Raw genomic sequence first — 283,000 nt, 5'->3', positions numbered from 1 at the left:
TTATTATCTACGTAGAAAAGTCAATGACTCAACTGAAGCCTTATAGATCTTATCAGCAAGTTCAGTAAAATGACCGGTTAAAAGAAAAATGTAGAAAAATCAATAGCTTTCATTTTTACCAACAAAAACCAATTTTCAAATGTTAGAAAAAATGATTTTATTCATAACAACAATTAAAGCTGTGAAATACAGAGGAATAAATTTTATCGACAACATACAAGAAGACCCGAATAAGTGGAGAGACGGAAGCCGCTTTCTCACAATGAAGACTTTAGCGAAGCTGTCAATTCTCTCCAAAGCACTCTATAAATCCAGTGCAACTTCAGTTTAAAATTCTAGTGGAATCCTTCGACTAAAACTAGAAAAGATAACTCTAAAATTCATCTGGAAGAGTACAGGAGTACCAAGAGTAAAAAAAACCGTTTAAAAAATATGAGGATAATGGGTTGGGTGCAAACTGCTCGCATCACCACTAATCCAAATGTACCATAAACAGTTGATATTACAGTCTGAATAGGATTTGACTTCACACAAAGTAGGTACTTGACAAATATCTGTAGAGTGATCAAGTAAATAAATAGGCAAACAGATCAACAGAATAGACCAGAAGCAGTCTGTGTACAGTGAATATTGTAATATAAAGGTTTATCATGTATTTCCATTAAATATATCCTGATGTCCATGTCCATGAGCACCTCAAAGTAACATGCCCCAAACTGGCCTAAGCACCTTACTCCCTGCTCCAATTTCCCCTTCCCTATTCATACTCCTCTTCTGACTTCACAGTTCCAGGCAATTACCCAGACAGGAAAAGTGGTCACCCTGGGTACCTTTCTCCCCCTCACTCTCTCATTCAGTTTTACTTTCTGAGATATGTCTCAGTCTCCACCTCCCACTGCATGGGAATTTAGCACATGATAAAAACAGCATTTCAAAGGAAAGGAGACCATGCTGGAACAAGTGGCTATCTATCTATGGGAAAGAAATACTTCAGTGAAATCCATATATAAACATGAATTCCAGATGGATTAAATATCTAAGTATAAAGAGTTAAACTATAAAAGAAAGAATATAGAAGGATGTTTTTTATAATTTGGGGATGGAAAGGACTTCTATGAGACATGAAATTCATAAACCATAAAGAAAAATAGCAACAGATTTGATTACAGTGTGAGGCACCACAAAGTTAAAAATTGAATGCTAATTTGGGAATATTTGCAACATTTACGACATAGATAAGGTTAATTACTACCCTTAATATACAAGAAGCTCCTATAAATCAGTAAGAAAGTTACAAAATCCAATCAAAAAAGGGCAAAGTAATGAGATAATTTATAGAATAAATGCAAAAGGCTAATAAACATATGAAAAGTTGCTCACACTCACTAGGGTCAGGGAAATGCAAATTAAAACAATAATGAGATGTCATTTTTGTCCACTAAATTGGCAAAAAAAAATACAATTGATAATGTTCAGTGTTCATAAGTAAAGATAAAAAACACTTATACAATGTTGGTAAGACAAACTGGTACAACAGTTTTGGATGCAATTTATTAGTAATCAACAAAATGTTAAATAAACTCTTTGAGAAAACGACTCCACTTTTAATGGAAATCTGTTGTTTCAGCTTACCCGCATCCATTACCCTTTCTTCTAGCCACAGCCCTCCCCACATCTCATACTTTCTGGAGAACCACTCCTCTCCTACTCTCTGGCACGTGATTTGGTGGGGCTGGCCCCACCTCCCAGTTCCAGGGTGATGCACATGACTTTGGCTTGACCGATCAGTGTAGTAACCCTCCCTCAGGCAAGCTGATTGGTTTAAGGCAGAATATGTGATCTGAATGAAGGTCAAATTGGAGATCACCCTGTGATTTTTTTTCCCAGTCTCACAGAAAGAAGAGGTGGTGGAGTGTGTCTGGAATATCTATGGCCATCTTGACTTCACATGGAAGAGCTGACCTGAGAAGCCAAACAGAGGAAATCAAAGCCATGTACTGGTGAAAGATTCACGAAGACAAAGTTTAGGCACCTGGACCCAATTGTGCCTGAAGTCAGCTGTCCCTAGGAATTTAGTTATGTGAGTCAGTAAGCCCTCCCACCCATCTTTTTTCACTGAAGCCAATTTGAATTACATTTCTGTCTCTTGCAAACCAAAACAATTCTAATATTGAATCTACTCTTAAAAATATTTACTCAACTGTTATTTTTTTTTTCCTGCCTCAGGTTTATTTGTACAAACAGCACACGTAGACATGAGCCCCATGCAGACAGCAGCCCAGGGGTCACACTAGTCCTTATATCCTCACATCAATAGATGAAAGCCTCTTCTCTGGAGCCTTTGTAGGGGCCTGGGCGCCTTTGGGAGCCTGAGCCTGAGCGTGAGCCTGAGCTGGAGCTGCAGCTGCAGCTGAAGCTGCGGCCTTGGTCTGAGCCTTGTCCTTGGCCTTTGGCCGACAGAGCCTGAGACCCTTGGCAATGCAGGCACGAGCACGTTTCCCGAGCTTGGGGTGAGCAATATAGGCAAGTTGACTGAGACTTGCGGCTGCTGCCCTTTGGAATCTTGGGCTTGACCTCCTTGGGCTTTACGAGAGCCTTGATAGCCTCAGCACGTGCACTCATGGCCTTGGCGTTGTTGGCCTGCATCTCCTTCAGGCCCTTTTTGTTGTGCTTCTTGGCAAAGCGCATGTTCCTCAGGAACTTGGGGTCCACCCCCTTAAGAGATTCATACTGTTGTGATCAGTTTTTTGACGGCGTTTCTGTGCCATTTTCGGGACTGGTTGTGTGTGGTGTGGTTCTTCAACTTGGCCATACCTGCACCTGGAGGACAAGACCATAGATCAGGGCTGGGGGCTCGCCGTGCTGGGCCTACCGCTGCCACCCTGGTGGAGCTGGGAGATCCTGAATCACCTGGGACCGGAAGAGAAAGATACTCAACTGTTATTGAAGAAGGAAAAGTTTCAGAAAACTATGCATAAATGTTACAATATTTTTAATTTTAAAATATGTTTGTGCATATAAAAAAGTCTGGAAGGACACACACACACATGCACATGATTTGTAATTCCCAAGAAAGTGGCAATGAGAGCAGAGGGAATCCATTTTTAACCCTTAAGCACGTATTCTGACCAATCATTGTTCTAGGCTGGGGGCATAGCATTAAACAAAACAAACGAAGTCCCTGCTTTAATGCTTTAATGATGGAGGCATCATTTTTTTTTTTAAAGAAAGTCTATTAAATGAATGAATCCAATTCTCTGCTTTCACTATGCCTGTATGCGAGCAGATGAGTATCACTAGAGAAAAACACACAGCTGAAAAGACAAGGGCCAAAGAAAATGGTGGCTCTCGATGTTATATGGAGCCTGAACACAGCTTAAAATCTTCCTACTTTTTGGTGGTTAACTGCCTCTCCTGATCTCTAAAAAAAGTTCAAAATCTCCCATTCCTCTTCCTTAAACTCTTAAAAGAGTGATTGCAGTTGTGATTAGGACAGTTCATCAGTATTCTGTGTCTCTTCCTTCCTGGCACATGGTAAGATTCTACTTTCCTGCCCTTTGATGTTAGACATGGCCATGTGACTTGCTTTGGCCAATGAAAGGTGGATGGAAGTCATGTGTGTTACTTCTAGGTGAATGCTTTTAAGAATTGGTGGACAATTTGCCATGTTCCAGCCCCCCTGCCAGAGCAACCATCAATAAGCTAGCTGGTGTAGGCTCCATCCAACCTGGGTTGATGTGAGGATGATGTGAAACAGAGCCTCATGTCAACCCATCATGGCCATGTAGCCCAAGCTAGACACAAGCCACAATACTGTGGTAGTTCGGTTTCTCTAAAAAGCAGTTCTAGATAGGGTTAGATGTGCAAGAGATTTATTGGAGCAAATGCCTGCGAAGGATAAAGGGGCCAGAGTAGGCATGGAGGGCCATCAGAGCACAATGCAGTCTGACACCTTGAGAAGAGAGAAGGAATGACAAAGACTGGGCAGGGAAATTCACAGACTGTAGAGCAGTTCTAAGAAGCTTTCAGAAGTGCTGATGGAACTAGTCCCGAGCTAAATTTACCCATTTGAAGAGTCCCAAGTCCCACAGCAATGGGCCAGCACTAGCACCCCAATGGCTGAGTAGCAGAGGGGAAACATGTCCTTAAAACAAATGCAGTGAAGGATTCGTAAGGGCAGCAGCTGGGGCTGTCTGTCAACTATGCTCCACGTGGCAGTTTTCCTTGAAGGAAATCTGAGCAGCACATTTCAATGACCCCCAGAGCTCTTTAACCCAGGGGTCAGCAACTACAGCCCAAAGACTGGTTCCAACTTGCTACCTATTTTTATAAATATAGGTTTGTTGGAACATAGCCACACCTTTTTTTTTTTTTTACATGTTATCTATGGCTACTTTTGTACGACAATGGCTGAGTTGAGTAGTTGTGACAGAAACTGTAGTCTTTGCAGCCTGTAATAGTAGATTCAGCTTGCAAATCCTAAAGTATTTATTAGCTGACCCTTTGCAGGAAAAATTTACCAATTCCTGCTTTAACCCACTTCAGTCTGAGGATGGTTTATTGCCATAGCAAAACCTAGCCTCATCTGACTGTATATTGATCTAAAGGTATATTCTATCCTCACCTCCCACTTTACAACCTACTCTGAACTAGTTCTACAATTCCCATCCCCCTCAACTCTAATCAAATTGCTCTTTTAAGAGTGGTGGCTTACCTGTTTTAGTTCTTATCTGATTTGACCTCTCAGCAGCATACAGCACTTACCCATTTCCCGCTTCTTAAAACATACTCTCCTCCCAGCCTCTGGAACACTGTACCTTCTCAATTTTCCTCTTATCTCTTTGACCACGTTTTTCAGTCTCCTTGGCTCAACCAAACTATTTTTTTTTAACCATTTAAAAATACTGACATATAGTTAATTTACAATGTTGTGTTAGTTTCAGGTGTACTTTTCCAGATTCTTTTCCTTTATAGGTTATTACAAGATATTGAATATAGGTCCCTGTGCTATATAGTAGGGTCTTGTTGTTTATCTATTTTATATACAGTAGTATGTATGCATTAATCCTAAACTCCTAATTTATCCCTCCCTGCCCTCAACCCAACTATTAAATGTTCCTCAGGTTTTCGTTCTAGGCCTGCTTCTATCCTCACTCTCCAACATTCCTATGGCTTTAATTACCACTCATATTCTAGCAATTCCCAATTTAATATCTCCAGCTCAGATATAAGCTCCTGTCCTATATATTCAGTGGCACATGCAGGCCTCTCTCCACTAGGCTGTCAACTGTTCCAAAACTGATCTCATTGTCTTTTCCCTTAATCCTGTTTCTCCTCCTGAATTTTTAAAGTAAATGGTAGTTTCATCCACCAAGTTGTTTATACCAGAAATCTGAATCTTCTTTGATTCTTTATTCTCTTTCACCCCACACTCTAGATCCAATCATGAAGTGCGGTTTTCCTACCACCAAAAAATAATTTGTCCATGTTTCTTTACCCTCATTACCATGAACTTAATCCAAGCTGCCTTTTTTATTCACCTAGACAACTGCTACAATTTCTTAACTGATGTCGCTATTTTTGTTCAAGTGTTCCTCCAATCAAATCCTCACACTGTAATCAGAGACTTTTGCCAGTGGGAATATAGGAACAAATAAGAAATAAATAGAATATGGTAGACTTAAACCCAATTACATTACTATTTATGTAAAATGTTAAGTGGGCCAAATGCTCCAATTAAAAGAGATAGATGTCAAACTATAATAAATAATCCAATTATATGCTATTTACAAGAGACATATCTTAAATATAAGGAAACAGAAAGGTTAAAATTAAAGGAGGAAAAAAGATACAATGCAAGCACTAGCCAAAACAAAGTTGGTGTAGCTAAATTACTATCAGACAAAGTAAACTTTATGGAAAGAAGTACTATGTAAAACAAAGAAGAGCACTTCATGAAGATAAAATGGTCAATCCAACAGTAAGACATAATAGTCCTAAATTTATATGCACCTAACAATGTAACGTTAAAATATATAAAGCAAAAACTGACAGAATTAAAGGAGAAATAGACAAACCTTCAATCATAATTTACATTTTTAACATATCTCTCTCAGTAACTGACAGAATAAGTGGACTTTGAATATCAGTAGAGAAATGGATGATTTGAACAACATAATTAACAAATTTCCCTAAATGACATTTACAGAATACTATAAAAAACCAGGGGGAAACTAACAACTACAGAAGGCACATTATTCTCAAATATCAATTTTCACACTTAACAAAAGTGACCATATGCTGGGCCATAAAGCAAGTCTTAACAAATTTCGTTATTAAAATCATGCATAGTGTATTATTTGGACTCAGTGAAATTGAAATCAGTAACTAAAAGATAGCTAGAAATCCCCCTCCTCCAAAGTTCAGAAACTAATAAGCCTCTAAATAACCAGTGGAGCCAAAGAAGAAACCACAGTGGAAATTACAAAATATTTTGAACTGAATGATAATGAGATACAAATAAAACCATACTTAAAGAGAAATATACAGGGGGGAGGGTATAGCTCAAGTGGTAGAACACATGCTTAGCATACAAAAGGTCCTAGGTTCAATCCCCAGTACCTTTTCCAAAAATTAATAAACCTAATTACCTCCCCCACCAAAAAATAAAATTAAATAAAAAATAAAACAACTTTTAAAAAGAAATGTACAAATTTATATATTAGAAAAAAAAGACAAAAATCAGTTACTTAAGTACCCATTTAAAGAATCTTTAAAAAGAACAACATTAACCCTACCAAAAAAAGTAGAAGGAAAAAACATTAAAGACAAGAATAGAAATCAACAACGTAGAAAAAAATGCAATAAATAAAGTCAACAAAGTCAAAAATTCGTTATTTGGAAAGACCAATAAAATTGATAAAAACATAGCAAGAAAAATAATGGGGGGCACAAATAACTAATATTAGGAGTAGAAATGAAAACATTACTACAGACCCTACAGGTGTTAAAAAAAAATAAGAATACTACAAACAACTTCCTGTCAGCATTTGAAAATTTTGGTAACATGGGAAAATTCCTCTAAAAAACCACAACTTACCAAAAATATCACAGGAATCTCCAAAAATAGCACAAGATATTCTGAATTTTGAGGTCACAATAGGCTTATATTTGTTAAAGAAACTGAATTCTTAATTTAAAATCTTCCCACAGAGAAAACTTCAGGCCCAGATGGCTTCCCTGGAGAATTCTTCCAAACATTTAAGGAAGAAATAATACCATGTTACACAAACTCAGAAAATAGAGAAAAAAGGAACATTTTCCATCTTATTTTATGACATTTAAATAACTTTGACACCAAAACCTGACAAGGATATTATAAGACAAGCAACTTATGGTCAATATCTCTCATAAACAGAGACAGAAAAATCCTACACAAAAAAAACCCCAAATCAAATTCATATATATTTTTAAGGTAATTTACAATAATGACCAAATGCAATTTTGTCCAGCAATGAAGTTTGGTTTAATATTCCAAAATCAACCTATACAACTAATCATATAACAAAATAAAGTAGAAAAACTACCTGACCATTTTAATAGATGCAGAAAAAGCATTTGACAAAATTTAATACCCATTCACAATTTTTAAGACTCTCATATAACTAAAACAAAAGGGAATTTCCATACACCAGAAATTGACACAACATAACAGATTATACTTCAATTTTTTAAAAAAGGGGAAATTTCCTCAATTTGATAACTGCTGTTTCAGAAAAAAACTCTACAGTTGGCATCATATTTAATGGTGCAGTTTTGAATACTTTTTTCTACTGTTGGGAACAAATAAGGTTATCTACTCTCATTTCTTCTATTTCAACATTATCCTAGCTACCTCAATAAAGAAAGAAAACAGCTTGAAGGAATAATGATTAGAAAGGAAGAAGAAAATCTGGACTTGTATACAACCTGGTTGTGTACGTATAAAATCATAAGGAATCTACAAAAACTATTAGAGCTGATGAATGAACTTAACAACACTGTCAACATACAAAGATCAACTGTCTTTCTACATGATTGACCACAAACAAATGGAAAATTAAAATTTAAAAATACTATTGACAATATCAAAAAACATAAAATATCAATGAATAAATTTCATGGAAACTGTGGGAGAACTCTACATCAAAAATACAAAACATTGCTTAAAGAAATAAAAAACAACTTAAATAGAAAGACACCTCATGTTCATAGGTTGGAAAATGCAACATTGTTAAGATGTCATGATTCTTACATTGATCTACAGATTCAATGCCATCTCAATCAAAATCCTGGCAGGTTTTTAAAAAGTAGAAATTGACAAGATAATTCTATCATTTATATGGAAATGCAAAGGGCCTAAAATAGTCAAAACTTGAAAATAATATGTCATAGACCTACATGTAAAAAGCTAAAACAATAAAGCTTCCAGAAGAAAACATGGGAGAACATCTCTGCAGCCTTCGGGTAGGCAAAATTTTCTGAAGACAAAAAGGTTCTAACCATAAAAGAAAAAAAATGATAAAATGGACTTCATTAAAATTTTAAAATTCTGCTCATCAAATTATATCCTTATAAAATGAAAAAGTAAGCCACTGAGTAAGAGAAAATAATCATTTTATATATATATATATATATATATATGATATAGGATTTATATATAGAATAAGTAAATAAGTTCCATAACTCAGTAATAGAAACCCAAGCAATCCAAAGCTTTAAATAATCAAAAGACTTGAAGAGACACTTCACAAAAGACATTGGAATGGCTAATAAGTTGAAAAGATGTTCAACATCCTTAGTCACCAGTGAAATTCAAACTAAAAGCACAATAGGATGTACATCAAAGTAGCTAAAATTAAAGTCTCAAAATACTACATATTGAGAAGATACAATCATGTAAAATAGTACAACCATTTTGGAAAACGGTTTGGCAAATAAACATACATCTGCTCTATATTCCAGCACTCCTAGGTCTTATCTAAGAGGAAAGAAAACATGTCCATACAAAGACTTACACAAGAATGTCCATAGCGCCTGTATTCATAGCCCCAAACTGGAAACAACCCAAAGGTTCACTGACAGATAAGTGAATAAAGAAATTGTGATCAAATAGATGGAAATACGGAATATGATGGAAAACTATTCACCAATGAAAAGGAACTAATTATTGATGCATGCAAGAGTATGATAAATCTCAAAATATTATGATTAGTATAATAGCCAGACACAAGAGTACATACTGAATGATTCCATTTATATGAAGTTCTAGAACAAATTTTAATCTACGGGGAGAGAAATAAGAACAGTGGTTGCCTCTGGAGATTAACTGGAAAGGGGCATGAGGGCACTTACTGGGGTGATGGAAGTGTTCTATATTTTAATTGGGGATAGTGGTTATATGGGAACATACTTTTGTCAAAACTGAATACCTGAAAATCTGTACATTTTATTGTAAATTGGACCTCAATAAAAACTTTAATCAGATATGAGTAGCCTATCAATTATGTATAAACTGGATGTTTCAAGGAATTTAAAATAATTGTTTGGTTAAAAAATTACAGTTAGCATTATACTTAATGATAAAATATTGAATGTTCGTCTCTTAGTTTGAGAATAAGACAAGAAAGTCTGGTTTTAGCCAGTGTAATTAGGCAGAAAAAGACTATGAAGATTGGAACGCAAGACTATAATTATTTGAAGATGACAATTTTGTATGCAGAAAATCTAATAGAATCGGCAGATAAACTATTAGAGTTAATAAGTAAAATTAGCAAGGTTCCTAGATACAAGATATTCCAAATCAATTATTTTTCTATATACTAGCAATAAACAATTAGAAACTAAAGTTTAACAGAAAGCACAATATACAAGAACATTAAAAAAATCAAATACCTAGGAATAAATATAACAAAAGATGTACAAAACTGTTATACTGAAAACTAGAAACCAGTCTGAGAGAAATGAAAGATCTAAACAGAGAGCAATACCACGTTAACGACTTGGGAGACTAAATATTGCTAGGATAACAATTAGTTTATTAATTTTTAATAATTGAATGAAATATCAGTCAAAATCCTGCAAGGGTTTTTTTTTTTTTGTAGAAATTGACAAGCTGATTCTAAAATTTATCTAGAAATGCAAAGGAACTAGATTAGCCAAGGCAATCTTTTTTTTTGGTGGGGGGGAGGTAATTAGGCTTATTTATTTTATTTTATTTATTTTTTATGAAGGTACTGGGGATTGAAACCAGGACCTCCTGTATGCTAAGCACACACTCTACCACTGAGCTATACCCTTCCCTTGCCAAGGCAATCTTGAAGTGCAAAGTTGAAAGCCTTACCAGATAGCAAGACTTATTATTAAAGATATAGATGGATAAATAGATAGATAGGCAAATAGACCATTGGTACAGACTATAGTCCAGGAACAGACCTGCACATATATCATCACCTAATATACAACAAAGTTGCAACTGCAATTCAGTGGGGAAATGATGGTGCTTTTTCAATAAATGAGGCTACAGTAATAGAATATCCAGGTAGAAAAAAAATTGAAAGTTGGCTTCTATCTCAAACATACCCCAAAACTCATTTGAGATGGATCATAGGTAAAAGTGTGGAAGATAAAAAACAATAAAGCTCCTGAAAAAAATCATAGAAGGATATTTTTACGGCTTTGGGGAAGGAAAATATTTCTTAATCAAGACATAATAATCATTAAAGATAAAGTAAAAGATTGATATGTTTGACTTTATTAAAATTAAAAACCTCTGTTCATCAAAAGACATCATAAAGTTTAAAAAGCAACCACAGAGTCTATAAACAACTCCTACTAGTTAATAAAAAAAACAGCAATTCAATTTTCTAAAAATAGGCAAACCACTTGAATACACTTCACAAAAAAGGATGTCCAAATATCCAACAAATACATATGAAGAAGTGCTCAAAGCACTAGGCATCAGGAAAATGCAAATTACAACCTCCATGAAATACCAATGCACATCTACAAGTATGACTAAACTTTTTTAAACTGAAAATCTGTGATGGGAATGTAAATTGATATAATCACTCTGGAAAACTGCTTGACAGCTTCTATGAAAGATAAACATAGCCTGTCCTATGATCTAGCAACTCCACTCCTAGATACACAAGAAATATGAATGCATATTTCCAGTAAAAAAAAAATGTACAGCCAAAAACTGGGGAAAAAAATGTCCATCAACAGTAGAACGGATAAATTGTGTGACAGTCATACAAGAATTTTCATAATGAAAATGAAACTGCTGCATACAATATTATTGATGAGTCTCTCAGACGGCATGTTGAGTAAAAGAAATTAGGTTCAAAAGAATATGGATCACGTAATTCTATTAACATAAAGTCCAATAATAGGGGAAAAAAGAACAGACAAAACAAGTCCATGACGATAGAAGTCAGAAACATGGTTACCTGTGGGGAGGGATAGAGGTGTCTGGGGTGGGGGGAGCTTCTGGGGACTGGAAATTGTTCTATATCTTGATCTGGAAGAGATATATATATATAGGTATATACCATATACCTACAGAAAAATCCATCAAGCTGTAAGATGTGTGCACTTTACTGTATGCATGTTATACCTCTGTTAAAAAGTTTTTAAAAGATAATGATGTTGTTAATATTAATCACCTACTATTAGCATGATTGCTATATGCTAATAAATTTGAAAATTTAGAAGTGGGAAAATTCTTTAAAAGGCATAACTTAACTAGTGGGGAGTTCATGCTTAGCATGCACACGAGGTCCTGGGTTCAATCTCCATTGAAAAAAACAAAGCGCAGTTTACCTAAACCGATACAAGAATAAATTTTAAAATCTCACTAGTTGCATATCCATTAAGGAAACTGAATCAGTAATTGAAAGCCTAGTCACAAAGAAAACTCAGGACCCAGATGGCTTCACCAGTAAATTCTTCCAAATATTTAAGGGGGAGATAAAACTTATACAACAAACTCTTCCAAAATAAGAAAGAAAAGAAGCACTTCCCAATTTATTGTATGGGGCCATTATAACCTTGAAATTGAAACATGTTAAGGATATTATGAAGAAAAAAATTATAAGTAAATTTCTCTCTTGAACAGAAATGGAAAAAAAATCTAAACCAAATATTAGCATGTCCAATAAAATAATACATAAAAAGAATAATACATAACTTCAAACTGGGTTTATTCCAGGAATGCAAGATTTATTTAATCTTAGAAAATCAAACTTACTTATCTCTTTACCAGAATAAAGTACAAAACCCATATGATTATCTCAAAAGGTGCAGAAGAATTTGAAAAAGTTTGACACCCATTCATGATTTAAAAAAAAAAAAAAACTCTTAGCAAAGTAGGAAGAGAAGAAAATTTCCGTAATCTGATAAATGACAAACTACTGAAAGCCTTCTTCTGAGATAGAAAACAAGACAAGGATGTCCCTATCACCATTACTTAACATTGTACTAGAAATTCTAGTCACTGTAATAAAGCAAGAAAATTATACAAAGGTACACAGATTAAAAAGGAAGAATAACCATCATTATTCATAGATAATATAATAGTGTACATAGAAAATATATAGTGTAAATATGTATTATGTATATACATAATTAGTTAATATTGGTCAAACCTGCTATAATCTTACTGATTTTCTGTTTACTTATTTTATCACTTATTGAAAGATGAACATTGGAATCTCTGTATTAGTGAATATGTCTATTTCTCTTTGCAGTTCTATCAGGATTTGTTTTATGTATTTAGAAGCTTTGTTATTAGGGAAAAAAACCTTTAGAATCAATCATGTCCTTTTGTTGAAATGGCGCTATTATTATTATGAAATGGCCCTCTTTATCCGTGTAATAATCTTTGCTCTGAAATCTATTTTGTCTGATATTAATATAGCCCTTTAGTGTTAGTATAACATATCCTATAGCAGTATAGCCACACCAGCATTCTTTTGATTAGTGTTAGCAAGGTATATCTTTTTACTTTTTACTACTTATGTCTTTATTTTGTTGGTGGTGGGGGGAGATAGTTAGGTTTATTCATTAATTTATTTATTTTATTGGAGGTACTGGGGATTGAACCCAGAACCTCATGCATGCTAAGCATGTGCTCTACCACTGAGCCATACCACGCCCCGACTTGTGGGCTTCCTGTAGACAGCATATAGTTGGGTCTTTCTTTTTTTAATCTGCCTTTTAATTAAGTTGTCTAGACCATTTATTGATTGCGATTATTGATATGGTTGAGTTTAAATCTACCATCTTGGTTGCACAACTGTGTACATTTACTAAAAGTCAGGCAGACCACCAGGCTCTGCCCGAGTTACCCCTCCCTGTGCTGTGTTCTGGACACTCACTCCAAGCAGTAGGCTGGGACAGCTGTAGAGCTTAAAGCTTTGTTTCTCTTTTCTTAGGGATCCTTGTCCTGTGCTGCCTGATTTCTAATGTCTGAACCCCATTGCTTCATATATTTTGTCTGGCTTTTAGTTGTTTCAGATGAGAAAGTAAACCCATTCCCTATTACTCCATCCTGGACTAAAGCAGAGGTTCAGATCATTCATTTTAAACATTCGTGTCCCTCAATTCTGTGAAATTTTCTTGTATTAACTTTTTGTCAATGTCCTGCCCTCTTCATTTCCATCTTCTTTTTCTGAAACTCCTATTAGTCAAATATTGTACCTACTGGACTAAGTATTCTATCCTTACCACTCCCATCACTGCATTTTTCTCTTCCTGGGAGCCTCTCAACAGCAAGGGCTTTGTGAATTTTGTCTGCAGTTTACCATCAGAGGCTGGAACAACACCTAGCATATAACGAGTGATCAACAAATTTTATATCTTTACCATTTTGTGCTGCTACCCTCCAAGTGATTTTAGGGGGATGTTTTACTCTTGCAACCATTCTATTGTATATTTAATAAAGAACTCTTTCTTACTCTTTAGAGCTCATTTTTCACTGCATTCTATTCTTCTTAAAATAACTATGAGGGAAGGGTGTGTTTATGTTTTTTCTTCTTCTTCTTCTTCCTTTTTAATTTTGTCTTTCTGTTTCATGCTAGGATTATAGCAGCCATGGTAATGCACCACCCAGATCTCACTTCAAGAGAGCATTTGCCATGAGGAGTGTTGTCAGCTGACAAACTTCAGCTTCCACACTTTCCGAATCAATTGCAGCGTTTGAACTGAGGACACACTTTACCCAGGCAACTCCAGCCAATTACTGAGCACAGTCGGGGGTCTTACCACCTGGACATTTCAGCCCAGCAGGGTCTCCTTTCTAGTGGGCAATCTTGGCTCTGAAGACTCTGAGACTCTGAGCCGCACCACAGTCTGAAACTCCTCCTCCCCAGTCCTCCTTCCTTCCCCCTCTTCTTTCTCACACGTCAGTCCTGCATCATGCGCAGCCCCGCAGTCTGAAGACTTTCCCCGCCTCCTCCTGTTCCCTTTCCCCTTTACTCTCCACAAGCATTACCCACAATCAAGCTCTTGCGCTTCTAACTCCATTTGATGTCTGTTTCCCAGGACCTGAACTGACAAGGGAGTTTTCTTTATTTGCCAGGTGATCCTTGCACAGCCATTTGTATTTAAAGAAAGGCATTAAAAAGCAGACTGGAAGCAGGGAGGGTATAGCTCAGTGGCAGGGTGCAGGCTCAGCATGCATGAATTCCTGAGTTCAATCTCCAGTACCTCTATGTAAAAAAAAGTTTTAAAAAATAATAATAATTTTTTTTTTAAAAAGCAGACTGTAAGTTCCATAGGCACAAGTGAGGCTTTTTTACTGGTGTATTTTTGTTTTTAGTGATTGGGCAAAGAGCCAGCTATTTCACTGTAAACCCTCCAATTATTAGTATATGGAATTTTTCTTCAGAGAGTTTCAGTTTCTTCAATAAGAAGCTTGTGATTTTCTGCCTTTCTGTGCAGGGCAGTGGTGGAAAAGGTCAACTGTTCATCCACCCCATGACTCACCCCCGAACCTCTGCCCAGTCTGATGCTTTCAAATCCCTTTCCCCCTTACTATCATCTGTCTTCCTCTGCCCTGGTCACTAAGTCTGTGAGTCTTCCTCAATCCACATCAAGTCATCCAAAATATTGCTCAAATCCTTTATCTGCTGAGATATCATTTTCTCTGTCCTTGTAGATTTATGCCTTCCTTCTTTCTTTAGTAACATTTTAGTGGGATCTTAAAAGGGAAAGGAGATGTAGTTCATCATCATTAACTAAAAGCCTCCACATATGATTGATATTGTCTCACGACCATCTTGGCTGCTTTGTGGAGAATGGATTGCAAAGGGACGCGCATAGAAGCAAGAAAGTCGATAAGGAGGCCACTGCCATAGCAGAGGTGCACGATGAGGGTGACTGGGACTGGGATGTTGGCAATAGGGCTGAAGGGAAAGAGATAAATCAAGATATATTAAGGTAGTGGTTTTAAAAACATGCCCGCTAATTCTTTGCTATGCCTCCCATCAAGAGATGGAACTTAATTCTCCCCTTGAACGCAGACTGGACTTAGTGACTCATTTCTAATGAATAGAACATGGCAGAAGTAACAGTGTGGGACTTTCAAGACAAGATCAGAAAAGGCATTGCAGCTTGCTCTCTGCTCTCTCTTAGGTCATTCATTCTAGGTAAGCCAGCTACCATGTTATGAGGACACTCAAGCAGCTCTGTGATGTCCACATGGCAAGGAATATATGCTTCCTGCCAACCATCAGCACTACCTTAACAAGTATGTGAATGTACCCCGTTGGAAGCAGATCCTCCAGCCCCAACCAGCCTTTGAAATGACTGAACCATCATTGACATTTGACTGCAACCTCCTAAGAGACCCTGAGCCCAGCTAAATCATTTCTGAATTCCTGACCCAAAGAAGCTTGTGTTATATGACATGGTAAATACTTATTATTTTAAGCCACTAAATTTTGGGTGTAAGATATTACATAACAAGTGATAACTAATATACCGAAATTAACACAACATTGTAAATCGACTATACTTCAGTGAAAAAAAAAAAGAGAAAAAAAGAGGTAACTACTACAGAAAGTGAGGGAGAGAGGAATCAAAGACTTTTTTTTTGTAGTATAGTTAGTTTACAATGTTCTGTCAATTTCTGGTGTGCAACATAATGTCTCAGTCATCAGATCAGAATCAAAGACTTTTATTCTAGGTTTTGAGTCTTAAACAACTGGGTAGATGACAGTACCAATTATCAAAGTAGGAAGCTTGGAATAGGAAAAGGACTAGAAATCACAACATTGATCTTTTTTAATGGAGGTACTGGGGATTGAACCCAGGGCCTTGTGCATGCTAAGCACATGCTCTACCACTGAGCTATACCCACACCCCCTTCAAGTGGATTTTGAAATGCCTTTTAGACATCAAGTGGAGATATCAGGTAGGTGTTGATTATATGTTTCCAGGCTGGAGAAATAATTGAGAGTCCCTGGCATGGGGCTAGCAGTTAAAGCCATGGACACTCAGGGAGAAAAGGTGAAGGGTCCTGGGACCAAGCCCTGGGTCCCTCCCAACTTTAGAAGTAGGACAGAAGAGAAGGAATCAGACAAAGAAGGAGTGGCCAGCAAGACAGGAGGAAATTCAGGAGACAGTAGCAACTCTAAGCCAAGAGCAGAGAGAGTTTCCAGAAGGAAAGAGAGATCAGCTAAGGGACTAGCAGCAGAGCGAGAAGTTCAGAGAAGCAGCTCCTCCCCAGTGACAGTTGTTTTAAATTAACCAGGCTTAATAGTAAGCACAACAGTTACCATTTCCTGAGTGCCTACCAAATGCCTGGCACTTTAATACATTTTCTTGTTGAATTATCACAGTAACTCCAACATTACCCCCATTTCACAGATGAGGGAACTGAGAGGCAGAGAGATTAACTCACTCAAGATCACACAGTTTGTGAAGTGGCAAAAGCCCAGTTGAAATTCAAGCATGGGGGACACCAAAGGCCAGGATCTTGACCACAAGGGATGGGCAGGATGCCAGGGGTCTACTTTTATTTTCTTTTTGCATCTCACCATGAGTGGGTTTTCTCAGTTTTTTGTACCAGGCCCTGGGGAACCTAAGCAAATTTAGGCCTCACAGGGGGGTGTTCCCCAAAGAGTGAGCAAAGAAAGAGGTGGGAAAGAGGACCAAGCCAGGGGGGCGGCTGGGGGAGGGGGTGGAATCTGTGCCTTTTGCCTTTAAAGGAGCAGCATGCAAATTATATTCAAAGCAATATGTAAATGATATGTAAATTGCATTGCAAATGAGCATCTGTTCTTTTTGAGTCAACAGCTCAGGCACTTTTGGGTGAGCCCTCCCCAGCTTTCTCCCCAGGTTGCCCAGGGTCAGTATCTTTTGCAGGGTCTATTAAGTAAACTGGAGAAGTAGCAGGTGCCTCCTCCAAGGCAAACTGGGCTCTGGACAGGAAGAAGAGGGCTGCCTACTATGTCCAGGTAAGTCATTTATCCACACTCTCATCTGACAAATATTTGTTAAGTACCTACTGGTTGTAGGTCCAGAGGCAGATGAAGTAGACAAGTAGGAGACTCATTATTTCCAACTTCTGGGAACATATTTTAGTGGGGAAAATAAATAGATGCAGAAAAGACTCCAGTATCATCTAGAGTCTGCACCAAGTTTTCTCAGCCTCAGCTCTGTTGACATTTTGTGCCAGGCAGTTCTTTGTTGAGGGGGACTATTCTATGCATTTTAGGATATTTGTCTCTCTTTATCCATTAGATGCCAGTAGCACTCTCTCCCCATTTGTGACAACCAAAAATGTCTCCAGACATTGCCAAATGTCCTCTGGGGTGGGGGTAGGGGACCAAAATCACCCCAGCTGAGAACCACTGCCATGAGCTCTTTGGGTGAGTCAACATAGTCAGTGAGCTAGGGGTTCACCTTCAAGGACCCACGTTGTCCCATATTTTTGTATTTTAACCATTGTGGAAGGCAGACAGTCTTTCTCAAATGTCTCATCTAACTTCTTTCCATGACCTTCCCTTGACATCTCAGGTCCTCACCCTGAGCATGTGCTATTACTCAGTCCAGCCCCCAGAGATTCTTAAGATGCGATCAAGGTCACTCCTAAACTAAACGGCCCCAGCCTTGAGCCCTTCAGGCTTTCATGTCTGCTTTTTAGCATTATTCTATCTCTTCTTCCCTTGTCATCAAGTTGTCACCTGCGGGACTGTCACTTACACTCCCATCTCTACTGGCCTCCGTTCCCTTTGATTGGCAGCTTCTAGGAGTTAAAAAACTAGATTTTGCAGATCAGTGTTTTTCTAACTGTGCTCTGCCAAGCACTGGGAGTCCTGCGGGGCCTTGCAGAAACCCCTGGTGGATGGCGGGAGGGGTTGGAAAGGTTTCCAAGAGGTAGGAGGAGTAGAAAGGCAGGTTTCCCTACCCTCCAGCTTCCATCATAGCAGCTGGACTTTTCTCGGTTTTGTTTCTCCCTGCTTCTGCATGATATCCTTTGGACAAAATGTCCCAAGGATAAAAGGCGTTGTGAGACCTAGATGGGGGAGGTTGTAAGAGTAGAGGACTCCCTAACATGTAAAATCTCTGTGCTTTGGTGTGCAGTTGGTGGTGTCCATCATGGTTGTTTGGAGGTCCTTTAAGCTTCCTTCTCAGCTCCGTATTAGTGGGTGGCTGGTGGGGATGCTGACAGGAAAGCATCACTTTACATAGAGGCCAAACCCTCTGTGTATGTGAGCAGGAGACTGGACCGGAGGCAGACCAGGCCTCCAGGCTTCCACATCAGATCATGATACCTCTCCCTGGGTAGAGGAAACCCCAGGAAACGAGGGCCCTAATCCCCCCAGATAGCAAAACAGAGAGTAATTGCACTGAAGTGGCAGGAGAAAGAACTGAGGCAAGACACCTGAGGGAGGAGCAGTTGGGAGCAGCTGTGGAGCAGCCAGCTCTGGGGCAGAAGAGGGTCCAAGCTGCAGGCTGAGGGATAAGCACACCCACTTATACACACACCCCTTCCTGGCCCCTGCCCCAACCAGGGCTGAGTCCAGCACAGATAAAGCTCCAGGCCCGGCAACTTGGCAAGGGGTGGGGGAGCAGGGTCTGGGGCCACACCACATCCTCCCTTCTCTAAGAAGCCCTTTCAGCCGGACTCTTGCCAGACTGTGGCAGAATGTGTGGGGATCTTGTTCCCAAGGGGCTCGGGGGATACAGCAGCCTCTCCCTCCCCGCCCCCCAACCCCCGCCACCCGCCGACCTCCAAGCCCGACCGAACCCTCTGGACACAGGCACAATCAGGCATTTCATGCCTCACAAGGGTCAGAATGAAAGGCCTATGTCTGTCTGCTCTCCCCTCCCCCTCTTCCATCTTCAGATTTTTCCATCTGCCCTGGGGCCAAAGCCTCATCTCTCTCCCTCCTTTCCCCCTCCTGCTCGCTAAATTCTTTACAAATATCTGGGAACAGAAGGGATTGCTGTCAATATTCTGCACTGCTTGCCACTAACTCAGATCTGTCACATGCCGGGGAGGGAGTGGAGATGCAATGAGCCTCCTCTATCACTCATGAGAACCAGCCAGCTCAATGACAGCCCAAGGTCACACAGCACCAGCCAGACCTGCCGTACTCCTGCCCATTGCCTCCTTCCCACTCTGCCCTTCTCCATGGTTTGCCCTGTGGATGGGGGAAACCAGATTAGAGGATGAATCCCTCGCCACTTCCCCATGGAGCCAAAAGGCTTCTCCCTTCTGGAAAATCCCCAGACACTGAAATGACCGAGACCTGGAGGAGTTGCTGAACCTAAAAACCAAGTTCACATCAGAGGTCAATGGCTGTGTGCCCCGAGGAAGGTGGGGCTCTCCGTGCTGGCTGCTGATCTCTGATGTATTCTCCCCCACCCCACCCGGAGACCGAAGCCAGACCAGCAGCCAGGAACTGGCGTCACCACTCTCCAAGTCCCACCGCCACCACCCGTGAGCAACCATTCCGGGGCTTGACATTCTGTCAGCTTCACACCAGCTCCCAGGGCCCCAGCCAGGAGCGCTTCCTGGATAAAATATTAAACATGCAAATCTGAGACAGTGCCTTAACGAGCGACAGACTGCACGACCACAGCCTGGCAAAGGAGACGCATGCCGTCCGGGGGTGGGGGGTGAGAAGTATATATAGATATAGACTTTGGATCTATCTGTGCAACGTGTGTATGAGGCAGAGAACAGCAGGGATGGAAAACTACCGCAGCAGCCTCCAGCTCGGGTGGCCTGAGGTCGGCAGGAGGCTGGGGGTGGGAGGTCAGGAGGCTCCTTAAAGCCCAGTTCAGAGTCGGGGATGACAAAAGCCTTTTGTGCTTGGATTCTGTGTGGAGAAGGCCAGAGACTCAGGGCAGGGGAACGGGCATTTGGTTTTGGAGAAGGAAGTTGTTTAGAGGTAAGATCTCAGGGAGGAAGTAAAGAAAGGTGGGAGACAGAGGAGGCAGAGGCCTGGGGAGTCACAGGGAGAACACCTCAACCCCAATGGGGCGCTGGAGGCTCTTTAATGTGATGCCCACCTTGGCCCAGAGGAGTCAGGAGGTTCACGTAGCACTGGGTCAATGTGGTCCTACCTTGTTTGAAATTGACATGAACCTGACAACGATGCTGCTCAAACTTGAATGGCCATGTGCTTCATGAAGATCTCGTTAATAATGCAGGTTCTGATTTAGAAGGTCTGGGTGGGGCCTGAGATTCTGCATTTCCCTCAAGTCTGGGGAGATGCCAGTGCTGCTGGTCCACTGATCCCAACTGAGCAGCTGTGATCTACAAGGAATTAGAACATGGAGCTTACTTTGGCTCAGATGGTCAAAGAACCCACAGGAGTTCTGAGGGACCCAGGGTGCTGATGAAGATGGTGTCTATCCATAGTGTTCAGTGGATCAAGGAATTGGAAACATATGGTACCTGCCTGGGCCCAAGCTGACATGGAACTCTCAGCCCAGAATGTCAGGAGCCCACAGCAGCCCACAGTAAGGCACCAACAGGGCCTAGAGTAATGTTGAGCCCAGGAGGTTCTTGAACCAATACCCACATTGCTTCAGAGTGTCATGGAGCCAGGAGGAATTGGATCTAAGTGGCACCTGCTTTGGCCCAGAGTGAGACAGCCGATGGGGTCTGCACCGACTCAGAACCACAGAGGACTAAGGTGGTGCTATGTTGGCCCAGAATGACATGGAGCTCACAAGGGCTTGGGCTGATATGGCCCTGGAAACAAAAAGGGCTGCAGCCAGGGCCCCAGACAGAGCAGGGGGCTCTCCACAGCCTCTCCAGGATGCAGAAGACAGGAGGGGAGGGCCCGGAGGAGCTGCAGAGGGGAGAGGCAGGAGCCAAGGAGTGTGCCAGCTCTGGGGCTGCTGTGAGCCTGCTTTCTGTGGGCTGGGTGGGACTTGGCTGGGCCCTGGGTTGGAAGGTGTTGAGAGAGAAGGTGCTGCTGCTGCTGCTGCGACAGCTCAGATGGAGGAGGAAGTGGGAAGCTGGAGGCAGGGCAGGCACGGGGCCCTGACACGGGGAGAGCATGTCTCCCCCCACCAAAGGCCTGGTATTGGGAAGGGCCCACTGCCCTCTCCAGGGCCCTGGCATTCAGACTCCCTGCTCCTATAAATACATGGGGGGTTATGGGGTTAAGGCTTAGGGACCCCAGGTCGAGGGGTGTCTAACGCTGGGGAAACTGGGGGCACTCAGGGCCTAGAGGAGTAAGGGTTCTCACTCCCTGGAGTAGGAGGCCCTTCCTATGCAGCAAGGTCCCCAGGCAAGGTGCGCTGACCCTACCGTGTCCATCCCCAGGAGGAAAAAGAAAACACTGCAGGCTTATCACCACCCACCAGGTCCCTGGCAGAGAACTCCGCTATCAGTATCGGAGACTGAGGCCCTTCATCTTTCTCTTAACTAAATCTAACCCTCACTCTCCCATCCAATCAGACATCCCTCAGTCCTCTTTCCCACCCAAGTGAGAGGCTGCCCGGGGTCCACCTGCAGCTTCTCTTTCCGGCCAGATGAAGGCAGAGGAGGAGGGGGTGGGAGAGGGGTGTTGCTACAGCAGGTCTGGTGGCATCCGGAGAGACATCAGCCTTTTTAACATGGGAAAAAGACATTTTTCTTAACCAAAGCCTCAGACAGCTGGCTATTCCATGCAATATCTGGCTCCCCACCCCACCAGCCCCAGGCCAAGAGACCCCCAATATCTCCACCCCTCTGCCTGCCTCCCCACCCCCATTCCTGGTCCCTGTGTGATAAGGTTCTCCACATCTCCTACTCCCATCTTCGGCCCTCTCCCCCAAGGGCAGGTGTTCAGAAGAGGCTGAGGGCTTCCAGGTCCAAGGATAGCTTTCCCTGCCCCTGCTTCCACTCCTGGCCCTTTTCCCCTTTCTGCCTGTTACTGCTGGAGAATCGATCCCTAGCTCCATTCCCGCCTGCACATTGACCTAGTTTCTGCCTGGATGCAGAGGGGACACGTCCTTACATGCTCCTAGACGCAGGGCCGTGCATAGCTGAGAGACCCACGCAGGAAAGCCTGACACGGGAACTTACCACATGCATCCCAAATATGCTCACACTCACGCACACATGCGTGCACGTCTAGAGACACCTCCCTAACTCAGGAACATGCCAGGACCCACTCATAGACACACACACAGGGCCGACAGACACGTGGACAGACATACAGGCCTTCATAAGCCATAGACTATTCCCCACAGGGGCACCCCACTGTCTTCATCTCCTGCTGCCAGGTCCCTAACCTCAGGCCAAAAGGAGTCACATGACTCCCCACGCCGACACTGCCACCATGCTGCCATTGCCACGGGATCTGGGTTCCCCCAACCCAGTAATGCAGACTCCCCTCCTCCCTCCAGGTGCCCACCTTACAGAACTGTAGGTGCCTTATTTCCCCAGGACAGGACTCTACCTCCATGGTGGGGGACACCTCCCTTCTGTTTTCATGGCAACAGACTTAAGGTCATGTGACCTCGGTCTGTGGAGATCACAAGAAGTGGGTAAGGCAACCCCACTGTGGGGCCTTTAGAATCTTAATCCCTCTCAGCTGTTCCTCTGTTAAAACAAATGCGGGATTGCACAGGTAGGGAATATGAAAGCCTTTGTAAATGGTCAAACTCCAAGATATCAGTATAAGAGATCATTGTCTATTCTGCCTGTCAACGTCCGTGTGGTGGGCAGAGGGAAGGCTCAGGGCACCATCCATCTGCTTTTTCTGGGAGATCGTCCTGCCCACACCCCTCATATTTCAAACTCTGGCTCTTGACTCCCAGAATGCCTCTCCAACCTGAGTCCTGCTGTCATCTGGGTGGGCAGCCTTGGGGTCCCTGCAAAACCCAAAAGGTAGGCAGCCTCCAAGGGCCAGCCTCCCCTCCTTCCAGGCCTCAGCTTCCCTGCTTCCACCGCAGATGCTCTGTGCTCTCCTGACACCTTCATCCTCTCACACATCTCAGTTTTCAACTGAAATCTTGCCCCACCCTGCTTTCAACTCCGTTCCCCATCCAACTCCTGGATCCATCACTTCACAGCCTCATTCTGGTGGTCCTTGACTCCCTATTCCTCCCACCCTGAGCCCACCCACCTGCCTGCTGCACTCCTAGACCCCAGCCCCAGAGGCTCAGCTCAGCTGGAAAAAGTCCCCACACCCAGGAAGTTTGGGGCCTCCACCAATTCCCAGTCTCCAATTGTCTCCGTATTGTCAGCAGATCCCTTCTCTCAAATTTGCTTTCTCTGATCTCCTCAAGCCTCTACCCAGCTCTTCCCCTCCCCCATGGCACTCCTCAACTGAGTCTCCCACTTCTCAGAGAAAATGGAAGCTTCTAGAAAGTACTCCAACATCCCTCCCCCACAGCTGCCAACATGCCTTGAGTGTGTGTGCGCGCACGCGCGCATGTGTTTGGGAACACACATTTTCCACCCTGTCCACTGAGCTCTGGGTCCCAGCCTCTTCCGCTCCACAGAGGCCTCACTCCCTCACTCATCCTTTTTTTCCCATTGTCTTCAACCCCTGCCTCTCCCTCAACTCCACTGTAATCTTGATTGATCCTGCGTCCCCTTCTAGATCCTTTCCCATCTCTTTTCTTTCCTTTACATCCAACTTACTCAAAAGAGACGGCTGCACTCACTGAATCTGCTTCTTTACTGCTCATCCACCCACCAGCCCCTGCCCCTGCCCTGGAAGGCACCAGAGTCACCAGTCATCTCCTAGTTCCCAAGGTCCGTGGACCTTCATCATCCCTTATTTAATCTGATCCTTGTGCGACAGTCACCACGGTTCCCCACTTTCTCTTTCTTGCTACATCTCCTCCCTTGGTTTTCATATTAGTTAGGATAAGGTATATTGTATTTGTTAAGCTAATTTTTTATTTTATTGTATTTTAATTTTACATTGTACTAGTTAGGCTAGTAACTTTCATTAGGCTAATTAGTTACACTAGTTGGGTTAGGCTGAATTGTCTTAAACTTAGATAGGTCAAGTTGTATTAGTTAGGCTAAACTCCGATAACCAAGAAATCCAAAAAAGACAGCCTCTCCAAGAGTACAGTTTCTGTCTTTCTCCAGTTCTGAGCGAACATTCCAGGTCAGTGAGAAACTTCGCTTGCACAGCCCTTCGGAGACCCACGTTCCCTTTTCAGTGTTGCTGCAACGCCCCCTAAGGGCTTATTGGTGACTCAGGACCAAAGCTGGGTGACCACCGGGAGCTCCAGCCTCGGGGAAGGGAAAGGGAGCGAAGACAGGATATACGTGGGGTTCTTAAAGCCCAGGCAGAGAAGGGCTCACATCACTTTCCCTTGGCATCCCACTGGTAGGGTCGAAATCACACAGCCACCCCTGACTGCGGGAAGCTGGGAAGCGAGTCTACCTGGGCAGCCACAGGAGCACAGACTTTGCTGGATGACAAGCAGGGGTCGCCAGAGCTTCGAAAGCATCCCTCGTATCTCCTGGCCATCCTCTCTCCTTAGTTTCTGTCCCTCAGGGTTCTATTCTTGGATCTCTTCTCACTGGACACACATGCCTGGTCATTCTTGTCCAGTCACATGCTGATGACTTCAAACATTTGCATCCCCGGCCCAGATCTCCCACTTGAACAGCAGACCCACCTGGGCACCAGGGCCAAAAGCTGGGACTCCAGCTCTACTCCACTCCCTCATCCCGCATCCAATCCCTCACTAAGCCTGGCAATGCTACTTCCTGTTTTCTCACAGCCTCCAAACTCACCTCCCTGCCTCCGCCCACCCCACAATACTTCACACCGTCTTCCAGTGACACATGGGGCTTTAAGGCCCAGTCCTCGGCCCTCTTCTCTTCTCACTTTGTAGTCTTTCCCAGAGCCCCACGTCCAGCCTCCCAACCTCCATTCCCAAGGACCCCCAGGTGACTCACATGAGTGTATCTCTGCCCCGTCCCCTTCTCCGAGCATCAGCTCCAAATATCCACTTGGATGCCTCAAAAGCACTTTACACTCTGCATGCCCAAATCTGAGCTCTAGATATCCCCCCTGCTCCCACCCAGCACAGTGTTTCCTGTCTCATTGCCAACCCAGTGTCTAAAGTCAAGGTCCCAAGACTTGCTGTTGTTACCTCCCTCTCCCTTATCTCCTGGATCTAACCCTCACTATGTCTGCTCAATGGCCACTTCACTCCACATCCCAACCCCTGTGCCCATCCCTGGGGCCAGGCCACCATCATCTCTGGCCTGGACTATGACAGTAGCCTCCTCACCCATGTCTCCATATCTGCTTTGTCCCCCTTGTCCACACTGATGCCACAGTGATCTCTCCAAAGGCCACAAATCTGATTGTCACAGCCTACCTTAAAACTCAAATCTGGCTTCCCAGGGCTGTCAGAATGGGCCAAAATCCTTACCTTGGCCTACAAGACCCAACGTGACCTAGCCCCGCCCCTGCCTGTGCCAGGCACACTCAGTTCATGCACTCTCCCTCCAGACCCAGCACCGTTATCCACGCCGTCTCCCCTGCCTAGAACACTCTTTCTCCCTTCTCCTGGTTGTTAACTCCTAGTCATCATTCCAAGCTCATCTCAAGCATCATTTCCCAGAGAAGCCTCTTCTGCTCTCCCTCACTAGGGCAAACCCTCCTGGCCCAGCCCCCGGCCCCCAGAACTCCTCTCCTTCACAACACTTGTCTCAGCGGTGTGATTATTGATTAAGATTGATGCCCCCCATTGCCAGCTCAAGAAGGCCAGGACCTAGCCAGTTATGCTCACCACTGTCCTCATCTCTTGTCACATGTGCCCTGTCCTCCAGGCCATATGATCTGTTAAAGAGTCCCACTCACTCAAGCACAGTGCCTTTGGTCTGCCCATTTTGTGCTCCATCCTCAGCATCTCCTGGGTTGCCTTCACTTCACGAACTCCCACCCCCCCTGCAAGCCTCCCCTCACATATCTCCTCCTCCAGGAAGTCCTCCCTGACTCCCCTGTGTTCCTCCCTCATGCTCTACTGTTCCCTCAGGTGCTCTGATCTCCATCTCCACGCTTGTCATGCTGTTTGCTCACTTGTCTCCCTTCCTTACTCAGCTGCGAGCTTTGGGGAGAGAAATATGGGGTTTTAGTCATTTCTTATCTCCAGCCTTTAACCCATTGTCCAGGGCCGTGAATGCCTTAGTAAATGTTAGCTCTCTTCACCTCTCTTCACTGCCCCTCCCTACCCCTTTAAAACCATGCCACACAGCTTGATACATAAAGCTAACAACTGGAAATGACCCAACCATCCATCAGCAAAATATACCAGTTGTAGAATATTCACACAATGAAACACTGCAACAGGGCAATGAAAGAATAAACTACCATGACACATGACAGCAGGACAAAGCCCACAAGCATCAGGCCGAACAAAAGAAGCTGGACTCAAAAAGTATCTTCCACATTTGTGAAGGTCAGAAACAGGCAAAATAAATCTGTGGGGACAGAGGTAGCATGGCAGTCATCTCCGGGTCGGCGGGTGGGATGGGGTGGAGTTGACTAGGTGAGATCCTGGTGGAGCTTCTGGGCTGGAAATGTTGCTCACCTAGACCTGAGTGGTGATCACACATGTATGTCCATGTGTAAATGTTAATTAAGCTGGACTTCTTGTGCAATTTAAAGTAGAAAACTTTAACTCTGGGTTTTTTAAGTGCTCTAATTTGCAACAAATCATCATGAAGAACAAACCTCTTGTGTCTAAGAGTCATTTCCTGCTAGAGTTCCCTGATTTTAGGTTTTGATAACTGAAGCCCAGAGAGGGTAAACCACTCAGGTGGAGTCGCCCAGCACATCTGTGGAGACCCCACATCCTAAGGAGGAGGCTCTATGTCCTGCTTTCCCCATGCAACTAAAGGCCCCTCAGGGGCAGTCTCTGTGTCTTTGTGTCTCTGGCACAGAGCTCTGTAACCTCCAGATATTGGTGAGGGACTACCCCTGGTCTATAACTGGTTGCTGCTGGAGAGGTGAAACATGGCATCAGTGTGGTCCTTAACAGCACAGACTCTAAGGGCATAAGTCTGTAGCTGTGTGGGCTTAACGTCTCTGTACCTCAGTTTCCTCATCTGCAAAATGGGGATTATAATAGTACCCATCTTATAGCATTGTTCTGAGGACTAGATGAGTGACTAAGCATAAAGCACTTAGAACAATGCCTGGCTCCAAGCCATGCAAGTGTTTGCTATGATAACTTCTATTAGGGGCAAACCCAGGCCGACAGTCCAGAGTTAAACTCTGCTCCTCCACTGGCTGTGCTACCTCAGGCAAGTTGATTAACCTCTCTGAGCCTCTCTTTCCTCATCTATTAAACAGAGATAATAATACTTATCTATTGTTATAAAAGCAAAATAATGCACGCAAAACACCTGGCTAAGTGCCTGGTGTCCAAGGACTATGTCTTACACATCCCTTTTCCCAAGCCCAGCTCTGGAAGGGGCTCAATTGCTTGGAAGAATTAATCCCTTCTCCACCCACCCTTTTCCAGCAAGGCGTCTTCCTTCTGGTGCTAGCGGACAGCAACATCTAGTGAACAACTCTGGAACTGCATGCTGGCCAAGGGCCATCCACCAAGCAGGGCGCAGTCTTTTAAATCAGTCTTTTAAAATACGCACTCTGCATTGGACAAGTATTCATTAGGTGCCTGCTGTGTACAGGACTTGGATCTAGGACCTAAATAAAATGAAGCAAGAGATATAAGATGAGTGTAGAGGGGTATAAGGAAAAAATCACAAACAATTATAACCTTAGCATCAGTACCCTAATTTTTTAGTCTTAAAACATAAACACTATGTCGGGGGACTTGGCACACTGAACAGTGATTTCTCGGGAAGTTTCTACAATTGCAGGAGTGATTTCCAAGTGGCCATTTTGTGTCAATGACTCCCAGCTAAGGCCAAAGCAATGAAATGAAAGCTTGAGTCAGAGAAGTGATTCCCTTCGCGTAGCCTGACTATCTTCCCAGGTTCTCCATGGAAAGGAGGAGCAGGAGTGTTTGGCTCCAAAGTTTGTATTCGTCCATCACACCTTACAACCCCTTCCCTAGACAGAAACAAGTGAAGCAGGTCTAGAGGTAGCACAGATCACACCCAACTGGGGGAATCAAAGAAGACTTCGTGGAGGAAATGGCATATCAAACGGGCTTTGGGGAATGAAAGTAGAGCAAGGGTAAGTGGCTGGGGAAGGAAGGGCATTCCTGCGTGATGGACCACATGGCTTGTAAAGTGAAGTAACAGGGATAGGCTAGACAGGAGAGTTAGGGCCAAATCACAAGGGACCCCAGATGACAGGCCAAGGAGACTGCATTTAATAAAAGCAGAGGACACACTGAGGAGGGAGAAAACCAGAGATCCAGAAACTAGTTAGGTGGCTACTATAACAGTCCAGACTAGACTCATGAGATAAGCATAAAGCACTTAGAACACTTGCACCACAATTACCTCCCCCACTGCCCCCCCCAATAAATTTAAAATAGCAATTAAAGATACTTTTTAAAAAACACTTCACTACGATGGAGAGAATAAAAGAGACATGGGCAAGGCTAGAAACAGGGGGAGGTTGGGAAATAGATAAGCTGGAGTCAAAGGGGAGGACCCAGGTGAGAACTGAGTCTTGGGGAGATGATAAGGAGAAAGGCAGAGCTGGAACCAGAACGTGGACTTGATCGGGGGTAACTGATGTGAGTAGAGGGTGGAGGCAATGAGCTGGATCTTCAGAAGGGTGAGTCTGAGTTGCCAGCATCTATGTGGAGATAAGGCACCAAAATTTAGGGGAGTACTTTGGGAGTCACTTACCTGTGCCTGTGCAAGCAGGAGACTTGGGAGAAGACCAAAGGGGTCCTGTGGGGAGGGTAGATGCCACCTGGACATCATCAGTCTCCCTCTTTTTAAAGTTTCCTGGAGATGAGGAAGATGAGGAGGCACAGAAGACAGGGGGAACTTTGGAGGGAGAAAACCAGGGACCCTGGTGAGCATCCAGTAGCGTCATAGGTCACGGAGCAATTCAGGGGTCAGGGCAGCCGGGAGGCAACCATTGGATTTGTGGTTGGGGGTTGTCATGGGTGACCCTGGAAAGAGCAGTTTCGGGGGCAAAAGTCAAGCCACAAAGATTTAAGAGGCAAGAGGCAGAGGGTGTGGACGGCGGAGACTCCCAGGGGGAGGGAGGTGATGGTGAGCAGAGCTGCATTGGGGCAGGCAGGCAAGATGCCTTGGGAACAAAATTTAAGGAGGCGCTCACTCTCGGAGTGAGCAGGTGGTCTTGATGAGGAGGGGCAGACACCTGGTCCCGGAGCTGTTGAGAGGTAGAGACCCTCTGAAACTAAAGGAACCGAAATAAACCAGTAAAAGACCTTAGAGACCCAGACAGAAGCTAAGACCCTTCGACCTCCACCTCCAGCCAAACACATGGTGGCCAGTGATGGCAGAGCCTTGGAGAACACGAAGGCTGGGGGAGGGGAGGGATGGAAGGAGGATGCAGCAACAATCTGGAAGCACAGCTGGAGAGAGACCCCAAGAGAGTGGAGGAAACCAGGGAGGGAGGGAGAGCGTCCTGGGACCCTCCTGGGGAGATTCCCCGCACCCTGCCTGGGTGAGTGTTGGGGGAGGGAGAGTCCCAGTATCCTTGAGTCAGCCTGGGGAAAGCAAGGGGTCCAACTCTACTCTTCCCTCAGGCCGTTTCAACTCAGAGACTTGTGTCCCCAGCACAAGAAGGGCGGGACAACCCCCCACCCCAGTACATGCTTCCATCCCCCCTTCCTAGGATTTAGTTTCTATAGTGGGCTGAATGGTCGTGCCTAAAAAGCTCCCGCCCTAACTCCCCTGCCCCCGGAACCTGTGACTGTGACCTTATTTCGAAAAAGGGTCTTTGCAGATGTAATTAAATTAAGTTTGTCAAGATGAGATCATTCTGGATGTTCTAGGTGGGCCCTAAATTCCATGACAAGTGTCCTTCTAAGAGACGGAAGAGGGGAAGGCCACGTGAAGATTAAGAGAGCTGCAACCCAAGAATGCCTGGAGCCACCAGAAGCTGGAGGAGGCAAGGGATGCTCCCCTGAGTCTTCCAAGAGAGCACAGCCCTGTGGACACCTTGATCTCCCTCGGACTTTTAGCCTCCAGAACTGTGAGAGAATAAATTTCTGTTGTTTCAAGCCACCAAGTTTTTGGCAATTTGTTATGGCAGCCCTAGGAAGCTAATACAGTTCCCTAGTCCGTAAAATGACTAGCAAGTTTCTAGGGAGGCTGCCAGCCCTGAGATTCTCCAAATTAAACCATTCAGCAAGGAGAAGCGGTCCAGCTCTGGCCAAAAGGTGTGTTTTTTTTTTTAAACTCACTGCCCAGCCCCCTTCCAGGTTGAGGTTTAATACTTTGACTTGGAGGAGGGAAGCCAAAGGAACGGCATCCCCTTCCACTCCTCAGAGAGTCCCCGAAAGAGTAGTCCATGACCCACCACTCCTCTCCTTCGCCCAGAGCCCTCGCCATCCTGCCCAGGCTGGTCGAAAGGGCCAAAGCTGACCCAGCTGAAAGAAGGAGCTCTTTAAAAACAGGAGGCTGCCTTTCTGACTTCCTCCTTGCAAACACCGCCCCCTCTTCACAGCAACTCTCTCCCTACCCCTCACTTTTGCCTTCTACCTCTGTCTTCCCCATTCCTGGGGGGCAAAATAAGAGGGATACCCTGATGCAAGGGGTGGAAGGCACCCCCCACCTCCCTCCTCCCCACAACACAGCTGGAGGGGGAGGGGAGGTCAGCAGGGTTCATAAAGGCCAGATGTTGAGGAGAAAGAGAGTGGTGCCCGACCCACACCCACCCACCCCAACCCCACCCCCACCCCCAGCAAAAGAAAAATGAAAAGAGACAGCTTTTAAAACAAACAAAACTTTTGTGGTCCAAAACATTTTTTTTTCTTAAGAATCTGCTCTACGCAAACATTAACAACTTTTTACAAAACATTTTCACAGAAAAGGAGACAAGTCCTTCCCCAGTATCATATATGGGAATTGTTCCTCCCTCACCCCATCTTGGGGGGAAAGGGGGTGATATTCACTAGAGCGGACAGAAGGGTCACTGGGTCCCTCAGCTGTTGGGCAGATCGGCAACCCCCAGGTTCCCCTCACACCTCAACTTGGAATCTCCCTAAGAGCTAAACTCCCCTGACCTCACCTGGGTGGAGGAGAGAGCAATTCCACTCCCCTCCGACTCCAGGGGATCAGAGGGCGTGGTCGGGCCTATCTCTCCCCTCCCCCCAGAAAACAGAACTTCTGACCTCAAAACTAATCCCCTGGCCCTGCCCCTTTCGGATCCATCAGGTCCCTGACAACTCCTGAAATGCTTGAAGTTGGGTGGGGGGAGGATGCTAAAGGTTCCTCAGCCCAGTTCCCATCCAAACCCAAACTGTGCCCCTTCAAACGCCACTGGACCTTGTGATTAGGCCAAGAGCCCTTTCATTTACCCCCTCCACCAAGCAGCTTGTCTTGTTTGTAGCCTTTAAGGGGGCTGAGTTTGGGGGTCCAAAGAATGGACCCAGGCCTGCCCTCTACTTCCACCGCTCTGTCCTTAAATCGGTGGAGAGGATGTTGAAAGGCAACTTGTTTGGTCTGATTTTATTGATTTCTTCTACCTTCTATTACTTTCCCTGGGATAGTCTCTGCCGCCTTCCCCAGGCAAAGTCTGCACTTTTGAAGGGGAGGAGGTCTCTCAGTCCTGCCTCTCCTAATATGAGTAAACTGGGGGAGGGGGCTGATTTATGGGGGGGGAGTCCTCTTTCACCCATCAAACCTTATAACCTGAAAGCAAACAGGGAAAACTGAAGAGGGAAACCCCAAAACTGGACAAAGGGGAAAAGTTGGTGGCTGAGAATGAAGATTTTGGCAATTAGGGGTCACCTGACTTGGGGGGCCCTAGGAAAAGAACAGGAAGGTGGTGATCTTCCCCTTGCCTAAGCTGCTCCCTCCCCCGTGAAGGCTGCGGTGGTGCTTGGGAGGCTACAGAAGGCCTGAGGAGAGTAAAGGGTTAAAGGCCTGGATGGTGGTGGGGGGGTGCATGCCCCCAGGGAGCTGCCAATCACCTCCCCGCCCCCACCACAGCCCCCCCACCCATCCCCAGGCTCTCCCACAGAAACAACCGGTTTGTCCATCACCAAGGTCTCTCTCCCACTTTTTTCCCCCTCATCTTTGAGCAGTAGCCTCCTTGGCTCCCCCTGGGGTGAAGGCCCTGCCCCCGGAGATCCGAGATGGAAGAGGGGAGGGATTGGAATCTATGTCATTAAGCCTTTTTCGGTTAAGCCTTCTCCTAACTCCAGACGTTGGTTCTTCTCCAAAGGATGAGGGGAAGGGGGTGTCACCCCAACCAGTTAGGTGCTTTAAGATCACTGTTATCTGAGGTCCCTCTGACCACAGCCCATAAAACATAAAGGGGGCAGGCAAAGGTGAGAAATGAGGCTCTATCCTGGAGCCCACTGTTTGGCTGTGGCTCCAGCTTTTTCCCCTTGGCAGAAAAGGTCTCACGTTCAGAGTTGCTCCAAGTTGATCCCCCAGAATTTGAGGCCGGGGGGCTCAGGGACAGCGGGACCCCCTATCTGCCACCTCCACAGCGGGTGGGCAGGCGGGGGCTTAGAGTCTCCCTGGAGGCGAAGCGAGGATGCCGGCCCCAAATCTCCGTCCTCCCCCACCACCAGGGCCGGAGGGCAGGGGAAGCAGTCGAGGAGGCTGAAGGTGCTCGTGGTGGGGAGCGTCGGTGCGGGGCGGCGGGGCTGCGCGCTGCGATGCGGGGGCGCCGGCCGCCGGCGTTTCTTGCCGGCTCCTCGGGCCGGCCCTTTGGCTGGCGGCCGTTCGGGCCCCCTGCGCAAACTCGGAGTGTCGAGGGCGAAGCCCTTCGCATAACACCAAAGTTTCGACCGGCGGATCAGACGATTGAAATGTTCCTGGCGGAGATCGCCGGGCGCGGCCGGAGCTCCGCTGGCCGTCGAGGGGCTGGCGGCCGGTGCCTCGGGGGCGGCCTTCGGGGGGTTTCCATCGACTGCGGCCGTCTGGCCCGGCAGGGGCGGCTCCGGCACAGCCTCTGGCCCCGCGGGCTCAGAGGAGAGGCCCGCAGGTTGCGGCGGAGGCGGGGAATCGGGCTCCTGATGCGGGCTGGCGGCGGGTCCGGGCTGGGAGTCGAGACCTGGAGCTGGTCTAGGCGGAGTCGAGGCGAAGCTGGTCGGAGATTCCCGAGGGCGCCGGGGCGCCGGGCAGTGGCCGGGAGGTAAGCCGGAGCGAGAGCCGAAGTGCGGGAAACTGCCTCCGCCCTCTTCCTCCTCGCCGCGGCCCCGGCACACTGCGGCGTCGGCATCCTGGCGGGCCGAGTAGCTGGGATCGTTGGTCCGCCCGGCCTGTCCCGCGAGGTGCTTCAGGCCATCCGGGGCCCAGCCGCCGGTGCACAGGGGGTCACGAGGGCCCAGCAGCACCGGGGCCCGAGGCGCCAGCTCCCCAGGCCCCAGGCCCAGAGAGGACGCCCGAGGTTTGGCAAGGGCGCAGAAGGCAAGGGCACGCAGGCACAGTGGAGAGAACTCTTGGGTCCCCCGACGCGGCTTCCGGGGTGTGGGGGAGCAGGGCGACCCTCGTGGGGACGCCGGCACTGCGAGGCGGGGAGCGGGGCACAGAGTCTCCATGGAACCGCCGGGGGGGGTGCCCGCTGCGGGGGCCCTGGTCCCAGCGGCGGGATGCCCTGGCTGCCCGAAGAGCCCACGGGCGAGGGGAACATCGCCCCCCCTCGACGGGGAGGTCTCTGCTCACGGGCGCCCCCGGCCCGCAACCCTGGGCCGCTGAGCTTTGGCTCCCTCTTCGATCTCGTCACGCGGCCTCCCGGCGGCCGGACTCCTGGGTCCCTGCGAGTCCTGGCGCGGTCGGCCGCCCTTCCTGCCGCCGCGATTTCTGCGTAGCCCGGGCGGGAGCCCCTCTCGAGCTGCCCGGAGCGCAGAGGCTGGGGAAACAAAGCGGCCGGCGGCCGCGGGAGGCGGGAAGGACCCCGGGCCCGGCACCCGGTGCCCGGGCCCAGGCGGCGGGGAGGGCGCCTTCCGCCCGCTCGGCTTCTTTCTTCCCCGCTGGCTCCCGGAGACCGCGTTATAGAGAACTGCCCCCTCGCTGCCCCAATACCAGCGCCGGGGCCGCGAGCCCGCAGCTGATTGGGCGGCACTGCCTGTGACGTTGGCCGGGACCCCACCCCTCTAGCGGCACCGCCCCCGTCCCCATTCCGCACACAGACACACACACGTGGACCCGGCGCGGCGGAGGCTGGGAGGGAGGGAAGAAGGGTGCGTGCGCGGGTGGGATCGCGAGGGGCGAAATGCGCCGCTGCATGTGGCTCGGCGGCGTGCTGGTATTTAGTCGGTGCAAAGCACTTCATTTTTTCCTTAGCAGTCATGGTTTTCGCATCCGTAAAATGGGAATGTTCGTAACTACCCTTTTGGCGCTACGCGAATCCACATAGGTGAATCTCAAAGACAAAGCTGAAGGGAAAGAGGAAAAGAGGTTGTTTAGGAGCTTTGCACAGCAGGCACTCCTGCGGGCAGAGAATGTACACCACCCCCCCCCGTTTCAGTCGCCTAGAACAGTGCCTGGCACATAGTGTGGGCTCAATAACTGTTGAACGACTAGTTAGGAATTATGTAAGTCTGTGCGAGATGAAAAAAGGAAGAAATAAATTCCGAGACGGGGAGTATTATATCCACAGAAGACGATAAATAGACTTTCTCAGCACCTGTTTCCATTTCTGACTTAGTTTCTAAATGGCCCCTTGACCAAATTCTCAGGGTATGGCTCTGCAGCCCCTCTCAAATTCCAAGACTCTGCTCTCTGAGGCCTGAACTGCCAAAATGGGTTGAGGAGACCAGAGGAGGGGACACACAGACTCTCACTCTTATCTCCCCTAGGGAGAGTAAGCAAAGAAATAGTGAATTCCAATTAAAATTCTGATAATGGAGGACCAGCCCCGGCAGCACGTTCTATCCTCTTACCTTTCTTTAGTTTCTGTAGAGCTTACCGTTACATGAAGGTTTGTGAGTGTATTTATTCTTTATTGTCTGTTTCTCTCCCATTAGTCTGGAAATGAGATAATGAAAACTTTGTCTTAGTCACTACTGCATCCCCTCTGCCTACAACAGTGCCCACATATAATAGGTGTTCAATATATATTTGTTAGTGAATGAATGAATTCCCAGGATATTTCTCTCTTGATAAAAATCAGTCTATTGGAATACGGCTGCCTTTCATTCCCAGAAATACAGAGAGATTGGTATGATGACATGGAGACAGGGTGTATCTGTGTGTGGACAGGGGATGGTCACAGAGAGCAATATCTCATTCTGGGGCAGCTGTAAGAGAGGGTTTCTGTCAGGGTACAAATAATGCAGTTTGCTTCCTGGTCCCCCTGATGGTGACAACAGAAGCATTGTTTCCCTACATGTCATCATATAACATTTGGGAGAAAAGAGATCAAGAAGGTCTGCCTCCCCTGCATCCCTTTTGCAGAGGCCAAAGGTAAAGACCCTGAGGTGGGATTGGGGTCTGAGGAACAAAGGGATGTGGTGTTCTATTGCTCAGAATACTACCCCGCTAGCATCTTCTGCAGAAGAAGTCTTCAGAGAAGTTGTCATAAGGTGGCATCCTAGGGTCTTGCTAGGTCTAAGTTCCAGCATACCTGAGTGCCAAGAGCCCTGACCTCCCCATACACACATGAGGAAAGTTCTGGAAGGATGATGATCTTCACAGCTGTCTCTTCAGGTGCACAGTGCTGAAAACTTTCACCCAGAGACAGGAGTGCCAGATTTCTTTTACTTTGAGGGCAGGGGGCATGTGCTTCAATCTGACCCTACTCCAGCCTCTTTGCAGCTGAGATGCCTGAGCAGTGGGCTTAAGCCCCACCTGAACCAGACTGGGAAGCTCCTTGTATTCCCTAGAGTCTCACTCATATTTGCATCCTTGTGCCCAGCACAGTGTTGACACAAGGTGAAAACATTAAAAAAAAGTTGGGGGTATGAACAAATGAATCTTATGTAATAATGTAGATGAACAGGCTTCTCTCTCTCCCACTCCGAAAGCCACCAGTCCCACAAATCTGAGTTTAAGGGCTTTACTGGGAGTCATTACCATAGAGAGTACTTCCCTGGAGGAGGAATTCCCTCCACATCCACTTTCCCTTCTTCTTCCTTGAATCGGGCACCCCAGAATATAGCCCAGATGTGAAAGCTTTTTGTGGGCACAAAGCACTATACAAACAGTAGAGGTTAGTAGGAGTAACTCTCCAGCTGAAAGGACCTGGAGTCATTGAGCCTCTGTTGTCAGAGGACTTAGACCGGGGATGCCAGCTGTGCCACCCTGGGCAGATCACCTGGACACTCTGAGTCTCAAAGTCGCTATCAGTGAAAAAGCACAACAGTAGTTTGCTCACCTCGTTGTCAGGAGGGTGGAAAAACGGTGTGAGCTGGCTGACCCAGCTGTTGCAATTCCCGTTGCCTACAGTAGAGGGCACTGGATCCCGTCTTCAGCCTGCGGGAGGAGGAGGCAGCAGAAACTTCTCATAGGAAAAAAAGATGGACGAGGCGGGATGCCGGGTCCCATCTGACACCTCCGGAATAAGGGACAAGAAAGGCCCCTGGAGACCTAGAAGCCTCGCTTCCCTCTCCATGGCCCATCTCAGTCTCACCCAAAGGCCTATGTTGAAGGATTTGGGAGCAAGGGGCCTGCCCACTTTCCCCAGTTTCCCCTGGGGGTAGGGAGCTGGCCCCAGATGTCCAACCCAATAATAATTTCCACAGCACTGATGACATTCCAGTCTCTGTTCCCCATAATAATTCTATGAGGTAGATACTTTTAATTTAAAAAATTTATATACTATATAGAACCCATTTTAAGTGTCCAATTCAGTGATTTTTTTTAGGGAGGAGGGTAGAGCTCAAGTGGTAGAGCGCATGCTTGGCATACACGAGGTCCTGGGTTCAATCCCAGTACCTCTTCCAAATACAAATAAATAAATAAACCTAATTACCTCTCCCTCATAAAACAAACAAACCAACAGAAAAAGCAATCCAGTGGCTTTTTAGTAAATGTATAGAGTCATATAACCATTATAACAATTCAATTTTATTGCTGGGTAGTATCCCATGGTAGGGATATACCTCATTTTGTTTATCCAATCACATTTGGCTTGTTTCTACTGTTTGATTATTCTGAGTAATACTGTGATGAACGTTGGCATACAAATCTCTTTGTGGACATGTTTTCATTTCTCTTGAGTAGATAGTTAAAAATAAAATTGCCAGGTCAAAGGATAAATATACATTGAACTTTTAAAGAAACTGCCAAGCTGTTTTCCAAACTGGCTATATCATTTTACATTCCTACTAACACCCATGTTGTAAATAAGGAAAGTGAGGGACGGAGATGCTAAGTGATTTGCCCAAGTTCACACTGCCAGCAAATGTCAGAGTCCGCTGGGTCCCAGGTCCATGTTCATTATCATGAGTCTGCCCCTAAGGTGATGAAGCTATGAGGGAAGCCATTTCTCACCTCACCACACCATGGCCACCACCATCTTTGTTCATCTTGCTTTCAAAATTCCCTAAGTCGGACTGTGCCAACCAAGAGAGCTGTATCCCCCTCTAGCCAACACCCACACTTTGCTCTGGAAATCTGCAGAGGTTAATAACTTAACTTCTGAACTCAGTTGGGTCTCTTCATATTCCAGACTCATCCTTTTACCAGCTATGGGATCTGGGGGCAAGTTACTTAACCTCTGCTTTAGTTTCCTCATCTGTAAAACAGAAAGAGCATCTTCCTTCATGCAATTTAAAAAAGTGGTTTATTGGGGGGGGGTAAGTATATATAGTTCAAGTGGTAGAGCACATGCTTAGCATGCACAAGGCTCTGGGTTCAATCCCCAGTACCTCCTCTAAAAATAAATAAAGGAATAAGCCTAGTTCCCCCCTCCAAAATAAATAAATAAGAAATAGATTTTTAAAAAATAAAATAAAAAATAATTTATTACGGAAAATTTCAAACTATACAAAAGTAAACAGAGAAGTATAAAGAACTTCCATGTACCCAACACTCAACACTGACCAACACATGGCCAATCTTGTTTCATCTTTATCCTCATCCATTTTCTTCCCTACTCCCATTTTTTAAAAACCAACTTTACTGAGATACGATTGACATACAATAAAATGCACTAAGTGTACAGTTTGAATATTTTTCACAAGTGAATATACCTGTGTAATCATCACAATTAAGGTATAGAACATGTCCTATGTTATCCTGAAGAAAATCCCATACATCATGTCATTTCACTTCCAAATATTTGAATACATATTGTTACAAGATAAGGAACCCTGAAAATAAACATAACCCCAACCCTATTATTAAACTGAAAAAGAATTAACAGCCATCCTTTAACTTCATCAAACAGCCAGTCAGTGTTCAGATTTCTAATTATCTTAAAATATTTTTTCTCTGCAATTTATTTAGTTTGTTTGAATTAGGGACCAAGGGAGGATTTCAAGTGGTTGCTATGTCTCTTAACTTTCTTTTAATCTATAAGTTCCTCCTTCTTGTCTTTTTATTTTCTTCTTGCAACTTACTTATTCCATGAAGACATCAGATTGTCATCTAGATTTCCTGCAGTCTGGAATTTACTGATTGCATCCCCATGAGTTGCATTTAATTAAGCAACATTTATTCAATAATATTTATTAAGCATCTACTATGTATAGGATTGCCAAATAGCACAAAAAATACAGAATATATACTAAAAAAATTATTTATCGGTAATTCAGATTCCTCTGGCAACCTTATCTATATTTCGATGTAACGCTAGAGACACAGTGGTGCATAAGACAGGCAAATCCCACCCCACCTTGAGGAGTTTGTGTTCTGGTAAACTAGACGGAGCTAGGTAATACACCAGCAGACAATGTTCCTTCTGGGAATATTGTGAGGATTAAAAGAGAAACCCACATGTTTAGTGCATGGTCCAGGGAGGCCCTTGATAAATGCAGGTTCTCTTGGCAATAGCTTAGACTTATCCCCTTCTGTTTCTTCCCTTTCCATCCCTGCTCCACATCCCCCCAAGAGCTACTCCAGGCTTGCCCACCTCCTGCCATACTTCCTCCGCCTGTCTATAGTAAGATCATTTATCTTTTCACCCCACAGTCCTGAGCACCTCCCTTGTTGCAAGCCTCAGACCAAGCCCCGGGGAATCAGAGGCAATGGGAACACAAGCTGGTGGGAGAGATGGACATTATAAGCTAATCTGAGAAGCAGCAATAAAAGGATGACCACGGTCCTTGAAATGGTTGAGGTGGGGGTGATGGTAGAAGAGGAAAGTCTTTTCATAGAAGGTCATCATTCACTTGGGCTCTAAAGGATGAACAGGAGTACACAGAGGAGGCATGGGAGAATTCCAGCTGAGGAAAGAGAATGGGCAAGGAACAGAAGCAAGCAAGTCCCTGTCCTGTGTGCCGCCAACGACCAGGCGTCCAGATCTGTCCCTCCTGCTAAGTAGGTGGCTTAGCCAACTACCCCCACCCCCTGCATTGGTCCTGTGCCATCGGCCCTCTGAGAGTCATCCCTTATTTCTCTTGCAGGGCCAACCCCATCAGCACATCTCTCCCATTAAAGAGCCAAATCTTTCCTTGACCGCACAGGCTCCAGCCCCTATCCCTCTCTTCTCCCCTTCACAGCCTAACTTCCCCCAAGAGCTGTCGACACCCTGCCTCCCTTTTCTCACTTCCCTCTTCCTCCTCAGCCCCCTTCCAGTGGCCTCCATCTCCTCAAAACCAACAGGCTCTCATCAGCCCTCCCATGTTGACCTCTCAACAGTCTCCCACATGATTGGCCACTTACTCTTTCTAGGAGCTTTCTAGTCCCTTGCCTTCTGGGCACCTCGCTGTCCTGGTGGCCTCCTGCCCCACTAGCTGCTCCTTCTCCGTCTTCTGCCCAGGCTTATTCTTCCCTCCTCGGCTCAACATCAGGGCTCCCTAAGTCTCTCCCAGAACCTCCCTCTTCTCTCTCTGGATGCCCTTCTGTGTTGGCCACACAGTTACCATCTGGCCTCCCAGCCCTCTTGGCCTCTACACCAGGTGTTTCAAAAGCCCTCTAAACCCAACCTGTCTCAAACCATCAGAGACCTGCCTCCTCTGCCACATGTTCTGCTACCAGGGAACCCTATTCCGATGGATGGCTCCTCCATCCCCCATTTCCACAGCCAGAAACCTGGGCATCATCCTGGCACCTCCGAGCCAGTGCCTCAGCAAGTCCCATCCCACGTCTGCTTCCCCCACCTCTATTCTGCCCCGCCTTGCCCCAGGGGCACCCCCACACCCCACCATGCCCTTGATATAGCCACCAGTGATCTTCCTAAACCATAGATTGGATTGTGTTACCCTTTGCTCAAAACCTTTTGATGGCTCCCCATTGCTCCCAGGTTGAAGAGTGAAACCATTAACTTGGTTTACAGGTAGGTTACAACCATAGCCTGACAGCCCGACCCACAGGTCCTTCCTGGAACTGGTTCCTTCACCTTCCACCTCCCCTGTGCTGTCCTCTGTCCCTTCAGCCACTCAGGCCCCCTTTCCTTGCCTAAGCAACCAGATCCTTCCTCTCCCTCCCTTAGCACATACTGTTCCTTCTAACTGTACTCTTTCCCCCCACCTCCTTTCTCCTGTGCCTGGCCCACATCTGCTTCTATTCAGAGCTCCACTGATTCATTCCTTCCTGGGAGAAAAACCACTCCCCATCCTTCCAGACTGTGACCAGGTCAGCTTCCATCATCATCCCTGCTCAAGACTTTGGGTACCTTTCCCTCAAAGCATTTTCATCCGCTTGTCACCTTCTACTTGTTAGAATGATTAATTGATTATTCACCTCTCTGCTACCACACTCTGCATTTCAAGGGCCACATTAATTTTTTGCCTTAGCTCAGTGACTAGCAGGTAATCGGCACTCAAATACATATAAAATATCTTTTTTATTACACATATTTCAACCTAAAGAGAAGTAGAGGATAGTAAAATGAACCTCCATATGCCCATTGTCTAGATGAGTAATTATGTTAGTAACTATTAACATTTTAGTATATTTATCATTTTTGCTGAAATATTTTAAAGTGATTTCAAGTTTGCATGACAGTTCAACCTTAAGTACTTCAGGAAGTTTTCTTGCTACAATATTATGATCACCCCTTGCAAAATTAACAATCACCCCATAGATTTTCTAATACCCAGCCCATATTGAGAATTCCCTAATTGTCCCCCTAAAATGCTTTTTTTAAAAATTATTTTTATTGAAGTATCATTGATGCACCATATCATGTAAGTTACAGGGGTACAATATAACAATTCACAACTTTTAAAGGTGAGACTCCATTTATAGTTATAAAGTATTGGCTATATTCCCTGTGTTGGATGGGAAGAATCCACTTTTAAGCTCACAGGGTTGTTGGCAAAATGTTTTTTGGTTTGTTCCAACCAGGATCTAAATAAGGTCTATACCTTGCATTTGATTATGTCTTCAGTCTCATTTAAATCTAGAATAATCTTTCTTCCCCTTCCATGCTATTGAGTTGTTGAATTGCTAAAGTATTTAAAGTAATCATTTTCCACCTTATAGATTTCTCTGATTGCTTCCTCATGGTGGTATTTACCCTGTATTTCCTGTAAACTGCAAATGAGTTCTACAGGCTGGATTAGATTCAGATTTTGACAACACTCTAGCAAAAACACCTCCTGGGTGCTGATGCTTCTTCCTCATGCTCTAAATCGGGGTGTCCTCAGTGTCTGAGCTCCAGTCTTGGTGATGGAACATTGCTGATAGGTACATCTCACTGGGGACAGCCGATCCCTTTAAAAAAAGTTGCATTGTCTTCCTTTAGAGCCAGCAAGTAATCTGGGGGACGATATTTTGGCATCATTATGTTTTTTAAAATATTTTATTTATTTATTATTGTATTATTTAATTACTTTATTTTGGTATAGGGGGAAGTAATTGGGTTTGTTTATTTTTGGAGGAGGTACTGGGGATTGAACCCAGGACCTTGTGCATGCTAAGCATGTGCTCTACCACTTGAGCTATACCCTCCCCCCAGCATGATTATGTTTTTAATAAATCAAGCAGGTCAGTGTGGCTGAACAGGTGTGAGGACAGGAACCAGAATTCAAAGGTCCAAAGGCCTTGATAAGAAATGTGGACTGTATCCTGCAGGATGGGAAATTATGGACCACTTTTAAGCAAAGGAAATCACATGATTAGACTTGGTTAGAGGGAGGGGTGGGAAATCGTGAAAGGAATAGGGAACTAGCATTTTCTGAATGCTCAGCTTCAACTGACCCTATTTGAAGTGCTTGGCCTGCTAGATCTAAGTGAAATCTTCACTGGGTTTAAAAGGAAAAGCCTATTTTATAGATAAGGAAGATGGAGGCTCTCACTCGTTCGGTCACTCACCCAAGGTCATGGCAAGAGCTGGTGAAGTCCTAAAGGAGGCCAGTGACCATGAGCTTGGACAAGTATTTGGGAGGGAATCAGCAGCACTGGCCATCAACACGCTGTGAGAGGAGGGGAACTGAGAGCCCTGGCCAGAGCGAGACCTCCTGCAGGCTGTGGGTGGGGCGCAGGAGGGGTCGGGTTAGCGGAGAAGATGACGAGCCCAGGCTCCCAGCTGCCCAGATGTCTCCAAGCCACTCTCTTAAGAAATGGTGTTTATAACATGACCATGTCTGTAATTTGGCTTCCGGCGTGACTCGATAATTAGCTTAAGTTATCCCTCATTGGTGTTTCATTCAAAGCAAGGACACTATTCCATTCATTCTGACAAGGCCTGTTTTCCGAGAGTGTTACAGGGTGGGTGTGAACACGGCACAGTGCCTGCGTGTCTCTCTCTTGGCCCAAATGGGCCAGAGACTGATGTCAGGGAGTGTAGGGGCTGTCTGCTCTCTCAGGTAAAAACTGTGTCTCCAGAGCTTGGGGGTGTGGGCTCCCTCTCAGATAGGGGGCTTCCTAAGGGTGGGGTCCTGGAACCTGCATAGTTAATGCCCAGAGATTGGGTCCAGGAACCACGTAGAGGGTGCCATGACGAGGAAGATGCTTATGAAGGTCAGCTGGGAGGCAGCTGCCAAGGTTGGCTACAAGGATGCTCAGGGCTGAAAAAGGGCTGTGTTCAGGGGAAACAGGGAAACTTTAATTTCAGAGGTGTTGACAAGGTAGACTTTATGGGACTTGGTAGTTGACTCAGAAGGTGGAAGAGAAACAGAGTTGAGGAGGACACTTGGGTTTTTGTCTCAGAAGAGGTGGAGGCCATTCACTAATGTAAGATCTGCAAGAGGAGGGGAAGGTCCAGGGATGGGCAGATGCTGAATTCAGTTTTGGTCTCAGTTCTTAGGAACCAAATCAAAGTGACTGTGGTCTGATTAGACCTGGGAAAGTTGGGCTGGGACTGGAGAGCCGTCAGGACCAAGTCATAGGCACACGGATCAAGACAGAAACTACAAGACATGGATAAGCATTTCCAGAGAAAGTCACATGCATCCAGAGGAGGACCCCTCCTGCCACAGGAAGGGCAGGGGAAAGGACCCCAGCAAAAGCGCAAAGGCAGCTGAGAAATATGAGACACGCAGGGCATGGTCATGGGGGAAGATGCCATGGAGAGGTTGGACGATGAAGGAGGAGCTACTGGCCTTTGTGATTCTGAGATAAACCAGTCAGGGGTCTGGGAAACTGACTTCAGCTTCTTAGCAAAAACAGAGAAGTGGGAGGGATCGCCTGGAGGTGGAGCCCCGGAAGCCAAAAGCACAGCTGTTTCAGCAGGAATAGGCACAGGACCCAACACCCACTGGGCACCATGAGCAAAGCCATCAAGAGGGTCCCCCAGCAGCCTCTGCCCTGGTCCCTTGCTCCTCAGAGCAGAGCGTGAAGGCCCCGGAGTGGTGAGGCTGCGTCCAGTGCCCACACCCCAGTGCCCAGGGCACTGAGACAGAGGCTGCGAATTCCTCTCTTCAGCTCTTCCAGTAAATAGTTACTGAGCGCCTGGTATGTGCTAGGCACAGCTCTAGGCCCCTGGATATGGCAATAACAACAACAAAATACAGGAACAAACCCCACGAAGATGCTTGCCTTCATGACACTGACAGGAGAGGGGAAAGACTGACCATAAACACAGACATAAATACGTGGATAATGTAGAAGGTTAAGGACAAAGAAAACATAGAGGGAAGATTGGGAGTGGTGGGGGAGGGTACAGACTGCCCTTTAAATGAGGTGGTCTAGGAGGGCCTGATGGAGAAGGCAGGATGTGCCGGGGTGCACAGGAAGCGATGCAGCCACAGAACACTAAAGCAAGGGGAAGAGTGGAGATGAGGCCGGGGAGGGGGGGGGGGGGGACAGCAGACTGACCGCCCTGAGGAACTTGTCAGCTGCTGTAAGGACTTCACTTCCCTCTGAGCACAGTGGGAACTCCTGAAGGACCTGGAGCCCAGGAGTGACCCGATATGTTACAGTTTAAGGGGACCACTCTGGCCACTGTATGGGGAACAGATGACGAGGGTGAGGATGGAGGCAGGCAGACAAGATTAGGAAGCTACCACGATAATCCAGGCGAGAGAATAATGGTGGACGTGGTGGGGAGTCATCAGATTCCACGTGTATTGTGACAGAAGAGGCATCAGGATCTGCTGACAGTGGATGTGGGAGGAACCAGAACTGATTCTAGGCTTTGGGCCTGAACAACTAGAAAACTCTAGCTGCCATCAGTTGAGATGGAGAAGGCTGCCGGTGAAGCAGTTGGCATGGGTGGGGTAGATGGAGAGTTCTAGAGTGGCTCCCCTGATGGGGCGTTGCCCTGATACAGAAAGGGGGACACTGGACAGGCACAGCCTCCAGAACACATCCACAACAGGTGGTTACTGTTGACCTTTGGCAGAGCAATTTCAGCAGGGGCGAGGGGGAGCCAGGGGGTAAATGTAAGTTGTGCATGTGGCCTCCTGATTTACAAAGCAGAGCAGGGATGGGAGACAGAGGGAGGGAGAGACGAGCCCAAGGGGGTGGCCTTTTGGACACAGGTGGGCTGAGCCTATTTGGAGGCTGCAGGGAAAGAGGCAGGTGGGGGAGATTCTGCAGGTCAGGATAAAGTCTCCACAAGAGGGAGAGCAGAGGCTCAGGCTCCAGGGGCTGAGGGCCTGGAACAGGGTCAAAAAGGAGGGAAGGATTCCAGAGATGGTTTGGTTTGACAGAAGAGGCGGGCTGCAGACAGCAGGTGAGGAAAAGGAGGAGTCAGGCGTGACTCCAGGATTTTGACCCAACTCTGGCCATCCTGAAGGCCTTTCGTGTCTATCTCTGAGTCCAGGCGTCCTCATCTTCACCCCTCCAGCCCCCAGGCCTCACCCTGCCCCTGCCATGACCAAGGTCTGCCCCAGCCTGGCATCCTGAGCATGGCCTTATACCTGAACCTGAATCCACACAGCTGACTTCCTGACTTCTGCTGGGGTTACAACTGGGGGACACTGCTCACCCCACCTCACCCTTCTATCCTCCAGCCCCGAGGGGCTCCGTCTCCTGCTCTCCATCTGAGCCCCCCATCAGCCATGGCTTTGCTTCCTGTTTCAGAAAGAAAATACAGTGCTGACTGAGAGAAGCCCATCACAGAAAAGAATGTAGTCTAAGGTTCCACTTTTATGAAGTGGAGGAAAACTAATCCATCAAGATCTGTGGGTGCTACAAATGGGATCAGTGTTGCCTGGGGCTGGGGGAATGACCGCAGTGGGATATGAAGGAACTTTCTGGGGAGATGGAAATGTTCTATATCTCTATTGGGGTGGTGGTTACACGGTTGCATACATTAGTCAAAAGTCATCACTTACACACTTAAAGTGTATGCATTTTACTCTACGTACATTATACCATAAAAAGTTGATTAAAAATTGAAAACTAAAAAAAATTTATTTTATTTTTATTTTATTTATTTTGAAGAGGGGAAGTAATTAGGTTCATTTATTTATTTACTTACTTATTTAACGGAGGTACTGGGGATTAAACCCAGGACCTCATGCATGCAAAGCATGTACTCTACCCCTGAGATATACCCTCCCTCCAAAAAAATTTTTAAGGAGAAAATACATAGTATCAAGCAGAAAAAGACTAGACACACTCATCTGTCCCCATCTCTCACTTCCTCCCTTTTCTGGGGGAAGCAATACACCCGCTCTGGTCCACTCAAGCCCCTGTTCTGGAGACTGTCCAGTAAATGCCAGGCCACGCCTCCCTGACATTGCATCCTCCATGCTGTCCTGTCTCCTAGCTCACAGCCAAGTGCCTAGGAAGGATGTCTACACTCACACACTCTCTCTCTCATTCCTCACCCAATCTGCTAATACCTCATCCATCACACTGGACCAGTCGCCCCTCTCTGAGACACCTGCCCTGTGGGCCACTCCCGCCCTCCAGGGCACCACTTTTTTCCTGGAGTTCCTCCTCTGTCTCTGGACATTCCTTCTCATGTTCCTTGTCTGGATCCCCCCCCACTCTACCCTTTCTTAAATGCCGGTGTTCCCTGAGCCTCTGGCCTTGGCTTTCTTTGCTCTCTGCACCTGCGTGGCTTCCCAGCGTGATCTCACCCACGCCAGGGCTTCAGTTACCATCTATTGCTGACAACACTCAAAGATACCTCTGAATATTTTTTCAGACTATCAAGGATATGACAGAAAAGGTAGACAGACTATTATGTATGCTTCAAAAGCATTTTACAATTTTTAAAATAACATACATATCCAACCCTCTTCTGGGATGATCTGCCAGACCTCAAATTCAGCAAGCCCCAAACTGAACTCATCAATTCTGTCCCAATTCTGCTCCTCCTCCTTTCTTCAGGAGTCCAGTTATTTGAGACAGAAGTCACCCTCCATTCCATGACCACCAATTGTAAATTACCCCTTGCCCTTGATTTCACCCCCTACATATTCCCTTTCTCCACCCTCACCGACACTGTAGTCCAGGACCTCTTCCTTACTCCCAGAGATGTTCAAACACTCATCCGTTGACCCACTCACTCTCAACAAGTATTAACTGAGCACTTACTATGTGCCAAACACTGATCCAGGTGCTTGAGATACATCAGGGAACACAACACATAAAAATCACTGCCCTGTAAAAGACCTAAACAGACATTTCTCCAAAGAAGACATCCAGATGGCCAACAGGCATATGAAAAATGTTCAACATTGCTAACTATTAGAGAAATGCAAATCAAAACCACAATGAGGTATCATCTCACACTGGTCAGAATGGCCATCATCAAAAAGTCTACAAATAATAAATACTGGAGAGGGTGTGGAGAAAAGGAAACCCTCCTATATTATTAGTGGGAATGTAAATTGGTACAGCCACTATGGAAAACGGTACGGAAGTTCCTTAAAAAGCTAAAAATAGAACTACCATACGATCCAGCAATCCCCCTCCTGGGCATATATCCAGAAAAAATGAAAACTCTAATTCAAAAAGACAGATGCACCCCAATGTTCATAGCAGTACTATTTACAATAGCCAAGACATGGAAAGAACCCAAGTGACCAACAACAGATGATGGTTTAAGGAGATTTTATATATACATATATATATATAATGGAATATTACTCAGCCATAAGTAGGAATAAAATATTGCCATTTGTAGAAACATGGATGGACCTAGAGAATATCATACTTAGGGAAGTAAGTCAGACAAATATTATATGATATCACTTATATGTGAAATCTAACAAATAATACAAATGAATCTATATACAAAACAAACAGACTCAGACAGAAAACAAACTTATGGTTACTAAAGGGGAAACGAGGGGAGGGATAAATTAGTAGTATAGGATTAACAGATGCAAACTACTATACATTAAATAAGCAACAAGGATTTACTGTATAACACAGGGAACTAACTATATTCAATTATCTTATAATAATCTATAATGGAAAATAATCTGAAAAAAATACATGTATCACTTTGGTGTATACTTGAAACTAACACAATATTAGAAATCAACTATACTTCAATTTAAAAAAATCACTGCCCTATGGAACTTACATTCTAGTACCTGCAAAAATTTCAGAAGTCGCTCCATTTTCTGCCTTTACCCTTCTGACCACCAACTCTGCTGTGGTCACAGTGAACTTTGCAATATGTGCATCTGATCAGCATCTTCTGTGGGACCTCATGCTCCTGGGGTCAAGCCTGGGCTGCATGGGAGTTGCCCTGATCCCTTCCCTCCTGCCCCTTACTTCCCACTCCTCCTTCACTGAACACTTGTCCCCACTGAACACAGTGTGGCTCTCACATTAGCCTGTACACTCACTTGTCTGCAACGCACTCCCAATAAACTATACAACAAACTCCTGGTCACCTTCAAGTCATAGCTCAGATCTTGCCTCCTCCAAGAAGCCTTGCCTGACTTCCCCAGGCAGACACTGGAACTCCTTCTCCAGGGCTCCCTCTGTATGTGGTCTGCCCCCCATTATAATACACATCACACTGCATGGCGCGGTTTGCCTGCCCACTAGCCAGCCTTTCCTTTCCACTCCGAGCAGACTGCTTTGATCCTTTCTACATCACCAGTGCCTGGCCCATTATCTGGCATGTATTAGGGGGTCAACAAATGGTGGTGGATTAAATAAATGACAGTGAATTAGTAGGAGTGTCACAGATAGGGAGAGGCTTGAGAGGAAGGAGACAGTGAGTTCTGAACTGGCCCCAGATCCACCCTTTTCTTGATAATTTGGACTGACCTCGTGGTTAAAAGCAGGGTTCATATTCTGCTTCTGTACCTCAGGACTGTGTGCTCTTTGTGCTCTGAGCTTGTTTCCTTCCCTGTAAAATGCGAATCTGTCTGTCATTGCGAGGAGCATGTTAGATGCCCTGCATGGTGCCTGGCACATCAGCTCTTGTCAATAGTGAGCTGCTGCTGCTATCACTGCTATTGTTGTCACCGTCGCCACCACCACCATTGGTGTCCATCCTTGCCTCCTGACCTGCCCATCCCCCAGCACCATTCTCCACTATTTTCTCCCTTTTCACCCCTCAAACCATGCTTGACCCACTGTGGTCAGCCTCCACCCTGACTAGTGCCTGGAACTTTCCAGGCGGAAGTCATCAGGGAGGGACCTTCTCCTCGCACAACCCTTTCCTCCCTTGACCTCTCAATGGCATGTGACCCTGGCATCACTTCCTCCTTATTAAATGTTCTTCTCTGACGTCCATGATGAGAACTCCCTGCTTCTCAGGACAGCCTTCTGGCCCTCTCCCTCTCTGGGTCTCCCCAGCACAGACTGCTCACCCAGACCCAAACAATCAACTGCCTACCGAGCTTCACTACCCCATGTGTCACAGACACCCAATGTCAGCATGTCCAAAGCGGTTCCTTGCCAGCTTCACCACCCCACCCCCATGCCTGAGTTCTACTGGGGAGTGGAGAGATGAGCCTGAACTTGTAAGTTCTCAGGCTGCACCTCTGGGAGTCATCCTCTCGGTCTTGCCTTGTCCCGATCTTAACATCCCAGATTCTTTACATCCTTATACACTGCCTTTCTCTCATCTCCTCTGCTTCTGCCAGAGTCAAACCCTCATCTCTCAACTGGACCCTTGCCACTTGCTATTCAAGTGTGCTCTTTGGATCAGGAACAGCATCACCTGGGAGCTTGCTAAAAATGCTGGATCTCATACCCCCACCCCAGACCCACTGAATCATACTCTGCATTTTAACAAGACCCCCAGGGGATTCACACGCACTTTAAAGGTTGAGAAGTGCTGTCCTAACGAATCTCCCAACCTCTAGCCTCCCCCCAACCCTAACCAATCCCAGACTTAACAACCAGTGTGCAGTAAGGCTATGCACCCCTTACTTAAAAGCCCTAGTGGCTCCCCACCACCCTCAGGATTAAATCTAAACTCCTTAGCAAAATATCCAAGGTCCCCTTAATCTGGTTTTTGGCCATCCCCCTAACTCTCCCTCCTGTTCTCCTACTACACATACCATCATGTGGTTCCCACAATGTACAACTTCAATACACTTTGCTGGTTCCTACCTCTGTGCCTTTGAACATGCTGTCCCTCCCTGCCTGGAATGCTCTTCTGCTCCTTATCTGCCTGCAAACACTCCCTCACACACTTGGTTCCAGCTCAGGCTTTCCCTGACCCCATAAACACCGTTACTTCCTTCCTGCCAATGTCAGCACTGTTTTTAGCATTATCACAACCCTTATCATCTTGAATTGAAGTTATTTTTCTACATATCTGTCATTCTGTCATTCCTGCTATCCTAGTTACTATCTGTGTATATCCTAGGGCCTGCCCATGATGATTTAATGAAGTGTTCGCTGAAAGATGGAATAATACAGCTTTCTCAACTTCTATCCTGATGGCAACTATAACAGGAGGAATGAAGATTAGACTTCAGGAGGAACTGGTGGAAAAGAGGAACATAGCACATGCTATTTTTCTGTCATCTCTCAGCCTGGAAACTTCCCCAAGAGCAAAGTCATCAACCACAGACTGTTAACTCCAAGGGGATTTTCAATATCCAGTCACCCAACCAAATGCCAGAGAGGGCAACTGCTTTGCCTAAGGTCACTCAGCTGGTTAGGGGCAGGACTGGGAGTAAATTTCCAATAGCTCTGGGAAACCTCATGCCATGAACCTCTTCCCTTCCTACTCATCTTAACTCCCTAAAGGAAGTCCCTTAAGTCCTAACAAGGTCAAAAAGACTCTGGGGACTCAGTCACAGCTCTTGAAACACCCATTGGGACCTTGGCTGGCTGGAGTTGCCAAAGCCCTGAAGATCGAAGGAGGGGATCCGATTATCCCCATTTTCCAGATTGGCAAAAGGAGGCAGTAAGACTGTATTACACTGCTAGCTAATAGCAGAGGCAGGACTTGACACTAAGTACTGTGCTCTTCCTGTAGAAAGATCTGAAAAGCCAAAAATCCCACCCGAGCAGAGTCACTACTTACAATAATCATGACAACTAGCCGCCTAATGCTTGGGGAATCCCCTCGCTCCCACCAGTTCCTCTTTAAATTGAGCCTCATCCCTCTTGCACAGGATGTCTGACTTAGGAAAGAACCTGTGCACCCACCCTCACACCCCAACCAAGCCTACTGTAGACACCAGGCAGAGTCATAACTTTTGACGGGGAAATCACCCTTCCGTGTGCCAGGCACTTAACAGTGTCACTGCTCACAAAAACCCTGAGGTTGGTACTAAGTCCGCATTCTGAGATGGGGAAACTGAGAGTCCCAGATAAGGCATTACTAATCCATGGTCAAAGCCAAAAATGGCTAGGCTGGGTACCAAACCCAGGCCTTTCTGACTCTAGCGCCCCCTCTTTCTATCTGGCCACGCCAGTCTCTCCCAGCTGGCAGGTAAACCACCTGAAGCCTCTTACTGGCTGGGTTACCTCTGGAAAGTAACTTAACCTCTCTGAATGCCCCCAAGGTCAGAAGCTTTGCTTTCGGGGGAGAAAGTGATATGCAAACGAGACGCAAATGAGACGCGAAGCCGCGGGCGCCGGCGCAGTTCTTTCCCGGAGCCCGGGGCTTTCTAATGGGGACCGCGCGCCCCCAGCCCGCGAGACCGGCAAAACCAAGCGCCCCGCCGGCTAGCAGAAGCGAAACCTCAACACTCTTCAGCCTCCCCCGCTCGGTTCCGGGAACCAGCGAGCCAGGCTTCGTGGAAACGTGCCCCGCGGTAGCCGCTTCGGATACCGGGACCGCCCCGACCACAGCCCGCAGTCCTGGCCCGGGAGGTGCGGGGGCCGGCGCGGTCGGGCCCGAGCAGCAGCGCGATGCGCGCTTCCGCCCCGCTCGGCTCCGGCGGCGGCCGCGGCGGCCCCACAATCCCCTTCTGGCTCCGGGGACGGGCGGGGCGGGGCGGGGCGGGGCGGGCCGAGCGGGCGGAAATAATTTTCTGTTTGGTCCTCTCTGCCCCAGTCCCTTAGCCGCGGGACGCGCGAGGCGGGCGAGCGTGCTGGAGGCGGGAAGCGGGAGCGGGAACGCGCTGCCCTGACACGCTTAGAGGGGCGGAGAGGGGACGAGCAGGGATTGAGCGCCTACTGTGTGCCCTAGCACTTTCCAAAAGGATTTTCGTTAGATTTTCCCTGCAGCCCTTGCCAGAGGGGGTTAATGCCTTATTTAAGAGGGACAAGTTGAGCCTCTGAGAGGTGAAGTCACTCGCCGAAAACTGGACAGCCAGGATCAGCCTGACACCCCAGATCAGTGCTCCGTTACGCCAGGGACAGCAAGATGAACTTGAACCACTTGTTGGCCGAATCCTGCTCTTTCTGGTTTTTCCTGGATTGGCACATAGTAGGTGCTCAGGAAGATGCTGGAAGATGGAGATGGAGCTTGACAGCTCAGCCCAGGAAGTACCCGCCGTGAATCCAGCCTAGCCTGCGGGGCACCCGGTTTCCCCAGACCTCAGAAGGGAACATTTGCGATGGGCGGACATCCTAGTTCGACACAGGCATTCGGCGAACACGTGGTGGTGGAGCCCCAGCCCTAGTAGAGGACAGACTGGGTTCAAATCCCCGCTCTGTAGCTTTCAGACTGTGTGAATTTGGGCAAGTCACTTCATTTGCCCGACCCTCAGTTGCTCCATCTCTAAAATGGGGTTATTAATATTCACCCCCCAAAGGGCTGTGGGTGGTTTAAACGAAACTGTTCCTAATACACTTACTAAACGCGCAAGTGTCTTCGTCAGTTCATCCCACAAACTTCGGGCAGTCTTCCCGCACGGGGTGAGCACCCGAACAGTCTCCTCGGCCCCATTCCATAAGCCGCCCACCCCTGGACGCAGGGACCGACGAGCCTTCGAGTGACCCTCGTCCAGCGAAACCCGAAACTACAGTCGGTCGCCTGGAGAGGTCGGTCCCGAAATCAAATATTCAAATATTCCGAAACTGGCGCATGGATGGGGCTGACATTTTTGCGTTTAATTCCGTTGATGTTTTACTCTTGTCAGTAAAGGTAATTCGTTACAAACTCCTAAATGAGACTTCTGGTCTGTGTCAACTTTTCGTATGAGCGAAGTTTAACAAAGCAGTCCAAGATATCGGCGCCTGGCAGTCCTCGCGGGGATCCCGGCCCTCGGACCAGCCCCCGACAATCCCTTGGTTCTCGGCCCCCTACCCCAGGTGCGGAAGCGACATAATAGGCCTCCCCCCACCACCCCGACCCGCCGTTTAGACCAAGCCTTTTCGCCCTGGCAGTCCTCCGGATTCCAGTATCCCTGCAAGAGTGTGGGGAGGTGGAGGCTGCAGCCCAGAAACCAGCTTCCCCGACCTCCCCAAACTCCAGCCTCGCGGGGATTAAGGGAGTAAATCCCTGACGCCACAGACCAGGTCAAGGACAAGTTCTCCCCCGCCCTACTCCCCACTCCTGGGCGGGGATTCACCCCCCTTCCCGGATGAAAGGTACTAAATAGACGAGAAGGGAGGGGTGGCGGCGGGTCCCGGCCCCTTGATGTTCCGGTTGAACAGGTGCTGGTGAAAAGGAGGCGGTCCCGGCGGAAGAGTCGGCCAGGGGGGCCTGCGGCAAAGAGGGGACAGCCTCCTCCACCCTCAGTCCTCCTGCCGGTTTTCCCCCATCTTCTCCCTCTGCCCCTCCCCCGCAGGAAGCGTTCCCTGCCCGACGTCTTTGAAGTGTCGCTGAAGCCCCCAGGGCTGCCTTCTCCCCTCCGCTACCCCATCTCACGCTGAGGGAGTGTGACCTTTGGTCCCTGCGGGCGTCCACTCCCCCCTTTAGGAAGCAGGGGGGTTGTGTTTCGTCCCCCTTGCCCACGCCCGTCTTGGGGATGACGCCTTCGGGCTGACGTCCCCTCACTTCTTCCTCAGACCCAATTTTCATTCTTTCTGGTGCTGTGTGTGAGTTTATGTTGTGTGTGTGCGTGCATAGTGGTCAAGTGTAAATGTGTTGTTCGTGAGCACTTCCGCAGTAGTGGCTCTCTAACTCGGGTGGGTCTCTAAGGGCGCCTGAGAGGCTGGAACTCGGGTTTGTGCCCCTCTGGGAGGATAGTGTGGCTGGATGAGGCTAAGAGTGAGTTTCTGTGTCTGGGGGTGCCTCGGCGTGCCTCTGAGGGGTCCGAGTCCCTGTAAGTGCGTGTCTATCTGTAAGGTGGACCGGAAGCTCCCCGAGGGCAGGAATATCCGTTTGTTCACTCTATATCAACGACTGCACACAGTAAGCATTCAATAAATACTTGTTGAATGAACAGATGTCTCCTTGTAAGAGTGTCTACCCCCTAGAGAGGCCTCGGAGGAAAGAGCCCACCCGCGGCCATACAAAAATCCTCCCCAGACACGAAGAGGTGAACGGCCCACGACGTTCCTGCTCTTGTTCCTTCTAGCGCCCCTTCCTCTGATCTCCACCTCCAAGTTTCCTTGCGGCTGAAGAACAGTCACTGAGACGAAGACCTGGGCGGAAGGGGCTGGAGAGTTGGAGACCGGGAGTCGAGACCCAAGGGCAAACAGTTGGAGGGCGCAGGAGCGCCAACCCAGAACCGAGAGCCGTAGAAAGAAAAAGAAAGAGGGGAAAGAAGCGCGGAGCGAAAGAGCGAAAAGCTCCCTACCAAGCCAGGCTTTGTTCCCTGAACCTAAGACTTTACCCGGCGGCGGGCGGCGGGCGGGCGGGGAGCGAGCGAGCGGAGGCGCGCGGCCATGGCTGCCGCGGCCGGGCAGGGGGGCCGGGGGGGCGGCGCGTGAGCGGGCTGCGCGGGGCGGGCGCGGGGCGGGCGGGCGCCCGCGATGTGCCACTCGGCGCCTCCCCCGCCGGGCCCGGGCTGCGCGGCGGCCGGGAGCCTCTGGTAGCTCGGCGCGCGGCGCGGAGGGGGCGAGCCCGGCGCGCGGATCTCATTGTTGGCGGGGGGGGGGGGGGGCCCGTCGGGGCATGAGGGCGAGAGCACGGCGGGGGGGGCGGCCAGACAGAGCGAGCGAGGAGGAGGAGGAGGAGGACGCCGAGGAGGAAGGAGGAGGCAAAGAAAAGAAGCGGCGGCGGCGGAGGAGGAGGAGGAGGGAGCGAGGAGGCGCGCGGCCCCCCGCTCCCTCCCTCCCCCCCTGACCCCCGACCCCCGCCGGCCGGCCCCCCGCCCCAGCCCCGGAGGGAGCTCATGGGAGTATGAAGGAGATGGTAGGAGGCTGCTGCGTATGTTCGGACGAGAGGGGCTGGGCCGAGAACCCGCTGGTCTACTGTGATGGGCACGCGTGTAGCGTGGCTGTCCACCAAGGTACGGGGTGGCCCGCGGGGGCGGCGGGACCCTTGGGGCGGCGTGCGCAGGGCGCCCCTGGCCGCGCCCTCCGGAGACCTCCTGGGGCTCGGGTGCCCCTCCCCCACCCCACCTGAAGGGAAGGGAGGCGTCGTGGGGGCTCCCCCCGCCGGGTCCTGGAGGACCGGGTCAGGCATTGTTTTCTTGCCTATTGTTCCAGTCCCGCGCCCCCCACCCCAAGTTGAGGGAGTTTGGGGACAGTCTCGGGGGCAATGAGTGCATTCTCCGCCCCCCTCACTACCAGTGTCGGGGCTGCTAGGAGAATGTTTACCTGCGAGGTGTCCCCTCCCGCCTGGTTATTTTGGTCTTGGCTGTCGGAGGGAGAGGTCAAAGGGGGGTCATCCCCCCTCCCACTTCCGGATACTGGGAGGAGCGGAATTGGGAAGGGAGGAGAAGGGTCCCAGGGGAGAAGGGACTCCTAAAATCCTCTAGGGAAGAGCTGCGGGTAGGAGAGAGGTTGCGCAGGGGGCCGGGAATAGAGAAGAGGGAGGTTTGGAGTTTCCCCCAGCAGCACATGGTTCGGGAGTTAACTCCTTGAGGAATCTTGCCGAGGGCGCAGGCTGGCATCTCCCGCCTGTCTAGCGTAGCCAACTGGCCCCCCCCCCCCTTCCTGGGACAGCCCTTAATCCTGTCCCTGTGGGCTCTTCCCTCCACTCTCCTCTGGGTTACCTGCACGGCAGGCACCTGCTCTTGGCCTTGACTTTTGACCTGTACCTATTATAGTTAGAGGCAGAAGATGAGGTCCCTGGACCCCCAACTTCCCTGCCTCTTCCATTACTGGCCCTTTAAGAAATACCCCCCCCATAACAACAAAACGTGTTTGACTGTAGTAAATGTTATTTCTCTGATTTTCTCTATTCCTGATGATGACGACTGGTCCTGGCAGGAGCTGGTTACAGAAAAGGTGTTGGGGGGAGGATCTGCTAGAAGTTTAAGGTCAAGGACTCACTCAGACTTCCGATCCCTGCTTGGAATGCTCAGTTGTGTGGTTGAAAGCTGGCCGTGTGCTGTTGGGCGTTCCTTGTGGTCCTGCTGTCTAGAGAGCGATCTCTGGGCAGGGGAGCAGCCCCCCTCCTGGAACTGGCTCTAGTCCTTTAGAGTCACTCCCTACCCCTAGTGACTCTAGGAAAAGCCACTGCTGATAGATTTGCTTGTGATTCTTCTCCCTCACCCCCAGCTTGCTATGGCATCGTCCAGGTGCCAACAGGACCCTGGTTCTGCCGGAAATGTGAATCTCAGGAGCGAGCAGCCAGGGTGGTGAGTTTGAGACTCCCTTCCCCCCTCCTGTACACCTGAGCATCCCCTCCCTCCCCGTTGAGCTAAGGGACTCTGAGGTTGAGGCTAGGGTAGGACTGTCACACAGGACTTCCTGTTTCCTGCACACCTATCACCAACCCCATCTCTCCCTCAGCTTATCCCTCACTGCGCCTCACATCAGGCACCGGGCCTTTTTTTTACCTTGCTTGTTTGTTTGAGCTTTTTTACAATGGAAAGTTTCCAATGTGTATAAAAGTAGAGGGAATATTACAATGAACCTCATGTCCTCATCACCGATCTTCAAAAATTTTCACTCATGGTCAATCCTGTTTCCTCTGTACCCCCACCAGTCTTCCATAGACACCTTATCATTTCATCCTGGGGCCCTCCAAATGTGTTCAGGGAGGGCCCAGCTGAGCAGATCCCCCACCCCTTTTAGGAAGGCCTGCCCCCCCCAAATCCCTGTGCCTCCCTTATATTGGCAGAGGTGTGAGCTGTGCCCACACAAAGACGGGGCATTGAAGAGGACTGACAATGGAGGTGAGGGGTCCCTGAGCCCCAGGGCTCATCTGTGGAGGTCAGCAAGGCCCCCTGAGCAGGGTCTGGGAAGGCAGGAGTGGACTGTGGGCAGGGGTGGGGTGCAAAGGCTGCGTTTCCCTGCCCTTCCCTGGCTGGTATTGGAGTCCGATGGGAAGGCTGTGGAGGAGGGGACCATCTGCAGTGTGGGGTTGTGAGGGGTTGGGGTCTCGGGCTTGCAATCACAGCTGAGGCCGGCCCCACACCGCCCCAGGCTGGGCCCACGTGGTGTGTGCCCTCTACATCCCTGAGGTGCAGTTTGCCAACGTGCTCACCATGGAGCCCATCGTGCTGCAGTACGTGCCTCATGATCGCTTCAACAAGGTCAGCAGCCCCTGCTGTGCCCCATACCAGTCCTCTCCCTAGCCAACTATTCTTGGGTCCCTCCAGCCCTCTCTTCGTCCAGTGTATTTGATTCTGTCCAACCGACACTTTTCAGGGAACTCAGGAGGTAGGTAGGCAGCTTCCACTGACAGATACTGCTTTTGCTCTGAAACTCAAGTGAAGCAGTAGGCTCCCTTGCAGTTGTACTGCCTGAAGGTAGACCTCAGCAAGCAGTTCACTCTTTTGTTCACCAGACACATTTCACTGATTGCCTACTATGTGCCCAAACTGGGCCAAGGTACCAGGCACACAGTGTTTAGTACTGATCAAGACAGATGTGCTCCCTGCCCCATGGAACTCACACTCCTGTGTGGGAAGACTATAAATATCAGTAAACAGGCAAATAAAGTAAATGCAATTTGTGGTAAGTGCTGTGAAGAAAATAAACAAGGTACTGAAATAAAGAATACCCTTTGGGGGGCTTACTTTAGATAAAGTAGTCAAGGAAAAAGACATTTTGGTTGAGACCTGGCAAATGAGAAGGAGCCAGTTGGTTGTTGGGGGGGGGTGGTCGGGTGGCAGGGGATTGTTCCAGGTTCCAGGCAGAAGGAACAGCATGTGCAGAGGCTCAGAGGTGGGAATAAACTCACTGCTGAGCCAGGCAGACATAGTCTCTGGCCTTAAGGGATCACCATCCAAGGACTGCACTATCCAATATAGTAGCCACCAGCCACCCATGGCTATGTAAGTTAATTACAGTTAAATACAATTTAAAATTCAGTTCCTCACTCACACTAGCCACATTTCCATAGCCCATGTGGTTCATGGCTGCTACATCGGACAGCACAGTATAGGACATTTCCATCATCACAGAAAGTGCTGTTGGATTGCACTGACCCAGGAACACGAGGAGAAGATGAAACTGGGGGGGTGGGGGGCGGGATCCGTCAGGTATAAGGGAGGAGGGGACGATTGCACTCTGTCCTGCAGACGTGTTATATCTGCGAGGAGCAGGGCCGGGAGAGCAAGGCAGCCTCAGGAGCCTGCATGACCTGTAACCGCCACGGATGTCGACAAGCTTTTCATGTCACCTGGTGAGACATCTGCCTGCCCTGCACCCACCCCGCAGGGTTCCCTGGGATCCCTGGCCAGCTGTACCAACCCCCTCTGAGGTTTGCCATGGATGGCTGCCAAATGCACTCATCCTAGCTGCTGTCTCTTTGGTCATGATAGCAGTGCTTTCCTTGGGTGGCCTTGTCCTTGCCCCAGCAGGGGTCTAGGAGGGGGAAGGCAGGTGGCAGGTCTGGTTTGTGGCCACACCCTTCTCAGGTGGACCTTCTTGGTTAGTGCCCAGATGGCAGGCCTGCTGTGTGAGGAAGAAGTGCTGGAGGTCGACAATGTCAAGTACTGTGGCTACTGCAAATACCACTTCAGCAAGATGGTGAGTTTCATCTGCTAGGGTGTGAGTGGGTCAGTCAGCCATGGTTTAGAGGGTGTGGGCTTCAGGCCAGGCCACTACCTGGTGCTGGGAGGACAGACATAGAAGGAACTATGTCCCTGCCTTTGAGAAGCTCACCATTGGATGAGGAATAAATTGAAGTACAGCCTGAGGGGTGTGAAACAGAGTAGTCCATCACCCCAGAAGACAAAGCTCAGACCCTGCCTGTCCGAGTCTGGGAGGTTTTAAAGAGACAGCACTTAAACTGAGCCACCAATAAGAGCCAACAGTTGTGGGGCTTAATGTGCCCCAGCCACTGTACTAAGTTCTTTACATGTGTCATTTCATGTGATCCTTCCAACAACCCAAAGAACTAGGTGTACTATATATTCTCAGTTTAAAGATGAGTAAACTAAGGCTCTCTGCAGTTTTTTACTTACCTCACAGCAGGTGTATGAGATTCAGGACAGACAATCTGATTTGGAAGCTCTGTGGGAGCCTACCAAGCAAAGACAGAAAGAAAGGAATCCCAGGCAGGGTGACTGGCATGGACAAAGTCCTGAGATGAGAGAGAGCGTTAGTAGGCAGGGTGTTCGGTAGGGAGGAGGCAGGAGATGAGGCACAAAAGCTCAAGTGGGGCCAGAGCTGGACTCGCTTCTTCCCCAGGTTCAGGGGCCCAAGGAGAGGCTGGAAAAGGGGTGCTATCCCATATTTGTGGAGAGACCTGCATGTTCTAGAAGTGGTGGGGTGTCCTGCAGATGTATGCTGTGGCCTGACTGGGGAAGCAGCTTGGACCTCAACCCCAGGCTACAGGCTTATAAGGCTGCTTATAAGCAAGAGGGTAACATGATCAGATTTGTTTTTCAGGAAGATTACCCTGGCAGCCACTGTGAAGCTGGAGCTGAAGGGCCAAGGCTGGCGGCTGAGAGACAGCTGCGGTGGGGCGGGGTTGGGTGGGGGGTGGTGAGGCTGGATTCTACAACCATCTCTAGGTAGACTTGCCTACATGTGGGGGTGCTGAGAAGGAGTTGTTGAGGGTGGCACACAGGATCCAGGCCCTTGATGCTGGGTAGATGGGGCTTAAGCACCTGAGAGTGCTGTGAACTGGGGTGCAACGAGCTTCTGTAGGGCCGGCGTATGTCCTGGTCTGCCCTGGAGAGTCCCAGTTTGTGCTTGTTGCCTTGGTGGAATAGCTGTCTCTTTCATTTTCAGAAGTATCTTGGTTTGGATCATAAGTCATAGGGTCACCTTGGTTCAGGGTTCAATATTGAGTTAAGACAAGGTAGGGAGCTCGGTTTGGTTTATAGGAGGTGCCGAGTGAGGGTGTTCAGATTTAGTGGCTGTGAGACCCCCGGGGCAGGGTGGTTGTGGCAGCCTTAGTTGTGTAAGACTGGGGCTGGAGTCCCTGGTGCCCACTGCTAGGGAGCGATTAGGTCAGTTGAGGCCTGAAATGAGTCCTTGAATTTGACAGTTGGGAGGTAGTGGGTGGCCTTAGAGGGAACAGCTGCAAGTCTAGGACAGGTGAAGCCATTGGATCAGGCAGGGAGAGCCCAGAGCCCTGGCTGGGAGGAATGGCAGCACAAGGGTTGTTTGGGTTTTTCTTGTGGATATTTACTTCCCGCTTCTTAAGGGCAGCAGGCCCTTTGGGATGGAACCACTATGTTTGGTGGAAGGCCAAGAACAAAGGAGAAGGGGTGATGGCTGGAGCAGAGAGTCTGGAGGGGAGGATGAGGTATGGAATGCAGGCGAGCAGGGGCTCCCATGAGGGCCCCCACCCCAGAGGTGGAGGTAGTTCTGTGGCCCAGGGCCTGAAAGGGGCCAATAGGGCACCGTGGAAGGAGGTGGGTGTAGCATAAGAGACCTGGGTCCCAGGCCTACCTCCAGCCGTGCCTTACTGGGGTCAAGATGCCCCTACCTCTTCTAGGTCTCAGTTGCTGAATCTGGGGAAACTTGGATCTCAGGCTAGGGAACGCCCTTCTATTGAGCAGAGTATCACTAAGGACACAAGGTCCTCTTAGTGACAGGCAGGCCGGTTGGGGGTTGGAACTGGCCCCCAGGATCATCTGACCTTCAGGAACTTTCCCTTGAGCTAGGGAGAAGGGGGTTTGGCAATTCCTCTTGGTTCTCTCCCCAGAAGACATCTCGGCACACCAGCGGGGGAGGCAGTGGAGGAACAGGAGGAGGAGGAGGAGGAGGAGGAGGCGGCACAGTGGGAGGTAGCAGTGGCTTCATCACTGGCCGGAGAAGCCGGTCAGCTTCTCCATCCACCCAGCAGGAAAAGCACCCTTCCCACCACGAGAGGGGCCAGAAGAAGGTAAAAGTCTTACGGGTCTGCCTCTATGGCCCACACTCAAAAACACATGCTTCTTTCCAGAAGCCACCACAGGTGTCCCCAAGGCCTTAGCGCCTGCCCTCTTCCTTCCTCTGAGGCCACAGAGGGCTGAGAGGGGGTTGAGGAAGTGACATATGAGGGTCACAGATGGTGAGCTGAAGGCCTGTTTTCCCTGGGGCTCTTTGTATCTGTGGGGTTCCTCCGTATCCCCCCATGACATGACAGTGTCCCCAGACACCCCGACACATGGCTCTGTACATTTACACACATCGCCACAGTCTAGCAACGTGTCAGCCTAGTTTGTCCATGCCTGCATCCCCTCAGGCCACTTGTCACAGAGTTCCTGGCTCCCGTCCCTCTGCACATTTCTGTGTCCTGGGTGGACACCCTTGCAGGTGTGTGCTCGCTTGTGTGGTGCTGTGTCCCTGGCACGATAATGGGACAGGCTGTCTTTAGCAGGCATTGGGGATGAGAGGATAGACTTAGCTCTCAGAGGAACCTGCCTGAGCGGCTCCTGTCCAGCCAGAGTCCCCTAGTCCCTCCACGGGGTGGGAGGGGAGATGTCACCCACAAAGACTCATCTCTGAGAAGGCTCCACCCCTACATGCAAGCACCATGTTCATCCTCACCCGGACTGTTCCGCAACACAAGTGTCAATTCACTTCTTCCTCCCTAGAGTCGAAAGGACAAAGAACGCCTTAAACAGAAGCACAAGAAGCGGCCTGAGTCACCCTCCAGCATCCTAACCCCACCTGTGGTCCCCACTGCTGACAAGGTACTGCTGCCTACACCCAGGAGGGTTGGTGTGGGAGGGGTCAGGGTGAGCACCCCTGGGAGCCCCCACAGCTTCAGGTTAATATGTGTCTGCTCCCTGCCCGACCCCTCTCTACTCCCCATTCTAGCCTAGGAGGGGCAAGCTCCTCTGCCCTACCTATCACTGACCCATCAGGAGGGTCGGGTTGGGTGGGGTACCGCCCTGCCTGCTGGCTGCCAGGTGCTCACATCTGTCTCTGTCCAGACAGAGGGCCTCAGCACTGGGCTCTTGTCTGTGGGTACAGCACAGGTTGGTTCTCTGAGTTTTTGGGGTCCATTTCCCCAGAGACAGGCAGAGAGGACCCTTTCACTCTTCACTCCTCCCCCACATTCCATGCAGGTTGGAGGGACTGAAAGTGCAGCCCATGGTGGCTTGCAGGGCAGGCCCCTGGACAGCACCCTGAAAGCCCCCCTCATCCCTAGTAGGGGCATATGTGTCAAGCCTGACTCCAGAAATGGGCAACATCTGGATGAGCAACCGGCAGGCTCTACCGAGGCCAGGGAGTCACTAATCCAAGCCAGAGCAGCCCTCCCTGCCCCTCCTTCCAGCCCGCCCTCCCCCTGGAAGGAGAACAGGGGCCTGGAGACACTGCCTCCTCCTGTCACCATTAGTGCCCCATTTCCCTCTACCGGCCTCAGGAGGTTGGCAAAGCTCTGGGCATCTTAGCAGGAGGCTCAGGTATCAGGTTTCCAGGGTGATGTTGCTGTGGCAACTGTCCCAGTAACCCTCTCCCCTCCCTGCTGCCCAGGGCTCACCTGGAAAAGCTTGTCATCTGCGCCCTCTGACCTTTCCCTGGGGCCTGCAGGCAGGTGGATCTAGGAATTGCCCCAGTGGCTGGGCATCCCTTTGGATGTGTTAGAGCATTCTGCCCAGCCTCCTCCACCCACCCCAGCATTTCAGCTACCCCTCCCCCTAGCCCCTCTCCTCCCTTGCTCTCAGAACCACATCTGGCTCCCTTCAGAACTCCAGCTGTTGGAAAGAACAAAGAAAAAGACAGAGACCAGGGCTCCACCCAGGAAGGGGCAGCACAGGGTGGCTCTCACTCTCCTGTCCATCCTCCCTCTGGCATTTGTTCCTTTACTGAGTACCTGGTCTCCACCAGGAGGAAGAGCTATGCCTGGCAGTACTACAAAGCCCTAATTTACTCACCACATGCCAGGCTCCCTTCTAGAAAAGGGGGATAGGAGGGATGCATGAGGATTCACTCAATTTAATCCTCAGATAAAGTAGATATTTTATTAACCCCATTCAATAAATGAAGAAACAGGCACAGAGTAGTTAAGTAATTTGCCTAAAAGCACACAGCTAGTGAGTGGTGGAGTCAGGATTTGAACCCAGGCAGTCCGGCTTGAAGGCCTGTTCTCTTAACCAGCACAGGACACTGTCTCTGCAGTATATTACTAGCAGCCACCGCCATCAGAATCATCATTATTGACCCCATACTATGTATCTGGTATTATGTTCCTTGTAACTCTCCAAATAGGCATGATTAGTCCCATAAGGACGCTGGAGCTCCATGAAGGTGAGAGACCACACGACATGACACAGTAGTAGAAGGCAGAGCCCACCAGGCTCAGCCCCCAGAGCCCAAGCCCTTCCAGCCATTGCCCTGCTGCCCTCAGACATGGGGGACAGTATATTTCAGTACACATGGCAGCTGTTGACATGGCTGATGTAGGTGGCTACGTGGTACCCTGGAAATAACAGGACAGAATGACTTGTTCCACCTTGGGTAGCTCTGGGGTGACTCCAAGAAGAGGGGGTTTTCGAGCTGGATTTTGAAGGATGAGACATTTCCCAGGGAGGGAAAGGATAGGCTCTTCGGGCAGAGTGCTGATTGTCTAGGAAGGGCATGGAGTGGCCAAGGAGCCAAGTGTCAGCCAGGTGGCTGCAGCTAGGGGTGAGTAAGGAGGGAGTGATGGTGACTGGAGGGCCCAAGAATGGGGCCAAGGCAGCCTTTTCTCCCTGGGGTCCGTCTTCCATATGTACCCCACTTCCCAACACAAGTCCAACCCTCTTGGGCCTAAGTGTTTCTTAAATGAGTGACTGAGCAGATACGTACATCAGTACAGACTCTTGAGACCATCTTCATCACTCCGCAGCCCGAGGTGAAGGACCGACAGCTTCTTGGTTTCAGAGGTCCCATCTCTTCACACCCAGAAGTTCCACAGCTGCCTCCCCATCTCCCTGGTGGAGGAGCTCCCACCACCATCTCCTTGCCTGGAAATGCTTCCTGAGGCTAACTGTGGGCGCTCCTAGGAGAGCCCTGGGTCCTGGATCCTCCTGCTCCACTCCCAAGTCAGGGTGAGCCCAGGCCCTGGGGCTGACCGCGAGCCTTCCTCTCCTCTCCTTCCCTCAGGTCTCCTCCTCGGCTTCCTCTTCCTCTCACCATGAGGCCAGCACTCAGGAGACTTCTGAAAGCAGCAGGGACTCAAAGGGGAAAAAGTCTTCCAGCCATAGCCTGAGTCACAAGGGGAAGAAACTGAGCAGTGGGAAAGGTGTGAGCAGTTTCACCTCCGCCTCCTCCTCTTCTTCTTCCTCCTCTTCCTCCTCCTCTGGGGGGCCCTTCCAGCCTGCAGGTGAGTGTGGACATCCTGGAGGAGGCTGGGAGCCAGATAGTCTTTGGTCCTGAGCTTTTCTAGCAAGGGCCTTTGCAGATTGGTTTGCATCTCATTTGCTTAAATTGATTCTGGTTAAAGATGAAGGAATCCCCACCAAGTGACTTTTCTCCACCCCACCCCCTTAACCCTCCCCTCTTGAGCTGGAACTCCCCTCCCCTCTCCCTCAGGGCCTGGCTCTCCAACCCCATAGCATTATTCATTATCCCCTGCATGTGTGCTGTCAGGTACCGTTTTTTAAAGCACCAACACTAATGTTATCTCTTGTAATCTCTATGTGGTCGTCCAGTGAGGACAGTAGGGTGGGAGTTATTTTCCTCCCTCTTTATCAAAGGTGGAAAAGGTGGTGGGGGATGGCGGGGAGGGAGGGACTCATCCTAGGACACAGAGATCCTGGCAGAGCTGGGACAGGAAACCTGGCTTCCCTATCCCCCGACCAGAGCGCTCTCTAACTAGTGCACATTGGGAGTGGGAGTGGGGCGGGGATCTGGGCTCCAGCTATAATTCCATTTTCCCTCTGCAGTTTCGTCCCTGCAGAGCTCCCCTGACTTCTCTGCATTCCCCAAGCTGGAGCAGCCTGAGGAAGACAAGTACTCCAAGCCCACAGCCCCCACCCCTTCAGCCCCTCCCTCTCCCTCGGCCCCCGAGCCCCCCAAGGCAGACCTCTTTGAGCAGAAGGTGGTCTTCTCTGGCTTTGGGCCCATCATGCGCTTCTCCACCACCACCTCCAGCTCGGGCCGAGCCCGGGCCCCGTCCCCTGGGGACTATAAGTCTCCCCACGTCTCGGGGTCCGGGGCCTCTGCAGGCACCCACAAGCGGATGCCCACGCTGAGCGCCGCCCCTGTGCCTGCTGAGGAGACCCCTGAGACAGGCCTGAAGGAGAAGAAGCACAAAGCCAGCAAGAGAAGCCGACATGGGCCAGGCCGACCCAAGGGCAGCCGGAACAAGGAAGGCACTGGGGGCCCAGCTCTTCCCTCCCTGCCTGGTGCCCAGCTGGCTGGCTTTACCGCCACTGCTGCCTCACCCTTCTCCGGAGGTTCCCTGGTCAGCTCCGGCCTGGGGGGTCTGGCCTCTCGTACCTTTGGGCCTTCTGGGAGCCTGCCCAGCCTGAGCCTGGAGTCCCCCCTGCTGGGGGCAGGTTAGTGACCCTTGGGGATGGAGGGTATCTCAGGGCCCCAGCCAGTCTAGTGAGAGGACAGAGATATAAACATGCAGTTAGAAGGAAATGTGATAGAAGCTGCTCCAAAGGACAGAGGATGGAGGTGACAGTCACCTGAGACACTCCCCCGTACCCATCTTCTGCATGGTTGTAGTGGGAGAGACTGGGGTAGATGGCCAATAGGACTTACCCAAGTTTTGGTTGATCAGTTAGAAAAGCTGGGAATTCTCCAGCCTGGGCAGGGCAAATAAGCAGGCATGTCAAGCAGATGTCACCCAGACAAGATGTGACATCTTTGCAGTAAGAGGGTAAGACTGGTGTGTGGCCAGATCCAGGGGAGAGGTTGCCCCAGTCACCTGGCTGAGGAGGGGCCTGGGGGAGTGGTGACTGTAAGCTTCCCTCTGTGTCCTCCTTGTGCCTGTAGGCATCTACACCAGTAATAAGGACCCCATCTCCCACGGTGGCGGAATGCTGCGGGCTGTCTGCAGCACCCCCCTCTCCTCCAGCCTTCTGGGGCCCCCAGGGACCTCGGCCCTGCCCCGCCTCAGCCGCTCCCCATTCACCAGCACCCTCCCCTCCTCCTCTGCTTCTATCTCCACCACTCAGGTGAGGCCTTACTCCTGGGCTCCTCCGTCCCTGGGCAGGTGGGGGACAGCCTGCCAAGGACCCCAGCTTTCCATGGGAATTTGAGAGATTGGGCTTGAGCGCTACCAGAACTTTTCCCTCTCTCTGGTCCTCTCTCCTCCCCAGCACACCTGGTCCCCTCCACCCCGGTGCACACAGTTGTGCTCTAGATCCAAGAATAACCACCAGGCGGGACTGTACCTCCTTTCCCTCAGGTGTTTTCTCTGGCTGGCTCTACCTTTAGCCTCCCTTCTACCCACATCTTTGGAACCCCAATGGGTGCCGTTAACCCCCTCCTCACCCAAGCCGAGAGCAGCCACACAGGTATGTGAGTCCCTGACCCCATTCCCCTTTCTTCCTGAAGACCTGAGGGGCACCCATCACTTGCATGTCACCCCAGAAAGGATGGGAGGGCTTTCTGGCTGCTCCCTCCCTCTGGCCATTGCTCACCCAGCCAAAAAATTTTCACACACAACAAACCGGGATACACTTTCACTTGAAGACCCCCTCCCCCCGTAAGGGGAGGGGGCAGGGCAGGACAGGGCAGAGTTACTACTGCTCCATCTTACAAAAGAAAAAGGGAGAGACGTATGACTTGCTCAAGCCAGTTCAAGTAGGGAAAGGCAGAGCAGGAGCTGAAAATCTGGTACCCTGACTCCATGCCTAGTTCTCCTACTGCTGTAGGGTAGCTCCCCTCCCGCCTCTTAGTGAATCTGTGGGATCAGCTTTTGCAGAGGTCCCACCATCTGGGCAACCTGCTCTCTGGGTATTTAGGAGTTAAGAGGACGGATCCCAAGCGCCCCTCCCTCTCCTTGGAGGGTTAACCCAGCCCCAGAGAGCTGATTGGTGCAGAGATACCACCTGGCCTGCTGGGGGTGGGGCTTACCAGATCAGGTAGGCCTTAAAGGCGCCAAATCTGATTACAGAATTAAGGACCTACAGAGTAAGTGACTATATTTTCCAGAACGCAGATTGTAATTCTGTGGCCTAACAGAGTTTTGCTGTCTAATCTGTGAGCTTATTAATATGAAAGTCATACAAAACTGATTATAGTAGTACAATATTTAAAGTCTTGTTGTATGGCAGCTAAACTATTCAGCTTAACGCTTCACATTTATTATCTGATTTTAATCCTAACAATCACTTCAGAGAGGTTAGTTTCAAGCCCACGGTCACACGGCAAGTAAGTATCAGGTCCAAGTTCAACCCAGGATTGTCTAGGCCCCAAATGTCTATAACTTTGAAGTTACAAGTTTTCTTCCAGGAAAGAAATTGGGAGGTGGATCTGAAAGTAGCCAGGCAGCAAGAGCCTTTCTGCCTAGAGAAAGGGGAAGAGACGAGATCCCATGGCTTTGCCTCCCAAGGGGCTCGGTTTCCAAGCCAAGGCTCCCAGAGCCTTAAGAACTATAACTGCCAGTCTAGGGTTGGGAGGTCCTGGGGAAAGGGGTCTGCGGTAAGGTCCCAGATCCCGCACCCACTTCCCAGGCGAGGACTGTGAGGCCGACGGCACCCCTTCCTCGCTGATCCCTGCCCCGCTTCTTCCAAGAGCCAGACCTGGAGGACTGCAGCTTCCGATGTCGGGGGACCTCCCCCCAGGAGAGTCTGTCTTCCATGTGAGGGAGGGGGTGGCGGCTTGGGGGAGGGACTGGGAGCGGGGCGGAGGGACTACCAGGGAGGAGAGGGCGGAGAGACGGCGCGAGGAAAGAGTGGGATCCCCAAGGGGATGACTGAAACCCCTGAGAGGAGAGGAGGGGGACGGGGAGACTGTGGAGTTGGGGAGTGAGGTAATCCTGAGCCCAGTTTTCCCTTCTGACCCCAGGTCCCCCATCAGCAGCCTCCCGGCACTCTTCGACCAGACAGCGTCCGCACCCTGCGGGGGCGGCCAGTTGGACCCAGCGGCTCCGGGAACGACTAACATGGAGCAGCTGCTGGAGAAGCAAGGAGATGGCGAGGCCGGCGTTAACAGTGAGGAGGGGTGACGTCGGGCTGGGAGACCTGTCCTAGGATCCCCAGATTCGGTCACCTCTCTCAAGTCCCCGTCTTTAAGGATCCGGCCCCGCCCTCACCTTAACTCTGGCCAGTCCCGGGCCTTACCTTTCATCCTCGCAAGGTCCAGCTCCTGGCCCCGCCCCCTCTTCACCTGGCCTTTGGCCCTCGCGACCTTTTGGCCCTTACCTTACTAAGCCCCAACTTCCGCCAGCAGCTTCACTCCCAATCACGAGGCCTCCACCCTGGGCCTGAGGCCCCACCCTTTGGTCTTTAGGCCCCACCCTTTGGTTCTTAGACCTCTGGGTCCCCAGGATTCACCTGAGTCCCTCGCTAGCCGGCGTCTTCTCTTTTAGGTCTCAGTCCGAATTCTTCCCCAGGCCCCGCCCCTCCAGGCTCCGCCCCCGGTCCTCTGGCCCCGCCCCCAGCCTTCACCCCGCCTCTCCAGGCCCGCCGCGGGGCTCAGGCGCTCTCGCCTTCTGTCTGCAGTCGTGGAGATGCTGAAGGCGCTACACGCGCTGCAGAAGGAAAACCAGCGGCTTCAGGAGCAGATCCTGAGCCTTACGGCCAAGAAGGAGCGGCTGCAGATTCTCAACGTGCAACTCTCTGTGCCCTTCGCTGCCCTGCCTACCGCCCTGCCTGCCGCCAATGGCCCTATTCCTGGGCCCTATGGCCTGCCTCCCCAAGGTAAGGGGATCCCACAGCCTGTGTGTGAGGGGCCTCTGCTCAGCGGTGGGAACTGGCTCGACTCCAGCCCTGACCTCCTTCCATGATCCCTCTCCTTCAGCCGGCAGCAGCGATTCCTTGAGCACCAGCAAGAGCCCTCCAGGGAAGAACAGCCTGGGCCTGGACAACTCTCTGTCCACGTCTTCCGAGGTGGGCGCCACGGGGAGGGGCACGGGGGGCAGGACGGCAGGAGCGGGGAGGTGCTAGGGCCTCCATGTCCCATCTCCACCTTGCGCTATTGGAAGCCGGGCAGTGACGTGAATGGCTGAGCAATTGGGTGATTGGTCCATTTATTGTTTCGTTAAATAAGTAGTAATTTCGAGGTGCCTACTTAGGCCAGTCACTGGCTAAACAGTCGGTGAGCAAAACAGACACAGTCCTGCTCCTGAAGACAGGCTAAGTCTAAGAAAATCAGTAATTACAAACCGGGAAAAGTGCTAATAATTTGAGGGCTGTGAGAAAGAATGGAGGGTGGGATTCTTCTCTGGATATAAGGTGGTTAGGGAAGGCCTCTTTGGGAAGTATTTGTGAAGAGTTTATTACAGTTTATTAAAGCCTCACACAAAATAATACCTGTGTAATTGGTGGTGGTTGGGGTAGCAGTTGTTATTGTTATGTTGTGGTTATTACTGAAATCAAGCAAACTGGGTTTTTGTTCTATTTGCCACTTACGAACTGTGTGACTTGGGCAATAATAATCATAATAGTAACTAACGTTAATTGTGTACTTGCCCTTTGTCATGTCCTGTGCTTAGACTTTTAAAGCGTGGCGTGTTTAGTCTTCACAATAACTTTGTGGAATGGGTGCTGCTGTTACCCCCATGTTATGAGTGTGTCAACTGAAACAGAGAAGCCACCCAAGCCATTGCATTGCGGACATGGGATCTGAGCCGGAGTCTTTCACTCCAGCTGCCTGCAGAGTGACTTAGCCTGTCTGCTAACCAATGGTTTCACCCATAAAACAGCAGTAATGAGTTAGTACAGGTCAAGCACTGAACCCTGGATCTGGTTCACTAGGTAGTCACTACTGTCATCACTATTCTGTGTTAAACAAGCATCGGGAGAGGCCCCCAGAAAGTGATTTGTAAAGACCATTTGGATTCTTAGCCTTTATCCCTGGGCCTTGCTTATTCCTGCTGGGTGGCTCTGCCGGGGGTTAAGGTGGGGGTGGCTGTGCTCTGTGAGAATGCTGGTGGGTGCTGGGCTGGGGGGGCCAGAAAGGTCATGCTGGCCCCCCGCCCCTCTGACCCCTCCCTTCCCCCTCCCTCCCCAGGACCCACACTCAGGCTGCCCGAGCCGCAGCAGCTCGTCGCTGTCCTTCCACAGCACGCCCCCACCGCTGCCCCTGCTCCAGCAGAGCCCTGCTACTCTGCCCCTGGCCCTGCCTGGGGCCCCTGCCCCGCTCCCACCCCAGCCGCAGAATGGGCTGGGCCGGGCACCGGGGGCAGCGGGGCTGGGGGCTATGCCCATGGCTGAGGGGCTGTTGGGGGGGCTGGCGGGCAGTGGGGCCCTGCCCCTCAATGGGCTCCTGGGGGGGTTGAATGGGGCTGCTGCCCCCAACCCTGCAGGCTTGAGCCAGGCTGGCGGGGCCCCCACGCTGCAGCTGCCAGGTTGTCTTAACAGGTGAGGGAGAGCTCAGCCTGGGGAAGGGAATGGGGAGGCTGGCTCTGGGAGGGACTCCCCCCCCAAACACCCACAATCCCCCCAAATTTTGGAAAGCTGTCTTGCGGTCTTACAGGGTACAGAATCTAGTCACCTCTTGGCCCCAGGTGCTCCCTAGATGTTAGGTGTGAGTGCTGTCTGGGTGATAGCTCTCCAGTGACAGAATTGTCTGTTTATTCCTTATACCCGAATCTAGGTTTTCCTTCTGAGAAAATTCTTCCACCTAACTTGTCTCTCTCCCACTGTCCTCTCTGAGCTCTCATCCTTTAATATCACACATCCCCGCCTCTCTCCACCTGGGTCTGAGGGAGTCTGGAAGCGTGTGGGAGCAGGGGAGGAGTGTTTCCCTGTCCCTTCCCATGGTCTGTGTTTTGCCTCCTGCTTCAGCCTAACCGAGCAGCAGAGACACCTCCTGCAGCAGCAAGAGCAGCAGCTCCAGCAGCTCCAGCAGCTCCTGGCCTCCCCACAGCTGACCCCGGTAATGCCCCTCTCTGCCTGGGCCACCTCCCCGCCCCCTGCTCTGCTGGAAGGGCCCATCTCAGAGTATCTAGGTCGGCCCCAAAGGGAAGGCTTAGAAGGGAGGGAGGAGAGCTGCAGGCTGGACCCTTATGGATCATGTAGGGGCAAAGGGGATTGCTCACAGGGGCCCTGGCCACTGGGACAGAGATGCTATACTGGCCCCAGATCACATCCTAGTGAGAGGGTCTGGAGGGTGGTGAGTCCTGTTACTGAGCATTTCCAGTTCCAGCCCCAAGGATCTTCAGTGGGGACTTCAGGGCCCACGTAGAGAGGTAACTGAGCAGGTGACAGACACCCCGTCAACCAGAGCAGCCCCTTTGAGCTCTTTCTTGTATGTTGAGTTCTACTAAAAATTCCTTTGGAGAAAAGGAGTTCTGCCTTTAAAAAAACAGGGGAATTGGAAAAATAGAAAAATACTCATTTTCATGTAAAGAAACGCTGGGAAGGTAAAAAGAAACCAATTCAGTTGGTTACTTACAGAGGCCAGATGGCAACAGAGGTGAAAGCAACATTTCTTAAGATGTAAGCCTTGATAAATAGTTTTTGAGTTTTGGAACACTGAAAATGCTCTGCCTGTTCAAAGCAAAGATAAATGAATCTTAAGCGGAAAAAAAAAACAAACAAAAAAGAGGAGAGTTGAAAACTATTGACCTTGTTTAGTGTTTCTCAACTTGGGGTCATACCACCCCTGGGGACATTTCTGGTTGTCATAGCAACTGAGGAATTGCTTTGGTGAGGGGGGATGGGGCCAGGGATGCTAAACCTCCTGCACTTGGCCATTAGTGCCCTAGCTGACAGACACTGAGGGTGAGCAACCTCTTTCTTGTCCAGATGGGGAGACTGAGGCCCAGAGTGGGGAGTTAGAGACCAAACCTTGACTATCTCCCAGGCCTCCTGCCTCATGGTCCTAGTGTGATGGGATGGGGCCCAGGCCAAGCAGGGTGAGATAACCATGGGGACTGCTGGCCAGTGAGCAGTCTGGCCCTGTTGCAGGAACACCAGACCGTTGTCTACCAGATGATCCAGCAGATCCAGCAGAAGAGGGAGCTGCAGCGGCTGCAGATGGCCGGGGGCTCCCAGCTGCCCATGGCCAGCCTTCTGGCTGGAAGCTCCACCCCGCTGCTGTCCGCGGGCACCCCTGGCCTGCTGCCCACAGCATCTGCCCCACCTCTGCTGCCTGCCGGGGCCCTGGTGGCTCCCTCACTTGGCAACAACACAAGTCTCATGGCTGCGGCGGCCGCAGCTGCAGCAGTAGCAGCAGCGGGTGGCCCTCCGGTCCTCACTGCCCAGACCAACCCCTTCCTCAGCCTGGCGGGGGCGGATGGCGGTGGCCCCAAAGGAGGGGTGAGTAAAGGGTCGGGGCCCTCCTGGAGCATTAGAAGGGACATCATCAGGTGAATCATCAGAAGGAGGAAGGAAGCGATCCCTGGGTCAGCAGAGTGCCTGCTCTAGGCCCCAGGGCCTCTGCCAACAAATGGGTGCCCTCCTACAGGTCCAATAAAGATCCCTTCTGCATACGGGCTAACAGCAAAAGGCCCAATTAGAAAATGGCATTCCTCTGGGAAGCCCAATTAGAAAAGGCCGTTTCCTCTCTGATCGGACCATTTAGAAAAAGATGATGCTTTGGGTGGGCCATTTGAAGAAAGCCTCTTCCTCCTCCTTCTGAGGGCCTAGAGCCAAAGTCCAAGTGCTGGCCTTGGCGAACACATGCCTACGCAGGGCAATTCCTCCCCTCTACACACACGTACTCGTTAACCCTGGTGTGCACCCGCCAGAGCCCAGGCCCTCACTGCACCCTACGTTAGCTTTCTTGACCCAGGAAGCCATTCTCAAGCAGGTGTTAGGACCAGACACCTCCCAAACCCCCAGCCTCCCTTCCTCTTTTTCCAGACCGCTGACAAAGGAGCCTCAGCCAACCAGGAAAAAGGCTAAATCCACCCACGCCCCTGCTGATCCCCCAAGTGGAGGGGCAGATCCTGGCCTGAGGGGTCCCAGCCTGGAGCGGGCACCTGTGCCCAGACACTGGAGAGCCCTGGCCCAGAGCATGTGCTGAGGGCCGGGGGTTGTGGGGTGCTCCTGGTGCCGAGGACTGAGACCAAGAGGGGAGCCCTTTCCATCTAGCCCCCCTTCCACTTTGCACTGGGCCTTTTGTGAGGGGCTCAGAGGGGGTCAGGCTCCAAGCCTGCCTAGGAGCCCCCATTCTCAGTGAATGTTTTGAGGTTCCCCAGAAAGCATGTTAAGTGGGCCATCGCATAAGTGGGGGGTTGGTTGAATCCACCACATAAAATGGATCAGCACTTGTGTGGGAGAAGTAGGGGGGTTTGGCCCTGGGCCTGCCCCTGTGCAGAAGTCTTCTCTAGAGGGAGGAAGAGCCCTGCTTGACCTGCGGTTTCTTCCCAACATGGGCAGATGGCAGGAGGGCTCCCTGGGGCTGTTTCTTGCTGGGCCCCTTCCCCTGCCCCCAACAAGGGTCACAAGCTGAGCTTGTAAAAGCCCACAGACTAAGAGGCTGAGGAAGGGGCAGGGTGGCATCAAATTCGGCCCAAGCCTCCCTACCTCTGGGGGGTAGGTCCCAGTGATCAGCCGGGGGAGGGCAGGGGGAGGGCGGCCCAGCCCCCTCGGTGCCCTGCCCCTTGTTTGCACTATTGGATTTAGGAGTGCCGAGGGTGGGGAGATGAAGCGGCCTGACTCAGAGAGCTTGTGTGTGTGTGTGTGTGTGTGTGCACGTGCATGCACGTGCGTGCGCATGCACGTGCGTGCGTGTGTCTGTCTGTCTCTCCCTGGACCCCAGGCAGCCAAGGGCAGGGAGGGAAGCAGTGCTCAGATGGGGCAGCATCAGAGGGGCGCCCCTAGCTCTTGTTTGCACCCTCTCACCTCACCAACTTTAGTCCCTTTCTGGGGCCTGAATGGTTAACAAAAACCAGAAGAGTACTCCAATATTGGAGAGTAACTGGGGGCTGGGGGCTTTGAATCAGGGTGATATCCTGCCTTTCCTCCCCCAGACCTCGTGTGGTCTCAGTGCCCCTCCAAGCTCCCTTCCGCCACTGATTGTTGGTCCTGCTTCCCTGGCACAAGGGGAGCCCCAGGGATTAGGGGGTAAAGTGCCACTTCTTTCAGTGAAAACCTTCTTCCCAGAGTTAGCCCACCTGCCTCCCCCTTCCCTTCCCCCACCCCCACCAACCAGGGGAGACTTAAGCTTAAGCTGACCTAACAACTGTCCCTTCACCCACCAGCTATTTCCCTGGGGTGTAGTGGGTAGTTCTCACCTTAAAGAGTCCCCACCTGCCCAGAGCCTTTGGTGGCCAAGGTTGAGGACAGGTGGGATGGCCAGGAGGGGGACGAGGTTGAAGTCTGTGTCTGTTTAGGGTGCACTGGGGTCCGAGCCAGGAGGGGGTGCGTCCAGCTTCCCTGATGCCTGTGTCTAGTCAGTCTCTTTGCATGTGCAGATTTGTGTGTGTGTGTGTGTGTGTGTGTGTGTGTGTGTGTGTTTCTGTTTGGGTTTTTGTTGTTGTTGGTTTTGTTTTGTTTTTTAAATAAAGAAAAGAAGATGTGTATATTTTTGGCAACGACAGAAACGTAGTGCAGATATATTTTTGCCTGTGCTGCTCAACTGGTTTTTTTCTGATACTGAAAATAATATTAATATTCCTGTTGATAAGACTTTGTAAGATGTTAGGGAGCTGATAATGGAGGGGGTGGGTGGGAATCCTTCAGAGGCAATTTCTTAGGCACTTGCAAGGGCTTGGGGGGAGGGGGGAGGCAGTTGTGATGACCTCAGAAATACTTTTTATTAATGCTAAATATCAGTTAGAAAGACATGATAGAATTCAGCATTTTATTCATCTTCATCTATTAAGCTCTCTAACTCCCTGCCCCCAAACCACTGAAAAGAAAAAATAACTTTCAGAGATTCTCAGAAGAGTGGGTTATTCACACCCACACCTTCGCCCAAGGTCAGCCCGCTTAGAGCTGAAGTCAGCTTCTGTTCTGGATGGTGAGGGAAGTCCATCCACCCCAAGGCTGCTGTGGCAGAGGGTGAGAGGTCCCAATGTCTTATTGCACTGGAACCAAGAACTCCTCTTCCCTCCAGCACCTGAGAGCCGGGGGTTCTCATCTCCAAGAGTCTGTTTTCCTACTTTCTCCAGGCTGGGTGCAGTGGCAGGTAGGCAGGTTAGATTTGAAGAAGGTACCCAGGCTGGGTATGGGTTGGTGCAGTCCCAGGATTTGGGGCAGGGGGCATGACAGAGGTGGTGCATTTTCCTCTTTGGAGGGAGCTTTATAATAGGAACGGTCTGGAACACTTCAGGAGGGAGCCGGGTCCCAGTGCCAGGGGTCCAGCTACCTTGACCCCACCCTCCTCTCTCAGCCTCAGTCCCTTTTTCTAGGATGAATTTGGATGGGGAGCAGGAAGGGATGCAGATTTATAGATTGTTCTGTGTAGGTGAGGGGAAGGATGTGGTTTGCAGGGCGGACGTGGAGCTTGAAAGTGCGGAGTGCTTCGTGTGTCATACCCTCAGCACGGAGGTGTGAGTGGGCTGTGCATGCAGAGCTGCTGTCTGGCCTGAGGCCACAAACTAGTGCATAAATGTCAGAGCTGGAAGGGACCTGTCTTTAGGGGTCGTGGGAGCCAGGTCCTGCTTCACAGGTGATGGCTCCAAGCCTCAGAGGGGCAGGGGCTCAGGGGCAGAGCCAGGACCAGCCCTCAGGACCCTGGCCTCCTGGTCCTTGGCTCTCCTGCCCCACTGCGCTGCCTCCACGTGGCTGTCTGTCCCTGTGTGTGTGTGACCTGTGGTGTGAATGCAGGGCTGTGCCCAGGGTGGGGGGCATCTGTGAAGCACTGTCTTAGCTCAGAGCTGATGGATCCTCTCCAGAGACAATGACACTTTAAAAATTGCCTTTTCTTTCTACTTTGATTTTTTTCCTATTTGTGTTGAGTTTTTCCCCTCAGGCTCCTGGGTCTACTGCTGTCTCCCTGTGCCCTTACCTTGAGGCTGATGAGAGCATCCCGCCCACTCCTGTCCTGAGTTCTAGGGAAGTCCTCCTAGGAAGGGCCTGGACAGTGAGGGGGACTGGAGCCGGGGAGAGAAGGACCCAGCTCTGAGAGACGGCGACCTCCTCCACACGTCCCTTTCCCAAACTGGAAATGCAGACAAGTTTTCAAAGGCACAGGCTCCCCCTGCCAGCTTCCAGCATCTTCCTTGGTGTGTGGTGGGCCCAAGTTAGGGGCAGGCAGCTTGTTCCGGATTCTCCTTTTTATCGCAGCTGGTTTACCTGGGGAGAGGTGCCTGGAGGGATTAATGGGGAACTTGCAGGAAAGCAAGGGCGATACCCTGGCTCCTTCCAATCACATCAATCCAGGTTAAAAGTGTGTCTGGCTCCCAACCACTTTGACTTGATCTGCTGAAACGTTGGGAACTGAGGGGTGCCTTCGTTGCCCTTTGTTCACTTCCTCCAGCTTCCTTCTTAGGACTTAGGTGGTGGGGCTGGAGACCCAAACCCTGGCCCCCACCTTGTCCCCCTCTTTCCATCCTAGCCTGTCTCAATGTAGCAGACACTTCCTAGGGGAGCAGGGAGGGGAAGCCACAGTTTGCAAACCCAGGGGCTCCTTTTTCATTCTTTCTAAAGCCTCCTTTATATCCTCAACCCAAAAGGCAATGCCCCTCCCCTTGCCACCTCCAAGCCTGGAATTGTGCATAACCCGGATCTTGTATCTTTGTATAACGGATGTTATTTGTACGAAGGGCAGTTCGTAAACAGCACTTGTTCTTTTAATAAAAGAATGTTTTACAAAAAAAAAAAAATCCAAAGAGACACTGCTTTGTCTGGCTTTATTGAAGGGAAAGGGAGGTGGGGAGGTGGAGTGCCAACTGTGGGAGCCTTGGGAGGAGGTGGGGGTGGTCGGAGGATGGTCTAATACACTTCTTTAAGCACTTAGTTTGCAGATCAAAATGCACAAAATACCCAGATTGCATATGGACTGCCATTTAGATAGATAGATAGATGGATAGATAGTAGAATAGATAGATGGATGATAGATAGGTTGGCAGGTAGGTAGGCAGGTAGGCAGGCAGGCAAGCAAGCAAGCCTTTAAAAAAAAGAACTCTGATACCTGTGCCCCACCCATAAGAATGCAAGTAGGCCTGGCTTAGAAACACAAGCTCCCTAGGCGATAGGTATCGGCACGCACTCCTAGAAACACTGCCTTAAGACTCTGCAAGTGAAAACGGTTCCGGGAAGGGTCCCCGCTCGCACGGGGACCCTGGAGGGAGCAGGAGATGCTCCGCGCGGGTCATCTGCAGACACGCGGGTACCAAAGGGGGCGCCAGAGGGCCCTCCACACAGCAGGGGCCCCGAGGCGGCTGCCGGGCCGGCCCCTCGGCCGGACTTCCGGCGGCTGGAGATGGACCGGCCCGCGCAGGTCTCCGGCCCACACCCGCGCGAACCCCGCAGCGTCTTCCGGGACGAAGCGGGGCCGGGCGGGTGGAAGGCGGGGAAGCGGGAAGGTGACCCGGGCGCGGGGCGGAGCCGGCGCGGAGCGGTGGCAGCGGGACCAGCATGGGCGGCAGGGACGCGCTCCTGCGGCGGGCGGCCTGGGTGGGCACCCGCGGCCCCGCGCGGCGGGCGTCCGGGCCCCTCCCATCCCCTCCTCTCCCTGCCCGCCCCTCGGCTGAGCGCCCTCCGAGTCCCGGCGTGGCCTGGTGCTTTGCAGCCCTCCCTCAGCGCCTGCTGGGTGCCAGCAACTCCTCTTCCTGTCTCGGGACCCCATATTCTTACCCTCGGCCTTCTCCCACGCCAAGTCCTGTCGTCCCTTCCCTCCCAGATGACTTGCCTCTGGAAGTCTTCCACTTTCCACTGACTTTATTTTTCCTGTTTCTGAATTACTGCTCCGTGATGCCAGCTTGCTTTGCAGAAGCTGAACCAGAGACGGGACATCTCCTCCTGGCTGGTAAGTACCCCCACTGCGTTTCCCCTTCTCCCCGCCCAAGTCCCCCAGGCCCAGAGACCCCAGAGGTCGCGACCAGAGGAGGAAACCAGAATGGGTCAGCCCTGCTTCCTAGACTCCAGCTTGAGAATGCCTTGTCTGTAGCCACCTCCTCATGATGCAGGGGAGGTACACTGACCAGAGAGCCCAGGGCAGGGAGTAGGCTACCAAGCTGGGAACAGCGGTGCCTGATAAACAGCCACAGGTGCACTTGGACCAGCTTAGTCTGGCAGGATCCTGGAACTCCCTGCTCCAGCACCCGGGTGAGAGCAGTGGGCTGACCCTGAGCTCCTCATCTTCTCTGCCACAGGCCCGATGGTTCCCCAAAGCCCCTGCCAAGCCTGTGGTGGCCCTGAAAACACCAATCAAGGTGGAGCTGGTGGCTGGGAAAACCTACAGGTGGTGTGTGTGTGGCCGCAGCAAGAAGCAGGTGAGAGGCCCCTACCCACCCCTTCTCATTGACATATGACACCACTAGTTGGGGACACCACGTGTCTCATGGGAACTCCCACCCCAAGACCTTTCTCTTTTACCCACACATACCTGAGGGACAAGGAAGGTTGGAGAGGGAAGAATACTCTCAGGCCAGCACAACCCGCAGCCCTGAGCTCCTTGTTCTCTGCGTCCATTCTTCGAGATGCAGCCAGAGAGATAGAAACTCAGGCAGGTGGAGCCAGGGTCCTGCCTCTTCTGGTGCTCCGTCCTTCTCAAAGGCATGCTCCTGGCTTCAAGCCCAGAGAGGCTTGCCTGTCTCTCCCCCTTCCCTCTCCTCCATCTAGGAACCACCTGGGCCAAAGGTTCCCAGGCTTCGGACCCAAACATACAGAAGACTCTGCTCAGCCTCTCAGCCTTCTGTGTGCTCCTTTCCGGTGTCTCCTCCCCAAATGCCTCCGTTTCTGTTTCCACGACTTTCCTAGTTTCTTGCTGTCTTGTCAGCCTGGCTGCCTGCTCCCAACTCCTTCTCTCTTCTGCCCCAGGAGCCTTTCATCCAGCAGGAACCTGCCCCGTGTTCTTAGCCTTTGGGGCCTTTCCTTCCTGAGTTGAGCTCTGAACTGCATTCCTCCAAGGGCATGGCATCGGCAGCCCAAGGCCCTGAGTCCCACGTGGCCGCTGACTTGCCATGGACTTTGAGCGGGTCCTCATGAGGGCGGTGCAGTGCTGAGGGATTGTCTGCCAGTGAGGCCTAGACAGGCGGGCCCTCTGTGCCTCTTGCCCTCTGGGACAGGTTGCTGATTTTTATTTGCACACTTTTCTCATTTCTCTCTCCTTCTACCCAATCCTGACCCCCAAGATCAAGAGGCCTTGGTTCCAGCTCTGTCACTAACTGGCAAACCAGCTCTCTGGGCTCAGTTTTCACTACCCAGGCTCTGCGTGGACACCTTCAGGGATGGAAGAGGGTATATGCTTGCACCAGGCATCCAGTTCTCTGTGGCTTCCCCTACCTCCCTGTAACATGCCCAATTTCCTGCAGACAAACAAAATTGATACCCCAACTTTTTTTTTAATTTAAGTATAGTTGGCTTACAAGGTGTTAGTTGCTGGTGTACAGCATAGGGATTCAGTTATACATATATATATTCCTTTTCATATTCTTTTTCATTATAGGCTATTACAAGGTATTGAATACAGTTCCCTGTGCTATACAGTAGGACCTTGTTTATTCTTTTAATTTATTTTATTTACTTGTTTTATTTTTTATTGAAGTGATTTACAATGTTAGTTTCAGATGTACAGCAAGGCAATTCAGATATACATACTATATATATATCTATTTTATATATAGTAGTTTGTATCTGCAAATCCCAAATTCCCATTTTATCCCTCCACCTTCCCCTTTCTCCCTTGGTATCCATAAGTTTGTTTTCTATGTCTGTGTCTGTCTGTTTGGTAAATAAGTTCATTTGTGTCCTTTTTTTAAGATTCCATGTATAAGTGATATCATGGTATTTTTCTTTCTGGCTTACTTCACTTAGTATGACTATCTCCAGGTCCATCCATGTTGCTGCAAATGGCATTTCATTCTTTTTTATGGCCTAGTAGTATTCCATTGTGTATATTTACCACAGCTTCTTTATCCAGTCCTCTGTCAATGGACTCTTAGGTCGCTTCCATGTCTTGGCTATTGTAAATAAGAGTGCTGCTATGAACATTGGGGTGCATGAATCTTTTCAAATTACAGTTTCCTCCAGATATATGCCCAGGAGTGATACCCCAGTCTTAAAGCCCAATCAGTTTTTATCCCAAGAACATGCAGAAGGAAATAAATTTCATGAACCAATGGAGACTCAGAGCCGTTAAAAAAAAACCCAAAAACCTATCATTGTAAATATTGCAGATACCTAAAGTCCCATTTCACCTTGAAAATTCTGTTCTTGTGTCCTGGTCCTCTGGGTCCCCCAGAAACTACTCCTGTAAAGACTCAGACTTACTGAACACGTATGTCAGGCAAAGTGCATGATAACCATTTATTTTGCTGGGATAACTCTACTCTTATTACTAATGCATTACAGACGAGAAAGGTTCATCAGTGAACCCAGGCAGCCTCACCCAGGAGCCAGGGCCCTGACCACTGTGCGCTGCCCCTCTCAGACCTGACCTAGGTGGGGTAGGGTCTCTAATGTCTCTTTCCCTCACAGCCCTTCTGTGATGGCTCCCACTTCTTCCAACGCACCGGCCTATCCCCACTCAAGTTCAAAGCCCAGGAGACCCGCATGGTAGTGCTCTGTACCTGTAAGGCCACCCAGAAGCCCCCATTCTGTGATGGCACCCACAAGAGTGAGCGGGTGCAGAAGGCAGAAGTGGGCTCCCCGCTCTGAGGGGGTGGCTGCCACTCAGCCCAAGAAGGGATCACCCAGCGAACCCAGTACCCATAGCTGGCTCGTGAAAGACTTCCATAACCTGAGATCTCCCATCTGGGGCAGCTGGGAACAGGCCCCCGCTACAGTGCCTGTTGGTGAAGATGGCATTAAATAAATATGCCCACCTCCCTCCAGTGGTGTCCTTGTGGTCACTTGCGTGAGGGACACAACCCATCCCCCATCTCTGCAAATTAACCTGGGCTGGGAACACCTGACTGGCCACAGGGAGGGGCAAGTTCCGGTTCATTGCATTTGGGGTACCCCAAGGCAGGCTGAGCCAAGACAAGAGACATGAGGAAGAGGCCAAGGGACCCACCCACCCTCTCCCTGTCCCCTCTGCCCCAAAGAATTACAGACTCTGGAAAGTATGCAGCATTTATTACAAAGCAGAAGATACAGATGTCCCAGGGCAGGAGGGCACAGCCACAGGACAAGATGCAGACACAGACAAACTCAACCCCAAACACCTCGGTTTTGAGAGTCCTGCCTCCTCCCCTCCATACGTGACTCCATATACTGGAGGAAGGACAGGTGGGCAGGGATCGGCCCCCTCAGGGGACGGACCGCTTGAATTCTCTGGATGGAGCTGAGGTCAGATCTTACGGGTTTCTGTTTCTTGTGCTTTCAGGTGCCTCTGTCGCTCTTTCCTGACTTGGCCTCAGCTGGGGCTGGGGAGGGGACTGGAGGACTATTGCCTTTGGCAAAATCTGGGGTCTGTGCTTATCTGAGGTTAACCTCACTCCACCTCTCCACTTCAGGCCCCCAAGTGAGACTTTACCGCCGGCTTTGCTAGTGTGGGCTCCTAGGTGGGGCAGGGAAGAGCCTAGTGGAGCAGTTCACGGTGCTAACACCACAGTGGAATTTCAAGGGCTGAGGCTTCCTGTGCCCTGAATCTTCTTTTCCACAAGATAAATGATGCAAAGGTCACACACACAGGAAAAAAAGAAGAAAAAAGCAGAACTATCTATTCTTTACACAAAGTTTCCACTGCAAGAGGAGGTGAGGGAGATGCCATCTCCACTGCCCACTTGCTCCTCAGAACCAGGGGGATAAACTGCATTTGTAAAAGGCACTGTCTTAGCAATTCTCTGGACATTCAACTATGGTGGGGGGTGGGGGTGGGGTGGGGGTGGGGGTGTGGCGGGGATACTGGTCAGGGTCAGGGCAGGACAGCAGCCAAGATGGGGAGAGAAACAGGGTGGGCCCCATACACAGCCAGTTAAGAGTTGTGCCTAAAGCTCTGGGGGCTGCTGGGGGCCCCCCAACACCCCATATGCCTTGGGAAACAGCAGAGGGATGAGGCAGAGCTTTATCAAGCCTAAAGTGGCCCCTCTAATTCACCTCCAGGCACCCCCCCAAAAGAGAGCAAATTACACAACACCCCCTAAAAATGAATACCTTGCCCCCACACATACACACACACATACATAAAGTTTGTTTCCTGTGGCATTTAAATTAATCTGGTTGGTCCATAGAAAATAAGTATGTATATTTGGTTTTTCCTATGTACATATATATATAGATTTATTTATAAAACCTGTCCCCCACCCCTAAGGTGGGAGGAGCTGGGGAAAGTAGAAGAGGTGGAAAAGGGGGCCCAGAAAAAGTAGAGGGGTGGAGAGGCATGGCTGGAAAAGGAGGGAAAGGGTCCCTTTCCTCAAGTTAAGGGGGGCACAGGAGCTCCGTTGACAGTCATCTTGCGCCCCCTGCTGGTGGAGGATGGTGTCTGCAGGCAGTTCGAGGTGCCCCCGTTGGCAGCTGTGGTGGCCCCACTGGCTGTGGCAGGGGGAGTAGGGGAGGTAGGGTGGGTAGCCGGTGGGCCATGGGAGCTGGGAGAGCCATGGGAGGGGGTGGCTGGGCTGGGCAGAGAGGAGGAGGTGGCCGGCAGGGTGGCAGGGCTGGGAGCCTTGTCGCTGACTGACTCACACTCGGATGCCCCGCTGGTATTGGTGCCCTCAGAGGGGGTGGGCGCTGTGGGCAGGGTGAGCCGCTTGCAGGCTGGCTGGACCCGGTACTTGAGGGGAAGAGGGCCATTCTGCAAGGAGAGGGGAAGGGGAGGGTGTCAGGAGAGAGGCCAGTGGGGCAGCCACCCACCTTCACCCCACAAGTGCTCCAACAGGGAGAAAGGGAAGGTCCAGGCCTAGGAGAGAAGAAAGACCAGGTAGAGAGGAGACACACAGAGCAAGACTGAACAACCAAGGCCAGAGAGATGGGCACACAGAGACCCAGAGAAGAAGAGAGCGCCTATCAGACCAAAGGAGAGAGGGAGGCGCCGAGCAGAAGGCCACTCAGACTGGGGCATGTGATCTGCCCAAGGATCCTTTTTTCCTTCTGAGCATGGGAGGTCATCCATGAGACAGCCCAGTGGCTGACTAGGGCTGGGGCCACCCTGCACACACCCAGCTCATGAGATCAGGGAGGAACTGTGATTAGAGCAGGGTGGCCCGCGCAGTGGCCCAGGACCCTCCTTGGCCCTGCCCGCTGTCTGGTACCACCCACCTCGCCCACTCACCCGCCGCCAGGGGTAGATGTAGGCAATATCCATGAGGGTGTAGTATTCCTTCAGCGGCTCGTCCTCATAGAGAACCTCAACCTGGAGGAGGTAAGGAAGGACAGCTCAAGGCTCCAAAGAGGCTCCAAGCTACTTGGAGTTGGGGGTGGGAGGTGGGGCCGTGGGGAGGGTGGACTTGCAAGTGGACCCTCGTTACTCTGGGGTTTCACGGCAGATTCAACTTCCCTATCAGTTTTCCCAACCTAACTCGGTGGGAAGGGATCCAGGGAGGATTAACAACCTTCACCCCGGCCATCCACACAGCGGTCTGGGTCCACGTCTATCTCCGCCATGTTCTCCAGAGGAGCAAACAGGCAAAGAAAAGGTCCAGGTGAGAAGGATCTCGTGGAGCAATGGCTCTCACCCTGGCTGCACGGTGGAATCATACAGGGAGTCTTAAAAGATACCAATACTTGGTTCTTACTCCCAGAAATTGATTTAACTGGTATGATGTGAGTTGAGCTTTAATCTTGATGGGCAACTCCCCATGGGATTCTGACGTGTGGCAAAGTTTGGGATCCACTGTCCTAGAGCCTCAACAGTCCACAGGCCAGTAGCACCAGAAGCACCTGGGAGCTTGCTAGAAATGCAGAATCCACTCAGTGTATGTTTACAAGAGCTCTAGGGGATCATACAAACGTTCAAGTTTGAGAAGCAATATCCTGAAGTTCCTTGGGAATTTCAGACTGGTGTTCCCACAGCCAGCTGGCCTCAGAGAAGGCCCTGCATTTTTACACACGTACCTGTGCCACAGTTCTGAGCATGCAAGCATGCACAGACAGGCAGACAGACAGACAGACACACATACACCCATCTTGGTCCCATGCACTTCTGTACGCTGGCTTCAGCAGAGGCAGACTGCCACACCCAAGTCTTGGTTTCAATTACCCTTCTACACGGGCTCAGTTACACAACTATGCGGGCCCTTGGTGACACCCAGCCAGCCTGGAACAATGGCTGGGATGCACAGATTGTCAGACACATCCACACACAGGCGGATTTTGGACGGGCCCAGGGACTCACCTTGTATTTGCTGGGCACATCCATCTTGTTGCGGAGAAACTTGGCAAGATGCATGACGGTCATGGCTGCCGGGCATCGCAGGAAGCGCACCCCAGTCTGCTGGGGGAGAGGCACCCGAGGGCTGGGGTCCACCTCAGGCACTCTCTCCCAACCCACACCCCGCTCCTGGGCGGGTCCTCCACACTCACCTTCTCCTTGTCACCATCCCCATTCTCCAAGGGGCCTTTTTTCTCCTCCCGGTCCCTGCAGTAGAAGAAATGAAGTGAGGGAGCCCCTGGAGCAGGCAGGATCCGCTGACAGACAAATCCAGAAGGCCCTCCCAGAGACGCCCTTTCCTCCCAGGGCACTGGGGACAGCATGGGAGGAGGTACCCAGCCTAGGACCCCGAAAGGACCAGACTTGCCTGCCACCTTCGTAGAACTCAATGGAGAGGCTGACAATCTCGTCGTCACTCAGAGTTCCCTTCTCCTGCTCCAGAACCTCACCGCGGTCCTCGTTGGAGCCATTGGGGACTGGAGAAAGACAGCACTCTGAGGGGTTAGCCTAGAATGGGGGACAGGAGCCCCACCAAGGACCCAAGGATCTCAGAGCTCAGCAGGGGAGCCCAGCCACCCCCTGGGCCAGGGAGATGGCATGGTGGTGCCTGAAGGATGGACAGCTCCGGGCATCTGGCCCTTTGCCTGGGGCAGCGCCGCACGCTCCTGCATTTCCAGGCCTGGGAGCACACACGCACACCCATACACACATGCACACACACTGACCTTCTGTCAGAGGGCACGCAGCATAGAAATCCCGCCGTCGCTTCATCTCATCTGGAAGAGAGGGAACAGGCTGAGGGGGAGCAACAGGTGGGACAGTCGGGGACAGAGGCTGTCTGCGGAGGAGAAGGGGATAGATACCTTTAAAAAGCCCAGGGACCAATTTGTAGACGATGTCTTGAAGGGTTTTGTCAGATCTGGAAAAAAGCGCACAAGGGCCTGTCAGCAACCACCTCCCCCCAACTCTCCAGCCAGGGGTCCCTCTTCCCACCTCCCTTCCTGAATTCCAGGCCCAGGCACTGGAGTCCCTGTGGGCCTGGTCTTTACCCTCTAGAATTTCTCAGCTGATGACCAGCTGGATGCAAGCCAGAGGGAGGGAAGGGGACTTGGTCCATGTCTGGTGCTTCTCCCCCACCTGCCTCCTTGGCTTCAGGAAGCAAGGAGGGCTGAGGGCCAGGAGGCAGCTGCTCCCAAGGATGGGTGCGGGCAAGGAAGGCAGTGCTGGGCCCACCTGACGCTCAGCAGCGGCCGGGTTTTGTGGACCTGCACGTCACACATGGGGCAGTACTTGTTGGTCTCCAGGTAGCGCACGATGCAGGTTTTGCAGACTTGGTGGGTGTGGAGAAAGGAGGAAGAGTCAGAACCCCCTTTGTAACCCAGGACCAGCCCCCACATCCCCGGCTTGGGTTCAGGTACCCCCTCTTCTCCACCTCGTCTCCGCAGTTCAGGCCCATTCAAACACCCAACGTGGTCCTGTTTTGCACAATGGCAACTTTCCCTTATCTAACATCGGGGGAGGACAGGTCGCCTATCTGTGTGTACGCACGTGTGTGTGAAGTCAGTGTCACGTCCCATGCAGAAGGTGAGCCCCAAGTGCAAACTCCCCCGATGGAGTACAAAGCCACAGGCAACCCACTAGCCACCTCCCAGGGTCTTGACCCTTGGTCACAAGCTCACCGTGCACACCAGGGGCACCTGCATCTTCAGGGGGTGCAGTTTCAACCCTCCAGTCTCCCCTCCCAGGCAGCCCCTCTGGGACCTGGGACCCTCAACAGACACATGGACATGTGTGTTCTTCAGGGCAGGGGCTTGTGCTCTGCCTTCCTCAGGCAGTGCCCCTCCAACCTGGGCAGAGGCCACCCACCCTGAGAAGCAGCCCCTCGACCCAACTCACAGGAATGCAAGCACTCCACGATGGTAGTGGCATCGATAAAGTACCCCCCACAGAGGGCACACATGAGGTGAGGGTTCAGCTCGGTGATTTTGATCCGTGTCGTACGATGCATGATGCCGGGGTGGGGGGCAGGGGGACTGGGGAGCGTCACCCTGGGAAATAAAAGTGGAATCATAATCATCGAAACCCATATATAAAATAGAAAAACAACAAGTTTGTACTGTATAGCACAGGGAACTATATTCAATACCTTGTAATAACTTATGGTGAAAATATGCAAACGAATTTATGTATGTTCATATATGACTGAAGCATTATGCTGTACACCAGAAATTGACACAACAGTGTAAACTGGCTATACTTCAATAAAAATATATATACTAGGGTAAAAAACAGTTATTAGTTATTATCTCTGGACGTCTAGAACTTGGCTGCTTGGCTATCCAATATGGTGGATACATGTGGCTGCTGAGCACTTAATGTGTGTTTGTCAAAACTGAGATGCCATAAAAGTGTAAAATGTATGAAAAAGGAATGTAAACAATCACAGTTTTTTAAAAAATGCTGATTATATGTTGAGAAGGTATTCAGACATGTTGGGTTAAATGATATTTTTTTACTAAAACTAAAAGAAAAGGAAAGAATTGCAGAAACCCAAGAGCTCCTCCCAAACTCCACTCCACCCACCCCACAAGCAACATCTCTCCTCAAGCCCAAGGCCCTTCTCCTCTCCCTTCAAGGCCAGACTAGGGGCATGCCTGGGGCTGGTTCTTTCCTTCTGAGGTTAGACCACAGGAAGTACTACTCAACTCTCCAGAGGATGTGGGGAGGCAGGACAATGGAGAACAGTTTTTAAAAATCTCCCTGATCCTGATCCACGATCATTGGAGTGAATTCACTAGGAGCTACGAGGAAACTGAGACCCCTGATTTGGTCTTTCTAATCCATCTTCCCCTCCTTCCACCCCATCACTCCTCCAGGAAGCCTTCCCTGGAAACACTGGGCATGGCTTCCCTAAGATAGAAGGGGGCACCCCATCACTTGTCTTCTGGTGCTGCGTCCAGCCCCAGCTCCCAGGAAATCCACCATAGGCTGACTATGCAGGTTCCAGACCTGGTGCTCAGGCAGGAAATATTGAGGATGGTCCTTACATGCCCGAAGTTGGGAACACACAGCTCCAACCCAACCCCCGGGCTCAGCCCTGGACTCTGCAGGTAACTGCAAAGAGTCTGCAAGAAAAAATTGCTACTCCATTGTAAACTGACTATAACTCAATTGAAAAAAAAAAAGGATTGCTACTGCCCCTTCCACAGGAAGGCTGCCACGTGCCCAGACAGTGCCCTGAGCACACGTAGGAATCTCCCCACATGGGCACTGCCACCCACCCACCATCTAGTGACAGACCACAAGCTCTCAGAGATGCCTGCCAAAGCTGGGCAGAAAGTTCTCTCCGCAGCCCTCCTGAACGCCCAGCCAGGCCTTGGCAGGGTCCAGGGAGGTCAGGGAAAGCCCAGGCCTGTATTGGCTGATGTTCTTACTTCTTGGTATAGAAATCAAAGCTGCACCCAGAAGGGGCAGCCCCTCCCTTCTCTCTCCCAGAGTAAAAGCCCAAGGGGCGGGGCTTGGGAAAGTGGCCAAGCCCCAGCAGCTCCTTTACAACATACACCCGTCTCTCCTCTCCAGAAAGAGTTCTAAAACCAACACACTGGGCTTTCTAGGACCAGAAATTCATAGCTGGGATCAGCAGTTCTATAGAGACCCCAGGATGAGTTTGGCCAGAACCCAAATGCCAACAGAGGCTGGCCAGAGGCCGAAAAGAGTTGGAGAGACACAAAGGTCACACGTGGGAGAGACACCAAGTTGCAGGGTAGACAGAGAGGAACAAGCAAGCCCAGAGCTGGCACAGGCAGCAGAGGAGAACTGCAGACTTGGCCTGAGGAAGGAAAGGGGTTCCCGCCCCACATAGGGTGGCCTCAGCTGGCAGTCCCCTCTTTACAATTATGCAGAAGTCTTGCTGGCTACTACACTATTTGGTCGTTTCCATAGTAACCCCACCCTGGCAAGGTGCCCAATATTATTACAAACCATCCAGAGGAGGGAACAAACTCCAAGTGGCTGGATGTGTATGTGCGACCAGGCTGCCAAAGGTACTTCATACGACTACTTCTCCCATGTGTATCTGTGTCGAAGTGAATCTATGTGTGTGTGTGTGCACGGCCAGAAACAGAACATTTTGGGATTTGATAATGCTGAGTCCAGACTGCTATCAGCAAAACTCATGCCCTTTTCTCTCTCTCTCCCTGTCTCTCTCTCTCTCTCTCTCTCTCTCTCTCTCTCTCTCTCTCTCACACACACACACACACACACACACACACACACACACACACACACAAACGGGTGCCTCGCGCTGCCTTAGCCAGCTCATTCACATACTCACTGTGTTTTCAAACCAGACACTTGCTCGTAAGAACTCCCATACAGTCCTGCCAGGCCACCTGTGGCCTCGGCATGCAGGAGCTCCTAGGCAAATGGCCGTAACCCTCACCCTCTCACTTCCGCAAGCATTTGCGAGAATTCCAGATCAAGACTATCCCTCAAGCTCCATTCTGGACACATGGGTGAAGGAAAAAGCTGCAGTGCTTATTTAATGAAATGAGCCCCCTTGCTACACTCCCTGCTCCCCTCACCCTATACCCAGGGGCCTCAGACTGTTACTTCTGGGGCTGGGGGTGGGGAGAAGCACTGATTGGTTCCACACCTGCTTGCCATGGTTACCTGCAGGGCCCTGCCAGTAGGTGTCAAGAACAACTGTAAACAGGAGCTCTGTTCCCCCACTGCACCCACTCACCATCTCCCCCCAACACCCTGGGCCTCAGGGTCCCACACCTCACACCCAGTTCCTCCCTAGATGCAGCTGGCTGGACCTCCAGGTCTTATCACTTTAGGGAAGAGCCTGAGGGAGAAAGGGAGGGAGAGACAAGTTCCAAGAAGCAGAAAAGGGAGACTGAGGGCCATTTGGGAGTGGCCCCATGAGATCTGGGTCAGTCCCAACCACATCCCCACAGCAGACCTGAGCACAGTCTCTCACCCCAAACCGGGAGCCAAGTCCTCCAACATCGTCTGCCCCTACACCACTGTCTGCAAGGGCATGATGGTGGGACTGTCCCTGCTCCTGGTCCCAGGGCCCCGGGTTTCAGGTACAGTGACAGGAAAGGAGCATGGTCAGCACCCAGCACTCCTCCTGGATGTTTGAGCCTGGCACCTGTTTTTCCCAATCCCCAAAGCTCCCTACTTATACAGACCACCCCGCATCTCTCCATTCTAACCAATCTTTTTCTGGAAGCTCCCTTGTAATTTAGGCTTCTCTTGCTGTCAGTTTTTTTCACTTTCCCCTGCAGAAATCACCAGTCTCTGATAACCCAGGGTCCCTTCTGCTCTTTCAGATGCCCAGCTACAGCAGTCTTTGCTCTTCACTCCCAGCTGCCTCACTAGAAAATCTCCAGTCTTGGGAACAGTCACTCAAGGTCACTCCAGACATCTAGAACTGCAGAGGGGGAAGGGAGCTTAGAAAGCATCTTGTCCAATTTTTTCATTTTATAGGTGAAGAAATCCAGAAAGAAATGACTTGTCTAAGGTCACACAGTAACTCTGAAGCCATCCTAGGACTAGACACGGCCCAACTCCCATTCCAGTGCTCTTTACACACAGGCACCCAGGCTGGGCTTCCCACTCATCTAAGGAACCAGCAAGCCTGGCCTGACTCTATCCAGGCAGGTGGAAGGTAGACCAGGTTCCCCAGAAGACCACTCCATGAGCCATCTGGGAGGGGTCAACATCTGGTCAAAATGTAACCATCAGCACACAATCTTGTTTTGAAGGAGGAAGAAGGGGCAGAGGCTAATGGCCTCACCCAACTTCCCTGATATCAGACAGGGAAGCAGGCTCTATGGAAGCTCAGTGAGCCAGAATGTACTGCGTCCCAGAAGTCCATTCCTCTCCTAGATGTGTGAGTTCAGCTGTGCAAGCCTGTGTATTTGTGGCAAGAGGTCTGCCTGGGACACTGCCAAATTCTCGGTGCTCCCTGATCCTTGACCCAAGGTCGAGGATCTGTTCCTTCTGCCTGTAGCATCAAAACAGCCCTCTAGTCTCCTGAAGCTAGGCTTACACTACCCTCCCCACCCCCACCCCACCCCCCAGCTCCCTAAGATCAAACAAAGACAAAAATCCAAAATACACACACATAGGCACACACAAGCAGACACACCCTCTCCATCTCTGTCTCACACTCACAACACACGGGGCCAGACAGACACTTGGCCAGACACACACACAGACACACCCCATCACATATACAGCCAGACCAGAGCCAGACCCATGTCTGCCAGATGCACAGGCCGCCCCCACTCACCCTAGAAGCACAGTCTGACATCCCTTCCTGAAACCAGAGGTGCAAATACACACTAAACTTTTGTGTATCCCTACCCAGGGTAAATTATAACATAAGTCTTCTGGCAACAAAGACAATGCAGCTCCCAACCTCTGCTCTGGGGGCCAGAGGCTGGAGGAGTGGGGTGGGCATCCAACCTGCACAAAGATGCAACCTCTTCCTGCTCAGGTTCTGTCCATTCCCATGGCAACAGCTCCATCAACCACAATTTCTCAGGCAAGGCCAGGAGCAGCAGAGAGGCGCCCTCCCCCCTAAAGACTTCAACTTCAACCCCACCCAGCTACACACAGTCAGAATCCCAAGTCCCAAGTCTCACCTCTGGCACGTTTCCTGCCTCATTCCAAAGACAGCTCTCAGACCTCAACCCCCAACTCCAAAGCAGGAAACCCCTGGGAAAACCTTCCCACCAAGAAGCTACAACAGAGCTGGCTTTATGCTCCTTCTCCAAGCACTAACACCTTGGAACAGAGTGCAGAGGAGGAGTAAGCAGAGAAATAGTTTCAGAAAGATACAAACTGCAAGAGGCCCAGAGAAGGACGCATCAGAACAGAGTGGGAGACAACCAGGAAACCACCTCCTCACTCCACCCCAGCGACTGGGAGTCCTGGAGAAACTGAGGCAGCCTGGCAGGGTGGGGGTTCTCTAAGAGACAAAGACGAGGGAAAAGCGCGGGGTAATGTTTCCACAATATTTACAGGCAAATTCACCACCCCCAGACCTCTTCCTTTCCCACCTCAAGCCATCCGGAGCAATTCTGGGAAAGATGGGGGCAGTGGGGGAGGGGGAGAGGCATGCCCGGGCCCCCTCGTGGAGACAGGAGGGGCAGGGGTATCTGTTCGTCGAGGGTTCCCACCCCCTTAGAACTAGAAGCAGGAGGGCCTAGGTAGGGAGGGGGGCAGCCCGGCTCCCCAGTGGAAGAGGGGCCAGCCCCCTCCTGCGTCTGCGGGGGACGGAAAATATCGCGATAAATCTCCCCCATCTCCATTCTACCCTTCGGCCCCGGTTTCCCCAGGAGCCTGGGTCAGAGGATCCAAGACCCCAGTTACCAGGTGGCCGCTCCTACCTTCCCTAGAGCCAAACTTTCGGCGGGGCCCAAGGAGGGGGTGTTCCGGAGAAAGAGGCTCTCTGTTGAGGTGGTTCGGGGAGGGGGCGGGGCACCCAGCCCCGGGATCAGGGGGAAAGGGACCGGCTGGGGGAGGTGCCGGAGAGGACAGAGCCCGGGAGGGACGAGCGCCCTCCCCCGGCCCCGCACCAACCAAAAAGCGCGTACCCTTCCTCCCGGCCTCAAGTCCTCGCGCGTCCACGACGCCCCCGTGCCCACGGAAGAAGCAGAGAGCGACCCCTCTCCAGACCCAAAGGGGTAGTGGGGGCGAGCCAAGGGCTGCTCTGGCTCGTGGGGAGGGATAGGGGGGCAGAGATCCGCCCCAGCGCGTAGCCCCAAAGCCCTTGTGGCTGCCTCGGACCCTCCCCCTCGCTACCTCAGGAGCACGGTCAGGGGGGCTGCGGCACAAAGAGGTGGTGGTCGAGGGAGACGCCAAATCGTTAAAAGGGGGAATCCACTTCGGCCATCTTGGAAGGGAGGAAAAGGAAAAGGAGAGAGAAAAAAGGGAAAAAGAAAAGCGGACAGGGCGAGCCAGGATGGGGGCTGGCGGGGTGCGGCGGAGACGGGAGACCAGGCCCCGCTCAGAGCTTCCCCCAACAGGGATTTGCAAAGAAGGATCTGCCGGCCCCCGGTCCCAGTCCCCAGATGGTTACAGGGTAGGAGGAGAGGAGAGGGGAGTCCGCGTCCGCTTACCTGGGTTCGGGGTCCGGTGGGTCTCGGGGAGGGGGGGATGGGAGGGAGGGAGGGAGGGAGGGGAGGGGAGGCCGCAGCCGTGTCGCTCGCTCGGCGGCGGGAGGGGAGAAACCTACGGTAAGAAAGGAGTTTGTGAAAGCGGCTTGGGGTGGGAGGGAGAGAGGGGAGGGGACGGAGGGGAGGGACTGGGGCTCGGTGGGGGGAGACAAAATGGCTTTTTTCCTCCAGACAAGAGTAGGTCCCGCCCACTACTCACCCACGTGACCTCATTCCTTCAGGGTGTTTGCGGAGAGGGGAGGAGGGAGGGGTAGAGGCTAACGCGGCTGCCCCCCTCCAGGTAGCCGGGCCCCCCAAAACTAGGACACGACCTCACCTTTCCCAATCTTCCCCTGACCCTGGGGGATGAATCCTCTTCTCAGGTACCCTCCTCAACCAACCTCTGCCCCCCAAATATGTGTGCGCCCCCCACCCCCTGACCCTGCAATCCTCGCGCCTAGCTGAGGCGCCTGGAAAATGGTGAGATGAGGACTGGGCTGAAATGTGGCTCGCTCTGCAGTCCTCCACGCCTCGGCCTCGTCCCAAGGGCGCTGTGCTCGGGCGGGGGACGTGACGCCTCTGGCCAGGCGTCCGGGTTATTTTCATTCACTCTAAGTGACACTCCCTTGAAATTAATAACTACATGAATGAGAGCGAGCGTGTCCTCCACACACCCCCTTACCCCACTCGGCGGCCTGGTCCCTGGCTCTAAAATGCAGCGCCCGGGACTCAGCCCGAGCGCTTCGGGGGAGCAAACCGCCGAGGCGACGGAGGCAGAGGCCTCGGGGGACATCTCGCGGCGGGGGCTCGGTCTGCTATGGTGGAAGCTGGCGCCCCGATGTGCTTGGTCAAAGAAAGGAACGCATCCTGGGCCGAGAGGCAAGTTGAAGACGGCAGCCCAGGCTCCGTCCCGAGATACAATAACCCGCCCGAAAGAGAGAGGCCCGAATGCACAAGAAAACCAGGAGCCGGGTCTCGGAAGTGGGCCCGCGCTTTTTTCCTGCCGAGCGCTGATTCCCGCATTTTTCGCCTGCGCGCCCATTTCGCTCCGCACTCTGCACGGTTGGTGCGCCTAGCTCGCCCGGGTGGCGGGACGAACCCGGCGAGCGCAATTGCAGCTAGCGCCACCAACTCCGACCATCGCTCCGGATTCCTCCTCGCGCTCGGGCTCGCGTCCCCACTGGCTCCCACCGGGAGGAAAGAACGAGAAGGGAGCTTGGAAAAGCTGGTAGCAGCAGCTGAGGCTGGCGCCGGGGAAGCGGATCGATACTACGTTACTGGGAAGACCGTGAGCCCGCCTCATTAGGACGGTCGATTCGCTTATTCGTTATTCACGATTTATTAGGGCTGGTCACTGTATCAGGCGCTCCAAAGAACTCGATTATCCACTTAGAAGGGCCATTAAGCGCACTGGCGGTGGGTGGCTCGAGTTAGGAAATTGGGAAACGAATCTTCAACAAGCATCAGACTGCCTGCCTTCTCCTTCTCTCCTTGCTCGCAGCCCAGGCATACCCGAAGCTGGGGCCCCTGGACTGAATGCTTTCACCCTTTGGCTGGCGACCAGGAGACCTGCGGACACTGGCCGCCAAGTGACCCCAGCTTCAGCCTTTGGTCCACACCCATCGAGTGGGGGCGGGGAGGAAGAGGAAGGGCGGGAGAGATTTCCGCCCAGAGAGGGTGGTATGAGAATCCGCGGGAGCAGGGCCAGGGGAGGATTCAGTCACCTGCTCCCCTGGTTGCGCACAGAGACTGGGAGTTCGTCGCCTTTCACGTAAAGGGGGCTCTTGATGTGGACACGCCCATTGTCCCTAGGGCAAGTGTGTCGCTGGCATCCTGGACTCTGTCCGGGAAGACTCGCGCATTATCTTCTGTCCCCCAATTGCCCTCAGGGGAGGGGAGTGCAGCGGGGACTCCTGATCTGCCACTCCTTTCGGCCTAGAAGATCCCGGGCAAGAGGAACCTGTAGGGGCTTCGTGAAGATCTCGGCCTCACCCACGATCCCCAGGGGGCACCCAGGAGCTGCCCTGGGTAGGGGTGGGCGAACATCAGCTACTGGGAAGAGGGCTGAGGTCCCTCTGGCCACTAGGGGGACCACTGCGGCCCTTTAATCCTGAAGTGTTGCCCGAGAGGGACACCGTGCTCACCAGGGGTCCATTCACTTGTTCCTCAGGCAGTTACTAAGCCCAGGTCATGAGCAGACCACAAGATAGAAGGAGTTTGCTGAAGACCCCACTACCCAATAAAACTTAATTTTAGTCATTTCCATCCTGGGAGACCAAGTCCCACAACCCTGGCCCTTCTGGCTTATCAGAACTTTTTGACCTAACCTTTCTCACCTCTGAAGTTCCCCGGTTTCCCGATAAAGAAGCACCTGTCATGTGCCATTGTCATACTGAACCAGGCACAGGGCAAAAGGCTGATGAGCCCGCCTTTTGCCCGCAGGACGCTCACAGGCTGGTGGGGGCAAGCTGGAAGGTTACATAGCCAGTCCATTTAGCTTCCATGGCACTGTGTATCCCTCCCGTTTGTCCCCCACCACTTCTTTAAGCACGGGATGAGAGTCGGTGAGCACTGGGGAAGGCTTTCAGAAGAGGCCTCCTTTGAGCCCAATCTTGAGGAGGCACCAAATGTGGAAGGGAACTGCTTTGAGAAAGTCCTTTGCTTAGCTTCTCCGTAAAAACTCACTCCCAGCCGAGAGATGCGCCTCTGGCAGACATTAGATGCCCAAGCTTCCCCTCCATTGTGTTAGCTGTAGTACCTCTGGAGGTCATCTAGCTGACAAACTGTTCATCAGAGGAGTCACTGTGTCTGTCAGAGACTAGAAGCTTCCAGAGGGCAGGAACTCGGGAAAGTAAGGTTGTTTCCAACACAAATACCAAGAGATACTGGGAGGATAAGATCTCTGGGAAGAGGATGACAATGGTAGGAGAGGGCAGTCCTCTATCGATTTTATGACTCTCTCTACCTCTATGTCCTTTACTCCTTCTCTCTCCCCTCAGCAATGTCCTTTGTCAGATTCTGCTTCTATTTCTCCACCCTCTTCCCCAAATCTCTGTATTTCTAGGGAAAAAAACTGTTTTGTTGTTGTTCGTTTGCTTTTTTCTCATGCTTCTCTTTTCCCTCTCTTCATTTTCTCCAGGTCTTCCTTCCATTCACCTCACCTATTTCTCTATCATATCCCCTCTTTCTTTCTCTCTGTGTATCACAGCTACGTTCTCCCTTTCTCACCTTTCTCTTCATCCTTCAATATGTCACTGCCTTTGTCTCTCGCGCTTTCTTCCTTTACAAATGTAGTATTTCCAGACTGTAATATTAATTGAGGCAGACAATGGAAAACTGTCCAGCTACCACAGCAAATTCATTTCTTAATCCTACGAAAAATGCAACTTGAAGCGTATTGCACTGTGAGACAAAAACCTGTCTTTGCCTTTCCTGCAGTCCAGCTTGGGGCGGGGTAGGAGCTAAGCGGCGGAGGGAAGTGCTGGAGAAATAATCCCGTCATTAACTGAACAATATCGAATTTTCAATCACAATGGTCCTCTGATTTGCTGTAGAAAAAGTGTTGTTCCTGCTATTTCAATTTAAAAAAAAATTGTCTTTTCAGCAGTTGGGAGAATACTACTTTTGGCTTTTTCCTTTTTAGGGGAAGGAAAAAAGGAGCAGCGTCCCTGGGTGGGCTCGAACCACCAACCTTTCGGTTAACAGCCGAACGCGCTAACCGATTGCGCCACAGAGACTGTGACAACTGCTGATGCTACGGTCAGTCGAGTCAACAGAAGTGAGCCTGCTTCTGCGCAGGAATTAGAACAGAAACCTCACAACTGGGTGAAGGAAGTCAAGCCCAAGGGAGAAAGAGAAAGGTCCCGATCTGGAGAGGGGAACAGGCGGGTCGTGCACGTCTCGCCTCCATTGGCCTGGGGGGTGGATCATCTCCTGCTTCCTCTGTATCTGTTTTAGACATGGGGAAGCCCGGAACGTCCCTCTTTAGGATGATCTAAGACTGGGGATACATAAAGTCGACCTGCTGAAAGTCCCCCAAAGCAGAATCACTTTCGGCTTCCAAACCTCCCCTTTGCAGCTGAACCCCTGCAGGAGCAGAATTCCTGCGACGCCCTCCTTCTCCCTCTCGCAGCATTAAATGTAAGTTTTATGGGAGCTTCTTAAATACCAGGCACCGTTCTAGGCCAGTGCATGCCCAGAGCCTAGCCCGGTGCCTGGCACACAATCGATGTAAGTACTTGGAATGAATAAATGAATCAAGCTTCACAAGTAATATGCCCGACCCACACTGCGTGCGCTTAACCAGCTTGGTGGCCCTTCACTGGGGCGAAAGTCGTCTATCTCAGGTTTCAACAGCCACGTGGGCACAGGTTCCGGCCCCCGTCTCCGATGTCCGGAGTCTGGGTCCACCGCGATCCCAGTTTGCACCGCGACGCCGGGTTCTTCCGCATTCACAGTGACTTTTCACTTTCCGCTTTCCTCGCCTCGGTTTTGGCTTCTCAACCAAACTCCGGTACCGATGCCTGACAAAGGTGCACAGCCAATAGGAAGGCGAAATATCCCGGAAGGATCTGCCTCTCAGCCAATAGAGAGAAAGCAGCGAGGGTGGTTGCGCAGCGACAGCCATAGCCGGTTTGCTGGAATTGTGGCGGTTGGAGGTCTTAGTACACCGCAATCATGGTGAGATGGGAAACGAGGAGAAGGGACACGGGGTAGGGACTGAGGAACGGGGAGGGCGATCATGGGACGTTTGGGAGGCGGAGAGGCCTGGTGGTCGATTGAAGGAAGTGGCTCCAGTTTGAAGGTGGAGCGGACCGCTGTGGAGTTCGGGGCATCCAGGCACCTCCAGAGTGGAGAACAGTGCGTACAGGAGCCTCCGAATCGGGGGCTTGTGGCCGCGTTTGGCCTCTCGCACTGAGCTTCTCCGCTCTGTCTGCCCCAGTCTATTATGTCCTATAACGGAGGGGCCGTCATGGCCATGAAGGGGAAGAACTGTGTGGCCATCGCTGCCGACAGGCGCTTCGGGATCCAGGCCCAGATGGTGACCACGGACTTCCAGAAGATCTTTCCCATGGGCGACCGGCTGTATATCGGCCTGGCCGGGCTCGCCACCGACGTCCAGACAGTGTAAGTGTCGGGGGTCCCCGCCCACACCTACGCCTCTCCTAGGACCAACCTTGCTTAGCGGCTTGAGTGGCCTGGGTGTCAGTCATCTCCCACACACCAGTGAATGTGAGACTGCCAAACACCATAGTTGATAAGAGTGGTATCCTAAACCGAGTTACCAGCATTTACTCTGTGCCAAACACTGGGGAGAGCAACTTACTTGCATGGACTTTAATCTTCTTAACCACATTACCATGTTGCTGTCCCATTTTGCAGGTGAGGAAACTGAGGGTCTCACTAGAGCGTGTGTTGCCTAAGCTGTAAGCTAATGAATGTCACCCAGGATCCCAATCTCTGAGGTCAAAGACTGCTCAGGCTCTAAAGAACTTCAGGTCTAGTTGGGAGACAAGACAGGTGTACAGAAAGATAATTAACCCATAATGAGTCGGTGCATATTAATTGCTAGATTAGTTATCCAGTTGAAAGTGGTTCTGTGAGAGAAGGGAGACTCTGGGAGATGAAATAGGTAGCTCTTGTGATGGCCCATGTGTGAGGATTGTGGTCCTAATGGAGTGGAAGTGGTGGGAGAGGAGAGGAAGGCATTTCTGTGGGTTGTGCTGACCAACCTTAGTGGCAGCTGGGATATTGTGAGGCCAAAGAGTTATCCACTGAGGTCGGTGTCCACATCTTTTTTATCTCTTATGTGTATCTAGACTAGTACTTGGCATGTGAGCAATCCAGAAATGGTTTAAATATGATTTCTGTTTTGAGCATCTTGACTGAAGTATAGGAATTGGGAAAACTAGTCTTAGGGGAAAGGTGATGCCTTTGATTTTGATACCAGTTTTGAAAGGACAAGGCAAGCCAGGTAGAAACATCTTATGAGGAGCTGGTGTCTTGAAGTTATATCTCAGAGCTGGCTAGGCATTGGTGATCTGTTAAATCTAGGGGAACAGATTCTGGAGAGACAAAATATATAGAGGGAAAAAATAAGCTGCCACTTGAGAGCTGAACTGTAATATTTAGCAGTGAGGGAAGAAGAGAGGCCAGAGGAGAACAATCAGGGTAGAAGTTTCAAGAGGGAAGATGTGGTCACAGGTGGCAGATCCATCAGGAAGCTGGTAGCTTACAGAGCAGCAGTTCCTGGACTTAGTTCTTAGAAGACTGGGGGATAGTTCACTCATGTGAGTGGGAGCTTGTCAGAAAATTTTCTCCATCATTTCCCTTAAGTCTCCCTAAGTCTCAAGGACATATTACTCAGAAATTCTTCCTGAGCTCTAAACCCGCCAGCCATTTTTTCCCAGTTCTGATAGAATCAGAGTGATAGCTTAGCGTCCCTGTCGTTGTGAAGGACCCCATCCCCATCAGCCTTCCTGTTCTCCTCACACTGTTCCTCTTCTTCAGGGGGCTCTTCTCACCGAGTTTGCTTGTTTGTGGGCAGTCATGGCTAATTTTGCTAGGCCTCAGTTTCCTCACCTGTTAAATGGAGCTCAGGTCGTGTCTCAGGCTCTTTGTTCCGGTGTCCTGTGACTCATTGCTCTGCTTCCAGAAGGTATGTCATTGGTCTGCTCCCTGCGGGGCCTTTCCCTGGGCTCTGATGTGGCACTGGAGGAGGTGTGGCCTGTTTTCTTGGGCACCTCTCAGTCCGTTAGTGCAGCAGCTGCTGCTCATTAACACACATACTTCGCAGTTTTCCAAGCACCTTGTTGTTCACCTATACATCATCTCACTGCCAAGTGATTTATTTTGTCCCCTTCTTAGGGATGGAAAAATTAAGTGGTAAGATGAAGGCTTAGCCCAAGTCAGCTGTCTCAGTTCACTGCTCTTTCTACCATAAGCTCTCATCACTAGGCAGTATGCAGATTCCTGCCAAGAGTGAATTGTATAAACTATTCCTCAAAAGTATGGGAGGGGAAATCCACTTCTTAACTCCCCTTTTCTCGCCTCAAAAGAAGTATGAAAAAAAAAGGTTAGCAGAGTGGCATGTTTACAGGTAAAAGTGTTGGACAAGTCCTAAAAGTGGACAACGGGAGGCTGGGCCTCTGGTGTGAAGATCACTGGGATGGGGAGAGAGAAGTCTTGGCAGGGGCTGGGATTGTGCATCTCCTTCTGCACCTCCTGGCCTCCACAAGGTGGACACCAGGGGACACTCAGCAATGACTTAATAACTCACTTTTCTCCTCCTACCACAGCGCCCAGCGCCTCAAGTTTCGGCTGAACCTGTATGAGCTGAAGGAAGGTCGGCAGATCAAGCCTTACACCCTCATGAGCATGGTGGCCAACCTCCTGTATGAGAAACGGTAAGCAGAAGTGTAGCCTGGGACTGGGGGAATGCGGAAACCTTTGACTGGCCAAGTAGTATGGAAGGGGTGCCCAGGAAGGAGAGTCCTCCTCATCCACCCATTTCGTATTTGCAGGACAGTATCCTTATTTTATGGGTCTGTTTTCTAAGGGCCTATCTTAACAACCAAATAGGAAAGAAAGGGCTACTTCAGAAGAAGGCAGGGAGTGCAAACAGCAAATGAACTTACTCCTAGGTGACAGAGTTAACCTTACCAAAGTATGCCCTGGAGTCTGCCTGCCGGGAGCCACGCTTCCCTAAAGTCCTGTCATTCGAATCTCTGGAATACGTGGAACCTAAACACTGGGTATGTTCATTTTTGCCAGGTGAGGACTTTATGATGAGAAAGGAAGGGGCCCTTAACTGTAAAATTCAGTGCAGAGGCTAGGATGGAATTGAAGGGAGAACCTGGTAGGTACTTCCCCACCCACCTCTGGGCAAAACTGGGTGGCAGGACGATAGGTTGAGCTCTTTTTTCTTTAAAAAACAATACCAAAACCGTTCTATTTTGAAATAATTTTAGACTTTATACAAAAGTTGCAAAAGTACTCTTTAGCTTTCAAAACTGTTTTTGACATTTCCATACTGGTAGCAATATTGTTGCTTTTTTAGTATTAAAGAAATAAAACAAAGGGTTACCTTTTTTTTAGGTGTATGTTGATATCCTCAGCTATGAGTTGTCTGCCATCTGTGGTTACTAGGTTTATCAAAATCCCAAATTGAGAAAGGTTTAACAAAAGATTTTTTTTAACTGATTTATATGGGGGGAAATTGTTCTTTTTCTTTCTCTTTTAATTGAGATGTAATTGATTGATACTATTATATTACTTTCAGGTGTAGAGTGGAAGTCTTATAAAGTTGTACAAATTAACAAACATTTAGGTATACACTTAATGGCCCATGTTTATTGCAAATAATAAAAATACAGGACATCAAGGCTAACCTGGAAAATTCTAGATTCTTAGCTACTGTAACCAGGACCTTTCTCTACAAGCCTAACTGAAATCATTGATTTTCCAGCAGGATAGGCTAATACAGTGATTTGCAGAATTAAGTAATGTACAGACCCTTTTTAAAATAAAAAACTTCTCATGGACTCCAGAGAATCCATCCAGGCACCTCTGGGAAACACTGCCAGTAAAAATTAAGGTGGTACCTTAGCACTGACATGACTGGAAGTACAAAGGCAGGCCCTGAGCTGTTTTAAGGTTGTTACCCAGATAACACAGGATATTCTTACATTAACTTTATTTTCAGTTTATTGAGACAAAAATACAAAATTTAAAATTTCTTATAGGAATTTGATACCTAGGGATCTGTTTGAGAAATGCCAGATCAAAGCACGCTACTCCAACCTCTTCCTCCACCTTACGATGATTATTTTTGATTTAGAATTATTTTTTTCAGAGCTATAACTTAAGATCATTCCCTGAGAAATCACTGAGAGCCAATATAAAACATGGATGATGCCTCTTTACTTAATGTTTCTATTGAGGATAGTGGCCACTAGTTTTTGAGTATTTTATATATAAAGATTCTGAAGATTGGATCTTCTCAAAGCTTGAGGTCTGGAACAAGTTTCTGATGAGCTGTTATTTTCTGATGGCAGACAATGAAAATGACCCAGCTCACTGAGTATCCTTCTTTGCTTTGCCTGCTGGGAGACTCAGAACAAAACTTTCTGTTCAGTCTGAATGTGTTGTATTTTGTTTTAATGGTTTAGTTTCATTCTTCAGTGTGTTTTTTTACAAAGTGCTTCAAATCTTTTTTTGAAAGGAGTAAAGGTATAGGTGTATAAATAGAAGATTGAATGGTAATAGGACCTGGATGATGATAGGGGAGATGGAGGGACGGGGAACCAGAATTCCTGAAGAAAGGAAGAGGAAGAGAGGGTCGGGGTGATGAGGATATGAAGGTGAGTGTCAGAGAAAAGAAGAGAAAGTCTTAGAGCATTGCTCAGTGCCAGGGGGTTGGGAGTGGGTCCTGCCCCAAGCAGGCCCTCCACCCTCCTCCCTGGGCCTGATCCATGGCTTTGTTTGAATAGGCCTGAGCAGGAAAGTTAATGTTCTTGTGCTCTGGTTTCTCTCTCTGCTCCTGGCCCCAACAGGTTCGGGCCCTACTACACTGAGCCAGTCATTGCCGGCTTGGACCCAAAGACCTTTAAGCCTTTCATCTGCTCTCTAGACCTCATCGGCTGCCCCATGGTGACTGATGACTTTGTGGTCAGTGGCACCTGCACCGAACAAATGTACGGCATGTGTGAGTCCCTCTGGGAGCCCAACATGGTGAGTTGGTGGCACGGGGTGAGACTGGGTTCTGTGGTGCCCACCCCTTGGCCATCGGGGGAAACGTGTCTCCCTGGCAGGTAATGAGAATGGTGTGGGTAGGAGAGAAAGCCACAACTGCCGAACCTTCAAAGGGTGTCCAGAAACTCTGTGTGCCAGGGCTTTGGTGTGGGCTGGCTGGCTGGCTGGCTCCCAGGGAGGGCACCTTCTGTTAGGGGTACTTCAGTCAGGTATTTGCTACAGCAACAGATAATTCCTTACACTGGGTTTAAGGGATTCTCACAACCATTCACTGAACATTTAACAAGGTGTAGGGTTAGAATAGGCCCTGGAGCCAGGTTGTCTGCATGGGAAACCCAGATCCACCTACGATTTAATTAGTTATGTTCTTCTTTGCTTCTCTGTTGCTTCCATTTCCTCAGCTGTAAAATGAGGGTAACAATAGAACCTACCTTATGAGTGGTGGTGTGAGGAAATCACCTGGAAGGACTGGAATAGTGCCTTCCAGGCTCTCGGGAAACCAGACAGTCTGTTTTCAAGGGCTCTCCGCAGCCTGATGAAGCAAGACAGATACCCAAATACTTGTTAAAATGAAGTTTGCCAGGAAAAGGAGGAAAGAAAAGGCATGGCTGGCAGAAGGAACAGCCTATGCAAAGATACAGGAGGGGCCAAGTGTGTCCAGTGACTGGAGAGTGCTTGCTGTGGCTGCTGGAGTGTGGGCAGAATGTGGGGGGAGAGAAAGGCGGATGACACTTTGCAATGCCTTGAATGCCACGCCAAGGAGTTTGAACTCTTTCTTTTGGTATGGTGTCAAAGGCAGTAAGAAACCTGAGGAACTGGAGGCCTGCAGGTAGGCAGGACAGGATACTGTAGTCACCTGTGGGAGGTGCTGAGGTCCTGAGCAAAGAGAGTGGCAGTTTGGGAGTGGGACAGGCAGAGTCTAGAGAACTTGGTCACTTAAAACAGAAGTGAGGGAGGTGGAGATATGAGGACCCTAGAGTTTTCTAGCTAAGTCAACCAAGATAGAGAATGTTGGAAAAGGAACAGGTTTGGGAGGGAATGGGTTCATGGTTGGAACGGTTGAGTTTTGAGGTACCTCTGGGCCACTCAGGAGGAGAGCCCACCAGAGAGCTGATAAAGCACACAGGAGCCACGGGGATTCTTCTACCCATTTTCCAGAAGAGGAATTGAGGCTTAGGGTAGAGACATGTGACTTGTTCAAGATCACACTGCTGGTTAGTGGAGGGAGTTCAGGGCTTGAACTTTTCCTTCCATAACCTTGCTTCCTTCTGAGAAGGAACTGAGGTGGCTTCTCAAATCCAAGGAGCTACCTCTCACTTCAGGCACGGGAGAGGCCAGAGCTGGCCACCTTGAGCCTAGAGAAAAAAGTTAAGGAGCCAGACCAAGTTAGGCTCCGAGGCTCTGGGAATTGAAAGGCTTCTGCTCTGTTGGCAGGATCCAGAACACCTATTTGAAACCATCTCACAAGCCATGCTGAATGCTGTGGACAGGGACGCAGTGTCGGGCATGGGAGTCATTGTCCACATCATGTGAGTATGCGTTGGGAGAAGTCTAGCAGCTTTGCAGACACCTGCCTCTCCTCTTCTGCACAAATACCACATCTTCCCAGCCCCCTAGTCAGGTGTGAAATAAGAAAGGCACTTGCAGCAGGCATGGGATAGCAGAAATCCATGCTTCCTAAGGGTGGCGGCTGGGAACCTACCCAGGTTTTCCTGGTCTCTGTCTGGTGAGGCTCCCTGACCCTAACAGTCTCCTCCCCTTGATCACAGTAGACATTTCTTTCTATCCTGAACAGTGTCCCCAGAGTCTCAGGAACCTGTGTGGGAATGAGCCACAGTAGAGCTACTGCAAATTGATTGAAATAAATGCTGGGTGGCTCCTCTCCTCTCCCAGCTCACACCAGTGTGGAACCCACAACTGTGTGGTCTACTCAGCTCTGGGAACGATTTTCCAACCCCCAGCCAGATTCCTAACTGACACCCCCTTTTCCTTTGTACTTGCTTGGGGTTGTCACCAGGAACCTGACTGGATGAAGTCAAAGGTATCCTCCCAAAAGCTTTCCTTGGGAACATCCCAGCCTAAGCCTTAGGACCCTTTTGTTATGGGATAAGCTGCTTAATTACCGTGAAAAAGAGATTGGGGCTGATAGAGAATTTACCACCCCCAGGATTTTTTATGATCACTGGAGTGAAACACATCACACCTCCTTCCTAGGCCTCTAGACCTGGGAAGCTCCTTCCCTTCTTTGGAGGGCTTCACATTCTGGCCCTGAATCATCTCAACTTTTGATGGCTCCACCTATAGAAATTTCTCCGTTCTCCCCCTTCCTCACCACAGGCCGAGGAAATGAGCTAACATTAACCATTAACAAAACACGGGCAAAACTTAACCCCAGTTAGGACAGCTGTTTGTTCTAGTTTGTTCTGCCGTCTAGATGGGTGTAGATGTTTTGTTACTTTCTCCCTCTGCAGTGAGAAGGACAAAATCACCACCAGGACACTGAAGGCCCGAATGGACTAACTCTGTTCCCAGAGCCCCCACCTTTTTTTTAAATAAAAGTTTTTCTTTCACTCCTGCTTCTCTGTCTTTTGAGTTCTTTACCAGATCTCTGTCCCCAGCTGGGCAGTTACAAATAGCTGCTTGGGTTATAGCTCACCCCTCAGGTTTTCTTCTTGACTTGCAGCATGCTCTGCCGGCCCATGCGCAGGGATAATATCTACAGATCACTTGTTGGCTGCCTGCTATGTGCTAGCGCAGCACAAAGTGCTTTACACATTCTAGAATTTAATCATGTTGACTTAAAGTAATTGACATCCTTGTTTAATGGTAGTTAAATAACTTGCCCATGGCCACTTTAATAGGTGGTAGGGCAAAGATGTAAACCCGTGTTCCATTTGACTCCAAAGCCAATCCTTTTTATTCAATTCTTGTAAAACCCTTAAATCTTCTTTCATTTTTTCAGACAGAAATTTGGCCAAGTATCCACAAGTAATTTCCTTGTACATCAGTGTTTTTTAACCGTGGCTGCACATTAGTCACCTAGGGAGCTTCTAAAACACAGGTATTTAGATCCCATCCCTCAAGATTCTGATTTATCTGGCCTTTTAAAGGGGCCTGGGCACCTATTTTTCCAAAAGCTCCCCAAATGATTCCAGCTTGCAACCTAGATGCCCTGATTAGCAAGTAGTTCCTAAACTTTAGGCTCCATCAGAATCACCTGGAGGGCTTGTTAAAACAGTTTCTGATTCAGGCCTGCAGAGGGACTGGAGAATTTGATTCCCACATGCTGCTGATGCTGCTAGTCCAGAACCACACTTTGAGAACCACCAGATTTTAATCTAAAAGAGTTTAGATGGAGAACCTGAGGCACACAGAGGTGTCTTGTTAAGTCAGCCACATAGCTAGTCAAGGGAGATCTGGGGCAGGTGTGTGGCTTCTGGCAAGTGTTGTTGGTTCTATGCAGCTGGAGAAGGGAGGGCCAGTTTGTCTGCTCCCCAGCGAGCACGGGAGCGACGGCTGACAGGCCCTGGTGCCTGTGCTCTTAACCACTGCTTAGCGACTGCGCCTGAAAGTGGGTGACCAAAGTCACTGACGTCTTTCTCCAAACTCAAGCCATACCCTGACTTAGCCCAGGCAGCCTTTGAAACTGGGACCCAAACCTTTTAATTATGAAAAGGATAAATAAAAGGCTCATTTCCAAAGGACTCACACATAACAGGTATATACACAAAGCTTTTTTGAGTTTTATTTTTTTCCTCGGGTTGGAGATTCATCTTAACATGCATGCATTTTAAAACAGTAACGAGGTCTCGAATTGTTCCGAGCAGACGTTAGACAAGCACAGGGGGTTGAAAATTCCTATTTAAAAAATGGAAATTGCAGTGGGAAACTGAGAAGTCACACACATATGGTGGGGTGGTAGTTTATCCTGCTCCCCCAAAAGCTGAATCTAAACTTTATTCACATTTTTTGATTACAATATCTGACCTGATGCTTGAGTGTGCTGAACAGCACCAGGCCTTCCCCCAAAGGTTGTTGGTTCCCACTTCCTCACAAAATGGCTCTGAGCAAGGGGAAGGGGCTTCTCTGGAAGTTTCCTCCCCAGCCTCCAAAGGATCTCGGCACAACTCGCTGGGGACAGGCAATTCTCTTCCCTTTGGAGACACTCTCCCTAAGTGGCACGTTTCAGAAGGCTAGGGCTATGTCATAGCCCCCTGCAGATGGCTGGTAAAGTTGGGGGCAGTTTGAATGTTTTCCCTTTGATTCCTGTGCTCAGGCTGGATCCCCCTCCCCACATTTCTGCCAGAAAGAAGTGAGGTCCCTGGAACTGGGGGAGCCACAGGTCTAAGGCCAGAGCTCTAAGGGTAGTTTAAACACACTGTCCCTTCTGGCCCCTAACACTTGAGTAGCTCAAATGCTGGGGATTGCTGTATTTTTCTCCCTACCTGAATTGGTAAAAAGACAATTACGGGGGTGGGATTGGCTACTGAGAAAAGTCCTGGGTCTTTGGTCCACCTCCCCGGGGCAGGCCCTGGCAGACTGTGAAGAGGGGAAACTTGGTAGGGCAGGAGTGAGTCCTGAGCACTACCAGGGGACCTGTTTGAGGTCTAAAGCACAGGCAAGAGAAACAAAAGTAGGAAGAGGGAGAAGGGAGGACGAGCTGCCTGTGGTGGGAACCTAGGGTGTGCCACTGAGAAAAGCCAAGGGGCGACTCGTAGCACGTGCCACAGACCCGTAACCCCTGAGCTAGATAAGGAGAGATCAAGCACTGCTTCGGTCTGTGCTCCTGGAGCTGCTGGCTTCCTAACCTGCCCCGTAACCCCCAAACTGCAGGGCACAGGGAAGGAGCTTGCACTGGGGGACCAAGACTCAGTGGTTCATTAATAGGAACAAGGGCCAGAGGCCTGCTAGTGGTCTAAGCGGAATTTTCAGAGAACCCCTCCCTTTGGTGGGGAGACCTGGGAGACTAGAGTTTTCTCAGCCACACTTTCAGAATTAGAGGGGCAGGACAGGAGAAGCTGTGACTGGTTAAATGGTAGAGGGAGAGAACAGAGGGGAATCCTGTCCTTATCCCTAACCAGGCCTCACCTAGTCAGCCACATCCCATTCTTATTATCTTTGTTCTTGGGAGACCCCAAATTATTCTGGGATGCCATAAGACCTTTCAGCTTTTCTTCATGGCTCCAAAGAGTGATGGGGAGGGTAGTCACCTCCCCTTGGATGCCTTCTACTGCCCAGCGAGGGAAGAGTGGGGCTTGGAGAAGAGTAGGGGCAGACAAGTTTGGGGATCACTTCACTTCCTCTACATTCAGACTGCAAACCAAATATAATATCTTCATCGTTACAAAAAAAAAAAGAAAAAACTTGTATAAACCAAGATAAATAGCTTTTAAACATCTGAATGCCAAAGGAATTAGAGGACCAAACCCAAGGTTTTGCCGATAGCACAGAGAATGACCTTTAAAAAAAATTTAAAATCCTCCAAACCACTGCTCAAATGTTTCGACTCGGTCAACAATACTGTCAGAAAAACAAAAAGAGCATTTAAAATAGAATGCTATCTCTCAAAATGTAAACAATGTACAAAAAAAAACACCCCACAAAAACTCAATGTTAAAGAAGTTAGATATCTGGTAGCTCACCTTTAACTGACACGACTGGTTACACTTTTCGTACACGTTATGGCAACACGATCAGCAGACCAAATGCAGGAAGCCGATGGGAGCCCAAGGCTGTGGAGGCCGTTGGGGGACAACCTGCCAAGCTTCGGAGACGCTGGGCCTGACTAGGAGCAGATCCAAATTTTCATTCTTGATCAGGAGATGAGGAAATCAAGTCCAAACATCATTCCTACTAATCCCTTCTTAAGTCAAATGTGTTTTCTTCATGAGTCACTTGGTTCCAAGTTCTTCCCCAAGTCACTTCGCAGTCTTGCTGCTGACGTTCAGAACTTCCTACAGCCCCTTCCTGGGGCCAGGGCAGTTATTTGGCCCCAGTCTGCCTCTTCCAGAAGGGTTCCAACAGCCCCAGTGGAGTCCAAGAATGCGGCCTCCCTGACCTAAATGCTGTCGGCTAGGCACAGAGACGGTGCTCGTTCCTGCTCCAGAAGCTGAGCTTGGCCAGGTTTGGAGGAAGCCAAGGAAACCAATCTACTCATTCAAAATGGTTCCACAAACTTTCTTTCAATCTGTGGAGTTATCTACAAGTTTTACCGTATCTCATCCCAAATCCCCAGTTCCTGGTGAGGTGAGAAGATGCAGGAATGTACCTCCCCCAGCACAGGGTTGTTTTCTCTCCTAGCCAGACCAGACTGCTCTGATGGCATCACAGAGGGGCACAATTCTGAGGCTCAGTTCTGAGGCCTGGGTAGCAGGCTCAGAAGGTGAGTAGAGATCCTGTAGGAAGCTGCAGGATGCCACTCCAGAGGAGGCCTGTGGGTGGCTGAGCTGCTAAAAGTCTAGAGGCGGGCATCAAGGAGAAACAGCGCTGAGGTTGGGGCCAGGTGGAACCCCACATCAAGCCTCCACACTGGAGCTCCTGGGTCATATCCTCAAGTGGCTCAGGCTTGGGTGCCACACTCCAAGGTATGCTGGCCACAACCATCCAGGTGACAAACCACAGGCACAGGGAGTCAGATAACCTACATGGTAGCCCTGGGGCTTGAAGAGGTATCTCTGCAAGGAGCAGCCCAGGCATGTGGAGATCTGCCCCCACCTAAAAGCTCACTGATAAGTGAGAGTGCCTGGGAGAAGGTTAGAAGGAAGTAAATGGATGGAGGGCACAAGACTTCACTTGATACTCATCAGCCATTTAAGCACGAGGGTCGTGTTATATCGAAAGGTGATTTCTAGTTCCTCTTGACTCAGTGAGCAACAGGCTTTATGGTGAAATCTGAACTCCAGGGACCGAGAGCCCAGGGGCTTGGGTGATGGTCATGGGGTTCTCTGAGAACCAGCTGTCTGAGAGCCCACCAGCCCCCACCGAACCCTTACCATCCATGAGGATGAACTCACTCCCGTCTAAGATCTGTGATTCTGATCCAAGATGCCTGATGTTGATCTGGAGTGTTCCTTCAGGAGGGACAGCATTTACATGGAGGAATCATGTAACATTTCACTTGGATCCAAGGCGGAAAGGTGAAGGAAGCTGTGCACGATACTCCATGAAATAAAAAAATTAAATCCAGACTAGATCAAATGCAGCAGGGCTGAGGCGGTCTAACCGCCTCTCCTCTGGTATCAGCGCTTTGCTCTGAGAGGACCCTTGGCTGGGTCTATGAGTGCTTCTTTAATTGAAGGGAACTGACGGCAGGGCAGGGATGGGGAGGGTGGATAAGGTGACAGACATCATTATAAATAGCAAATCTGGAGCAATGAAATTTCAAAAACAAAACCCAAATAAGCCCACAAAGTCATCTCTACCCTCAAGGTATCTTAAAAGGTTACAAGGTAACAAAAAGGAAACTCCTTTTTTAACCTGGGTAAATGAGGGGGGAAGAAATCAAGGGTAAGCAGAAGGTGAGGCTACATCCTGTGAGCACGCACACACAGCACATCCCCTCCTCCCCAGCGAGGGTCTCTTTCAGTGTCACAGGCTGCAGTCTCATTGCTAAAGCCCTTCCCTACCCCCACTCTGCTCCCCACCCTCCCATCTAGCCCAAATACACCCTCTCCCTCTTCCAATCCCCGACCCCACATCCAGCACTCTGGCTCTGGCTGACGGTAGAGGGTAACTACGTCAGGATGTTGGACATGAACTCGTTGAAGCGTTTGGAGTACTGTTCAGGGTTCACAGTCGAGATCTCGGCCCCCGCCTGTAATATACAGAAGCCAACTCAGGTCGAGCTCCTTGGTCTCCATCAGGAGGCTGCACCTGGGAGGGGTCTGGGTATTCAGGAACCTCTGGTTCCGCATAAGAGCTAAATACTACCCACCGCCCCCAACTGGGCAGGCCACTTTGAGAAACGGTTCCCATGTCTCAAAATTGCCCTGGCCCCACTCCTCTGATTCACAACCCTCAGGGCTGTACCCACTGAAGGAGGACAAGGCAGTGGGGGAGGTGGCAGAGAAGCTCCAGATCTCTGTGGGGCCCCTGTTTGGAGAACAGTAGTTTGAAGTCCATGGGGAAACAGGCCCCTGGGGAGCAGTGTGGGCATGTAAACAGAGCTATTACCAGCAGTCAACAAGACGCACAATATGCCCAGCAGCCCTGGGGAAAGGAGCCAGAGAACTAGGCGAAAAACAAGTTGGGCATATCAGCCAGCCGCAGGGAGGGGATATGCTGTAGACGGTGAAGAGGGGACACAAAGCAACCAGGCAGGCTGCCCTTCCTGTTCCCTGTCCTGGAGGGAGGGGGCAGGAGGGTGTTTCCTTAGAGCAAGAGGCCTCCTTGGGGTCTGAGAGCCCACCCCCCAGGCCTCGATGGAGACAGGGAGAACTCACCCCATGTTTCACTGTTTTGGCAGCATGTGCAGCTTTCTTCTTAGCATCATATGGCGTAAGTATATCAATGATGGCCATGAAATAAACTTCCTTCTTGGGGGCACCTGAATGAGGAGAGGAAGCAGGAAAGAAGAGGCAGGCAGAAGACCAGAAAGCAGCTGGGTCCATAACTCCTCAGATATGACATCCAGATTCATCCCTATCATTTGGAATCTGAGAAAAGGGATGGCCAGTGGAGTCCTTCTTAGAAGCTTTCATAGCTCTTACTTAATTTGATCTTCACAGCTACCCTGTGGGATTGACATGAGACTATTTATGAGGTTTTGTCCACCCCATGAACCAGAGCTCAACCACGCCTCAGCTATGCAGGACAAGCGAAGAGTGAAAGAAGGCCTGACAGAGAAGGATCCTAGGGCCCCAGAAGACAGAGTGACCGGTAGTGACCCAGGATGGCAGCCTGGAGCCAGAAAGAGGCCAAAGTCAACAGTTAATAAGGTGGAAGCCCAGACACCTATGGGTCATCTACACAACAGGCCTGAAGGGGGAGGTACAGGTGCAGGCTCCTACTTACTTTCATGGCTTTTCATGGCATAGACATCAACAGAGGGATCAAACTCGCCAGGCCCGAAGAACCGGGGAAAGCTGAGGAGGTTGCCCGGGCTGTCAGGAGGTGTGCCGTAGGAACAGAGCAGGTTGCCGCCCACCCCGTCGTTCTCACACTCCTCATCCTCTGCCCGCTCCTCCACCTCCATCTCCTCCTGCTCTGCCCGGTCCACATCGTGGATGCCCACCAGCAGGCTGTAGTCCATGATCTTCAGCTGGGCCAGGAACTAGGGAGATGGGGGAAGGAGAGGTGGAAGGAAGAGGTTACATGGGACATCTGGAGAGGCAGAGTGGTATCTGGAAAGAGGAGAAAGTGCATTCCTTTCAACTCAATTCTCCCATTCTGAATAAGACAGTAGAGTCTGCCCTCAATGAACTTGATGTCTAATGGAAAAGACAGTCATTCCACAAGGGCAAGAAGCTGTGGGAGTCCAAAGCAGCAGGGGGAAGGCCTCCATGAGGAAAGGAGTTGAAACTGAGCCTCATGGATGAAGAGGAGTCAGGCAGGCAGAGGTTGGGAGTAAAAGTAGAAGGCGCACTGCAGGAAGAGGAAACATGCCATTCCATCTGGGATCAAAAGAGGACATGGCTAGCCAAAACAAACTTGAGAAAGAAGAATGGAGCTGGAAGAATCATGCTCTCTGACTTCAGACTATACTACAAAGCTACAGTAATCAGAACAGTATGGTACTGGCACAGAAACAGACACACAGATCAATGGAACAGTATAAAAGCCCAGAAATAAACCCATGCACTTATGGGTCAATTAATCTACAAAGGAGACAAGAATATATAATGGAGAAAAGATAGTCTTTTCAATAAGCAGTGCTGGGAAAACTGGACAGCTACATGTAAAAGTATGAAATTAGAACATTCTCTACCACCATAAGCAAAAGTAAACTCAGAATGGATTAAAGACCTAAATGTAAGACCAGATACTATAAAACCCCTAGAGGAAAACATAGACAACAGTCTGACATAAATCACAGCAATATTTTTTTGGATCCATGTCCTAAAGTAATGGAAACAAAAGCAAAAATAAACAAGCGGAGACCTAATTAAATTTAAAAGCTTTTGCACAGCAAAGGAGACCATAAATAAAAAGACAACCTACAGAATGGGAGAAAATATTTTCAAATAATGTGACTGATAAGAGATTAATTTCTAAAATATACAAACAGCTTATACAGCTCAATATAAAAAACAAACCACCCTTCTGGATACAAGCCCAGGAGTGGGATTCCTGGGTCATACTGTAAGTCTATAAGTCTATTCCTAGTCTTTTGAGGAATCTCCACACTGTTTTCCATACTGACGGCACCAAACTGCATTCCCACCAGCAGTGTAGGAGGATTCCCCTTTCTCCACAGCCTCTCCAGCATTTGTCATTTGTGGATTTTTGAATGACGGCTATTCTGACTGGTGTGAGGTGATACCTCATTGTAGTTTTGATTTGCATTTCTCTGATAATTAGTGATATTGAGTATTTTTTCATGTGCCTTTTGATCATTTGTATGTCTTCCTTGGAGAACTGCTTGTTTAGGTCTTCTGCCCATTTTTGGATTGGGTTATTTATTTTTTTTCTTATTGATTCGTATGATCTGCTTATATATTCTGGAGATCAAGCCTTTGTCGGTTTCATTTGCAAAAATTTTCTCCCATTCCATAGGTTGTTTTCTTGTTTTACTTATGGTTTCCTTTGCTGTGCAGAAGCTTGTAAGTTTCATTAGGTCCCATTTGTTTATTCTTGCTTTTATTTCTACTAGGAGAAAATTTTTGAAATGTATGTCAGAAAATGTTTTGCCTATGTTTTCCTCTAGGAGGTTTATTGTATCTTGTATCCAGAAGGAACCCTACTTCAGGATGACACCTGCACCCCAGTGTTCATAGCAGCACTATTTACAATATTCAAAACATGGAAACAGCCTAAATGTCCATCAACAGGTGACTGGATAAAGAAGATGTGGTATATTTATACAATGGAATAGTACTCAGCCATAAAAACCGACAACATAACGCCATCTGCAGCAACATGGATGCTCCTGGAGAATGTCATTCTAAGCGAAGTAAGCCAGAAAGAGAAAGAAAAATACCATATGAGATCACTCATATGTGGAATCTAAAAAACAAACAAACAGACAAACAAAAACAAAGCGTAAATACAGGACAGAAATAGACTCATAGACAGAGAATACAGACTTGTGGTTGCCAGGGGGGCGGAGGGTGGGAAGGGATAGACTGGGATTTCAAAATTGTAGAATAGATAAACAAGATTATACTGTATAGCACAGGGAAATATACACAAAATGTTATGGTAGCTCACAGAGAAAAAAATGTGACAATGAGTGTGTATATGTCCATGTATGACTGAAAAATTGTGCTGAACACTGGAATTTGACACAACATTGTAAAATGATTATAAATCAATAAAAAATGTTAAAAAAAAAAAACAATCAAAAAATGGCAGAAGATTTATATAGACATTTCTCCAAAGAAGACATACAGATGGCAAACAGGCACATGAAAAGATGCTCAATGTTGCTAATTATTAGAGAAATGCCAATCAAAAATAAGAGGTATCATCTCATGTTGGTCAGAATGGCCATCATCTAAAAGTCTACAAATAATAAATGCTAGAGAGGATGTGAAGAAAAGGGAACCCTCCTACACTGCTGGAGAGAATGTAAGTTGGTGCAGCCACTATAGAAAACAGTAAGGAGAGTCCTTAAAAAATTAAATATAGAGTTACAACATGATCCAGCAATCCCTGTCCTGGGCATATATCTAGAAAATACGAAAACTAATTAGAAAAGATACATGCACCTCAATGTTCATAACAGCACTATTACAATAGCTAAGACATGGAAACAACTTAAATGTCCACAGATGGATGAATGGATAAAGATGTGGTATATATACACAATGGAATATTACTCAGCCATTAAAAAATGAAATGCCATTTGCAGTAACATGGATGGACCTAGAGATGATCACACTCAGTGAAGTAACTTAGAGAAAGACAAGTATCACTTATATATAGAATCTACAGACTCATAGACATACAAACAAACTTATGGTTACCAAAGGGGTGAGGTAGGAGGGATAAATTAGAATTTGGGGTTAAAAGATACAAACTACTATATAGAAAATAGATAAACAATAAGGACCTTCATAAAGCACAGGGAACTATATTCAATATCTTGTAATAACCTATAATGGAAAAGAATCTGGGGGTGGTGGGTATAACTCAGTGGTAGAGTGTATGCTCAGCATTAAAACTTCCTTAAAAAAAAGAATCTGGAAAAGAATGTATATGTTGTGTGTGTATATATATATAAAACTAAATCACTTTCCTGTACATCTGAAACATTATAAATCAACTATACTTCAATAAAAATGTTTTAAAAATTAAAAAAAAAAGAGGAGACCATGGCAAGTTTGAGGAAAGAAATAATGGAATGCTGCACAGCACAAGAGACTGGAGAGACGGATGTAACATAGCAGTATCTTTCAAACCATGCATCTCAAATGATTGTTGAGTCCTAAATCCAATTTAGTGGGCTGGGACTAGGATTTTTTAAATTATTATTATTAAATACCATAAAATAGAATAGAAAGTATCAGAGTACATAACATGAAGTAAGGAAAGATACTCTGTGTGTGTGTGTGTGTGTGTGTGTGTGTGTGTGTGTGTGTGTGTGTGTGTGTGTATTGGGTTGCCAGGTAAAATATACCTCGAGCTGTGGTCACAAAGTTTGAAAACCTATGCAATTTGGCTTCTTTACCTAATTAGGATAAAAATGTGGAGAAAAAGAAAAGGGAACACAACATAATAATGGCAGTCAGAACCAACCAACATCCTCAACTTCTTTCCTAAAGGTCAAAAGAGGCCGTGTGGTGTACGGGGAGAATGCTGGGGCCACCCTTACACTGTGTGGCTTCCCTCGCCAAGCCTGTTTTCTCATCCATGTAATGAGTGTTGTGAGCAGGATGGTGCCTAAGTCTTCTGATCTTGGACCCCATGACTTGGAGAAGGATAAAGAGCATGAGAATGATACAGGATACAAATGGCCAGCTGGCATTCCAGTTTATCTAAGATGAGGCCAGAGTCATTGGCCCAGATCCTCTGTGAACTAGCCAGCAGGCACCATTAGCCATGTGCCAGCCATTCTGCCATGGTCAGAAATGAGCCTGCAGCACCAGGAAACTGTCTGACTGACCACTGTGACTACAGTTCTGTGACTACAGAACTATGAGGAGAATCATAATATGACCAGAGCGGCTTCATACACTGGCCCAGAAGACAACTAAAAGCACAAGAAGTCTCAATTATAGGAGATCAGCAGAATCTTCTCCACAGGGAAAGGTGAGGGGCACCACTGCAAGCACCTCTGCACAAGGCCCTCTCAAGGCCAAGGCAGAAGGGGCCAGAGTCCCAGAGGGGAGAGAGTCCATGAACCACACCCCCTCCTATCTGCCTGCAAACATTTATAATGCAACATGCAGGTGAAAACACAGGAACTATATAAACTGCCTTAAATTCTTCTTCGAGGTCAGAACAGGGAGAAAAGTAGAAAAGGCAAGAGAAAGACTCTGGACAAACTGAATGTCAGAATAAAGGCAGAAACATAATAGGAGGTGGTTAAGGAAAAGCTTCCTGGCAAAAAGAATTTTATAAAACCCATGTTCACAGCAGCATTACTCACAATAAAGCAATCCAAGTGTGATGGTTAATTTTATGTATCAACTTGACTGGGCTACTGAGTGCCCAGAATTTGGTCAAATATTATTGTCTGTGATACTGTTTATAGATGAGATTAACATGTGAATTGGTAAAGTGAGTAAAGCAGGTTGTCCTCCCTAGTGTGGGTGGGCCTCATCCAATCAGTTGAAGGCTTGAATAGAACAAAAGCACCGATCTTCCTGCAAGTAAGGGAACTCCTCCTGAAGTACTCTTTTGGGAAAGCTCCCTGGTATTCTCCCTACTTGCTGCAAGTAATAAATCCTTAAAATTTTTTTAATTTACAAATACATAAATGCGGGGTGGGAAGGGACTGGGATTTCAAAATGTAGAATAGATAAACAAGATTGTACTGTGTAGCATAGGGAAGTATATACAGGATCTTGTGGATCACAGCGAAAGAGAATGTGACAATGAATGTGTGTATGTTCATGTATAACTGAAAAATTGTGCTCTACACTGGAATTTGACACATTGTAAAATGACTATAATTCAATAAAAAAAGTATATATATATAAAAAAAACCAAATACATAAATAAATAGCTAATTCCTCTTGCCTAACTGCCTCTGAGCTAAGACTTTAGTTTCTTCCTCTCTTCAGATGCAGACTGAAACATCAGTTCTTCCTGGGTCCAAGCCTGCTGGCCTCTGGACTAAAACTACATTAGCTCTTGGGTCTCTAGCTTGCCAACTGTAGATCTTGGGACTTGCCAGCCTCCATAATTGTGAGTCATTTCCTTATAATAAACATCTATCTATCTAACTATCTACACCCTATTCTGTTTCTCTGGAGAATCTTAACTAATGTACCAAGTGTCCATTGATGGAGGAATCAATGGAGGATCAAATGTGGTATACACATACATGCAATGGAATATTATTCAGCCTCAAAAAGGAAGGACATTCTAACACACAGTACAACATGAATGAACCTTGAAGACTTTATGGTAAGTAAAATAAGCCAGACACAAGGACAAATACTGTATGATCCACTTACATGAGGGTCCTAGAGTAGTCAATTTCATGGAGACATGAAGTAAATGGTGGTTGCCAAAGGCAAGGGGAAAGGGGGAATGAGGAATCAGTGTTTCTTGGGTACAGAGTTTTAGTTTGGGAAGATGAAAAAGTTCTGGAGATGGATGGTGGTGATGGCTGCACAACAGCATAAATGCACTTAATGCCACTAAACTTAAAAATGGTTAAGATGGTGAATTTTATGTTATGCATATGTTATCACAATAAAAAAAATAGTAAAACATTTTTTAAAATCTATAGTGTTTGGTTTTAATGAGCAGGCTCCCCAACTTATTAAAAAAGGAGGCACTGAGTTATTAAGTGGTCCAGATATCACATTCATTATTTAGCACCTGTCTCCCCTGGAGGAATTCTCCACAGGGAGTCCCATTTCAACCATAAAGTTGCTAGGTAAGAGGAGAATCAGACCTAGAGAAAGGCACGGTTGGTGGATCTTAATAGCTTCCTGTCATTCTGACAGCTGGATGCCCCCTCCACCATGGGGATACTACAAGAAAGGAAGTTTGAAGAGGTTTGAAAAAGAGGTTGAAACAGATTAGTGAAGAGATTAGGAAAAGCATTCCAAACCAAGTTACAAAGGTTCTACTTGCACAAACTGTGTCCCCTCAAATGGAATGTTCGTTTGCTATAGCTTTGATACAAATAACTACCCACACTGCTCAAATCACTATCTTCTCTTTTGTCTACACTCCTGGAAAGTAATGAATTCAATTTTCGTTAATGTTAAAGAGGCTCCTGCTCTGGGGACAAGAGGGAGCGCTGCTCAAGCAAAGCAAAAACGAGGATTAATACGTACCTCTACATCCCGTTTCAGTTTTTCCAGGAAGTTCTTTTTACTCTCCTCTCCCACGTGAAGTTTCTGTCCTTCGTTGAGGAAGTCATTGTCTTTGAATGTTGGCAAGTCCTTGGCCTGGAAGAGCAATAGCCATGTTAGGTTATTCACCCCAAGAAGTCCTCTGCTGAGGGCAATGGTACAGGAAAGGAAAGGGTCCTTAGCCAACCTGCCAGATCAGGAGCTTAGTCTAGGAGTCTACAGACTCAGGCTTCAGGCAGGCAGGGATGGCAAACATGTGGCACATATCAGACACTGAGGACTGACCAAAGGACTTCCTGCTGAGCCTGGATGACTCACTTATTCAGGCTGGACTGTATGAAAGAAACTGCCAGGCCTCCAGGACTATGAAGAACCCAGCAAGGGCAGAGGTAAAAGGCTGGAGACCAAGGCCTAGGCCAAGGATGAGGAAAGGCAGGTGCTTAGTGACACAGAGCATGTCTGCGAGTCTAGGAATTGGGCTGGGGTGATGGTGGAGACGGGGACAAGCGGGCCGACAGAAGGTTTTTCCGATTCCTTGTGACCCATAACACAACTGATCAGCTCAGGTCCCAGCATACCTTCTCCTTGTCACTCGCTTCTCTGGCGACAGTAGAACCCTGAAAGGATAAGAGCCATCAGAAGTCCAGCTGAGGCAAATTCCGTTGAGTGAAAAAACATGCACCAGTCTTTGGGGCGAGGCAGCAGTTGAATTCAAGGAGGCTGGTTAGACTCCTAGAGGGGCCAGGAGGCAGCTACTTGTTCCCTTCCACTGTCACAGACTGCTTATAAAGATCTGCCTATACCAGACACATGCTCAGGAAACAGGAGAGACTCAGCCCCTGCCCTTAAGGAACTTTCCTTCTATCAGGGAAGCTAGACATTACACAGTAGCTACACGATTAATTAATCCATTAATTACAAAGATGCAAAGTGGTACAGGGGAGAAGACGGGACACTCTGAGAGCATGTAGCACAGAGGCAGGGTCTGGACTGGAAACGGGCAGTAACCAAAGCCTGCTTCTTAGAAGAGGTGATATTTGAGCTGAGCTCGCAAGGCTAAGTAGGAAGGAATTAGGTGGGGGAAGGCGGAGGTGGAGAAACAGGCAGGGAAGGGATTGCAGGCAGCCTGTGTGGGATCCTGGGGAGGCGGAGCGCGCAGGCACTGCACAAATGGAAAGGAAACCAGTGTAGCTGCAACAGAGACAGGGGGAGCGGTGCAAGGTAACAGGGGTCAGGAAACCAGGTTCAAGGAGCAGTGGAGAGCTGTGGTTGCTGTAGTTCACAGGCACCAATGTGTTTTTGTTTTTTTTTTTTAATTGAAGTATCACTGATTTATGATGTTGTGCTAGTTTCAACTAATGTGTTCTCTTCAGTGTCTAGAAATGCGCTTGTGCTGTCAGTCCACGTGGCCTGGAAAGCTGCCAGGGTGTGTGCGTCAGCACAGCCTGTTCCCATACTGCTGCCTTCGGTGCACACATCCCCCTGACAGGAGTTGAAGAACATCAGTTGTTACATCTGGGGTTTAAATAACCTCTTGTCACTGTCACCTGGACTTCAGACAGCCTTTAGCCCACAAGAATTAGGCATATCAACTCTCGAGTCATTTGTCCATGCCAAAACATTTGCTCCACTTACTCCCATTATATGGAAATTAGAGTTGTAGCCTCTCCAAGCCTCAGAGAAAAGGCAGCCACAGAGCTGGGAAACACAGAACCTCTTACCTTGAGGTCATACTTGCGGTGTACAGTGAGCCGATGGCTGAACACATTCCTGGTGACCACCATGTAGGTTTCCACGCCATCCACGGTCAGGCGGTACATGCCCAGGAACTGTGGCAGAAGGGTATTGCCATGACACTCCACTATAAACTAGAAAGGAAGGGAGGAAAGGAACGTATGAAGGTGCCAGGATGGGCAGGGCTCTCCCCAGGCTGAAATCTCCCTGGGATTCTAGCCTCTAGACTATTGGTTTTCAAATTGTATTTTGTGAAGTCATGGGGTTCCTCAGACTCACAATAGACAACAGCCGCCCAGAGTGAGAGGCTGGGCAGGCAGTGCAGAGCCCCTTCACCTTAATATTATTAGGATTTTGAGGGAAAATCGCTGATCTAGGCCTTGCATCTCCTCTGCCGGCCTGAAATGGGAACGCCTAAGGGCAGAAAGGGGATGCAGAGGCAGGACTATGATGCGGCCGTCTGGGAAAACAGAATGACTCCTTCCCCAGAGCTCTCACCCACACCATGCCCCACGTCTTCTGCTCTAACTCCCCAAACACTGCAAGTCCCTTTCACCACTTCTTAGGTGCCCAGAGAGAAGCCAGCTTTCCCTGAAGACCCAGGCAGGCTGAGGACAGGCACTCCCTGTTAGGCTTCAGAGGAGAGGAGGGTGGAACAGGAAAAGCAGCAGCCCTGCTGAGCAGACAGGACCTCTTTTAGAAGAAATGAGGCAGGTGCCAGAGTGCAAAAACGTCCCAACTCTGATGAGAAACAGCTGTTCAGCTGGGACTGTGTCCATGACATGCCTTCATTTCTTTTTTCTTTTTCTCAAGTAGGCATTTCACCTCACAGAAACATGGCCCTGGGGGAGGGCAAGTGCCTGGTTCTCAGGCGGCATCTGTCATTACCAGAGAGGACAGAGCCCTCCCCAAGGACCTCTCTTTTCTCCCTCCTCCAGCCCATCCTCTGCTGTCCAGGCTCAGGACTCACCATACCTGGTGGTATTTCTTTAAGATGTTGTGCATCTCAGCCACATCCTCACTTGACACAGTCTTGATCACGAAGCGCCGGTCATAGGTGGTGAGGAAACGTGTGCCACATCGGCCCTGGCTGTCGCTGTTGATGGGGGCACTGCGCGTCACTGAATTCTGAGGGACCGAGACAAAAGCGGGCTGGCCTTGGGAGGGGAACAAGGACTCTGACTTTTACTGAGTCTTCTCTCATGGGCCAGACTGTTCTAAAGCCAACAACACTAAGAATGATGGGACCTTACCCCACCTCTTTTCTAATGAAAGTTCACATCTCTCCCAAAAATCTTCCTCAAGAGAGACAAGAGTTGTTCCTTACCACCTGCTCCTAATCCTTGACTGGGATGGCTAGAGGACTGACTGTGAACCATTTCCTTTCACTCTGATCCCAGAGAGCTACTCTATAAACTAAAACTCAGCCTCGGATGGTAGGGGCCTGGCTTCTTATCCTGATGCTCACATGTAATATGACCTTGGGTGAGCCACTAAACTTCTCCACTCCTGAGTGTCCTCACCTAGAACACAAGCAGGCAGACAAGAGATGACTTCCCCAGTGTCTTCGAGTAACAAAGAAAAGAAGTCTAGCACAAAGAAGGAATGGACACAGTCCTCTTTATTTCCTGTATGTACCCTGATGCTTCTCAAAGCAGGAAGTTGGTCCTCACTGCTCTGCCCAACACCTCTGCCCTCGCCTTCCCCTCACCTCAGACTCCTGCCTGTCTTTGCAGAGCTCTGAGGCAGATCTGGGGAGCTTTTCTAGTTCTATCTCGGCTCCTCCTCGAGGCCCCACTCCCATTAGGACTAGAAGGCAAGGGGAAGCCTTAAGGGGGAGGGAGTAGGGAAGGTATGAGTCAACCAAAGGGCTGTGTTCACCAGGCAGCTGCCGGGAAAAGACCTTCAGGAGGTCAGAAGGCAGAGACGACTGACAAGTATGGTTCTATCCCTGCCTCATTTCCAGGCAGCGTTTCCTGACTCTCTAAATCACTGGGAGTCTAAGAGCACAGAGCCCCCTCCCCGAACACCATCCTCCTGGCCCCATTGCAGTCTTGAGCACAATCATTTGCCCACAAGGCTATTAGAGAAAACATGCTGACACTGAGAGGATGTGGTTAGATGGCCAAGGGGAAAGGAAAGAGCCACAGTGGAAGGAAGACACTCGAGCAAACTGAGGTTGCAATAATGGCACGAAGTTTTCAGAAAACCTCATGCTCTGATCAGGTCATGATTTAGTTCAGGGTTGGTCCCAACAGGAGGGGCTGGAGGACCTCCCAGCACCTCTTAGATACAGCCATTCCTGACTGTTCAAGTCCCTGGCATCTCTTCCTCCTCTCATGTTCCCTCCCCCTCCTCCTCAGTAGGTCCTCCAGAGTGGAGGACAGAGGGGATGGACTCACCGGGGGCCCATTCTGCTTCTCGTGAACTACTCTGTGAAAGACTTCCTGGGAAGGGGTGGGAGGAATTACAGTATTTTGCAAGATGTGGGCATCCATTTTACATTTCCCTAGGCTGTACACTCCTTTTTTCCCCCACATACAACAGAAAATCAGCTATATTTCTTACTGTTACACAAGGAAAGTGGAAAATTCTCCCGCCTTCACCACTAGGCCAGGGAAAGAAATCCAAGAAAGGTGTGAGGGGGAGAAGTAATAGAAGCCACAGACTATGAGTCAGACTTTAACGTCCCTGATATTGGGATTGATTCCTCCCAACAGGCCAAAGGCCTCTCTCACATGATTGCCCCCGAAGGGAGCAGTTGCCCTGCAGTGCTTAGCCCCCACTCTCAATGTCAGGACAGGGGACAAATTTAGGAGACGGCACTCAGAGCTGGCAAGAGGTTACACGACCCTTGAAGTCTGCCTTTTCTAATTTGTGTTATCTGCTTTAAGAAGCCTCATCTCCCACTGGCAATAATTCTCTCTCTTTTAAGCCAAACTACAGAGGAGAAGGGTTCTTCAGCCCAGACTGGGGATGTCAGACTGAAATGAAGCAGCTTCTGTAGACCCCTCTCCCTCCCACTGCTCTTGCTCCCTGGGAAAGGAGCCGGACCCTGTGAGGCACCATCAGAAGCACTTCTAAGGCCCTCACCCCTCCAAAAGCCCACCAACACTGGGGAAAAGGCTGCCTGGGCTGGAGTGAGACGTGACAGGAAGATGAGCACAAGAATGGTACACATGTTTTTCCTCTACTTGTCCTGTGACTTCCTGACCTCCCCTCCATTCCCTAACCCCTCCGATTTCGCAAAGACAACCCATACCTGGTAATCCTGATCATCGATCGCAAATCTCTCCCGAAGGTTTCTAAACACCATGGGGCAGTACTCCTTAAACTTAAAGCGACTGGGGAGGTTCTCTCTAGGGAAAAGCAGAGACATGTTTTTATAAACCTCTTGCTCATTTAATTCATACAACAGGACTTCTCAAAGTGTGGTCCGCAGGTCGTCTGGATCTGAACAATCTGCAGTACTTAAAATGTAAGTTGCTAAGCCCGCAAAACTCTGAAGGTTACGTCCGGAAATCTATATTTTTTTGTTTGTTTGTTTAATTCAGATTTTTTGAGGTATTATTTACACAAAGTTTACCCTTTTTTTGGTCAAACATTAGCTCCAAATCCACCTGCTTCATGGCGTACAAGAAGAATGTGGAAACTGCCCTGGGTGCTATCCCCTCCCTGTAACTTCCTTTCTAGAGGGGTTTTTGACCCAGGGTGAACATCAGAATTACCTGCTGTATTGTAAATCTCTCCTATTGTTCTGAAATCATGTATTTCATGTTTATTTCCCCTCCAGACTATATGCTCCTCCAGGGCACCAAGGAAGCACCAGCGCCTTATACAGTGCCTGGCACACTGAGTGCTCAATACAGCTTTGTTGAATGGAAAACTGCATTTTTAACAAACACTCCAGGGATTCTAAGCATGATAAGGTTTAAAAACTTCACAATCCTTGTGTACACTGTAAAAATTAATCTAGCTCTATTCTTATGATCTGTGTACTTTTTCTGAGTGTATGCTATCTTTCAACAAGATTTTAAAGGGAAAAAACCTTACCTGCAAAGAAGTGAGACTGAGTGTCGGCCCCACTTCCCAAGTGCTGTAGCAGCCACAGGTGGGTGGCTGCACAGGAGCAGCTGCTGTGAGGCTAATGTCAGTGTGACTGCTGAAGGGAAAGGCCTTTCTCATCAAAGGGTCCCTCTCCTCTGGGGATGTTCCTATCAAAACACCCTGAAGATGGTTACACCCAGGAAGCCCTGCCCTTGGTTTCCACTGGGATGGAAGGGGAGGGTGCTTTAGATTGAAGAGGTCCTCAGTCAACTAACTGGGATCCCATCTTTCCACGAACTCTTGTTCGCTGGCTTCTGGCACCAATCTTCACCCTCCCCACTCTTTAGTCAATCCACAGACTCCAAGGACAGAAGAGAATCACCTTGAAGGGATGCCTCCTCCAAATCCTCCACCTTGACAACAGTCATCCTGCTTGGGAACTCCCTTTCAGAAACATGGCCCTCTGTCCAACAGCATTTGCTCACTTTGTGTCTCTGTGTCACATTTTGGTAACTCTCACAATATTTCAAACCCTCCACCAGCAAAAAGATTATGACTCACTGAAGGGTCAGAAGATGGTTTTAATTTTTTAGCAATAAAGAATTTTTTAAGAAAAAAAGAAAAAAAGAATTATGTCCCTCTGTTGTCATCACAAGGAAAAAACTTTTTCTCTATTTCTTTAATTTTATATCTATGTGACACGATGAATGTTCACTAAACTTACTGTAGTAATCATATCATGATTTATGTAAGTCAAGTCATTATGCTGTATACTTTAAACTTATAAAGTGCTGTATGTCAATTATATCTCAGTAACACTGGGGGAAAAAAGGGATTGTGTCCCTCTGACTATTCTAGGATGGTGGACTTCAAGGAAATAAAAAGCAGTGGCTTCTTAGGAAGGCAGGGGCCTGGTCTGCCTATGTACCCCCGTCTTCTAGTAAATAGCACTGCAGTCTGAGAACTAGGATGCAAACAGTTGTTGAAAGGACAAAAGGAATCAAGAAAGAAGAAAACAAAAAAAATACTGGATGTCCGCTTTAGGCCAAGATGTCAAGACTCTGGTACAATGTCCACTTCCAGAGCTCTGCCCTCTGGCACAAAACAACCCCACTTCCTGCCTCAGAGCCTAGGGCTGCCCCTCCTTCCTTAGGTGGTGTGATATTGGATATAATAACAAATATATATGTAGTCTTGGTTCCTGTTTCTGGTACAGAGCTCCTAAAATCTTTGGAATTTCCTAAGTGATGAGAGCAGTAAAGGTGTCTTTCAATGTTTCAAAGCTCCTTTCAAGTATACCTGAATTTATGTTAATGAGGTGACTTGGAAAACCTCTAAGGTTGAGTGCTCTTTGCCAGGCAAACCAACCAGGACGAGAGGGTCGGAGCTTTCAGTCCCATCCCCCTGACTTCCAGGGAGAGGAGAGGGGCTGGAGGTTGAATCAATCACCAATGGCCACTGACTTAGTCAATCATGCTGTCATAAAATGAAGCCCTCATAAAAATCCAAATGGATAGGGTTCAGGAGGTTCCAGGTTGGTGAACACGTGGAGGTCTGGGGCGGGTGGTGCCTGGAGAGGGTATGGAAGCTACCCGCCCCTTCCCACATACCATGCCCTATTGCCTCTCTCCATCTGGCTGTTTCTGAGTTGCATCTTTTTATAATAAACCGGCAATCTAGTAAGTAAACTGTTTTCCTGAGTTCTGTGAGCCACTTGAACAAATTAGTCGAGCCCAAGAGGGAGGGTCAAGGGAACCTCCAATCTATACTAAGTTGGTCAGAAGCATAGGTGACAATCTGGACTTGAGATCAGTATCTGAAAGTGGAGGGGGGCAGTCTTGTGAGACTCAGCCCTTAACCTGTGATACGTGATGCTAAATTGGTAAACAGAGTCAAAACTGAATTGAATTGTAAGACACTTAGCTGGTGTCCTACAAAACTGCTTGATGTATGGAAAACCCACACATTTGGTGTTAGAAGTGAGTAGTAGTGAGAGAACAGGGAAAAAACACAGGAGAGCTTTTCTTTTCTACAGGTGCCACTTTGCAAGCAGCAGCTCTGAAGACAGGCGGCTTCTAGAATACGATGTTGTTATTACTTACTATGGCAGAGAGAGGCCACTAAAGGATGTTTTCAAATCAAGCTTCTCCTTCAGGCTAACAGTCTGGGAATGGTAGGGTGACAGAGCCCAGCCGGTGAGGTGGTGGGGACTGTGGGACAATGGAGAGTGGAACCAAGATTCAAATGTTGAAAGGAAGAGAGTGTGAGCAGCAAATAGTTACTGGGGTGACCCATCAAAGGATGAAAAAGCTAGGTCCCTAGAGGGCTTAGAGCAGGCCCCGAACTGTGCCAGTCAGACGGGTGCTCCGTCAAAGCCTGTGACAAACTTTAGACACCAATGTTAATCCAAGAAGCCACAGTGAACAAAAATGGGAAGAATGATTTTGGATAGCGCCCTTGGGCACCACGCTCAGTCTGTTGTTCACACACTAGCTGGAAATAAAGGAGCTTGGCTGCATCCCAGGCCCCAGAACATGCCTGGCAGCTTCTTGCCTCAGACTAAGATCAAGATAGGGCAACTGCTGTCAGCCTCACACTGGATACCTCCACTCCCAAGCAGCTCACTTTTACCTAAACTGGCCCTAGATGAATCACCCTGGGCCAAGCCACGTGCTCTGAGGGACACTGGAGGTAGGCTGATAAAGGACTGAGTTGACAGGACAACACAAGGGGGAGAGGCATATAATGAATGCATTTTCCCAGCCGGTTTTTCAGCTGTGATCCAGGTGTCGCTTCACACCCTGCCAGGTGCTGGCTTGGCCCCCACCATGGAGAGGTTTCAGAAGCTCTCTGCTTTAAGGGAGAGAATTGCCCACAATACCTGTGCCCACTCAGTAGGCAACTTACTTATTGAAGAGATGATTGTCCACCTTGATCTTGCTGTATGCTTTGAAGTCATCTGGCATTAGCATGACAGGGACAGGGACATTGCTCAGCTCATTGATCTGCAAAGCAAGGAGAAAGTGAGGTTCTCAGCCAGGAAGCCACCTGCCTCAGAGAGACAATATGCTACAACATGGATGCTACCATCTCACCAAAAACATGTCCACGGAATCCCTCCTCATGTTTACTTTTGTTCTTTTCCTCAAATAAGTTTCCAACCTCATCTCTACCTATTGAAATTCTCCCCACCTGATAAGGTTCAGCTCAAAAGGCACCTCCTCTATGACGCTTTCCATGATTCTCTAAACCACAAACGTTTCCCATCTTGGAATTCCTGAAACATTGTTTGTATCCATCTTTTGCCATCTCATAGCCCCCCTCATATAGTAGTTAATGCTTATAACCTACACGAGCCTGCTCGATTATAAGCTAAGCAAGATCATAGCACTGATCTTTGTAAGCAAAGATCCTCTAACTGATCTCTGGAAGCTCCAGGGTTCTTAGCACCACAATTTGCATATGGCAGGCACTATTTAAGTGTATTCCAAATGCAGTAATAAGTGGATCAATAAATAAATGCCATTCAACCTATGTGAGTGTTAATTGAGGCCTCTAAACATCTTCAAACAGGGTCACTCAAGAAATCAGCCCAGGCATATATCTGGGGAAAACTCTAATTTGAAAAGATACATGCACCCCAATGTTCACAGCAGCACTATTCACAATAGCCAAGGCATGGAAGCAACCTAAATGTCCACTGACAGATGATTAGATAAAGAATATATCTCTATATATATTTATTTATCTATATCTATATATTTATATCTATCTATATATTGTGTATATATATATCTACATAAATATATATAGAAATAAAGCAACATGGATGGACCTAGAGATTATCATATTAAGTGAAATAAGTCAAAGACAACTATCATATGGTATCACTTATATGTGAAATCTAAAAAATGATACAAATGAACTTATTTACAAAATAGAAACAGACTCAGACGTAGAAAACAAACTTATGGTTACCAAAGGGGAAGGGGGGGGCATAAATTAGGAGTTTGCGATTAGCAGATACAAACTACTATATATAAAATAGATAAACAACAAGGTCCTACTGTATGGCACAAGGAGCTATATTCAATAGCCTGTAATAACCTATGATGAAAAAGAATATATATATGTGTGTGAATCACTATGCTATACACCAGAAACTAACACAACTAAACTGTAATTGTAAATCAACTAAATTTCAATATTGTAAATCAACTAAACTTCAATAAAAATAAACAAATTAAATAAACAAATACATTTTAAAAAAGAGAAGTCAGCCCAAGGCAGGGAAAAAGGATGGGTTTATGTGGGTGTGTAACTCTTATCTCCAAAGCAAAGGATTAATCTAAAGTGAGCCAGAAGAGGTAGATATCTGGTCACTGGCTCCCTCTTACTCTCCTGATTAAAGCAGGGCCAGTTCCTAAAGCCACATCCTGCCTTATGCTGAACTGGGGGAGATGGGGTAGAGTGCCTTGCCTCTGCAGCAAACAAACCTTCTCATTGTCTTTCATCCCCCTTCAGGGAGCTGGAGGCTGGACAGGGAACTGGCTTCCCATTGGTGCAGAGCTGAGGGCAGTGCCTGCCCTTCCCCATCCCCAGTTTAGCCAATTAGTGGTCTAATTAGCCACAGATGTCCTCCCCCATCACAGCAGAGTATCTGACATTTGACCCTCACCCAGATGCCACTAATGCATTCAGGATTTACAGAGGAAACCTCAGTCCTGACTTAATGGATAGGGGGCAGGGGGAGCAGCCTTGTGTCTCCCAGATAGTTTCCTTGCAAATCCTATTATCTCAATGAGGCCCCATGTGGCAGTGAGGGAATAATCTTGTCATTAGGGCTCCTCTAGGGGCATAAATGGGGGGGAAATAGCATTTAATTTGCTGCCTCTTTCATGTTCCAAACCTGTTTTATTTAGAAATGTCAGAGGATGGAGGAAGTTCAAGTTAATGCAGTAAATGGGCTTGGGACCCACACCTTCCTAGAGTTGGTGAAAAACCCAATTTACTCATGGGGAAGTTAAGGAAGGCGGAGGAGTGCATGTGTATGGGGAGGGGGCCGTGAGGTAGTAGTGTAGGTTGACAATGTGGCAGAGACTCAATAAACTGCTGGCAGAAAGTGACTGGCATAGACATGAAAGTACATCTTATATATATAATTCCATTTACATGAAATTCTAGAATCTACAGTGAGAGAAATCCAATAAGAGGCCGCCTGGGTTGGGTTGGGGGGGGTGGGGGTTGACTGTAAAGAACATGAGGTGTGATTCTAGGGTGACAGAAATGTTCTATATGTTGTTTAGGGTGATGATGACATGAGTATATACATCTGGCTAATAAACAGCCACACAAAAAAAGCCCTGCCAGTTCCCATTCCAGGGGGTGCTCACAAAAGCACCTGCTTGTTAAGTGTGTGCAGAGGAAACCGTTCCACTTCCTTGTTTTTCTGCCAATAGAAACAATTCATGGTAGCTGTCCCATTGCCTTTTTCCTGGCATATTAAGCTTGACTCTGAGAGTTAAAGAAGTTAAGAATTCATGGCTCTTACGCAATTCTGTTTTATACCAAAATGTTCTAGTATCTGCTACTGATTGGTTCTCGGTTATTCTAAAATCCAAAACCTGTGCTTGTTACCAGGAGAAATAGGAAAGACTAAAACGCTTGCTTATAAGGGGTCAACTGCCTCTTAGCCAAGATGATTATTCTAACAAGAGCTACTCAGCAGGGGAGGGCATAGCTTAGTGGTAGAGTGCGTGCTTGGCATGCGCGAGGTTCTGGGTTCAATTCCTCAGTACGCCCATTTCAATAAATAAATAAAAATCTAATTACCTTCCTCCAAAAAACAAAACAAACAAACAAACAAACAAAAAACCGAGCTATTCAGGAATGCTCCAGTCATTAATTCTCTATGTAACTCTTAGTGCAACATAGTTTGAATACTTGTAAGTTAATCAGTTTTTAGTTCTCAATTCACCTCTATTCTTGACTATAGATCCCAATAGCAGAAAATTTCTAATGGATAATATATCGGTGAACAATCCATACATCTGAACTACAGAGAATCACCCTCATTTCCACTGGGCCACATGTAGATGATTCACTCCAGGGATTAGCTGGACTATTTTTTTTTTCAGTTGTGCTAAATTTTATATCCCCAGAGAGTTCTATTCAATTTCAGTTGAACAAGCACTTACTGAAAGACCTACTACATGCTTCATTTCACGTTCAGGAGAAGGGGGCGTACAGCAAGGAAAATGTGCGTACTGTACACACACAAATGGAGGGCTTACCCTCTTAACAGGGAGATGAGACAAACCAATGATACAGCAACACTTGAAGTCAAGGAGCATTTAAGTAAGTGCGAACAGAGGGACTGAGAACAGAACGGAAGAGGTTCAGAGGAGGGTGAGGTTAACACGGTCAGAGTCAGAGTCCCAGCCCTCACATACCAGGGTAGAAACAGGGCACCTTAATGCCCCTCCTGGTATTGCCAAGAGCACTTAACACTGGAAGAACTTACAACAAGATCATGTTACATCTCTGCTCAAAAATCTTCCATGGCTCCTCACCAACCTCAGGGTCAAGTTTTAACTCCTTAGCCTGGCATTTAAGGTCTTTCCCGATCTGGCTCAGACTCTGCCAAATTTCTATTCAGTTAACTTCTACTCAATGGACTGAGGGTCCATTATGTGCCAGTACTGTGCCAGAAGCTGGGGATACAAAAGTGAAAATATATGGTCTCTGCTTAGCTGGGAAGACAGACAACAAATAACAAATACAATGTGATGAGTGCTATAGCTATGACTAAAGGGAGATGGAAAAGCAGATTAAGAAATGACCGATTCTGCCTGGGAGTGGGAGGGTTGATTGCTAGAGGAAGCTACAGAGAAGTCCATGGGAGAAAGGCCTAGGATGGCAGTTCTCAAAAAAACAAAAATCAAAAACAAACAGACAAAAAAGCCCCAAAAAACCCAAAAGGAAGGGAATCCCAGCTGTGAAACAAGCCTCAGAGTTGTAGAAGTATACTGCCCATTTTAGGTACAGTCGGGGGAGGCCGGGAGTGGCAGGGTAAGAGAGAGGTGCCAGGGAGTGGTGGGAGACAGTACAGGAAAGACTGGTGAACAACCTAGCATATTTTCAGTATCAATAAGCAACAGCTGCTTCTGTTTATTGAATGTCTGTAAGTGGTCAGTGCTTTATATTATTATATATCATATATCTAGCACATAAATATTTTTGTTCTATTTGTGCTATTATTTCTAATATTTAATAGTCACATAAAGTATTATTAATCTGATTTTGCAAAAGAGGTTCAGGGTACCTTGCTCAAGGTCACACAGACAATATGTGCAGAGTCAGGACTTGCTCCCAAGCCTATCTGGTGCCAAAACCTGGACTCTTTATACTGTGCTGTGCAATCCTTCTTATGGACAGCTACCTCACTAAAGTAATGTTTTCCCTTCCTTTCCTCTATCCTAATAACCTGCAAGGGAAATGTTATACTCCTTTTATAGAAAAGAAAAATGAAGCTCAGAGAGAAAAATTACTACTTCAACACTATACTAAGGGACACAGCCTGGATTTGAATTTAGGTTTATCCACTATATGATAAATTTGGACTTGACTATGTAGACAATAGGAAGCCCTCTCAAGTTTAAGTCTGGGAATTCACATGATTAGATGAGTGATATAGAAAGATAATTCTGGGATCAAAATCAAGTAAGGATTGGATAGGGCAAAGATAAGAAGCATCAAGACCATTTATGGGGCCATCATAATAGTTCAGGTGAGGGACTATAGCAGCAAGCTCAGAAGAAGGGATGAATTTAAGAGAATCATCCAAGATCTGGCTAAATGACACTTCTGTGACACCTTCCCTGTCTTCTCCAGGTTAAACCAGTTGCTCATTCCTCTGTGCATCTTTATATCCTAAATATCTATTCACTTCGGTAATTATCTGTTTACATGTTTGATTTCACCACTAGACTGTGAGCCCCTAGAAGGAAGAGACTGTCTTACCCATGTTTATGTCCCTAGCACAATGGCTGGCACATAGTAGTTGGACAATAAATCTTGGATGGAAAGACTGATGGACAGAAAAAGGGGGCTAAAGGATGGCTAACACTAGGATAAAGAGAAAAAAATGACAGGAAAGCTGGTGTGACCATGCCAAAAGTTCACGGTCTGGAGGATGGGAAAGAAGATTAAGGTTAGCTATTGAGGCTATAACCAGTATGTAAAGAGTCTTAAACGCCAGGGAGAGAAGAATAAACTTTATTTGGTAGACAAAAGAGAATAACTAAAAGCTTTGAAGCATGAAAGGTCGTGACTAAAGCAATGTTTCAGGAAGATGTGATTTCCTTTTTCACTATCTAGCACATTTCTGGGGCAACCTCTTTCATCTTCAGCAGAAATGTACTTGTGGAATGCAAACTCATTTGAGTATCATGATAAACAGAACATATTAAGATGGTAAACTGTTTTAATGTCACGTCATGCAAGTGGTTTTTGGATGATCCACACGATTAACTCCGTGAGCCATCAGCATAAATAATGAGGAGGCTAAACAAGCTGAGTGAGAAACAACTTAGGAACAGAGAGTTCACTCTATGCTGATCCCATGGGACATGAAAATTAGTCACTAGTTCTAGTCTGATGAACTTCTGATTCCAGAATCCCTCACTTCCCTGTGTGACCTTCATAGGAATTGCTACCCAGGGGGTGTGGCTGGGCTTGCAGGCTTCCTGACCTGTCCCAGGGTTCTATGGGTGTCTCGGCCACAGGCTGGCACCACTGGCAATCATTTGTTACCATCAGAAAACATGACGTGTTGGGAAACACGTTCCCAAGACCAAGGAGGTTGAAGCAAAATCTGAAACTCCAAAAAGGAAAAGGGCAAGAACAGAGAGCCAGAGATGCCACCAAATCCACCCCTGGGTTTATTCCTCCTTTTTACACCTTGGTTTTTCTTCTCCCATTTGAGTCCCAGTTGTTCTCTGTGAGGTGGGAAGGTGTGCTGAAGGACAAACTCATCCAAAGGCTTCACTAAGGTGGGACTATTTACTAAAGACTTTGAAAGTAGCAGGGCAAGAGGAAAAGGCAGGGAAAGGAGGTTCTGGGTCTGCATTAAGCAAAGAAAATGTGTGGACAGAATGGGAGTGGAATGTGGGAGAGAACTGAGCAGACTTAAGAACAAATCTTTTCCTCATACCATTCATAAGAATTAACTCAAAATTTATTATAAAACTAAATGTAAGAGCTAAAACTCAAATAGTTTTTCTCAGAAGAAAATGTGGGAGTAAACCTTCATCATCTTGGGTTGGGCAAAGCCTTCTTAGATATGACACCAAAAGTACAACCAACCAGAGAAAAACAGATAAATTGGACTTTTGATCAAAATTAAAAACTTGAACTTCAATTAGTGGGAGTACCGGTCAAGATGGCGGAGTGGTAGGACCACGACGAGCTTGCCTCTCCTTGTGACTACAATGAAACCACAGCTGAATACTAAACAACCCTTGAAAAAAGACTGGAACCTAGAAAAAAAGATCTTGGGAAACTGGAAACATAAAGAGGGAACCACAGCAGGACGGTAGGAGAGGTGTGCTCACGATATAACTGGGCCCCATGCCACCTGGGTGGGCGACCCACAAGCTGAAGATTTGTTAAGTCGCAAAGGCCCTCCCACAGAAGTGAGAACTCTAAGCCCCACGTCAGGCTCCCCAGCTTGGGTCCTGGCACTGGGAATAGAAGGAGATCCCAGGACATCGGTTTTGAAGGCCAGAGGGGCTTGGCTCTGGGAGCCTCACGGGTGTGGGGGAAACGGAGACTCCATTTGCTTGAGAAGCATACACGGAAACTCACGTGCACCAGGTCCAAAGGCAGAGGCAGTGATTTCATAGGAACCTGGGCCAGACCTGCCTGCTGGATTTGGAGGGCCTCCTAGGGACATGGGGGACAGCTGTGGCTCACTCAAGGGACATAAAAGCTGGTGGAAGACATTCCGGGAGTGTTAATCCACATGAGCTTTCCTGGAGGTTGACATCTTGATTGGATCATTAGCACCAAGACGCAGCCCCACCTAACAGCCTGCAGGGAAGCCTCAGGCCAAACAACATACAGGGTGGGAACACAGCCACACTCATCAGTAGACTTCCTAAGCCACAAAGGCCTCTAGACACAGCCCCACCCACCAGAGGTCCAGGACCAAGCTTCACCCAGCAGTGGGCAGGCACTGGCTCCTTCTGCCAGGAAACTTGCATAAACCTCTAGTCCAGCCTCATCCACCAGGGGCAGATACTAGAAATAAGAAAACAATAATCCCAAAGCCTGTGGAAGGAATCCACAAACACATAGAAAGATAGATGATATGAGGAAGCAAAGTGATATCTCCCAGGCCAAGGCACAAGATAAAACCCCAGAAGAAATACATGATGAGGAGATAGGTAATTTACCTGAGAAAGAGTTTAAAGTAATGATGGCCAAGATGTTCAGAGAACTCAAGAGGAGTATAGATGCACAGAGTGAAGTTTTTAGCAAAGAGTTGTAAAATATAAAGCACACCCTAACAGAGTTGAAGAATAAAATGATTGAAATGAACAATACACTAGAAGGAACCGAGAATAGACTAAATGAGGCAGAAGAATGGATCAGTGAGCTAGAAGACAGATTAATGGAAATCACTACTTCAGAACAGAAAAAAGAAAAAAGAATAAAAAGGAATGAGAATAGTTTAAGAGAACTCTGGGACAACATGAAGCACTCTAATATTTGCATTACAGGGGTCCCAGAAAGAGAAGAGAGAGAGAAAGAACCTGAGAAAATTTCTGGAGCAATAATAAGGAGAAAATATTAAAATTAGCAAGAGAAAAGCAACAAATAACATAAGGGAACTCCCTTAAGATTATCAGCTGATTTTTCAGCAGAAACTCTACAGGACAGAAGGGAGTGGCAAGATATATTTAAAGTGATGCAAGGGGGAAACTTACAACCAAGAATACTCTAACCAGCAAGGCTTTCAGACTTGATGGAGGAATCAAAAGCTTCACAGATAAACAAAAGCTAAAAGACTTCAGCACCACCAAACCAGCTTTACAACAAATGTTAAAGGACGTTCTCTAGTCATCAAACCATAAGAAAAGAGAACAAAAAGAAGAGAAGAAAAGAGACCTACAAAAGATTGCTTTCGCTGTTCGGGGTCTTTTGTGGTTCCTTGTAAATTTTAGAACTGTTTGTTCTAGCTCTGTGAGGAATGTTGACGTATTTTGATGGAGGTTGCATTGGATCTGTGGACTTCTTTGGGTAGTGTGGCCATTTTGATAGTGTTGATTCTTCCAATCCAAGAGCACAAGAAATCTTTCCATTTCTTTGTGTCATTTCAGTTTTCAAAGTATAGGTAAACTCCTTGGTTAAATTTATGTCTAGGTATTTTGTTGGTTTTGATGTAATGGAAATGTCTCTGGCAGTTATAAAATTCTGGTTTTTGAAATGAAAAAAAAAGTGAATGAGGGGCTGCAAATGGCAAAATAGCCTTCTTTTCTATGGGTGAGTTGTATTCCACTCCATATATACACACATATATATATACATGCACATATACATACACACACACACACACACACATACACACATATATATATATATATATGCTGCATCTCCATTATCTATTCAACTATTGATGTGCACTTAGGATGCTTCCATATCTTGGCAATTAAAAATAATGTTGCTGTTAATAGTAGGGTGTGTGTATCTTTTTGAGTTAATTCTTATTTTGTGGTTGGCTTTATACCTTTGATAACTATGTAAGTTTAAAAAGCTAAAGCTCTAAACATTCTTAGAAACAATAATAGTACATATATTTAAATTTAAATATATACGTACAGAAAAAAAAGATCTATCAAGCCATGAAAGTCATAGAAGAAACTTGAAAAACATATTACTAAATGAAAAGAAGCCAGTCTGAAAAGGCTACAAACTGTAAGATTCCAACCAAATGACATTCTGGAAATGGCAAAGCTACAGAAACAATAAAAAGATCATGGTTTCCAGGGGTTTGGGGAGAGGGAGGAATGAATAGATGGAGCACAAGGGATTTTTAGGGCAATGAAATTATTCTGTATGATACTACATGTCATTATGCATTTGTCAAAATCCATAGAATGTAAAACATCAAAAGTGAACCCTAATGTAAAGTAGGGACTTTGATTGATAATAATGTGTTCACGTTGGTTCCTTGATTGAACCAAATATGCCACACTGATGAGGGATGTTGAGGGGAGGGAGTATATATGTGTAGGTGGGGAGGACTACTTGTGAACTCTGTATTTTCTGCTCAATTCTGTTATGAACCTGAAACTGCTCTAAAAGAATAAAGTCCATTTTAAAAAAAACTTGAACTTCAAAAGATACCATCAAGAATGTAAAATAGACGCTGAGGCTGCCGCTGGAGTTGCCACCGCCCCGCCCTCGCCCACCCGCCAGCCGCCCCACTCGCCCCCTCCACCGCAGCCGCCGTGGACCACAGCCGCCTTGGTCGAGCCCCCGCAGGAGCCTGCCGCCCGTGCCCGCCCTCTCCCGCAGCCCTCACTCTCTCCCGCAGCCCTCGCTCGCCTCGCGCCCGCAGTTTTGGGCCTACACCTCCCCTCCACCCGCCAGCCACCGAAGACTTGACCACGTTAGGAGCCCAACTCCCCCGAACACGGCCCGCCGCTCGCCATGGATGCCGGTGTGACTGAAAGTGTTCTAAATGTGACCCTCACCACTCGGCTGCTTATGCACGGAAAGGAAGTAGGAAGCATCACTGGGAAGAAAGGGGAGTCAGTTAAGATAATCCACGAGGAGTGAAGCACATATCAACATCTCAGAGGGGAATTGTCCAGAGAGAATCATCACTCTGACCGGCCCCACCAATGCCATCTTTAAGATCTTCGTCATCATCAACAAGCTGGAAGAAGATATCAACAGCTCCATGACCAACAGCACTGCAGCCCCTGGTCACCCTGAGGCTGGTGGTGCCGGCCACCCAGTGTGGTTCCCTCATTGGGAAGGGCGGGTGTAAGATCAAAGAAGTACCAGGGCCAGGTCCAGGGGCAGGGCATATGCTGCCCAACTCTACCGAGCGGGCCATCACCATTGTTGGCGTGCCACAGTCTGTCACCGAGTGTAGATCTACCTGGTCATGCTGGAGATGCTCTCCCAGTCTCTGCAAGGGAGAGTCCTGACCATTCCGTACCAGCCCATGCTGGCCAGCTCTCTAGTCATCTGCGTGGCCGGCCAAGATCGGTGCAGTGGACCTTCGGGCTACTCCCATACCACCCATGACCTAGAGGGACAACCTCTAGATGCCTAATAGATCCAAGGACAACACACCATTTCTCTGCTCGATCTGGCCAAGCTGAACCAGGTGACAAGACAACAGTCTCACTTTGCCATGATGCACAGCGGGACCAGATTCATCAGAATTGACTCCAGCTCTCCAGAGGTGAAAGGCTATTGGGCAAGTTTGGATGCATCTACTCAAACCACCCATGAACTCACCATTCCAAATAACTTAATTGACTGAATAATCGGGCACCAAGGTGCCAACATTAATGAGACCTGCCAGATGTTGGGGGCCCATATCAAAACTACCAACCCAGTGGAAGGCTCTTCTGGTAGGCAGGTTACTATCACTGGTTCTGCTGCCAGTATTAGTCAATAACTAATCAATGCCAGGCTTTCTTCTGAGAAGGGCATGGGGTGCAGCTAGAACAGTGTAGGTTCACTCATAACCCCTTGCTGCTGTTTTCCCATGATCCAACTGTGTAATTTCTGCTCAGTGATTCCAGGTTTTAAACAATTTCTAAGTGTTCAGTTTCTACACAACTTTATCATCTGCTAAGAATTTAAAAATCACATTCTCTGTTCAGTTATTAATGCTGGGATCCGTATTAAATTTTATAAGCTTTTCCCTGTTTTTAGTTTTGTTTTGGGTTTTAGGCTCATTAATTTTATTTGTTTGTCGATAAGAAATGTAAGAGTGGAATGTTAATAAATTTCAGTTTAGTTCTGTAATGTCAAGAATTTAAAAATTAAAAAATGGATTGTTTAAAAAAAAAAAAAGTAAAAAAGACAACCCAAGGAATGGGATGAAATATTTGCAAATCATGTATCTGATAAGGAACTTGCATCTACAATATACAAAGAATTCCTACAACTTAATAATAAAAAGACAAATAGCCCAATTGAAAAATGGGCAAAGAAGTAATTGGCAAAGGCTCTTAATAGATATGTCTCCAATGAAAATACACAACTGGCCAGTAAGCACATGAAAATATGCTCACCATCATTAGCTAGCTAGAAAATGCAAATCAAAATTACAATGAAGTAGCGCTTCAAACCCACTAGGGTGGCTATAACAAAAAAGACAATAACAAGTGTTGACAAGGATGTGGAGAAAATGGAACCCATACACACTATCTGTGGAAATGTAAAAATGGTGCAGTCACTTTGAAGAACCAGTCTGGCAGCTTCCCAAATGGTTAATTACCATCAATCCTTCCGATCACCTGGGTGAAGCTTCACACATACCAGGTTCCTAAAACGGCCAACAGGTTATCAAGCAAGGTTGGCCTCCTCTGGTCTCCACACTCCTCTCTGAGGCAATCTCTTCTCTAACTCCAGACCCTCTGAACTGTATTTCATCCACTAAAACACTTGTTTTCTCTCTATGTTCGTTCTCCCCCTGACAGATCTAAAGTTGTCTGATTCTTCTCCCCATTTCCTATGCAGTCTTCCTCCACACAGTCCATGGGCTGCATCTCTTGCCCACAAGAGGAGCTCCTGTTACAACGCTGAGTTCAAACGCCTCTCTTTTTCCACCTAGAAGTAAGTCAACCACCTCATGGGAAAGTATGTAATTGGCCTGTGCTGTAGATAAAGACATATCCATCCTTCACATCTCATACACCATCAGCCACAGACAATCATGGTCTAAATGCTTAAATGGGTGAGAAACTAAAGAATCAAAGAAAAGGTGATATCTGAAACCTTATATTGCAGAAAGTGGCAACAGTGGGCTTCTGAAGGAAGGTAACCTCCAAGAAAGGCTATCAGTCCACCAGAACAACACGGTCCTGACTCCCTAGAGAACTGCAAGATTTTATAGTCTTCTTCTGGGGAGATGCTCCATTTCCCAGATGGCGACTAGACCCTACTGCAAGCTAAGAGGAAGCAATAAAACTTTTGTTTAACTTACCTCTGAAACTCAGCCCATCCAGGGCAGTGGAGCCCAGTGCATTTCCCCTGTGGTGCTCACTCATTGTGTCCAGAGGCATAGGTCTTGCTTAAAAGTCAATGCCTTTCCAGCTAGCCCTCAAACTTTCTTAAAGTTAGTAAAGAAAGAGGCTGACTGCCTAGTCCAAGAAAGTAGGAATCACAGATACCTCTTAATTTGCCATTCAAAGAGTTACTGCCTGCCTATCAGAAAACCAAGCACTACACGCAATCCTGGGAACTGGCAGGCACAGGCACACACACTTTGAGCATATCTTCAGGTTTTCTAACAAGACCATAATCCCCATCTGTCCTGGCACTTGTCTGAGAGGCAGGACAATGAACAGGAGGCAAAGAAAACGAGACCTCTCATTCGAGCACCATCATTAGCCAACGGTGCTGGACAATGAGCTACATCTTTTGTTGTGACCATAGGCAACCTAATCCTCCTATCAGGGCCTCCATTTCTTCATGTATCAAAGAAGGGACCCAAAGGCCCTTCTGACTAGATGTAATATTCCTGAGTCTCAGACCTCAGTTCTCTGTACAGACAGGATGCTTTCTAGTGAGAAGCTGCAGGACAAAAATCAAGGACTGACTTTCAGGCAGGGACACAGGGTTCACATTTTGATGACCCAGTTTCCCTTGCAATGTTGTCAGATGACCCCTGAGGCAGCAGGAAACAGAAGGAACAAACTCTGCTGGACTGTTGAACCAAAGCAGCTCCAGAGGTCTAGGCTTTAAACTAGTGGTTCTCCCTACCCTGGTCAGGACCTTCACCTCAGTGAGGCTACTGAACACAGTAACTTGCCAAAAACCAAGAAATCAACAAAGACCTCACCATAAACATGTTCATTTCCGTATTAGATGTAAAGATCTAAAACCCTGGCTCAGACAACAGCTCATCAATCTCCAGCCAGAGGCTCTTCTAGTAAAGCAAAGCAAAAAGTCTTGCTGGCCTTGGGTCCCTTTGTCATCATTTCATCTTGGGGGCAATTTCAAGTGCTCAGTGAAGTCAGGGAGCCTAAAGAACTGATATCCACAGGAAACTCAAGCCATGCTTCTTTTTCCTGATTCCTACTTTTAGTTGGTGAAGTTGGTATTTCAGGTCCTTTTACTTCCTCTGCTTATTTCTGGCGTAGGAACTCACAATGAAATGGTCAGAATGCAAACAGCAAGTGGTTGGAAGAGAAAGAAGAAAGACCCCAAACAAATAAGACACAAAGTCCTCCAGCTCAAACACTGTGCTAGGCTCCAACTTCCTAACAGGAGCTGTTAGACAATCTCAAAGAACCCCAAGGAGTCAGGGAACCTCTTTCTCATCCTAATCACCATCCATTATCACACCCTTTATGAGCATACAATAGAAAGCTCAATTTAACAGAGAGTAAACATCTTTGACAGGAACACCATAGGAGAATTCAGGAAGCCACATTATTTCTACTATGAATAGTCCTCATAAGCAGGCATCACTTTCTCTCAAATGGATACATTCTCTCTTCTCCCTAATCTAGGAAGACCCTAGTAAAGTGTTTGTGGTCCAAGGAAGCCTGTGCTTCTCCAGTTGATACACCTCATTCAAGAAGAAAAAAATGGAAACCCAGGAAGGATTTCCAGTCAGTGGTAAGGAGGTCTAGAGGATGGGGAAACTTTGAGCAGCCACACCAACCAAATAACTAGAAGAGGAATATCCAGGCAGGCCAATGCCACTTGCCCTATCAACTGGACAGTGAGCTCGGCAGCCGATATAAGGAACGAGGGAGGAAACAAATGCAACAAACGAGGTGAGATGAGAAGAGAGGAAGAGGGGATGAAAGAGATTCCACCCCACCCAGGCCTTCCATCTGCGCTCCAGGGGCTGCATGAAGCCAGACGCAGGAAGCTTGAGGGGCTGGAGGGAAGGGGAGGAGGCGACGGGATACCACCATCGGAGACACCAGGCCTCGCGTGCCACGCGAGGAGGCACACCCAGCCCGGACGACGTGCGAGGGTGGGGTGGGCGTGCTAGTGGCTTGGCCAGGGTTTGGAGGCGTCACTGGCAGGGCCCGCGGGGCGAGGGCCTGGGGTTGCGGGGGGCGTGAACGCGCTCGGGGCCGCGCTCGGAAGGGCGCGCGCGGGGGAGCTGGTTACCGTGTGGTTCACCCCCCACATCAGGACGCTGAGGATCGGCTCGCTGGCCCGGAATAGCTTCACTTTCTGGCACACGAAATGCTTCTTCTTGGTCTTGGTCTTGCTGGCGCTGAGCGGCGCCACCGCCACCGCCGTGGTGCTGGTGCAGTTGGACGACATACCCGGGGCGGCGGCGGCGGCGGCGGCGAAAGGGGGGGCGGCCGAGACGGCACACAAGCCAGCGGCCCCAGGCCTCCCCCGGACCGATCCCCACCCCTGCTCCCTCACCGCGCCATGGTCGCGCCCGTCCCGTTACCTCCCCACCCCGCCCCGGTGGTTCCGTCCGCCCCACGCTCCGCCCTCCCCGCCCCGCCCCGCCCCGCCCCACCCCAGGGAGCCGGCCGGCCCGCTCCGCACCCCGCCCCCGGGCGGTGCCACCGCCCCGCCGTCACCAGGCCTTCTCCTCCCCGCCTGGGTGGTACCGCCCGTCCCCGGGAGGCAGCGGCCGCAGCGCCCGCCCCTCCTCCCTGGGCCTGACAGGAACCGGGAGGGCCTCCGCGAGCCTCGGAGCCCGCGCGCAAGCAGGGAGTTGGGGAGGAGGGCTGGCTGGGTAGGTCTCCCTGTCTACCGCGGGAGGGTCTCCCAATCCGGGCCCCTCAAAGCCAGGGTTTGGCTCTTTCCTCAACCTGACGTGCCAAGATGGCGGCGGCACCACGGCTCAGGACGGGAGGAGGGGCAGGAATGCGAGGAGGGTGGGACGTACCATCCCCACCCCGGGGGAGAGAGGAGAAACACAGCGAGGGGAAAAGAATCCTGCCGGGAAAAACAAGGAATGCCCCCTGGCTCCACCCAAGCGTGGATCTTCCCACTCCCCTGGGCCCGGGGCGCGCTCCACCCGCGGGACACGCCCCCTCCCACCAGGGCCAATGAGAGAAGCCAGCTGGGAGCCCTGGGTTTTATGAATGGGTCCCGCTGCCATCCACCTGCCGGGGGCCCCATCCCTCCAAAGGGTCGAGTTCAGAGACTGGCCAGACTGGCCGATACCTTAAGTCACCTATCCTTCAGCAGAGACTCATAATCGTCTTACTCTCTGGCTCACTTGATGAAATATTTGAGTAAACTGCCCACGCTTTCCTACATAATCCCTCTCTAACCCTCCATACATTGGGTTACAAATTGCAGTTCAGTATTGTTCTGCAAGGGAATTGAGGGATTCAGTACTCATCACAGGTGGCTCCTTACAGTTATAAAAATAAATATAGCCTTTATTACCAAGTAATAAAATAAAAGACATAATTCACCCTATCACAGGGAAGCAGGATGAGGTGATTAAATGAGTAACAAGTGAATGTATTTTCTCTCTGGGGAAGGACTGGGTTTTAAGCATTACAGTGCTCGGTATTATAAGTGACCAAAAAAAAATCCAAATTCGTTTTAAGCAGAATTAGGAATTAGCAGAACAAGGAACTAGCCCAGCTAATGTGTGGGGTCAAGAATGCCTAGGAGTTCATGGGTCAAGTGAGGGCTTCTGGTGAAAGAAGAGAAGGAAAAGGAATAAAGATAGTAGACTGATCCACGAGTTTGGGATTTTTTTTAAATATCTGACTAAAAAATAACAGCAAACAACCCCTGAAAATCTAGAATTGTAGTAAGATTACTACATGATAAAAAGGAAGCCATTAAATAAATAGCTTCCATTTTATTTTCTCTAAGAGCCAACAGGGAGCACACTGGCCATTTGGTCCTGACTCCTAAAATCATTTGACTTCAACACTGCACTGCCCACATGGGAGACTCTAAGCAGTGTAAAATGACAGATACCCTAGATCCTACCAATAAACCCAGGCCCCTCCAAAACTAGCCAGATTCAAAGAGGAAAGAAAAGCTGACCTGCCTTACTGGGTTACTTGATAACAAGATACAATGCGGTTCCATTACATAGTAAAGTCACTTACCAAGCAAGATATTCTCACAAAGCTAACTTCTTTTTTTCAAAAGCATGTAAAAATTATACATTTGTACATATACACACTATACTTTACAGTTTGAAAGATAGTCCAAATGGTTCAACAGTTCATTTAGGGGTTTTTTTTGCATTGTTTTCCTTTCCAGATTCTTTGTCACTCCCTTGGCTCTGCCCTAATCTGCCATCATTCCATCACATTATCTACTAAATCAAGTAAATGTTCTTTTACCCCAGTAAACACAATCTATCTGGGTGACTCTGGAGACAGAGGTTTCTGAAAGGTCCAGTCTATACTGAGGTGCTAGAATAGGTCTGTTCACACAGATGGAGGGAGGAGGCATAAGCTCTCAAGACCACAGGGTGTAGTATTCCAGAGCAGGATGAGTACTCACATCTAGTGCCTACCCATTAAAAAACAGTTTAAAACCCACTCTGCACCCAGCAAAAGTTACTGAGGGTCCTATAGAGCAAGTCACACTGGTTCTCAAAAGAAGTGGGCTGTTTCTGGAATCCATGGAGGAGAGTCACTTTGAACAGTGGTGGTTTGACATCTGTGGAAGAAGCCATTTGAACTCTTATAAAGAGAATTTTTAAGGGGTGGGCAGCCTCCCTGGAAAATTCAGGAAAACCGGCAAGAGGGGATGGCTTTCATCTTTTCATGAAGTTCTTCTCCAGAGCTACTGAGGTTCTCTGTAGAGAGTAAATATTCCGCTTCACCCGATCCTCCAGGGACGAGGTAGATGCGCTCTCTAACTTCATGCGGCTAGAAGAGAAGACAGGTGAAAGTAGGTAACAAACATCTGTCAACTGGTCGACTGGCAGATTTAGAACAAGAAGTTGCCAGTCATAAAACAGCGGTAGAAACACAAGCCCTCTTAAGCCCATGTAGATAAAAGTGATCCATCTGGAACTCAATTGTTTTATAAATTTTTAAGGGAAAATTTATCTGTTTTGGAAAATAAGTCAAAGCTTCATTTGAAAAAGGCTTCCTGAGCCATGAATTCTTATTTACAAGGAAGGCCAAGGAGATTCAGTGAAAATACCAATTCACTTCTACATTCAAATGACAAACATCCCAGTGTGGCCAAAAGCTGGGAGTAATAATAAAAGTATCTGGAGGCTGAGCTTGGTGTTCTCTCTGCAGAGACACAGAAACACCAGGAACACAATGAATGACCCAGATGCCCAACTGCCTCCTTGGGACTATCTCCATGAAAGCCGTTAGGCAGGAAAAAGATGCACTTACTGGATAAACTTCCCATCCCGGGAGTCCAGCTTCTCCAGCCTTTGCTCCCGTTCGTCATCCTTTGCGTGCCTCTTAAGGATGTTCAGCCTCTCCTCCTCCCGCCACTTGGCGTTTTCCATCATCTCTTGCCGTTTTCGCTCTAGTTCCTCTGATGAGAGCTTTCTGTTGAATATAAAAGCCACCCTAAGGTCTACTTCTCTCCCAGCAAAAAAACTAGGGACACCACAGGGAGAAGAGAAACCAGGCAGGACCCTGGGTTCTCCAGCTCACGGCTCTCTTCCTATGGAAATGCCTAGCCCAGTGCCAGGCTCAGCATGAGGTTTCTTCCTTCCTAACATCTTGGTCAGACTTTTAAATGAAGGATTCCATACACTCACTCAATAATCTCTGGGGTAATTATTCTGAAACATTAAATACAAAAAAATATGAGAGCAAATCAGGAACCTAAATCTATAGCAACTATATTGCAATCGTTTGCTCAACAACTTACAGAAGAACTGAGGACTTAATTTACCCATGTGATGGTTGATATCTACCACCTACCCACTTGAGATGCTTAGAAATTCAGGGGTGCAACACATTGAGTATACCACTTTAGGGCTAAGCTAGAGGCAGATGCCTGGAGAATTCTACTTAGCCTCAGACAGTAATGGGTAGTCTTTGTTCCTGGCACTCACTGCAAAAGAAGAGCAAGAAGAGGACGTGACGAAACAGCTTAATCACTATTTAACAATGTCAGAAATCCAAATCCACTGATTCTCAAATTGATGTGATATACAGGTCCCCCTTTAAAAGGAAAAATAATGACTGGACTCCCATAAGGGAGTAGGAGCCCAATTTTGAGAAATAAACTTAAGATGCTAAAATCCAACATTTTAGTGATCTGTAGTGAAATGACAAGGCTTCCCTTCAAAAACACCACTAAATAAAATAGATGAAACCACAAAGACAATGGGAGAGGAGATAAAACTGGATAAGAGATGGGAACAAATTGGCAGAAGATGGAAATAGATGAAGGAGCGGTAACCACTTAACAGATAAGAAGAAACTGAATCCTAAGTGCCTGATCCTGATCTGAAGCAAGTGGATTCAGGCTGCAAAATCAAGGAGAGGTTCAGGGACTGCAGGCACCAAGTACTGCGGAGAATGCAGCACAGGGCTGAAAACAAAGGGACTAATTTAAAGTCTGTATAAGGAGCAATTAAGACACCCCTGGGTCCTCATGCCTGACTCAGGGAAGCCAGTGACTTCTCTCCCAAACGTCTACAGGAGACACTCCAGAGGGTAGACCCTCCGATAGTTTCTGGAGAAACAGAACCACACAAGAGAACCACAATAGACAACTATATATAAAAGAATGAAACAGAACATTTTCTCACACCATATACAAAAATAAACTCAAAATGAATAAAAGGCCTAAATATAAGACCAGAATCCATAAAACTCTTAGAAGAAACACAGGCAGAACACTCTTTGACATAAGTTGTAGCAGTATTTTTTTGGATCTGTCTCCTCAGGCAGACAAACAAAAGCAAAAATAAATAAATGGAACCTAATTAAATGCTTTTGCATAATAAAGGAAACACAAAAAACAAAAAGACAACCTACTGAACGGGAGAAAATATTTGTAAATGATATGACCAACAAGGGGTTAATATCCAAATTACATAAACAGCTCATACAACTCAATATCAAAAACAAATAACTTAATTAAAAAATAGGCAGAAGACCTGAACAGACATTTTTCCAACAGGCACATGAAAAGATGCTCAACACTGCTAATCACCAGGGAACTGCAAATCAAAACTACAATGAAATATCACCTCACACCTGCAGAATGAATATTAAGGAGACCACAAATTAAAAAAAAAAAAAAGACCACAAATAACAAAGGTTGGCTGAGGATATGGAGAAAAGGGAACCCTAGTACCCTGTTGGTAGGAATGTAAATTAGTATAGCCACTATGGAAAATTGTATGGAGGTTCCTCAAAAGAACTAAAAATAGAACTGGCACATGACCCAGCAATTCTGCTTCTCAGTATATATCTAAAGAAAACAAAAACACTAATTTGAAAAGATACATGCACCCCAGTGTTCACAGCAGTATTATTTACAATAGCCAAGATATGGAAGCAACCTAAGTGGTGTCCATCAATAGAAGAATGGATAAAGATGTGATACATATCTATATCTATATCTATATCCACAAACACACACACACACACACACACACACACTGGAATATTACTCAGTCAAAAAAAGAATGAAAATTAAGGGGGGGAGGGAAACAGCCCAGTGGTAGGGCACATGCTTAGTATGCATGAGGTCCTGGGGTCAATCTCTAGTACCTCCATTAAAAAAAAATTTTTTTTTTAGGAAGGAAAATAAAATAGAATGAAAATTTTGCCACTTGCAACAACATAGATGGACCTAGAGGGTATTATGCTTAGTGAAATAAGTTAGACAGAGATCGCCTGTACGTTATTACTTACATGTGGAATCTAAAAAATAAAATGAATGAGTGTAACAAAACAGAAACACACACACAGATACAGAGAACAAACTAGTGATTACCAGTGCGGACAGGGATGGAGAGGGGCAAGATAGGGGTAGGGGATTAAGAGGTACAAACTACTATGTATAAAACAAATAAGCTACAAGGAAGGATAAATTGTACAACACAGGGAATATAACCAATATTTTTTTTCTTTTTTTTAAATTTTATTTATTTATTTAGGTGGGAGAGGTAATTTAGTTTATTTGTTTATTTGTTTATTTTTAGAGGGACTGGGGATTGAACCCAGGATCTTATGCACACTAAGCATGTGCTCTACCACTTGAGCTATATCCTCCCCCCAACCAATATTTTATAATAACTATAAATGGAGTATACTTTTTTAAAATTGTGAATCACTGTGTATACCTGTAACTTATGTAATATTGTACATCAACTACACTTCAGTGAAAAATAAATAAGCTACAAGGATATATTGTACAGCACAGGGAATATAGCCAATATTCTATAATAACTTTAAATGGAGTATAATCTATAAAAATATTGAATCACTATGTTGTACATCTGAGACAATATAATATTGTAACTAACAACACTTTTAAAAAGTGCCTGTATTCTTTGATCAAAACAATTTAAGAAACTGTGCCTCCATAATAATAGTAATGACTGCAAGAATAGTAACTCCACCTTCTATTCCCTCTTCCCACTTTTGTTCTGGGCAATTTACAAGCCCAATAGAAGGAATTTTAGCCACTTCTGGGGTGTGACTTTATAGTAGTGTTTTTTTGTTAGTTTGTTTTAAGCATACACATTTTTAAAAAATTATTTAAGTGCTGAGTTGACTATAAGAAATTTAGGAAGCAGTGAAAGCAATGAAAAATAGAAAAATAATGTGGAATCCCACAGCCTCCCAAAAAAATTTAAGAGAAAAAAATAGTCTTAGTCTATAAAAATCACTTTAAATTGAGAACCTCACTGCAAAAGAGAAGCTTCATCTTTTCAAATGATGAGAAAGTTGTTTTAATCACTAATTAAAAGAAAACATACACACAAAAGAAAACTCAAAAAAAAATTTAAACTCTCAGGCCTTTAAATAGTGCTAAGAAAGGTTTTTTAGGTGTAAATTTTCTCTTTTCATCTTAATTCAGCATTGTCTAGGTTACAACTTCGGTGTTCAACTACCTGAAACACCAACCAAAACAGATTTATTACAAAATCCATGCATTCAAGTTTCTATGTTTCTACTCTTAAAAGACAAGGTCATTTACTCATTTTATGTATTTATTTTTTAACATTTAAAATTTTTTTTGCAGGGGAGGTAATTTGATTATTTCTTTCTTTCATGGAGGTACTGGGGATTGAACCCAGGACCTTGCACATGCTAAGCATGTACTCTACCACTGAGCTATACCCTCCCTGCCAACTTTATTTTTATACAATTTTTAAAGATTGTTTTCCATTTACAGTTACTATACAATATTAGCTATATCCCATGTTGTACAGTATATCCTTGATCCTGTCACCCAATAGTTTGTACCTCACAGTCCCCGACCTTATACTACCCCTCCCCTACCAGTAACCACTAGTTTGTTCTCTATATCTGAGTCTGCTTCTTCTGTTATATTTAGTTTCCTGTATTTTGCAGATTCCACATACAAGTGATATCATATAGTATTTATCTTTCTCTGTCCGATTTATTTCACTTAGCATAGTATCCTCCAAGTCCATTCATGTTACTGCAAATGGCAAAATTACACTCTTTTCTATGGCTGAGTAGTATTCCATTGTATATATATATACACCACATCTTCTTTATCCATTCGTCCGCTGATGGACACTGAGGTTATTTCCATGTCTCAGCAATTGTAAATAATCTGTATCATTCCCACTTTTAGTATACATGCTGTCGAAGCAAGCACTCTTAACTCATTTTAAATCCCAAAATTCAACAAAAATCCTGAGGGCAATAAGAAAGGCTGACAAAGTAACACAAATTCCAGTGATGGCAGATGGCAAAAGAGAAAAACAAAGCAGGATTCTGAAAAGCAGAGTCATGTGCTGACCAAGAACCTTAAAATATAATAAAAAATACACACACTCGTGAGCATCCGTCCCTCAGACCTGCATGAATTACAGCATAGCTGAAGGACTGACCCAGTGTCACCAATAAAAGATTAAATTATGCATAAAAAACCCTCCCTTATCTGGGAAGGCAGGGAAATACGTAACACATTTTAGAAAGTTGCTGGTCAAAATTAAACCTTAAACTTAGGGAATCAGATAATTAAGAATTAAAAGGAAACTTAGGGTCTGCCTCCCTTCTAACAACACAGTGAATAAAAGAGGTTGCTGTGGACTCTCAGTGCTGGCTGTGCATTGGAATCACTGGGGAGCTTTCAAAATACTGATGTCTGGGCCCAGCCCCAGAGATTATGATGTAATAGGGCTCAGGTACAGTTGGATGATGGGATTTTGGCCTTTTTAAAAGTTTTCTAGATGATTCTAACGTGCAGCCAGTTTGGAGTGTGGAGTTAAAGGAAGTATACAGAAGTTGCCAATTTCATCTAAACTTCTAAGAGCAATCAAGACCCCAAGGGACAGCCTTTCATAGGCACAGCCAACTCCCTTCAGGTCTCAAGACTGCACACCCCTGTTCTGTCTGACCCACACCACACCCAACTCAAACAACAGAGTTTATCTTCGGGTGTCTGCCCTCAGGGGAAGCACCGTGCTTCCCTTTCAACTGATGTCTCAAGAAAGAGCACTCTCTTAAGAAAAGCTTTTCTGTAGAAATCTCTGTGAGAACGTGTTTACAGATGTTGAGAGACAGTCACTTAGTCAACTATTCATTAGCTCAATATAGTTCAAATAGTTCAATCTATTTACTTTCAATGGGACTAGTATGGCGGAGGGGGAGTGAGGCGTGGCAGGGCAGATGGTTAAAAGTTGACAAGATGAATTAAAGTGGGTTGGGAAAAAAGGTGATACAGATTAGATTATCCATCTGCCTAGGTTTAAGCCACTCCTGCACTCAGGCCTGCGAGTCTGAGGTGAACCTTCTGGGTTTGACTCACCTGGTGTATCCAGGAGCATGCCGCCTTTGGTAGACCTCTTTTTTTGGTGATGGGCTCTTAGTTCGGCCTCTGTCTCTCCTGTTTACCTTAGAGTTGTGCCTGTAACAGACAGAGGGAAGAGAGGAGAGAAGCTTTTTCAATACAGGGGCTTTTATCATGTCCCTCAAACAATGGAGGAAAAGCTAACAGTTGCAGAATTCTAATTCAAATTGAAGAAAACAGAGGGCAGGAGTGGAAGAAAAACAAAGGCATAAGGATACATAAGACTGGATATTAATCTCACTTCAGAGATTCCATATTTATAAATATGCAGTCCTAGGGGCCTGAGCTTCACATTAAAAATAAATTAAAAAAATAAAGACAATAACAAAGCAAAGACATCTGGAGAAGCTGATGAATAGGTTATCGCCAAAAGCAAATACCAGCTGTAAGCAGGTCCCCACATCCACAGGTTATTTCCCAGTGAATTCCCACACTCACAGCTTGCTTGGCCTTGGGGACCGTGACCTTCTGCCTGGGGATCGAGACCTCCTGTCCCGGCACACTGCATCTCTGGTGCGCTTCTTGCTGGCATGTCTGGGAGGTGAATGAGAGGAGCTTCTGGACCTGGAATAATTCTTCAACCCATGCACTCCCTTCTGCTCGGCCTGCAGTCCCTGGTTATGGTCAGAGTTCCTGAGCTATATCGTCAAGGAAAGGAAGAAAAGCTCAGGAGAAAATGCAGTGAAACAAGAAAATGAATGAGCACTAAGTTGGCTCTGTACGGAGCCACCTGGGTATACCAATCCCATCCCAGAGTTATCACCAAGAGCTGTAGAAATTTAGGAGAGTTATCTTCAGAATGTCCTGAAGTATCACCCAACTACCTAAACTGGACTGGCTCTTCACTGCAGCCTAAGGAAGAGCAGGAGGCAGAAAACGGAGGACAGTATATACACACTGAGGGGAAAAAAGGAATTCAGAGGGATGTATATTTGTCAGTCATCAACCTGTATGCTTAAAATATGCAATTCCATGTAAATTGTCTACAGAGAGATGGGTGGAATGCCTAAATGCCCACTGATGGCTGAGCCTCTCTGCTCAGAGGGCCGTCACCCAGTCAGACTCTCAGGGATAAGGAATGGGCCTGTTCCCCAGCAATCCCAGCCTATGCTGCCCAAACTCCCTTCTTTCTGCATGTTTGACTGGCTGCTAAAAAATGCTCTATGTCTAAAAAGGCTGCCAGGTTGGCACATTCTACAGTCCCACATCCACTCCCTTTGAGAAGCCCACATCCTTACCTGTAAGCCATATCCAGGGACTTTGGATGAAACAGGGGAAGAATTTGCCATCTTCTTTTGAGACCTAAGAAATTAAAACACACAGTCATTGAAAAAGAAAATGCACAGAGGTCCAGTTTAAATCTCTTGTGCTGAAACATGCTTCCTGCTCTCACATGGGAGTGTGTTTCTCCGTCTTTGCTAGAAGATGCATCAGCACAGTCATGTTTTTCTTGTGAAAAGCCGTGGGCCTAGCTTTCCAGCCCCAACGCCCCAAACACATTCTCCTCTCACCTTGTGCTGCTATTCTAGGGACGAATAGTGAGTCAGCAGCAACAGTGCTGACGTGCTCCCACAGAGAAGACACACAGCACGGGCCCAGATGGGCCCGTTAATGCATTTCAAAAAAAGCCTACATAAAATCCACTTCAGTCTTGGAGGGATCACAAGCTGAGACAAAAGTCACATCCAGGACATCTGACCTAAGACTGCCATGGCTACAGTCAGCTCCATCACAGAGTCTTGCCAACATCTCCAGGAACTCTAGTGCTAGATGGCAAGCTCTGTGGGCAGGGCCCGGTGTACGAGCGTTCTCCACTGAAACCCCAGTACCTGGCAGTTGCCGGCGTGGAGCAGACGTTCAGTTAATATCTGTGGAATGAATGAGTGAGTGAATCCACGATGAAGGAGCCGCCTCCACTCACTCACCTCCCCCGGCTGCGCTCGTCCTCGCTGCTGCAACGATCGCTACTTGAGCTTCTGTGCTTGTGTTTCTTGTGCTTCTTTTTCTTCTCCTTCTTTTTCTTCTTCTCTTTTTTTTCCAGACTCATTTGCAACTAGAAAATACCCAGAACATAAGCACGCAAGATTACTGAGATGCCTGCCAGTGCCTCTGAGGGGACTGGGTCATGTGCAAACCACCTGACTCCGTGCCTCTGGGTCTACGGGGATGCAGGGCATTATGAGACTTCCCATGTGGACAAGAGTGAAGGGTCTTAACCCTCGTTGTGCTCAAATGCCCCCGAGACTGCTGATTGGAAACTCTGGGGTGGGGGGGTTGCAATTTGTGTTTTGAAACAGTCCCCAGACCACGGCCTAGGAATTTCCATTCTGTCAAATGAACTCCAACTCCACTGAGAGTAATCAGGGACTGCAAGATCATCTATAAATTTTCTTTACCAACTGATCCAAGAAACAATCACATAATATATTATGTGAGTGATGAATGGGCCCTGAGGCTTGCTACCACCTGATCTCCTGAATGTACTATCTGATCATGATTTTCCACATCATATCCCAATACTCCTTTTTTTTCTGGAAAAATGACATCACATGGTGCTTTTCCAACCAAAAGACATAAAAGAGAAAACCAAGCTTAATTAAGCTTGGTATTAAGATGGCATAAAATCATCAGGAGAAGGTCTCTAAAAGACAAAAATGTTTAAAGCCATCCTGTCTTCCCTCTCCTAAGAGCAAATGGAGAGAAGTTCTCAGGTTAAGCAGCTAAAAGATACTCCTGATGCTTAGATGATGATGCACTACTTACCAATTCTTTGATTTTCTTCATTTTCACAGGATTATTCAATACCTCTCTTTTTTTCTCCTCCTCTTTCTTCCTAAAGAAAGAGAAGAAATTATAAAAATCATGATTATTTCTTTTGGAAAGGGGATTAAATCTTCATACTACTCTCCACAATTCTATGCAGCAATCTTTTTTCCAGATGCATGCAGACAGGCCCTATGCTGAAATCTGTACGACAGTGTGGAAGCCAAAAATCTTCCCCAAATCTGCACAAGGGTTTGAATACTGTGGAGAGAGTCATTCCCTGCTGTGCAAGAAAGTGAATTTGGTCTGTTTTTGTTAGGCTTCATGCTCAGGGCTTCCCAAGTGGTCAAGTACATGTATGTCATCCTGTGTATCAAATGGATGCAACATGTCAATACTACTGCCACTGTTTAGCATGAAACCCACCCCCAAACAGGAAATAAAAAGAATGGATTCCTCTTTTAAGAAGTCTTCTCTCATATATTGTTAACAGGAGGATAAACCAGTCAGCCTTTCTGGAGGACAATTTGGCAACACTTATCACAGCCTGCACATACTCACAAACTCTTTAATCTTATAAATGCTTCCTCAAGAATTTGTTATTTTAAGGATATAATCAAGGAAGGTCACTAAAAAGTTGTTCATATTATAACAATGAAAACTTGGAAACAAGTTAGGGACCCAATAGGAGAGTATTAATAAAATAAATTATGGTATATCTATAATACAGATATAAAATATGATGTTATAGAAGCATAGTCAGCAATACAGAAAGATGTCCTACATACTTGATTAGGTGAAAAAAACGCAGTTTATAAAATAATATGCACAATATCTGTACACCAATGTTCACAGCAACACTTTCCACAACAGCCAAAAGGTGGAAATAACTCAAATGTGCGTAACAGATGAACAGATTAAAAAATGTGGTATAAACATGCAATGGAATATTATGCAGCCTTAAAAAGGAAGGAAATTCTGATACATGCTCTAACACAGATGAACCTTAAAGACATTATGCTAAGTGAAATAAGCCAGTCACAAAAAAACAAATATTGAATGATTTCACTTTTGTAAGGTTCAGAGTAGACCAACTTATAGAAACAAAGTACAATAGTAGTTCCCAGGGGCTGGGGTTGGGTGGTAGAGGGAAATGAAGAGTTTGTTGTTTAACGGGTATAGATTTTCAGTTTTGCAAGATGAAAGACTTCTGGAGGTTGGCTGCATAACAATTTGGATACCCTTACTAGTGAACCGTACACTTAAAATGGTTAAAATGGTAAATCTTCTGCGTATTTTACCACAATTTTTAAATAGAAGGAAATTCCGACACATATTACAACAGGGATGAACCTTGAAGACTTTATGCTAGTGAAGCAGGCTCGTCACAAGAGGACAAACAGCATATGATTCCACTTCTATGGGGTGACTAGAGTGGTTACATTCATAGAGACAGAAAGAATGGTGTTGGTCATGGGGAGAGGAGGGAATAGGGACTTATTGTTTAATGAGTATGAAGTTTCAGCTGCAAAGATGAAAAAGTCCTGGAGGTGTGTGGTGGTGACAGTTACACAATGTGAATGTACTTACTGCCGCTAAACTGTACACTTATAGTTAAGACGGTAAATCTTATGTTATGTATGCCACGACATTAATGTTACCACCATTAATTAATTAATTAAGAAGCTAACAAAATGGGAGAAAATATTTACATATACATATACAATATCTTTATGTATATAAACACACATCTTTAATATATAAATAACTTTCAAGAAATTTTCAAAACAAATGTAAATCACATTTTTCAATGTTCAACCTTACACATCTGAAATAAAATAATGCAAATTAAATTAAAAAAAAGAAAAAACCCACAGAGCATGATTTCATTTAGCACCCAAAATGCAGCTCTACTTTGATCTGTTACATATTACGGTTTCAAGTAAGACTCTACAGTTTCTCTCTAAAGGGTTCTGCTGAAGGAAAAAAAAAAGCAGGGAATACAATAATAAAAATATATGTTGATATTTAACTTACAAATTAAAAAAAAAAAAAAGGAGGGGAGGCCTGTTCACCCACCTAGCCAATCTCCACATATTCCCAAATTTCCAAAAAGCTGCCAGCCTCTCTCATCTTGCTTCCACCTCTTGTTTTTGTTTAAGAGCCAAAGGTAAATGAATAAATCTGGTCTGGTCTGGTCCATTTACCAATCTCTTCCCATATGTCCAAGATCAGGCACCATTAATGGAGCCTCCTTCCCAACGTCAGAAGGCCACATGGAGACAAATCCTTTTACGTGGCAGACAAAAGCCAACAGGAAACCAACTGTGAATAGAGAGGCTAGATAACATCTCTGCTAAGCATCTCTGTAATAAAACCCCCTTCCCAGCCCCTCAGCAGTACCTGATGATGAAGAGTGGATCCTCCCGGATTTTGCTGGCCATGTCTAGAAGGGAATTGGCACCCGACGGGGCAAAGATAGAGCCCGGGAGCAGTCCTGTCTCAGAAGAACAGCCTGCCTCCTTCTCCTCCATCTTCTCAAAGACGTATTTGTCAATGGGGCGCCCCAGCAAGTACTCATCACGGTTCACCATCCCACCGGGACCCTGGTACATCCAGTCCAATTTTTCTTCCTTTTTCCTAGTTTCAGAAAAGAAAAGAAAAAAAAAACAGTCAAAGAAAGTGCTGACTCCTGCTAACCTACACACAAAACCTGAACAAGAGGGATGAAAAACCACATTCTACAGGCACCTTAGCAAAGGCTGACCACCACATTCCCTGCAGCACTTGGGAAGTGGTGCCTGCCATCACGGAACTTACACTTTAATGGAGAGACCGTTTCCACAAACTTAACACAATTTATGAGGGGGAAAAAAGGCCCTTCAATCTAGGGCATGGATCTTTGCTCCCGGCTTCTCAAGTCTCCTTTACAAAGTCTTCACGTCATGCTTTCACTTTTAGGATAATCTGAAACAGCTAATATGCGTATCCTAGATCATGTCATCACCAACAGCAGTCTCAGTGACCACACATGCAGTTGTGTTTACTGCAGGTTTTGGTGCTTTTGTCACACTGGCACCAGCGGTAAGGCTACATTTGAGGGGATAATGAGAAAAGACCAGAGATCACTTAACAAGTTACGCCTTCAAGCCAAAAGAGGGGGGCCAAATTATGTCACAGTATCACGACAAATAGCTCCCTGTGGTTCCGAGAGAAAAAAAGTGGTGAGAAAATTGAGCCTCACGCAACAGAGAGTAACGGTGTGCTGAATTCATCAGAGCACGTGTTGGAGCAGCCAATACCACACTCACATCGCAAGTAGTTTCATCAAAGCAGTGTCATCTATTACACTAGACTCAATGATTTTTTAATATGACTTTATTTTGTACATGTATTTTGTTTCAGATTATGTAACAACCATGAGCAAAAATAGCTTTCTAGTTATGTCTTTGAACATTTTAAATAACAAACCAATAATACAGGGTCATAACCCTTTAGTTTTTTTTTTTTTTTGTATTAAAAGGATTAGTTTGAGAAACACTATAGTCTATAATTAAGAACTGATTGTGGGTCACTGGGGTCAGACTCCACCCAGCTTGCCCAACCTCACTCTGGAACTGAGACGGAGAAGTATGAGCGAGAGTTTTGCCCCGGAGAACTGTGGAAGACTGTGGTGGGGCCTTTATGATGGGTACCATAGATAGTGGTGACTTTCAGGCAATTAAAGGTTTTCGCCATTCTCCAGTGGGAGTAAACCAGAGACTACAAGGGAGTTTGACAGCTATTGAAACCAGGCCTCCACAGTTGGAAGGTGGCTTTACAGTTTAGGGAGGTCTGTCTTCCATGACTGACTGCAGTATGGCTCATGTTAGAGGGAAAGAACATCTCTGGAACTCTGTCACAAGTGCTGCCTTTACAGGAGCCATGCCAGCAGCACTGGTATCCTCATCTGCAAAACGGGGATAAAACAGTACCTACCTCACAGGGTTGTTGGAAATTTAAAAAGTCAACGAATTTTAAGGTGTTCAGAAGAGTACATGGCACTAAGTCAGTACTAAATAAACACTGGCTAGTCTTTCATCATCTGTGTATGTGTTTTGTCTCACCCACGGGCTTTCTCACATGCCTAGATGCTGGGATTACAGTTTACTCACCCGTGAATCCAAATAGCTGCGTAATGTGTTCAACATTTAACATTTCATGGGCAATGGGTCTGGAGCTGGGCAGTACTTTCTGAAGGAAAAGCAGGTCAGTGTTTGGGTATGGGGGATTCTAAAAAGACATGTCAAAGATGACTCATGGGATCATGCCTGACACTAACCCAGATCAGGGAGCTGGGCATAAATATTCACTTATTCACCTGTAAATACTGACTCAGCGTACCTCCTATGTGCCAGGCAGATGAGTAAGGTCAGAAGGATGAAAAAGACTCAGGGAGCTGAGCTGCACACAAGCTATCAGATGAGGCACAGAGGTCAACAAATTACCAAACGGTGCCGATGAGAGCTAAGTATGTGCTGAGGTGACTTTGGGACACTCACTGAAGGCAGAACTGCCTGAATATACAGAGACATAGTTTGGGTGGGATAAACGTGGGCATCATCCCCATGAAGTAGACACTGCTACTAGAGGAATGAAGGTGCTCTTAGAGAATAAAGGGAGAAGAGCAGAAAGTTTTGGGAGCATGAGCAGTTATGAGACAAGAGAAAAGAAAGAAGTTAAGTGAAAAAAAGAGAAGGGATGACATGAAGTGGCAGGAGAGCCAGGAACCTGTAGGCAAAGGAGCAAAACATTTCTGGGGAAAGGTGACTGAGTCAAACATAGAAGAAACGACATGAAAAATGAAGACAGGTACTTCTATAAACTAGTATTTTCATGGCTCCAGCTAGTCTTAAAAGGACTCAACTAACATCAGTACTACTCAGGCCCCTGAGTAAGAGAACATGTTATATAGCTGAGATCCAGCGCCACAGGACTTGGCCTGGTTCCACCACTAAGCAGCTGGGTAACCGTGCAAGTGACTTCTGTGCATGTCCATGTCCTCATGTCAAAAATGGAGCTGGTGGGGGAGGGTGTAGCTCATGTGGTAGAGCGCTTGCTTAGCAAGCATGAGGTCCTGGGTTCAATCCCCAGAATCTCCTCCAAAAAAAGTAAATAAACCTAATTACCTCCCCCTGTCAAATAAATAAATAAATAATAAATAAAAAGTAAAAAGTAAATAAAATGGAGCTGGTAACCATGACCTCTCACTGTTTTTCAGCAAAACCATCTCCCTGAGTTTTTCAATGAGAAAAGATTTGGGGTAAAAGTCATATAAAAACACAATGATCTATAGATTTTTGCTGTTGCCATTATTAAGGATATAGAACATATTCTCAATCAAGGCTGCCTGTGAAGCTCAACCAGGGAGCTCTTAAAATATATAGATGCCCTTGCCCCACACACCCTCTGCTATTCTTAGGGAGTCTGCTTAGGTAGGTGTGAATCACTCCCATCTTTTTTTTTTTGGTGGGGGGGGTAGGTAAGTAGGTTTGTTTGTTTATTTAATGGAGCTACTGGGGCTTGAACCCAGGACCTCATGCATGTTAAGCACACATCCTACCACTGAACTATACCCTCCCCCCTCACTCTGATCTTTATTTATTTAATCTTCCAAGGACACTCTAAAGTGCAAGAGTTGAAAAATGCTGCAATAGACCATTGCTTAGAAAACACAACTTTCTAATATTATCAGTAAATACCAAAGCAATACTCCATTGCAAACAGGGATTTGAAGATCAAGATAATGTGCCTATTAAGGTTTTTCTTTGTTTCAAGAGAGATGCGTTACAAACACAGAAAAGATGATCTGAGCCATAGAAGTGAACTGTTAAATAGTAAAGAGTTTTTATTGGAAAATGAAAAGCACAACACTGTGCAAAGAACTACACAAACCAGTCAGTTGGGCAAGCTGATCGTCCAAGTATACCTGCAAGTAAAGACTGAAAACAGGGACCAACATGCTAACCTTTGTGTTTCATAATGTTGGAGGATATGCGAGGGGGCAAAAAAATCAAAAACATATAAAATCACCCTCCTCCCATTGACAACAAGACAAGAGGGCAGGAAGGTCAGCAACAGGATAAACAATGACTCCCAGCTCTGAAGCTGTTCACGTATACTCTGATCTCATTAATTAGACTCTGCACAGCCCAAATTTCTGACACATCAGGCACATAATATGTAATGTGTGGCTGAATAAAAATTTCAAAATAAATTTTCACTTTTGGTTAGTGGGAAAGTAAACTCTAATGACTAATGGGTATTCAGTCTAAAATTGGCATCTGTTTTAAAAATCAAGGGTTCACAAAATTTTAAACTTCACATATAAAAACATCTTATAACCTAAACAAGCAATTCTCCAATGAAGACATACAAATGGCCAACAGGCACATGAAAAAATGCTGAATATCACTAATTATCAGACAAATGCAAATCAAAACTACAATGAGGTATCAACTCATACCAGTCAGAATGGCCATCATTAAAAAGTTCACAAATAATAAATGCTGGAGAGGGTGTGGAGAAAAGGGAACCCTCCTACATTGCTGGTGGGAATGTAGTTTGCTGCATCCATTAAGGAAAACAGTATGGAGATTCCTCAAAAAACTAAAAATAGATTTACCATATGATCTAGCAATCCCACTCCTGGGCATATATCCAGAGGGAACTCTAATTCAAAAAGTTACATGCACCTCAATGTTTACAGCAGCACTATTTACAACAGCCAAGACATGGAAGCAACCTAAGTGTCCATTGACAGATGACTGGATAAAAGAGTTGCAGTATATTTATATAATGGAATACTATTCTGCCATGTAAAAGAATGAAATAATGCCATTTGCAGCAAGAAGGATGGACCTGGAGAATGTCGTTCTAAGTGAAGTAAGCCAGAAAGAGAAAGAAAAATACCATATGATATCACTTACATGTAGAATCTAAAAAAAGAAAAAAGAAGACACTAATGAACTTATCTACAAAACAGAAACAGACTCACAGACATAGTAAACAAACACAGTTCCTGGGGGGACAGGGTTGGGAAGGGATAAACTGGGAGTTCGAGATTTGCAAATATTAAGTACTATATATAAAATAGATAAATAACAAGTTTCTGCTGTACAGCACAGGGAACTATATTCAATATCTTGTAGTAACCTAATGAAAAAGAATATGAAAACAAATATATGTATGTATATGTATGACTGGAACATTATGCTGTATACCAGAAATTGACACATTGTAAACTGACTATACTTCAATTTAAAAAGTCTTACAAGCTGCCCAAGAATTAATTCAAATGTGTGAAATTTATTTGCTTTAAATTATAAAGAATATAACTTACACAAAGTACATAAAGTAAACTAATGTGTATCTATGGTTAAAAAAACTTACAAAATCCCATTCTCTTTACCTCATTTTGTATATTAATGCCCTAAATATAGTATACTTAAAAATTCTAAAACTCCGTTTATTTTAAAACATTCCAGATTTCATACTTAGGTCAGAAAGACCTTCTTCCCAATCCATTATCCTGAAAGAACATGACTGTTATCCTAAATTCTAAAATGCCTTTTCCATGAATTGAAACTAAGCCTCTCTCTCTCTGACACACACACACACACCCTGAATGTCCCAAATCTCCTGTCATGAAATTAAAAAAAAGCCCTCTATATCCAGTGGGGTAAGCGTGGCACATGCCACCCTAGAGACTTGCCCACAGGATATGAACAAGGGATAGTACAGACTACACATTTTAGTCTATCTAGTTTTATTCAATTCTGATTTAGGAAAGTATTCTATATTTTATGCCTTTCATTTTTCTCAGAAAACATTTACTTCCACCCCCTTTTATGAAATAGGCAGGGTAATTATCAATCGCAACTCCTATTTATACAGGAGGAAACTGAAGTCGGGTAAAAGTGAACGGAACTGTCCACAGTCACAGTTACACAGCTTTTACTGACAGACACACCCTCCACTTCCTTCCATGGGACGTCCCTGCTCCCTAAAATGAGTCTGCAATATATAAATAAACAAAAGCAGGACTGCAGCCTCAACACACATGGAGAGGCAGGGTAGAGGCACTCATCTTCAATCAGAGTCACGTCAATCATCTACCACGAACCTGGCCTACACTACGTCACTTATATGTTACCTCATTTGATCCTCAACAAACCTTAGATGCTGGGTACTCTCCCTCCCCGGGTTCTACTGAGGTAACCAAGGCTCCCAAACTTGCTCCCAGTTACATGGCTAGGCTAGTCCTTGCAAAGCCAGCCTTAGAACCCAGGTCAGCCTGTCTCCAACACCCACGCTCTTAACCAAGCTGTTATGTAACAATTGGACAATACACCTGCAGGCCCATCCTGCAATTCCCCACACACCACGGCACCCCTAGCCCAAACCACCCCACTGCACCCCCAGCTCCCCGCTTACTTGACAGCCCCAACATCCTCCGCATAGCGCTGCATCTCCTCCCGGGCCCTCTCCTCCCGCAGCTCCCGCTGAAGCTCCTCAATCTTCTTGCGCTCAGCCTCATGCTTCTGCTCGGCCTTCCACACTTTCTCCACATTGCGGAGGGTCTGCGGGTGCCAGCTCTTCTTCAGATTCTGCGGTAAATGAAAGGAGGGAGAAAACAATGCACAGAGTGGGTGAGTATAACCAGTCCCGCCTGGCCCACTTCTCTATTCAAGCCCAGGCAGGCATGTAAGGGCGAGATGGCTTTAATAATGGCAGTAATCTCTCACACACCAGAGGGTGGTTTGTTTAAGTACATAAAGCTTCAGGGTAGAACAGGCCCCTCCAAAATTCCCTCCAAACACTTCTAACCTGAAATGTCTATGAGTCTGACCTCCACTGGCCATGCCAGAAGTCAGGGTTGATGATGACAATACAAGAGGAATGGGACAGGGACAAGGGAAGGGATAGACTCTGAAAGTCAACAGAACTCAAGTGCCTTTGGCACTGGACATTCATTCTCATGAACACAATCTTCTTTTCCTTGAGTCCACTTAACCTGCCAGAAACTTGCATGGTTTACAACCCCACCTAGTACCTCTTTCAACCTTCCTTCCCAAGACTCTCCCCCTGGTTCGGATCTTCCCCGTCACCCTCAAGGAATGCTTCTCCTCTCCCTCCTCCCTATGAGCCACTGCTTTTGTTCAGCTTCCCAATCAGGGAAGGTTTCCTGGAGGAAGTGACATTTAAGACCAATTATAAATTAGCCCAGTGATGTAAGAAGAGGGGAGGACAAGGGTAGGTTTCCAAGCAGAGAGAACAGTACACACAACTGCAGGCCCAGTGGTGAGAAAGAATATCATATAAATAATTCAGTGTGGCTGGAGATAGGAGAGCAAGCTGATGGAAAGCAGGCTTAAGATGAAGTCAACTAAGAAAGCAACAGATTAAGGGCCTTCTAAGCCATGTTAAGGGATTGGATTTTAGTGGAAAACACTAAACATTCATATGTAAGTGAGAGGCATGAGCAGCCTAGCATGTTAAGAATGGACTAGAGGGTGGTAGGGTACAGCTCAGAGGTAGAGGGTGTGCTCAGCATGGGTTCAATCCCCAGTACCTCCATTAAAACAAACAAGCAAACAAACAAACAGACCAAATTACCCACCTCTCCACCACATATTGGTTTGGAGAGGACCAAGCTTGAAGACCAGTTAAGAAGTCTAAATGAGAAAAGGGACACAAGGTACCCAGCATGTGGAAGGTGTTCAGTCAATGAGGACTCCCTTTTTTTTCCTTTTCTCTCTCTTCTTGTCCTCCCTTTCCCTTTGTCAGGTTGTTCAGTCCTTCCTTTCTCCTCCACCCTGTACCTTGTCCTAATGGTTCTTCTCTCTCACCTTCAATATGCGTGACTTTGCCTACCAGGGAACATTTGGCAATGTCTGGAGACATTTTTGGTTGTCACAACTTGGGGAAAAGGTGCTACTGGCTCAGGGGCTAGAGGCCAGCGATGCTGCTAAACATCCTACATGCACAAGAGCACACACACAACAAAGAATTATCCAGCCCAAAATGTCAATAGTGTCAAATGAGGGTGAGAAACTCTGGATTAGAGCTTTCCTGTCCCTAATGTGGCTACTTGAAGACACTGAATTGGACGAACCTTGATGGCACCTTGTAACTCATGCTAATTGATAACATCTGACAAATTTCAATATAGCTACTGGACAGGTGACTAAACAAATCTATCTGCTGATTCAGTTAGCTGCAGTTTCAGTACATAAGCATTTTTCTGATCTTGCACTATGCTCTTGTGTGTACATCTGTCCAGTTGGGGGCCTTAGCCCCCTACAAGTGAACTACACAGTTTAAGAGAAATAAACACATAACTTATATTAAGTGCTATGACTTCAGAAGAAAGCTCTGCCTCTACAGACCAGAACGCCGCACTGAAGGAGTGGAAATCAGAAAGGAGAACATAAGAAAGAGCTCTTCAGGCTTAAAATACACTCAGGACATGGCTCACGGACCAGGAGAATGGAACACAAAATCACCCCTACTACAGCCCAGGACATGACGGAACTCGTAGCTGAGGAAAGATGTGTCCCAAGACAAGGTATATAAAACAAAGTCTGAGTGACATGTCCTTCATACCCGCCTCCTTTCCTAGCCAGGATTCCAACCGCCCCCGGGCCTGCTCATAATTTCCAACCAGAAGGCACCCCCCTGTCAACAAACACCACCTGCCACCCTTGGCGACACACCTCACACACCTCCCCAAGTCTCCCCCCGTCCCTCCATGGCCTTAACGATTCGTCCCATGTCCAGGGATATAGCTTCCTCTCTCCGAAAGCACAGCTGCATTGCCATGGTTACCCACTCCCACCCCCGCCAATTTCCGCCCCCAGCCCCAGTCGGTCTCCGGCCTCAGTCCTCCCCAACCCTGGGCTCCCTCACTTACGAGGTCTCCGCCCCCCATGATGGTGGAGACGTTTCCTCGCTAGGTGAACCTGGAAGACTCAGGAAGAATCGAGAAGGAACGCAGAGAAATAATTCAGCTGCGACCTCCCCAGAACTGGTCCCGGGGGCTACAGACTGCCACTTTCACTGCCGATTCTGAGCCCACTTCCGGGAGGGCGTCCTATTCCAGCGACCGCGTCTCGGGACGATGACGTGTAATACTCGCTGTCGCGCTGCGTGGCGGTAACGTCACGTGCAGTTCCACAGGTTGCGGCGGTGATATCGCGGGATCTGTGGTTTCATTTTGGACGCCTCGGGCTGGCACCTCTTCTGGTTTCTCGAAGTGTGTTAAAACGTCGCGACTCTGTCGGGTTACAACTGGTCCTGGGCCTGATCCGGCGGTTCTGTTGCCATGGCAGCGCACCACGACGGCGTCACCTCCGAGCTCTACTGGGGGTCTCCCTCTCGAGGCTCCAGCGTGGACCATCCTAGGCCGCCCGGGGTTTCCGAAAGGCTCTTCAAACCCGCACTATCCTCAGACCTTGAGTCATTGCCAGCCCTCTTACTCTGGGCCCATTTTACCGAGTTAAATAGAAACCATTGAACCAAAGTTCCATCAGCTTCCCTGCACCAAACCTTTAGAATCTGCCAACTGCCCTTCTTTTCTTTCCTTTCCTTTCTTTCACGGTGGAAGAGGCTTCCCTCCTATCTGCCCTGGATCCCACCCCTCACATCTGGTCTTATTCAATTCCTCCTTCTCTCCTCTGTCTCCCTGTATATTGGCTTTTGATCATCGTTTTAGATACGTTCAACTGATCCTTTAAAAAAAGGGGAAAAAAAAAAAAAAAAGGCCTACGTCTTTCCCCCAGCTGCTGCACTCTTCTCCGTCTTAGGCAAACTTGAAACGAGTTGTCTCCACTCAGGAGACAAGATGCCTCCTCTTCATCCTCTGCTTAACCTAAACCCTCCGCTCAACTATTCTTCCCCTGTATTTAAGTCAAGTGACACATTTCATCCTCATTTGGACCACCCCTAGCCTTTGGTATTGAGGACCACTCTCCTAATCAAAACACTTTTCATTTGACTTCCTATCACTCTCCAAATTTTCCTTCTCTAGACCCTTTTCAGGAGACATTTCTTTTATCCTGTCTCTTATGTTATGTCTTAGGTCTTTTCACACTAAGTGCTCTTCCTCGGTGATCTCATCTACTCTCAGGGCTTCAGTTACCACCTATATGCTGATAAATCCCAAATTCTTTATCTCCAGTCATAGGTCTCCCTCTTTCAAGCTGCGGAGTTTACAGCCTGGCTGTTTAGGTGTTTCCAATTGGACATCTGGAAGGCATATAAACTGAGTGCTTTATCTCACTTATCCCTACACCCCAAATCCAGCTCTTTCTCCCCCATTACCGCCACTTCTCCAACTAGACTTCATTCTAGATCTCTCCCTCACCTCCAACATCACAAGATTCTAACTGCTAAACATCTCTCAAATCTAAGCGACCTCACCATAGTCATTCACCACCTGCCTCATTCAGGCCACCATCATCCCTCACTTGGTAGAAGTCCATTTCCCCTCCTTCAGTTTTATCCCTTACAGGTCTATGCAGTCTTATAGCTAAGAGTGATCGCTCTATAATGCAAATATGGTTGCATGGCCCACTGCTTTAAAACCTTTAATAGCTCCCCATTATTTATACTATAAAGCCCACATTTTTAACATGTCAATTCGTTTCATGAACTGACCCTTCTTTCTTATCCAGCCTCATAAGACTTCCTACCCCTCATTCACTATGCTAAAGCTAAACTTTTATTTCCCTGGTCAAACACTCTTAACAAAATACTCAAAAAAACTTTTTTTTGATGGGTAACACATTGTAAATATGTTTTAAAAGATAAAAAAAGTCAATTCAGTAAAAGTCTCCCACCAACCTTATACCCTTCTCAATCATAGTTCATTTATACCATGTCTCCTTTAAGTACCCTTATAATTTTATATTAAATATTTAAGTCTTTGATGCATTTGGAATTAATTTTTTGTCTTTTTAGTTGGCTACACATACACCTCAACACTTCTACAGAATAATCATATTTCCCCCATCGCTACTGTGAAATATGTATGTGTGTGTGTGTGTGTGTGTGTGTGTGTGTGTGTATATATAATTATATTCCCATTTGTATCTGAGGCTGTTTCTGGATTCTCCAGTCCATACCATTAATTCATTAATTCATCTATTCATGTATTATTACCAAATTGTCCTAATAGCTTTTTTTTTTTAATGATGGAGACCTACTTTTCCGTCACTTCCGTTCTCTTTCTGGAGTTTCTTAGCTCTTCTTACAATTTTATTTTTCCAAATGAACTTTCAAGTCAGCTTGTCCAGTTCCAGCAACAATGATTTTTGTGTCATTATTGAGGGACATATTAAATTTGTAGATTAAATTAGGTGGATTATATTATAGTACTTACCCTGTGTTATAACTGCCTGTATACTTGTGTGTATCCCTGTGAGTTCCATAATGCTAAAGACCTTCACCTTTGTGTCCCTTATGCCTGGCACAGTTTCTGGCACATAGTAGTTGCTTAATTAAGTGTTGTTAAATGAATACATGGATGAATAAATGGATGGATGAGCTTAAAGTCACAGTCGACCAAGATGTTCTCCTTAGGGCATGACCTCATAGAAATAATAATAATCATTCACAATAATAATGGGGGTTATGTGTATGAAAGTGCAATGGCTTTGACTTGAGTTTGAATCTCAAGTCTGTCAGGTAGGTTATGTGAAGGTAGGTTATGGACAAGTTACATAACTTCTCTGAGGTTTTCTCCTCATTTGTAAAATAAGAACAATACCACCTACCCTGCAAAGTTGTTATGAGAATTAGATGCAGTAACATTTATAAAGCATTTCCAATACTGTCTGGCAGATAGTAGGTGCTCAATAAATGATCATTCTACCTATGATATCACCATTATCCATAGTAACTTCTCTTCTAGGGCCCCATCCTGATTGACACCCAAAGGTGAGGAGGAAAAAGATGTTTCTAAGAGTCAGTGATGCCATAGTTTTGTGATTTTAAGTATTTGGAAACAGGACAGGGTTATTTTTGAGGTGAGAACTGAAATTGCAGGAACTACATGAATCAATTTCTTTTCACCAGTGTTTCTCAAAGTATGACCTGGGGACTGCCTATAATAGAGTTCCTTGTAGGTCTTCTTAAACATGACAGTTCCGGGGCCCTACCCCTGAACCTGAGAAGACAGACTTCTCAGGGGTGGGATCTTAAGATTCTAGCAAGTTCTTCATGAGATTCATACACACACTAGAGTTTGAAAACTACTGCTTTAGCGGGGTGGGTACAGCTCAGTGGTAGACTGTGTGCTTAGCATGCATGAGGTCCTGGGTTCAATCCCCAGTACCTCCAAGTAAAAATAAGTAAGTGAACCTAATTACCCCCAAAAAAAGATAAGTAAAAAAAAAAAAAAAGGTGGAACATTGACATCATCTGCAGAAAGTTCCCTCACTTGTCTTCCCAGTTAATCTTTGTCTCAACCCCCACCCCACAGGCAACCACTCCTGTGTTTTTTTCCCCCACCATACATTAGTTTTGCCTGTTCTAGAATTACATACAAATGGAATAAGTACTTTACCTACTCATTTGTATAGGCTTTTATTCAGAGTAATATTTGTAAGATTCATCTATCTTGTATCAGTAATTTACTCTTTTTTATTGGTGAGTAGTATTTTACTGTATGTGTAAACCACAGATTTTTCAAATCATTTTCCCATTGGTGAGCCCCAGTCTGTTTTTAGTTTTGCCTATTATGAATAAATCAGCTATGAACATTTCTATATACATAGGTCTGTGAGCATATGGTATTATTTATCTTGAGTAAAATCCTAAGAATGGAATTGCTAGGCCATAGGTCAATATATTTTAGTTTTATACAAACAGCCAGATCTTTTCCCAAAATGGTATACCATTTTATATTCCCACCAATTTGATTGAGAGTTCGTATTTGGTGTTGTCAGTCTTTTCAATTTTAGTCATTCTGATACATGTGATGTGTCACAATGTGATTTTAATTTGCACTTTTCTGATGACTAATGGTATTAACTACTTTTCCATGGATTTATTGGACATTTATTTGTAACTCATCTTTTATGAAGTACTTCCTCAGGGGAGGGTATAGCTCAAATGGTAGAGTGCATGCTTGGTATGCATAAAGTCCTGGGTTCAATCCCCACTACTTCTTCTATAAATAAGTAGGAAAACTTAATTACCCCCCTCAAAAAACATAAATGTCTCTTCAAGTCATTTCTTCATTTCTTAACTGGGTTGTTTACACTCTTTTTACTTTGGGGTTATAAGAGTTCTTTACATATTCCAGACACCAGTTCTTTGTCAGGTATATATTTTGCAAATGATTTATCCTAGTCAGGACTTGCATATTTATTTTTCTTAACAGTGTCTTTTGATAAGCAGACGTTTTAAACTTTGGTGAAGTCTAATTTATCAATATTTTCTTTTATGCCTTTTGTGTCCTCTTGTTAAAGAAAAAATTGTTCATTACACTTGTTAAGGAACAGTGGTAAGGAAGATTTTATTTAAGAGGAGGGCAACCAAGATAGGTATGGAGTCTTGAAATGGGGGAGAGAGATTGCACTCAACTCTGAATACAGCATGGGCAAGTGGGAGTTTATTGCGAAGCAGCAGCACAGGGGTTGGTGGATGGAAAATCACTAACAGAAAATATCAAGGACAAGGGGAGATTCTGGCTAAACCAACCTAAAGGCAGGCCAGGGTGGTCACATGTCACCTGCAGGATGGTAGGGGATAAGGAACCAGATCAGATGCGGAAGGTGATCAGACATGGAGGATGGTGCTAAAATTGGACAATGCAAAGAGGAACATGGAAGTTCAAAACTCAAGACCTAGTTGGAAAAGCTTAGAAGAGCCTTTCTAAAGTTTGGTCATGGAGGGAACCCTAGTCACACACTAAGGAAACTTTCCCTGCCCTAAAATCAGAGAGAGAATCTCCTGTCTTCCTTTAACAGCTTTATGGTATATGATCCTTCCTGAATTAAATTTTTGAGACAATCATTTACTTATTGGACAGGGCAAGGTCATTTAAAGAGAGGAACATCATAAAAATGTGTTTAGCTTGGAGTTACAAGCATCAGTGCTCACAACTCCACTCAATACATCACAGAAACAGGCCACATACAACAAGGAAGGTGTTATCATGCCACTCAAAAATAAGCCACAATGCTTAGGAGACCATTGCGAATGTTAAAAAAACAAACAACAGGCCCCATAATGGAGTCAATTGTGCTAAGCCCCACATAAGCAAACCAGTACTTAACACTTAAACTAATTGTAGTTTCAGCCTCTCCCAGGAATGTGACCCATCAATCTGGAATTATCTGGTCAACACTACACTAGTGAGGTAATCTACTTGATAGATCCCCCAACTTCCCCCAAAAGGAAGGTGACTTTGCCTGAAACAATCTATTCATTACTAAAATAACTTCCTTGCTCCTCCTTCTGTGTATAAAATCTTGCATTTTGTACAGCTCCTCAGAGCTCCTTTTAATTCGCTAGATGGGATGCTACCCTAGTTATGAATTGTTGAATAAAACCAATTAGATCTTCAAATTTACTTAATTGAATTTTGTTTTTTAACAGGAGTTACAGAGCATAATGATAGTCTCCAATTCACTGGTCTGCATTTTCTGTGGTTGGGCCAGTAGCCCATAGCATTTGACTGGTTCTGTGGTTATTAAGAAATGAATCTTGTGGGGAGGGTATAGCTCAGTGGTAGAGCACATGCTTAGGATGCACAGGGCCCTGGGTTCAATTCTCAGTACCTCCATTAGAAAAAAAAAAGTGAGTCTTCCTGTATTATCTCTATTCAAGAATAGAGAGCCTTGAATAGTACACATGTGTGGATGTCACTAAAATCATAGTCAGCTACAGACTTAACTAGCTCACATCACTACATTTTGGGTCTACCCTAGGTTGTGATGAGCCATCTCTGGGATTTATTTTTGTATATAGTATGAGATTCTCATCTTCCATCTGGATATCCAGTAATTCTGGCACCCATTTTTGAAAAGAAATTTTCTCCCCATTGAATTATTTTGGTGCCTTGTTAAACAGCAAATGATCAGATAAGTGTGGGTCTATTTCTGGGCTCTCTATTCTCCACAGCTGATTTATTTGTCAATCCTTATGTCAGTGCCATCTGTCTCAATTACCACAGCTTTATATAAAGTTTGGAAAGTAGGCAGCGTTAAGTCATTCAATTTTGTTCCTTTCTTTGAGGATTACTTTGGATATTCTAGGACTTTTGTATTTCCACATATATTTTAGTTGACAACTTAAAAGTGCTGGGATTTGATGGGGATTTTGCTGAGTCTATGGCTTTGGAGAACTGACATCCCCTATCACTTCAAAATGAGTCTTCAGTATGTGCACATGGTATATTCTTCCATTTATTTGGGAGTTCTTTAATTCCAGCAGTGTTTTGTAATTTTAAAAATAGAGGTCTTGTACATCTTTTGTTAAATTTACTTATTTATCTTTGTCATGCTATTTTTTTGATTGAGATATTTTTATTTTACTTTTATTTTTTAACAAAAAATTATTAAAATAGTAGAAATGACCCAAATGTCCATAAATAGAATGGGTAAATAAACTGTAAGACAATCAGACAATGAGGGGGGAAGGGTATAGCTCAATGATAGAGCTCCTACCTAGTGTGCAGGAGGTCCTGGGTTCAATCCCCATTACCTCCATTGAATAAATAAGTAAACCTAATTATCACCCCCAGCAAAAGTCAATAAATATATAAATAAAAAGAAAAAAATCAATGAAAAATGACAATTAAAAAAAAACCACTGATAGAGACAACATGAATATACCTCACAGACTTAACATTAAATAAAAGAACCAGGAAGTGTGTACTGACCATATGCTGTAGTATTTCCACTTATATAAAGTTCAGAAACAGGCAAAACAAGTCTATAATGTTCTTGTCAGGACACAGGTAACCTTTAGTGGCAGAAGGACCACAAGAGCGCCTGGGGAGGGATGCTGGACGCTGGTTACCCAGGTGTGCACAAGGTGGGATGAACTGCACACTTTTGATAAATGCTCTTTTCTCTACGTATGCTTCAGTAAAAGTAAAAAAGAAAGCAATCAATCATTATGTCACCAAGAAGTGGTGGCAAAGTAGGTTTGGGGCTACAGGTCCAAGCATGCTTCCCAAACCTGGCACAGAACTTGAAAAAGCACATCTCATTGTTACTGTTACTGTCTCTGAACACTAAATGCAAGAATTGAGCTAAGTTAGGGGAAGGAGATAGCTCAATGGTACAGTATATGCTTAGCGTGCCTGAGGTTATAGGTTCAATCCCTGTTAAAGTCCTTTTTAGTCTCCATTTAAAAAAAAAAACTATAAAAAGAATTGAATTAAATTGAATGTAGGACACCCAGCTGATATCCACAGAGAACTGGAGAATAGCTTGGTGTGGGAAAAACCCTCACACATTTGGTAGTCAGAGAATTGAACCTGTAAGTAGGAGAAACTATTTTCTTTTCATATGTAAAAATATAATTTTTTGGTGTATTAACCTTATGCTTTACAAACTTGCTAAATTCACTTATTAGTTCTCGTAGTTGTTTTAAATGTATTCAGGATCTACTTCAATTTATTTGAAAAAGAAACTTCAAAAGAGAATCAGCCCTTTGGAAAACAGTCTAGCAGTTCCTCAAAAGGTTAAATATAAGTTCCCATATGACCCAGCAATTCCACTTCTCAGTTTATACTCAAGTTAAATGAAAACATGTACCCAGACAAAAACTTCTACATGAATATTCATGGTGATGAAATAAAAGTCATTTTTTGGCAAGACGAGAAAAATTTAAACATAAAAATTTTCTTTGCCGGTTTGGGCCTTCTCCCTCCTCTTTAGTGTGTACTGTGCATCTGCATTAACCAAATCTCTTTAGGAGATAAACTTCCTTTTTCTTAATCTGATCAAAGGTCGTAATTCCTTAGGAGATGACCTTCCTTCTTAATCTTGTAAGGTGCCACATGACCTATAACCTCCCCCCTATTGTCTTTTAATTACTAGGGTAAAAAGGTGGAGGTGGCTAGGCATGTTGAAAGCAACTTCCAATATTGTGCTGGCATGTGTCTATCAAAATAGCAATACAGCAAAAAGGGCAGGAAATGGAAGACAGTTTTCATTTAACTGAATGTGTATCATTTTGATAAAGTTACATCTATTGTTTGGCCAACAGCTGCCATCCTGTAAGAAGTATCCAGTGTGTGCCTAGCATAGAATAGGTGTTCTGTATTGTGGCTACTCTGAACAAATGAGTAAATGAATGAATTCAAGAATGCAAACCTAAATGTCCTTCGACCAATGAATGGGTAAGGAAGTTACTATGGATATAGAGAAAATACAATGGAATACTACTCGGCCATAAAAAAGAATGAAATAATGCCATTTGCAGCAACATGGATGAACCTAGGGATTATCATATTAAATGATGTAAGTCAGAAAGAGAAAGACAAATACCATACATCACTCATGTGGAATCTAAAATACGATACAAATGAACTTATTTACAGAACAGAAACAGACTCACAGACATGAAAAACAAACCTATGGTTACCAAAGGGGAAAAGGGGTAGAGGAGGGATAAATTAGGAGTTTGGGATTAATAGATACAAACTTTTATATATAAAATAAACAACAAGGTCCTACTGTAAAGCACAGGGAACTGTATTCAATATCCTGTAATAAACCATAATGGAAACAAATATATGTATAACTGAATCACTTTGCTGTACACTAGAAGTTAACACAACATTGTAAATCAACTATACTTCAATTCTAAAAGATGTGGGGGAAAAAAGAATGCAAGAAAACTCTTTCCTGGCCACTGTAAAGAGAGCAGGCACAAGGAATTCATAAGGAATTCCAACTCAAGAGATAGTCCACATGTGTGTACATTGAAAAATCCATAAAAGAATAACTATCACAGAGAAACAAGGGCTGTGGAACATGTGCATTTAGCTCCACTCCCTCCCCAAACTCCACCAAAATGACAGCAGGTATAACCTGACAAGGACAAAGAGAACTGGAGAGGGAACAGAAGGACTGTGTCAAATGGTTTTTGAAGATGGAAAGCAGTGTGGGTGGGGTGGGATGTGTGATTTAGCAGAGAAGTGGAAGCTGAAACCTGTTGGCTCTGGCAGTGGTTCTCCATCTTGAGCGCACAATTTAAATGCCCTGAGAGATAAAGAAATATATCTGGAGATCTATGTCCCACTAGGCATCAATAGTTCAAAAATATCTCTAGGTATACAGCAGTTCCGCACAAAATTAAACATGGAGTAACCATATGATCCAGTAATTCAACTTCTGAGTATATACCCTAAAGAATTTGATTTGGGAACTAGAACAGATATTTATATACTCTGATCATACTGTTTATAGTAGCATTAATTACAGTAGTCAAAATGTGGAAGTGATGCAAATATCCACTGATGGATGGATAAACAAAGTGTTTATATAGATATAGATATATAGATATAGATATATACAGCCTTAGAAAGGAATGAAATTCTGACACCTGCTACAACATGGAGGTACCTTGAAGACTTATGCTAAGAGAAGTAAGCCAGACACAAAAGGCAAATATTGTATGATTCCACTTATATGAGGTCCTAGAGTAGTCAAATTCATACAGACAGAAAGTAAAATGGTGGTTTCCAAGAACGAGAACTGTGGAGAGGAACCAAGAAGAGAAGTGACTGATGCTTGAAGAACCCTGGGAAATCTAGGAACTTGGCACCACCAAGTAGGCTGCAAATAGAGAATTTTGCTGAAAGTCTGTATAAGGAGCAGTTAAGATCCCCAATTCCATAGGTGAAAGATTTGTTGGAGAGACTGAATCTGTGAGACCCCTCCACTTCCAATTGGATGGCCAAGGGCTTTCAGAATGGCAGTTGGGATTAAGTGAAAATCTGCTTATTAAAAAAATGGAGTCATTAATTCCTTTCCTCTTCCTTGTCCTACTCCCAAAATGCTAGCTCAAGGCAAATATCCCAGGCAGGAGATCTGAATTTTTCTGTGGAAAAATGACCCAACAAATGGAGGATGGTGATCTGCAGATATAGACATTTGGAAGTTCCCAAATGAAAAGGCTGGCTCACTGTTTGGCTCCAAGAAGACTTGATGGGCACAATAAACAATTAAGAAGCAAGTGCCCGTAACCCTCTAGGGAGGGGATTGCACAGTGCTGTAAGCAACAGGTTAATATTATTAACTCTTCAGATCAGGCAGAAATAGCTCTTCAAATTGTAGGGAAGCTGAGGTTAGAAATTAAATCTAGGAGGGGTAGGGTATAGCTCAGTGGTAGAGCACGTGCTTAGCATGCATGAGATTCTGGGTTCAATCCCCAGTACCTCTGCTGAACAATTATTAAAAATTACAACTAGAAAAAGTGGGTGGGTCTTTTCTAAAGTTCTCTCTTTCTTGAGCTGCAAGCAAGTGCTCTTTCTCTGACGGCAGTGTCTGAATGTGTCAACTTCCACCAGACTGAAAGCTCCCTGAGGACAGCTGCCCTCTTTCATCTTTTAATTCATTGCATCCTTGCATGTACCAAGTTCTCAATAATATATACTGTAGGAATGTCTTTATCTTTACCCTATCATATGTCAGATTGCTAAATTGTGTTCACAATTCTTAGACCTAATTTTAGATTAAGAATTTCCTCACAAGTTTTGTCTTAATTGACACCCAGCGGGGTCCTCCAGGGGTCTGTCCTAAGCGGTAGTTTGGAATGTGGGAGTAACTAGTATTTCAGGACAAGAATGAGTTAAGAGTTCTTGTCTTACTCCTATAGTGACCCTGGGGCTGGGAGTGAAGAATTATTTACTCAGTAAAAGAGCTGGAAACTTCAGGGGGCACCCGGATTTGAACCGGGGACCTCTTGATCTGCAGTCAAATGCTCTACCCCTGAGCTATACCCCCGTGACCTACTATGTCTCTCTTCCTTGTCCACTTATGGTGACTCAATACAATCAGGTTCCACCCACTCTAGAGCTCTGGCAAACTTTGTATTCTAAAGCTCCACCTCCTTTCGTATCTGTCATCTGCTTTGGTTTTTCTCTTGGCCACCAATAAACTGGGTGGGGGCACTTGAAAAATGACATCCTGGAAACTAGCTGAAAAAGAAACTGACATAGTGATGGTAGAGAAACTTCCACAAACACGGTATTACTATGGCAGAATCTTTAGTCTTAAAAGCAGTCCCAGATATCATCCCCTGCCTCTTGATGAGTTGAGGGTGGAAAGGAGAAGGGAGACACCAATTCTTTTGGATGGGATGACTCAGAAAAATCAGGAAATCCTTCTCAGAGCAACCAACGCCAATCCCTGTGGCCACACTGCCTGCTCTATTCTTGATGGAAAACAGTAGCAAGCTTCTGCCTGGGGCTGATGCCTGGGGAAGAGGTTGGATTAGGGCTTAAGTAGTGTGGTTCCTCATTATCACAGTGGCAGGGGAGAGCTGAGGCCTCTCCTTTCAAGCCTGGCACCATTCACATGGAGTTTAAGGGCACAGCCTGGGAACCCTCTTTCCTTCTACTTTCTCCACAGAGTAGAGATGCTGAGGGTAGAGAAACTAGTTTGCCCCCTCCCCCAGCCTCAGGGAAGACACAGCACACTTGGAGGCACACACACAAAATTTTTTTAATATCAGATAACATTGAGAGTTCATGTACTCATCTGTCTTAAAAATTCAGGTCAAGGGATGTGAAGGGAAGAGCTGAAGTTAGAAGAGAGGGAATTGGGTGACCTCTCCAAAGACAGATGGGCGCTGGCGGAGAGCTGGGGTGTTTCGGCGATAGCCAAACCTGCCATTGAACCCCTGGATCGCTTTCAGATCGGCATTATAGTGATCATGCCCGGTCACCTGCTGGAGGGAATGCCCTTGGGGGACAGAGAGAGAGGCCTGAGTCTGCATTCAGCCCCCTCTTGCTTTCCCCATTCCCGCAAGGCTGGGATAAGATGCCAACCCAGCTATAGTCACTGTGCTCCTCGTCCCAGCCGAACCCTCAATCCTCAAATGTCTCGAGCCTCTTGGCTGAAAAGCCAAGGGTTGGTGAGGTGGAGGAGACAGATGGCATCCTAGAAACCAAACCTCATACTAGACATAGCATGCAAAAGAAGCATGAATGATTGATTTGTGCTGGGACAGGAAAGGCCAGAAACTTCTGGGCTTGGCTGAACTTGCCTCGCTCCCAGGAGAACTGAGAAATTTCACTCTTGAGTCTGGCCCATCTGGAGAAAATGAATGAGTTCACTGGTGCAAAGGGATCATGTGACTGGAATGTGGCCAAAGAGCCGTGGAGATGGGACAGGAGGAGGGGTCGTAGGAGGGGTCACCCCACCAGAAAAACATCTCTCCACTCTCCCTTTCCTGTTGCTGCTAAATTGGTCCTGGAGAGTGAGCAGGACACAGCCTGCTGAGGGATTAGTGAGAGGAACATGGGCTTTTTAATTGGAAAGAATGGAATTCCAATCCCAGCTCAGCCTTTCTTAGCAAGTCAATTTATCTCCCTAAATCTCAATTTCCCTGGTCATAACATGAGGATAGTATGAGAGTAAGAAGGACCTGACACTCAGTGGGTGCTCAATAACTAAGCATTAGGAAGGACTGTGACACCATCTGCTCACATATGAGAAGAAAAGCTGGAGGATGCAGTGAGTCCTTGGGTCTCTCCATCCCCCACCCTCCTCACCAAATCATTTTATGGCCCAGTTTCTCTCTCTGAACTGTGAATGCCCACTACTCTTCTTAGGTGGGATCCTAGTGAGGCTGGAAAGTGAGGTGGCAACTTGCCTGCCCCCGCCCAGTTTCTCCTGTTGAGGTATCTCTGTCCTTGACCAAAGATGTGGAAATAATCCACTATCCAGCCATCCCTTCCTGTACCGCCGTGATCCTGAGAGTGAGGGAGAAAATACAGAAAACTGTCAGTCAGGTCGCTAAAAGGTGCGCAGTCCAAACTGCTCTCCTTCCCCCAACCCTGGCTTGTTGAGGGGAGGGAGAAGAGGTCACAGTCAGGGGTCACAGGGCCAGACAGATTAAATATACTTAGTAACCTGTTGCCTCAGAGGCAGGGTAGGTTGGCAGTTAAAGGCTCACTGTCTGCTGTCAGAGAGACTGGTTCTAATTCCAGCTCTGCCCCTAACAAGCTGTGTGACCTCAGGCCAATGACATAGCTTTTTTGGACATCAATTTCCTCACCAGTAAAAGGAAGGTTGCTGTGAGATTTAAGTGAAATATGTAGTTCAAATAAGGGGCCTGGCAAAGTAAAGTTCCAATAGACATTATCTTCATATAAATGAAAATAATGCCTACCACAGCATGGTGGTTGTGACGATTAAAGAATACTTATAAAATGGAACATAGAAAGTTTCAAAATGGTGTACACCATATTACTCCCAAGCTTTTAAACAGTGGAGTTTCCCCCCAGATTCTGGCTCCTTCTGCTATAAAAATTACATAAGTAGACAGTACACACACAAATATGGCCCACACAGATGTGTGTCCAGATGCATGCACTGAACACGCATGCTTGCAAACACCCAGTATTTGTTCACGGAATAACCCGCATTAAGTCCTCTTCTCCCCATACCACTGGTTTATATTTTGAGACACAAATATTGAAGGCAAAAAGTGTTGAGAAAAAAATTGTAGCCATCATCAAATAGCCTCAGAATCTTTGCTGCCGGGATACTCTGCGGGGTTGGGGCAACGCCCATGAGGGAAAAGGCCAGGTAGAAGTGAGGCCTGTAAAAGTTCGGGAAGTTCCTTCCCTTAGCTCACAGAAGGGGACTGCGAGAGCAAGCCCCCTTGAACTATGACGTCAGCGGATCGAGGGCACCTCGCCTGGCGGTTCTCCGCAGTTCTCTTTGTCTTGTTCACTGGCTGTCGGGCTTTTACAGATTTGGCGGCGGGAGGTCACCCCAAAGGGAAGGCCCGTGACGTCAAAAAGGCCAGTGAAGCCGATTTGCTTGGCAGAGGCAGGCTTTGAGCCCGGTTCCCTAAGCTTGCAGAAAACCAAATGAGATCGTTCTCAAGTTCTGGAGTGGAAGGTGTTTCCGTGAGCTCAGGGATCTCGCGCTCAACACCGGTTTCCCGCCTCCACCAGGTCCAGGGTTTCATTAAGGATACTGAGGGGGTGTGGGTGGGGGAGCCTCCCTGCTGGTTGAGGGCGCGGAGTGAGACGCTCGGGTTTGGGAAGCCGGCCCCGCCACCTGGGCCAACCTCCGCAGACACAGACTGCGGGGTCCGCCGCAGTCCTTCGGTACCTGGTCAGTTTTCCGCAAGATGGGTGGGACAACGCGGCTCCGGAAGTACCGGCGGGCGTGGCAGTCCTGCTGCGCGTTGTATGGTGGAATCGCCGACCAGAGCTTGGGCCTCACATGCTCATAGCTGCGGGCCATGGTGCTCACAGCCACCCCATCCAAAATGAAGCTCTTCTCCAGCCGCAGAGGACACTCGCACAAATGCACCATCCTAACCACCTCAGCCTCCGAGGGCTTTTCTGGCGGGAGCGGAGGGTCTTAGGTGCAACACCCCCTGCGCATTGTTACGTGGTGTCAAAGACTTCTGTGACACAACCCTATTGTCCCCATCCTACAGGGTAGCCTCTCAGGGTTGTGGAGGTAGTTGCTTGCGTGGTCCTGAGGTGAGCAATGTCTAGGAGGAAACTATACAAGAGGAATCGGAGATTGAAGGGGAGAAGGGAGGTTACTGTATGTGGGCAGTGTGAGCGCAATCGGGCCCACCCTATCCCGCTGTTTTCCTTTTAAAACCAGTGTCTGCTCCCACTTTATTATATACATTTACCAAACTCAGTTCCCTTGAAACGCTTGTACCCAGAATAAATCACAAAGAGTTCAGAAAGCATCTATTTCCAACTCTTTTTACAGAACTAGAAGTTGAAGCTCAGAAATATTGGAATATTCCTTAAATCCATATAGGGGCAGATCCAGAACTAGAATCGGAATTCAGGTCTCCTGACTTCCAGTAAATCCACTTAAAAGTATTTCCTCCCTCCTTACCCAATTCTTTTCCTCAGCAAAGATTCTTCCTCCTGTTAAATTTTTGAAAACCAACAAAACAGTAGGTTGACACATTACCCTACTTTCCCCTCTGGCTAATTTTATTTATATGATAGAATACTGCAAAACATGAACAATGATTTCCTCTAGTTATTTTTGTTATTTCCTTCTTTATACTTTTTACTCCCCCCAGTTTCCCCTTGAATAATAAACCCTTATATATATGATTTACAAATCAAGGTGATTTGTACAAACTCCTCTGCTCCTCACACCAACTCTTGAGATGTAATTATCATTTTACAGGTGAAGCAATAGGCTCTGGGAGGGATTCCTTTATGTTCCCTATTATACAGAGGCACATGTATTAGAAGAAGGTGGCATTATACCTATACAGGAAAATCACTAACCCTGGCAACTCAAGACTCAGCATATTTAATCTTTACTACACTGACAGGAAAGCTTCTATAAATCAAATCTGAAATTACAGTAAGTCTATAGTTCGAGTCCATTCTATTAAAAACTTACAAAGAACCTGGAAAGAACACTGGAGGACTTAAGAGGACAGAAGTAAAAATGATAGGCCCAGCTCTACCACCTCACATTTGAGGCAGGAAGGTGAGATATCTCCCATCACACAAGGGGATAAAAAGGATTTATTTTAAATGGAGTATCTGGGGGCTTCATGTTAAAGACTTGAAATTCACCAGTCTGGAGGATGGGGCAGGGGAGGAAGACAGGTTTATTCTACAGACCTATAAATTCCTAAAACCAAGATTTAATCAGTCTAGATGGAGAACTGGTTTTTGATCTTGGCTGCACTTTGCAACATCCTGGGGAGCTTTAAACAGTACTGATGCCTGGGTCCTACCTCTATAGTCTGACTTAACTGGTCTGAGATTTGACTAGGACACATTTCCCAACTCCTCAGTTTGAGAACCACTCTTATAGTAAATCTGAAGTACAAAAGGGTAGCCATCAAGTGAATGCTATGGTCTTCAGCCTTTCATTATACCCAAATTCACAGATAAAAAACACAGGTACTAGATATGTGAACACAAACTTGAGTGTAAAAATCCTCTTCCAACATTTTTAAGGCCAGACCATTGATCCAAACCCGCTGAGTGCTCATTTTCCCCAGACCCTGAATGTCACCTGATTCAACTCCCATGGTTTGGGGAAAAAATCTACAATGTTCAATCTTTTAGGCAGAATTTGCCAAGGTTCAAGCCTGTGCTGGCATTACATCTTTTATTCTCAAGCTAGAGTCTGGCAGATACATTTTATGACCACCCTGCCAAAACACTGATAGCAAAAAACTTGCAGATATTAACAACTTGGTCATCTTCCATGAGTAATTACCATGTGTTAAGTTTTACAAATATAAGCTCATTTACATGCCAATTTATCCAAAGAAAACCTGTAACTGCAAAAGTGTATATATACCATGTACCTGGTTCCTACTCACATCACTCCTTGAACTCCACTTGTGTGTCCAGAATCTGACCATACACTATCTATGCAATTTAAGGACTCCAAACCCAAATAATTAGTTTTTACAACAGAAATTGTGAGAACTCCAAAAGTCTGCACACTGACAGAAGTGAAGGACTGTTCTTTATTTAAACACATGCACAGAGCAAGTCTGCACCAAGTAGTTTATTTTACAAAGGAGACAAGGGGTCAGGTGGTGTCAAGAAGAGTGAAATGTAGAAAAGAACTAGAAGGCAAGCACTGGGAGCAAATAATTTTTATTTTTATTTTTTACAAATACAGTGACAAATCATGCAATGCTGCCAGCATTGGAGGCAATCCTGGGCCACAAGTCTGCGCATTCCTTTGCAACTGGTCCTGTGATGGCAGAACCTGGCATAAAAGAATGAAGTGACAGGTAAACTCATAGGGTCCTTTCCTTGTGCCCCAAGAGTTAAATCATCCAATCTCAAAGACCTAGGGAATGATGTGGATTCTTTCTCACCTTTCATCTCGCCTTTATTGTTTACTATGACTCCTGCGTTATCTTCAAAATAAAGAAACACACCATCTTTTCTCCGGTATGACTTTCGTTGTCGAATTACCACTGCTGGATGTACTAAGAGGGGAAAAAGAATAGCTGTCATTAACCTGTCAAGTCCCACTGCCACCAGGAGAAAGCAATCGATACCTTGTCTAGCTCCCCAACATTTCCCATTTGGACAGAATGCATACTCATGATTAGCTTTTCATTTCCTAAAATCAAGCGTGAGAGACAATGTAAACACCAATCATCTCTTAAAGAAAGACCTTACTTATTCCAAATCCAAACTGCCTACATTTCCTTGCAAGTGTAAATCTGTACTCTGGGAAGACAATTAGCAACATACCAGCAGGAAACTTGCTAAGCACTTTATATTCTTTCCCCCACTTCACCCAATAGGTGGGTACTATTAAGATCCTAATGTCACAGAACTGAGAATGGAACCCTCCTCACACTGAACGAAGAGAGGCCAAGCTCATTACACAAGATAATCATCTGCAAGAATAAGTTATGGGATAGTAATGGTCCCACTTACATTGGAAAGTAGAACGTGTAACAAATTAAATGATCATCTCTTGGAGTCTAAGAAATGGGTAACTGAAATTCAACTTGAATTTCTTATTTAATTAACTTTATGTTTAACTTTTTGAGGAACTGTTTTCCAGGGTCGTAAGTAACTTTTTAAAACCTAACTGCTCTAAAGCGAACTTTTTCAGGCATTCAAAGCAAAACATCTACTGCACTTGAAAGAACTAGGGTCAGACACATCTGGTAGCTTGGAGACCTTGATTAGACACTGGAAACACAAGATTTTCTTTAAAGACAGGGTCCTAGCTACCCTTGACAATGGGATACACACTGAGTGACAGGCAATACACAGAGAACCTCCTTACCTACTTTTTTTTTTAAACGATTGACATTCTCACAAATGAATATAGCAAGTAAGGCCACACAAATCCAGGACCCTGGATTTCCAGTCCTGACCCTTTCCACATTTCTGTGCATTGTAAGTGAGATGTACAGTCAACCCTTCAACAATGAAGGGTTAGGAGCGCCAGCCCTTCACATATGCTGATTCAACCAACCTCAGAGTGTAGTACAGTAATATATATTCAGTGGAAAAAACAAAAAACTGTGTATAAGTGGACCCGCAGAGTTCAAACCCAAATCATTCAAAGGTCAACTGTATTCATTTAGAAGAAAGAAGTACCATAGAAGACATTAAGAGTTGGAAAGTCAGAACTATTTTTTAAATCACAGCATGTTCTCTGGTCTGTCCCACAACTGACTGAGACAGACAGCACATCCTGCTGCCATCTCACCCACAGCAATGGCCAACTGCTTTGCCCTTCCCTGACAGATCCCCAGGCCACAGATCAGACCCAGCAAGTGTTCTCAAGAGGAAAGCCCGTCCAGTTGCATGCTGATCCCAATCTACACATCAACTCATCAATGCTTAACCACAATGCTGCTTCTTGTGTATCATCAAGCCCTCAAGTGAATATCGGAGATGAACAAGTTAAGAATTCTAACCAAAATGCTAAAAACCTGGGGGGTGGTATGCAGGCCTACAAAGAGTAACTGTGACACAGAGCTGAGACCTGACACATTTGTACTGTGTACTGAGATGGCCACGACTTCTCTGGAAGAGCAAGCTACCCCAGGGCAGAGACTTAACAAACACACAAGAAAAGTTCAGGAGCTGAAAAATGCACTGGGTATCTGAAGCTCTAAGGTCAGACAACACATTGTAAGTCAGAAGTGTCTGAGGCACCCCCTTCTAATCTGTACACCTAGTGGGAAAACTTTTGGGGGTAGCCTGTGATGAAGCAATGAGCAGCTGTTTTTCTATTAGATTTAGAAGCAACCTTGCCAAACCTTTGGAGTCACAAGTCAATCTTTAGTTAATCTCTTCTACATATCATTATTCCCTTTCAAATTAGTTCCAGGAAAGGAAACTTGCCTGAGGTGACATCGGTCTTACAACTGTGATCTCACCTGGATGGGCTCAAAACACACCTATCAAAAAATGTATTCACCAAATACCACCATGTTCATTTGTAGCCAAGGCATTGGCAATTAACTAAGGTCAATTACCTGCTCTTATGCAACTTAAGGACAAGGAACTACCCTAAGTGTCACACAAAAAATTACTACCTGGGTTAAGGGTTACTTGGGAGGTGTCAACAAGGAAGTGAACTGAAGATGATTGGAATTAGAATATTTTAGGTAGGAGGCAAAGCCAAGTAGAAATGATCTGAGGCACAAAGGGATATAAATTGGGGGGAGGGGGGATCCAAGAACTAAAAGGAGTAAAGAGAGCTGGGGAAGGCACACTGTGGGTGGACTATAAATTCTGTAAGGACAGGGCTTTTGTCCTACAGGTGTAGGACTGAGGTGGTCTGTAACTACCTCCAGAACTTGCTGGGGAAATGGCAGGATAAATATGCCCCCAGCTTACACACTGAAAACCAATTAAGAAGCAGGAAAGCGTTAAGATTTACATTTTAAAAGATGGTCCCTGACTTCAGTGTCACCAATACACTTAGGGAATAGGGGCAAAAACAGAATGGTGTCTAAGACAGCAAGAGCAGAACTTCAATTGCAGATACGTATCTTACTCTGCTTCCCAAAGGAATGAAGTTTTAAGAGGCCCCGAGGATGGTAAAAAACTCTTGTTCCATTTTCCAATAAGGAGAGAGGTCCTTCAACTGTCCACAGACCACAAGGATTCTGTCTCTACTCACCCTTCTTTCTGAGCTCTGGTTTGCCTTTCTTGACTGTGGCCATCACCATGTCACCCACACCAGCAGCAGGCAGTCTATTCAGTCGTCCCTTGATCCCCTTCACAGAGATAATATACAGATTTTTGGCTCCTATAAAGATGTAAACAAAAAAAGGACTTTTCTCAGGGCCTATCAGGCAGTTCTGCATTTCCCCAACACTTCCAAAGCCCCCTCCCCTTACACTCCCACTCCCAAGCAGTTAATCCTCCCCCAGGTGGAACACCCTGTCACACCACCGATTGAAGCAAAACAACACAACATGCTGCCGCTTCACCCAAAAGCAGTGTTTTTATTCTGCCCTTTCTTGACGGCTCAGTGGGTCATTAGCAAAAGGCCCACTGAGTGCTTTTAAAAAGGGGAGTTCGGCAGAGTGCAGCCGAAGTTCTCACCTGTGTTGTCAGCACAGTTGATGACTGCTCCAACCGGAAGCCCCAGGGAAATCCGGAATTTCGCACCGGAGGACCCACCACGTCCTGTGGGTAGGAAGGGAAACAGGAGGTCACTATCCACTTATGGTTCGGGATTCCCTTCGCACACTCAAGCTATAAACTCATCCACGTATGCTTTAGGGAACGTACGCTGTAGATCCACTCTCTAAAATTCCACTTTACCCCCTCCCCATGTGCCAACCAGTTCTCCTGGCAAATTGCCAATTCCTCACTAGGCTCACCCTTACATTGAGATTAAAGGGTCTGGACGACTCAATGCTCGATCCAACTTTTGCACCAGCTAGTTTTTCCCGCCAAGGCCGCACAAGTCGCTCACTCTGGCACTTAAGCCAGTGCAACTCCAACCCCATTACTGCACCGCTAAAGTGCGGAGCCACCCCGCAGGATTTGGTCTAGAATCATGAATAGATCCTGCCAACTCGACCCCCCAGGCCTCCACCCGCCACTTTCGGGGGCCCTCCCGATGCTCTCGCAGTGTCCCTCCTCTCCCTCTCCGGCCCAGAGGAGAGCAAAGCGCCCCAGCTGCCCATGGCCGCCACTCCGGGCGAGGCCAGCAGTCTCCTCGCGGCAGATGGCGAAAGATCTTCCAGAGCCAGAAACCTCACCTCGCTTCGACATCTTGAACGCCGGAAAAGGACGAAAAGGAAGTAAGTACAAGGGACACTGGGATATGAACTTTGACGCCCCGCCCACTCTCGTCACGTGGCCCGGAACCTGTTCAATCCGCCTCTTGCCCCAGGGCGCTGTCTTATTACGTCATAAATCCTAGACGTCGCCTTGAATTCTTGCAGCGGAGTGGGCAGTGGAGGGGTTGAGGGCTGCAGAAGGTTCAGAAATGATGAAAAGGTTTGTGATGTATAGCAGGCCCCCAAAGAACGCACTGCATCGGGAGCGAGGGGAAAAGATCACTAAAGGTTTCAGTAGGCTGTGATATAATTGAGAAGGGCCTTTGTAGCGCCACAGATAATTCCATATATATGTGTGCTTAGTCCCATATCATCATCTGTGTTTTAGATATCTTGTGGTATTCATTACCCTTTTCACTGCTTCAGACTCTCCCATTCTTCTGACTTCCTTCTGTTGATATATTTGTTAAAATATTTATTGAACTACTGCTTTATGCTTGATACTGTCCTACATCAGGAGAAAAAAATATAACATTCTCACCCTTATGGAGCTTACATTCTGACAGGGTAGCGGTGAAAGTGGATATTAGATACTAAACCACTGACGTAATGATTGCTATATGTACTATGTTAGATGGTGGTAAGTATTATGAAAATAAAAGGAGAAAAATGGGGATCTGGAAGTGGGAGGAGGGGTAGATTGCAATTTAAAATAGAATGCCCAGTGTGGGCTTCATGGAAGAAGTTGACGTTCGCGCAAAGATTTTAAAGTGAAAGGATTTGCAATATGATTGTCTAGGGAAGAGCATTCCAGATAGAGTAATCAGCCAATGAGAGCCCCAAGGCGAGAATGTACCTGAACAGTATGAGGACCAGCAAGGAAACCAGGAGTGACTGGACAGAGTGAGTGAAGGGAAGAGTAGTAAGAGAGAAGGTAAGAAGTAATGGAACTGGGTCGTGTAGGGTTTTGTACACCAGTATGGACTTTGACATTTACAGACTGAAACGGGAAGCTGTTTTTAAACTCATTTTAAGCAGGAGAGGGGCATGATCTGAGTAATATGTCAGAAGGATCATTCTAGTTGAGACTAGACTGTGGGAGGGAACACAAAGATACAAGTAAGGAGGTCTGTTCTTTCGCTCTTGCAGTAACCTAGGAGAAATAATGGGAGTCTGGACTAGAGTGGTGGCAGTAAAATTAAGTGATGTGATCAAATTCTGGATGTGTTTTGGAGGTAGAGCCAACAAAATATGGGTTGTGAAAGAAAGAGAAGACTAAAAATGTTTCAGCTTTAGTTCTGAGCAAGTGGAAGATGGAATTACCATCAGCTGAGATGGGGAATGCTATGGGAGCAACAGGTTTTGGGGTAAAAATAGAGTTCAGTTTTGGACATGCTGAGTTAGATGTCTATTAGACAACCAAAAGAGATTTAAATAGCAACTTGGACATAATAGCCTGGAGTTCCAGAGATAGGGAGATAAAAATTTCAGAGTTGTCAGCATGTAAGTATATTTAAAGCCATGGTCATGGATAGGATCACAAAGAAGTAAGGGTAAATAAAAAAAGACCCTGGACTAAGCACTGGGGCACATCAACAGTAAGAGGTCTGTAAACCTATACATTTAGAAATCTCTTATCACTCTTAAATCCTTCACTTGATCCTGCCAGTTTCTCTAGCTACCAGTTTTTCTCCCTCCTTCACTTCTCAGGCAAACTCCACGCATTTCTGAGTGTATGATTTCCTTATCATATTTGTCTCTCTTGATTAATGAAACCACCATCCATCCAGGCGTCCTTCTGAGATTCCTGTCCAAGTTCTCCTCAGTCTACCTTCTCAGTGTCTCTCAAATCTATCCACTTCTCTCCATCTCTGCTCCTAACACTCTGATCCAAGCCACCTCCATCAAGCGTAAATGACTTCTGAAGCCTCCTAACATATCTCCTGGCCCCTATTTCTCCCCACTCCATCCACTCACTCTTTACACAATGGCCAGAAATAATTTTTCAGAAATAGAAATATTACAATAGTCTCCATGTGTCAGCATCCTTGTGTGAAGAAATTTTCATCTATGGTAAAATAAGAGATATTTGGAAAATGTGGTGTTTCTTACAAAGCTACATTTGTTCAATTTAAAGTACTGCGTAGGGGGTGGGTATAGCTCAGTGGAAGACCGCATGCTTAGGACGCCGGAGCTCCTGGGTTCAATCCCCAGTATCTCCATTAAAAAAAAAGAAAAATAAAGGATTGCCTATCATTCTGGGATTATCTTCTTTCATCTTTTTTGTTATTAAAAATGTTTCTTTCTTGTAATAACCTATAATGAAAAGAATATTAAAAAGAATATACGTGTATAACTGAATCACTATGCTATACACCAAAAACTAACACATTGTAAGTCAACTATACTTCAATTTTAAAAAAATGTTGCTTTTAACACTGTGTCAGCTTTCCACCATCCTAACAGTGCCTTTTTTTTTTTTTTTTTTTGGTAATTTCAGTGGTCCATGGAAACCAAAGTTCTCGGAAAAAATCTCTACGTTCATACTTCCTGCATACCCACATTCCTTGAACCCCTGTAATCTAGTTTATGTCCTCATTATATGACAAATTATACTAAAAATTACATATACTGAAAAATTGTACTAGAAAGGTCACCATGACATACTCTTTTCAAAATCCAAGGATATTTCTCAGTCTTTATCTTACTTGACCTCACAACATTTCACATTGGGACCATTCCCACCTTCTTAACACTCTTCAGCCATGATTTCCATGATGCTAATAATAATAGAAGTTACTATTATGGAGTGTTACGAAGTACCAGTCATTGAGTTAAGCATTTTACAGGAATGTGACTTCTTGGATCCTCCCCACAACCCATAATAATATTCGTATTATTATTCTCATTTTACAGATGAGAAAACTGAGAAATAGAAAGGTTAAGCTATGTGTCCAAGATCACACAGATCATGAAAGGCAGAGCTGGAATGCCTCCCCAAGGCTGGCTGATTCCAAAGTACAGGCTCTAAGCCACTGTGCTGTATTGCTCTCTCCTTCCTCATTGTCCCTTCTCATTGTATTTTCCTGAGTGATTACACCACCCAGTAGCTTCCATTACAGTCAAAATGCTGATAACTCCCAAGTCTGTATCTCCAGCCCAGACATTTCTGCTTAGCTCTAGCCAATAAGGTGATTGGGACACCTCCACCCCTCTGGCACTTCAAACCTGATGTGTCCAAAACAGAAACCATCATTTCCCCAGAAAATCTGCCTTCCCTCCTATGTCAGTTTTCTTCGTTGGTGCTACTACCAGTGTCTCAACTAGAAAGCAGGGCCACAATTGATTTTCCTGTTCCTCTAATCTCTCAGATCTAATCATCAAGGTCTACTGACTTGACTCCGCTTCCTAAATTTTTGTCCATGCATCCAAAGGTCTGCCCTTGGTTCAAGGCTATTGTAACAGCATCCAAATGGTCTGCCCATAACCTCTTGTTGCTTAAAAGCCTCTGCTGGCTCTCTAGTGCTTATGGAATTAAGTCCAAGCTCCGAAGCACAGCATTGGAGTCGCTTCCTGAAATGGCTTACCTTCTCCATGGACTTATCTCCCACCACCTTGCCTCTTACACTCACACTTCAGCAACACCAAACTGCTTAGGATTTCAGGAATCTTCCTTGCTTTATCCACCATATGTTCTTCAAAACTCTTTTTGTTGCAAGTCATCTCTTCCCTGTGCCATTTCACAACCCCAGCATGCTCTCCCCCGAACCACCTCTTTAACTTTTAGAGCAGTGGTTTCCGAATATTTTCATCTGAAGACTCCTTTACATTTTTAAATTATTGAGAAACCCAAAGAGGTTTTGTTTATATAGTTTTATCCATTGACATTTACCAGATTAGAAATTTAAATTGAGAAATGTTTAAGATAATAAGTCCATTACCTGTTAAAATATAACATTTTAAAATGAAATAAAACTATATTTAAATTTTTAAAAAAGCAAGAAGTGGGTTTATTTTACATTATTTTGGAAATCCCTTTAATATCTGGCTTAATGAAAGACAGCTGGACATCATGCAGCCTCTGGAAAGCTCCACTGTATACTAATGAAAGAACAATAATGAAACAGGGAAGCAACTTAGTATTTATTACGAAGTGTATTTTTGTTTTTCCTACTTAACAGTCTCCCAGACACATCCGAGAACCCAATTTCCGAACCACTGGCTTGGAGAACACCCGAAATTCCTTTAGTTTGCACGTTGACCTTGATATCAGAATGTGAAATTTATAATACTTTTTGTATTCCCAGAAAACACTGAAGCGATGGCAGGGTACTTGTTTGATTAACATTAGCATTCACTCTTACCATGTTTAGAGTGTTGACTTTTAAAAGTGACGCTTTAGGGGGCACCCGGATTTGAACCGGGGACCTCTTGATCTGCAGTCAAATGCTCTGCCCCTGAGCTATACCCCCGTCGCTGAAAGGACGGAGATTACAACTTATTTGTAGTGCTCATTGACCAGACATTGCCTCTGGTGATTAACAGTAGTTTGATATCTATCATCAACTGTTTCAGGTTCCCCGAGATGCTACTAAAGAACGAAGAGAAGAGGCATTCTGAACCCAGGTGGTAGGAGGAGAGGACGAAGTTCCCTCTGACCCAGGTTTGAAGGTCCTGTCAAAGCGTGCAATGGGATTTCTCTCCTCCATCAACTACAGCCTCTTTTACCTTCCGTCCTCTCTGCCTGCAACCTGAGCTGCACTGGATCCCCAACCTGTGTTTTCCAAATGAAAGGAAGTGCGTTCCTAGTCCTTCCCAAGACCGTCTCTGCTCCTGTACTAAACGTGCCCCCATTGTCTCCATTGTCTCCAACATCTTCAGTCACTTCCATTCTCTTGGCTCCTTCAAACATCAACAGATTTCCAGTAGATTGTAAAATCTTCCCTTCAGCTGTGATCGCCTGTCCATTTCTTCTTTCTTACTACCAATTTTTAAAAATTTTGTTTTTTATTGATGTGTACAATGTTCTTTTCACGTGTACAGCAAAGCGATTCAGTTATACATATACATACATATATATTTTTTTTCAGCTTCTTTTCCATTATATGTTATTATAAGAACTTGAATATAGTTCCCTGTGCTAGACAGTAGGTGCTTCTCACTACCAATTTTTAAAAAAAGTCTGTGGCTTCATTTCTCTCATTATTATCAACTACCTGTCTCTGCAGTTCTGCTACTTACTCTTTGGTTTTGCTTTCTGGGCTTTCAAGCATTTTTTCCCTTGGAGTATGTATCTTGTTTCTCCAACTAAACTGTAAGTTCCTTGAGGGCAGGGATGATGATGCATTCTTTTTTGTATTCTCCAGGGTAGTTGGCACAGTGCCTGGTTCACTGTAAGCCCTAGGTGGTACCTACCAGCTAAACCACAATCCTAATTAAACTCAACTATAGTATTCCACCAAACCTGCATCCAAGCAACAGAATGTTGTTAGAGAAGAGCTCACAAGTCTGTGTCACTCCACCAATCTCAAACAGGCTCTTTGGCTAGTATTCCTCCACCACTGGCTGACTGGTTTCAGTTTCCCACTCTCCAAAATGACTGTTTCACACACTTTCTCCAGTCTCAAACCTTCTAGACCTTATCTTACCTCCTCAGAGTGTGGAAGAGCTAGCTGGCCTCTTCCTTTGGAGAAAATCAGAATCAGTCAGAAGGAGGGTTGTGCTGATAAATGGCTAACCACTGGCTCCAGGGACCTGATTTGTAGCATTTGCCAATTCCCACAGTGCACATACGCCCGCCTGCTAATTTAAAGCTATGGAAGTCAACCAACTGAAAAAAAGTCCTGAAAACTTAACCACCGTAATCACAAGCTGGTATGAGCTGAATCTAGCACACTACTGAGATCAACTACCTCTTTCACCAACTACCAACTCTACACTGACAACTTCCCAAATTATATTTCCAACCCAGACATTTCCCTGAACTTCAGAATTAACTGGATCTCCAACCATTTCCTTAACATCTCCTCTTAAATGTCTGTAGGGCACCTCAAACTTAACATATTGACCTCATACTAAAATGTGAAGTCTGTGAGGATACCTTCTGTGTAAGAATTTCAAAAAGAAACTCTTGACTTTTTTTTCTCTAAACTTACTCCTTTTTCAGTGTTCTTTATCTCAGGAAACCACATTCACCCAGATAGTGAAGACAAAAAAAAAAGAGTCTTTTTTTTTTAGTGGAAGTATAGTTGATTTACAATATTATGTTAATTTCTGGTGTACAGCATAGTAATTCAGTTATATAATTGTTTTTCATAATAGATTATTACAGGATATTGATTATAGTTCCCTGTGCTTTATAGTAGAACCTTGTTTATCTATTTTATGTATAGTAGTTAGTGTCTGCAAATCCCAAACTCCTAATTTATCCCCCTCCACCCCTGCCTTCCCCCTATGGTAACCGTAAGTTTGTTTTCCATATCTGTGAGTCTGTTTCTGTTTTGTAAATAAGTTCATTTATGTCATTTTTTTAGATTCCACATATATTTGTCTATAATATCTGCCTTTGTCTGACTTAATCACTTGGTATGATAATCTCTAGGCCCATCCACGTTGCTCCAAATGGCATTATTTCATTCTTCTTTATGGCTGAGTAGTATTTTGTTGTATATATATACCACATCTTTTTCCAATCATCTGTCGATGGACATTTAAGTTGCTTCCTTGTCTTGGCTATTGTAAATAGTGCTGCTAAGAACATTTGGGTGCATGTATCTTTTTGAATTACAGTTTCCTCTGGATATATGTCCAGGAGTGGGATTTCTGGGTCATATGTTAAGTCTATTTTTAGTTTTTCAAGGAATACTCATACTGTTTTCCATAGTGACTGCACCAAATTATATTCCCACCTACAGCATAGAAGGGCTCCCTTTTCTTCATGCCCTCTCCAGCATTTATCATTTGTGGACTTTTTATTCATGGCCATTCTGACCAGTGTAAGGCCAAAACTTGTCGTTTTAATTTGCGTAAAAAGAGTCATTCTTGATTTTACTCTTTCCCTCATCTTCCTCAAGTCATCCAATGTACAGTAAGTATGTGGCTCCCCTGCCATTCTGGATGCCTGCACCCTCCTCCAGCTCTGCTATTCCCACTATGGTGAGCTAAATAATGGCCCTCCAAATATGTCCATGTCCCAATGCCCTTGTAAATATGTCATCTTACATAAGAGGGACTTTCCAGTTGTGATTAAGTTAGGGGTCTTGAGTTGGGGAAACTATCCTGGATTATCTGGATAATCAGAAGAGTCCTCATAAGAGGGAAGCAGGAGGGTCAGAGTCAGAGACAGAAGATGGGAAGACGGAAGCAGAGATCAGAACGTGAAGGAGATGCTACCTTGGCTTTGAAGATAGAGGAAGGGACCATGAGCCAAGAAATGCAGGCAGCCTGTAGAAACTGCAAAAGTCAAGGAAACTGATTCCCTCCTAAAATCTCCAGAAAGCGTGCAGGCATGCCAGCACCTTGATTTTAGTTCAGTAAAATTGATTTTGAAATTCTGATCTCCAGAACTGTAAGATAATACATTTGATAATACATTTATGTTGTTTTAAGCAAATAAGTCTGTGATAATTTGTTACAGCAGCAACAGGAAACTAATACACCACTGTAGCCTCAGACATCACCACCATCTCTCATCTGCACCATTGCAATAGAATCCTACCTAAACTCTCTTTTTATTTTATTTTGTGTCCACTCCTTTTCTTTTCTTTTATTGTGGCAAGAACACCTAACACAAGATCTACCCCCTTGACAGATTTTTAAGTGTACAATACAATATTGTTAACTATCAGCACAATGTTGTACAGCAGAGCTCTAAAACATGTTCATCATGTATAACTGAAACTTTATGCCTATTGATTAGCAACTCCCAGTTTGTCGCTCCTCATCCCCGGCCACGGCCATTCTACTCTCTGCTTCTATGAGTCTGACTGTTTTAGATACCTTATACAAGTAGAATCACACAGTATTTGTCCTTCTATGATTGGCTTATTTCACTTAGCGTAATGTCCTCTGTTGTCACATATTGTAAAATTTACTTGTTTTTAAAGGCTGAATAACATTCCATGGTATGTATGCTCTATGTCTATTCTTAACTCTCTATAAATCTCCCCCACAACAGTGTGAATGATGATTTCCAATCCCTCTGGTCAAAACTTTCCGATGGCTGGCTTTTCATCCATTCAGAATAAAATCCAAACTTCTTACCTTGGCCTATAAAGCTCTTAGGGCTACTTCTCCAGCTCTGTTGAATCGTTCTCCCCTTGTCCACCTTCCTCCAGCTCTAGGCCTTTACAGAGTCCATTTCCTTTAGCTGGGATGCCCGCTCCTGACATACGGGCAAATAGCTGTCTCTTTGGTGTCATTCATGTCTTAACTTCAAAATCACCTGCAAAGAAAGATTTCAAGATCCACCTTGAAATGGCCCCCTCATACCTCCCTAACACACTGCCTTATTTGTTATTTTAATCATTTCCCTTATCACTAATGGGTATGTCCTTGTTTATTCATTTGTGCATTTGTTTCTCTTCTGTTTCTATGAGATTTTAAACTCAGTGACGCTGAGAACCACTGTGTCTTTCTACTGAAAGTATGTTCTGTACCTAGAGTGGGGCACATAGTACTTGCTCCATAAAAAGAGAGAGGAACCATTAGAGAGTACAGCCAGGAAGAGTCTCTCAGTGGAGATACCTATTCAGCTAGTGTTTGTATTCTTCTTATTTTTTTCTTATGGGGGAAGGTAATTAGGTTTATTTATTTATTTAATGGAGATTCTGGGAATTAACCCAGGACCCCATGCATGCTAGGCATGCACTCTACCACTGAGCTATACCCTCCGGCCTTGTACTTTTTTAAGAGAAATTAAGGGAAAGAATTCCCTGTTGAGTTTTGCAAGAAGCTGTTGTCTGACCTCTTAGGGTAAAGAGATGAGTGGGATTGTGGATAAAGAACTGGACCTAGAAAAGACAGATTCGTACTTCAGTTCCCATGTTTTCAAAATTCTATGTCTTATTTGGAGTTTAAACATTTTTTTTAAATTGAAGAATAATTGATTTACAATGTTGTGTTAGTTTCTGGTGTACAGCAAAGTGATTCAGAGATATATATATATATATAATATTATATATGTGTGCATGTGTGTGTATACTTTCTAAAATTCTTTTCCATTATAGCTTATTATGGGATATTGAATGTAGTTCCCTGTGCTATACAGTAGGACCTTGATGTTCATACTTGGTCTTTTAATTTTGTTCCTTATTATTAGTAAATTCAATATCATATAGCAAGAAGAATCTAATTTTGAAGAAGTAAGTCTCAAAACGAAAATTTTGGAATGAATGTAAAAAGGATTTACCAAATGTTGTCCAGTAGAGGGGGTATAGCTCAGTGGTAGAGCATTTGACTGCAGATCAAGAGGTCCCCGGTTCAAATCCGGGTGCCCCCTTACCTGCTTTTGCATTTTTCATAGTCACTCTTCTTAACCCGGAACAACTCGAGAATCCGAGGTTTCTGACTCCAAAGCTCCCTGAAAGATCCTCTTGTCTCTTGCACCTGCTTAATTTTCTGTCTTCAGATATTCTCCGACTCCTGAGTAGTTAAGAGCAACACCCCAGAGGCTGCACAGGGGTGACTCTACCACATCTAAGCTGGATACTGGGCTCAGTGGCGAGAAGCCCACTTGCACTCTTGGCAGGCAGGAAGAAGGCGCCAAACTATTTCCATCTCCGAGACCGTCTGAGACCAATTGCTTTACTGTTAACTATAGATCCTTTTTTTCGGGAAAAATGGAGTGCCGGGGCAGGGCAATATTATTTGCCTAGTTCATACTCTGACCAGAAAGACTAGACCAGAATCCAAGTTTAGAAGTTTTATATAGTGGCTAAGTTTAACAGGACCCAGCATAGATATAAGATAGAAGGTGAAAAGTGGACGGCTTTCTCCTTTATATTATATAAAAGGCAGGGCTTTTGCCTGATAAACCTACAAATCTAAGTTTGAGGCCTGGTGTCCAGGAAAGGGGTGAGAAACTTGTTATTTCTCGGGTCTGGACTTTGTACCAGAGAGCAGCTCTGCTTAATCTCCATGTCCAGCTTCGCGAAGCATCTCACAGTCATGAGAGCCATGGGGAAAAATGCGTTCGAGGAGTATTCCCCTGGGGCCCGAAGGATGACAGAACCAAATTCCGAGTTTAAAATATCGCAACTGCCCCCTGACTCAAGAAACATGCCTCTCCCTGTAGCTTTTATTTTTCCTTTTTTGGGGCAAAACCTAGTGGAGGGGGACGCCTTTGCTCCCTTAACACTTGGCGTTTTCCTCTGGCCCAACAGTGATACTGTCAGCCACGCAGCCAATCTGTCCCCATCTTTAGGTTATGAAATTCAAGGGCCTTGTATTACTAGTTTAGTGGTTCTCAAAGTGTGGTCTAACAGCATCAGCATCCCCTGGGAACTTGCTAAAAATGCAAATTCTCGAGGTCCTACTCCAGGCCTACAGAATCAGAAACTGAGGGTGTTTTAACAAGCTCTCCAGGTAATTCTGACGCACGCTCAAGTTTGAAATCCACTGTATTAGTTTATATCAGTTTGCATCAGGCTGGAACTTTATTTTTGTGAATTAAAATGAGCTTTTGGGTCGGCATTGGTCATTTTTAACGTTCTCAAAGTGCTTTCATTCTGCCGGTGTCACGAGCAATAGGGAAAGGTGAACGTGGCATGTGCATGTCACCGGTAATAAAGAAAGCTGAAGTTGGAGAAAGTCTTTGTCTATGAGTTTCCTTCTCTTGACCCACCCTCACCCGAAGTGGAGCGCCAAGTTGGGGGTCATCTTGCCTTCTGAACCAGCGCCTCCAGCTGCCTGATATCTGGGGCTGCCAGCCGCCTGATATCTGGGGCTGCCAGCCGTGGCCGCAGAAATCCTGACACCTCTGGTGCGGATGATGTGGGTCATGAGCTTTTGTACCTGATTTGTACCGCTACTCACCCCTTCCTTCTGCGGGGTACGAAGTAAAACCGAAAGCTTTCCGCTACAGTTGGAAAATGAGGAAGGGATTTTTTTAAGCTTTTTTTTTTTTTTAGTATTTAAAATTTTTTTTTTTGTTTTTTATTTGTTTTTGTTTGGGGGGAAGAAGAAGGGATTTTTGAATATCGTTTTTCTGTTTTCTTTATCCTACGATCCGATATTTAAAAAAAAAAAAAAGCGGTCAAGAAAGAAGTTACATTAGTTACAGAAAGAATAGGAAAAGCCACCGAGGGGGCACCCGGATTTGAACCAGGGACCTCTTGATCTGCAGTCAAATGCTCTACCACTGAGCTATACCCCCGTGCCGCTCAACCGTTTGGAGACAGCGATTTCGAGTGTTTGGAATGTTAAGCGATTTGCTACATCGAAGGTGCGATGTTAAGGGTAAAGAGAATGGAACGAAGGAGGAAAGGGGGCTAGGCGGAAAGCAGAAAGTCCTCGGATCTCGAAAACCAGGCGAGCTGCACGGCAGAGGCGCGGGGAGGGAAGAACTAGCCCGGGCTGCGAGGCTCTGAGTCCAGGCGGGAGGGACGGGTTCCGCCCTACCAACGTGGGAAAGGACTTTGGGCTAACAGGGGCGGGGCAAGGGTTCCCGTTCGGTCCGCAGGTTCATGCCAGGTACCGACAGGTACAAAGGAAGTCCCCAAATCTGGCGAATCTGGTTTGGCGTTCAGGAAGGTTCGAACCCCACAGTCGACGGGTGCGAGGGGTTTGCCCGCTTCCCGCAGCCCGGGCGCCCAGATGTGCGGCTAGACCGGCCCTGCGCCGCCTCTAGCGTTGGAAGGACCCTGGGCAAAGTCGTCTGTCCGCGCCTGATTTCCAGGTGCATCTCTCCCGGGCACCTTCTGCTTAGGAGCGCACCTTGGCGCTCACCTCCGGCCTGACAGTCCTCCCCGGAACCCGCCCCCGCGCAGCCCCACGTCTCCCGGGGAGCGCGCCTCGCCGCGCGCACCCCTGCCCGCGCCCGCGGCGCGTCCCCGCCCCGATACAGCCCCTCCTCCCCGCTGTGTTTATTAGGGGAAGGAGGGCGGAGGCGGAGGCCAGTTCCCTAGCTCCAGCCGCCGCAGCCGTTGCCTGTGCAGTTGCAGCCTCAGCCGTCTCCTGCCAGCTCGCTCCGGGGAAAGAGAACGCGCGCTAGCTCGGGCGTCCCCGCCCCACCTTTCCAGAGCCATGAATCCCAACTGCGCCCGGTGTAGCAAGATCGTGTACCCCACAGAGAAGGTGAACTGTCTGGATAAGGTGAGCCGCGGGACCGGGAGACACGTCTTTTCAATCCCCAAGCAGTGCTCCAGATCGGGGGAGGAGAGAGGGGCCAGGTCTATGCTGCTTCACCCCGCAATCCCGGGATGAGGGAGGGAGGGCGGTGTCATGGGGTGTGGGGACAGACCCCAGTCTGGAAACCCAGAGATCCGAGGCGAGGCAAGGAGTCCACGCGTGGCGGGCAGCCACTACTGGAGAAGAGTGGGCTCTGTGCCCCGGGGTTGGGAGGATGCAAGAGGGGTAGGGAAGCCAGGCCCCAGGGTGGGGGTGGGGGGGAGTGGGGGAAGGTTAGGGGTGCAGTCCCGCCCTCTAGGGCCGGGAGAGTGAGAGGAGACGGCCGCTCCCTCTCCCCGCCGCGCCGAGCGCCAAGTAGGCGGAAGCGCGGGGCGCTGGGGGAGGGGGCGGCGGGGGGGCGGGGCAGAGGTTGGGGGGCCCAGCGAAACCGTCCACTCTGGCCGCGAATGGCCCGGCTTCCTGGCCTGGAGATTGGGGGGCGGGGGCTATCAGCTGGTGAATGTTGCATCTGGTGAACTGGGCTTCGGATAAGCTCCCGAACCTCACTGCAAGAGCCCTTGTTTTGGACGACCAGCAGCCCCGTTGGTGGTTCAGCGGTTAATGGACTAGCAGACGTCCTCCATAGCTTCCCAGCCCCCACCTCAAATTAGAAGCCAACTCTCAGTGCTGGGCCGCCCAGCCAGGCCCGGGCGGGGTCGGGTGCTGGAGTCGGCGGGTGGGGGGGTGCTTCACGGAGATCTCCTGAAATTGTGCTCAGAGGCAGAGTCCGGCTTGTAGAACAAAGAGCGAAGTTTTCAAAGCAGGTTTCCCTGATGGAGGGTGGGGTTGGCTGAGTTCAGGGGAAGCCAAGAAATGAGGGAGGTGTTAGGGGGAAGGGACGGTGGCCTTCTGGAAATTCACTGTCCCCTGGGGGCCCTTACACGTCGTGCCCCCCAACCCCCGCCATCATGCTGGACTCGTTCATCTGGTTGCCATTATACTTTTAGAGAGGGGCGGAGAGTAGAACTGGGTATTTCCAGCAGTTTGGGGTAGGATCCGGGCCTCTTTCAAGCTCCCTAAGATCGCACGGCAAAACCCACCTCCGTTCTCCATCCCCTTCCCAGACTGGAGGAGAGGCCTCGGTGGTTTTGTACCCCTCATCGTGCATTTCACCCAGCTCCTAAAGCTGGCTCCAGGCCAAAAGATGTCCTCCTTCACATCTGGACTGGCAGGAGTTGGGGGGCATGAGGTGGAAGAGGGGTACAGAATCTACCTGGAGTCAGGTTTTGTTTGGGGAAGGATAGTTCGTTGGCTCCTTTGGTCTTTCCCCTCCCCCTTGGGGTTGGAGCTTCCCCTGTGACCTTTCGCCTCTGAGTCAGGGTGAGGGGGTGGGGTTCCAAGGTTCTGGAATACATTTGAAATTGCTCTTGGAGGAAGGGGGCATATAGGGCTACTTCTGTTTTACTCTCTTCCTGGGCTGGGCAGAAGGAGAGGAGGGCCAATATTGTGGGTATAAAGGATGTGGGTGCTGACCTTCCCAATGACCATGGCTGCCTCTGGAGCGCAGGACTTGAGCCTGAGGCACTAGCTGAAGCTGGCCATCTGTTCTTACACACTGGGATTTTTCCCTTTCCCTGGTGGTAGAGAGTTTGGCCTCTGCATCTTGAGTGCCCTGTGCCCCTCTCCTCCACAGTCATGAGTTGAGAAGAGGCTGTGGGCACTTTCACCCATGTGAGGTAGAAGCAACATATGATGGAGGGATTGCTAGCCCGGGAGTTGGGAGACTTGATCCCATTTCCAAGTCTGCTCCCACGAGCTTTATGAATGGCTCTAGGCCTCAGTATTCGCCATCTGTCGGTTGGGTATGATAAGGTCATTTCCTTGAAGGTGGGGCAGTACACTGAAATGCTTGTCAAAGTGCCCGGAAGGGGATGTGGTATAGACTGTGCCCTCCCTACCTTTCTGAGGTGCTCTGTCCAGCCCCACACCTGGCTCCCCCTGTAAAGATCTTTGGTGTCAGGGTGAGGGGGCAGGGATCTTTCAAGGTGCCCTCCCCAGCAGTTCTCTTGCTCTCACAGGAAAAGGACATTCAGGTGGTTGCCCTGGGAAATGGGAGCTCTTTTTAGAGCTCTCCGTATAGGGGGTGGCCCCAAGACCTCACCCCTTGCACTGAGCAGGAGGCCTGGAATATCCAGATATTAGACTTATTCCTCCCAATACCCCCCCACCCCCGATTCAGGCAATAAGGACAGGCACTTGGAATGGGGACCTGATGCGTGGAGGACTGAGACTTGGTAGGGGGAACATTGGTCCTGTAGGCACAGTTGCTAACCAACTTCCCAAGACTTCCCATTTATAACAGGAGAGTCAAATTAGACTCACCTGTTTCACTACAATATCCGTCTGACACGATGTGACCCAGAGCACGAGCTGTGTCCTTGGTGTGAACCTTTTCTCCTCCCTGAGCCTTATCTCCCGAAGGCTTAGGTGGGTGATGGCCATGCCACCTCTGATGACCACCTGTCCTCGACCTGCAGGACCCGTTGTGCTCCACGTGCTGAATAAATACCTACTGCTGGTGATGGTGTTTGAGGAAGGAGGTCGAGATTTGCTTCTCCAGAGGACTTAGGGGACAAGAATTGAGGGAGAAACAGGGTGACTCGGGCCAATAGACGTTCTTCAAAGTCCAACGACCCCCATTCCTGGGCTCTCAGATGTCTGACATTCTTCACTGGGCGTGTTTCCTCTAAGAAACTAATAGCCCTAGGTAATGGCTAATCTCACAATAGCTCAGGCTGGCTTGTTTCAGCCCCCCTTATCAGAGTCACAGACCCCACCGCCCTTCACAGACCCTAAACCTCTTTCCTCACCTACAACCAATCAGACTCGCGCACCCAAGCCGATCAGGCACTTTGTGACCCGACCTTAAAAAAGACCCCAACAACTGGCCCTCAGTGCTCCCACAGGCGTCTCTCCTCTGTGTGGCCCGCTGTTGTCTATGGCAGTGTACCCTAATAAACTCCTTTCTATTCTTATACTTAAGCTCTGGTAAATTCTTTTACTGAACCTGTGTGTCACCATGTCACAGGCGGCCCTGTTGTGCCCACAACAGTGACCTCACTTGCTCATTCAATGAAATATTTATTGAGCACCTACTTTGTGCCAGGCACTCTGTGGGCCTGCTGCAGGGCCTTTGGGGAGGGAGAGAGGCTGTGTCTCAAAATGTCCGTTATAGTCTGAGAGAGGGGGAATTTTGTCCCAGACCCCACTGGGAAACATTTGTATCTGGGGACCTGCGTTGTCAAGGGTATTGCCATGTCCCTCTCTGCCGGGCTCTTGAACAGAGGTGGAGGCATTTGGGAAGGGTAAATAATTGAGGGGCTGCTCGATCTCCTGAAATCCCCCCTCAGGAGGGCTCTCTGCCTCTGGTTGTGTGAGCCACCCTCCCCTCACCGCCCCCCAGCCCCCGCCAGGGGGCAGCAAGGTAGACGGAAGCTGGGCTGGATACAAAAAAGGAGAAAAGTCCTTGCAGCCCTGATGCTGCATTTCCCAACTGAAGCTGAGAGCACCCCACGATCATCCCGTGACCATCCGTTCATAGTAGCTATGACTGATTGGGATGTGCCAGGCTCAGTCTTCACAGGAGCCTCACAAAGCAGATGTGATTGCCCCTGGAAATTACGAACCCCATCATCAGAGGCTCAGACAAGTCCTGTGGCTCCTTCCTTTCTCAGCCAGAGCTCGAATTCAAATCTAAAGTTCTTTGTGCTCAGCTCTTCTGCCTGTTGTGTTTGCAAAAATTACTTTTATTTACACTATCTCACTGATATCCATCGTGGTCCCTCCTCTTCCTGACCCTGGCCTGAGGAATGCTGAGGCAGCAGGAATAATACGCTCCCCCTGGGAATTTGTGGAGGTGCAGCCACTGTCTATGCCTTTAAGCCAGCCTCCAAGGTGGCCGACTGACTAGGCCAGGGTAGGGCTGGTGTTGCCCCTGGAGGAGCGAGAAACTGTAACCCTGGGTGACAGGAAGGGAGGGAGAGGTCTCATGCTCCAGCCCTGAGTCATAGGCAGCCTGGGTGTGGAGGGCAAGATACTAGGCTGTAGGCACATTGACCCGAAGTTCCACCACATTCCCCTCACCCAGAGCTGTGAGCAGGCCGCTTCCCCTACCTCCATAGTGATTCTATAGAGGTGGGCTGGCCCAAGCCTTGCCCAAGTGCCAGGGATCTTGCTTCTGTCCCCATCAGCCTCTGTTTACCTTTCTGTGGAGTGGGTTGTAGCTTTGGAGCTGCAGGCAAGGGAGACCTGAGGGTGAGGCTGGAGCCTAGGGTCTGGATTTTTGTGAATAGGGAAACAGTGGACTTCAACGGCAACAGGAAGGATTCCAGTTGCATGCCTCAAGGTGTCCTTTGCTCCCTGAGTCCTGAGTCCCAGGAATGCTTCTCTGAAATCTTACCTGTGTCCTCCAAGAAAGGGAGGACTCTTGCCCTGGGACAGGGCTCATGGGACAGGGGAAAGAGGCAGACAGAGGGTCATTGTGGGCTTGTATTGACTTATTTCCCTGACTGTGTCCTTCACCAGACTCGACTTGAGACAGGGATGGTTTTTTTTTTTTTTTTTCTTTTTCATTTGGGGTCCCTTTGGGGTGCCTGGCCCAGGCTTGGCCCACAGGGGCTGTTGAGTGACTTGCCATCTTCTACCCTGGCTCCACCCCCCCTGCCCCACACTTTCCTACCCCAAAGAGGACACAGTGGCAGTAGCTGCTGGATTCTCCTCAACCTTGGAGCCCTCCTCCACAGAGGGGAGGGAAGGAAATGACGGGGAGCAGCTAGTGGTGCCAGGCTTGGAGCCTGTATCATCTCGTTACTCCTCCCAGCATCTCTGTGCGATCATGGTTTTAGCCCCACTTGACAAATACAGAGACCGAGTTCCATAGTTACCTTGAGGACACTCAGTCCACCCTCTTTTTCATTATTCTGCTCCTGAATCCTTTGTAAGAGAATAGCTGACCACTGCCCCAGCCGCTAACCTGTCTAACTGAGAGCAAGGGGTGTCTGGGGGTGAGGTGGGAAAGAGCTCCTGATGGAAATGGACACCACCCCCATGTATGGGGTCCCCCCTCCTCCAAATGGCAGCTGGGAGGGGTCTTGTGGAACCCCAGGATGGGCTGTTGGCCCTGTACCCTAGTCTGGTCAGTGTGTTCTGCCCTCCTTCCCAAGGGACTTGACTCCAGGGTGGGGACCTGGCCCTTTGCTCGGGTAGAGGTGTCAATGTCTCTCCCTTTGTCTCCTCCAAGTCAGCCGGGGCAGCTCTGGAGGTCCCCAGTCCTAGGACAGTGTGTATTCCTGCCTATGTGTGTGTGTGAAAGTGGGTCATGGTCTGGATTCCAGAGAATGTTTTTCCTGGCAGGGCCCTGCGGGGGTAGGGGGAGGCGGGGGCCCAGGCAGGGGCATGTGCAGCTGAGCAGGCAGAGGCCAGCAGACTGGGTGGTGACAGGGCCGGGGCGCTCTGCCAGCACCTCCCAGGCACTGGGGGAGGGAGGGAGAGGGGCTTTCACTTAGGGGGCTGATGGGGGCAGGGACGACCCTGTTCTAGTTTTCCAAAGGTGGGTTGTATGCATGGGCGTTTGCATCGGGAGGAGTCTGGGCTGGGCTCTGGGATAGGCCCAGATTGGGGTGGGGGCCAGGCTTACACCAGCCATCCCTTTGCTGCCAGACTTCCCGCTGGCCTGCTTCCCAAAGAGTGGTTCTCCTGTCGCTTCATTTACTGTTCCACCACTGGAGTGTCCTTTGGGTCTCCTTGATAGGGAAAATACCCTGTTAGACGGTGATTACCCCCCAAATTATCTCACGGTCTCTGGTTGGAGTGGGTCAGAGTGAGGGAGGTGAAATCCCAACCTCTCAGCTTCCCTGTTTCTGTCCCCTTCTCCGAAGCATCATAGAAGCACCCCTTGGCTGGGAAACACGTTTTGAAAAGCACCACCTTGGGGGAATTTTTTGACAGGTGGCCAAGAATCAGGAGTGTGCCAGGCACTTCGGAAGTCTCCCTGGGCCCTTCCCTGGCTTCTGGCCTCTTTCTTTGAGAGATCAGGAGTGTCTCTCTTGACTGCTGGGAGATGGGGCAGGGACAAGCTGGCTGGGTCACCCCAGCAGCTCTCGATTTCCAGGTCCTGGAAGTTGGACTCCTGGTGGGTGCTGATCCCAGGGCCTCATCCTGGGCTGCTGGGGGCGGATTTCTCTCATTTGCATGGATTTGCCTGAGCATCAGTGTTTCTTAGGATGGGGTCACCTCTGCTGCATCCTGCAGTTCCCCTGCCCTCATGGTCTTCCACCCTGTTCCTATCCCTCAGCTGCCCTGGACTGGTCCTTGCTTGGTTCTGGGTCCCTGGGCTTTGCTGGAGTCTTCCCTGTCACTCATGCTCAGTCACACACATTGTAGCTGTGGTTGGGCACAGTAGAGCCCCATCTGCACCCCAGCACACGCACGTGCGCACACACACACACACCCTCCCGTGCAAGCTGCTGAGGTTCGTCCTTGCTGCGCCCAGCACCTGACATTCACTACTTAGAGGTGCCAGGTGCTGTGCTGAGGGCTTGGTAGGTCATTTCTTATTTAATCCTCAACGATCCCAAGAGGGATGTGTACTATGATTTGCATTCTATAGACACTGAAATGGCTCCAAGGTGTGGATCCTGACCAAAGCCACCCAGCTAGTCAGGGTGGGGCTTTGATGTCCACTACGGGGATGGGGGTCCACCCCCAAGCAGAGCTCTTTAGTGCATCAGAGGGAGACCAGCCCAAGGGTGGGAGAAGAGGGAGGGAAGGGTAGGAAGAGTGTGGGTGTGGTGACTAGAGCCTGGGTACCCACCCCTACTGTGGGTGAGGGTCCCTCAGGTTGGGGAGGCATCAGGGCCTGTGTGTTGCTCAGGCCGAGGCGTGTCTCAAGGCCCTGGTGTAGGGTATGAGGGCCTGGGTGTGTAGAGGCTGGGCTGTCCTCTTCTCTAGGCCTTGTCAAGGCCAAGGAGCTACCCAGCACGTTCAGCAGCGGCTTCTTAGCAACCCTGGCGCAGCTTTGCATAAGCAATGAGGCTTCTCCTGCTCAGGCAGTGGAGTGGTCTAGGGTAGGGTGGAGCTGACCCTTCTCTGCCTTCTCCCCCTCCTGACAGCTCCACTGGCTGACTGGTGAGGGGTGGGACCAGGGAGGGCAGTGTCCCCAGCTGCCAGAGCCTGTGACCTGAGATGTCCCCGGGGGCATGTCTGTGCTCCAGTCTCAAGGGTGGAGCGCTCCTTCCTAGGGCCTGAGCCCCGCTCCTGACTCCTAGAGTCTGATGGGTGTTCTCTGCCTCTGTCCCCAGTTCTGGCATAAAGCATGCTTCCATTGCGAAACCTGCAAGATGACACTCAACATGAAGAACTACAAGGGCTATGAGAAGAAGCCCTACTGCAACGCGTGAGTCCTGCCTCAGGCGGGGGCTGGGGGCGCCTGGGCTGCCTCCCCGTCCTTCCCTCCATTCTGATACCCCCTCCAGGTGACCTGGCCCCATTTGATTCCCATTTTACAGAGAAGGCAACTGAGGCTTGAGGAGGGGAAGGGACTTTCCCAAGAGGCTAGTGGGAGGCTACTTCAAACCCAGGAGAGCAAGCTTGTTCTTTCCACTGCTCCCTGCTGTGAAGGAGGGTTCCAGCAAGGTCTTTCAGGAAAAAGTGGCCTCCCCTGTTTCCGCTCAGTTGTGTTCTCTGCTTGGCCTCCCGCATTTCTCTCTCCATAACAGCAGCTGCCTCCTCTCACCTGCCCAGTTGCAGAGGCTCTGGGCACTAGGCCTGGGGGCTCCTGGCTGCAGCCCTTTCTCATCATTTCTTGACAAGTGGGGGCAACGTGAAGGCATGATAGCTTTCTTCCCTGTCTGGTGAGGGGACTGCCAAGACCCGGTGTCTTTTCCAGTGGAACTGGTTTGGGATCTGTTCCTTCCCTACTGGGACCTGCAGCCTGGTCCGCTGCGGGGAGGTAGATAGAGGTGGGGGTCCCCCATCCCAGAAGGATCCCTCCATCCCATCCCATGCATTTATAGAAAATGCAACACCTTCTGAATTCAGGTTGACCACATGTGGGTCACGACATACACAGGACCTCAGCCACCCTACTAGGTGGGAGCTTCAGAAGGTCAAGTCACTTGAAGTAGGTGGCAAGATCCGTATTTGAGAAACTTCAGGATCTGACTTTGAGTCCTTTTTTTTTTTTTTTAATATATATTCTCAGTCAGGAGGCTTTCTGCAGCTGAAGTTCACCTAGAAGAGGAACTCTGGGATTTGTCTAGAAGGGGATGGGACCGTAAATCTCCCTCGCTGTACTCCCCTCCCCTGCTAATACCACAGCCTCATCTCCTTGGAGGTTGGAGGATTCATCAGGCACTGATTGCCTAGGGGCTGCTCGATGCCCACCTGTGCCAGGTGCTTCGAAAACAGATTTCCACATTGCCGAGAAAATCTTAAGCTGGAGAAGCTCCCTGAATGTCCCTGAATGTCGTCTCTTCTGGGAAGTTTGCCTGGGGTGGAGGGAGGGTCATAGCTCTCTCCTGGCTCCTCCCTCAGCTGCCCCTTCTCTCTTAACTTCCACTCATCCTCTTTCCCCTACCAACCCCTCCCACCCCCCCAAGGGAAATGGGACATTCTTCAAATTCTTAAGAGCTCAGACAAGCCTTGATTCTCTGCCACTTCCTCCCTCTGTTGGGGAGTGGGGTGGGGTTCAGCAAAGCCAGAGGCCGGGGCAGTTAACCTCTTGACTGCTGGACCACTTCACGCTAGATTCTGGGCATCCAGGCTCCTTTGGGGGCCATTTTGGAGACTCCACCCATCCAGGCAGGAGTCTGGCTGAGCCTGGAACCCAGGGGGTAGTAGGGACTGAGGCTTCTTCACGGCTCTTCCTAAGACACCAGTAGCCTAGAAAGCAGCGAGCACTGGGAGTTGGAGAAAGAAATCTGAGGTTTGTCCTTGTTTTCTTGATGTTTTCTCAGCCTAGTGCCAAAGTCCCAGCTTACTTTTCTTGCCCTCTTCTGGGGAGACTGCAGCAGGTGGGGGTGGGGAACTCCAGCAGGGGTTGGGGGGCTTCCAGGGAAGGTGGAAGATGCTGTTTCCAACCCACCCAGTCTCTCTTCTGGCTTCCAGCCAGAGAAGCAGGTTGACCCCTCACCATTCCCTCGGACTTTCCAGCCCTAGCCTCTGCCATGCTGAGTTGACCTTTGACCCAGCTGGGAAGGACCCTGGATAAGGGGCTGAAGACTTGGGGGATTTGTGGCCCAGCTGTGTTTCATTCCAGCTGCGGTAGCACCTTGCCCAAGGCAGCCACACTCCCTCAGCCAGTGTCTGCTGAGTGGTTAGTCTGTGCCAGTGGGCCAGATATGGGGATTCCGGGATAACCCAGATGTGGGCCCGGCTTGCAAGGGGCGCCCTCTGAGCCTTGACTTTCCTGTGGTTAAAAGTCCCTACTCAGGGATGTTGGACCCTGGACCAAAAAGTTTTGAATCCCTGCTGTGTGCCAGGCGCTGTGCTGAGTGTTCACGCTCATCTCTTCCTGTTTTCTTCCTGCCTTTGGCTCCATCCCCCAGTAACATTCAGGTTTTTGAATCCTGGGGTTTCCAGGGTAGAGCTTTGCCCCAATTCCCAGCCTGGTCTTGCTTTGTGAAGCTCAGGCCTGGCTTTTCAACACCTGCCGCTCAAGACCCACAGGGGCAGGTGATCGCTTCTGGCCCTTTGCCCAGGAGTTGAGCCCACCCAGTGAGTGAGTGCACGAGTTTGGTGTGCAGGAGGCTTCTACACTCTGTCTATTTCTGGCTTGTCCCTGAGCTGGGATCTCGCAGTGGGGCAGGCACGAGAGAAGGAAGCTGTCTGTCTCTCCCTGGTGGCTTCTCAGGACTGCGATTTAAGTTCTGAAAAGTGACTGTAAGCAGCAAAAAGGCCTCTTCTATTTCTCTCCTTGCACCAGACTTGTTTGGGGTGAGGTGGGGGAGAGAACACAGGCCAGAGCCCACAGCCGGCCTCCTGGGTGGTAGTGGGCCCCCAAGGACATGCATTTGTGCACGTGCCTGTGCGTATCCAGACACACACATGCCGCAGGCTGTGGGACCAGGGAAGAATGCCTAGGGGTTGAACTGAATAGACAGTGTTTGTGTCCATGCTTCTCAGACCATGGCCACTGAGCATTGCTACAACAAGGTAGAGGTGAATATGCCTGCTTTTGCACAGTAGCCAATGATGGATTAACCACTGTTAATCAAATTTTTTTCTTGAAGCTTCTAGGTAGGTGGGGTGAGCCAGTTCCCTTGGTTAGAGGAATATGTATGCTCTTTGTGATTTGTTTTGTAAATTACATTTTCCAAAAGTGGGGCCGACCTGTCCACACATACAAACTGTCTCCTTTGTCTCCATGCAAATAGTTGAGGAGCCTGGAGGTCACAGCAGGGTTGAGGGTGAGGAGGAATGTTCCTTCCCCCTTGGGGGCCATGAAGCAATGGAGGCTGCAGGCCCGAGACAGAGTTGCAGCCAGGGGACCCAGCTTTTGGGGTGTCAAGTGAGGAACAGACATGGGCTGGAAAAGAAAGAGGGGAGACTCAGTTGTACCTCGCCCCTCTCTACTGGCTGCAGATATTTGAGTTCTGTCCTTCGCTTGTCTTGAACTGTGGGCTGAGGAGCTGAGGAGGGTGGAGGTGTCCCTGGTTCTGCTCCTTCCCCTAAGCCTCAAAGAGTGGGGTGGGGCCTGCACTGGTGGGGCTGGGTGCTCGGAGTGTCTCTATCCTAGCAAACTGTCTTGAATCCAGCTGCTCTTTGGGGGTGGGGCGGTGGTGGGCAGATCCAGGACTGGGGTCTGGGGCTTTTCTGCCTCTTCAGAGTTCTCTGCCCCTGACTGGGAAAAACGGGATCAGATCTCTTGGGGAGCTGGAGGTAGCACCAGGAGAGAGAGTGGGAGGGGTGTGTGTGGTGTGTTTGGGATGGAGGAGTTCAAAGGGGCATCCACAGTGACCAGTGTGGCCTCTAGGAAGCCCCTACCTCACTCTCACCCCCCTAATCCTTACACTCAAATGTCAGGGCCTCAAGGAACCTCAAGGATCACTTTGCTTCCTAACACCCCATTTCATAGATGAGGAAACTGAGGCCCAGTGTTCCCATGCCTTACAAACTTGGCAGGATCATTTCTCTTTATGTAGTGCCATTGGCTTTGATTTTTCATTTTGTCTATGATCCCTGAGGGCTGGTAGGTCCTTCTTCATGTCTAGCTTTGATCTTTTGGGCTGCTCATTTTTTTCCTCTGGTCAAACAATGCCTCTTTGTTGCTTCCTGTTTCCATCATTTCAGCCCTTTAGGCCTGGGGAACTGGTGAGAAACTGGGTTAGAATGGATCCCCCCCCACCGCTTGCCCATGGGCAGTGCTCCCAGCAGGGGAATCAGTAGCTCCTTCCAGAGGCAGGATGTAGGGGCTGTGGGGTTTTTTTCCCCCTTTTGGTAAAACCAAAGGCTCCTTGTTGCTTTTGTTGATGTATTTTTGTTCCTCCTTGAACAAAAAGCTGTGGTTTTTGAAGGGGTCTAAGGCTGGAAGCAGCAAGGTTGCCTGTAGAAGGGGGAGCTAGGCTTCCTGGATATCTGGTCTGTTCTTGTTCTGCTTCTGAAATGCAGCAAGTGGTAGGGCTGGGAGTGGGGCTTTGCCCTGCAAGCTGTCCCTGTCACCAGGAAGCCCCAGCAGGAGCCTTGCAGCTTCTCAGCATCCTTCCTGTCCTCATCGTCCCTCCAAGCAGGAAGGTGATGCAGAGGTCCTCAGGGATAATCCTGAGGGGCAGAGGCACCCCTTCTCCTGCACCCCCATTGGTCATTGTCTGGACTCTTGAGATCCTGCTTTAGACATGTTTTAAGGAGTAGGCGGCTGCTGACTGGGAGTGGCTGACAGACCCCAGAGGAGTCTCTCATAATAGCCAAGCTTGGAAACCGGTTGTGTTTGAAAGGGGAAGTACTTTGTTCTCCATACACCCAAGCAAGCAAATCTTTGTCTTGAGTAGGGAGTGAGCTGGGGTCCACTTGAGAGAGGGATGTCAGCCTGCCCTTACGGGCATTTGTGGTGTGGGGGAGAGTGCATTGGGTCAGGTCTCTCTGTCCTTGACACTCAGCCTCAGTTTCTTTATCTGTAAAACGGGCACAGTGACATTGCCTGCCTTTTCTAGCCCACAGCCTTGCGGCAGGTTTCAAGAGAGAATGTGCGCAGGATACAATATATCAAGAAGTTGCTTTGTGTGCCTCTAAGTTCTCCTAGAAGCCTAGGCTACTGCAGACAGCTGCCTGATGGCCCTGTCCGTCCCTGTGCTTGCCCTAATGGATGCTGGTTCCCGTCCCCTGCCCCCCCAGGCTTCCTGTCCTCGTGGGCTCTCCATGCCTGTCTCTTCCTCAGAGCAGCTGATGCTGCTGTGGAGGGCGGGGAGGGGCATCCGCAGAGGGCCCACCGCTTGGAATGACTAACAAGGGGCCGGGTGCAGACTGGCCCACAGAAGGGACAAAGAACAGCTGTGCTCTGGACCCAGCTTCAGGCCAGAGCTGGGACGCCCAGTTCTCCCCACCCTGGCCCCTCGTTCCTTCACCATGGCCCAGTCTGTTGGTGGGGCTGGCTGGGACAGAGGGTCCCCCTCTTCTGTCTTAGCGCCTACATTGGGATACACAGGCATCCATTCATCTTGACTGGGATCTGAGGGTAATGGGTGGGGGAGCTTCAACCTGAGGATAGAGAAGAGGGGGAAAGGTAGAATTCCCAGCAGTTGTTTCTGGAAGGAGGTCAAATCCTGGAGCCCTCTTGGAAGGCAGTCATGTTGGTGGGAGAGGGACACAGCACCGGTCTTCTTGTGTCCTGCCTTCTATAAGCAAACCTGGGGCACCCGTCTTCCTCCCCGAAATTGTCTACAAGGATCCTGCAGACACAGTCTTCTGGTTTTGCCCTCATGGGCTCCTCTGCAGTTGAGGACACCCGTGCTGTCTGTCTCTTCCCCCACCCCCACAGTCTCTGTCTGCCCGCTCTCGCCCTGCTGCTCTCCTGCCTGGAGCTGAGGATGAGGTTGCCATGGGAACCCAAAGCGCAGTGAGCAGGGGAAGGGAAAGGCAGAGTTGTCTTGCCAGGGCTGGGGGCAGTGGGGAGGGGACAGGGTTGACCCAGCAGGAGGAATATAGCTGGTGCTCATGTCTGCCTGCCTTCCTCTGGCCTGGGGTCGGGGTTTAGGGGGCAGAGGTAAGAGACTGGAGGCTCTGGAGCCCCTCTTTAATCTGTTTTAATCTGATACAGGCTTAAAATCCCCCTCCTCCTCCCACCAGATTAAGCTGAGTCAACATCTAGGCTGGGCCCCCTTTCCCTTCTGATGGAATTAGTGTTCTGGCGGTGGGGGGCTGAGATCTGGGGGTCATGATGGCTCCAAAGAGAGGATGAAATACCTGCCAACCCCATCCAGAGGCACCCGCTGCCCGTTGGGCGTGCTCCTGAGACCCTCCTGAGACCCTCCTGGTGGAGTGTAGGAGCTGTGTGAATGTGGACCTGCTGGCCGCGGTGTCTGGGAGACATGCGTCGCTGTAGAAGACCTGTGTATATATTCGTGTGTGAGGAATCACACTGAGTGTGCGGGAGCCTTGGAATTGTGGTGTGGGGGCGCGTCAGGTGCGCATGTCTGGCTGACCTTGGGCTGCTGGAGCTGGCACTCCGTTTTAACCCTGTACGTTCAGGCAAATAGGAAACCCTGCGTGTGCAGGCTGGCTCCCGTGTGCATGTGTTTGCTGAGCCTGGCAGGCACACTTCCCCACCAAATGCTAACCAGTGCAATCTTCTCAGAACTGACCCTTCAGGTTCTGGGCCAGAGCTTCCCTGAAGGTCTCCTCTGTCGCTCTGCTTCAGGACCTAACCTCCCTTTTGTGCCACATGAATCTCTATTTACAGATGCTCACCACACTCCCCTACCCCCCAACCCTTGTTGCCTTCATAATGTCTCTGATTTGGTGAGAGTCACCCCCCAAGCCCTGCCTCCTAGGACCTCAGGGCCAGCCAGTTCTGCTAGAGATCTTACTTAGATCCCTCCTGCTGTTCTCTTTCTAGTCTCCAGGAACAGACTCCCGGTTGGTCCTCCGTTTCCCTGGAACTGCTCAGGACTTTTGAATGCAGCTCCTCAGCAGTGGGTGGAGCTGGACCAAGCCTGGGGACTGGACCCACAGCCTAGGCCCCACATTCATCCATGGGCCATTTCTATTGCCAGCTGCAGGCACCTGTGTTTGCTTTTGCGTCTCTGCTCTTCCCCCTCCTCTGCTCGGGGAGCCGTGGGCCTGGCTGCTCTGGGAGGTAGGACGCAGTTGGGGCAGTGGAGGCTTGGAGCACAGCTGGAATCCCCTTGCTGTGATTCTAGTTCCAAGATAGTGGCACCAGCCCAGAGGGTAAAAAGATTTGCCAGAGTCACCCTGTGAGATAGTGGCAGAGCCAGCGTCCTGCACTGTGCTCTTTATAGTCACATCCCCCTTGGTTGACTTTTCCAGACCTCAAGTCCTACCCTTGACAGCGGGAAGTTTTGTGGGATTATTGACAGTTCTGGCTCAGGGCAGGGCAGGCAGCTGGAAAACATGCCAGGCTTGGTGAAGCACACAGAGGGGGGAGGGTGGCTGGAAGTAGGCAATCTGTCTCTTACCTGGGGACAGCCTGTGAGTCAGGCATCTGCCAGCAGTCACAGCTGTGGTGAGGTGTGGTCACCCAGCGCTAAAAATGGCCAGACCTTGGCCGCTGCCCAGAGAAGCCACCCACCAGTCCCTGAAATTGTTGGGGCCCATGTGGGCCCCCGGCCATTTTTTGTACCATCACCTACACACAAACCACAGTGCCTCAGGGCTGACTCTCCTTTAGCTGGTTTGCTGGGAGACTTTGTGTTGACCCAGTGGGATGTAGGAGACCCGAGTTCTAGTCCTGGCCCAACTAGTAGGACATTTGTTTATTCAACAAAATTTTTTTTTGTGGTGGAGGTACTGGAGATTGAACCCGGACCTCGCACATGCTAAGCATGCACTCTACCACTGAGCTATACCCTTCCCTCTCATTCAACAAATTTATTGAATTAAACACCAGGTACTATTTTGGGAGCTTAGGATCAATCAATGAGCAAGAGACCAAGAACCCCCTCACCTCATAGAGAAACGGAGAGAGAAAACAATAAACCGATGCAATAAATAATTATGAAGTCAGCTAAGTGCTAAGTGCCTGGCGCCAGCACACCGCTTCCTCCTCTGGGAAATGAGGGGGTTGGACCGGATGGTCCTGGAGGTCCCCGCAGGCTTGGCTCTGACAGTTGCCCTGGCTCCTGCTACCGCCAAGCCAGCCCTCTTTTTGGGGGACAGACTATGGTCTGTCCTGTGTCTGAGACTGGAAGGTTTGATGCAGGGTGCTGGGTCCTGGGAGATTGTTTGGGTACAAATCTGGATGTTACCCTTTATTGGCCCTGTGCCTTGGCCACATTTTTTAACCTTTCCAAGCCGCTGTTCTCCCATCTGTCAAAGGGGAACAATAGGGCGGTTGTGAGAATTTGATGAACTAAGGCATGGGCACCCAGGGCAAACGGCGACAGTGGTTACAGTATTGTTATCTGTCACCCGTAGGTGACCTCTTTTCTGGCCTCAAGCTGACCTCCCACCTACCTTCCAGTTAAGCTGGACCATGTTAGCCCTTTGAAACACCACTCTGGATGTGTGCATTTTTTTCTCTCACTGCCTTTTCCAGGAAGCCTCCCTGGATATGCATGTCACTTTCCTCTTGACTTCTGTCTCTGTATTCCTCCTGCCCTTCCTCTGCTTGATTGGTCTCTCTTTTTTTTAATTTGAAGTGTAGTTGATTTATAATGTTGTGTTAGTTTCAGGTAGCCAGCAAAATGATTCAGTTACACATATATTTTTTTCAGATTTTTTTCCCATTATAGGATATTACAAGATACTGAATGTTGGTCTCCATCTCTGGTATCAGCTGAAAGCTTTGTCCTGACCCCGTGGGCATCTTCTCCCCAGTCTGGCTAGGCCCTCCTGGGTACCTGACCTCCTTGACCCTGTGCAGTAGACATGGATTATCCCCAAACAAGAGTGATCTGACCCCCTTAGAGAGTGTCCTCCTGGCCTCCCTTTGGAGTTCCTGGTGGCTAGCCCGCCACTCAGGCCTGATGTGTCTTCCCAGTTTAGTCCAGGCTGAGTCTGAGAAACGCTTGCTTCCCCTTGTCTATAGGCGGTGGGCACTCTGGTCCTAATGCTGGGGCAGAGACCATCCAAGGATAAGAGGATAAAAAGCCCAGGGGTTCCCACCCTTTCACCCACAGTGACCCCCTACTCTTTTTTTCTGTGCTGCAGACACTACCCCAAGCAGTCTTTCACCATGGTGGCTGACACCCCGGAAAACCTCCGCCTCAAGCAACAGAGTGAGCTCCAGAGTCAGGTGAGGGGGCAGGGCTGGCACTGGGGCCTGGCCTGTGTGGGAGGGGTACCCTGGATTTGGTAACCCCTGGATTTGGCAAGGGCTCCTTCCCTCTGGTTACTCAGCAAGGTCAAGGTGCTGAAATCCTAGCACCTGCCTAGTCTCCCCAACCCAGCTCCCACCCCGTGTGACTTCAGATTTCCTGACTTCATCAGAGGTATGGGTGAGGTAGGCAGGTATTCCACCATCACCCCCCTGCCCCGCTTCCTACCTAAAATAGGGCCCCTAAAGCCCACCTCCTCCAGGAAGCTGGTCTCCTCTCCCTCCTCTCTACTCACACCCACCCTTAAAGGAGGGCACTCGCCTCTCCAGGCTCAAGCTAGTCCGAGTTTATATGGTCTACCCTCTACTCCGAGGGCAGGCTGAGAAGAGGGCCTGGCTCCGGGGGTCTTGTCCTGCCTGTGTCTCCTTGGGCCTGATTTTCCTGAGCGCCTGCCAGGTGGGGAGCAGTGCACACCACTGCCGCAGGGGAGGAGACAGGATTCCTGCCCCAGGGAGAACTCTGGGGACACTGGGGGGTAAGCAAAAGGTCTGGAGTTTTTAGACTAGAACGACTGATCCTGCCTGGGGCTCTGAGAGGGCTTCTGGGACAAGCCTGGCCTGGACTGTTGGTGGCGGGGTAGGTAGGGGTTTAGCAAAGACTCCTTGGGGAACTTAACTAGGTAGCCAGGGTGCCCAGGGCCGGGAAAACGTCTTGGAGGATACACCTGGGCCTCAGAGGGGGATCTCTCCTGATCCCTCCAGAGTGGGCGTCTGCTGCCTGATCTTGTTGTGACTTCTCTGGGTCCCTGTCTCCCAGGGGGTCACATGAGGGAGGAGCAGCCCTGGGTCATCTAGGGCTTTCCATGTATTCTCTCACTTAATCCTCCCAGCAACCCTGTGAGGAAGGTGCTGATTTTCCCACTGTATGGATGAGGAAACTGAGGCTCAGGGATGGTAAGGGACTTGCTAAGATCACACAGGTAGCAGCAGAGGTAATCATCATAGTAATAGCTGACATATGGAGTGCTCAATGCCCTGGCGCCTCCAGTCCTCCCGGCAGCTCTGTGCAGCCCTGGGCAGGATCGGTCTCACTTTACGGAAGAGGAAATAAATGCTGATGGCTGAGTGCCGGTTTGTCTAACTCTGAGACTTGTGTTCTTTCCAGTTTTCCACCCAGCTCCCTCAGGAGAACTATCTGTAGCGTAACAATAAACACCAGACTTCCTTACGCTGGTGAGAACTTTTGTAGCTTAGCAAGCACTTCAGTTACTTTTTAGTTATTTCGTCTCATTTATCCTTGACCTGATTCCAGTGGTCAGACGAGGGAACCAAGGTGCTAGAGGCACCCTACTTTGCCTGTTGACACACACCCGGAGTGAGGTTTCAGGATCTGCTGTATTTTTCATTCCTGAGTACAGTGACCTTGACCTCTCCCATGTGTCCCATGGTGATGGGGAGTGAGCTGGGGAAGCAGCAGCTCCCATCTGCCAGCCCAGACCCCACCCCGCTGTGGTATGAAAGCCACAGTCACTCGGGGAGCCCGCGTGGGTACCAGACCCCTGCCAACTGAGGAGGACTGGTGGCCTAGCTGGCAGGAAGTTTTGAGACAGTTCTGGGGCCGGGGCCTGGTCTGCACAGGGAAGATTCTGGCCAGACTCTCACCAGGCCCTGATGCCGCCCTGGCCTCCCCATCCTGTAGGGAGCCCACTGGGGCCAGAGGTGGAGGGGGCTTCAAGGGGCAGGCAGACCAGAGCATCGTGGGGTAACTGTACTTACCACACAGCTTGAGAGGAGTGTGGGAGTGTGTGCATACACTCAGGCAGAGGCAAGGTGGACACACGCACACACACACACACCCCTACTCTCAGGAGAAATTCAAACCCTGCTAATTCCCTCAGCCTTTGTTGTTCCTACAAAAGCTGGGCTGCAGCTCTTTTGGCCCCTGGAACCTGATCCCTGAGGGGCGGGGTCTGGGTCTGTAGGAGGAAGCACCCCTGCCAGGGTCTGAAGGCCCCTCCGCCCCACCTGTGCCCCTGGTCCCCCTGGGCCCTGGCCCGCTGCTCACCTCCTGGGTCCTGGGTTCCTGTCTCTCTAGTGTGTGTTGGGGCGGTGGGGTCGGGGTAGAATCCTGAGAATGGCTGTCACTCTTAAGTAGGTCCTCGGGGGCGGGGTGGTGGGGAGTCAGGCCAGACCTCATTTAATCCTCACAACCACCTGATGAAGGAGGGACTCTTGTCCCCATGGTGCAGAAGGGGACACTGGATAGAGAGGCAATGCCCTTTGCCAGAGCCCCATGACAGGAGGCAGAAGTGAAGCCCTTTGCTCTTAGCTCTTCTGCAGCCTGCTGTGGCTCTCAGCCTGGTGCTTTCACCCACAATATGCACCAGTTACGGAGGTAGGGGTGGGGTTCAGGTTGTAGAATGCAGAATCCTAGGCCCCACCCAAGGGGCTTGTGGTTGGCAGTTCTGCGCAGGGCCCTGGAATCTGCATTTTGGCTGCCCTGGTGATTCTGGTGAGAGATTTCAGTCCCCCAGCCATGCTTTGAGAGGCTTGGAGCCAGGCTCTGGGGTAGGGAGGGAACTGCTGGGAGGGGTGTGAGTTAGGGCTCTGCATTGAGGCCACAGCTCTCATCCTCTGCAGTTGGGCTCCTGGAGGCTGGGGCTGGAGGCTGGGATAGGCAGAGGGTAGAGACTTGGACTCCTGCTCTCTTTATAAGCCGGGTTCTGTCTCCCCTTTCCCCCCAGCTACATTCTCTGAGTCTGGCCCCTTGCCTCTCAGAGCTTTTTTTCCCTGCCTGATAAGTAGGGACAGCAAGCCCAGTAGCCTAGAGGTTGGGGGGTGCTGGGCCCAATGCTCTGAGGCTTGGAAGGGCTGAGTGGGCCTGGCTAGGGGTGGTGATGTTCTGGTTCCTGTGGGCCCCAGGGCTGGCTGGCAAGGCCTGTGGCTGGCGAGAAGGGAAGTGGGAGCCTCCTCTGCCTACCCTGCCCCACCCCACCCGGGTGTCAGCTGGTCTCTTTCCAGGCTCTTTCCTGGGCCTGAACTGGTGTGTCTCTTCTCAGTCTCTGGGAAGTTGCCTGTGCTATTTCAACTTTGTTTGTTTTCCTGTCTCTAGATTGGTTCCCAAAGTGGTACTTTGGGTGTCTGAGACACCTGGAGCCTTCCCTGTGGGGGCGGTAACCACAAAGCTGACCAGAAATGACCCTCTGGGTGGTCCTGCCCAGGCCTGCCTGAGGCAGGGTGCCGGTGGCTGGGGCTGAGCCACCCCTGACCCCACCCCTCCCCTGCGGGGCAGCTCTCCCACCCCCAGCCCTGGGGCTGAGTAGAGGCAGCAGCTTGGGTAGGACTGACCTGGGGGTGTGTGCGGCCCTGGCAGAAGTGCGAGGAAAAGGTCTCTCATTTTTCCCTCATCATCATGCCTCCATGGTGCCGTGCATTCGAAATGCCACAGGAGACAGGAGAGTGTAGCAGAGCCCCATACCCTGCCCTGCTTTCGGCAGGGTTCCCACTCTTATCTTGAATCTTGTGACCAACAAGGCAGGCAGCATACCTTGTCACTCTTACCTGGGCCAGCTGAAGGTCAAATCCTGGATCTGCCATCACTAGCTATGTGACCTTGGGCAAGTTATTTAACCTCTCTGAGCCTTAGTGCCTTCATTTATAAAGTGCGGAGAACCCCTGTCCAAAGGTTTTTGTGAGGATGTTAGTATATATTAGGCATTTAGAACAGTTCCTGACATACAGTCAACACTCAATAAATGTTCACTGTTACTCTTCTCCCAGAAACAAGAAGAAATGGAACTCGGGTGTAATAAAGCTGAGAAATACTAGACCTTTTGATGATTGCTTCCAGAACTGATCTTTTTCATTAGCTCTCCTCCCACTTGTGTGTGCCTAATTTTAAAACTGATTTCTTTTTTGTTAGAAGGGGGTGGGTAACAGAGTACGTGGGTCCAGTACATAGTAGGCACATAAGAAGTGGAAATTGTTGGTATCATTTTTTTTCAATAATTTTTTTTTAAAGTCATGATGTTTCCTATTATGTTGGGTCAGCAAGGCAGTTATTTTCCAAATTATACAGCCTGTTTGCAGATTCTGTGTCTACATTCAGTTTATTCATCATTCACCCAACAAACACTTACTTGTACCTACTGTTTGCTGGCGTGAGTGATGAACAAGATAGATCCTGGGAGAATAATTAATAAATCTGTGTAGAAAAGGTAGAGTTTTGTGGGCGGTGGTTGTTCAGGCCTGTGGAGCCTCAGGCATCATCCTGGCCCTGCCTGGGGAGTTTCCAGAATGGGAGGCTCTGGCAGCTCCCAGGCAACAGTCATCAAGCAGTAGTGCTAAATGCCAACCCTACCTACAAAGCAGGTTGAGTAACCTTGGGCAGGTAATGTCCCTCCTCAGAGAACCCCGTTGGTCCTGGTGATGTAGCCCTAATGGGCTCCAGGCAGAAACCTCCTCACACTCCTGGTTCCCCACCTTTTAACTCTGCAACCCACTCCAGCTCCAAACAGCCTCTCGGAGAATCTTCACCTTGATTCTCCTTAGTCAGGACCCGCAGGTGCTTAAAAATGGTCACAAACTCCAGAGCTGGGAGGGATTTTAGACATCAGCTGGCCAGCCCCTGTCAGGGGACCCAGAGAGGGGGACTGACTTGCCCAGGAACACACAGCAAAGTAGTGCTGAGCCCAGGCCTCCATCCTTTCTTGGCCCCCACTCCTCCCAGCCCCACCCTCTCTGGGCCGCCTGTGCCAGGAGTGAAGTGAATTATCCTTCCCAAGCAGGGAGGGAGAGGCAGTTCCTAAGCCTGGGAACCAGCTGATGTCATTGTAGTGTCGCCATGGCAATTATTCCCCTGTACTAGGGGCCTGACCCTCGAGAGGCCAGGAAGTGGAGGAAGGAGTGAGGGACTGGCGTTTGTTCAGCACTTTAATGTTGACGAAGCATTTCCACACTTACCCTTATCAGTATGCATTGAGCCGTGCCATGTGTTTGCTGCTTAGAGCCACTGTCTGTAATCTGTACCGTTGATAAGAATGGGTGTATCATGATCCGCACTTTTTAGATGTGGAAACTGAGGTCTGAGGTTACGTCAGTTGTCCAAGGTCACTTAGCCGGTGGGAGACTGACCCTGGGTTCATATCAATTCCAGCTGGCTCTTTGCCCATGTTTGGTGATAGGAAGCCCCCTCCCCATATTTTAACTGATTCCCATGACAACCCTTTTACAGGTGAGGAAACCAAGGCCTCGGGCTTCTGCATCTGGAGCTACATTTTTTTTAACTCTAAGTGCCTTCCCTTCCCTGATGCCCCCTTCCCAGAGGGTTCTCCCCACCCCCTCACCCCCAACACTAAGAGTTGCTCTGCTGGCCCAGGCCTTCCTGGAAAAGCTGATGCTGGGCAGTTCTGGGCCCTGGGGGTGTGTCGGTACCTGTACCCTCTGTGTTAACTTTCTGTCTGATAGGAACTAGCACATCCAAATCGTTGTTTTTAGTCTGGATAAGAAAAAAGGAGGTTCCAGAACTTTTTAGGAACAAGAACCCCATGGATAGGTGAGCTGGGGGTCCAGCTGACAAAAAAGGGCCCCTGGGGGATGTGCAGGGGAACCCACAGGTATGCATTGCCTATTGGGTCACAGTGCAGCTCAGCCCTGTGGCCAGATGATTCTATGCCTGGGAGCTGCCTGGAAATTCCCAAGGTCCTGGGCCTCATGTCCTGGGCTGACCTTCCTCCAGGACAGTGTAGCCCCCGTGGAGGGAATCCAGGCAGCTGTCAGGGCTTGAAACAGCTGGCTACCGAGGTAGACAGTGAAAACTCTGAAAGCCAAGAACAGTTCTCTGTCCCATGGGCATTTCCAGCCTCCATACTGTTCTACAGAACCCCCAGGGGAGGACAAGATAGTTTTCATATTTTAGTTCCTTTACTGCTCAGGAAGTCCTTTCTGCTGTCTGACTTGAGTCCCTCTAGTACTCAGGTTTCCATGGAATTCTCAGAAGAAGCGGGGCGAGGTGGGGGGTGGGGCAGCGGTAGAGTGGTAGGGGTCTATCCCAGAGCTTGGAAATGCATTCTGAAGTGCTGTCTGTCCCCCACTAATTTTATCCCCTCCTGTGGTGCTGACCTCAGAAGCCAGCCTGGCAGGCTCTGGGAAGCCGCTGGGGCCTGTCAAAGGCTCATTGATTGAGTCTTCAGAGTGGCTGTCTTACCGCCCTCCTTTCTGGGCACCAACTTTGTCCCTTGACACAGCCCTCACTCAGCTAGTCACTCAGAAACTCCCCCGGACTCTCGGCGGGTAGGGCCACATCCTGGCAAGGGTGAGGGCTGGGGCAGTCTTTGGAACTCTGCAAAGAACCTTCTTCCTCTAGCCTTCAGGCAGGACGGGCCAGTGGTAAAGGGTCAGGAGTCAGGCAGATGAGGGTTTCATCCTGCTGCCTCTGGACATGTAGCTGTGTGACCTTGGGCCTGGGTCTTTGCCTCTCTGTGGCTCAGTTTCCTTGTCTGTAAAATGGAGCTAATAGTTAAGACTTAAGTGAGATAGTTCATGTAAAGGACTTGGCACTCAGGATACATTGAATACACATTAATGAATTATTATCATTAGTCTAACACTTTCTAGCCAAGGCTTCTGCTATGAGTTGGGGGGTGAGGTGGATGTCACTGCAAGAGGATTTCTGGTCAGGATTGTTCTCTTGGCTGGCTGCTGCCTCAGGTGGCTGCAGCCTGGGGCCCTCTGTGCTCCTTCTGCCTCGACTCCAATCCCTCTCCACCCCTCGGTCCTCCAGGTGCGCTACAAGGAAGAGTTTGAGAAGAACAAGGGCAAAGGCTTCAGCGTGGTGGCAGACACACCCGAACTCCAGAGAATCAAGAAGACCCAGGACCAGATCAGTAATGTAAGCGCCCTGCTTCCCGTGGTACCACCCTGACCCCTGCCCTCCCTTCTCGCCCTCTCCCTGCCCGTCTGGCAGACACGAATGAGGCCAGTTCTCTGCTGCCCCTGCTGTCCTGGGCGGGCCTGGCTATGGTGGCTCCTGCAGCAGAAGGAAGGGAAGGGTTTGGGATTCCCAGTTACCTTTTCTCTGTGCGCCCCCAGATTCCCCTTTTGATACCCTCTGCCCACATAGTATTTCTGCCTTGAAAGGACTGTACTTTGAGGGGATGTGCAGTGAGGGGCCTATGTGCTAAATCATCCCTGACTCCCCCAACTCTCTCTGGAGCTTTTTAATTTTTATTCCTGGCTATGGTGGGTGTTGGGGTCTAGACAGGCTGTTTTGTCTGAGCTCAAAGGTCAGAGCTGGGTGGCAGAGGTGGGGAGGGGCCGGCCTCCCCCTTGTCTGCCTCTGGGTGCTGACATTGCAGTCATTTCCGCCTCCTCCCCCTCCTCAGCTTGCTCTTCCTTCCTGTGTAAAAACCCCAGCCAGTTTTGCCCCGCTGGCTCTGCACCCCCTGGCCTGGCCCTCCTGGGCCTGGAGCGGACAGCTGTGTCTGGCTGTGGTAGGGCTGTGTGTGGTTAAGTGGGCAGCAGGGCCGCATGGCACCTGTGGCTGGGAAACAGGCCTCAGTTTCCTGTTTGGTGGAACCAAAGACCTGCAGTTTGTATGGCTCTGGGCTTGTGGGAAGGCTGCCGAGGGGTGTTTGGGCAATGTAGGGGTGGTGCGCTATTGTGAGCCACAAGCACAGAGCATGGGCCACAGACCCATGCTGCACAAGGTCCTACAAAGGAAGGCCTGGGCAAGCTGTCTAGAACAGGAAGGGGCTGGCAAGTTGCCCAGTGGCACTCTGGGCCGAGGAACTGGGGATAGAGGCTGCAGGGGCCTCGGTTATAGGTGGTCCAGCCAGCAACTACCCCCTGGGCTCCACATCCCTCCCCAGCCCTCCCCCGGACCTCCTCGGCGTGCGGCACTCATTCTAGAAGTTGGCTGGGCCTTGCTTAGGGAGGCTGTCAGAAGCCAGGACCCCAGCCACGCCCAAGACTCTGGCTTTGAAACTTTGACAGCAACCTACAGTCTGAAATACATTCTGTGACCCACCGAATAGGCATGCTGATTTCTTTAGAGAGAAACAGAATCAAAACTTTCCGGAAAGGGGGCTTACTACTTAAAGGGCATGCGGATATTGTCTGTTCTATTTTAGTTTGTTGAAGATGCTGGTTGCAGACTTAACTGAATGGGTTTTGCAACTAAGTTGTTGACCTGCAGCTTAAAATTCATGGCTTGAGGAAACGGAGTGCTTCCCTAGGGCTAGGATGCCTACGAGGGCTGTAATCCTGTCTCAGTTGCTTCTTTATAAACCAGGGCCTGGCCTCATACCAGAGAGCATCCCTGAGACCTCCAAAGGCTAAAGCAGGAGGTGTGGGTCTCAGCCCTCCACACAGAAAGTGGGAAGAAGGGGAAGCCTTGGGTAACAGGGCAGGGAGGCTTGGATGGCTCACAAAGCTGGAATCTTGAGTTTTCAGCTTCTGTGGCTTCAGAAAGACTATCTGTCGTGGACACGCGCTCCCTGCCTCCAACTCAACCCCCCAGCACATTCACTCATTATTTCCAGCCTGTCGATTTTAGAAGAGGAGAGACAGCAAGCCCAGTCATCCCTACCTCCCTTTCTGGAAGGCTTCCAGAATACTCCACGCCCGGTCTGTTGTACCTGCATGTCTCCCTGCCCCGCTCCCCTCAGCTAGTTATTGGAGGTGTTAATGTCTCAGGAGCCTTGGTAGCAGAACTCACTCTGGCCAAGATATCCACACCTGAGGCGATAACGATCTTATCAGTAACCACAGGGCTGCAATTAGCTGATTGTCCTCTGCTCTGAGGTGGGGGAGGTGACTTGAGCCTGACCTGCTTCTGCTTTTGCAGCGTTAGCTGGGACCTGTGAGTTGTGACCGCAGAGCTGGAAGACTCTTGGTTTTAGTGAATGCAGTTAGAGCCTGTCAACTGTGGGCCTCCAAACAGCTGTATTAGAATCACTCAAAAAGGTTGATTGAAACTGTGGGGTGGGGTGGGCATAGCTCAGTGGTAGAGCGCGTGCTTAGCATGCGCAAGATCCCAGGTTCAACCCCCAGTACCTCCATTAAAAATACATATAATAAATAAAAATTAAAAAAAAAAAGAAAATGTAGGTTCACAGGCCTCCTCCTCAGGTTGCCTGAATCAGCATCTCTGAGAGTGGTGCCCAGGAAGCAGCACTTTATTTCTAAAGTTGTTTCTGTTGCTTTTCTCTCTGTTTCACTGAGATATAATTGACATGGCACTTGTAAGTTGAAGGTGTCCAGCACAATGCTTTACATACGTCATGAAATGATGACCGCAGTAAGTTAGTGAACCCCTATCATCTCATTTTAAAAATTGAAGAAATAAAATTTAAAAATTACAAAATTAAAGAAATACAAAAGAATTTTTTTTCCCCCTCAGGAACCACCATTTTAAATACATACCCTGAGTTACCTGAAGTTTGAGAACCATCACCCAAAGTCTAAAAAGGCTTCCTCAAGGATGCCAGGCCTAGCTGCATCCCAGATCCCCCAGGGAACTTTAAACCCCGCTTGGAGCCACTGTTAACTGGTCCCTCCTCCAGAAGAGTTCTGGGGAAGATGGCGTTAAGAGCCACGCCTTTTGTTTTGTATCCAAAATAGTGTTCCTGTATTTAACTTTTCCATTTTCACTTTGCAGATTAGCACCAAATGACTTTTAGCTGTTTCCAGAGGTCAAGTCATTCTGCAAAGAGCTATGCAAATTTGGCAGAGAGGGTATAGCTCAGTGGTGGACTGGGTGCTTAGCATGCACGAGGTCCTGGGTCCAGTCTCCAGTAGGTCCGTTAAACAAACAACCTAACTACCACGCTCCCCCCCCCCCCCCCAAAGAGCTATGAAGATGCCTCCCTGGAGAATGTGCTGGAGCATTTACCAGCCACAGCATTTTCAAAACAAATGTCTGGTCTCCCCAGGTGGTACTTAAAGGTTTTGGATGTGTGCCGTCTGTCGTCAGTCCAGCTGAGAGGTGAGATGGTGAGGTGGGAAGAGAAAGTGAGAGTGGGAGTCCCAGCTTCTGTCATAGAATGACTGGGCAGGGCCCCCTGAGCCTCTGTTTCCTCATCTGTAAAAACGAGGACCCTGGTTCCTACCTTAAAAGGCGATTGTGAGATTGTGAGGAAAATGTCAAGAATAGGGTATGACGTGTTGTCAATTATTATTCATTTAAAGGCAGACTTGTCTGCTTGCTACTTTGTAGCTAAGAACTGAATAGTTTGGCTGAAAAGTTGGGCTGCTATCTGCCATTGAGAATGTGTGGAAAATTTGGGGGCAAGGTGCTAGTAAGTTAGACATCTGTGGTGAGTAATTGTGTCTTTGTGAAAGGCATCTGAAGGGGTGAGAGGCCAGGGCCATGTGCTGTGAGCCTACATTTATCCTGACCTTTGGATTGAGGTCTGTTGGCGGTAATGGATGGAAGCCTCTAATTGCTAAGGTCCCTTTATGGGAGCCACTGCCTTCAACTAGGGAAGCTTTCATTTACCTACGTATCTACTTATATATTGATTTTTTTTTTTTTTGTATACAGTTTTAAGTCTTTTAACTTTTCCATTTTCTGCCAGTAGCCTGCAGTAAACACCTGTGTGTGTATTCACCATGCAAATCAAGAAACAGCATGACTGCACCCCTGGCAAAGTAGTTTTCAAAGTGTTAAAAAAAAAAACATAACTCAATGTCATGAGCATCTATCCTATAATTAACTTAATTATGAGGAACCAGCTGGAGAATGTGATAGGCAGAGGTGATGCTTAGTCTGTGAAGGAAAGAACTAGATACAATTAGCTACAGAACTGCTTAGTGTGCTGCCCTTAGCCTCAGAACTAGTTAATGTCCTACAGGACCATAAAACCATAAACTTTCAAGATACCCTTGCTACAGGCAGAAATCCTTTGCATTTCTTTCAGTCAGAAATAATTAGCAGCTTATATTTCTTAAGTTAGCGTCAGTCCTTTAGTCTGGAACTCCTTAGTAGTAAATAGTAAAGTCAGAGAAAATTCCACCCCCAGAGTCAGATGGCACGGAGTTGGGCTTGTTAGACAACTCTGTAGTTTAATATTTGAAAGTGTGTGCTATTTCTTTCTTTATAATTTTAATAATATGTAACTATGCATTTCTGAACACTATAGTTTTTCCTGATTTTGAACATACAGTATCTATTCTTTTGTATCATGACTCCTTTGGGAAACTTTTTTTTTTAATTGAAGTATAGTCAGTTACAATGTGTCAATTTCTGGTGTACAGCATAATGTCCCAGCCATGCATATATATACATATATTCATTTCCATATTCTTTTTCATTAAAGGTTATTACAAGATGTTGACTATAGTTCTCTGTGCTCTACAGAAGAAAATTTTTTTAAATTTATTTTTACATATAACATTGGGTTTAAAGATTTATCTACATGTTTGCATGCAGCTGTAGTTTATTCTTTTTTGTTGTCATATAGCATTCCATGTAATGCTTATACCATATTTTATTGATTCTGGTGTTGACGGGCATCTCGATTGCTTCCATGGCTGTGGACAGCTTCATACATATCTCCTAGTGTTAATGTGGAGTGGAATTGCTGGATCTTAGAGTGTGTGTTTCTTCAACCTCACCAGATGATGCTGAACTACTTTTCAAGCAGCTGTACTGATTTACCCTCTCGCCAGCAGTGATGAGAGTTCCCATTGCTCTACATCCTTAGACCTGTTTATTTTAGCCATTTTGATTCTGTGCAGTGGTATCCCATGGTTTTAACTGGCATTTCTCTGATTATAGATTTGTATCTGTTTTAAAAACAAAATAGTATTATTCTCTAATAGGGAGCACAGCATTACATGGTGGTTGAGAACCCAGAATCTGATGTTGGGACTCACGTTCCCACCCCTTACCTACTCTCCTGAGCCTTGGTGTCCCCATCTGTAAAATGGGGATGATAATGATAACCTGTTCTTGGGCTGGCTGAGAAAAAGAAGTGAGTAGTGCAAGTCAGGGCACAACAGCAGCCCTCAACAAACGGAAACATTGTTGTAAAAAACAGACCCTGGCTGGTGAGTTGATTATTCCGTTCAAAGCCTGATGTTCCATTTTTGGCTGTGATGTGGAATCACAGGGGAACAAGTGTGGAGTCATACCTTTGTTTTCCACCACAATTGGGAGAGCAGGAGTTCAGAAAACAGAACATCAGAGAAAATGTGTTTTCTTTAGTTTTGAAATGGACCCTCAACCTATCATCCTGGAGTCTTGGCTGACAGGGCCCTGGATGAGTAGGGAGGGTTCTTGGGCCTGGGCCCCTCCACCCACGTGCCCTTGGACCTTGGGCAGAGTGTGGCGTCCTTCTATGGGGCCCAAGACAGTTTTTTGGCTGGGGCTCTGTGGACCTTTCTGAGCTTATGGTGACCCCTTTTCAGGGCACTGAGACGATTAGAACTTTGCTGGGCTTAGAAGAGAGATCAGCCAGGGCCTTGGCCTCTAGAAAATGTTTCTTTCCCTTCTGGATATACTAACGCCTTTTAAGGTGCCTATTTTCTTCTCAAGCCATTAGGTCGATGAGCCAAGTAATAACACCATTTCCTCATTTGCTGAGCAGAGGAGGGAGAGGAAGTGGAGAGGACTGAAATTTTATCAGGTGGGCGCAGGCAGACGGGAGCTGCAGCCTCACTCATCTTAGTCCATGATCCCCTCTGTGCTGCCTCTCCTGAGTTCAGTGCCTGTTGTGCCTTGTCTCAAAGTTAGGGTGACCTTAGGATTGTCATCGCTTTTGAGAGGGAAAGGAGGTGCTATTCATATTTTTCCAGAACAGAAGACATGAGCTAGGACTCAGGGCAGACTTGGGCATGTGGTCACTCTGCCCCAGGAAAGGGCCTGTCCAGCCATGGCTTTGTCCTTGTGTCACCAGCCTCAGCCCTTACTGAATAATGAAGGTCATTTAACTTCAGAGCCTCATTTAACTTTGGTAAAATGGGAATTAAAGTGTACCTATCCAACTTACTTTTTCGAGTGGTTATTGTCAGGGCTGAGGGCTAGTATAGACGACCTATATGAGCTCAGTGTGAAGAGCTGAGCGAATGTCAAGGTTCTTACTATTAATAGTAACAGGTGGTACCTGAATCAGTGGTGAGGAATGTTCTTTTCCATTCAGGCTGCCACTGCATTGTCCTCCTGGGTCAGCTGGCCCTAATTTTACCCACATATAGTGGCTTTTCAAGGAGCAAGATGGATTCCATCAGCCACTTGCAGAAACACACACATGTCCGTATTTGCTTTTAGCGCTGGAGTTTACTGGGTTCCTAGAGGTGGCTGGGAGCCTCAGGGCCACCTGGGAGCAGATGAGGAAACGGAGGCCCAGAGGGGAAGGGACTCTTCCAGGTTTACATGAGCAAGTGAAGGGTTCGTGGCTTCTGGGACGAGGTTTGGGAGGGATGCCACCGCCCATGATGAAGGATGGAGACTTGGCTCCTTGGCACAGGAAGGAGCTGGAACCCAGACATGTCTTCTTCCTCAGAGTCACCCCTTCACCGGTGCAGACAGAGCCACACCCAGAGGAGTGGGCTATCAGCCAGTATAGCTGAGCCCCAGCATCAGAGCCCTCTGCCCCTCAGCCCACCTCCTGGCTCCCTCAGGGCCTGGCGCAGGCCTCATCCGCCTCCATGTGTGTGCTTGCCCTCCCCTGGTCAGCAGCTCCTGGGGTCAGGCCTCTTTTCATTAACAGAAAGTAAACACGGGAAGCTGACCTTTTCCCACCCCTGGACAAAAGTCGGAAGGCCAGTTGCCTTGGGAGCCTAGAGGCCTCTCCTTGTCCCCAACCCCACCCCTCGCCAGTGGATGGGGCTCACAGAGAGTGGGGCTGGGGGAGACTCACTTTTTGCCCTTGTCTTAGGAGTCTGAGATCAGGACACTGGCCCTGTGTCTTTGAACTTCACCCCTGGGTGCTCTTCTGTGTGGGAGTTCGGGGACCTGATGGGTTGCAGTCTGACCGGGGCTGCCTCCTCCCCTTCAGTTTATTTCACCGTGTGGGTGTGAGTCCCTGCTTGGGCGGGAGGGGAGGGGGCCCTAAGTGAGACACTCTGCCTCCAGATGGGGCCCATCCTGGGCTTTGCTGTGGCCCTGCCTGTTCCTCCAACCCAGGCTGCAGTGGGAAACCGTCCAACCACAGCAGAGAAGAGAGCGTTGCAGGTGTTCCCAGTTGACCACACTTGCAGACCTTTAGCCCAACAACTCCTGTATAAGCCCTCCCTGGCCAGGTGTTAGCTCTTGCCCTCCTTGAAAAGCGGATGCAAAGGAGGGGAGGGGAGACAGCAGAAAAAGTGGGAGGGGATGGCCAGTGGGGGCTGCCTGGCCTGGGGCAGCTTGATTGGGGTTTCTGGGCACAGGGTCACTCCTTCCTCTGCTCCTGGAAACAGGGCAGGCTTTGCCCTGGCTCCTTTCCCTGTCCCCTCTCCCTGACCCCATTTTCCACTGGGAGAAGCACAGGGCAGGATCCTGGTGAACAGGAAGTGAGAACCCACTTCCAGTCACGTGGTCCGAGGCCTGGAGAGAATTCAGGCCCGGGTCTGCTCGGGACAGGACCAGTTTTCTCTTGGTGTCCTGCTTTCCGAGGCTCCTCTGAGGGGTGAGGGGGAACTATTGTCATTCTCTGCCCCAATTCCTCCCCCAGCCTCCGTCCAGCCCAGTGCTCCTGGAACATTCAAACCGTGGTCCGTAGGCCTCTCCTTGGTTGCTTCCTCCTTACCAGTTTCCTCTCCAAAAGCTAAATAGACCCCCAAGGTGGGGTGTGGGCCACGTGCCACTGAGAGTGCAGAGAGAAAGCCCTAGAACTCCTGGCTCTGGTTCTTCTTCATCTCATACTTTGTTTTATTCATATTCTTGTGTGTGAGTTTTACAGTAGACATTTCGTATTTGTAAAGTGACATTTGTGTGTACTTAATAAAATAGATGCAATTTGGGAGGATTGTGCTAAAACAGATTTTACCCACAGGAATATGCAGTCAGTGTATTTGGGCAAGCAGGGGTCAGCGAGCTTTTTCTGTAAAGAGCCAGATAGTAAATATTTTAGGTTTTGGGGGTCCCAGGGCCCCTGTCGCAGCTACTCTGCATCACAGCTCTGCAGTGATGGAATGAAAGCAGCCAGAGATAATAAACAGGTAAATGAATGGTGTGACTGCACCAGTAAACTTTTATTCTGGATACCAAAATCTGAATTTCATAGGAATTTCATGTGTCACCAGTCTTATTCCTCTTAATTCTGCCCACCCCAAACATTAAAAAATGTGGAAACCATTCTTAGCTCATGGGTCGTGAGCAAACGGGCTGTGGGCCCATGCATCAGAATTTGCCAGCCTCTACTCTAGAGGGTTCTCAAACTCGAGCCTGCTTCAGACTCAGCTGGCTAGCTTTTAAAAGTGCATATTCCTAAACCCCAGTTCTGATTTTGTGGAGTCTCTGGATGGCCCTGGAACCTGCATTCTAACAAGCAGCTCAGGCCTGTTAGAATCTAGTCTGGAAACCAGATTTTAAGAACATAGCTCTGGAGGATCTCCAGGGTCCTGGTGTGTTCAGTTCAGCTAGCCCTTGCTAGGTGCTCAGTGGGACATGTGATTTCTCCAGACCTCTTTTTGCTCATTTTTGGCACCTGAGAAGAGAAGGAACCCATCTTGCGGATAAGGACTTACCCTCAGGGCATTTCTTATCCCCATAGGCTGGGGTCCTCAACACAGACTCTAGAATCTCCTTGATCTTGAGTAACTCACTCTGCTTGTCAGTGCCTTAGTTTCCTTCTAGTCTGTTAAATGGTGACTGTACTGGACCCCTTTGTACATACTGCCAAGGTAAAATGAGCCCGAGATGCAGGACACCTAGCATGGTGCCTGGCACGTAGTAGGTGCTCAGTAAACAGGAAATTGACTGCTGCTATTTTATCAGCGGGAAATTTATCAGCTGCTAGTGCTGCTGTGGATTAGGGGGGAAGCAGGGCAGCCCCAGCCCCAACCACAAGCACATAAAAATGATTGCTTACGTTTGTCTGGTGCTTTAGTTTACATGGCCCTTTTACACCCATCATCCCATTGCATCCTCTAGCAACCCCTGAGGGAGACACTGATGTCTCATTTTACAGAAGTGGAAACTGAGGCTTAGCAAAAGTTAAGTGCTCGTCCAAGGGCACATGACTGGTGGACCCCCGATGAGAACCCAGCTGTCTCTGCATGGAGACCTCCAGGAGTCTCTCCCATCCCAGAATCTTGAGTGGCAACGGAAGGAGAGCTTTGGTTGGTTTGCTCTGGGTCCTTCACTCAGCGCTTTCTGCTCCTACAGATAAAATACCATGAGGAGTTTGAGAAGAGCCGCATGGGTCCCAGCGGGGGTGAGGGCATGGAGCCCGAGCGCCGAGATCCCCAGGACAGCAGCTACCGGCGACCCCAGGAGCAGCAGCAGCCTCACCACATCCCGACCAGCACCCCAGGTGAGTGTGAGGGTCCCATCCCCACCGAGGGTGTGAGCACCAGGGTTAGGGCCTAAGCTGGGCTCCCGGTGCGATGGGGACACTCAGCCTCTGCTGCCAAATTCCCAACACCAGCCGGTGTGCACACCGAGACAGGAGCCTTGGGGAAGTGGGAACTGAACAAGCTTGTGGCGGGGTGGAAATACATGAATTGGGCTTCGTGGAGGAAGGGAGGGGCTCTGGGAAGGGCTGGGTTTGGCAAGACAGTTTCTGAGTCCATCTCCTGCCGTCTTCCAGTTTACCAGCAGCCCCAGCAGCAGCAGGCAGCCCAGTCCTACGGCGGCTACAAGGAGCCTGCAGCCCCGGTCTCCGTACAGCGCAGCGCCCCGGGCGGGGGCGGGGTGAGCAGCCCTGGTGGAGGTGGGACAGGGAGGCAGGCGGGCGGCCTGAGGAGGCCAGGGGTGGGTGGGCCTTCTCTAGGACATAGTTCTTGGACTCTCTTTAGAAAACCCACACAGGAGGCCTGGCTTCCTCTGACCTTTGACTCCAGCTTGGTTTCCATGTGCAGGTGACAGGGGTCTCAGCCTCTTTTAAAAAAAAAAAGTTTTGTTTTTTAATGGAGGTCCAGGGGAACTGAACCCAGAACCTCGGGCATCCTAAGCATGTGCTCTACCACTGAGCTATACCCTCCTTCCAAGTCTCAGCCTCTTGAGCAGAGGGGAAGTGTGGTGAGTGGGCAGAGCCCTGGGCTGGAACTGGGGCCCTGTGGTCCGCCTGAAACTATACCTTGGGCGAGTCACATCTCCCCACCCCCGGCCCAAGTTTCCTTACTTCAGTGAATGGGGAGCATGCGAAGCACTTTTCTGCTTGGGGCCTTCCAGACTGGGCCCTGCGACCCCACTCTCCGTGAGGATGACCCTCCGTGTCCTTCAGATCTCAGCTTCCTCCTGCCTCTGAGGGGCCTCCCAAACCACCCCATGTCAAGTGGGTCTCCTCTGGCATTTCTGTCACTCCACCCCACTGGTTTCCGTCAGAACATGTTTTCCAACTGAAAACAGTTCTCTGGATTTGTCATCTCTGTCTGTGTGTGTTGTCCCCCCCACCTCGCCCCCAGACTTGACACTCTCTGTGGATAGGGCAGCGTCCCTTTGGTTCACCTACTCTTGAGCCAGGCACAGAGCAGGCACTCATCAACTTTGGTGATGAAACGAACTAGCAAACTAGGAGGTGGGGTTGAAGTTCGGTCTGTAAGTCCTGCTGCTTTACTCTGCTGACAGGTGGAGCCAAGCTCAGCTCCTCTGCTGGGTACCTTGGATTTCAGAGTAGCTCATGTAGGATGGACAAGACTCAGAGAAATAAAATAGCCTCACATAAGTGGCCTGCCAGAGCCTCAAGCTCTGGACACACAAACGAGGGACTGTCAGTGCTATCTGGGGTCTCAGGTGGGCCCGAGAGGTCACCTGAAGGATAAGGTTCCAGATAGACCAGCCAGTCTTTCAGATTCTCACTAAGCCTCTCCTGAACATGAAGGATTTGGCTCTGAATAAAAGTCTACCTTCCTGCCCTCTTGGAGCTTACATTCCAGTCAGAGAGACAAACACAAGCAATAAATAAGTAGATATATAACCAAAGGTCAGAGAGTGGCACAGGCTGTGTAGAAAATGACAGCAGAGTGAGGAGAGAAGAGAGCAGCAGAGTTTTCAGGAAAAGAGTAAGTGATGCAAGAACAGCAAGTGCAAAGGTCCTGAGGCAATAATAGTCTAGGAAAGTTCAAGGATCAGCAGGCAGGCTCAAGTGACTAGAGGGCAAGAGGGTAGGGATTAAGATCCTATCATGCAGGGATTTATAGGCCACAGGAAGGCCTTTGGGACTGGTAAGCTGTGCTGAGTAAGGGGTTTGACTTGTGCTTTTAAAAGATGGCTTCTGTGCTGAGAAGTGGCAGGAGAGGGTTGAGGGTGAAAGCAGTGAGATGAGTTAAGCGGCTGTTGCAAGATGCAGGCATAGATGTTGGTGACTTGGCCCAAGAGGAGTTGGTGATAAAAGTGAGAGATCCCTTCAGTCACTCAGAGAGGGGTGTTATTTCTTAATCCCATAGCCTTTGGGGCTGATGCAGCTGGTTTCTGCTGCTTGAAAAAAAAAAGAGAGCTTGAAATTCTGTGCTAAAGAGGATAGGGGGCCTCTGAAGGATTTAAAGCCAGGGAGTAACATCATCAGGTTTGCTTTTTGGAAACTTCCCCCTAAGATCACAATGGATGAACAGTTGGAGGAGGCAGGCCAGAGGCTGGAAACAGAAGGTTTGAACAGGGGTCCTGGTGGTGGGGTGGGGCTGTGGGGGCAGATCCTGGAGGTTTCTGATGGACCCACATAGATCCCAGGGCCTGGCCTGGGGGGCCACAGAGGCTGAGCTGCCCCCCAAAGACAAGTCGATGTCAAGGGCAGTCAGGGTCAGAGGATGTTAGAATCTTGCCCACCTCCAAGATCACAGTTGGATTTCAAGTGCTTTTACTGGACATTTCCCAGAGCCGGAGCTGAAGCATGAGACCTTGGCCGAGGTAAGAAGGTGGAGCCTGATAGTTAACCTCTTGTGTCACCTGGAGGTTTTTCTCCCAGGAATTGGTCTTTGTCCTGAACTTGGGAACCAGATCATCAACAGCTTCAAAAAAAAAAAAAAAAAAAAAATGACTGATGCTTAATACAGGCATGTCAGATTTTTAAACTCTACCTGCCATGGTGGCCATCAGACCTCACGGAACAGGGCTATTGTAACCTCAGTCCCTGTCTTGTGTGTGGCCCTTAGTAGATACATTGTTAAAGAGGGGATGCTCTCAGAAAGTGAGGCACAGGGGTGAGAAAATTTATGGCAGGGTCCAGCCTTTGGTCGTCTCCCAGTCCTGGTCCATTGCTCACCCGGACTCTGCCTGGGGTCCCCCCTGACTGACCGTGCCCCCACCCCTGCAGAAGCGGTACCGTGCTGTGTACGACTACAGTGCCGCCGACGAGGATGAGGTCTCCTTCCAGGATGGGGACACCATCGTCAATGTGCAGCAGATCGATGACGGCTGGATGTACGGGACCGTGGAGCGCACCGGCGACACGGGGATGCTGCCCGCCAACTACGTGGAGGCCATCTGAGCCCACTGGGCACCGCCCTGCCCCATCCATCTTCAGTGCATTCCACCGCATTGCATCTGTCCTGGGCGTGACCTGTCCACCCTTCAGTGTCTCTGTTTTTTAAAATCTGCGACAGCTTGTCTATTCTCCCCCTCTTCCAGCTTCTTTTGCCAACTGAAGCCTTGTTCTGCCACTTTCATGGCTCCTTCCTCCGGCAGGTTTTCCCATTGACCAACTTTGTGATTTTCTCTCTGGATGGATCAGGTGTGGGCCGCTCTTGGGAGGGGAGGGGGCGAGGCCCATGGAGCTGGTCTGGGTGGGAGACCAGTCGGCTCTAAGTCCTCTGCCTTCTCTCTTTTCTGCCCCCTCAGTCCCTCCTGTCCACCCACCCAGACATTCCAGGGCCCCAGGACTCCCAGGGGAGGGGCTCCACACATTCCCAGAAGTGGACCCCACCGCCCTTGCTCCTGGAACGGGGATGGGGGTGTGGAGAGGGTGCTGCCATTGTGCAGGGCTGCTGGCCCTCCAAGGTTCCCCTCACCACCCTCTCCCCCTCTCAAGGGCAACAGGAGAGGGTAAAGTTCCTGCTTGGGGATTCATTCACCCCCTCCCCTCACAGTTCCTTGTCACACTGTGATTTTGCTCTCCCGCCCACGCGGGCCTGGTGTGGGCCAGGAGCTCCCCAGGAAGCACGGCTTGCGTCCGGTTCTCGCCTTTCTTCAGGGACAGCTGTGGGGACGAGGAAAACGAGGTGTTCTCTCTGCAGCCCTTTTCCCTCACTCCCACCCCAGTCTCCAGGGTCCCTGGCTTGCCTCCTCGGCTGGAAGTCATGGTTCTGAAAGGTAGAATGAGGAACGCTTGGTGCTTGTTTCGCAGCACATATACTTAAAAAAAGAGGAAGGCTTGGGCCTCCCAGCCTGCACAGCCCAGCCCCTGAGATCTGGTTACCCGCCTCACCTCCCCCCTCCTCCTGGGAAGATGTCTCTGGCCTTCCATGGCCCCCCAACCCCCCAACTCCGGCCTGACACCAGGTGGACTGGACTGTGCGAAGCCACAGGCCCCTCTGTATCTCCAGGACCTCATGGGGGTGGGGGAGGAGTGCATGTCTGCAGGTGTCTGTGACAGGCTGGAGTGAGTGTAAGCACGAGAGAAGCGGGTGGGGTGCAGCCCATGTGAGGGTGCACGGAACTGCCTTCTCTGTTTTCCTCAAACCCACAATGAGATGGGTGGCCCTGGGGGAGAGAATTCCTTATGTTTTCTTGGGAGTGAAAAATCCCACCTTTTGCTTGTGGCCCCAAATGGGGAAGCCCACCATCCCCCTTTCCAATGGGCAGGGCAGAAGTGAGAGGTGATTGCGTATTTGGGGGCTGATGTTGGGGCCTGTAGCTTGCTGGGGAGGGGATTAGGGCAAAAGTTTGTGGCTCCAGGCATACTCTCTTCCCCCATCTCTGTGTCCTGGGCTGCAGAGTAGGGGACCAGAGGACCCTGTGTCCCTTACACTGTGTTCTCTGCCCCCAGGCCTCCCCCTCATTTACCTAAAGCCTCGCTGAAGCAGAGGGAGAGGGTCCCAGGGCTACAAAACTGGAAGCACAGAGCCGGGATGAGAGAGGGAAAGATGGTGCTATCTCCTAGTCCCTCTTCTCGCTCGTTGGTGGGTATGATGACCTTGCCTGGCTTTAGTCATCTCTGGGCTTGCTTGTCACCCTCCTGGGTGTCCCCCTCCCATCTTCACCATGGGTCCACTCGGGCCCCACAGTTGACATCTTTGCATCCTTGTGTCCTGCAGGAGAGGGAGGGGCCCATGGGCATATTAAATAATCAAGTCCTCACTGCTTGTGAGTTGACTTGGGAATATTTACCCCAAATCAGAGGGTTGAAACCCCTGCCTGACCAATCCTTTTTCCTCCTTGGCTGCAGCCGAGGTGAGGGCAGGTGGAGTGTCTTATATTGAGCAATTAGGGGGATGAGGGAGGCAAAGAGGGAACAATTTGGGGAGCCTTAGGGCAGAGACTGGTCCATTCTGTTTCCTCTTGACCTCAAAGCACAATGTGGATTCTGGGACCAAAGGTCAGAGACACATCCTGTTGGAGAACCTGCGGTTGGGAGGGTGGTGAGAGGGCCAGAGGCGGGGCCTGGAGGAGCAAGCAGCAGCCTGTTTTCACTCAGCTTAATTTTCCTTCCAAAACAAGGCAAAACAGCCACTGGAATCTTGCTGCCAGCCCTCTGCTCCTCCCACCCTAAAAATAGGGGAACTTTTCTTACACACCCCCAGAGAGAGGAGGGACTGTCACACTGGTGCTGAGGGACCCAGGAGCTGCTAGGAGTCCTTATTCCTTTCCAGAACCATCTATCCCTAGAAGAGCACAGAATCTCAAGGACTGGGCCAAGTCTCAGTCTTTTCTTACAGTTCACAGAGGGTTTTTAGCCAGTCTAATCCCAGGAAAGAAGATGCATCAAAGCCAGAATGTGAATATAACTTTAGTGGACCAATAATAAAGTACAAGGAGCCCAATGGGGAGAAAAGTGAATTCTCTCAATATTGCTTCTGGTTTTCTTCCTCATGTCCCTCCAGGGAAAACTACTTATTGCTTAATTTCTGCCTTTTTCCCCTCACATATGCACTTTTGGGCCTTTTTTTTTTTTAATAGCTGGAAAAAAATACCACCCCACAAACCTGTATTTAAACAGAAATGACCATGTGAAATTTGCCTCTGTCCGAACATTTCATCCGTGTGTGTGAAGCCGTCCGTTCATGTTTTTCTATGGGGTGGTTGTCTTTTCTTGGTCTGTTTTGGTCCCCTCCCTCGTGGGCTTTGCTTGGGATCAAATCTTTCTGGCCTGTTATGATTTTGAACATTTGACTTGGACCACAAGTGAATCTTTCTCCTGGTGACTCAAATAAAAGTATAATTTTTACCTGCAGACTTGGTTATCTCTCTGTCTCTGAGGCACTGCTGTGTGTGTGTGTGTGTGTGTGTGTGTGTGTGTGGCCTGTCTGCTTGGGGGCATTGGCCCATCACCCTCCTGGGAGCCCCTCCGCCCTTCAGCGGGAGAAGGACCACTCTGGAAGCCATCATTCTGGGAGAAAGGAAACGGTGGTGTACCTGCTCTCTGATGGGGGCCTTGGCACCTACTTCCTTCTGGAGAACTCACCAACTTGCTCCTGGCTACATCCCTCTGCCCAGCTTGGTGACACGCTCAGAAGCTTCCTTGAGCCCCCATATTCTCCTCTTATTGTCCTACTTTGCTGGATACCTGTCCCCCTCAGTAGCCAGTGCACTCATGGGGCAGGTAATGGAGCTAATTCATTTTTCCAACCCCACTGCCTTCCCAGGGCCAGGCACAGAACTGCTCAACCAATATTTGTTGAATTAATGAAAGCTCAGCTGAGAGGACAGTTTGTGCTCTGCCTGCCCCGTAGGCGGAGCTTGGCGCATGTTTGAGGAATAAAATGACAGGGCCTGGGATAGTCGACAGTGGGGTAAGACGTGGATGACGCCATCTACAAGGTGGTCTGGCAACCCAAAGCAGCACTCAACAATGCCTTATGAATGTGATCTTCAACACATTTTTTCCCCTTTGACCTTATTAACAGCCTTGGGAGAGGAGTAGCATCTGTGTGTTGTCCATCACACAGATGGGGTTCATTGAAGCCCAGAAAGGCAGTGGTTTTGTGGAAGTTGCACAGCCAGTGGCAGGGTCTGAGCAGCCCGGTGTGATGCTCCCAGCCCCCCATGACCTTGCCACAGCAACAGTGCACCCATGCCCTTTGCCCCCCTCCCACTGGTATCTCCCATGCTCTGTTCTTTGCTGCAGGTGCCCTGGGTCTGACCTCTGACCAGAAGGCCAGGCAGCCTCCCCTTTTCTGTGGGGTTGGGAAGAGGACAATGGTAGAGAGGGAATCCAGACCTTTTTGGCCCCAACTTGGGATCAGCAATCAGCCTCAGGTGCCGTGGCTTTGGAGGGAGGGGCATTTCCTGCTTGGGGTTCAGTATGGTCTTAATTCTGGCTTCAGGATGGCAGCAGAGTGGAGAAGAAGAGGGCTTTCCCCAAACTGAGCCTTTGTAGTCAGGGAATGACACGGCTGCCTCAGTGGGGCTGGAGCAGGCTAAGGAGTGTCTGAGGCAGCGCTGGGTGGGATAATTAAACAGTACTGACACCTGCTCCCCCACCGAAGGCGAAGGCACAGGCTGCCTAATATTTATCCAATTGAAGGGGATGAGCCAAATCTTGCCTCCTGGAGGCCTGTCTCCTTTGTCTGCGGAGCTGCAGCCCCCTCTCCCCAGGAGGCTTCATTTACCTCCAGAGTGATTTCAGGGGCGGTCTGCTTGGGAGGGAACCAGCTAGTCCCCACTCCCTGCTCACAAGCAAGCTCTGTGCCCTGCCTCCCGGCACCAGCCAATGCCAAGAGTTTCTAGACCCCCTTCTAGAAGTGGCCTAAGTTCCTGAGGCTTAGCATGAGAAAGCAGCCCCCATCCTTCCAAGGAACTAGTCAGGCTGGAGCCAAGGATACCAGGTCTCAGAGGTGTTGCAGGGAGTTGCTGTTTTTTAAATGTAATAGGAAATAAGACTTAGAAAAAGGCATAAAAACAACAGAAGACGTAAGTGAGTACCCGCCACCCAGCTTAAACTATAAAACGTCAATTCTCCTTTCCCCTCAGAAGAAGCCACTTAAGTTTGCATTTCTACTTACCGCACAGGGATGGGCGTAACCGAGAGTTCTTTTAGTGCCCTCTCTGGGTATAACACTGCGCTGAGCTCCGAAGAGGATACAAAAGAGGACAAGGATGTGGGAGACGACCACAAAGAGATAAGGAATCATTGGAGGAGAGACCTGTGGTGTTCCCACTGTAAATGGAGCAATCTGAGCAAAATGCATCACAAACTGAGAAGTGCAGGTGGGGCTGGGTGGGGGGCGCATTTCAGACTAACATGGTGGGCCAGTCTGGGGCAAGAGAAGAATGTGGACTCCGGGGTGGGCAAGCCTAGTTTTGACTCTTGGTCTCTGCTCTTTCCAAGGAAGCGTTAGGTAAGTTCATGACCATCTCTGAGCCTCATCTATAAAAGACTTGTGGAGAAGTTGAAATGACACCATGTGTGCCATGTGTGACACAGTATAGGAATCCCATAAGTGTTAGCTCCATCCCCAGAGACGCATCTGAGACTCACTTGAGATTTTCATCCCTGTCCCTCCACAATGTGACTTTACCACATACCAATGACCCACCCAACCCCCAACCATCAGTTTCTGAGTTCATTTGCCAGGGATGTGTGAGAGGGAAAAGGAGGAAGAAAGGCGCTCAGGAGGATTCATTCCCAGGGCATCTGGATACAGATCAGATCTCCTCCTACTTCCATAACATGCAGACTCCATTTAGATACAAAGGGGTAGGATTGGGTTCCTGGGGAGAAATTGAGCCTCTTCACTTCTGCCTGGTCTAAATCGAGCAGTTCCTTGGTAACAGGCTCCAGGGTTTTGTGATTGGCTAGCTGTGGAGGGAGTGGGAGGAGGGAAGTAAACTGCTGATGGAGCTGCAGCATCCCTGAGTCTCAGGCCGTGGGAGGGGGAGGGGAAGAGGAGGGCTGAGCAGTGGAGGGAAGAGGGAGCCATTTCTCTCCATTGACTGCAACCTCCGTGCTCACCACTCACATTTTACTGGAATCCAGAGGCCTCCGTGGCCAAGGGCTCCACAATGCTGGATATTTTCATCCTGATGTTCTTTGCCATTATAGGCCTGGTCATTCTGTCCTACATTATCTATCTGCTCTAGGGGCCTGCAGCTACGGCATGGAGCCTGCAGGAGAACAGCTCAGGGCGGAAGGATGAAGCTGACTGGCCGAGCATCCTGCCTGCTGACGCACCGGTGGATTTTTGCTTCTGGTCATTTCGGGTATTGATTCAAATCCAAAATTAAAAGAGATCTTGCTTTCCTAATTTTTCCCTCAGATGCATTGATGTAGCATTTCCCAGACCACTCTGAAAAGATTAGGAAATGCCAACTTCTTGCTTTGAAACCTAATTTAAAGAAACAATTTTTTAAGCGAAAAATAAAACCCACAATGTGAAGGATTTTTAGGCCGAATGGGTTGGGAGTGGTGTGCATGACGGGAGGGACTATTAGTTCCTAGTTTTTTCTTCAAGTTAGGTGCTCAAACTCCAAGTTGTCCATTTTCTCCTGGTAATTAAAGGTAAAACCCCTCTTTATATGGCAGCAGAGTGGTTTATAATTATGCCAGGATAATTGCATTAATTAATTAACTAATGACTCATTCTGACTTCAGGATGAGATAGCAAATGAAATTTACTTGGGAATGGGCTTTTGGGGGAGATGTCAATTCTTCTCCAACTGTGGGCTTGGCAGAGAGGAGGGAGGGATTCCTAACTCTTGCCTTAGTTCTCGGGCAGTATCGGGAGCTGATACTTTTGCTGCTGTTCCCATCTGAGACTTCTTGTTTCTGGGTTTCCTACAGCTCCTGGACTCCAGTCCAACAAGAGGCCTCTTATCAACAGCAGCAGTCCTGCTGCCCAGCAGACCTCTCCCAGAGCCTTCCGGATATGGTTAACCCCTGTCAAGCAAGGGGTTTTTTGAACTCAGAGGCAGAGCCACTCAGCTGGGACATCAGGAAAGCAGCATGGCTGGCAGATGCTGCGTGCGTTTAAGTTGGAAGTAGAGGGTTGTCGAGAACACAGAGAGCTCCAGTGTAGGCTTGTTAAAGTTACTGTGGAGAACTGCTTAAAAATTCATTTTGATAGCCATTCCTTAGGTCTAAATGCACCTGCATATTATGCTAGAATACATTCTTTCCTTTCTCCCTCACAGGGGTTCCCTTGTAAGTTCAAAAGTCTGTTGTCTCTTCATCTATGAAGCAATCACTTTATCACTGTCTTTAAAGATTGCACAATCTGGGGTTGTGTGGTTTCCCGTGTCTCACTCTCTGGAAGGAACTTGTCATTTGAGTTTTTAGATTTTTCATATCTTCCCCACTCCATATCTCTTGTGCTCCAGCTTCTCATTTAAAGAGAGAAACAGTTACACAGTCCTCATTCTTTTTGCCTAGCTGAATTATAAATTACTGAAACAAGATGTCTTTATTTATCTTACTTGTTATTTGGGAAAAATCTCTCTCTTACACTCAAATAAATGGGTTTTTATATTGTCAAATGTTCCTTTTCTTAAACAAAAAATTTCAACATATTTCTGTTAGATGTTGAAGAAACCATTAATTTGGCGGGCCAGAATAGACTAGGGTGTTGAATCTGTGGTATCTATTCCTTTGAGTAGTCCATTGTGATAGTTCTACATTCGATTTTTCTTTCTACTTAAAAATAAACAAGGAGAAGGATTAATTTAAGAGTTTTTATTCATAACATTGTGTTCAATTTCCATGCTTTAAAAAGAAAATGGAGGCAGTATATGTCACAATTGAAATGGAAAACTTTTCTTTTAAAATTCTAGCCAAGAAAAAACAAAGTTCTAGAAGCTTGTCTTGGCAACAAATTATGTGACCTTCAATAATCCGTTTAACCTTCAGTGCTTCAGTTTATTCTGACAAATGAAGTCACTGGATGAGAAAACTGTTAATGTCCCTTCCCATTTTAAAATTCTACAATTCTGGGATGTATTATCTTTGGAAACTACATCTTTGAGAACAAAATTCCCATGGAACAAACACTTCATATCTTACTAATAGTCTGATTTTTGCTCTCTCCAAATGACATTTTATATCAACTCAGCAGCAAAATTCTTTTTTGGCTCCCACAGCCACATTGTGAGGAGAAAATGAAAATATTTATTTACCCCAAACATATATCAGTGATAATTTGCCTAAGCTGTTTAGGGAATATTAACAAGCACAATACTACACGGTGGTACGTAACAAAAAGAGGTCATCGGACAGATACGCTAATGCAAGAAGCATGGCTCTGATCATTAATATATTCAGGGATGGTCTTCAGTTGTCTGTGGAGTCCTTGACGTTACATTTCCCACTAAAACATTCCTCTGACTCTTTGGTATAACTTGTGCTTCAAATTAAAACTTTGCACTTTCAGTCAAGATAGCGGCTCTTATGTCCTTACCTAGGTAATTAGGGCAAGTGTCAGTATACTGGAGGGTTCGAGTTAATACAGTTAATTATGGGGCTATAGATCTTCATGGTACGGTCTCCAGCCGAGCTCGCTCTGAAGTCTTTAACCAGGTCAAGGCTCTTATGACTGTATCCATACACAGTTGAAACGACTAATCAATTCAGTGAAAACAATCGGCTAATTTCAGCTACACACCAGTGATATATGCCACTGGTATTGGGCACAATATAAAGACAGAAAGATTACCCATATTTTCAGTTACTTGTGAAATATTATGGTTTTAAAAAATAAATAATTGCATTTTGGAAGAAATTTTGTGGCTTTTTGCCTACATCCATGGTATACATATGCCACTTTATAAGAGTTTCACTTTGTTCATGTCAATAAAATTTTTCTAATTTTCTCATTTAGACTATTTGTATATTCCCATCCTAAAATGCTGAAAAAGTTACCTCTGTAATATAGAGTTTTGTGTAAACTTTACAAATCTGTGTCTTAGGGCAAGCATGTCCTATAAAATGGGGGTTATACTTTGCCCACATCAATGTAGTAAAAACATCAGTTAAAAATTATAGATTACTTAGGAAAAATTTAATGTAGCATAATGCTAAGAATCACTATATTAATACCTGCTTTCTTGATAAAAGAAAACAAGAGGTTTGTGTGAGAAAATGATATATTTTATTTCAGGAGAAAGAGAGTATCTTTAGGGAACATTTTAAATAATGGAAAGATAAATGTCACTAAGTTGGAACCACCTAAAATTCACTATTCTGGGTGCTTTATATGGAGTTAAATCCATACTATCTGAGTTTGAAACTTGGCGTGACATGATTTATTAAATTTCAGAAAATTTGTTTTCATTTAAAAGACTTAAAATTAGCATTGTTCAAACTTCAAAAATCCCTTAAAAGCATCATTTTGATTTTAGAGTACTAAAAAATAGTGGGAATTTCCCTTAATAAAGTACTTAAGCATAGTTGAAGTGGAAAATTGTCTTTGTAAATTACATGCTTTGGCTCAATCACAGTTCAAATGTTTGCCAACCCTAGGATGGCCTCTTCTAAATTAGTTTTTGCTCCTATCTGTTTTAAACAAGAATAAAATCAAAGTCATATATAAAGGGGGAAACAAAAAAATCCTTGACACAACTTCCATTATAAACTCAAACATGCTAAGGCAGATACATTTTAGAACTATTCAAGAGCTTCTTCATTCTTAGAAAAACACTGTAAGATCTTGCAGTCATGGGAAATTGCAGGTAATCCATAATACTTAATTACATATTTTGTTTTTTGAAACTGGTGTTAAACTATGATAATTGTAGCATTTACATTTTAGCAGCAATTGGAATATTAATTGCTTGGGAGTTTTGTCTCTGAATCGAATAGCAGAATATTATAGAATACTGTTCTGCTTAGAGATTATTGTTCAATTTAAGAGTTGTTGCTAGTAAATGAAATTATTTATACACTATAATATTAAGCATAAATATATATAAATATATAGCTAATTGCAACATTAATTAATATTAAGACATTTAGTTTTCTGATCATGGTAGAGCTATAATTAACAGCTTAAATAAAAATAAGTTCCTCCACAAGAAATCATTTAAAGGAATTACACACTCGATGATTTGCATAATGACAAACTGAACAACTTAGAAATGTTTCTAATTTTAATTTTATTAATATGAATAAATAACAAATAAAATTTAGCAAATATTAAATATTTAGGTATCAAAAACAGTTCACCATAAATACAATACTTTAGAAGTAGCAATGCATATTTTTCAGTTTTGTGCACCTTCAAGAAAGCAGTGATATCAGAATATCTATTATTATTACTATTATTATGACTGTTAATTTAAAAGCCTTTCAAGAGCTAAACCAAGTTTTTGTTTTTGGTTTTTTTAAGCCTCTAGTTACTTGAGGAATTTTCTGGAGTTATATTTGCTTTCTTAATGAAAAAAAAAATATGTTCTTAGTCCCTTGGCACTTTTTTATTTAACTTAGAGAAGACTGTCCACTATAGCTATCTTGCAGGTCATCTTTCCTATCTTAATGATGCCACAATAAACCAAAGAGCATTTGTCCAAAGCCTGATTTCTTACAGGTTTCAGAGCTACCTGCTAATGGAATTGGTAAAGAAGTCACATTGCTAGTAAGGAGTCCAAAAACCAAAGAGACTTCTGTAGTAGCATTGTGTTTTTACCCTTCACAATATCCATTGACATAAAAATCTGTGATCATGTAATTGAGTACCACTCACTTAAAGGGGTTAACTCTTGAGTAATTACCACACGAAGAGGCTCATGTTTGCTTTTTATTGACATAAGATGGTTCCAGTTGCACCTTCTGCTGGGCACCTCATATTTGCTCTAATCTCCGAAGGTGAATAATTATCCCGGAATAAAATCTTTGTTATTAACAGAAGAACTGGAAGCACCAACTAAGCCATCAAGGGATGGGTAAAGAGTGAAATAAGCTGCCTGTGGTTCATGCTATGGAGGGCAGCCAGATAAGCAACCCCTTGAGCTTCCCGAATGCTTGACCGGCTTCCCAAGTACGGTACCATACTGCCTGCACCGTGAAGACGATAAAGTTGAGGGGTCAGAAGGGCATGAGAAGGAATTATCCAAAAAAGTATTAACAATAGATGTTCTATAGTTTCATAAGGTACAGAATATTTATCACAAGGCATAAACTTGTAACATCATTCGTTTATTAGCGCTATTGTGGTGTGGGGTGTGTGTTTAGAAACAACAGTGAAGATAACTATAATGGGGTGTTGTTGCGCTTGACTTCTAGTGGAAATAAAAAGCATCCTATAAATCAAAGTCAAAAGAGACTGAGGAAATCACTACTATCAAAAGATTTAAGAAAAAAAAAGCTAGAAGCCCTGGTCAATCTTCTAGTTTAGAAAGAGGTACAGAGCAAATTATCTGACATACTTATTTTATCATGCCTGTTCTAGAGAGAATTAGAAGTGGCCAGTCTCAGTGTTTTTTAGCCTATTCATTTTGCGAATGCTCTTTTTTTGTGGGGCAAGATGACTGTCTATACCATCACTTAAACATTAACACCAATAATAATAGTATATGCTTTTTCAAGTTAATATCCCACTTTAAAATTTGATATCATACTTTATTCCTGATGACAAATGTATTTAGCAAAAAACACCCCTGCCAATTTGGTTTCAAATGTTATTTTTATCTATTAATAATTGAATGAAGAATTCGTCAGTTTGCTTTTTATTGGTCCCAAGATGATATAATTTATCTACTGCACCTAAAGAATGAATCAGGTTTTTATGTTCCAAATTTCTGAGAAGGATGAGATAATCTCACAATTGTCAAGAATAATGAAATAACATGAGTCTTTAAAAATTTACAGCCGCAGTGATGTCAGTGCATGTGTGTAATGAGATTCAAAATCCAAATTAAAAAGTTTTAAATTTTCTTCTGTAAAGTTTCTAAAAATAACTGCTGTGGAGACTTAGATAGTTCAAGGAATTCAAAGAAACTTAACAATGCCAAATTTCTTTCTCTAAGGGAATGAAACTTAAATCTATTTAGTAAAATATTTAAGATGTTCATTATTTATATTAAAATTTTTATTTTTCCCTTTGTTTTTCTTTTCCCCTGTATAATCTAATAGTCTCAACTTGGAATCACCAGTTTTTTTTGCTAAATAAATGGATTAAGCTTTCCAAAGCATGTATGTGAAAGAGTGCAAGAAGGAAAAGAAAAAGCTAATTAAAGTGTAACTTTGTACTCTGATATCTGACAACTTTAAATCTTTATAAGTTAGTTATGGGTGAATTCTTAAATTGAAAGGAAGAAAATGAATCCATGATACAAGCAAGAATTTTGTACATAAATATGCAAGTACTAAACTCTGGAGAAAAAAAGTCCCACTACTGATGAAATTACATTTGGACAATCCATTAAAGGCATTTAATTTCTGACCCTCCAAAAATGAGGGTAAGTCTTTTTGCTAGTAAAATGTAATAAAACCTTCTTATCACGATTTATATTTTCTCCACAGTTTTCACTCTTTCTCAATCCTATTACATCTCTTACTGAGCCCCTCTTGCCAAACTTGAGAATTTCCCACAATTTACACCCTACTTCTGCAGGTAATTTCCATATCTTCTAGTGTTCCTTTCCTTCATCAGCTCCAGAGGCGAGTTAAGTCAAGGGCTTAGGAAAAGAAAGTCAGCCTCTGAGAAGTCCAGTGGGAAGGGAGAAATGATTAAACTCAAGGAGAAGAAAATGGATCCAGGAGGGCTCCAGGATTATTTCAGCTCATTAGGTACTATCATTTTCTATTTTAATAGTAAGAGTGGTGGTGGCAGATGCTAGTCAAACTGAAATAGTCCTGGAGCGTCTTGGAATTGATTTACCTGAGTGAAGATAAACCCCACTCTCTCATGGGCTGCTCGAACTATCCTTGCTTCCAGTTTCCTTCAAGTCCCACTCTTTAAGACGGGGGAAAAAGCTTTAGGAGGAAGTACAAATTATTTGTGTGTTCTGGCAGCAGAATAGCTACTTTCTTTCATTTTATATTTTCCCTTACTTGCAACATTTTACTCCAATCCCTGGGAAAGAATAAAAGATGATTTGATTGTATTAAGACAATATATACCTTCCTTTATTTATAGACTTTTCATATGATATGTCTTAAAGATGGAAATACATGTATGTGTGCACGTGTGTATATACACAGAAATACATATGTATATATGGATATGTATACACACACACACTTAATTCCTTTGGTTTTTGATCTGCAAAATGTGAACCAAATGTAATGTTCATTGTAATCATATGCCAAGAAGGTGTTGAAAAATGTGATTTATCTGCACGTTCCAAAACATCATACTACAAATCTCCACAAAACATTTTAGGCTATGTCTACACAAAGTGTCTAAGCACAGTGAACCAATACACACTATCAAGTGGATTTCCACTCTAACTATGTAACAGAATTTTCTCTTCAAAGATCCACACAGGTTGGCCAGCCCCAGATTCTTTAACACTAATGTTCCTTTAGTTTGGTGTTAGGTTTACCACAATCGGGAGAGACACAACTTGTTTTCTAGAGAAATCTCAATATATTCTTGGGTTTGCCTACAATTTTTATATTAATAAAGGTGTAAGCAGTTACTTCTAAAATTCTATGCAGCTTTTGAATTCTTAGGTTACTTAGGTGATAAAAAGTCCCATGGATGCTACTCTTTGAGTGTGGAGAAGTAGCACTCTTCTAATTGTCAGTTCAGTGAGGTATTCTCTAAATGCAAGGCTTTCTGAGTATTTACGTAGAGAGAGTATTCATGGTCAAATATAGGACCTCCTTATGGAAGTTAGCCTGAGCATGCACAAGATAGAACAAATTCAAAAAGCTTCTATTTTCTTCATCACGGTCTTCTATATGCCACACACAGAAATAGACAGTAGGGAAAAGAAAATGACAGTTAAGTTTTTAAATGTATGATTTATTTGAAACATAAGATGTTCCAATTTCCCTAATAATATGTAACAGAAGACTAGTTAGTGATTTTTACTAAGTCAGATGTTAACCACTGAAATCATGGAACTATATTAAGAGCCCTGAATTAGAAATCAGAAGAAAAAGATGCTAGTCTATGCCTTATTGCTTCTAACTTCATGAACTTGGGCAAGTCAGGTAATTTCTCTAAGCCTTAGTTTTCCCATCTATAAAATAGGGCTAATTATCAAGTTGGTTACCTAACAAAACTGTAATATCATAGATGTATAAGCTATACAAATAAAGGATCTTATTATGGTGATTACGACAGTTGGTAAGTAAGCAAGTCAAAATTTTTTGCTGTGCAGAATTGAAATTGGTTCCTTTCAATGCAGACTCTTCAATTTTATGTTTTCCACTAAAACCAATACCAAATTTAAAAAGTGACAATACCAGGAACTAAATATATCTCATGGAAAAACAAATGATATCTTTTTCTTCTATTCTTGGCTTAGAAATAAGTCTACACAGAATTTTCCCTGTCTTAAGGGGAGACCAGAATGCATTGTACTCACACCTGTGCACCATCCACCTACATGCATACTCACCAGACATAATCAATTGCATCATTTCCATTATAACACATGCAAATGCATTTGCCACACTCTGCAGGAAGTTATTTCTTTCCACTGGAGTGCTAAAGACTGTACAGACTTTTTGCATCATTTTAACTGCCCAATCCATGCAGTATAGTTCTTTCTCGCACACCTGATTTAGACATAGAAAGCATTTTGGTAAATCTTTATGCAAAGAAAGCTGTAGAATTTGAAAATGGTATTAACAATGACAGTTTATAATTTTACGTAATTTATTACATACAACATGATGTTGATTCTATAAATGGGAAATGCTCTTATATCTAATATTCCTTTGCTTTCAAAATGGTACAAATTTAGCAGGAAAAACTGTGAAGTAACTAAAAGCCTGGTTCAAGATTATCATGGAATATTATTTACTAATATAAGAAATAATATTGAAAGTAATTATTAAACTTATGAAAAATAAGACTCCTGTTCATTCATTCATTTAATAAATATTTATTGAGCACATGCTAACAGCTGGAGATACAATAGTAAGCCATAAAGACAGGGCCTCTATTTTCAAGGGGTCCAATGAGTGTGACAAACAGGCAATTTCGACAGGGAAGAGAACTCTATGATAATATCAGCTTTCCATCTTGAGAGCTGTAGGGAATATTTCTCTCTCTATTGTTTAAAAAACAAACGAAGAGTACCTGTTTATAGCTAAAACTGACTGAAAGGAAAAAGGTTTACTTATTAACATTCTAAATGGCCGATTTAACTCATATAGCCCAATAATATACAGCATGAGAATAAGCTATATAATAGTGTAACTAAATAGTGTTAATCTGACAGGAAAGATTTATTGATTACTTATTACATGTAAAGCACTGTACCAGGAACTACAAAGGAAGTACATAGCAGAGTCCTGGATTTCAAAGCACTTGCAATCTATTTTGGGAGCTGATTTACCCACACATACACCATTGGTTGATAAAGACAAATCTGAGGCAATTTAGAGAAAATTAATGATCAGAGTTGAGATGTCAATCAGAGAAGGCTTTCTAGAGAAGGCTTCTTTTCCACCCCTAGTGGCTTCCTCTCCATTCTTTTTGCTACAGTGCAGCCAAAGTGACTTTCCAAAAATGTAGAACTGATCATGTCTCCCTGCTTCCTAAAACCTTTCAGCAGGGCAGCTCCTGTGGTTCAAGCCTCACAGAATGGTCAACAAGGCCCGTCCTTACCGAGCCTCCCTCTTCCTAACTAAAGTCACCACCTCTTCCTCTTCTGCACATTTTCCCTTTCAGAAAAAATACTGAACTGCTTATAGTTCCCTGAATACAGCCCACAGTTCTAATTCTCTCTCCATTTATTTTTGAGGGCATCCGTTTATTAAAATAAATATTTACATTGAGAATACAGTTAACTTAGTAGCTTTCTTCACATTTCCACATGTTTAAAAGAGCCACTGAGGTTTCACTCATGTTTCAAACAGTTGAGTTGATAAATATCCTATCTCCATTTTGTAGGAAATGGATTATGTTCAATTATTTCTCACAATGGCCAATTGAAGATTATTCCATTGCTTTTGAAGCAGTGGTTGGGCTGACATCTGTGATGGAAGCCAAATAAATGAGAGTTCTGTGTAACACATGCAGGTACATGCTTGAGTAATCTGACCTCTCTATCTGACTGCTGAACTCTTTTATTCATTAAAAAAAAAATGTATATCTGCTGGAATTGGTGAAGCCCCCTCTGTATTCTACACTCATCCAATATTAGCTCCTTTCTGCTACTTTTGTTTGTACCCTTCTGTACATATTTTTGCACTTATCACACTGAATTTATTTATATACCCTCTGATATCTCTTAAAAGACTGTAAGCATCTTTTGGTCAGGGATTTGTTCTATTACTTTTCATAGTCCTAAAATCTCACACAGTGTATGACCCATAGTAAACACTCAGTTTGTGTTAAATGAATGAATATTAAATATATTATAATGTTTTATTTTGAAAAAGAAAACATTTTAACTATAAAAAAGTAAAGAGAATAGTATTATGAACACCTAGTATCCATTCCCCAGCTTCAACAATTACCAATCTTGTTTCACTTCTATCACCATTAATTTCCACATTCTCTCTTTGCTGCCCATTGATTATCCTGGAGCAAATCATATGTGTGCTTTATTCTTTTAATGGAACTTAGGAAAAAAAAAAAGAATATAACTTGGCAGAGCCATAGAATGACAATCTAGATACGAGGTGGGGAGAGGTTAATACAAGGAATGATTCCAAACATGATAGTTTATCATGTATTTTAAAATTGTTAAGTATGTATAAAGTATATATAAAAATACATACTTAAATACTTATTCTTTCAAAATGTTCTGTATGTACATATCTCAGTTCCTTCAGGGCAGCTCCCTGGGATGTCAACTATAATGTTAAACAATTTGCTAGAAAAAACTTATTTTTTACTTACCAACGCCAAAAAGACTATCAACCTTGCCAATTCAATGGCCCGTCCATTCACAGCTTTACTAGCCATGAAAGTAAAGCAGATGTTGTTCCCACTCAGGATTAGGAGACGTGCATTATTCTCTAGAAGCCACTCCCGGGGAACCACTTTTATTAGAGGAAGAACAGTTATTTAATGAGAAATTATACAGTAACAAAGAATAAACATCATTAAATACCTGCAATATTATATCACTTTATACAATTAGTGCCAAGCGAGAAGCTCAGAAAAAACACTTTAGTTTTCCAATTACAAGATTCTACTGGGTACAGAGATTATTGCCAAGTCACAGCGGCTCTCACAATGTACTATTAATATAATCAAAGCATTTCTCGTACACATGGATCAACAAAGTGGTCTAATCCTTTGTACGGATAGAAACCTTATAAACTTTAGAATCTAAAGGATTATGCAGGAATGGGAAGCATTGTTTCACCTCTCCTGTACCAACAGGAGAGGACTTTCTTCTTACCCAACTTTAAGAAGGTGTTTCTGAGAACCTGCAAAATGGGAATAACTGAGCTAATTAAATTATGAAGCGTTCAAATAAAAATAGCAATAAATACATATTTATAAAATTGGCAAGGAAAATTGAAGGAAAGTAAGCTGATTATATGCATTCTCTTCAAACATAATGCCAAACTTTAAGTCTTTTAGAGCATTTAGTGATTTCTATTAGGCAATTCATTTGTTACCTTTAGAGTTAGCCTTACAATTTTATAACTATATTCTAACAATACATTTCTATTAATGTGGTAAATAATTTTTTTTACCTGATAGTTCATCTACAAGACTGATAACATCATCTACTGTCCATTCTTTGGTGCCTGTGTCATATAGTAATTTAATGGCATCAGCCAAACCTTTCAGACTGGGTTCATCTGTAGGTCCTTCTATCATTTTCTGCCAAACCACCTGTCCTGAATGATAATTGAAAAAAAAAAACAAAAAACTAGGCTGTGACAGAATAGCTGGCTTCATGATAAAGACCTCACGGATTGTTTAAAAAGGAAATTGGATTGCATAATGGGATCCATTACTTATATATGCCACTTTCATTCTAAATTTCATAATGAAAGGTCAATTCTGATAACAGTATAAATTTTAATGTCTCTGACTGATGTGATGAAGCACAGCAACAATAGCTAAATGAAGTAAAGAAAAGGTAGATTCGCCAAGCAAAACAGTGTTTCTGGTTCAAAGACAATGCTACTCCGCAACAGAAATTGGAATAAACAATTGATGTAATTTTACCAAAATGAAATAACACCTATTGATATCCTTCCAAGAAAAGAGCATGCTGTACTTGAGAATCTTCCTGACCTTTATATCAAAACAGAGTAATCTGGTCATTTAAAATATTTATCTATGACCAATTCTCTTTGTGGATTACACACAACAAAATTTGATCCCAGATTAACTTCCTACTGCTACTCAACACACTTTAAACTGGTTAACTACTGACACAAGACAGTGTGAACTAAAGAAATGCATGCTAGGGCTTGCTTCAGCAGCACATATACTAAAATTGGAACAATACAGAGAAGATTAGCATGGCCCCTGCACAAAGATGACAAATTCGTGAAGCGTTCCATATTTTTGGGACAGACTGGGAGTTCGAAATTTGTAGATACTGACAGGCATATGTAGAACAGATAAACAAGATTATACTGTATAGCACAGGGAAATATATACAAGATCTTGTGGTAGCTCACAGCGAAAAAGAATGTGACAATGAATATATGTATGTTCATGTATAACTGAAAAATTGTGCTGTACACTGGAAATTGACACAACATTGTAAACTGACTATAACTCAATAAAAATGTTTAAAAAATTAAAAATTAAACATAACTATTTGTTAAAAAAAAAAAAAAAGAAATGCATGCTAAGCAGGGAGGGTATAGCTCAGTGGTAGAGCATGTACTTAGCATGCACGAGGTCCTGGGTTCAAGCCCCAGTACTGCCATTAAATAAATAAATACCTAATTACCTCCCCCCACAAAATGAAAAAAAAATGCATGTTAATTTTAACATTCATCCAAGCAAAACTTAATTAGAAATACCAAAAATTGCCCCCTCAAATCATTTTATGTACCCCAAATTAAGTAAAACATCAATTCTGACTACCACTTTGCTTCACTTGCACTGTTAGTCCCCTCCAGCAGCATATAAATATAATCTTGAGTTAAATAATGGTTAAAAATGAAATGCAGCTATTTTAGGTAAATTAGGGACAATGAGACTATATTTGGAAATGACCTGCAATAGAACAATTTGTCTTGACATTTAAGTGATGCACAAGTTAATGTAGTCTGCATCTATGAAATCATGAAATACAGTTTAATTATTCAGAATGATGAAACTAAGCAGGTACAAAAAGATATATCTCCTAAAGTAAATGTAATTAACCAGTTTTGTAACATACATCCCTAAAAAATGGATGCTCACCATCTTGAGGAGATATTGGTCCAAAGATGATATACAATAATCTTGCCTGATTCACCATTGGCCATGGTTTTAATATACGTGTCAACCAAAATGCAGAATCACTTCGATGTGTCCAGTGATCAAGCAGAGCATTTCTACAGAACAGTCTAATCCTTAACTCCAGTTTTCGGGCACTTCCTATGAAGACAAAAGAATTGTAAACCATTCTTCCTAGAAAGATTGATATGTATATTGGATAGGCTAAAGACATACATCCTTAATATGCTTTGTACTAAGAGTGTTATTTCAATTTCCTCTGTAAAAATTTTAGATCAAGGAACTATTTTTTAAATAACTTTATTAGGATATAATTTACATATCACAATTTACCAATTTAAAGTGTACAGTCAAATCTTTTTTAGTATATTCAGAGAGCTATGCAGCCATCACTGAATCTATTTTAGAATATTTTCATTACCTCAGAAAGAAACCCTGTTCTTTTAATTGTCACTGTCCTATCCCTCTGTCCTTTTTCACCCTCAGCACTAAGCACTACTTTTTGTCTCTATAGATTTTCCTATTCTAGACTTTCATATGAAGTCACACAGTTAGGTGGTCTTTGAAACAGACTTCTTTCACTTAGCATGTTTTCAAGGTTCAACTATATTATGGCATGTATCGATTTCTTTTAATGAACAAATGCTATTCCATTGCATAGATATACCACATTTTGTTTATCCATTCACCCACTGAGGGATATTTGGGTTGCCTCCACCTTTTGGCTATTATGAGTAACGTTGCTATTAACAATCATGTCCAAGTTTCTGTATGGACATATATTTTAGTTTCTCTTGGGGATATATCTATGAGTGGAATTGCTGGGTCATATGGTAGCTCTATATTTAATCATTTGGAGAACTGCCAGAATGTTTTCCAAAGTGGCTGCACCATTTTACATTCTCACCAGTGAAGTATAAGGGTTCCAATTTTCCCACATTGTCACCAACACTTGTTGTTATCTGACATTTAGGTTCTAGCCATCCTAGGGGCTATGAAGTGGTATCTTATGTTTTTTTAAAAAATAGTTTTATTGAAATATACATAATTTATGTACCATACAATTTACCCATTTGAAGTGTGTAATTCAATAGTTTTGATATACTACATAATTTTTAAAGTTGTGGTAAAATATATATAAAATTTGCTATTTTAACGTGCACAATTCAGTGGCATCAATTACATTCACAATGTTGTTCAACCATCACCACTGTCTTACTCCAAAACTTTTTATTACCTCAAACAGAAACTCTATAACCTTTAAGCAATAACTCTCCATTTCCCCTTCACCCAGTTTCTGGTAACCTCTAATCTACTTTCTGTTTTTATGAATTTTCTTGTTCTAGGTACCTCACATACGTGGAAGCATACAATATTTGTCCTTTATGTCTGACTTATTTCACTTATTATAATGTTTTCAGAATTCATCCATGTTGTAGCCTGAATCAAAACTTCACTTCTTTTTATGACTGAATAATATTCCATTGTAATATATATGCCACATTCTATCCATTCATCTCTTGATGAACACTTGTGTTGCTTCCAGTTTGGGGCTATTGAAAATAATGTTTCAGTTAACACTGATGTATAAGTATTTGTCCAAGGTCTTGCTCTCAATTCCTTAGTTATAGTCCCAGGAGTGGAATTGCTAGGTCACGTGATAATTCTATGTTTAGTTTTTTGACGACTGGCCAACCTGTTTTCCACGGTGGTGGCATCATTATACATTTTATATTTTTATACCATTTATGTTCTACTTACTCGCAGATAAGACAAGTGCAAATAAAGTCTACCAATGCGCTAAGGCCATATGAAAGTAAGTACCCCTGATGTGTTAAGCCAAGCAACACAGAAGTTTAGAGGAAAGAGATTATTGCAGCTCTGGAGAGATCAGGAAAGACTTTACAGAAGAGGACAGGTAAATTTGGTCTTAAAGGATGAAAAGGAGAGATGGTATTTCAGGAAAAGGGAGAAGGAATAAAATGTATAAGGTAGAAATGTGTAAGAGGTATCTGAGACACAGTGGGTGGAGTTATATGACTATATCAAACTGATATACGGAGTAGTGGGCAATAAGTTTAAAAAAGTAGGTTAGCATTAGAATGTGAAGGTCAGTATGAATGGTTTGGATTTTATTTTGAAGATATCAGGGAGGTAATACAACTTTTTGATCAAGAGAGGGACATGATAGTAATTTTGTTTTAGGCTTCTCTATCTTCCATTTTAAAACAAATCTGCCATAATTTGTTTTATAAAGAAAATTTTCAAGCTGACAGCAAAATAGAGATACTATAACAAATACTGTGTACCAATCACCTACCTTTGTCAAGACTTTACTTTTTTGCTATATTTGATTCAGATTTTTAAAAATAAATAAAAACATTACTGATACAGTTAAAGCTTCTTTTGTATCACTCCCAATCTCCTTCTTCCCCAGAGGTAATCACCATCTTGAATTGGATTTTGTCCCTCCTGTATAAGTCACCAAACAAAACTAATAGGATGTGTACACACATGAGAATTTGCTCATGTGATTGTGGAAACTTGGCAAGTCCATAATATGCAGGGTAGACTGGCAGGCTGCAGACAAGGGAAGAGTTGTAGTTCAAGTTCAAAAGCAGTCTGCTGGTAGAATTCTTTCTTGGGTGGGGAGGAAAGTCTTTTTCTCAAGGCCTTTAAGTGATTAGATGAGGCCCACCCACATTATGGATTGTAATCTGCTTTACTCAGAGTCTACTGATTTAAATGTTAATCTCATCTAAAAAATAATTTCAAAGAAACATCTACAATAATGTTTGACTAAGTATCTAGGTACCATGGCTTACCCAAGTTAACACACAAAATTAACTATCGTATCTCCTAACTATATTCTTATACTTTTTTACATCTGGTTATAACCATAAAGAATAAATAGAATTACTTTGCATGTTTTTTTTTTAAACTTTATTTTCCCTTTTTTGGGGTAGGGAGAGGTAATTAAGTTTATTTATTTTTTTAGTGGAGGTACTGGGGACTGAACCCAGGACCTTCTGCATGCTAGGCAGGAACTCTACCACTGAGCTATATCCTCCCCAACTGCATGCTTTTAATTTGCATATAAATAGTATCATATTGAAAGCATTGTTTACTATCCTTTCTTCTCAAATTATATTTTGAGATTTATCCATATTAATACACATGGCTCTAGTTAATCCACTTTAACTACTAATGGTTTTAATTGTATGAATATGCCACCATTCATTTATCCATTTTCCTAACAACAGGCATTAGGTTGTTTGCAGCTTTCCCTGCTTACATGCTGCAATGTTCACACTTATACATGTCTCCCTGAGCACACTGTGGGAGTTTCTCAGAGTGAAACTGCTAAATTGTAGGATTCCATAATTTTTAAAATATGAAATATTCCAGGTGTATATAAAGGTTTATAGAATACTATAATGAACACCTTTGTATCCTCCACCAGCTTAAGGAATAAAATATTATGTATATATCTGAAGCCCTCTGAGTACTTCTTTCTCTAATCATGGGATATTTTGGCCTCACTGTGTGATTCAGTGTTCATCATTCCCTTATATCTCTTTGTCCTTTTACTACAAATGAATGCCACAATTTATTTTTAAATATACTTTTGAACTATGCTTTTTTTTTGTATCTGTTTTAATCTCTGTACAATGTTATCCCTGAATTGTAGTTCTTTACCTGGTTTGCTGCAGACAACTGCCTGCATCTTGCGGGGAAGATTAGTCAGCTCACATAAGAAGTTATAAACACGATGGCACTCCAGTTCATCCCAACCTGCTGTTAAGGTCTGAGGATGATAAAATAAAGGAAACATTGCAGATGTTCAAACCATCAAATCAGAACATAAGTCACTACTGCCTTATGACTATAACTGTTGTAGCACAAGATGGAGGTGATGTGCAATTTTTATCCACTATTGAACTGTTCAATCTATAAACAAAACCTAAAAATGCTCCAAAATCCAGTTTCTTTCTGGTTGTATAGGTAGTATCTTTTCAGAGAACTAAATGGTACTGAATCCTGAACTCAGACAGTATGAGGAAAATAACAAATGAAGGTCCAAACTCTGGAACACAGCTCTAGACATCTGACTCACAACCCTCCTGTGAGTTACTTTTAGACTATAGTCAAACCACTTTGATCCCCTCTACCTATCACTTATGATATTGCTTATAAACGATAATAATCTCATTTTAATGTGACAATTATGAGCATTGACTTAGGGCATTTGGATGTGAACAAGCAAAAAAAAATCTTTTATTAGGACAGAATTTAATAATCATCTTTGAGCAAACCAGAATGTACAGTTAGACATATATAAAAAGAAAACTCAGATGATACTCTACTATACATAGATTTTGAAAAGGTTGACTAATCATAACAATTTTTCTTGAAATAGTTGAGCTGGACTTCAGTAGTTTAAAAATTAATCTTTTCTCTCCAGAAGACATACTAGAAACTCCTAACAGCTGTTACTTCTGTTGAAGAAAACTCTGTGAACAAGGAACAGGCCTGGGAGGAGACTTAACATTTCACTTTATACCACTTCATACTTTTTGAATTTTACATGATTACATGTGCTCATATTATTTGTCTGAAAGGAAAAAAAAAAGAAAAAAAATCTATTTTGGAAGAAGGCTAATAGGAGAGCCTATGCCCCTGGAATCTGGGCATGCAGATGGTGGCTGGCAGGATGGGATATAAGTAAGATTGTTGTAAACCTCATAAGGTATTTTTTAGAAAGTTAATACATGTAAACTGCTTAGAATAGTGTAATATATTAATAATATATTATTAATATAGAATAGCATTAAATAATGTTATTATCTTCTTTGTTTAGAATAAAAGATGAGTAAAAAATGTTCTTAAAATCATATAGTTGATTTCTTCACCCCCCAAGCTTTATTTAGATATAATTGACATATAACATTGTATAAGTTAAAGGTGTAAAATGCAGTTAATTTTTATATGCATATATTGCAAAATGATTGCCACAATAAGGTTAGTTACATCTATTACTTCTTATAGTTACAATTTTTTTTCATACAGTTGATTTCTAAGTTCACATCTTAAAGAACTAGCCTAAAACTTAAAACTCATTACACACACACACATCCTACCCTACAATATTTCTAGTCATTACAATTGGCTGGAAACTTCAAGGACACTAGTATGGAGTGAGTAAGTGTGAAATATTTCTTACCAGTGAGAAACCCAAGAAGAAAATCTGAGGCGGCAAACAACATTATTAGATTAACACATTCTCGAATCTTTACAATGCTATTTTGTTTTCTTTTTAGATTATTATTACTTTTATTATCCTATGGAAAGACAGATTACGTGCTCTACTTGTTAACAGTTCAAAAAGAATTCTTTTTCTTCTTTCATTAAAAAAAATGTACCTGTAAAAACATGCCATAACATGATAATCCTAAACATTGCAATGGAGCTGCACAGCCACTGAATTTAAAACAGGAAACCTGTAAAGAGAACAACTATTAATTCCTTCTTTTCAGTGGAACTGTGCAACGATTTAACATTCAAAGTTAATGGAAACATGCAAGTATTTTTTTTCAATCTTAACTGAAAATAACTAAAACATTAAATAACAGATAAGCATCACGTTATATAGGTGGGGATTATGAAAGAAGTATGAAACAAAGTCTCTGCCTAAGGAGCTCACAATTTATTTAGGGCAATAAGATATACACACATGAAATTAATTTGATGTTTCAGGTTAGAATATAATGCTAAAATGACCGAATAAACATATCAGACACGATAAAGGCAGGGAAAAGATAACTTTGGGAATGATTTTAAAAGCTTATGAAGGATGTGAAACAAGCAATGTCTTTAAGTAGGATTCAGAGATAATGAACACATAGGATTGGTGAGGCACACAATTAGGGCAAAATTGTATAGAAGTAAGAATTTAAAAGGTCCATTTGGGAAGAAAGATATGAGCAGCTTAATTAGGCTCAAAGCAGTAGGAAGTAAGGCTGCACTGTCAGGGGGAACCCTAAATACCAGTTATGGACTTTGGGCCTTATCTTGCTGAAATTCAGCAGCCAATTAAATATTTTTAAGCAAGAAAATTAACTTGATGAAGATAATTCAGTATACAGAATGTCTTGAGGAGTGAAGAATGAATGGCAGGAAGGTTATCTGAGAAGCTGCTGCAATAATATAGATCTGAACTCAGTGCAAATACTGGCATGAAAAAAAGCCAATGAATCAGAAACAGTTTGCATACTACTGAGTGCAGAACTGAATCAGCAGCATTAGATGTATGTTTGCGTTTCTATAGTAAAACTCAATGTCTAACATAGATTATGCCCAGACACACTGATACACACTTTCAAGTCATAAATTATCACAAAAAGTTTGTCATTTTATATATTAAAAGTATATACAAACTTTTAAACAGTACAAACTGTTTAATGATACAAACATTTAAACAGTAAGACTTTAACATTTGGAAGTTATTTTCATTTTAATAAAATATCTAAATCACCACTTTAAAACATCCTTAGGATTCCCATATGAGGTAAAAATACTTTTATAAGGCTGATAAACCTAATAAACTTGAATGATGTTATATATAAAATTATTTTATAATAAGTAAAATACTCCTATACTACATTTTGGTGTTTATAATCTCTGAGTACTTGGTAAAGTATCAGATGATCATCAACCAACTCTTTAGTACTAATTCATGAAATTCCACTAATTAAAGACAGATTTAAAATGAGTATAAGACATTAGTAATAAAATATTTTTACTGGAAATCAGGATTGTGAACTAATTCAGAAGTATGATCTTACTTCTGCAAGTGTCTTGTGAATATACTTTAGTCTTTCCTTTGTGGGTAGCAGCAACGTACATCTTTTAAATAGTAGACCTGAGTAAATAGAGAGAGAGGTGAAAAAAATGACATCAATGAATATTAACTTAAAAGTATCTATAACGCAGCATAATGTTTCCTGAAAGTCAAGTATGGTATATCACAGTGACCATGAGCTGATAGGGTTTTTAAGAGGAAGTTTGGGAGAAAGGGTGCAAAACATTTATAATACACGATACTTACCAAGTGGCTCTGGTGTCCACCTAAGAGGCAAAGGCATAAAGTCTTACAAAAAATTGTGAAATTGATACTATAAAATAGATATGTGAAAGTATTTAGATTTAAAAAGATACAACGATCAGACACAAAATAAAATAGGGAAACTATTGTCTTTATTCCATAGAAAGCATATTCCAGTCTCTCTTAAAACTAGCCCCATGTTCACAAAGGAAAATGTTTTAAGAGTTGCTAATGGAAAGAATGAGAAAAGAGAATTTGTTTTCCCTTTTCCAAATACAAAAATTTAACGTCCTAAGTACTTAAAATTTCAGAGATTGGAAGTCATGTTTTTTTCTCACAGAAAGTATCCAGCTTGGATGAAATATCTCTCTTCCTTCAAAGATATCCTTTTATGGGGCTTGCATGTTAAGAATGTATAGAATTTTGTGTTTAGATATTTTAAAAAGAAGAAAAAAACCCTGTAATTTCCCGTGGCAGGAAGTATATGATTTGCTTCCTCTAACTTTAAGCATTCTGTTTTCCTAAAATGGCAATACACTGTTAACATTCCTATTAGGGCAAATGTCCTCAAACTAAAAATAAGATACATGGTAGGAAAATATATACCTGAATATCATAACTTCCCTTAGTTTTCACCTTCTCTGCATTTACTTCTTAACATAATGTAATAACTAATTTATATAATTCTGTAGACTCAATGGGAATTGAATTTATTTTTAGAAGTTGCTATGTTTGGGTAACACATGACTAAAATTGCTTTTTAAACAGAAACCGTCCTTATTTTTGAACATAAAAAGACATTTTCAGTGTTTGGTTTTTAGGCTGAGTTCTTTTCCTTTCATGTTTTGGCATCCAGTCCTGAGGCATATCATAGCTGGGGCATTGTAAGCTATAATTGTATGTTGGTTAATTTTCTAATGAAAAACTCCAATTTTTTAAAAATTGAAGTTTTGTTAATTTACAATGTTGTGTTAGTTCTCGAGTACAGGAAAAATTTCTATTTTTAACGGTTGCAATTTACCATAAAAACCAATACTGGCTGACTTTATTTTTTTAACACAGGTGCTCTCCTATATATCCTTTAGAAACCAACTTCTTTAATTTCTTCCCACTAAAATAGAGTCAGATGTAATGTTCTTTCCACACTGGCCATCTGCTCTGTTTTGCGTGAAGAAGCAAATTAAAATGTATAATCCTCAGAATGCAGAATTCTGAAAATGTTATTTTAATGTCTAAAAACAAGAACAGATCAGACAGGAATGGCAACATGAGAAAATGGTAAGTACATCAAACATTTATCTAAAGAATAAGTCATAAGCTAGGTGTCTGCACAAAATTTAAATGGAAGGTTGAAATTATTACATGAGTAACACCATTTTTAAAGCTAGCTTTTAAAATCAGTACATACCTGTATTTTTAACTGAATTACCCATATAATTGTCTAAATGCTTTTTTGTTTGTTTATGCAATTGAGCCTGGTCAGGGAGAAAACATTTTTTCAAACTAAAACCAAAGAATAAGCTTTTTCCAAATACCACTTTCTCCACAATAGATGATGTTTGAAAAAAGATATTTCCAATGAACAGTAGCAAAAAAATAATCGCTGTACTCTGTTACAGGCTTTACTAAGCCTAATCATAAAAACTGAAATCAGCAACACTGTAACCAGTTACATACCTTCCATTTAGTCTTATTAAGCATACTTGTCAAATATACTTTGATATATTTACACATCTATATAGTCTTATTTTACTATCTTAAAGCTAGGCATCCTTGAGCTACTAAAAGGTAATATTCACTTACTCTGATGCTTTTATTTACATCTCACCATCACTCTGATATTTAGTTCTACTGCCATGTTTTGGTTAATTATAAGGTAGCTTCATAATTAAATTGATGTCATTAGTCAAGTCAAAATGAGAATTTATTTCAGCACTCTTAGGGAGAATGAAATCAATGAATGGGGTGAAAGGCATAAAAGATTACAAATCAAAGGGAAGAACTTGTACAGAATTTCTTTTGATAAGATTAATTTAATGACAGTATAATGGTTTATTAGAAAATGTGTAGCATGCTTTAAAAAAAGTTGTTTCTGATAAGAGAATAAGTGATTTTCCACAATAATATGTTTAAAATTTTTTTTTCTATTTTAAGAACTAGATTATGATTGAAAGGGAAAAGAAGTATAAAGATAAAACACATTAGATCCACAGGAAGTAAAGCATAGAAAATACATCAATTTCTTAAACTGGTAAGCCACCTAGACAGTAAGCATAGGTGACACTGTAGCTACATGAAATCACAAGGACTGACACATTACATTAAAGTGTATCCTCTGATCTTTAAAGATAAGTAAGGGACTGTTGTTTAGGGAAAGTCCTCATATTGAAGCGTAAAAGCATCATAGAAACAGGAAATATTTCACTTCCCAAGGGCCTTACAGAATTGTATAATAAAATCCCTCTAATTAAGCATAGTTCTTTACATGTTAACAATTCTCATTACATTACATAAATTACCTAGAGACCTGTAGTGTTCCAATATAGTGGAGTCTTGTCTCCCGTCAGGCAGCTCAAGGTTATGAAAGTCCTGTAGTAAAAGTCTTTTGCTTCCTGATGAGGTTGAGATATAATCAATAATGTGCTGGCTGACTGTTTTGGACACCATGCTTAACATGCTGACATCCTTCACTAGCAAAAGAAGTACATATACACACACACATATAAACAGTTTAACTACAAGAACATTACTATTACCACAATCTATTAACTTATAAGTTAGCTCATTAATAATAACACTAAAGAATACTAAAAATAAATAATAATATTGGGGAAAAAAGAGGAAAATCTTAAAATTATTTTAAATCCAGTTCTCAGTGAATTAGAAATATTTGGGGATGTATCATGTCATTAAAATCAGAAGCATGTTTTAAAGAGTTTGAGTATCATATTTTCTCTTCATATCCCTTACCTAACAATGATGAAACTTTAGAAAATAAACTTAATGTGAACACAATTAACATTCTAGCAGGGCCTAAGATGACAAGCTACATCTTGAAGAAAATAAAATATTCGAGTGTGTCCATGTAGCCTACTCATAGTCTCCAAATCTCACCTGACAAATATCTTAAGATCATATGGAATATTTCCAATGGCAAGGCTTTAAAATTTCCAAGCGTTGATAAGAGTTGAGAATCTGTGATAACAGTGTTGGAAAAATAGCTGGATCGACGATTACTACGTCGATGTTTCTGGTTGGGAATCAAAGTGAAACTGGAATTTACTCTGGATGCCATTCTTTTTCTTATCTCATGAATTTGTCCTGGTTAGAAAACAAGAGACAAAGTACAAGAGACAAAGGAGAAATAAAATTATATTGATAAAGAGCTGTTGTATTTTTAAATGGAGGTTTTCATACTTTGATGGACAACAGCTGTCTCTCTATACTTATAAAACTTTTAATATGCTGTCCAACTTACGTAATTTCCACCTGTAGAGACTATTTACTCATCTCAGCGTGATATGAAATACTTAAAAATATTTTCCCTCTTAGCCAAATATTCTAGATGGAGTTTTAGTAGAAAATGAGATGTATTTGGATGAGATATATTCTAAGAAAAGAAGTATGTGACCTTTTTAAAAAGTAAAAGATTCAACACAAAAAAATAACAAATTCAATACGTTCAATATTTGTCAATTAGTACATTGCTTTTACAATCTTTACATTATTTTAAAAAATCACAGTATTAATGTAGAATTAAAAATTTGTAGTAATGTTTTTCTGTTTCTTTAAAACTGAGTACTGACATGTTCTTTGGTTAGAGAGATTAAAAAATAAAGATTTTAGTTTACAGCTTTTAAAATTTTACTATCTCTAACAGATTAAGATGGTTTCATTACAATTACCAATTATGTGAAATCAAAGTTTTGTAAAATTAATAAGACTAAAATAAATAAATAATAACTTTCCCCCTCAATTCCACTTTTGGTTAATAATAGTTACTGATAAGTCACAGGAAGGGCCTACACAACTTATTTTAAAATGAACATTTCCTAGAAGGAACTTTATTAAAATCACTGATAATTTACTCACACTGAACAATAATTCTTTAAAAAAAAATTATTCATCACACACACTGACTTTGTGTCAATCCTCTTCCAACTCAGAAAACATTGTCTTTTGTATATATAAATGTATATGTACATATGCATAACTATAACTCCAATCCAAATCTCCTTGTTTCTAAAGTAACAACTAAGATGTTTCAGCTGAGTTACAAATACATCCGACCAAAATGCATTTTCTCATTTTGTAGCAAAATTGCTAAAAATCATATTGTTACTTATTCATCTAAAAGGTTACAAATCAACTTATATTAACTTAAAATCAGTTATATATTTGAAAATGTGGCCAAGAAATTTAGTGCTTAGTGGAAAGCATACTATGAATCTCCTTTATAACCATACCATACATAGCACTTTGCTTCAGCATTCAATGAGCATTTAAATTAGTGTATCTTTTTAAATAATCATTAAAATTATACAAGTAACCTACGTGCATTGTCAAGAAGTTTACAAAATACAGCAAAATAAAAAGAGGAAAATTAAATTCATTTGGTTTTTAACATTTAAAATTAAGCAGTGTGGTTTATATCACTCCAGAATTTTACATCTATATTCCTTTTTACAGAAAAGGGAATCGCTGTTCATATTATTTTGTAATCTGCTTTTTCAATTGTAATTAAAATTGTAATTTCTTTCCATGCCAATAGACAAACTTCTCCAAGTATATATAAAGACTTCATGTGATTCCACCAAATGGAAGAATCTTGATTTATTTAATCCATAAGATTTTTTAAAAACTTTTTACAGTAGGCATGTCAAAGAATTTTCATTATAGTAAAATCTGGCCTAGGACTTGTTCTGTTTCTCTGAGGAATGTATAATCTGGGACTTGGGTGGAGTCTGTGGGCTCTTCAGAGACTCACTGACACCTAATACCCAGGAGACTTTAGTGTGTAAACCACACACTACATATATTTTTAAACCTCTGAGAGGATTAAAACACAGTGACCCAAATTCTTTTGAAACTGGTCTCTTACAATTCCTTATTTTCCTCACTCTGACCTGAACGTTTTGGGGGAGATAGCAAGTTTTTCTGAAAATCCTAAAACCATAATCCCAAATTATTTCTAGTTTCCTCTCAGCCCTCTGGAGAATAAGAATCACAAACCAGAACAGTTCTAATAAAATGATGTTTCAATTCCCTGTTCCATCCCATTCATTTCTGCCCATGTGTAAAAGGCTTTGTGGGCCCTCTTAGACAAACTTTTCCCCCCCTTTTCAGAGAAAACCGTCAATAGCTACTCACTAGGATTTCTATTTTGTTTTAAACTAAAGAAAATCTTTTGAAGAGATCCACACCCATCTGCTCGGGAATTAGCCTAGAACATCTCCAAAGAGGTAAACTGGCGAGGCCATAAAAGATAAACTGACTAATACAAGACTCAAACCACATTGTGATGAATTTTTAACCCCTTTCAGTCCCTGAAAAGATGAAATTATCTCAAGAAAGTATTGGGGGGAAAAACTCTTTTTACCACAGATTTTGACAGTTTCCTGACTAAAAGATCACAGGAAAATGGGATTTAGTCGTTGTGCCCCACCATCCTCAAATTTCTTCAAGTTTTAAAAAGAAAATATTTCCTCAAGGTTTTGACGCCGGGAAGAGGGAGGGCCCAGCTACAGTCGACTCCGGAGCTGCGTTCCCGCCTCCCAGGCGCCCCCTTGGCCTCGAGAGTATTTCAGAATCCTCCCAGGAGCCCCAGCGGGAGGGAGACCCCGCCTCCTCATGAATACCAAGAACATCCGCTCCCATAGTGCCCTCCTCCCTCATGAATATTTTAGAACCTCCCTGAGGTCCCTCAGGAAGGAGACTCCGCCCCCTCATAAATAGTAAAAGTCACAGCACCCACAGTGCCCTCTCACGTCATGAATAATTAACGAGAGCGAGGTCTCAGGAGCCCGAACCTAGGCCAAAGCCACGCTTTACTTCCAGCTGGTTACAGGAAGGGGTGGAGCCGTTGCAGTCGGGGAGGGGAGGATGTAAAACGAAGAGCCCCAACGTGGCGCGCCACACATCAGCTCCAAACCACTTCCTTTCCTTTTAACCTAGTGTTAAGCCGTTTTTTTATTCCTCCTACCCCTACCCCAAGAGGGTAAGTTACAAGAGCTTTCATCAGAACTTCTGTTGGGAAAATCCTCCAGACATTCTTTTTTAAACTTCTCTGGGTGCCTAGAATCGAAGGAAGATAAATGCCTCCATTGTCTCAAGATGGAGTCCAGGACAAATCTTACTAGGTTGGCCCTCCTCCCTTGAAGATTAAGTTCTCATTCGTTTATTCATTTACTCCATAGCTATTTATTGAAACCTGCTCTGGGCCAGTCTCTGGAGTAGGCCCTAAAGATACAACAGAGAACAATATATATACAAGTTTCCCGCCTTAATGGAGCTTATTAGTCTAATGGGAAAGGTAGAATAAACAAAGTAAACTACAGACGGAAAGGAGTGGTATGGAGGAAATAAGGCAACAGAAAGTAAGAAGGTTGGGAGTGGAAAGCCGGTCACTACTTTAGGTGGACTGGTCAGGACGTTGCCTTTGACGATGTTAACATTTTATTTGAGAACTAATGGAGGAGACAGAGCCAGTCAGGAGAAGGGCTAGGAGAAAAGGGAACAGAGAGAAAGAGTTTGGTGTGTTCTAAGCATTTGCAAGGCTGCCTGTCTGAGTTTAGTGAGCAAGCAGGAGTGAGCAGGCATCAGAGAGACCATGGAGAGGCTGCACAGGTGGGGATGTGCAGGACTTTATATTAAGGCCCTAAAAGAGGGTCATTTTAGAACAGCTGTAGGCCCTCTATACCCTTGCTTTCGGGGACCCTCTCCACATTACATCCAAGAAATGAATATGTACCCACATCCCTCATTAAAATAAAATATATAAATAACTTCATAAAGGTTGAGATGAAATTTAGGATTAGTTGATATATTGTTATATTATGCCATCACAAACATTCATTAATTCTGATTTACAGAGTTTTTTGGAGCCAGTCCTTTTTTCCCTCTGCTGTCTCATTTGTTATTTGGTCCATGACAAGGTCTCAGCCCCTAGGCCGTGGGCCCAGACTGCCTAATGGATAAAAAGATACAGAATGATGAGAAGTTTAGATTTAATTCAAAGTGTCCTGGAAAGTTGTGGAGGAGTTTTAAACAGAGAGTGATATAATCTGATTTACATCACTTAAAAGATTGCTCTGGCTTTTGTGCGGGGAGAGAATGAGGCAAGTAGGGGTCGAAGACAGAAGATCTGTTAGGAGGTTGTGCAGGACTGGAATGATGGCCTTGGAGAGACAGGTTTGAGATATATTTGGGGGATAAAAGTAACTGAATTTGCTGATGGATTGGATATGGGAGGGAGGGAAAAGAAGGAGATAGATAAGGATGATTCCCAGGCTTCTGACTTTATAGTGGGTGGATTTTAATCCCATTTACTGAGATATGCAAGTGGGGAGGAATTTTCCTAGCAGAAAATTAAGAGTTTAATTTTGCAAATGGTAAGTCTGATATGTCTACGAGACATCTAAGGGGAGATAGTTGTCAAGGAGGCAGCTGAATTACGTCTGGAGATTGGAGGAAAAACTCTGGGCTGGTTAAATAAATGTAAAAGTTTTCTGCATTAGAAGAATAGCGACCTTCAGAGAGTGAGAAAAGGAAGAGACGTTCTCCAAGGAGATGGAAAAGGAGTGAAGTAAACTGGAGAAAACCAGGGGAGAATGGAGTTGCTGAAGACCGAAAGGGAGTGCTTCAAGAATGAGAGTGGCTCGCTGTGCCCAGTGCTGCTGAGTTCAGCCACGTGCCCATTAGATGCGCACTGCAGGTGTCTGTTAGATTGACAGTCCCAGTTTAGGCAGAAGTACTGTGTGTCCACCTTGTCGTTCCCCATCTCAGGAACCTATGGCGACTTTGCCTTGCCAGCCACATCAAACTCAAATCCCTCTGCCATTCCTTCAGTGTCCTCTGTATACTCTGTTCTTCCCCTGCTTGTTTGTTCATTTGTTACATTTGACTCATGCCCATTTTCTGCCAAGCCTAGTGTTAATTGCACGGTAAATACAAATTCTGTTTCTAGTGGTTCATGGTCTCAAGCACTCATCCTAGACTATGTACAGATAGCAGGAAACAAACCTGCTACTCTAATCAGGATGAGAGGAGAGATAGAGAGGGGGTGGGAGAAGGTATTTCCTCTTTAGCAGATTCACCCCCATCTCTTAGTGCAGAACCTTCCATCAAAAATGATTTACTTCCTTTCTCAATCTTCTTCCAGGACACACTTTGAGAGTCACACCCTGTGTAAAGCTTGTTTCTTCCATAAGTATGCTTTTTCTTCTAAACCACACTGTAAACTTGAGATGCCTTACAGCTCTTTTGTACCCTTCACAGAGGGAAGGACAACAGATACAGAGGAGGATCTATCATGAGGCTACCAAGACTTCAGCTTCAGAGCCTCCTGTTTTCATAGGCCCCTTCCAAGGCCCTGTACTTAATTTTGTCTTCATAAACAGCAGGTAAAAATTGAATACACAAATGAATTTACTAACTCCAAATATTCGTTGATTTATTAAGCTTGTTTTATTTTTAGAGATCTGTATGCGAATTTTACTGTTTATATTATTCCCTTGCCCAAAAGCTTTCAATGGCTCCTTATTGCCTCTAATTAAATAAAAGCTTCCCCACATGGCCTCCAAGGACTGCTTCAGTGTGGCCAAATTCTATTCTCCAGTGTTATTTCCCCAACATTCTACCCCGTGCTGTCACCCTGGTCTTGTTCACATTGATTTCTCTGCTCAGAAAGCTCTCTTCCAAGTCCACCTTTTTGACATCCTAAGATAGCTTTTAGGCCCTCACTTCTGGAAGGGACATCCCTGGACGAACAACGTGACCCATGAGACTGTTAGAAATGCAGAAACTCACACGGCTGCCCCAGACCTACTGAATGAGAATCTGCATTTTAACAAAATCCGGAGTCAAGTTTGAGACATACCAGCTTAGGCCATTTGACAGGTCACCTCCTCTAAGAATCTTCAACCCTTTAAAATCACTGTAATGAGAAATATTTTTCCTCTTCTGAACCTTCTTCATTCTTTGCTGGTACTTCTCTATGGTTACTTTGCTGGGCCTTGAATCATGGTTAGTTATGTACAAGTATTAGTTATTCTGTTAGATTGTGAGCTCTTTGAAGGCAGTAACAGTGGAGTATCAACTTAGAGAGGAGTTAGTCGACTTTGTATTTCTCCCAGGGCCCCTCCTGAATCCCTATATACACATGTAAACCAACCCTGACCTAGGTGATACTCAGAACTTTGCCAGGATCCATATGTAAATTGACTCTCAGATGTGCCACCTGTGGGAGGGAAAATCTGTTGCAATTATTTTACTTAATAAAATAAGCATCCTACTATTATTTTATGTCATGAAAGTCTAGACTATCATTCCCTGCTGAGTGATCAAATTATATTTTCATCCCTGAATTCCTGAGTAGGAGGAGAGCTGGCCTAAATTATTCAAAAATAGCTGGTAACATTACACAAAAATTTTAGGTAAGAAAATACCACAAATTTCTTTGGTTAAAACAAAAATAGGTTTTTTTCTTTAAAAGATTAATTCAAAATTCCTACAAGAAATCAATGTTTACTGCAGAAAAATGCAAAAATATACATATGTCCCCTTCCATCCCCCCCCCCCCCCCAGATCAACCTAATTTTCCATCTGGAGGTAACCACTGATAACACTTAGGTACATTTCCTTCCTGATGGAATCTTTCCTGGCCAATAAATATAGATCTATATCATCCTTTTTAGTAGTTACATAGTATTTCACTCTAAAGATATATCACACATTTGTTTAATTGGTCCTGCATCACTAGTGTGAAATAAAATTCATATTTTATGGCAAGACAAGAAAAATTTAAACATATAAATTTTCTCTGCCCTTTGGCCTCCTCTCTCCTTTCTGCTGTGCATTGTGTGTCTGTAATATGCATCGACCACACCGCCCTCATTGGCAGAAATACCTGCTCTGCTGTAAAGAGCAATATTCTCTAGTGTTAATAAAACAAAACCTTAAAAGATGACATTCCGTCTTGATCTTGTAAGAGGCCATTATGATGCTTAGATCTGGATTGCATAAACTATCAATAATATGTCATTTAATGTACAGCTCTCTGTCTCAAAAAAATGTTTATAACTGTGCTTGGACTTTTAATGGGCAGAACAGCTATAATCCTCAATTTGGCTCGAAAAAAATTTTCCATTTCTTTGTTAGATCAACTGATTGTTGACATGCATTGTTTCCAATTTTTTGCTACTTAGTGCTGCGAGAACTTTGTATGTTTATCTTAGGATAAACTTTTTAAAATTCTCGTTTTAAGAGTATATCACTTAAATTAGGATAGGCTTCAAGTGATAGAAATCTTCAAACTACAGTAGCTTAAACAAGATGGAAGTTTACTTTTTTCATATAAACGAAGTCCAGAGATCAGTAATCAGGACTGGTGTGACAGCTCCAAAACCATCTGGAACCCAGGCTCCTTCTGTCTTGTTGATCTGTATCCTCAACTGTGGCTTCCTCCTCATGGCCCAAGTTGGCTGCTTGAGCTCAAGCTATCATATTCATATTCCAGCCAACAGGAAGGAGGAAAGGGGGAAGAAGGGATTTCTCCTTGACACTTCAAAGAGTCTTCCCTTTGACATGGATTTGGCCAGAATTTAGTAACATGGTCAGTCCTAACTGGGAAATATATTGGAGGTCTCTGGGCCCAGCTTAAAAATAGGGGATTCTATTACTATATAAGAAGGTAAGAGCAGATATCAGGATACAACAGCAGTCCCTGCACAAAAAATAAGCACATTTTCCATTTTTGGTGCATCTTACCTTTCTGGTTTCCCAACTCTTAGTGAACAGTTTTTTAATATCTAAATTAATCTAACAGCCTAAATCAATTTTCTGTTGGTTCTTGATGGAGACAACACACAATTGGCTTATATCTTTTATGTAATTGAATGTAATTAAAACTAGTTCTAAATTTCCTTCTTTAGACAAAGTAATTTCCTTCCTAATATGATTTCTTTAGTGTTTCCAAATCCTATTCCATCCTTCTGAGATATTTCTTCTCTTGATGTTGCTTTATTTTTGGTTGATTTGTTTGTTTTTCTCGGGGGGATGTAATTAGGTTTTTAAATGTATTTTAAAATTAATTTTTAATTTTATTTTTTACTGGAGGTACTGGGGATTGAACCCAGGACCTTTTACATGCTAAGCATGCACTCTACTGCTGAACTATACCCTTCCACAATGTTGCTTTATTTTGGTCCCTAAATCTGTTAACTTTACTTATGACTAAATTATAATTGGTTGAGTTGAATTGAAATATAGTGATTTTGGTCCTTTCCTTTTATGCATTTATTTCCTTAAATACTAAGAGTAAAGCCTAATGATTGATGATTTTTTAATCTTCTCTTTTGTCCTTTTTTACTGAAAAGATGGATATTTTCTTTTTGCTCTTTATTTTTTAAAGACTAGTCAACTGAATTGCAAAAATTGCTAGCAAAAACAATAAGACAGATTCAAGTGATTTGTATAGGGCAGTCAGGAAAAAATATACTAACAGAAGTAAAAAAAAAAAGGTATAAACTAAGATTATGTGGGACCAGGGACTGTTACATAGGGTCCTTAGACTTTAACATGGTGACAAGATTTCATCCAGAAATAGGCTTTGGCAGGTGAATGGCGAGAAATTCTTCACTTTTCAATCAAGGACACAAAGGTCCAAGGAGTTAAGTGTCTTTCCCAAGGTTTTCAAGCCCTGCATCCTGGCTTGAAGCCAGTTTGAGTAATTACATTTGGGTCATGTCAAATTTTGCCTGAAAAAGTGCTATGTTAAAAAGCCCACTATAAAATATTGTGTATAGTATTTTACCATTTTAAAAGGAAAAAATGTATAGATAAGTGTATAAAACACTGAAAGTATGAGCAGATAGGGTAAGGGCGCTCTGAGAAAGAGAACCAGATATAACTTATTGACATAAGAAAAGCCTTTTAGTCCTAAACCATTTTGTAATCTAAGCCTGGTCACAATGCTTGCCCTTGAACAGGTCTCGGTAATAATGATCAAAAGAACAAACTTTTATCAGACAAGAGAAGAAACAATAACAAAGATAATAAATCAGTTGTAAAGACTGCCAGTTCTATTTCAATGGTAACAATTAGCCTGAAGCACTTTCTGGAGCTGTTCTGCAGAATTCAAACCCCTCCAGAAAGCACTCACCACCAGATCAACTGGAACCTAAGGGATGATGCTGTCCTTTTCTAACCCACATGGCTTCAATCAACTAAAGCAATAAATTCTTCCTTCTTTGGCTTAGTTGTGTCTTGACTCCACGCTCACCAAGGAGGCAGAACCAGTGACAGAAGGAACAGCACTAATAATATGTCAGCAGCAGTTATTTTTGCAAGGCAATATTAAGGGAGATTTAAGTAAGTTTTTTTTCCTTTAGTGCATTTCTGGGTTTTTCAAGCTCTGTATCAAGTCCACATTGTTTGCATTATTAGCAAAAATATTTAATATACACCTTGTTGTATATTACTGTACCACAAATGGAAGAGAGGGAGAAGGGTTGGAAAGTAGGTTTGGATATTTTTTAATGAGTGTCATAAACTGAAAGATAGCAATAAATAAATATACTCAAGTGGTTAAGCCAGTTGATGAGGTAGAAGGAACAAACAGCTCAGCCGTTAGTGGGCACTACCGCCTTTTCCCAAAATCTTTTCCTGATCTTCTTTCAAAAGAAGCCCTCCTCCAAGATTAGTTTTTAGAAAGGTGTAGGATTCTGGTTTTACTACCCCTTAGATTGCCTCAGGCTCCAGGCAGCTATATAACAAAACCCTGAGATAGTGAGGACTCAGATATGAAGGACTGGCTATGACTCCCACCCTCTGAAGTCAACTCAACTCTGACTGGCAATAATTTTTTTAAAAATTAAAGTACAGTTGATTTACAATATTGTGTTAGCTTCAGGTGTACAGTAAGTGATTCAGTTATATATACACATATATATATTTTGGATATTTGTCCCTTTATAGGTTATACAAGATAATGGGAGAGTGGCAGAGCACATGCTTAGCATGCCCAAGGTCCTGGGTTCAATTCCTACTACCTCTTAAAAAAAATAAATAACCTAATTACTTCCCTCAAAAAAAATCACAAAACAAAACAAAGATATGGAATACAAGATATTGATTATAGTTCCCTGTGCTAGACAGTCAATCCTTGTTGCTTATCTATTTTATGTATAGTAGTGTGTATCTGTTAATCCCATATGGCTCCCCACCTTTCACCTTTGGTAACTGTGAATTTGTTTTCTATGTCTATAAGCCTTTCTGGTTTTTTATATAGATTCATTCACATTATTTTTTAGAGTCCACATATAAGTAATATCAAATACAATATATCTTACCCTGACCTACTTCACTTAGTATGATAATCTCTAGGCCCGTCCATGTTGCTGCAAAAGGCAATATTTCACTCCTTTTATGGCTGAGTAATATTCCATTGTATATTTTGTGAAATCAAATTTATATTTTATGGCAAGACAAGAACAATTTAGGGTTTTTTGTTGGGAGGATAATCAGGTTTATTTATTTACTTACTTTTAGAGGTCGTACTGGGGACTGAACCCAAGACCCTGTGCATGCTAAGCATGACACCCTACTACTTGAGCTATACCCTCCCCCAACAGGAAAATTTAAAGGCAAAAAATTCTTCTCTGCTCTTTGGCCTCCTCTCTCCCTGCACTGTGCATTGTGTATCTGCAAAAGGCATCGACCAAACCTCCCCCATTGGCAGTAATACTTGCTTAACCATAAAGAGCAACATTCTTCTAGCATCAGAAAGACTAATCCTTTAAAGATAACATTCCTTCTTGATATTGTAAGGGATCACATGACCCACCAGGATGAGGCTTAGATCTGGATTAAGTAAACTGTAAATAATACCTCATTTGATGTATGGCCCTCTGTCTCAAAAAATTTATATAACTGTCCCTTGATTTCTAACTGGTAGAACAGTTCTGAGTGCTTTCTGAGATGCTCTTCCCAGATTATAATCAGCAAATTTGGCTCGAATAAAATTTTTTATCTTTCTTAGATTGATTAATTTTTTTTGTCAACAGTATAGACCACATCTTCTTTATCCATTCATCTGTCGATGGACACTTAAGTTGTTTCCATGTCATGGCTATTGTAAATAGTGCTGCTTTGAACATTGACGTGCATGTATCTTTTCAAATTACAGTTTTCTCCAGATATATGCCTGCTAATGGGGTTGCTGGATCATATAGCAACTCTATTTTTAGTTATTAAAGGAACCTCCATACTGTTTTCTGTAGTGACTGCACCAATTTACATTCCCACCAATAGTGTAGGAGGGCTCTCTTTTCTCCACACCCCCTCCAGCATTTATTATTTATAGACTTTTTAATGATAGCCATTCTGACTGGTGTGAGGTGATACCTCTTTGTGGTTTTGATTTGCATTTCTCTAATAATTAGTGATGTTGAGCATCTTTTCATGTCCTACTGGCAATAAATTTAATTCCATATTTTATATTTTATGATTGAATTATTTTGGACTACACTTTTAGCAGTATGTTGGGAATCCTGGAAAATGGTTCTAATTGTTTTAAAAATTAAGCCACAAACTGGGAGCAAATATTTGCAAAGGACATGTCTGATAAAGGATTGTTATCCAAAATATACTAAGAGCTCTTAAAACTCAACTGTAAGAAAATGAACAACCCAATTAAACAATGAGCCAAAGACTTGAACAGACACCTCACCAAAGAAAATATACAGATGGCAAATAAGCTATGAAAAATGCCACACATCATATGTCTTTAGGGAAGTGCAAATTTAAGCCACAATGAGATCCCATTACATACCTGTTAGAATGGCCAAATTCCAAAATACTGACAACACCAAATGCTGGTGATGGTGTGGAGCAATAGAAACTGTCACTTATTGCTGGTGGGAATGCAATGGTACAGCCACTTTGGGAGACAGTTTGGCAATTTTATACAAAACTGAACATATTCTTACCATATGATCCAACAATCATGCTCTTTAGTATTTACCCAGAGGAGCTGAAAACTTACGTCCACACAAAAACCCGCACATGGATGTTTATAGCAGCTTTATTCATAACTGCCAAAACTTGGACGCAATCATGTCCTTCAGTAGGTGATAGATAAATAAACTGTAGTATATCCAGACAATGGAATATTCAGTGCTAAAAAGAAATGAGCTATCAAGCCACAAAAAACATGGAAGAACCTTAAACACATGTTGCTAAGTGAAAGAAGCCAATCTGAAAAGGCTACATACTATATCATTTCAACTATATGACATGTGGAAAAAAGCAAAACTATGAAGACAGTACAAATATCAGTGGTTGCCAGGGGCTACAGAGAAGGGAGGAATGAACAGGCAGAGCACAGAGGATTTTCAGGGCAGGGAAGCTATGCTGTTATGATACCATATTACTGGATACATGTCATTATCCATTTGTCAAAACCCATAGAATGTACAACACCAAAAGTGAAACCCAGTGTAAACTATGGACTTTGGGTCACAATGATGTTCCTATCAGGTTTAACAAATGTCACATTCTGGTGGGGGATGTTGATACTGGGGGAATGTTGTGTGTGTGGGAGAGGGCAGGAGATACACAGAAAATCTCTGTACTTTCCACTCAATTTTACTGTGAACCTAAAACTGCCCTAAAAAAATAAATTCTGTATGTAAAAACAAAAGTTAAGGCCAGCACTTAGTCTTTAATTTAGGAATATTTTTCCAGTTAAAAAAAAAACAAACCTAGATTTTCCTGGCAAGTCAAGGAGAGAAAGGACCCAGAGATTAACAGTGTCAGTACTTTTATCTTGGACTTCCAGCCTCCAGAATTGTGAGAAATAAATTCTGTTGCTGAAGACAAAAAAAAAAAAAAAAAAAAAAGAAGAAGAAGGAAGAAAGAAAGAAACCTAGACTTTCCAGATATGAAGGAGTCAGATTAAAAAAAAAAGTACCTGTATTCCAAGTTGCGTGTGAGTGTAAGTACCTTTGTCTTTTAGAAGACAAAAATTAAATGTTTCAAAAATCTTTAAAAGATTCTTTAAGAAAAATATTTATTTTCCGTTCTATTGAGTACTTCTTATCAGACCTCATGAATGTAACATGAGCAGCAATTATTTTAAAGCAAATTCCGTGTGAGTAGATTTGGCAGGACAGCCATTGAAAACACTGGACAAGTATGGAAAATACTCCCCTATGGGAAAAACTGCTAAAAGATTAGTTTCCAGATGGTCAACTCAGATGGCTTGACTTATTTGGAATGTTTTACAAACTAAAAATACTGAAACTGGGAAAACTCAGAAATCTATAATTCTCATCAATTAAAATTACAAGCCACAAGATCTGAAGGTCGGAATGGTTACTGAATAGAGGGCCTCTCAAGCAGAAATGGGTGCCTTAATTTTTCCAGCAGGTGGCAGCAGAGAGCTATATACAATTTAATATGTTTTCTCAAGAGAGTGGAAGTCTTAAAGGTAGGGAATTAGAAATCACTTTATCTGTCACTGAACACCCTCAGTTTACAGATGAAGAAACTGATTTCCAAAGAGATTACCTGAACTTCTTAAGGCAAAACTCTTCATTAAAATGAATTCTTTGAAACGTATCTGGCTATGCAAATTTCACTTGTAGTTACATTAGACTCAAAGCAGACAAATTTTAAAAAATGTTTTTTGGGGGGGAGGTCATTAGTCTATTTATTTATTTATTGTATTATTAGATTTTTTTTTTTTAATAGCGGTACTGGGGATTGAGCCCAGGACCTTGTGCATGCTAAGCATGTGCTTTACCATTTGAGCTATACCCTCCCCCAAAGCAGACAAATTTGATATGAAAAATACAATACTTCACATGAAATATTAAGATGATAGAAAGCCTTTGGAATATTCCCAGAACTCTTTCATTTTTTGATTAGAACTTAAAAAAAAAAGGCCATCTGAAAGCTTTCTGATGGGAGGTGCACTGACAGGGGAAAAGTACAGATTTGGGAAACAAATCCATCCATCAACTCATCCATCTCATGCCTTCTGTCTTTTTAAAGGCTGCTGATTTATTATAAAATGAAGAAACACCAAAGCAGTGTTATACAATTAGTGGTAAATTTTTAAATATTTACATTTAATAAGTTAGAATGGCAAACCAAGAAATATATTGCAATATACCTGTGTTGGTCGGAAGCTAACGGTGGGAAGCATGGTCTGGTATTGGGACACACACTTCAAACTGCACAACAAATGTCTTTTTAAAATCTTGTTTGTGTGCCTTTGTGACTGTATTGTAATCTCACTTGGTAAGATGAAGTCAAAATCTAAATTTGAGGTCCTTTGTGAGGGCTCAACTAAATGGCCCTCTGCCGCATCGCTCCCCATGATAAGCCCTACTCACTTTCTAATATAATAGTAGAGATACTTGGTACTTTATCCTAGAAGAAGGTTTCCTTTGTCGAATATGATAGGATCTTTTATGTGGTTGTATTTTATGTATTATTCCTTTGTTGATGTTAGGAAAAAGACAAAAAAAGCTGATGGGCTGAATGCAACCAAAGGGCACAGTGGCCCAATTTCTACCCTGTAAGGAACTGGAGGAGCCACAGCAAAACTTTAATATACCCCAAAGGAGGGCACGCTCTCCTTTTAACTACTTGCATAAAGGAGATTTATAGTTTCTTATGTACTAAAGGTGTCTGTTCATCACATCACAAGCACTTTTTTCAGACCACTGTGGTCATCCCATGACACCACAAAGATATGAGGAAAGAAGTAGCCTAGACAAGTCTAATTAAGTAGCTGGCCTCAGTGTTTGACACTGTGGCTGATATACAAATAAAGCCAAAAAACACATATTGTTAGGGTTCTCTTTTTAAATTACATTTATTAAATATTGGATAACTTTAAAAGAATATTTGTAAAATATGTGTAAGGAATAAAGAAAGAATCATGGTATCATGGACTCCTGTGTATACCCCACCACTCAATTGTAGGAGAAAAAAAAAACACCCAATAACCATCATCACGACTTCTGAAGTCCCCTAGGGTCCTCTCCCAGTTCCCCCTCCCTCCTCCTCCCCCTCAGAGGTAAACATTATCTTGAATTTGTGTTTACACATTCCCTTGCTTTTCATTATAGTTTTAACCACATAGGTTATATTCCTAATATTTATATGTAATATTGCTTAAAATTTTAAGAGAAATATGGCATGCATACAAAATCACACATGAAATCATATGTTTTGTTTAAAAAACAATAAAATGAATACCTGTGACTCTGTTACCAGGCTAAGATAAAACACTATCAGGCTCCATGTCTACTGCCTTCCAGTTACATCCTCTTTCTTCATCCTGGAGGTGAATATTATCTAGAATTTTATATTAACCATTTTTTGTTGTGATAAAATATACATAACTCTTACCACTTTAACCATTTTAAAATGTGCAATTCAGTGGTATTAAGTATATTCACATTGTTGTGCAACCATCACCACCATCCAACTCCACAACTTTTTTATATTCCCAACTGAAACTCTGTGCCCATTAACACTAATTCACCATTCCCTCCTCCCCCCAGATCCTGGCAGCCACAACTCCACTTTCTTTCTCTAGGAGTTTGACTATTCTAGTACCTCATATAAGTGGAATAAGCACACAATATTTGTCCTTTTCTGACTGGCTTATTTATTTGTGTTATATATATATATTCTTTTTCTTATACTTTTTCATTTAGTTACTACGAGATACTGAATATAGTTCCTGGTGCTATACAGTAGAAATTTGTTGTTTATCTCTTTTATATATAATAGTATATATAAATTCAAAACTCCAAACTCCCCATTTATCCCTCTCCCTATCCCCCTATTGGCTTATTTAATTTAGCCTAAAGTTTTTGAGCTTCATCCATGTTGTAACATGTGTCAGAATTTCCTTCCTTTAAAAAAAAAAGGCTTAAGTTAATCTGTGGAATGGGATTGCATTTGACTCTATAGATCAATTTGACTTTTTGTTTGTTTGTTTTGGTTTTGGGTTTTTTTTTAATTAATTTTTAAAAAATTATTGAAGTACAGTCAGTTTACAATGTTGTGTCAATTTCTGGCCTGACATTTTTATTCATGTGAGTCTTGCAGTCTATGAACATAGTAAAGCCCTCTGTTGATTTTAGTATTCTCTAATATCTAATAAGACTTTATAATTTCCCCCCACAGAGATCTGGCACGTCTTTTGTTAGATTTATTTCTAGGTACTTTATATTTTTAATTGTATTATAAATAATATCTCTTTAAAGTACATTTTCTACTAGTAGTTGGTGTATAGAAATGTACTTGATTTTCATTTATTGATTTTCTAATACACATGCTTGCTAAATTCTCTTATTAATTCTATGAATAGATCTGTATATCATTGAAGATTTTCATTGCAAATAATCATATCATCTATGAATGACAGTTTTGTTTCTCTCAGTACATTTTTTTGTACTTGCTTGTACTCTGATGGTCTCCAGTACCATATTGAAAATCAGCCATTCTTGTCTTGTTTCCAGTCTTAAAGGAAGTGATTTTTATGTATCATTATGTTTGCTAATACTTTTTCTTTTTTAAAATCGTGAATGTATGTTCAATTTTGTCAAAGACCTTTTTCCCTTACTCAGTTAATGTGGTAAATTTCACTACTTGGTTTTCCTTTTTCATAACTTTGCATTACGAAAAATTTCCAATGTACATAAAAGCTGAAAGAATAGTACAATGAACACACATATGCCTATGACTTAGGAACAAAAACTGTTAATATTTTACTATTTTTGCTTTATGTATCATTTATATATATGTATATATTTTTTCTTAACTATTTGAAGATAACTTATAAGTATCACCACACACCTCCCATGAAATACTTCAGCATGTAGCTTCTAAACATAAGGACATTTTCCTGAGCTTTTTGTTTTTTGGCGGGGAAGTAATTAGGTTTATTTTATTTTATTTTATTTTATATCTTAGCAACATTTAGATGGAAATCAAATTTAAATGCAGTCCACTCTGCTTGGTTCAGCTCCCAAATCTCGATTGCTTGGCGCAGTCTCCTATAGGAATACTCAGAAGGTGTCTTCTTATACAACAAACCTATTTTTAGTGGTAGAGCCCCTCTTACTAGCTGTGTCTGCATGGGACCGATAACCAATCACTATCTTTGGAGGAAGTCCTAACCTTTTCTTGTATACCCTCCCTATGTATGTAACAGCGTCTCTGTTTTCACAGTCAGTAGTCCATATTGCTATCTTATCACCTTTAGCTCTAACACTAGCAACAGCTCCACATACATCATCACTGTAGTCATCAAAAGATTCTCCAATAAGGCACAGCAGTGTCTCTAGCCAAAAGCGATCCAAGTAACTTCGTCTCTGCCTTTTGTTCAATGTAATTAGCCATTGTCCTCCTCGGTGGTTTTTCTCATCTTCCCACATGGGCTCAATACCATCCTTAAAAAGTGAGTAGTCACAGCCAGGCATTAAATTACTAGACAACTGGATATGGTTGTACAGAGCCCAAAAGTCTTCAACAGTATCGACCTTAGAGATCAGCTGAAGGTTTGCTTGCCAAGTTTTGCTTTTATCATTTTTGAAAAACCAGAGTGCCCATCTGTTCTGTAAAGGATGTTTAATATAGTGTTTTGGGTTAGCAACCTCCTGATTAGCTGTTTTCTCTTCTTCTGTAGGCGGAAGATTAGGAGTAGGGGTGGTTTCCAGTTCCACAGTCTCCATTTTAAGATTGATCTGATCCCACAACCGCTCCTGAAGTGGGGGGAGGGGGGGAAATGAGATTCAAACTGGATTGGCCGGCTACTGTTCACGCGTCCGACGTGTCCGTTTGGCCCTGGCGGCGCCTGCGCAAGGCTGCAGGCTGCGTGTGTAACAGGAGGCTTCTGGGGAGTCTCTCTCTCTCTTTTTTTAAAGGTAGAGATGTTTGAAAAAAAAAAAAAAAGGACTGGTCACGTGGTGGAGGGGTACGTTGAACGGTTCTCCGAGCGGCGGACGCTCGCGTGCTGGAGGGTGGTTTTCAGTCCTTTGCTCTTACGCCTGGATAACTGCTTTAACACTTACTAGCAGGCATGACCCCTGTGCTCTTTGTTACTTGTCCTCCCATCTTCCCTGGAAGATTGGGAACTTTTACTTATTATTTTTAACGGCAGTGCTGGGAATTGAACCCAGGACCTCATGCATGCTAAGCACATTTTCTACCGCTGAGCTGTATCCTCCCCATAAGGACAGTTTCGTACAAAAGCATAGCAAATTATCACACCAAAGAAAATGAAGAAGTAATTTATTTCTTAATATTAAATCTGCGAGGCATTCCTGGGGGTAAATCCAACTTGATAATAATGTATTATCCTTTTAAACATTGCTGAATTCAGTTTGCTAATAGTTTACTTGTGATACTCGTATTTATGTTCGTGAGTGCACCTGGTATATAATTTTCTTTTCCGTGCTGTCCTTGTAACGTTTTGGAATGTCGCTTTGGTATTGTTTTTTATTTAATTCCATTTCAATTTAAATTAATTTAATGTGTCCATTAAATGAAGCTTGGTAACCGTGCTATTCAAATTTCATAAATCCTTACTGATTTTGTTTTGTTTTTTTCCCTTGCTTGGTTTATCGATCACTTGAGGATATTACTGTCTCCCGTTATGACGATGGATTTTCAGTCTGATCTTTTAGTCTGTCAGTTTTTGCAGTCTATTTTTCATCATTATATAGTAAATTCTTCATATCTAATAATACCTTTTGCTTTCAAGTACATTTTGTCTGTTACTTACATAGTATATCAGCTTTCTTTTACTTAGTATTTACTTAGTGTGTTTTTTCCTCTCTTGATTTCAACCTTTGATTCATTTCTTATATTCTAGATGGATTTTTAATAAACTGTATAAAGCTGGATTTTTCACTGCTCTGACAATCTTTTTTTTTAATTGAAGTATAGTTGATTTACAATGTTGTGCTTGTTTCTGATGTACAACAAAGTAATTCAGTTATACATATATATATATCCTTTTTCATATTCTTTTCCATTATAGTTAATTATAGGATATTGAATATAGTTCCCTGTGTATGAGACCTTGTTCTTTATCTGTTTTATATATAGTAGTTTGTATCTGCTAATTCCAAACTCCTAATTTATCCCTCCTCGACCCCCTTTCCCCTTGGTAACCATAAGTTTATTTTCTGTCTGAATCTGTTTTTGTTTTGTAAGTAAGTTCATTTTTATATTTTAGATTCCATATATAAGTGATATCATATAATATTTGTCTTTCTCTGACTTATTTCACTTAGTATGATAATCTCTAGATAGATCTGTGTTCCTGCAAATGGCATTATTTCGTTCTTATTTCATTCTTTTTTATGGCTGAGTAATATACCATCGTATATATATACCACATCTTTATCCATTCATCTTAGGTTGCTTTCATATCTCAGCTATTGTAAATAGTGCTTGAATATTGGGGGTGCATGTATCTTTTCAAATTAGAGTTTTCTCCAG

The 283,000-nt window shown here is 46.0% G+C and overlaps 11 protein-coding genes, 1 long non-coding RNA gene, 7 other non-coding genes and 4 pseudogenes across 25 annotated transcripts; 9 read left to right on the top strand and 14 right to left on the bottom strand.

The window, feature by feature from the left end:
* Positions 1 to 2,222: 2,222 nt before the first annotated feature.
* On the bottom strand, positions 2,223 to 2,812 carry LOC105073336 (large ribosomal subunit protein eL29 pseudogene; annotated as a pseudogene).
* A 28,585-nt stretch (positions 2,813 to 31,397) lies between these two features.
* EPOP (elongin BC and polycomb repressive complex 2 associated protein) lies at positions 31,398 to 35,063 on the bottom strand. Its single transcript, XM_074342927.1, has one exon. The coding sequence runs from the start codon at positions 34,156 to 34,158 to the stop codon at positions 33,019 to 33,021; it is 1,140 nt and encodes a 379-aa protein (XP_074199028.1). The 5' UTR covers positions 34,159 to 35,063; the 3' UTR covers positions 31,398 to 33,018.
* Positions 35,064 to 55,313: 20,250 nt separating this feature from the next.
* On the top strand, positions 55,314 to 77,666 carry MLLT6 (MLLT6, PHD finger containing). 5 transcript variants are annotated; one of them, XM_074342920.1, is made up of 20 exons: positions 55,315 to 55,785; positions 57,002 to 57,081; positions 57,567 to 57,621; positions 57,872 to 57,981; positions 58,972 to 59,075; positions 59,329 to 59,422; positions 61,557 to 61,733; positions 62,428 to 62,526; positions 64,925 to 65,144; positions 65,707 to 66,321; positions 66,767 to 66,948; positions 67,182 to 67,290; positions 68,513 to 68,579; positions 68,786 to 68,931; positions 69,442 to 69,639; positions 69,740 to 69,828; positions 70,952 to 71,301; positions 71,728 to 71,818; positions 72,853 to 73,203; positions 73,750 to 77,666. In XM_074342920.1, exons 1-20 carry the CDS (start codon positions 55,677 to 55,679, stop codon positions 73,789 to 73,791), a joined length of 3,288 nt encoding a protein of 1,095 aa, XP_074199021.1. In that variant the 5' UTR covers positions 55,315 to 55,676; the 3' UTR covers positions 73,792 to 77,666. The 5 variants fall into 5 exon arrangements, with proteins under 5 accessions (XP_074199024.1, XP_074199021.1, XP_074199022.1 ...); XM_074342921.1 differs by having other exon boundaries at positions 61,554 to 61,733; positions 64,925 to 65,063; XM_074342922.1 differs by having other exon boundaries at positions 55,317 to 55,785; positions 61,554 to 61,733; positions 64,925 to 65,063; positions 65,989 to 66,321.
* A 498-nt stretch (positions 77,667 to 78,164) lies between these two features.
* Positions 78,165 to 81,833, top strand: CISD3 (CDGSH iron sulfur domain 3). Its single transcript, XM_074342926.1, has 4 exons — positions 78,165 to 78,277; positions 78,758 to 78,805; positions 79,152 to 79,271; positions 81,478 to 81,833. The coding sequence occupies exons 1-4, from the start codon at positions 78,260 to 78,262 to the stop codon at positions 81,655 to 81,657; spliced, it is 366 nt and encodes a 121-aa protein (XP_074199027.1). The 5' UTR covers positions 78,165 to 78,259; the 3' UTR covers positions 81,658 to 81,833.
* Positions 81,834 to 82,060: 227 nt separating this feature from the next.
* Positions 82,061 to 93,596, bottom strand: PCGF2 (polycomb group ring finger 2). 2 transcript variants are annotated; one of them, XM_074342925.1, is made up of 10 exons: positions 93,448 to 93,596; positions 87,206 to 87,357; positions 86,543 to 86,639; positions 86,173 to 86,228; positions 86,035 to 86,085; positions 85,677 to 85,785; positions 85,462 to 85,516; positions 85,274 to 85,372; positions 84,212 to 84,292; positions 82,061 to 83,734 (listed from the first exon to the last, which is right to left on the bottom strand). In XM_074342925.1, exons 2-10 carry the CDS (start codon positions 87,315 to 87,317, stop codon positions 83,357 to 83,359), a joined length of 1,038 nt encoding a protein of 345 aa, XP_074199026.1. In that variant the 5' UTR covers positions 87,318 to 87,357; positions 93,448 to 93,596; the 3' UTR covers positions 82,061 to 83,356. The 2 variants fall into 2 exon arrangements, with proteins under 2 accessions (XP_074199026.1, XP_074199025.1); XM_074342924.1 differs by having other exon boundaries at positions 85,274 to 85,369; positions 93,448 to 93,595.
* Positions 93,597 to 97,146: 3,550 nt separating this feature from the next.
* On the bottom strand, positions 97,147 to 97,220 carry TRNAN-GUU (transfer RNA asparagine (anticodon GUU)). The gene has a single exon. It is a non-coding gene; the product is annotated as a tRNA-Asn (tRNA).
* A 784-nt stretch (positions 97,221 to 98,004) lies between these two features.
* PSMB3 (proteasome 20S subunit beta 3) lies at positions 98,005 to 105,806 on the top strand. Its single transcript, XM_010960499.3, has 6 exons — positions 98,005 to 98,163; positions 98,426 to 98,610; positions 100,782 to 100,889; positions 103,038 to 103,215; positions 104,671 to 104,765; positions 105,708 to 105,806. The coding sequence occupies exons 1-6, from the start codon at positions 98,161 to 98,163 to the stop codon at positions 105,754 to 105,756; spliced, it is 618 nt and encodes a 205-aa protein (XP_010958801.1). The 5' UTR covers positions 98,005 to 98,160; the 3' UTR covers positions 105,757 to 105,806.
* Positions 105,807 to 106,959: 1,153 nt separating this feature from the next.
* PIP4K2B (phosphatidylinositol-5-phosphate 4-kinase type 2 beta) lies at positions 106,960 to 142,325 on the bottom strand. Its single transcript, XM_010960498.2, has 10 exons — positions 142,038 to 142,325; positions 127,560 to 127,657; positions 123,868 to 123,964; positions 121,581 to 121,733; positions 120,593 to 120,739; positions 119,450 to 119,488; positions 118,854 to 118,967; positions 112,249 to 112,507; positions 111,678 to 111,781; positions 106,960 to 111,049 (listed from the first exon to the last, which is right to left on the bottom strand). Exons 1-10 carry the CDS (start codon positions 142,194 to 142,196, stop codon positions 110,969 to 110,971), a joined length of 1,251 nt encoding a protein of 416 aa, XP_010958800.1. The 5' UTR covers positions 142,197 to 142,325; the 3' UTR covers positions 106,960 to 110,968.
* Positions 137,144 to 138,727, top strand: LOC105073282 (poly(rC)-binding protein 1-like; annotated as a pseudogene).
* A 929-nt stretch (positions 142,326 to 143,254) lies between the features above and the next one.
* On the bottom strand, positions 143,255 to 164,784 carry CWC25 (CWC25 spliceosome associated protein homolog). 2 transcript variants are annotated; one of them, XM_010960497.3, is made up of 10 exons: positions 164,578 to 164,781; positions 162,099 to 162,271; positions 156,027 to 156,263; positions 153,624 to 153,693; positions 152,786 to 152,913; positions 152,099 to 152,162; positions 151,299 to 151,498; positions 150,819 to 150,917; positions 145,229 to 145,390; positions 143,255 to 144,745 (listed from the first exon to the last, which is right to left on the bottom strand). In XM_010960497.3, the coding sequence occupies exons 1-10, from the start codon at positions 164,593 to 164,595 to the stop codon at positions 144,631 to 144,633; spliced, it is 1,266 nt and encodes a 421-aa protein (XP_010958799.1). In that variant the 5' UTR covers positions 164,596 to 164,781; the 3' UTR covers positions 143,255 to 144,630. The 2 variants fall into 2 exon arrangements, 1 of the variants encoding a protein (XP_010958799.1); XR_012499489.1 differs by lacking the exons at positions 143,255 to 144,745; positions 145,229 to 145,390; positions 150,819 to 150,917; positions 151,299 to 151,498 and having other exon boundaries at positions 152,690 to 152,913; positions 164,578 to 164,784.
* Positions 164,785 to 170,384: 5,600 nt separating this feature from the next.
* On the top strand, positions 170,385 to 170,457 carry TRNAP-AGG (transfer RNA proline (anticodon AGG)). The gene has a single exon. It is a non-coding gene; the product is annotated as a tRNA-Pro (tRNA).
* Positions 170,458 to 175,564: 5,107 nt separating this feature from the next.
* On the bottom strand, positions 175,565 to 175,636 carry TRNAC-GCA (transfer RNA cysteine (anticodon GCA)). The gene has a single exon. It is a non-coding gene; the product is annotated as a tRNA-Cys (tRNA).
* Positions 175,637 to 176,438: 802 nt separating this feature from the next.
* Positions 176,439 to 179,241, bottom strand: SPMAP1 (sperm microtubule associated protein 1). The gene is made up of 3 exons (XM_010960496.2): positions 178,982 to 179,241; positions 177,510 to 177,609; positions 176,439 to 176,596 (listed from the first exon to the last, which is right to left on the bottom strand). The coding sequence occupies exons 1-3, from the start codon at positions 179,186 to 179,188 to the stop codon at positions 176,439 to 176,441; spliced, it is 465 nt and encodes a 154-aa protein (XP_010958798.2). The 5' UTR covers positions 179,189 to 179,241.
* A 2,228-nt stretch (positions 179,242 to 181,469) lies between these two features.
* On the bottom strand, positions 181,470 to 185,664 carry RPL23 (ribosomal protein L23). Its single transcript, XM_010960495.3, has 5 exons — positions 185,592 to 185,664; positions 184,927 to 185,010; positions 184,499 to 184,627; positions 181,713 to 181,826; positions 181,470 to 181,600 (listed from the first exon to the last, which is right to left on the bottom strand). The coding sequence occupies exons 1-5, from the start codon at positions 185,602 to 185,604 to the stop codon at positions 181,518 to 181,520; spliced, it is 423 nt and encodes a 140-aa protein (XP_010958797.1). The 5' UTR covers positions 185,605 to 185,664; the 3' UTR covers positions 181,470 to 181,517.
* On the bottom strand, positions 184,760 to 184,895 carry LOC123618434 (small nucleolar RNA SNORA21). The gene has a single exon (XR_006726874.2). It is a non-coding gene; the product is annotated as a small nucleolar RNA SNORA21 (small nucleolar RNA).
* A 4,348-nt stretch (positions 185,665 to 190,012) lies between the features above and the next one.
* On the bottom strand, positions 190,013 to 190,084 carry TRNAC-GCA (transfer RNA cysteine (anticodon GCA)). The gene has a single exon. It is a non-coding gene; the product is annotated as a tRNA-Cys (tRNA).
* Positions 190,085 to 195,039: 4,955 nt separating this feature from the next.
* TRNAC-GCA (transfer RNA cysteine (anticodon GCA)) lies at positions 195,040 to 195,111 on the top strand. The gene has a single exon. It is a non-coding gene; the product is annotated as a tRNA-Cys (tRNA).
* A 1,803-nt stretch (positions 195,112 to 196,914) lies between these two features.
* On the bottom strand, positions 196,915 to 196,986 carry TRNAC-GCA (transfer RNA cysteine (anticodon GCA)). Its single transcript has one exon. It is a non-coding gene; the product is annotated as a tRNA-Cys (tRNA).
* Positions 196,987 to 197,708: 722 nt separating this feature from the next.
* Positions 197,709 to 236,897, top strand: LASP1 (LIM and SH3 protein 1). Its single transcript, XM_010960494.3, has 7 exons — positions 197,709 to 197,924; positions 205,298 to 205,392; positions 214,320 to 214,404; positions 221,207 to 221,314; positions 230,738 to 230,885; positions 231,162 to 231,265; positions 233,823 to 236,897. Exons 1-7 carry the CDS (start codon positions 197,856 to 197,858, stop codon positions 233,994 to 233,996), a joined length of 783 nt encoding a protein of 260 aa, XP_010958796.1. The 5' UTR covers positions 197,709 to 197,855; the 3' UTR covers positions 233,997 to 236,897.
* Positions 236,898 to 238,882: 1,985 nt separating this feature from the next.
* LOC123618415 (uncharacterized) lies at positions 238,883 to 241,323 on the top strand. The gene is made up of 2 exons (XR_006726847.2): positions 238,883 to 239,866; positions 240,447 to 241,323. It is a non-coding gene; the product is annotated as an uncharacterized LOC123618415 (long non-coding RNA).
* A 6,059-nt stretch (positions 241,324 to 247,382) lies between these two features.
* On the bottom strand, positions 247,383 to 264,583 carry FBXO47 (F-box protein 47). The gene is made up of 10 exons (XM_010960493.3): positions 263,363 to 264,583; positions 262,768 to 262,938; positions 259,989 to 260,065; positions 258,567 to 258,644; positions 256,843 to 256,951; positions 253,108 to 253,284; positions 251,430 to 251,576; positions 250,621 to 250,763; positions 248,165 to 248,324; positions 247,383 to 247,495 (listed from the first exon to the last, which is right to left on the bottom strand). The coding sequence occupies exons 1-10, from the start codon at positions 263,541 to 263,543 to the stop codon at positions 247,383 to 247,385; spliced, it is 1,356 nt and encodes a 451-aa protein (XP_010958795.2). The 5' UTR covers positions 263,544 to 264,583.
* LOC123618431 (U6 spliceosomal RNA) lies at positions 252,159 to 252,257 on the top strand (annotated as a pseudogene).
* A 15,977-nt stretch (positions 264,584 to 280,560) lies between the features above and the next one.
* LOC105073275 (eukaryotic translation initiation factor 4E pseudogene) lies at positions 280,561 to 281,241 on the bottom strand (annotated as a pseudogene).
* Positions 281,242 to 283,000: the final 1,759 nt, after the last annotated feature.

The sequence above is a fragment of the Camelus bactrianus genome, chromosome 16 (assembly GCF_048773025.1).
Source record: "Camelus bactrianus isolate YW-2024 breed Bactrian camel chromosome 16, ASM4877302v1, whole genome shotgun sequence".
Taxonomy (NCBI): domain Eukaryota; kingdom Metazoa; phylum Chordata; class Mammalia; order Artiodactyla; family Camelidae; genus Camelus; species Camelus bactrianus.
Note: the sequence above shows the minus strand (reverse complement) of the source record. Positions and strands in the feature narration are given on the sequence as shown.

Excerpts from the sequence above, each read along its gene's own strand:
- EPOP (XM_074342927.1), bottom strand. The coding sequence starts at position 34,158 with ATGGAGACTCTGTGCCCCGCTCCCCGCCTCGCAGTGCCGGCGTCCCCA.
- PIP4K2B (XM_010960498.2), bottom strand. The coding sequence starts at position 142,196 with ATGTCGTCCAACTGCACCAGCACCACGGCGGTGGCGGTGGCGCCGCTC. Across the intron at positions 112,508-118,853 it reads AACTGAAACGGGATGTAGAG|TTCCTGGCCCAGCTGAAGAT; the intron begins GTACGTATTAAT and ends CCATCTCCCTAG. Across the intron at positions 111,050-111,677 it reads CCAAAACAGTGAAACATGGG|GCGGGGGCCGAGATCTCGAC; the intron begins GTGAGTTCTCCC and ends TGTATATTACAG.
- SPMAP1 (XM_010960496.2), bottom strand. The coding sequence starts at position 179,188 with ATGGTGCATTTGTGCGAGTGTCCTCTGCGGCTGGAGAAGAGCTTCATT. Across the intron at positions 177,610-178,981 it reads TCTTGCGGAAAACTGACCAG|GATCACGGCGGTACAGGAAG; the intron begins GTACCGAAGGAC and ends CCTCACTCTCAG. Across the intron at positions 176,597-177,509 it reads GAGAAACTGGGCGGGGGCAG|GGCATTCCCTCCAGCAGGTG; the intron begins GCAAGTTGCCAC and ends CTGTCCCCCAAG.
- PSMB3 (XM_010960499.3), top strand. Across the intron at positions 100,890-103,037 it reads AACCTCCTGTATGAGAAACG|GTTCGGGCCCTACTACACTG; the intron begins GTAAGCAGAAGT and ends TGGCCCCAACAG. Across the intron at positions 103,216-104,670 it reads CCCTCTGGGAGCCCAACATG|GATCCAGAACACCTATTTGA; the intron begins GTGAGTTGGTGG and ends CTCTGTTGGCAG.
- CWC25 (XM_010960497.3), bottom strand. Across the intron at positions 156,264-162,098 it reads GAGGATGTTGGGGCTGTCAA|GAAAAAGGAAGAAAAATTGG; the intron begins GTAAGCGGGGAG and ends TTCTGAAACTAG. Across the intron at positions 145,391-150,818 it reads CATGCTCCTGGATACACCAG|AAAGCTCTCATCAGAGGAAC; the intron begins GTGAGTCAAACC and ends TATATTCAACAG.
- PCGF2 (XM_074342925.1), bottom strand. The coding sequence starts at position 87,317 with ATGCATCGTACGACACGGATCAAAATCACCGAGCTGAACCCTCACCTC. Across the intron at positions 86,229-86,542 it reads CGGCCGCTGCTGAGCGTCAG|ATCTGACAAAACCCTTCAAG; the intron begins GTGGGCCCAGCA and ends GCTTTTTTCCAG. Across the intron at positions 85,373-85,461 it reads GGGATGGTGACAAGGAGAAG|CAGACTGGGGTGCGCTTCCT; the intron begins GTGAGTGTGGAG and ends CCTCTCCCCCAG.
- CISD3 (XM_074342926.1), top strand. Across the intron at positions 78,806-79,151 it reads GGGACATCTCCTCCTGGCTG|GCCCGATGGTTCCCCAAAGC; the intron begins GTAAGTACCCCC and ends TCTCTGCCACAG. Across the intron at positions 79,272-81,477 it reads GTGGCCGCAGCAAGAAGCAG|CCCTTCTGTGATGGCTCCCA; the intron begins GTGAGAGGCCCC and ends TTTCCCTCACAG.
- FBXO47 (XM_010960493.3), bottom strand. The coding sequence starts at position 263,543 with ATGGCATCCAGAGTAAATTCCAGTTTCACTTTGATTCCCAACCAGAAA. Across the intron at positions 251,577-253,107 it reads ACCAATATCTCCTCAAGATG|GACAGGTGGTTTGGCAGAAA; the intron begins GTGAGCATCCAT and ends ATTATCATTCAG. Across the intron at positions 247,496-248,164 it reads GATGCAATTGATTATGTCTG|AAGACCGTGATGAAGAAAAT; the intron begins GTGAGTATGCAT and ends TGTGGCATATAG.
- MLLT6 (XM_074342919.1), top strand. The coding sequence starts at position 55,677 with ATGAAGGAGATGGTAGGAGGCTGCTGCGTATGTTCGGACGAGAGGGGC. Across the intron at positions 71,819-72,852 it reads CCTCCCCACAGCTGACCCCG|GAACACCAGACCGTTGTCTA; the intron begins GTAATGCCCCTC and ends GCCCTGTTGCAG. Across the intron at positions 73,204-73,749 it reads GCGGTGGCCCCAAAGGAGGG|ACCGCTGACAAAGGAGCCTC; the intron begins GTGAGTAAAGGG and ends CTCTTTTTCCAG.
- RPL23 (XM_010960495.3), bottom strand. Across the intron at positions 184,628-184,926 it reads CAACTGTGCTGACAACACAG|GAGCCAAAAATCTGTATATT; the intron begins GTGAGAACTTCG and ends ACATCTTTATAG. Across the intron at positions 181,601-181,712 it reads CAATAAAGGCGAGATGAAAG|GTTCTGCCATCACAGGACCA; the intron begins GTGAGAAAGAAT and ends CTTTTATGCCAG.
- LASP1 (XM_010960494.3), top strand. The coding sequence starts at position 197,856 with ATGAATCCCAACTGCGCCCGGTGTAGCAAGATCGTGTACCCCACAGAG. Across the intron at positions 205,393-214,319 it reads AAGAAGCCCTACTGCAACGC|ACACTACCCCAAGCAGTCTT; the intron begins GTGAGTCCTGCC and ends TCTGTGCTGCAG. Across the intron at positions 221,315-230,737 it reads CCCAGGACCAGATCAGTAAT|ATAAAATACCATGAGGAGTT; the intron begins GTAAGCGCCCTG and ends CTGCTCCTACAG.